This window comes from Sceloporus occidentalis, unplaced genomic scaffold, assembly GCF_023333645.1.
Source record: "Sceloporus occidentalis isolate IW3139 unplaced genomic scaffold, rSceOcc1.0.p SCAF_2, whole genome shotgun sequence".
Lineage (NCBI taxonomy): Eukaryota > Metazoa > Chordata > Lepidosauria > Squamata > Phrynosomatidae > Sceloporus > Sceloporus occidentalis.
Window position 1 is genome coordinate 212,255,838 of NW_028316982.1, and position 231,601 is coordinate 212,487,438.

Below are 231,601 nucleotides of genomic sequence, written 5' to 3' on the forward strand. Positions count from 1 at the left end.
CATGGAAAGGCCCTGCTCTCTAGAGTCATATTCCAATAATCAAACCAGTATCCTACCCTTTTCCTGAAGATTCCAGGATGGCTTACAATAAAATCCACTTAAATCAATAAATAGTTATAAACAATTGAAAATATTAAAATATATTAAATGGATATACACACACACACACACACACACACACAAACACACACACACCGATCCCCTAGCCAGTGCAAGAGTTCTGGACATTTAAAAAAGCTATTACAACCTTGCAGTTCACAGTACTTTGTGAGTATAAACAAAGCTACTGATTCTCTTACATAACTTAATACAGCAAATCAGGATTGTTGTTGATGATGTTGTTTACATCTCACCTTTTTGCCATTCTGGGAATCACCTTGCAAAAGTTAAAAAATAAAGGTAAACAAATTCAGATCATACAATTGTTAAACATATATAAATAAACTTCAGTAGAATTAAAAGCAATTAAAAGTATGACTGTTGAAAGCAATTAAAAGCATGACTGTTAAAAAGAAGAAATATAAATAATATAGCACATTGTGAAAGGCTTCTTTCCTTTGTACAATCAGTCCTCGAAGCCTTGCTGAAACACAATGGTCATTGCCTGCAGAGCAAGGAGAAAAGACACTCTGACTTCTCCAGACAAGAAGTTCTAGACCCTGGGAATAGCCAGTGAGAAGGCCCTCTCCTGTGTTCCCACCAGATTTCTGTCATACAGTGGGCTATTCTACACCTTGCCCCAGTCATCAATAAAAATGGAGACTGTAGTCAAGAAATCAAAAGAAGACTAGGGCCTGTTACAGACTGCCAAAATAAAGCTGCTTCAGGTCTCTTTGGAGGTATGCTATTTAAATGATGCATGGGTCCTAAGAGTCCGGAGGTTGCGCCAAAGCCACACTCCATTCCTAAGCACCGGAGTGCAGCTTTGGTGCAGCTTCCGGATTCTTAGGAGGCATGCATCATTTAAACAGCCTGCCACCAAAGAGACCCAAAGCAGCTTTATTTTGGCAGTCTGTAACAGGCCTAGGACTTGGCAGAGCAGCTATGTAGGTAACTATGTAAGAATCTCACATGTAAAGATATACCAGGAAGGAATATATCAAAGTCAGGATAATCCATGCCATAGCATTTATGATTTTTCTATATGTGTGTGAAGGGAGGACAGTGAAGACAGCTGACTGGAAAAATACCAACTCATTTGAAATTTGGTGCTGGGGGAGAGTTCTGCAGATATCATGGACAGCCAAAAAGAGAATTAAATGTGTGCAAAAGCAAATGAAGGCTGAATTATCACTAGACGCCAATATGACTAAAATGAGGGTATAGTAGTTTGTGTATATAATGAGTTGACATGACTCACTGGTAAAGCACCATTCCTGATTTTGCAGTCCATGTAGACTACAGTGAATCTCAAAAAGTTCCTGGGGAAGGTACTTAGATGCAATGGGAACATTAGATGCTGAACTCCCATGCAACTGATGGCGCTCCTGGCCATTTGTTCCCGTAATCTAGCATTCAAAAGCATACTACTTGGGTCTATTGATATTTCAAAAGATAAGCAATTATTAAGGGTTTTGTAACCTCTTTTAAAGCACAGATATTTTCATGTTCTAAAAGGAAAATTAACAGAAGTGTTTTTGTCTGTAAATGGTTTAATGTGGTTAATTTAATTTAAAAAAAACTTTTAAGGAGTAATTTTTTGTTACTGTACAGTACATCTGTACATCTGGGTACCATACAGATTCTCTGAAGATGCCAGACACAGATGCTGGCGAAACGTCAGGAAGAAACTTTTCTGGAACATGGCCACATAGCCCAAAAAACCCACAAAAAATTACAGCTAGGTCTTTTCCATACTAGTTGTACCTATTGTCGTACCTATTGAAAGTGACCATTTGGTGGACATTTGTTCATGTTCAGTTTTGATAAGAATTTGTAGATAATAAATCCACAAATTTATTGATATTTGGGATGAAAATAATTCAGGTTTTGAATAATTTAAATGCAGGACAAAATGAATCTGACAGATTTATCCATCCCTAAAATGCTGTAGGAAATATTTCAGAGGAAGCAACTGGAAAAAACTCCTAATTATTCCTTACGTAAGGAAAGTCTATGAAGTTCATGGGTCACCATAGTCAACAGGTGACTTGAAGGCACGCACATACACAATCCTAATGGAACTTGCATGCAAATATTAGTGCAATGTACATGGAGACCAAGAGGAGACAACACGGTTCACATATTATTGCATGACAGAATATGGCCCTACTCCCTAGTCTTTTATCCCTTTATTCACCATTGGTAAGGGCTACTTTTTAAACAATTGCAGACAGTGAAACAATCATGAATAGCATGCAGTCAAAAATAGTCAGAGAATCAGCAGGATAATGATTCTTTTCAAACCTACTCAGATTTTTTTTTTTTAAAAAAAATACTATGAAGTCATGACATTTATTTATTCCCTGTCTGGAAGCATTTCAAATTTTTGATGAAATTCTTGATTGAACATATCACTGCTCATCTCTTTTTATGAAAAGATAAATACATAGAGAGATACATAGATGCACACCTCACATATGATATATGGTATCTACAGAAACGACTGCCTTCAGCTTTACTGAACATAATTGTCTTTTCCAATGAGTCATGTCATCTAAATATGCTAAAACTACTGTATCCTCATTTTAGTCATATTGGCTTCTAGTGAGAATTCAACCTTCATTTGCTCTTGCACACATTTAATTTTCTTTTTGGCTGTCCATAGTTCCACAGGGACTTTTTGAGCTTCTCTGTGGTGCACATGACTAAAAGTGGATATCTCACCATATTCTCTTTTGGTATTTATTTTTTATTTTATCTTTCTTTCTTTCTTTCTTGCACATGAAATGCACTATGTTGAGTCCTGGGAATAGTTTATTTGCCCCTGAAACCTTGGAATTCACCTGTCCCTTAATTAAATAAGAAAGAATATTCAGCAAAATGGACCTTGGTCTCATCTAGCAAGATGAGACGATTCTTACATACAACAACAACAACAACAACAACAAAACCTAAGGATAAAATAGCTTCATTTTATGCCACCTCAGAACTCCCATGTCAGATGGAGCATGTATTCCAGGTACACATTTGTATTCATCTGCCATCTTTATTACAGCAAGCATTCTTTTCTGAATCCCACAATTACACTGATTTGTTCCATACATTTAATGGTATCTGTGCTAATCATAAACTGTTAAGATGTAATAGCCTTAACCAGTCAATATCATTGGTCCATGACATAAAAATCTGTTTGCTCTGGAGTTGTTGGCATAAAATACAGTTATGAAGTCTGCATTATTTACCTGACTAGCAGCTCACTGTTAATAGATGCATGGCAGAAAGCTTCCAGAAAAACTACCATGGATCTATATATTCTTTTTTTACAAGGAGGCATAGCTATCTTTTACAGTTACAGAAACACAGCAAGATGGTTTTAGGTATGGTTAGGAATGGGATCTAAGGCATGCTACACTGGATCCCATTTTGACAGAAAGGCAGATATAAGTGCAATAAATTAATAAATGTGACATTTCCTGGGAGCTCAGTTTGTTTCTGATATGCTCTTGCGTTTCTACTTTGGTGTCTTAGATATGAACACAGTTTATGCCTCTATATGAAGGTGAGATAATTTTATATTTATAGATTTATTTTTAAATAGGCATTATGTGTGCATATATACCTTCAAGTTTCCTGTCAACGTATGGTGACCCCATTAATTTCATAGGGTTTTCTTAGGCAAGGAATACTCAGAAGCGCCCCTTCCTCTGAATTATAGCCTACAGCATCCGGTATTCATTGGCTTTATCCCATCCATGTACTAACCAGGACTGACCCTCCTTAGCTTCCAAGATCAGATAGGATCTGGTGCCTTTAGAGTATTTCGGCCTCATTATAGGAATTAGACAGCACTAATAATAATAATAATAATAATAATAATAATAATAATAATTTTTTAAATTTGTATACCACTTTTCTGTCTGATCAAAGCGGTTCACATTATACCGGTTATGTGACATATGTCACAATACAATACAGTACAATACAAAGCAGTACAATAATCAAGCAATACAGTATATCAACAGTTACATCAGCAATATTACACAATTCAATAAAAGTCTCATAGCATATACAAATCAATTTAAAAACTATCGGTTGTGGTTGGATATCTGGATCTTAATTAGGGTATTCTATCTCTAAAGAGAACCGGGGTGGGGGGGGGGGTATGCTATCTGAAAAAGATGCGTTTTCAAAGCCTTCTTGAAGGCTTCCAGCGTGGAACACAGCCGGATCTTTTCAGGGAGAGCATTCTTCGCCAATTACTTCTTACAAAGATCACTACCATTCGTTCTGAGTTAACTCCTCATGATTTGGCTCCCACCATTAATCTCCTCACCCCTCCTACTAATAAACTCTCTGTGTTTCCTCCTGTTTCTTTGGAAGAACTCTCTTCGCTGCTGAACTCATCAAAACCCACCACCTGCTCTCTTGACCCACTTCCTTCTCGTCTCCTAATCTCTATAGCCCCCTCTTTGTTATCCTCCCTCCTCTATATCTTTAATCTCTCTCTCTCCTCGGGTTACTTCCCCTCAGTCTTCAAACATGCCTTAGTTTCCCCTATCCTGAAAAAACCCTTTCTCGACCCCTCTTCCTTGGCTAGCTATCGTCCAATCTCTCTTCTTCCTTTTCTCTCTAAGGTGTTGGAACGAGTTGTCTATTCACGCTGTCTTGAGTTTCTTGAAACCAGCTCCATTCTGGATCCCTTCCAGTCTGGTTTTCGCCCACGGCACTCCACAGAGACGGCCCTTACTAAGATCTCGAATGATCTTTTGCAGGCCAAGGCGAATGGCCTTTATTCGATCCTTGCCCTTCTCGATCTGTCTGCGGCCTTCAACACTGTGGACCACTGTCTCCTAATAGATGTACTCTCTGACCTTGGTTTCTTGGGCCTTGTTCTCGATTGGTTCACATCTTACTTGTCAGATCGATCTTTTTCAGTGGTCTCGGGTGGTCAGACCTCGTCTTCTGTCCCCTTATCTGTTGGAGTTCCTCAGGGCTCTGTTTTGGGTCCCCTTCTGTTCTCTTTATACACACTCTCCCTTGGCAAACTTATCAGTTCTTTTGGTTTCTCCTACCATCTTTACGCCGATGATACCCAGCTGTACCTTTCCACCCCTAATCTTTCGCCAGAGCTAGAACAGCAAGTGTCATCCTGTTTAACAGCTGTCTCCCACTGGATGCACCATCGGCGTCTGAAGCTCAATATGTCCAAGACCGAGCTTCTTGTTTTCCCTCCTAAGCCCACCCTTCACTACTCCTTTTCTATTTCTGTCAATAACATCTCTATCCAGCCGGTCCAGGAAGCCCGCAGTCTCGGTTTCATCTTTGACTCCTCTTTGTCATTTATCCCTCAGATCCAGACTACAGCCAAAGTCTGCAGATTTTTTCTCTATAATATCGCCAAAATCCGTCCATATCTCTCAGCTTCTACCGCAAAGACACTGGTTCATGCCCTAGTGGTCTCACGACTAGACTACTGTAACTCCTCTTGGCAGGGCTTCCCCTCTCTCATCTCCACCCATTAATTTCTGTTCAGCATTCAGCTGCATGCATTATTTCACTCGCTCGCCGTTATGATCATGTCTCCCCTCTGTTGTCCTCCCTTCACTGGCTCCCTTTTCCTTTCCACATCAGGTACAAACTTTTGCTACTCACCTTTAAAGCCATGCATGGGCTGGCCCCTCTTTATTTAACCGATCTTCTCTCTCCCTACATCCCTACTCGCACTCTCCGCTCTGGTAGCCAAAGTCTCCTCTTTCAACCCAGGATCTCCTCTGCCCCATCCCGGATCCGATCCTTCTCTCTTGCTGCCCCTCATTCCTGGAACCTTCTTCCTCTGCATGCACGGTTCATCACTTCCCTAACCAGCTTTAAGGCTGAGCTGAAAACCATATTGTTTAGGGAAGCGTTCTCAGGGAATTTGTGATTGTCATCTGGCTGTCTGACAATATTTGATGTGATGTGATTTGTTTTATATTTGATGTTTTTAATTTTTTTTTCTATATGGTAATTTTATCTATTCCTCTTTTATTGTTATCTTAGAATGTACGCCTTGGGCAGGCTCTTATATACTTTTTAATTTTACCAACTTTGTACAGTGCTGTGTATAATTACAGCGCTTTAGAAATAAAGTTTAATAATAATAATAATTCCAATGAGCAGGAACTGTCGCCATGTAGGCTCTCTGATAAGTTTTTACTAATTTTTCCCTGGGGTATTCAAGTAAATATGTCCCAGATGTTCTGAGGGTGTGGGGGGGATTATGTAGGGAGAGGCGCTCCCTCAAGTAACTTGGGCCCAAGCCATGTAGGGCTTTAAAGGTAATGACCAACACTTTGTATTGTGCCTGGAAGCTAATAGGCAGCCAGTGGAGAGATTTTAATATAGGTGTTATATGGTCCGATCTTCAGGTACCCGTGACCAATCTGGCTGCAGCGTTCTGAACTAACTGAAGCTTCCGAACCTGGTACAAAGGTAGCCCCATGTAGAGTGCATTACAGAAATCCAAACGAGAGGTTACCAGTGCATGTACTACAGTTTCAAGGTCCTTTCGATCCAGACAGGGGCGCAGTTGGCGTATCAGCCGAAGCTGGTACCAGGCACTCATGGCCATCGCATCTACTTGAGATGACAATTGTAGTGATGAATCCAGGAGTACCCCCAAACTGCGAACTTTATCCTTTAGGGGAAGAGTAACCCCGTCCAGGATTGGATGGCAAATTTCTCTGTCTGGGCTAGGGGTACCTATTATGAGTACCTCTGTGTTCTCTGGATTGAGCTTGAGTTTGTTTTCCCTCATCCAGCCCATTACTGACCCCAGGCAGGCATCCAGAGGGGAAGTGCCATCCTTAGTCACTAAATTAGTTGGAGACAAGGAGAGATAGATCTGGGTGTCATCAGCATACTGATAACACTGTGCTCCATGCTTCCAGATGATCTCTCCCAGCGGCTTCATGTAAATGTTAAACAGCATGGGGGATAGAATGGTGCTTGGGGGACGCCAGATGTAAGCTCCCTTTTATGGGAGCAACTACCCCCCAGCCTCACCAACTGGAACCTTGCCGAGAGGTAGGATCGGAACCACTGGAGCGCAATGCCCCCGATACCCAACTCTCCCAGGCGTTCCAGAAGGATACCATGGTCAATGGTATTGAAGGCCGCTGAGATGTCCAAGAGCACTAACAGGGTTACTTCTCCCCTGTCAATGCCCAGACGGAGATCATCGACTAAGGCGACCATGGCAGTCTCCACTCCGTATCCCGTCCTGAAGCCAGTTTGAAATGGGTCCAGATAATCAGCTTCATCCAAGACTGCTTGGAGTTGAAAGGCGACTGTCCTCTCAATCACCTTGCCCAAAAATGGTAATAGGGAGACCGGTCTATAATTATTCATTTGTAGGGGGTCAAGGGAAGGTTTCTTTAAGAGCAGTTTTACTATAGCCTGTTTCAGAGGTGATGGAAATATACCTTCCCGAAGAGATGAGTTAATTATATGATGTAGAGCTATTTTTATAACATCTCCTCCCTGAACGGTCAACCAAGAAGGGCAAGGATCGAGAGGACACGTCGTCCTTTTCATTTGACCAAGTAGCTTGTCCATGTCCTCGGTATTAACAAACTCAAAACAATCCAGAATAACCTTGTTTCTAGAGACACTGGAGGCTTCTGCTATAGGTTCTGCCGAAAAACTGGTATCAAGATCGGCTCTTATCCGAGAGATTTTATCGGCAAAAAAGTCATTAAAGGCGTTACAGCAGGCAGAAGTTGGTTCTAGTAAAGGGTTCAGGGTGGTCGGTACTTGTGTTAATTCCCTGACCACCCTGAACAGCTCTGTTGCGCACAACTCTGCCAATGCAATCCGTGCAGCATAGAATGAATTCTTAGCTGCATCGATTGCCACTCCGTAGGAACGTAACATGTTCTCATGGAGTGTCTTGTCGGGTGAGTTCCGATGTTTCCGCCAGTTGTGCTCTAGTCGTTGTGCAACCCGCTTCATCTGGCAAAGATCTTTTGTATACCAGGTTCTTTTATTAGAAGCGGGCTGGTAAGGACGCTCGGGAGCGATGCTGTTTATTACCCCAGTGAGGTTCGAATTCCAAGTATCAACCAGGGTAACTACAGAATCGCCGTCGTTGCCAAACACAATACCTTCTAAGGTTTCTTGGAACCTTTTGGGTTCCATCAGCCTTCGAGGGCGGACCATTATAATAGGTCCTCCACTCCCAAGGGGTTTCTGGATCGTGGCCTTCAGTCCTACTTTGACCAGGTAATGGTCCATCCATGACAAGGGAGAAATATCATTTATTTCCACCCACAGATTTTCTCGGTCTGTACTGAAGACTACATCGAGTGTGTTGCCTACGCAATGTGTCAGACCCGAGACCAACTCGGCCAGGCCCATGGCTGTCATGAATTCCATGAACAACCGAGCCGCACCTGTTAGATCTGTTAGAACATCTCGAAGGGGATGTTGAGGTCACCCAGGACTAAAAGCCTGGGAGACTCCAACACCAGCTCTGAGACCAGCTGTGTCATAACAGTAAAAAAGTGGCTTTCTAAATTTTAGAGATATTAACTTACTAAAACTGAAAACATGTTTAACACTACACCACGTTATTTAATTTTATAAATAAAGGATGAGGGGTCTTATTCTATTTTACTGTGCATCCTGAAATGTGAGAATGTCATCATCTGTATTCATGAATTTTTTTTAAAAATGTAACTCCGGGCACATACTGTCACTTATATTTCATTTTAATATTACAAATAATAGGATATTTCAGTTTGGAAGATGTTGTGATCAACTTGAACCTGGAATCAGATCTATGAAGAAACACAATGTTGTTAAATTGTATGTCTAGATAAACAGATATTAGTTCTTAAGAAAAAGCTGAATCCTAAAACAACAAAATCTAACAAATTGCTCCTGCTCTCTATAGGGGAAGGAATGCCTGATACTTTAGTCATAGGGCAAATCATTTCCCCACTTGGACCACAAAAAACCAGTGCAGATTCTTAATATCTTCTCAGAAGTAAGTTGCATGGCTTTTTTATCCGACTTTCTGGAAATAAGTAAGCTTGGGACATGTACTACTGAATTTAGTGTGATTTCTAAGTCAGTGCTTAATAATACACTTTATTAAGTTATAGCACTATTTTGGACTTAAATGCTCTCTGCCAACTTGACCACTGGCTTTTCCAAACTCTGTTCCCAAACATCCAGATGTCCACTGTTAGGAAAATGGTTCCCTCCTTAGGACATCATACTTTTCTGAAAAATGTAAAATTGGTGGGAAAATGTGATTATCACTCTCTATAAAGTTACCACTTTGTTATGCTCTCATGTGCAATTTGGTTTGACACTGCTTAACTGCCAAGGCTCAATGCTATTGAATGCTGAGATTTATAGTGGCACCAGAGCTATCTCACAGTGAAGGTTAAATATCTCACAAAACTACAAATCCCAGAATTCTATAGCATTAAACCATGACAGTTAAAGTGGTATCAAACTGCAGTTCAGATGGGGCCAATGTCTGCCTGCAGATTCAATCCAAATGAATATTATTAAATGTCTCACAATACTAAATGTATCACTAAGACGTGTCCAAGAAAAAATGTATGACAATTTGCCTCTCCCATGGCAATTTTGCAGCATGACTTTTCCTTTGCTTTAGTTTTTCTTCGAGGGTCCAAAACATACTGCATAAATAATCCAGTTTGACACTGCTCTAATTACCCTGGCTAGGGAATCCTGGGAATTGTAATTTATTGTGGACCAGAGCTCTCTGGCCAAGAATACTAAATGTCTCACAAAAGAACAGTTCCCAGAATTCCCTAGCATTAAGACATGGCATTTAAAGCAGTCTCAAACTGGATTATATCTGCTGTGTGTTTTGAACCAGGAGTACTTCTATGTGAAAGATTTGCCGTGAATACTTATTTTACATTGCAGAATCTACAATAAGTGTTTAAGGATGGTGGTAAAAAGCAGAAGCATAGCTGCTGCTCCGAAACAAGATTGTCTTATACTGATCTTTCTCTCCCTTCCTCATTTGTATTTTTAGGGATGGAAATCATATTAAATCATATTTTTAAATAATCACAACGAGTTTCTCAAGCATCAAGAAATCCTGTCATAAAGAAGCATGGGTTGGTGAGAATTTGGAGACATAGTCTGCTCAAACTTTGTACATGGGAATTTGTTGTTGTTGTTGTTGAGAAAGCAGCACACATAATTTTCTGTGCAAAAAGAATTTGCAAAGTAACATTTCTGTGCAGAATAATTTCCTTCTGTGCAGAAAATACTGTTTTCCATGGAAACTTTGCATTCAGAGTAAGTTGGCTCTCCTGGAACGATTCAGTGATGCTAGAGGGAGCTGAAAATTCCATGATGATGAGGAAGTGTGCCAGGTGTTCACACATGCACAGTTCCTCAGTGTTTGAGGGGTGATTTACCAGCGTTTCTGCCTGGTATGAAAATCTTCAGAGATTGACTGAATGTTCAGAAAGTCAGTTAAACTGCCACTTACAACTGACAGCTAGAATGATAAAGGGGGAAGGTGTGAAGTCCCTATTTAAATAAAGAGGAACAGGAGAATGCAATCATAAATTTTCCAACAGTAATCCTTTCCTTTTCTCATGCCCTGGGCATACTGGGAAGTGCAAGACTCCTCCTCCTGTCTTTCAATGGGAGGAGGCAAAAAAGTGCGAGATACTGAATCATTGTCTCAATATTTGAAGTTGTGTGTTAAGACAGCTTTGAAATTGGCTGCAAAGTCAGTCACTCTGACTTCTGATTTACTTCCTGGTGAAATACCATCCTCCCCTCCAACACACACAACACAACATACACAGGGGCTGAGCAGATGGGCAAAATTGGTCCCTGGGTTGGTGTGGGAGTGGGCAGATGTTAACTTGCCCGCCTGCTGCCATGCTACAAATACACTACTGCCTCATGCCCCTTACCTCTCTCTGCCATTGCTTTTAGTGAGAAGACCCCTGTCACCTCATCTGATGTGGAAACAAGGTGCTTGACAGCACAATGCAACCAGGTGTCCTGTTTTCATGTCATATGCAATAACAGGGGTCTTCTCATTAGCAGCAATGGTGGATGGAAGTAAGGGACACAGGGCTGTGTGGTCTGCCAGCATTTGCCATGGAGTTTCTATGAAACTCTGCTGCAAATGGTGGGTCCTTTTTACCTGTGGTAATATTCTTTGACCCAAGATCAGGCCAGATCCACTGGATATGCATCCAGACTGACCAGTCCTGGCCCAATGCCATCCCAGGACTAATGGCCTGCATCATCCAAAAGGACAATTTGAGGCATAGTGGACTATGTGCACATCCCCATAGACTCCCAGCATATGTCATGGAAATTTTGTAAATTAACATTTGGGTAAAAAATATTTTTAAAAAGGGGGGGATAGATATTCTTGGAGACTTCAAAAATAATATTGAGGGGCTGCATGTTCCCACCTTTGCTCTGAACAACAATGTCTCCATCTCTGCTACAGTATGAGTGTAAACATAACCCACTGCCAGTAACATATACATGAAGTTTCATTAAGTTTCTGTTGATGAATCTGATACGGTATTGTCTGTTGTCAGCTGAAATGTCCACTGGGGGGAGACCTAAGTTGTTCATTTTATTATCATGTCCAATGGAAATTCCCCAAAGTGATCATGTTGATTCATAAGAATCCAAAGTCCGTGGATGGGTAATCCCCAGCTGTGGATTTTGGATTTCTGCCAGAAATCATCTTCTGCTTCAAATAAATAAATAATTAAATCATGCTTTAATTTATTCAAGGTTGGATATTAAATAAACAACCAACATCTAATCATTAAAGTGGAAGTTGATACTGCATGCACTTCTTTGACACAGCACAAGAATGTGGACATGCTCAGATGACACAAACTGTGAAAACTAGCGTTCAAATATATTTTTTCATAAGCACAATACTGTAGGCATAACTTGCTACATTAAGTCAGATGGCTCTAAAGGCACAATAGTGATTGTTCTATTTACAGAACAAATCTAGACAGGTGACAATGTGAAGTTTGTACCAACCCAAGATCAAGAAAGCCTGTCATGGCTTAAGGATGAATATGGTATATGATTTCTGATGACATTCTATGCATGGATTATTTTGTGGAACTCATACAGATAAATAGCTTCACAGTTGAGAGATAATTTCACAGTGAGAAACTATGAAGAATTGTGAAAAACAGACATTGGCCCTAACATTGTGTCTTTCAGATTTGGCATAATGATTATAAAATTGGCATTTCCCTGCTCTTCTGGAGAGCACCCAAGCTGAGTATTTAGAGCAATGTTACTAACACATTGTATTGTGCCCTATTATGTCTGCTAGACTCTCTGTAGCAGGGGAAAAAGACATTGTTTGGAATACAGTATTACAAATAGGGAGAGACATATTTCATGAAAACATTATGCTACTTTAAATTATTTGCTCTTTCACAGTGTTGCATGTCTGACACATGCATCATACATTCACATATTTTCTAAAAGAGAAAATATCTTTAGCTATTATACAATCATGTCATTTCATGCATCTAGAGTATATTTGTAATGGAAGGTCAAGTGGAAAGTGGTTTAGAAATATACAATGCATATGCAAGTTTTGTGTGTGTAACTAATTCATCCCCCCCCCCTTGTTAAACAAGTTAAAGATGCTAGTGGATTGCTGGCACTGCAAATAATTCAAAACATTCTTAGCTCAAGGATAATTCCATGTTTGGAAATATTAGGGTGCGGAGTGGGTGGCTCTTACCTTTCTTCTCCCCCTTCTTCTAATTTCACAGATTATTCTATGTTTTTTCACTGAATAGAAATCTCTCTTTCTCCCTCTGTCATACAAGTTGTTACTTTTCCTATAAATCCCGAAATAAGAAAACACCAGTCCTATCTTGCTGGCAACTAGCCAGCCTCCCCCCCCCCCCCCCCCACCACCACCACTTCTGGCCATTTATCTGGTGGATAGATTTTTTTCCCATTCATCTTCCTCCCTCTTTGTCCCATATTACTTACATTTGTATGGCCAGTTGGTTGGAAGCTTTCTATATATTTTGTTCTTGCATGTAACAGTGAAAAACCTAATTGGGTTATTCAGCCATTATGTACTTTCTATCAGATTCTTGAAAGTAGTGCATATGTTGGAGACAGAAAGTCTGAAGAGGGGATCCTGCTCTACATATGCACCTTGCACAATTTAGAGCCATCACCACATGGAGTGTACGTAACACACCTGTACCTACAGGCCTGTATCTAATACAACTGAGTCTAATCAGCTCTTTCTGACCATACCTTAAAAGTGTACTAAATCAACCTGTGCCTTTAAGAAATCTTGAATACATGAAACCTCCATAACAGTGGGCTACATCTTGGCTCCTTTGGTGAACCTAGTCACTGCCTTAGCTACCAAGCAGATCAAAACAGCACTTATTTGTAAGGAAAAGTTTCAGAGGACTAGGGAGAACTATGAAAGGCAGTTTTGAAAGAAAAATCATGCCCAGTATATTCCCAACTGGTGTTTGGAATATGGAAAGTCAATTGCAGTGAAGAGAAGGAAATATAATACCAATAAGCACTGTACACCCATCTGATATTTTTCTGATCTTAGAATTTTTGTTTTTGCATGCACAGCAAATATTAAACCTATCAGTTTAAGAGAAGAACTAGTTAAGGTGACTTTGGATGCATGTAACAAATGCCAATTTGATATATTGATATGGCATACCCTGGCTCCTTCTTTGTCCTCTATCTCTGTTCTCTTCATGTTTACTTTGAAACTAGAATGGTAAATTTTAGACATTTGGAAAGCGGAATATTAATTCTCATTTATTAATTTATTTTACATCCCATCTTTCTTCCAGTGAGGGGCCCAAGGCAATGCACAACACCTTAAAAACACTACAATTTTAAAACTCCTAATAAAAAGTTTAAATACAATGAAACTAATTTAAAACACAAGTTAAAACAGCATTAAAAGACATAAAGTTCAATGAATTACATAACATTAAAGCCACTATATACAAACATACTTCTGTCTGGAGTTGAAAATACAACATTATTCAGGTTTAGAGTATTAAAGACATCTTAGAGAGAGTGGAAGCGATAGGGATAAGTAGTAATGTGGTGAATTGTCATTCCAGTTTGGATTTTTGTTTGCCTGTGGGCCAGGTGTGAGACTCTATAGATGGTTCATTTGCAAATTAACTAATGGGCTGGAATATCCATATGAATTGCAATGTTCTGAATGTTTTGTTGTTGTTTTGAAGATTATATGTTGAGCCTGTCTCTCACATGTCTCTAGCTTTATTGTTGTTACTGTGTTCCTTCAAGTAATTTCTGATTTATGGTGACCCTGATTTATGGTTACCTTAAGGCAAACCTATCACAGGGTTTTCTTGGCAAGATTTGTTTAGAGGGGATTTGTCATTACCTTCCTCTGAATCTGTGAGAGTGTGACCTGCCCAAAGTCACCCAGTGGTTTTCTGTGGTTTAGCTTGCCTGGTGCTATTTGGCACCATCTTAGATCATAAAGGCTGCAGAGGTTGCAAAGAGTGTGTGTGTGTGTGTGTGTGTGCCTTAAAGTAGCACAGCTTCCATGGTTTGGATGTTGTTTGGGTGTCAATTCCAATTTATGGTAATCCTACCATATAGTTTTCCTAGCAAGAGTTGGTTTGCTATTGCCTTTCTCTTAGGATGGGAGACTATGGTCCAAAACACACTCCAAAAATAATCCATTTTGAGACCGCTTTAACTTCTCTGGCTCAATGCTAGGGTATTCTGGGAGCTGTAGTTTTGTGAGGCATTTAGCCTTCTCTGTCAAAGAGCTGTGGTGCCACAACAAATGACAAATCCCAGAATCCCCTAGCACTGAACCAGGGCCATAAAAGTGGTCTCAAAATAGATTATTCCTGCAATGTGTTTTGGATCTATGACTTGTTCAGTGTTCAGTCCATTACACCATACTGCTTCTTGCGTATATTTATGCACACACACACACACACACATGCATGTATCTCTCTCTGTCTGTGTATGGCTCTATACATATGTCTGTAGGCATAGGTATTTCTGGAGCAATTGGTTTGTGAACTTCAGCTGCAATGGTAGAAATCAAGCTCAATGATGAATGAATTATAAAACTGGCAGATATACTTGCATTTCTGCCAGAACAAATAATCTTGGAATTATTAAAAGGTTCAGTATACTTAAAAAGTAAACTTTATATCCATATGACTTTTGCTATCCAAACGTAGCCCCAATAAAGCTATTCATTTCACAGCCTTTAACTACTTTCAAGTCGATATAGTCAGATGACAAATTGAACCCATTTAAGATATTTGGCTAAAGGCATGACATTCATCTTCAGGTGGATGATATGTTGGGCATTCTTCCACTGTGAAACTAATGGTATTTAGTATTTCTTTATTTTTCTAATTCTTATTTTATTTTATTTTTGGTTCTGCTGAAAATGACTTGGATGGAGGACAGATAAGTAATTTTCCTTCTCCATTTATTTTGTTTAACTTCTTGGAAAAAATAATATTAATCTTTCACACTTCATCTGAACAAGATTCATAAAATAGATCACTAGGTGCTGTTGTCCAGAGTGGTGTAGCTGTCCAACCCAGCAACTCAGTTAGTCGATTTATAAACTAGAGAACAGTCCACTACAGATGGGGCTCGACCATCTATTTTATAGATAAATCACTCAACTTTGTGAATTTGTTCAGTAGAAATTCCTCCAAAAGGACTTTAATACATGATCCATATAGGCTGAACTGCATTAATATTTGGGTAATATTGTGAAGTTGCAAATAGTTTTTAAAAACCACCAAGTATAATTACACATTTACCATAGTAAAAGGTAAAGGTTAAAGGTTTTCCCTTTGACAAGATTGTCAAGTCATGTCCAACTGTAGAGGGTGGTGCTCATCTCCATTACTAAGCTGAAGAAACAGCATTGTCAAAGACAATTCCATGATCATGTGGCCAGCATGGCTGCACAGATTCCTGCCAAAGTGGTATTTATTTATCAACTTACACTTTTACATGCTTTTGAACTTCTAGGTAGGCAGAAGCTGGGACTAGTGACATTCCATCATGCAGCACTTGGGCCTCGAACTAGCAACCTCAAAGTCTGTGTATTAACCACTGAGCCACTGTGGTTACCACAATATTTACCACAGTACTAAGGCCTTTTTTTAAACAAGAAACTCTGTACATAGTTTTTTGTGGGTTTTTCAGGCTAACTTTGTACAGCATGTTGTTGGCTAGGATCCAGTTCGGTATCAATGCCTACAGAACGTCACTTCAGGGGCCAGAATTATACCATTATGATTACACTTAAATGGCATGGCAACAATGTATGCAATCCTGACATTTACAGTTTGGAGAAATATGTTTAGAATTCTCAAACACTCGCTCTCCAGACTACAAACCCCAAGGTACCATAGGTTGCAGCCATTATAGTTGAAATGGAATCATACTGTTGTGTAGTGTGAAAAGGTCTGTTCATTAGACAATTCGATCTGCATCTCCAAACAAGCTGCCTTCAGTAACTCTCCAGCATATCACATGAAGCAGAATTGTGAAGGTTGACAAGAGGAGAGGGAGGGGAGACAACAGAATGCTTTGTTCCAAGCACTGCACAGGAAGGAAAATAATGTCTCCCTGGATGCTGTGGATGGACTTCATTAATGAGAGTTAATACCCAATTGCATTCTTGCCAGCATATCTCAACCTGCTTTAACAGCTATTTCACTGTTAAGTCGTAGGCTTTCATGGCCAGCATCCATGTTTTTTTTTATGTCAGGAAGAAAATCTTCTAGAACATGGCCACATAGCCCGAAAAACCCACAAAAAACCATATTTCAATGTTGTTTCTAGTCAGAGGCTCTGGCCAAGATGGCCAACCATTAGTAGCACTGAGAGCTGTTCCTAGCTTTGCAGGATTTATTATTATCTTTAAGCATAAACCATACAGACAAATTCCAAAACAGCAAAAACACAGTCTTCTGGATAACACCCCCCACACACACACACAAACACACCCGTGGATTGAGGAACTGTCTGGTAAAGACACAAGCTATGGAAACTACATTCCACACTGCAAAACTGAAGAATCATAGGGAATCATTAATTTGAAGACATAGCCATGTTAGTCTGAAAAATCAATATGCAGAGGGATCCTGCAGCATTTTTGAAACTAACTGAAAGACAGAAGCTGGTAGCATGAGCTTTAGTAGACTTGAGTCTACTTCCAAAGATGCATGGAACAGAGGTCCAGGGACAGACCTATATAAGCCAGCTGTGTGAGAGAATAGCAATAGAAATGCAAAAGCTGTGAGTATGGAGATGAGGTGACAAGTTCAGTTTTAACAATCGTCATTTAACAAAGGCAGGAGAAAGGATGTTGCCTGAAGCCAAGTGAATAGATAACTATATGAATAGTGGTGGAAATATGTATTTGTTAAGGTTGGCTGGATAGAAGCTCCTTCAAACAAAAAAATTCAATATTATTGAATGGCCTACGCTGAACAGGGGTGGAGAAATCGCAGTTGGTGATTTATTAAACTACAATAGTACAAACCATTTGTATCATAAATACTCAAAGTGTAGTCTCTATTAAGAAGTATTTGAAAGTGAAGAGTCGAGAGAAACTGATAACACAGTATGCAAAATCAAAAGATCAAAGTGGCAATTGGAGTGGAAAGAAGAAATAGAATCAGTGTCTCCATGTCTTAAACAATCAAAAGGTATAGATAGAAGCCATGTTTTAGAAAAAGGGGAAAGAAATATTGCCTCTAGCACCAGAATTTAATGAGAAAGTGATTTACATGACATCATAAACATGGTAGCCAGAAAAATGTCCAGAGCTGGGCTAGATGCAACTGAATCTGTATCTCATTAAAATTCAAGCCTCAACATCTGAGATATCTAACCAGATTTTAGATGTGAATAATTGTGTAACAGAATGTAATGGAATTTAGAGAATAAACTGGACTCATTAAGATTAGAGATCACAGGACAAGTAAATCATTTTGAAGAGCTTGCTGAAAAAACTGTTCAAACAGATCATAGTGTAAGTTCAGAATCTTACAACAATTACACAATAACATGAAAGGGAGATATCTGATAATTTGAAGGGAATTGACATTTTATGGCAGAATTTGGAAAAGGCACAAAATAGAAGTATGATGTTGGAGTTAGGTTAAGAGCCATTCCAAAGGACCTGACTGACTTTTTAAAAAAGCTTTTAGTAGGTCTTATAAACTGATCTGATGGAGAATTTTATAAGAAGATAGAAGAAATATATAGGTAAAACTCTTTTTCTGCACAGAGGAAAAAGATGTGATAACTCATTTCTAACATAAAAGCATCAGAAATGAAATATTGAGAGCACTTTTAATGAGAATGAATTAATTAACTTTAAAGAAATCCCTGAAAGAATGCCAAAAAATGTAGAGAGTATAAATTCTTGGTGGAGGTGCTCAGAAAAAAAAAAAAAAAGATAAAGCCTTTCACTGGTCAGTCCCAGAGGGTTTGGTAAATACTTATGCAGGTAAAAACGATACCATAAACTCTTTGGAGAGAGTGACAGATCTATTCCAATTGTTGAAGGAAGGGCCCCCAGAAGGAGACATTTAAATGGATAACAAGTTGTTAAGAAGAAATAACAAAAATATATTATTTTAATAAAACAACTAAAATGAATATGTAAATAATTTCATGGAATGTAAATGGAAAAATGGAATTCATCCCAGGAAAGGAAAAAATTGCATTAAAAAACCCCAAATGTGTAATTATTTGTCTTCAAAGAACTTATGTAAGAAATAAATGTTTGTGGATTAGAAATATTGATTTAGCATCTGTGACTGGAAACAAGAAAAAAAGAAATGACATAATCTTTTCTATAAATCAAATATTACAATTGATTGTAACTGATTTTTGAAGATGGACAAGGCTGATGTGTACTTGTGGAAATCAACTGGTAAGGCAAGATCATGTATTTAATGGTGATTTGTGTCCCCAATATGAGAAATCATTTTTATGCAAATTTGTTAACAAAGGTATCTGAACCAGAAAATCTGATGTGCATGGATGATGGGAATGGGGTTACTGATTCTAATAACTATAAATGTCCCATTAAAGGCATTATGGAAGATCAACGGAGACTACCTATACAGAGTACTTTGAACTACAAGTCAATTGGAGAAATTTACTGTCAAACTCTACAGAATATATTCTAGTCTAGAGCATCATGAATCCTTTTTTACAATAGATATAGGAGTTAAGCAGACCAGTGGCTTGGAGTGATCTCTAGCCTCTCCAGCCCCAATTGGACCCTGATTGTCACAGGACCACAATGACTGGACAGCCTGCTCTAAAAGCGGGCTGCCACTGTGGTCCTTAATGGGCCACTGGCAAGGAGCGCTTTTTTCGCTCTCCTTTTTCCAGTGGCACATGAGCTGATTCCCACCTTAGGGCACCCCAGAGCAGCTTTCCACTGATTCAGGGGCATGTGTCATCAGCATGCCATGCTCTCAAAATGGCCAGAAGCTGCTCTTTTTTGCTTGTGTATTTTGAGCCATTGTGACAGTAAATTGGACTGTTGCACTGAAAACGAATAAAAATAAATTAAAAAAAATATTGTTCCTAAACAAACAAAACTCTGGCTCTGGTGTACAATTAACCATTAGAGATTTAACATGTTAGTTTAAATAAAGAAAATTTATTCCCTAATTTACAGCTTGAATCCCAATGTATTGATACAAGAAACTTCTTTATAGGAAGCCAAACTATGGATCCATTTAGCTAAGGAGGTCAACACTGACTGACAGCTACCTTGCTTAGACAGGCCACTTTCCCATCTCCTTCTGAAGAACTGAAACCTGTGATGTTTTCCATGCAAAATATGTGCCCCACCACTGAGCTACAGTTCTGATGTTGCAGTAACTTGAGATCATGATTATGATAATCTGGAGACACCTCAACATGTCCATGTAAGTGGTTTATTATAGTCGTTTAAAAAAAAAACTGCTTGTAAGTCTGTGACTCTAAACACCAGGCTTGGGAACTGTGCAGTCTCTGGGTCATATTCTGTCGGGGGGGGGGGGGAGGGGGTTCCAGTGAAGACCCCAAAACCCCAGCCTCATGCTAATATATTTATTAGGCAAGATTTGTGCAAGGGGGTGGCTTGCTATTGCCTTCCTCTAAAGCTGAGAGAGAATGACTTGGCCAAGCGTGCTCCTTTGTCTAAGTGGGGATTCAAACCCTTAGTCCAGAACAGACCCGCCAAATGTAGTAGCTTCCAGTCTCTTTGGAGACATGGCGCTCAAACAATACACACCTCCCAAAGGCTGAAGCCATGCCGAAGCTGAGCTCCAGTCCTTTGAACCAGAGCAAAAAAGATCAATGTTGGGAGTAGGTCATGCAGTTGGTGTGGTTCTGCCTCACTTGTGGATGGAGCAGAATCGGGCCGCTCTTTCATGCCATCTGTTCTAATCCCTTGTCTTCTAGAGTTTTTATCAAACACGCAAACCAGTACACCATGCTGCATCAAATAAGGCCTGAATAAAGCTAAACAATTCTATTTCAGGGGGGTTGCACCCCAGAACAGCAACACCTCTCAATAAAAGGTACTGGGAGTGATATAATATCATGTCCACCACAACAGGTGCACTGGAAGTGATAAAACATCATGTCCACCTTCTCATTTCTTTTTATTCCATATTTTATTTGTGTGTGTGTGGGGATCATTCAACTTTCATGTGCCTCTAATTTTCTCCACCACCAAATGCGTGGAAAGTATTCTATCTTATTCCTCTGTTACAGCAGAAATTTTGGTCATCATATCATGATGCTTGTGTGAGCATGCACATGGTTACAGGCATCACTGTATCAAAGAAGAAAGTTAATTTCAAATTATTAGAAACAGGTTACTAACTACTAGTTGTTTATTGAACAATATCTCTGCTATATAGCACATTCTGTTTTTTGCCTTCTAATGAGACGCCTCTTTGTCAAAGAGAGAAAAAAAGGGGAAAAAATCAAACATTGCCTTCTGTATTTTCCTCCCTGAGAATTCTGGGAAGTTTAGTCTTCAGAGCCACACACTATAGAAGGTGTTGAGGGACAGGCTTATAAATATGAGCAATCAAATAACATACAATTATTAGGATACAGCACTTCTCTGTCAAAATGTGTCAGGTAATGCATATTATCTCACACATACTGCTTGTCGGCTGCTGTCTGTGAGGTCTTACTGCTGTGTTTAAAATGGAATAATGTAATTTCTCTTTTCCCACTAGGTGGCACTCACTTCAACTTAATATAAATGCAAATGGTTGCCACATGTGAAGCAAACAATGGTATTCTTTGTTTTTGGAAATGTAGCAGAAAAACATTGTTTTTAACCTCCAGTGCTTTTCTGGAACTTGACTAGCTAATATAGATCCAGGCAAACACTTAGCAGCATCTGAACATTTGCATTCTTTTCTTTTATTGCATTAAATATTAATTATCAGTTACATGCGGAAATCTTTGATCATCATAATGAGTTTAGGAAACTTGAATGTAACACATCCCAGTCCACAAAGGCATAATCAAGACTTCTTGCATGTGAAACTTTAAAATGAAAATGTAGAGTATGAGATGCATGTTACATTTACATTATTTATGAAAGCAAACATCCCAAATTACAGCAATGGCCAATAGCAAGCAAAAGATTGTTACTAAGAGTGTTGCGCAGTCTGGTTCCTTATAAATTATTAATAAAATATTTTCATGTTTGAATATAATACTTGCATATGTCTTTATCAGTTCTATAATTATGATGTATAAAACAGCTTTCAATGTTTCCAGTAGAGTGTGAAAAAACTGAGCACTTACTGTGTCCCAATACTGCCCAGTCTTACTAGAATAATCTGTCTCAATGATATCTGTCTGATGTTGATCTTATTGCATCATTCTGGAAGTAGTTGCTAGAGAAACAAAGAATGATGTTAAAATGAACAACATATTTTGCACAGACCAGCGATCAGTACAATATTAAAGCCTAGACCTGAGAAAAACTGTTAGCCTCTTCTAGGATCTAGATCCATCAAGCATCACTGCTACCTCTAGACCTGTTTGGGGCGCAATTCATTTGCAAAAGGGCTCAGATATCAGAACTGTTGATTATATTTTCAAATAACTTATTAGAAAACTTACCTCCGCTTGTAAAATGGCAGAAAATGGTTGAAAAATGTCTTCAAGGTAATCAGGCATCTAAAGAGATGAAAGGAACCAAGGTAAGCACAATTATAAAATATTATCCTATAAAGCTCAGTGAACATAATTCAGTCCTTTGTTGTATACACAATAAATTATGATCCTTAACCCTAAGTGCTGTAGTTCCCAGAATCTCTGGTCACATAAGGAAAGCTTAGATTGTCAAACTCTGCTTTGTATACTAACATTGAAATCAATTCCAGTAAACTAAACAGTAATGATTTAATTGTATGCATATGGATACAGGGCTGTACACTTGAAGCTAAATTAGGAAAGGAACAATCAAGTTGATTATCTGTTGGCTAGAAGAAAAAGGAAATAGAACCTGTAAAAATAGTCTCTCTCTTGAAGCACTACCTAAAAAGCTATGTGTTCTCCTAAAATATTGCATTCTGTTTCCTCATCCCATTTTGTTTTCCCAGAACAATAAGCCAGCATTCCATGACATACACTTTTTTTTTGGGGGGGGGGGGGGGACTTCCACTAACCTTACAGTTCTTTCAAGCTGTTCACACTCCATTTTCTGATTAGGATTAGGAAACTCCAAGGTTAGAGAAAGCTCCTCCTGCCAAACTTTGCGTGGTGACAGTGGTTAGGGATGGATCATGCATTTATCACTTTCCCAATTAGGATTGAATATGGAGTGCCCATTCCCCCAAGAAGCATGTCCAGGAAGAACAATGACTCATCAGAAGTCCTACATCTATTGACACCAAGCACAGAGAGTGAGAGGTGGAGCATGCCTCTCAAACTTTTCTCTTGTCATCTCCATTTGCCCACCCAACCACCTTTCAGGCAGTGCAGGAAATTGCTGGTCACTTTTTGGGACCAGATCAGAATGTTTTTCTCCCTTTCTAGGGGTGTCTTGCCTTTATTTTACTACATTTGTATATGGCAATATGGAATAAGTAGCACTGGCTGTGACAGTATATCACTGGAAGGTAGTCGGGGGGTGGGATTAAGGGCAGAGATGGTGAGTACCCTTAGGTGCCAATCTGGTGAACAGGACTTATCCAGACTTGTTCCTATGGATTATGGGGCCTGGGGGTGGGAAATGAAATTACACTTGGGGCCACCCTGGGGCATGTAACCTGTGGTTATCCCAGGGATGTAGCTAGGATTTTAGGAAGGGGGGGGGGTCCAGACTAAGTGCCACCATTATAATGGGGCTTGGGTGCGGCAGCGCAGCAGCACACACCATTCATTTTTCTAATGGAAGGGGGGGTCCGCACCCCAAGAACCCCCCCCCCCCTTGGCTACGTCCCTGGTTATCCAGTGTATTAGGAACAACTGCACAATTGGTTTTCACACAAAATTGTGTGCAAACCACTAAGAATCCTACCAGAAAAAGTCATGAATGAATAATTAGTCATTTTCGGGAAAATATCATGATTTCATTTCCATTTCAATCATGATATCACTTTTTTTGCACAACTGCTCTAGTGTGAAAACTATTTGTGGTTTATTCACGGGATTCTCACAGTTGTTGCTAGATTTCCCATAGTTCTTTGGGGTGAGTTTACTTCTAGTGCTGCTTTGTTGCACCCGGTTGCCAAGAGGAAAGCAGCCTTTTATGATTTTTTTTTTTTAAAAAAACCTTTCATATCTTTTGGGTAATGTTTTTTTTTAATGAAAGCTGGATACCCTTTCTGGGAAAGTAAGGGACAGTATAGTATATTTTTATAAATAAAATTGCGTATTTCTCTGGGCGATTTTGTTTGCTGCCATGTGTGCTCTAGTGACTTCTGGTGGTAGAACTAATTCTTCTGTGCACACGGCCGAAAAAGTTATTCCCAAACCATCAACAGGATTTACACACATCTGTGTGAAAACCAAATGCACATTCTAACCTCTTTTTCACTTTAGTAATGAGCCTCTAATGCATTATTGTGTTCTGCATGTGAAAATAATTCGCACATTTGCACACTTTTGCAGGATGTGGATGTTTTAATCATTATCAGGATGGAGGTACATATGGTCCCTGTGTGATAAACTCCTTAGTTGGTAAGCCAAAGAATCTCAGGCCATCTGAAGTGGCAGCCTGTGTCGCAGAACTTAAATGTTATGTAGTAGAAAAAGAAACCTGAGTTGACAGACACTGTAGGCCTTTCTGGTTTCAAGTGTAGATTTGTTTGCATACTAGTAGTATCACAATTTCCAGAACAATGATATGCAGCTTTTGTAGGAAAACTTTGCTATTTCCCATCACTGGGAGGGAAAAAAATGTCCCAAAGCTGCAAGATGAAAAAATGTCTCATTGTTTTCAACATCTTCCTGGAACTGGATTAAATAAATAAATAAAAATTAAGTGTTACCATCCGTGGTGGTGGTGGTACCATTTTATATATAAAAAGTTCTACAGATGGAGAACTGAGTTGATTAGTAGTCTGGTTAAGGAATGGAACCATATGCTGAAAAGCCATGCTCTTTATCCATCTAGCATTATGCACATAAAGGACTATCAATATGATTGGCTATATGTAAATACCTAAATGAGAGTTAGTGTGGTGTAGTGCGGTGGTTTGAGTGTTGGATTCTGGAGACCAGGGTACGAACCCTGACCTGGACATGAAAACCTAAGGGGTGACCTTAGATAATTCACATCTTCTCAGCCTCAGAGGAAGCCAAAGGCAAACTCCCTCTGAAAAAATCTTGCCAAGACAACCCCATGATAGAATCACAGAATCACAGAGTTGGAAGAGACCACAAAGGTCATCCAATCCAACCCCCTCTATTATGCAGGAACTCACTATCAAAGAATCCCCAACAGATGGCCATCCAGCCTCTGTTTAATGATCTCCAATGAAGGAGACTCCACCACATTCCAAGGGAGTGTATTCCACTGTCAAACTGCTCCCACTGTCAGGTAGTTCCTCCTAATGTTAAGGTGGGATCTCTTTTCCTGTAGTGTGCATCCATTGTTCCGTGTTTTAGTCTCTGGAGCAGCACAAAACAAGCTTGCTCCATCCGCAATGTGATACCCCTTCTGGGCTATCATATCACCTCTTAACTGTCTCTTTACCAGGCTAAACATACCCAGCTCCCTAAGACTTTCCTCATAAGGCATGGTTTCCAAGCTCTTCACTATTTTGGTGGCCCTCCTTTCGAACACGCTCAAATTTGTCAACATCCTTTTTTTAATTGTGGTGCCCAGAACTGAACACACTATTCCAGGTGAGGCCTGACCAAGCCAGAATAGAGTGGCACTATTACTTCATTTGATCTAGGCTCTATACTTCTATTGATGCAGCCAAAAATAGCATAAAATATTTGCCACATCACACTATTGACTCATGTTCAACTTGTGGTCTACTAGGACCCCTAGATCCCTTTCACATGTAATCTTCTTAAGCAAGGTGTCCCCCATTGTATATCTATGCATTTCATTTTTTCTACCTAAGTGCAGTATCTTATATTTCTCCCTACATTTTGTTAGTTTTGGCCCAGCTTTCTGATCTAATAGGTTCACTGTAGGGTTGCCATAAGTAGAAGCAACCTGAAGGCACACAATAACAACAAGAAATACTCAATCACTGGTAACAAGACACAAAGGAGAAGTAATTGAGCTGAGATGCTGGACTAACTTGTACAATTTTAGATGTTGAGTCAAACATTATTTGAAAGAAACTCCTGATTAAAGCAAATTAGAATTTTCAACGTTATTTTATTTAAAGGAAGTGAGCTGAAAATTTATGAAACACAAATCAGTTTACATGGGGTACTGTGAAAATTTAAAATAAATCCTGAATTATCATGCACAAGGATGAAGTAATAGCTTTTAAGTCCTTTAGAGTCATTTTGTCTTCCTTTCTATGTTACAGGATCCACATAGAACCAAACATACAATGTAGGCAATCTATGATATTATCACCTGAAGGGACGTAAATCTCCCTCAGGTTTTAGGCACTTGGCATCTACAGTATTTGCCTTTTTTAACAGATCAAAAATGTCTGTTTTAAAAAATTAACTCAATAAACCTATTGCTTCTTGGGATACTGTGTTGTTGTCCCATGGCATTTTTGGCTAATCATAAGGCTAAGATGCAAAATATATTGGAATTCTCATTAAAATATCCCAATTTAATGCACTTTTATTTTTTAAACAGGGGACATGAATACTGATTTAAAATTGGCAGTGATGAGCTTGACTGAAACTGTATTACATACAACATAAATACATTAGGAGCCAGCATGGCATAGTGGTTTGAGCATTGGACTACGACTCTGGAGACTAGAGTTTGAATTCCAGCCATGGAAAACCACCGGATGACCTTAGACAAGTCATATACTCTCAGCCTCAGAAAACCATGTGATATGTTCACTTTAGTGTTGACTTAAGTCACAAATGACTTGAAGTCACACAACAAAAATAAACACATTATACAGTATACAGTGGAGAGGCATTGTGCTTCTTGTCCCAATTACTTGAAAAAATTAATTCTTGAAATGTTTATGAACTTTTCAACTTTTCAAGAAAAGGAAGAACAATTGTGTGCTTTGTTGAAAGGTTGTTTCCCCCCATTTAGCCTGGTTTTTAAAAACCAAAGTAATGGGTGTGGGAAACCAAGTCAGGATCTAGACTGTGGTTGGCAGGGATCATTTAACTATTTTCCTTTGTTAAGGCTACTTTTTTCACTACAGCTCCCAGAATCCCTAGACCAATTTGGCAACTGAATTAAATAATAATATAATAAAAACTTTATTTATATACCGCCCTTCGAAACATCAGGGCGGTTCACAACAATAATAATAATATACAATGATACAGATTAAAACAATACAGTTAAAAACAATAACACAATAAAAGAACTTGTGCCAAATCACAAATTACTAACGGGGGGGGGGGGGGGAGGAGGCTCTCAGGGCAAAAAATCAGGGGTAAGCCTGCTTGAAGAAGAACGTTTTCAGCCCCTTCTTAAATTGGGCCAGGGAGGTTGCTGAACGGAGCTCGATGGGCAGCAAGTTCCAGAGGGTAGGAGCCGAGGTGGAAAAGGCCCTTCTAGTGGTATTAACCAATCTAGCCTCCGGAACTCTTAGCAGATGCTGCCCGGTGGATCTGAGTGTGCAGGGCAGATTGTAAAATTAAAACGTCTATTCTGATGAAAGAATTCTAGGAGCTGTTTCAAAACTGAAACTTTGCCATGCTTTGATCCCAATGAAAATTCTTAATCTCATCCTGAAACAATCTGCATTGGCAAGAAAGTTTCTTTTGGCATTTTACCAGGACCACAGCAGGATGGGGTACACATGCAAAGGTTGTAATTTCTACATGCCTGCCATGGTCCTGGTGACATGGAGGAACTCTCATCTTCTCTTTAGATTAAAAAAGAAACATCTCAGATTTTTTCTCTGAAATATTGTGTTGTTCATCTAAACTGATGAACTTTTGTATTTAAAAGCTCTTTCTCTTTTAAATATAAAAGTTTTACAAAAAACATGTTTAAGCCTAAATCTTATTGGTTAATCCAAACTAGAGCAGACCTAGTGAATCAATATTAGGTAAATCTTACTGATTCAATTAACCTTCATTAATTTGGAGTGACATCAGGATACAGGCCTGTATGTGAATGCAGTTTGGTCCAAACATTGTCAGAATGTTTGTAGCTCAGCCCAGCTTTCATAAAAGATGATAAAGGTATCAGGTTGATTACATGATATATAGTCACTAGGCAAGAAAAAGCAATCACTTTGTCACCTGAACTAAGTACCAGGAAGAAGTTCCTGGAGGAAGTAATCTTATGTGATAACAAACACAGAGGCATGTTAGATGAAGAAAGCAAGCAATATAGGCATAAACTGGGAAACATCCATATGAGGGAAAGGTGGAAGATTTAAGGAAAGAGACATAAAAGGAGGCACAAGAGAAGCAACAAACATCTAATAACTGACAAAGAAGCTCTTTTTACAGTCTTTTGATGCCCTCCCTCCTTTTCTTCTGTGTAGCTGGATGCTTTTTGGTAGTATAGGCACTGGAAATACTGTGAACAGGAGATGGATAAACGTTTAATGCTTGGTTGCAGCAATGTGTCTGTCATAAACAATGCAATAAAGTTTGAACTGGTTCTCTAGTTGATCATATCCCACAGGGGACAAGGTAAAAAGCAGATGTATTTAGAATCCCTTATTCAGCATGTGTGAACAGCCAAACTGGAAGAAAAGGGAAAGCAGATAAGTCTGCCTCGCCAGTAACTCCAGCATAATAAAAAGTTTTGATCTATAAGTCTGGCCACTAAAATGGAAATCACAAAAAAGTGGAGGCTTGTGAACGAAAGAAAAGGATCCCTGGATTTTGGAAGAAGTTTTCAAATGCTCTCTACAAGGTTCAGAATGTTTTTGTTTACTTGTGCGACATTAGCCTGACATAGTTGTTTCATTCCACATGTGCATATTGTTAGTTTTGGATACAAATTGTTGAAACATGTTGAACTTTTTTTGTGCGCGATGAGGCTGCAGGAATCTATCGCTATTCTTTTCCTGTTATTTCTGCCTTTGGTACCAATTTTTCTGCTAATGAGGCATTGTTGTTGTTGTATTTATTTATATCCCACTTTCCCCTCAGAATTGTGACTCAAAATTGCTCACAGTTTAGAGACAGTCATTTATGGGACCAGCTGATGTAAAGCCTCATAACTAATAATGATAATGGCTTGCATTACAGAGACCTGGCTGGGGGCTGGGAGCAATGCAGTGTGGCCACAGGCTCTTCCAGCCGGATATACTGTTAGGGAGCAGACCAGGACATGTGGGCTGGAGGGAGGTGTTGCCATAGTACACAAAAATACTCTCACCTTAACCAGGAACCCCATCCGGAAAATGGACTTCATCGAGTGTACTTACCTGATCTTGAAGGCTAAGGATAGTCTGGGGATCCTGCTGGTCTACCGTCCACCCCGTGGGCTAACAGACTCCTTAGCCAAGCTGACACATCTGGTCTCGGAACTGGTGCTGGAGTCTCCCAGACTGCTGGTTCTGGGAGACCTCAACATCCCTTTCGAGGCCGGCTCACAAAATCTAACAGGTGCAGCTCGGGAGTCCATGGTTTCCATGATGGCCATGGGCCTATCCCAGTTAGTCTCGGGTCCAACACATTGCGCAGGTAATATGCTCGATGTTGTCTTTAGTATGGACTGGGACACTCCATGGGCAGAGGTAGGCAGTACCTCTGCTCTGTCATGGACGGACCATTACCTGGTTGAGGTTCGACTTAAGGCAACTACCCAAATCCCCTCCAGGGGTGGAGGACCGATTGGGATGGTCCACCCACGAAGGCAGATGGAACCCAAAAGGTTCCAAGAAGCCTTAGAAGGGCTTATGGTTGGATCTGATGGTGATTCTGTTGATGCCCTGACTAACATCTGGGACAACGATCTCTCCAGGGCTATACACAGTATCGCTCCTAAGCGTCCTTTCCGGCCTGCTTCCAATAGAAAACCATGGTATACAGAAGATCTCCAGGAAATGAAGCGGGCCACACAATGACTAGAATGCAGCTGGCGGAGACACCAGCGCTTATCCGACAAGCCACTCCATGAGGCTCTTTTGAAGTCATATGGAGTGGCAATGGATGCAGCAAAGAACTCCTATGCTGCGCATATTGCGTCTGCGGAGTCACGTCCAGCAGAGCTGTTCAGGGTGGTCAGGGAGCTGACTCAGCTTCCCCCCACCCTGAACCCTATTTTAGAACCAACTATAGACTGCTGTGATGATTTTAACAACTTCTTTGCATATAAAATCTCTCGGATAAGGGCTGATCTCGATGCTGGCATTTCAACAGAAACTATAGAAGAGGTATCCGTGGAATCTATTAAACTGGATCACTTTGAGTTTGTTCATACCGATGAAGTGGACAAGCTTCTTGGAAGTGTTAGGAAGACAACATGCTCTCTCGATCCCTGTCCTTCTTGGCTGACAGTCCAGGGTGGTGATGCTGTAACATTACTGTTACAACGTATAATCAATGCATCATTCAGGGAGGGAAAATTTCCATCAAGTCTAAAACTAGCAACAGTTAAACTGTTGCTTAAGAAACCCTCTTTGGACCCCCTGGTAAGGAATAACTACAGACCGGTCTCATTGTTGCCATTTCTAGGTAAGGTGATCGAGCGAGCGGTTGCCGTCCAACTCCAAGCAGTCTTGGATGAAACTGATTATATGGACCCTTTTCAAACTGGCTTTAGAGTGGGTTATGGAGTTGAGACTGCCATGGTCGCCTTAGTCGATGACCTCCGTCTGTTTATTGACAGGGGAAGTGTGACCTTGTTGGTGCTCTTGGACATCTCAGCGGCTTTCGATACCATTGACCATGGTATCCTTCTGGAACGCCTGAGGGAGTTGGGTATCGGGGGCACTGCGCTCCAGTGGTTCCGATCTTACCTCTCGGGCAGATTCCAGATCGTGCAGTTGGGGGACACTTGCTCCTCTAAGAGGGAACTGACATCTGGTGTCCCTCAGGGAGCTATTTTGTCCCCCACTTTGTTTAACATTTACATGAAACCGCTGGGAGAGATCATCCGGAGACACGGGGCATGGTGTTATCAGTACACTGATGACACCCAAATATGCTTCTCTGTGTCCCCGACTGATGCAGTGACTAAGGATGGCATCTCTCCTCTGAATGCCTGCCTGGAGTCGGTAATGGGCTGGATGAGGGAAAACAAACTCAGCCTGAATCCAGAGAAAACGAAAGTACTGGTGATAGGTCCCCCAGGCCTTAGAAAGGAAATTTATCCACCTGTCCTGAATGGGGTCACACTCTCCCTGAAGGACGAAGTTCGCAGTTTAGGAGTACTTCTGGACTCGTCTCTGCAGTTGACATCTCGAGTAGATGCGACGGTCAGAAGTGCTTACTATCAACTTCAGTTGATACGCCAACTGCGGCCCTTTCTGGGCCAAAGTGACCTTGAAACTGTGGTACATGCTCTGGTAACCTCTCGATTAGATTTCTGTAATGTGCTCTACATGGGGCTACCCTTGTACCAAGTCCGGAAGCTTCAGTTAGTACAAAATATGGCAGCCAGATTGGTCACTGGTGCGTCCAGGTTTGACCATATAACACCTATCTTGAAAGATCTTCACTGGCTGCCCATTTGCTTCCGAGCGCAATACAAGGTGTTGGTGACTACCTATAAAGCCCTCCATGGCTTGGGCCTGAGTTACTTGAGGGACCGCATCTCCCCATATGATCCGCCCCGCACACTCAGAACATCTGGGAAGAACTTCCTGGTAATTCCACCTTCCAAATATGTTGCCACATCCCAGATGGCCTTTTCAGTGGTGGCCCCACGGATGTGGAATAATCTACCCGAAGAGCTCCGTCTGACAACCCCCCTAGAAACATTCAAAAAGAGGCTTAAAACTCTCTTTTTTTTTTTGGTCAAGCCTTCCCCCCTGAAGAATGAAGTTATCTATCCTGTTGCCATCGATTCCCTGCTTACCCTTGAAGGCGAATGATTGTACTTAGAGTTCTGTAATTGTATGGTTTTATTATGGGATTTTATCCTTTTATGAAATGCTGTATGGTTGTAATTGTCTGTACACCACTTTGATCTGTGAAAAAGCGGTATATAAATAAAATTTATTATTATTATTATTATTATTATTATTATTAAGAAACATCAGGTAACTGTTTATTCTTGCACATGACTGTGTGACTAAAACTAGTGGAGTTTCATATATGAAGTTGCATAAAAGAATCATACAATGTTAAGGGGCTTTCTCATAGGTTCTGTTATTAACATTCTATTTTGGGTTCTGGGTTCTGACAACATTTTTATTGTTGTGTACCTTCATGCCATTTCCGACTTAGTGCGGTCGTAAAGCAATCCTATCTTGGATTTTTCTTGCAAAATAGGTTCATATGGGGTTTGCCTTTGCCTTCTGCAGAGGGTGAGAGAATGTGAGTTGGCAAGGTCACTCAATGGATTTACATGGCTGAACTGGAATTCAAACCATGGTCTCCAGAGTCCTAGTTCAGTGCTTAATCCATTACACCAGTATTGAAATCACTCCACTGGCTGCCAATTAATTTCCAGGCAACGTACAAAGTGTTGATTATTACCTTTAAAGCCCTACATGTTTTAGGTCCAGGTTAATTGTGTAATTGCCTCCTCCCATATAAACTGCCTCCTCCTGTATAATCTGTCTCATACACTCAAGTCCTAGCCAATACTAGGTTGGTGACTGTCATCCAGGAGTATTTTCATCAACTGCCCCTAGACTTTGGAATGACCTGTTGGAAGAGTTTTGACAGCTGACTATGATGTCAGGATTTAAAACAGCTTTAAAGGCCAGTCTCTTCCAGCAGGCCTATCCAGATTATTTTAAAATTATGAATATTAAATTATGAACTTTAAACTATGATCTGATTGTTTTAATGTGTATAGGTCTTATAAGTTCTTTTAAACTGATGCTATGTGTTTTAACTGATCGTACATGCTTTTAACTGATGTTATGTGTTCTATATCTGTTGCTGATCCTTGTCTTGATCAATGGGGAGAGGCAGGTAAGAAAAAGAAAATAAATACCATGCTGACTCTCTTCTAACAACATACTCTATTTTCTGGCATATAAGACTACTTTTTAACCCAGGAAAATCTTATCAAAAGTCGGGGGTCATCTTATACGCCAGGTGTCATCTTATAGGGCAGGTGCTGAAACTTCTGAGCCAGAATGGATAATCTGTGGTTGCCGCATATGGTGGGGGGAGCTCAAAAACGGCCGTGGCCACATCCCCGCCATATGTGGCGACCATATGAAAGCAGCAAGGGCGGCCCTGTACAAGTACGATATAAGAAAATCCACTCATCAGGATTCGTGGAAAGAAATTACTTAATGCGGTCCCAATGATGAGGTGAGGGGGCACCTCTCTGAGAAGGTGTAAGTGAAGGGTGGAGCAAGCTGCAGGCATCCTGGATGCCTGGGGTATGGAAAAAAGAGCTGTGTTTGCGCTACCACTCTGATAGTCTTTGAGAAAGGGAGAGCTGGGCAGGCAGGGAGAGCTGACCAATCCAAGCAGGCTTTGTTTACAAGTTTTCCTGCTCAGTACCTGCATGTCATAAGCATTTGAATTAAAATTACCATATTAAAATCAAATCTGATGGTTTTTTAAATTTTTATTTGGTGTGTATTGGAAGACGGGTAGTCTTATATGGCAAATATATCCCAAACTCTATATTTTAACTGGAAAAGTTGGAGTCGTCTTATACACCCAGTCATCTTATACGCCAGAAAATACAGTACTCCACTTGAGTTTCAAAAGACATGGACAGAAATACTGTATTTATAATTGGGTTTTCCAGAAAGAAATGTGGTGGAACAACATGCTCAGTTAGGAAGGCTGTTCTGTAAGCTTAAGGGTGAATGGATCTCATATTAGATTGAAAGGAGGAAAAAGAAAGTCGGAAACTGCAGAACACATATTATAGGAGCACAGAATGTGAGAAGCATTAATCAGGAAGGTAGACCTAGTAAAACAAGAAATTGAATGTATAAACATTGCAGTGTTTGGGTTGAGTGAGCTAAAACGGATAGGAATGGGATACTTTGAGTCAGATGATTACACAGTGCTTTACTCAGGAAATGAAAATCTAAGAAGAAATGGGGTGGCATTTATAATGAAAAAAAGATGTCATATCAAAGTGCTGGTCATGACCTATAAAGCCCTATATGGCTTAGGTCCAAATTATTTGAAGAACCATATCCCCATATGAACATCACAGAACACTAAGGTCTTCAGGGGAAGGCTTTCTCTTGGTTCCTTCACCATCACAGGCTCACTTGGTGAGGACATGAGAGAGAGCCTTTCCAGTGGCTGCTCTCAACCTCTGGAATGCTCTTCTGTGGCTGTCTAGGCTCGCTCCTTTCCCACCATACAAATGAAATAAATAAATAAATAAATAAATAAATAAATAAATAAAATTAAGATGCAGTAAATGCAGTCAAAGGATATAATGCAAAGTCTAAGTGAATCATATCAATAGAACTGCATGGAAAACCCATAAATATAACCATAATCCAAGTTTATGCTTTAACTATGCTCCAGAGTGGACACTGAAGCCCTGGTGGCACAGTGTTTAAATGCCAGTACTACAGCCACTCTTGCCCACAAGGTTGTGCATTCAGTCCTGTAGGGCTCTAGGGTCCACTCAGCTTTCCATCCTTTTGTTTAGTAAAATGAGTACTCAGCTTGTTGGGGGTAATTGGTTTACACACTGTAAACTGCTTAGGGAGTGCTAGTTCACTAATAAGCAGTATAGAAATGTATTTGCTACTGCTATTGCTAACTACAGAGGCACAAGAAAAAATCAGAAGATTCTGTGCTGGAGTCCAGAAGGAAACTGACCACAGACCAAAACAGGACTTCTTGTTAATCATAAGTGACTGGAATACAAAAATAGGAAAAGGAGCAGAATCAACGATTGTAGAAATATTTGTCCTAAGATCAAGAAATGAATCTGAAAACCCAATGACAGAATTTTACAAGACCATCAATGTGCTTATTGCAAACATATTTTACAAACAACCTAAGAAGCAACTGCATACATAGACATCACTTGATGGGAAATACAGAAATCAAATAGACTACATAACTGGAAGCAAAAGATGGAGAAGCTCCATTCTCTCTGCAAAAACAAGACTGAGAATAGATTGTAGCACAGAGCCTGAACTAACTTTGAGGGTTTCTTCTTTCCTGCTGAAGTTCTCCAGGTGCGTGTGGATTTCAATGGCTTTCCTGTGCATGACCTGATAGTTGTTGGCATGGTCCAGAATTTCAGTGTTTTCAAACAGTATTTTTATGCCCAGGATGGTTTATAATGTATTCTGCTACTGCTGATTTTTCTGGTGACCCAGTCTGCAATGTCTCTCATGTTACTTGATTCGTGTTTGAACACTGCATTTGTTGGTCTATGTATAGACTTGTCTGCAGCTGCATGGTATGCACAGGGAAGCTATTGAAATCCATAAGCACCTGGACAACTTCAACAGGAAAGAAGAAACCCTTACAATTAGCAAAGTTTGGCTACCAGTCCTGAAAAACACTAAAATCATGAGCCAGCAAATGCAAATGAAAACCACCCAGGATTGGGGTTTTTCAGCCGACAATGGATCTCTAATTAAATAGACTTAAACCTACTTTGAATATCCTCCCACCCTGAGGCCTTGCTATTCAACAACAGAACAATACACAGATTAACATGCCCAGGGTCACACAGTGTGTGTGTGTGTGTGTGTGTGTGTGTGTGTGTGTGTGTGTGTGTGTGTATGTGTGTATCCCATTCACTCCCATGCCAGCATTCTCTGAAGATGCCAGCCACAGATGCTGGAGAAATGTCAGGAACAAACTTTTCTAGAACATGGCCACAATACCCAAAAAACCCACAGAAAACTATGGATGCCGACCATGAAAGCCTTTGACTTCACATAATTAAATATTGTGTTTAAACTTGGGTCTCATCTCTGAGATATCTCATTATGTATGTACAGGCAAATACAGGTATTCTAAAATCCAAAATCCCAAACCCTTCCTATCCCAAGCATTTTTAATAAGTAAGACTCAACCTTCTATCACAAGGTAGTTAAGAGCAAGACAGAGAACAGGAACAGTATGTTGACAAGATACTTTGAAAAGTTTGTTCTGAATTTTCCATCGTCACTGCTGTGCAACTGTCAAATGTACTGGAGAATGTTGACAGTCTTGAAGTGTCAATCTTGCTGAGCACCTCTGCCACCTTCTCTTAGCTGGAGAACATAAGTATTTCTGAAAACAGCTGAAAACTGGAGGATCGTTACTAACAATTCTTAGGCAGCCTTTAGAATATTTCCATATTACTTCTAGGAACTGAGAGGCTAGACACATTGCTACCTGAAATAGTTAACTTTAGTCCTATTTTTGAGAAGGACAGGATGAATGCCAAGAGTTGCTAGGTAACCACTAGCACACTTCCATAATTCTTCCAGGAACTGAGAGGCAAGACACATCTCTCCTTGAAATAGTTAATTTAGGTGGTGTGTGTTGATAGGACTGGAGCCAAGACAGAGGCAATGAGGCTGCATCTGCATTGCAGAAATAATTCAGTTTGACACCATATTAACTGACATGGCTCAATACTATGGAATCTGGGAAACTGTTGTCTTGTGAGATATTTAGCCTACTCTGTCAGAGAGCACTGATCCTATAATAAACTACATTTCCCAGGATTCCATAGCATTGAGCCATGGCAGTTAATGTGGTTTTAAACTGGATTATTTCTGCAGTGAGGATGCAGTGTAAGAAAGAAGAGGGTGAGGTCAGTTTGTGTGGGAGAATCATGAAATCTGCAGAAGGTACAAATAACCTTAAAAAAAACATTTAAAAGCTATTATGCTTGGATTTAATAGTCAAAGGAAACAGTAAGGAAGGCAAATATGTGAATAGATGGAAGGAGTATGTGCAGTGGAAATTGCTTCTTACACAAAAACAATACGGACTCAAAGGGGAGGGGGGTATTTAGAAAAGGTATGCATATGGTAACATTTGTTTGATTCATATGTGCATTTTTAGTGCTATTAATGATACAGTCTTTATATGTAGTCCTAAGTTCCGGCTAATAATTGTGACACCAATAATATTCTACTCTTTCTTTTGTTTGTTCTTTTCCCTTCCTTCCTTCCTTCCTTGAATAAATAGCTAGTTAACCATACGAGATTTGGCTAGAGAATTAACATTACAGATGTGTCAATAAATCACTGTTCATATTTTAATAGTACCACAATTGTTGAGGTCTACACAGTTATTTTATACTTAATTACTGAGAAGATGAAAAAGAAAGCTGGACCTTCATGCCAGTCATTTATTTATTTGTGATTTACTACAAATGCTAAATATACATATAGGCCATGTAATGGATGACCCTCTGTAGCAGTGCCATGAAGTCCCACTACTATTTTTTTAAGCCTGAGGACTCTCTCTTAAGCTAATTAATCACCTTGAAAAGTGTATGAAATCTGCAATCATGTTGAGAATTGATTAATTAATACATAGGACCATAAATTATCAAATGGTTCACTTTTTAATAAGACATGACTTCCTCACTCACATGTTTGTTATATCTAGTTCTCTATCAAAGTTTTTAGATCTATTTGATTTGCTCCAGTTTCGCCCCCCCCACACACACGTTTTTACTAATAATACTATTAAAAATGTCTCTCCCCCACCAAAGCAAAGGATTAGTACCATGAACTTCACCTGAGTTATCTTAATGTCAAACACACATTATGGAGCTCACCGTAATAAACATTCTTATACACGTTATGAATTCCCTTAAGAAATGATGTTCCTTTGCTATTATTTACATTCACTTGGTCCGTAAATATACTAACTGTACAAAAGTGTAAGTTAGTTAAGTCATGATACTACAGTAAATATCACTGACGTTCAGAAATTATCTATATTTTAAGAAGCAATGTTCTTCAATGAAAATATTTCAGTAATACAATCATGGATTTAGAAGGTTTCTTAAGTAAACAAAACTTAGTTTTCCTAATCATAGAACCCTACAAAAGGAAAGAGGTGGTTAAGCAAAATAATTTTCTTTCTGATAATGGTTTGGTACTCTAAGGAACTGGTAAAACCGCTTCTGAATATTCCTTGCCTAAGAAAGCCCTATGAAATTCATAATGTAAGTCTACAGGTAACTTGATGTCACAACACGCAATTCTAACCATGCATTTCTAAGCATTTCTCCTCAACCATAAGTGTTATTGAGTTCAGTTATGTTTACAGCTAGGTAGGTAGGTATGAGACTGCAGCTTCAATACACATAACTTGACAAGCATAAAAATAATGTTTTTAATAGGACCATAGTGTCAACATATACACTGCTGCCAACAAGTCTGTATCACAGTGAAGTAAATGTTTTTTATAATTTTCAAAGGAGAAGACAATCAATAGTAAATTTAAAGTCAATTAAACAAAAACATTGGAAAGTTTGGTTTTTTCTTTCAACTATGAAAAGAAAAAAGGAATTTGAGTAAGAATCTTGTCAAATATATTTTTGAATTCAGAAGTTCTGCCTCTAAGTAAAAAAAAATAAATGCAATTGTCGAGAAAAATATTAACAAACTCTTAGGTAAAAATCATCCAGAATGAAAGAGATTAAGTATTTTCATGCTCATCAAATTTATAATAATAGTTCAGATTGAAAGAAAAACAAAATCTTATTAGGCATTCAGCAAAGCTTTTTTTAACAAAGAGGCCTGTGGCCCTTTCATAGACACAAAAAAACCACCCTTAACCCTTGACCTTTTCTCAGTTAAGAGAAGAAGAACACTGAAAATGTTGCATATCATATGAATGTTCGTTTTGTACAAAGACTTTTCTTCTCCCTCTACTCTTAGGTAAGAGCAAAGTGCTCTATTCAGTTAGAGCACAAGGCTGCTCCTCAACAGTCATGTGACTTTTTTTGCTAACAGCCATGTGCTCACGTATCATTTTTCTCTGAAATATCTATGCGGATTTCAGCTCACCCTGCCTTTGCTTATAATGCATGACATGGGCTGTGAGAGAGCATGAGAACCATCTCTCTTAAAAGCAAGGTTCCCATAGTTGGCCCGTAACCATGGAAGCAGATGCCTTGTTTTTTGTTTTTTGGTTTTGGCTTACCCCTGCTTACCTCTTTGCAGCCACGAGCTGCTCCCTATTGTTAAAAGGGGTACGCCTTGGTTTTTCTTCATCGTGACCGAACTTGTCTCTTCTTCAAAGGGCATGATGCTGCAGGTCGTCGGTCTAGACTGTTTGCACGGTCCAGAGAACAGCCTTGATGTAACCCTTGCTCCGTCTGTGCCACACCACCAGCCGTGCAACTGCAGACTGTGGGGGGACATTGGAGATCTGTATTTGAAAAGAAGTCCGTCTGATTTTGCCATTGTGCCTTTTCACTCATCGATCGAATGAATATCGAACCTTCTGTCGTTGCATGTGTGAAATAGATAGCTTAGCAAGCACTTTTGAGCCCAAACCTGTGCAAAGGGCCAAACTGTTTTCTTTTACTCCCAAGTAGTGTTCTTCATTAGAAGTCTGTTTCTCATTTATATATTCCAGTTACTTCTGTGCAAATGTATTCATTTTGCTCAGGCTGCATCCGCCCTTTCCTTTTTCTTCCCTGCGTTTGAAGTTACATTTTGTACAATCATATTCAAGGTTCACTTCAGCAAGACACTTGCAGTTTGCTAATTTAAAGGTGGAAAATTTGACTGATCATAAACAGTCAAGAGTATTTTAAAACTACATTGACAATGTTTTTATTACAAAAGGTAATTAAGGAAATTTAATAAAAACAAAAATTAAATGCATTTCACATGAAGAGGGAACAGGTAACAGCTTATTAGAGAAAACAGTATGTTTCTGCTGGGTTATTTTTGCAGCTTGGGTAAAAGGGAATGAAAAGATGCAAAAAAAAAAAAGGATAGAAAAGAAAATGCAAGTCTGTCTCATACAAATGTTGCTATCTAAGGGGAAAAATCTTAAACAAATAAGAGGCATTTTCTTCAGATTTTTTTGTTTAAAAATATTTTTGGAGCCTAACACTTCTAAGAAAAATAAGTAAAAATGTTATTGTATCATCCAAAGCAGTCAAATAAATTTATTTCTTAAAAAAAAAAAATCTGAGGTCCCTAAAGCACGTAAAATGACGTATTGTGTAACCCATTCACAGTCTTGTTTTGCTCATCCTCAAGTACTATGACCAAATTTCTATGACCACTGGCTGTCGGGGGGGGGGGGGAGTTAACCCACTGACAACTCTCAGGAACTGCTCATTGTAAAGTACGCTTGCGTCTTCTCTGGTCTAATAAAATTCGGATTCAAAAAAGGATTAGATTTTCTTCAGGGTGTTGCTTAGAAAGTATTGTCTGTATTATGACATCAGTATCTATATATGATTTGAGATACCAGTTTGTCTCTGCTTGAAGACATACCTATTTTCTCTAATTGCCAAAGGCAAAGGGGAGGTGCACTAAAGAATAAAGGAGGTTATTGTGACAGATGAAACATAATTCACACTGAATACTCTTTTCTTCTTGACTAAAGTAGAAGAGGATTACTCTACACAGCATTTTAGAAGAGTGTCTATATTCCTATTCCAATAACAAGGCCATGAACTGGAAAGTCACTATAGATGTAAACAAGATTTTGTTGAAGATTTCGGATTGTTCTGAACTACAAGAGATATTAGCCTGAAGAAAATCTGGAGCCAAGTAGCCACTGTAAATTTATATCATCGAGAATTTCAGAATGGATAATGATGAATGTATTGTATTTCTTCTTTTTGCCAGAATTTTAATGAAATGACATCATGATGTTTCTTCACTAAGTTTATTCTGTGAAAGTAGGTATCTAATTTTCATACACTTATTAAACTTATTCTTTTTCATAGAACTTCATTTGTTAATCTTTCTGCTAGACTTTTCTTAATGAGATGTTGGAAATGTTCATATTAGAAGAATAAATATAAATAAATAAAAATAACAAATGTTTACTGTGATCATGGCTATTTTACACACGTAAAATCCTTGACTTAATTTCATTTTCTAAACTATAAATATATTCAGCATTTGACAAATATGTTTCTTTTAAATGCTAGTAATCATTCATTCAAATCACAGTTTCACTGCAAAACAGGTGAAGGTTAAGGTTTCTTCAGAAGGTGAAAAAGCTTAAATTCTAATACTCAATGCTTTCTTTTTTTGCAGTGGGCTATGCGAAATATGAGGTTTTTGTTCAAATAACCATTCAGTCTTACTGCATGCTTTCTAATGTTCATTTCAGTTATTTTATGTTAGAGAAATGATTCCTTAATCAAAAAATGAAATGTTTTAAAGAAGGTTAATCCGATATGCACTTTCAGTTAAGTGCCGCAGAACTCTTACTTTTGAATAGATGTGCATAGGATTTCATTGTCAGTGTTCAGGTTTTATCTTCACTTTCATGTTGTTTTAGGAACTATATCTTCTTGAATAATTGGCTGCATATTTCAGAAATCATTTCAGAAACAAATAAACTACTGTGATGCAGAACGCTAAGGGCAGAAGCTGTCTATTGAGCTTCACTATATAATTTAATAACAGACCCCCTCCCCAAACCATTATATAAGTTGTCACTTTACAAAATTGTTCTAGTACCTTTTAAAGTATTTGCTTAATCACACGGTTTCTCTCTTTTAAAAATAATCAAGACATAAATCTCGACGGCTGCAGCCCATTCTCAGAAAATCCTTAATGATGAAAAGAGAAAGAGAAATAAAGGCTGATATTTCATAATCAGGAGAGAAGACTAATTTGCATTAAAATCAGGAGACAAAGGAAAAAAGTGTCCTTTAAAGCAAATGTCTATCTATGTCTATTTCTAGTGAGTAAATATATTCATTTGGTTATAATAAATACTAAGATATAAAATTCATCATTTTACTCACAATATGTTCTGTTTAATCCTTCTGAAAATATTGCTGTATAATCTCTATCATGATGCTAAAATAGACCGAATTAACTTTTAAACTAATTTATTTCTTATGATTGTGGGTAACTGCTGAACTATTTGTAGCAAGGTAAGCTTAACAAATGATCACAGTAAAACCAGCAAACTGAAAGAACAAAAAAAAAAAAAAAAAACCAACAACAACATTCTATCCTCAATGTATATTGTTTATAATATATACTAGTTCACAAATCATTGAAACTATTAGTAAAACTATGTAGTAAAATGCTATATTTATGTAGTATGTTCAAAATATTATAGGGTATGCAAAATCTAGGGTGTTTAAAATATTATAGATCAGCATATCAATTTATTTATTTTTTAAATCTAGAAAGTGGGAGGCAGGCATGTGACATAATAATGATAATAAATTATATAATAATAAATTGGCATAACCATTTATTGTTTAGAATATGTATTTTGCAACTAATTGTAATATCCATCAGTACATAGGAAGCTAAAATTTAATTCATTAAAAAACAGTGAACATTTTCTTTAAAGACTTTAGCATTTTATTTTGTTATATAATTATTGTACACTGCACATTGCAGCTGATATATATTTAATTAAAAATGTTGTGATTCAATGGGACTAGAAGCAGCACTCTGAATCTTTTCTTTTTAAAGGCTTTGATTTTATAAGACAAGCTGGAGAGGAGTCAAATCTGCCACATGCTGTGTGAAAAAATGCCACCCCGGTGTGAACAAAGGGTTTAGAATGGAGTCAAGAAGCGTGCAAGCTCAATGTCTAAGCTTTTCCTGTGAATTGTTCTGCCACAACCTGCAGGATATCAAGTGGGCTGGGAAGAATAGGCAGCTCTTGGAAGCTGCAACAGAGAAACACTGGCAATCCAATCTGCGAGGGAGCCTCTTTTGTTTTGTGCTTCATTACAGCAAACTGTTTTACCCAAAACAGAAACTAAATTCAAGACACAAACAGAAGTCTGAGACTGATTGAAGAGCCCATGGTATGTGCTATATTATCTTTCCTCAGTCTGGAACAAAGTGGGAGAATTTACAAAACAGATAATGCATGGCATGGGCCTCAGCTTTCCTTGAAAAATAATAATAATAAACTAGACTTCTTGTCTAAAAAAAAAAGGGGGGGGGAGCTCTCTGAATACATGCGAGATTGTGGGAAACATCCCAGCTTCATATATTTCCCTTCATTATGTTGGTTTTCAATTGAGAATAAAATGCTGTGTTGGCAACTTCACTCATATAGGTCAACTTCTACCCGTCCCAACATTTGAAGAAAAATAAAGCAACTTTTGCTCTTTGCTTGGCAACAGCAAATCTTCACATCGTGTTCAGAAATCAACTCTTTGCACATTGCTTTTTATAAAAGAATGTTTTCCCGTTCACAATTACCTTAAGTGACTGCATAAATCAACATTCACCTTACTCTGAAGATGTTATTTCAAGCCATTATGTATCAAGTGAATTCGGAAAGGATTAAATGTCAACTTTGTATGCTGTGTTTTAGAATGAATTTCAGCTAATCTAATCAAAATTACTATAATCACATTCAGGCATTTTCAAAGAGTTATAGAACTTTTTAAAAACAAATATACCAACTGTAAAGAAAGAATATCTAAGTATGTTATGTTTTCATCCTACATAATTAAATCTACAGAGGCACATCTTTCAAACTCTGAATAAAGATCAATCTGTTAACTTTCATTACATTCATTCAATCAATTCCATTTAAAGCATCGCACAACACCCAAGTCCAAGGACAATATAGATTTCTTTAAAATCTCCTCACCATTTCTATGATGACTTTTTCATGCATTATATATTACTTGTAATTAGTACACCACTAGCTTAAAAAGAAATATTGTCTAGATTTTAACAAATTGTGGTGGCATATTCACAAGGGAAACTGTCAGAAAAACAAACAAATCCCAAATCTCTGGATTCCTAAAATCCTATAAACATTTGTGCCACATTATACTATTAAAAATAGAGCATGCCTTTAGATGATGCCATATTTCATATTGTTCTGTTATTTTAGGTGTGTGTGCACGTGTGTGTGTGTGTGTGTGTGTGAGAGAGAGAGAGAGAGAGAGACTACACACAAATTTCCTTTCCATGAAAAAGAGAAGCAGATTGAACAGATCTGAGAACATGAATAATCCAGTCTATCATATGTTGCCAAATGGGTGCATTTTAGCAGGTGAGTATGTCAACTGGCTATCCTGCTCAGGACTGTTCCCTTTCAAAGAGGAACATTTTGTTGTGTCACAGTTCAATATTAAATACATCAGCAAGATTCCAGACACACAGCTTCAGTGCCTGATTCAACAAGCAGAGATAAATGAGAATATTGTTTCAGTTTGTTTTTGATCAGAAAGTGCTGTATCTTGCAAAACTTTAATGTAGTAGAAAATAAAACTGAGAGATTAACCAATCTGCACAAGAGGGTTACAGCCAAATTGCCATGTGTAATGGCTAGTATGTGATTATTTTCACTGACAGTCCAAATTTTTATGTAAATTATTATTTTGGTTATTACCAAATTGCAGCTCTGAGTTCCATTAATCAGTTTTGTGTAAGAGAACACAACAGAAATTACCTTGAAAGCTTCTCCTTTTGCCCACTCATTTTTATGAACTCAAAAAGACTGCATTAAGCCTGGAAAAACATTTCTGCTAAAGGTTTAATGTGATTTTGGCTCTTTATAATTGATTTGCTGTTAAATATATTTTCTCAGTTTGCACCATCCTAATGTTTCTCTTCTCTCTCTGCAGGATAGCAAGTTCTTTGAGATCTCTTTTTTTAACCCTTTATCCTTCCCTCTTTATATGCTATAAAATATGTTATCTTGCTTCTCTGCCCTAAAGTATATTTCCATCCCCTTCTCATAATACCTTCCCCTTTGAACCCCCTATGTCTTTCTGGACCCCATCTTTCCCCTTTCTTTCCTTTCTTGTATCCTATAGCATTCATTTCTGCTCACCATCACAGAAACCTCTTTACACCTTGCTCCCCTTTGCCATTGTTTCCCCATTTTCTAGACTGTGTACCCAAATGTTGCACCCCAATGAACTGCATCTAAACTTCATTTTTCTCCTTCGTCATAGCACGTGGCCCCGTTTTTCAGTTTCTGCTTTTTTGTCTTGCAATCTCTTCTTCTCTCCAACAATTCACGCCTTTTGATGACAACAAACAAGAATTTTACACTTCAAGCAATTTCCACAATGAGGAAATCTCAGTCACAACAGTGGCAAGGTGGCACATTGTAAACCATCATCACCAACACCATCAGCAACAGCACTTTCACCAACAACAACATCAAAAACAACAATAACTATTGCCAAATCCATTTGACTTGTAGGAGATTAAGATCAAAATTGCCAAAGTGAGCACAAGAAAGAAAAGGGTAGCAAACAGTGAATATGTAGGATTCTGCAACATGACATATGTTAAAGATACATGCCTTTAAGTCATTTCTGACTTACTGCAACCCTAAGGCAAACCTTTCATGGGGTTTTCTTGGAAACATTTGTTCAGAAGAGATTTGCCATTGCCTGCTTCTGAAGCTGGATCACCCAATGGGTTTCCATGGCTGAGTAGGGATTTGAACACTGGTCTTCCACTGTCCTAGTTCAACACTCAAACCACTATACCACACTCTTGTACATGACAATGTAGGGGTCTTTAAAAAGATAGGGGATGTTATATATGCAATTCGAGGTAGGGTCCAATGTGTGTATTCATTTGGTGTATATTAATTATATGCAGTGCTCTGGAGATTTAGTACTGTACAAAATAATAGTTCCAGTATTTCTCATTTGAAGCCTTAATCTTTTCACATATCTAATGTGGATGTCATTCCAGGCCTATATTGACAACCATAAACAGCACTCAGGGTCTGACTATGATATTGAGTTTCATCACATAATTATGAAGGTTTTACTATTGTAGTTTTTAGACTATTTCTTATAATCCTTAAACATTTTGTTTGCATGAATGCATTTGGGAAGCTGAATGCATTTGGGAAGCCCATAGTGAATGCTAACATTTCTTTCCTGAGCTGAGAACACAAAGCAGTCACTTCTGAATTTTTGTCCATATCATTGTTAGAAATATCTCTCACTTATGTGTACACTCACTATAACAAAATATTGAACTAGTAGATCTGACAGTTAGAGATACCAAATATAGTGTCCTATTATATAATGACCCAACTGGACAGAAAAGATATGTGAGATCAGAAGTCTGAAATGGTTATGTAAATTTTTATTTTGAATTTTTTTAAAAAAGATTAAAATAGGTGCTTTCAAATTTGATTGGAACAATGACACAAGGGGTGCAAGTGCTGAAACCTCTCCTCCCTGCATTGCTTCCTGGATAAGAATCCTATCCATTAAAACTGCAACGAAAAAAATGCAGATACAAATTCTGTATCTCTACTACCAATGTTGCACCGATACTAGCTTGGTTAATTCTTTGTTATATCAGATACAGTGTATTAGTTAAGTCTCCAATTATCAACTAGATAGACTCTCATAATTCAAAGGTAGATCCAGTATGTAATTAGCCAAAATTATCAACACAAATTTATAAACCAGGGCCAAATCGCCCTTGCTGTTTCCTTTAAGAAGTTGATAGATACCCCGATATGACATACATGACTACAGGAATCCATATACCCTGCCTAGAAATGCACAGGTATTGTGCATTGTATGAGGGGAAAGCAACACTGACTGTACCCTGAGTGCAAATCTTAAATAAACAAATATAAGCAGCTTTCCCCTTCCTTTCAGCTGTGTTTATGTGCCACTGCTTCCCTTGCCTACAGCAGCACTGTCTGGGTGTTTTTCCAGAGCTCCTGAGCCTATTTATTTTCCTACCTCCAGTATTGCAGCAGTAGCACTCAATAAAACCAGAAGGTTTCATTTTGATCTCTCAACTCAGCTCCTTCAGTTTTAATATAACTGTATATACACTGTTGTCTATATTAATGAAACTGGTTTCAGTAATGGAACAACAATCGTTGGTAGAGGTCTGAAGTGATAAGGCTACTCCTCATTAACTACTATTCTGCAACTAATCACTTATATTACTAATACATGGGAGGTAAGACTCATCCAGGACAAGACTTTCAGATATCTGGGCCTAGCCCCTCTTCTCAGGTCAAATAATTAGTTGCAGAATCTCAGGGTGAGAGTGCTGTCTTGAAAATATTTGCACATGTATTTTATTCAGTTATTAGACTTGGTATTTTAAATTGAAATGGTATGTAGCCATGGTTGATGCTTAATATATCATGCTTAATGGTGTCACCAGTGGCTGCCCTATGGAACATTCCCTTGTAACAGCACCAAGGCCCACTTCCTGTGAAATTATAAGGGACCATCCCTCAATCTCAGATTGGAATAGTTATGACCTAGAGACCCTTTTACATTTTGCTGCTTAAAGAAAATGACAAAATGGTCCCCTCAGCACTCCACATACAGAAGCCAGCCATGTTGTCCACTGAATTTTACTTCAACTTTGGCAATGGAAAATTATATTCTATTTTACCTGGAACAGTAGGGCTGCAAGGTAGTCTGGGTAGCCCACATAGTTCATAGCAATAGCAATAGAAATAGCAAGTACATTTCTATACCGCTTGTCAGTGCACTTAAGCACTCCCTAAGCAGTTTACAATGTTTAAGCTACTTGCCCCCAACAAGCTATCTTAGCTACCTATGGAAGGATGCAAGGCTGAGTGGACCCCGGAGCTCTGCCTGGGATCAAATGCAAAACCTTGTGGCTGTGAATGGCTGCAGTACCGGCATTTAGCCACTGTGCCACCAGGTCTCCTTAGTTCAGTACAGAACGTCTTGCTGCTTCCTGCTTGCCAGTATATTTATCTGAAGCAATTCCCTTACTGTATCTAGTGGTGTATCTGGGCCTAGGTGCTGATATTAAGGGAATATGTGTACTTCTTTTCTAGAATCTCACAGCTTAGAATTGAATTTTAACAACTGCTTTCATTTCTTTAAATGTGCATTCTGTTTTCAAATGTTAAGGAAGTCAGTCATTGTCCATTCTGCAGTTACACAGTGTCCTAGAAGCCATACTGTGGTATCATAGCTCATCCCACAGTGATGTTATAAATGTGACATTCAATGCTTCAACACAGAGAGAGCAAGGTGAAACTTGCAAACACTTCTGTGTCATCTTCTGCCAGAAGAAGGAGATATTTTGCCATTTCACCATTGGAAAATGATGTAAAGCACCTCATACCAGTGATAATACACATTGATAGCATATTTAGGTTTTTAGGTCCAACTACTGTAGAAACATTAAATCACTGGAAATGTCATAACTGTTGACTTACTAAGGCCCTGTACAGATTGGCACTTTGTGCTGGCATGTGAGCGGAGTCAGGGTGCAGTGTCCTGACGCTGGATGCCCTGACTCCACCCCCAGGGCATCATGATACCATGCACCATTCCAGAGGGCATGCAACATCATGGTGTGCCTCCGGCGCTGCATCCACATGATGCGACACTGAAGGGGTGCCATACAGCCATGCTACCGTGGCTATGGCACCCTTTGGAAGGCACAAAAAGGATCCACTTTGTGTGGCTTCTTTTTGTGCCCTCCAAAGGCTGGATCAGGGCCATGGCATGAGGTTGCCGAAGCCCCGATCCGGCCAGGAAAGGGGCAGTCTCCCGCCGCCCCTTAGGGGCAATCTGTAGAGCCCCTAAGTTCATATTGTATTCAGTGGATTCATTCTACTTAGCAATGACATTTATATTTAGTCCTCTGCTTTTTAATGTTTTTGGCCTCAGGATGGCACTACAGTTTTCTGTAGACGCTGATGAAAGAGGAAGCAATTGCTGATTCATCATTCTGTTACTGGCAATGACTTCAGTGGCAGTGCTGACAATGGAAGGAACCACTGCTTCCTTCCACTTTGCAAATAATTGGTGTTCCCTGAGGTGTTATCTGGCTACATCACACTTTTAAGCTCCACATAACATGAAGAAGGATATTGAGATGTGTCTAAAGGAATATGTCTAAAGGAGGATGATCAAGATGGTAAAAGGTAAAAACCAAGGTCTGCAAGGAACAGTTGGGAAAGTTAGGTTTAGCCTAGGGAAGAGTAGACTGAAAAGTAATATGACAGCCAACTTTAAATATCAGAAAGGGTCTCATGTAGTAGATGAAAAAAAATGTTTTCTGCTACTCTAGAGGGTAGGATTCAATGGATTCAAATTAGAAGAAAGAAGATTCCAACTAAATATTAGGAAGAAATTTTGATAACAAGAGCTGTTTCATAGTGTAATAGCCAGTCTTAGATAATGGGTGATACCCTTTCCTTGGAGGTCTGTAAACAGAAGTTAGATGGTCTAAAGCAATGGACTCCTGCATGTCTCTTGGGGTCACAGCAACTTCTATGATTCTATACACATTGTTATAGAATGTATTTTGGATGGAGTATAATCCAGACAAAATTGAAAATTATTAAATATAAGTTATGTTAGGAGAGGATATTTTTTTTTTAAAAAGAAGGTCCAAGCCATAGTGAATTACTTACTATTTAGAATGTCACTGAATTAGGGTTACTTTTCAAATCTTTTGGATAATATGGATTTAAGAATCTAAACTCTAAATACCACTCATTACACCTACAATGATGTCTATTTAGGATCTACATCACTAATGTGTAGCTCTGCAAAGGTAATACATAACCTACAAGAGAACTTTTTCTTTCTGCGCCATCATTTCCCCCCACTTTCATCAATATTCCAGCTACAGGAGAAATATTTTATACAGCTTGTCTTTTTTCATAGCTCACAGTTCTTCTATTATTGTTAATTTTCTATTATTGTTAATTTTTTTAGCTCATCTGCTCACTATTAGTACTGTTTCTGTGTTGGCCAAAAATATGCAGAATTTCCTAGTAGGATAAAAATAAGAAGCTTAATCAGATATTCTCTACCTGTTGTCTCTACTACTTCATTTCCACAGAAGGGAGGCCAAGGAGATGTTTAGTATTTTACTTTTTAGGGAAACATCTTTTCAAACAAAAAGGCAAACACAAGAATTTTAGAAATGCTTTTCTCACATATAAATGCTTCTGGTACATGTCCTCTACATTATATTAAATTGATTTCTATGACTGGAGTCCTTGTGGACAATGACACTTGTGTAAGGTAGAGGGTGTCATTTAACTTATCTAGTCATCATCAGCTTGGGAAGGACTGCCTTAAATAGAGAATTAAAGGAAGATAAAATTATTTTAACAAAGAGAAAATGTTAAAACCAAGAAAACAGGAGCTTGGTCAAAGACTGTGATGCTTTCACTACAGTTAGTAAAATAAGAATAACAGTGATTTGGAGAGATTTTCCAATAGATGTTCATCATTCATAAAATTCTTTAAGGGGATTTACTAGTGTAGTCCTGATTTTGTTTGAATAATGTTTATGAGAGTTTAATTTCAGCTTTTTATTCCATAATTAAACAAGACAACAAATCTGTAATAGTTTCAACATATACAAACAAGTCAAATATCCTGCTATGTTTCAAGATTTTAAGTGCATTTTACTGATATAATGTTAGGTCATTGCAGGAATTCCTGTTTACTTGTGTTTTATCTTATTCAGGTTAATGTTCTTAATATGCAACCACACTACACAGAGTAGCAATCTATTCATACATCAGTAAAGGAATTGTACCATTTAGAATAGGATGCAAGCCTCCCCTCTTCTCCAAAATTTGAATCACAGCCCAGTTCAGCAATTTCGACCTGCCCTGATCTAGTCCAGGTTGATTCTGGTCCAATTTCAACTGCAGATTTGGAGGTTATCACCACTAGTACTTTGTTTACATGAGTGAGGGGCTGTGAAAACAGTCCGGAAGGGGTGGCCTCCAACTGCCCCTTTTTCAGCCAGATTGGGGCCGGAGCAACTGCAAGCCATGGCCCTGATCTGGCCTTTCCAAGGCACAAAAAGGAGCTGCAAAAAGCAGCTCCTGGCGTGTTACAGACGGGCCTAAGAGGTGCTGTCCTCGCACTGCGATTAAGCGCGAGGGGTGGCGCTTCCGGACGCGCCTTGCCCCTCACGCGTAACCGATACGTCAAGATAGTGGCACCCTATACAGATGGGCACCGCCACCTTGACGTAGCGGAAGCTTTGCGTCCGCACGTCCAAACCCGGAAGAGACGTCACGAGTGCGCGCTTTGGTACTCGCGGCGTCTCTTCCAGGTTCCTGGAAGGAGCACGATTTGTGCGCTCCTTTTTTGCTCCATGAGGGAGTCGCGCGGTTTGGCTGCTGCGGCTCTCTCACGGAGCAAACAGCAGCACCGGGAGACCGCCGCAAAGTGGCGGTTTGTAACGCCTCCCCATTTGTGCCTTGAAAAGGGTGCAATAGCTGTGGTGTTGTGGCTATACGGTGCTCCTTCGGTGTTGCTGCCTATGGATGCAGCATCAGAGAAGCACTGTGACTAGGGTTACCATAATTTGCTACCACAAAACCAGTACAAAATGTAGGAAAATGTAGGACAAAATGTAGGACATTCAAGAAAAATGGAGGAAAACAACCAGCTAAAAGCAAAAACATTAATATTTTTTTTAAAATTTAATATAAATCCTTATTTACAGAAAACATTCTTCCAAGACAGAAGGCACACAACAACAAACATAATAAAATAGACCTCAGGAAGTAGAATAAAGATGTAGAGATCTTGTTGTACCTGTGAGACTAAACTGTGGCGGCCTCCCTCTATTTCCTTGGGGCCTAGCAGCGGTCTCCTTCTTTGAGGTCCAGCCGGCCAGCTAGACCCTGTGCCATGCGGCTCTTCCCGCCACTGGAGGAGGCCTCACCACAGCAAGGCCTCCTTCTTTGGGGCCCCCTGAGCCCATCTTGAGCCAGATGGTGCTGCTAAAAGCACGGCACCAAAGAAGGAGGCAGAGGAGGAGGAGGTGGGTGCTGGGAGCCGGGACTGTCTCCAAACTCTGGATGGGACTTTCAAAACAGTTAAAAACCGTGAAAATCCCAACAGAAATCAGGATATGGCAAGCCTAACTGTGACACCGCATGCTATGTGGTGTGGTGCATAGAGCCAAGATGTTCATCATGTAGACGCTATACCCAACTCTGCCCCAGGCTGGCCCAAAGTGCCAGTCTGCACAGTCTGCCTGAGAAACTAAAATGGCTATATTTTAATCCCCACACATGTGCATGAAATTTGTAGACATGACACACCCTTAAAACGATATTCAACCAGCTAAACTGCCCAGATACCTTCAGATGGATAGGTGCAACACATACTAGGCATGCTTGCATCCTCCCCTCCCCACAAAAAAACAACAGCTAAAATACAGTTTTAAAGTGGGGACATGTATATTTAACTGACTGCTTCATCTGAATTTTTTTGTCCTGGCACTGTCTTTTTCATATTGGGGGCATCTTCTTGGACTCCTAAGAGCATCCCCAAGATTTATAGCTGAAGACCTCCACTCTCAAACAGCCAGCTTTTTTTTTTTTTTTTTTAAAAACAATATTAAGGGTGGGATAAAGTATGCCACTGAAAGACAGTCCAGTGGGAACTGAACTAACAGGCAGGTGCAAAAGCTTGGCAGAGGTAGGCAGGTAGACTATACAGTTCTGATAAGAACTAGAGGGATATATTCTGAAAATGAATCAGATTGCAACAACACTTCTTACACCTAACAACAACTAGATGACAACCAAAGACCACAAAATGCAGCACCACAGGTGTTTCAATTTTCTACTAGCAAAAGTAAACATCAAGGAAAAGAAGAAAGAGATGCATGCAACAATTGGCTGTACAAGTTCTGTGCAACTGCTTTCTACTAACACTCTACTTGATGAACACTAGTAAGATTCTTGCCTCAGATTGCAATTAGAGCAGCCAATGAGCAAAGATAATAATAATATAATAATAAAAGTTTATTTTTATCCCGCTTTTCCAACTTTTGATCAAAGCGGCGTACAGATTTAAATAGAAAATACATCAAGATAGAACAAGTAAAAACAGAATTTAAAAACAATCTCGATAACAACAACAGGGCCAGCTGAGTAGGGAAATCCATAAACATTGCAAAGTCATCGACAGAGGGGGTCCTCCTTAGTCCTCCCACCATCACCACCATATGATAACGTTGGAGACAAAGTGTCTTGGATATTTCTTATCAGCCAAAACAGAAGACCCTAAAGGGGCAGTGTCATGTCATCCTTTTGTGTGCCAGATCAGGGCTGGGGCAACTGCATGTCAAGGCCCCGATCCAGCCTTTTTCCACCCCAAAAAGAAGCAGAAAAATTCAGCTCCTTCTTGGGATGGAAAAAGGGCATCCTTGATGCTGTAGCTTTTTGGCATTTGGCAGTGCGGCACATGTAAATGCCACACTGCCAAAATGCCATGAAGCCGCCACATATGTGGTCGGCCAAGCACCTTCCTGGTGGTGTGAGGGCAGCATCATAGCATGTGGCATCTAAATGCCATGCTCAGATGCCGTCTGCAACCCGGCTCTTAATGATAGCCTGTTTTGCCCCTATGTGTGATAATTTAGATTAATCTGAATCTGAATCTCCCTCTAGGGCCCTCGTCACATTGTAATTATAGCACTATGATTCCATTTTAACTGTCTTGGTTCCATCCTACAGAATCCTGGGATTTATAATTTAGGGAGGGGAGTTTACAATATTCAGCCAGAGCCCTATTGCCTTATCAAAAGCCAGCATTCCACAGGATCCATAGCAGTTAAAGAAGAATCAGCATTATAACTGTGTAGTGTGAAAGTGTTGCTGAACTCTGTTGCCCAAATGCTTCCTGCCTCATTGCTCATATCATATGATATCCCCCCCCCCCGCAAATCCTTGAAGAGCCTTCCTGTATATTCTCAGAACCAGCACACATTCATTGACACTCAAACACTTTCATGTCTTCCCTCTCTTTTGTAAACCAGTACATTCCTACCATGAACTTCACTCCTTCATCAGCCTCACAATTTTTATGTCAGTTGATTCAAGTGATTTCATTTTTTTCCATCATGGCTACACCTTATGATTGTAACTGTCTGGTAACTGCTCCAAGTATCTATGTGATGCCACATCTTTTGTTCTTCTAAATTACTTATGAAACAACTCCTTTTGTGATGACTTTGCTTCAGCACCCAAATTGCCTCTGATATGTACAATTTCAGAAGGAATTATGTTTTACTTCAGTTACAGATACTCTTCCTCTCTTTACTTACAACTCTCTTACTCTTTTGTCTCATCTTTTCGAAGTCTAATTATAGATTTTAAGTTTTGCATTCTGTAGAGTGCCATGCAGATTGACAAGTGAATAACTAAAGATTTCCCTAGATAATGTATCAATTTCTATTGTGATTGCTATGTGGAATGGATAAAGTTTGTGACATCTTTCTTTTGTTTATATCCTGATGTTCCAATACAATGAGTACTTATGCAACTTTGGAGGCTTTGTGAGTGGGAACTCTCATATGAAAAACAAATATGTTAGCCAATCATATGCCTGTTTACTTGGGCATAAGTCCTACCATATTTGAGGAAATAAACCTAAGCCTATATCTGTCTTTGGCTGGTGCACAGGGGGCTGTCCTCTTGCTCCTTGCACCCCATCTAAAATCTACAGCTCCAAGCCACAGAAGGACTGCTGCTACTGCTGTTCCTTATCAATGAGGAACAGATGAAGGGGGAAGGACTTGTATGTTTCTCTATGCAGAATCCAAGCCAACAATTACACTTTAAAAGTAACTTTCCATGTTCTGATCAATTTTCAGTCAAAGATAGGAAATGTTCTATCTCTATTTACTTTTTTTCTCTCTCTCCTCTATAATATTAGCTGTCCTGCCCCCATGCTGCTTAATATTTACATGAAGCCCGCTGGGTGAGATCATCCGGAGACATGGGGCGGAGTGCTATCAGTACGCTGTTAACACCCAAATCTACTTCTCTATGTCTCGGACTGTTTCAGTGACCAAGGAGGGCATCTCCCCTCTGAATGACTGCCTGAGGTCAGTAATGGATTGGATGAGGGAAAATAGACTGAAGCTGAATCCAAACAAAATGGTGGTACTCGTGAAAGTTAGCCCTAACCCGGGTATGGAGTTATGTTCACCTGTCCTGGACAGGGTCATACTTCCCCTAAAGGACTGTGTTCACAGCTTGGGAGTGCTCCTGGATTCGTCACTTCAACTGTCATCTCAGATAGATGTGACAGCCAGGAGTGCCTGTTATCAGCTTCAGCTGATATGCCAGCTGTGATCCTACTTGGAACAGCAGGACCTAGAAACTGTTGTACATGCACTGGTAACTTCTCATCTCAATTTTTCCAATGCGCTTTACATGGGCCAACCCTTGTACTACACTCAGAAGCTTCAACTGGTACAAAATATGGCAGCCAGGCTGGTCGCAGGAAAATCCAGGTTCGACCAAATTACACTTAGCTTAAAGTCACTACATTGGCTGCCTTTCAGTTTCTGGGCACATTACAAGGTGTTGGTTATTATCTATAAAGCCCCACCTGACTTGGGTCCAGCTTACTTGAAGGAATGCCTCCTTCTATATAATCCTTCCCGCATACTCAGGTCCTCTGGGAAGAATTTACTGCAGTTGAGGAAAACCAGACTGGTGATGACTTCCCAGAGGACCTTCTCCGTTGCTGCTCCAAAAATCTGGAATGACCTGCTGGAAGAGACTCACCAAATAACCTCCCTTGAGGCTTTCAAAAGGGCGATAAAAACAATTCTTTTCCGGCAGGCCTTCCCAGAATGACCTTTGTTCAAACTAGAAAAAGTCTGATTCTCTGATTAAATCTCATCACTGGTGCCATGTGTTAATTGATTTCAACTTGTTATTGTGATCTATATTTATATATGGTTTTATTGTGGTAATTTTATTTAGGGAGGGAGGGTGAAGGTTGGGGGGATTTGGGAGTTTGTTTTGTTTGATTATTTTGTATTGTATTAACCTCTGTTGCTACCCGCCCCAATCCTCCAAAGGGAAGAGGTGGGATATAAATAAATACTTGATGATGATGATGATGATGATGATGTTGCTCTGTTACTCAATGGCAAGGCCTCAGAATGTCTATTTAATTAGTGATCCATTGTCTGCTGGGGAAACCCCCCTGACATCCGGTGGTTTTCATTTGCCCTTGCTGGGTTGTTGTTGTTGTTGTTTTGGGGGGGGGTGTTCAGGACAGGTAGCCAAACTTTGTTTTCTTCTTTCCTCTTAAAGTTGCCTAGGAGTCTGTGGATTTCAATGGCTTTTCTGTATAATCTGACTTGATAGTTGTTGCCATGGTCCAGAATGCTTTCGTTCCCTATTGATGACCTCTTCACTCCTCCTCCACTTCTCTCTCTCACACACATGTACATGAACTGACCAATTCAAAGCCATGCAGTCTTCTACAACATTCATCCAGCACACAACCATGCCCATCCTCTCTCCATCTCTCCTTTCTCTAATCTCCAACCTAATCCATTTTATCTGCATAGTCCCCCAGCAACCTGCAGCCTGCTATGACTATCACTATACCTTCAACATCAAGGCAGCCTTCCCCTTTCCACTGTGCCTCAGCCCCATTGGCTTTTCTAACATCTTACTTGAACAAGAGATTTTGAAAGGTTTGTCATAAATGTGTGGGAGTGGGGAATGAGAAGTATCTCAGTGGCCCTAATAAAGATATTGCCTGATGGGGGATTGGGATTCTTTTTTTTTCTTATGGAGAGGTTGCCATTGTGTTATGTATCAATTATGGGACTAGAAGATCCTCTCTCTGTGCACATCTAATTTCTAATCTAGACATAATACACCTAACCTCTAAACTCAGAATGCAAAGAATATTTAGTCTCCCCTTTCTGAAGTTTCCCCTTTCTGAAGTTTCCCCAAATCTTGATACATTTCCCAGCAGGCAATCTTCTGAGGCTGAGAAAGTGCTACTTTCCCAAGGTCTCCACAGTGGGTTTCCAGAGTCATAGTCCAATGCTCAAACCATGACACCACAGTGGTTCTGTACTAAAGTCATTGTGCCAGGATGGATACATCCAGAAGGAAAATGCTGCAATATAGGGCATGGCTGAAAGGTAACCTGAGTTCAACAGGAAGCCACAATGAGTATGCATATTGAAGGATGCTGAGTCATAGGAAGATGATGACACAAAGGCAGGACATGATGTCATCAAGCTTCAATACTGCACAGTCATGGCACATGTGAGACAGGAAACTGCGCAACCCATCAGTTGGGAATTGGACTAAAATCCTTGCTAGAGATTCTATATATAAGGGAGGTGTTTCAATGTTTTGTGAGGTGTGTGGTGTATAGTGGATGGTGGTGGAGTATTATGTCAGTCAGTGTAAGTACCTGTATATATTGCAATGAAGATTAAAAGCCTCTCAAAGAGAACTCAGCAGTTGCTGTGTCTGCAGCTTCTGTGTGGGAGAAGGAATCCTACAACTTGCATGAACAATACAGCAGAGCTTTCTGAGGCATTTGTTTTTGGAACACTGGTGCTTGCTTATTCAAATGACAGATTAAGACCTCTTGGTAGTTCAAAGTAGCATTGATATATTGTGGGTTTTACTTAAGCTGATACATTGGTCTACCGTAGTTGGGATTACAAATAGAATTCAGGCCTTTTGTTTTATATTTTTACCTTTACATAATGCGTCATATTCAATATGCTCAAAGGCTTACTATTTTGTGGGAACTATGCATATTAGGGTTAAAAACTGTATCTTCAAGCTGCACTGCAAATCTTTGTTGTCCCATATGACATTTAAGGGGTACTTCATTCTGGGTCACCAAATCAACAGATTTATGAGTGAACAAATATGGAAAGTGACAGTGAACTATGACACAGAAAGAGACACATCCCCAAAATAAGTTTGTTTGTTCAGCTCTTCTAAGCATCTGTTTGCCAGCTCCTAGATTAAATTTACAGATGTGGAAAGGTTGGGCATGAGTCATGGGAAGTACCAGTGATGGAGGAAAGGCACAATCCTGTTCATCCTTATATAATTTTTATGCAGTGGTGGCCAATGGATTTTGTGCTGGGGAAAGGACAGCAAATCCACTCTGAGTGTGAGTCTGAATTTTTAAGGATCTATAGAAGGGAATAAATATTATCAACATAATAGGTTCTGCTCCATGAATAGCTCCTTTAAAGTCCAGACTCAAATTCTGAGCAAATATATTCCCCCATGACATGGGATCAAGCAGATACCATTGATTCTTTGCATGGAAAATGAGGGGATGTGGTTCCTATCTCCAGAAATTCATGTTAAATATTCATACCTCTATTACACTGAAGAAATGACATTTAAAGCAATAACAGCAACAGGAAAAATAGTATATGGGCAACAATTGATAAGTATATGTGCAAACAACTACATTGTGACTAGGCCAGAGTATTCCTTGCTAAGAAAACCTATGAAAATCATAGAGACACCTTAAGATGACAGGTGTCTTCAATGCACACAGACACACACACACACACACACACAGAGAGAGAGAGAGAGAAAGAAAGAGAAATATCTTTTAGCCAGAGGCTCTTGTCTATATGGTTAAATAGCTAACCTGTTTAATTAAAACTGTATTGACCACACTGTGTTAGCTTATGCTGTTGATGAGCACTGGCAAGACAAAGACAAATGCAATCTCAGCAGATATTCTCAGGATTGCTTTTAGATATCTTTAATCTGTAATTCAGATCACACAATATCTTTGATTTGTCATCCTGTGCCATCCCCTCCCCGTACTCATCACTTGAAAACTGCTTTATCTGGAGTGACTGGTGAGCAAAGTGGGAATCTATGTAGCCTATCCATCACTTTTTCTTTTAATTGAATGACACCAGATTTCAATCGATAAAATGAAACATGAGACAACGTTGCATTTGCACACTCTCTTATTCTCCCTTCTGTATAACCCTCGGCCATCATTACTACCAGAAACATTCACTATGGCATTGGAGCATTGCTGAATGGCAGACCAGCTGCTTGTGTATGAATAAAATTGTCAGGAAAACAAGCAAACTTTTACACTGGAAGAGGCCAAGAAGTCAATACAAACAACATTAGCCATGTCCATTCTGAAGGGATATGTTACTGACAAAAGAACAAATCTACAAATTATGTGTCCCATTGCTTCCAATGAAACTCCACCCCTTTCTACCCGTCCTTTCCCATTTTTTAAAGCTGTGTCTGACTGTGTGACAACTCACTGAGTTGACCTCTTTGCTCAATTCTTCAACTTTCACAATAAACCCAGACCAGCTGTGATTTCCTTTGTATACAAGGTTCCTAAGCTCTCCAATGCATTATTGATAACCTCATCACTGTGCAAAATATGAAGGCTGACACAGTTAGAATCCCAGGCCTTTCTTGAAAAGTTCTTATTTTGCCAAGCTATCAATGGGGGTGGGGAGATGAAGGTTAAAGCTGGACATTTTGAACAGTTGAACATGTTTTCTTCCCTTCATCTGGCCAGTATAGTGCACTGCATTTTTATCTTTTTTTTTTCCATTTAACATGTTTTCACCCACTTGTTATAGTGTTTTTTTTAAAAAAAAAATCACTGTATTTCCAAGCAATAGTTCACAATTAAATCAATCTTTGTAGAAATTAAAAGATTATCCAGGTATTAACATTTAATCTAATAATTTTTTCCCCAGAGTTTAAAAAGTCAGTAGCATTAACCAAAGGAACTGCAAGGAAACTTGCTCAGATTTAGTTATGTCCATTTTAGTACACTGAAAAGAAAGGAGGAAGCATAAATCTAGCTTTCTTTCAATTTGCAAATATTCCCTGTCTAGTATAAGTGCCCTACCTAGTGACCATGGTGATGGCTGTTACCACCAGTGATAAAGGAAGGGGGATGACGATTACACATTATAAAGGGTATGGTTACATTTGGTGGATCTCTGTTCTAGAAAAAGAAACCCATCCGTACATTTGGCTGCACCAGATCAGACAATGACCATAGCACTGGAAGTTTAGCACTGCATGGGGAGGTTTAGACTTTACCTCCTTCTGGAATATTTCTTTTCCCCCTTTCCCATATTATTTGCCTGCAAATGTAGCAAGTATCTCTTTGCAGTCCTAAATACGCTTTACCTGAAAGAACTTCCAATAAATATAATGGTCATTAGTACCTGAGTAAACATGCATAGGTTTTTCCCCATTTTGATACTTTACAGGAATCTTTGTCCCAGATGTTTCTGCCTAAAACTCCCAGTTTCAGTCACACTGATGGGAGTTGTGAATTCCCCATTTTACAGGACAACACAAAATATCAGCAATTGCTAGGATAGTCAGAAAGCAATTAGAATGTAGCCGTGACAGTATATGGTTTTTATTGGCTCCCAGGCAACTCTCTCTCTCTCTCTCTCTCTCTCTCTCTCTCTCTATATATATATATATATATATATATATATATATATAATTTCCAAAATTCAGAACTTTTTCTTACATGTTTATTAATTTCTTGATGCTCCTGGGGAAACTAGTTTGTGTCTTTCTTTTATCTTAGCATACCAGGTTCTGACTCTCTTCAAAAGTGATCTGCTATTAGTGTCTCTGTTCAATGCACACTTGAGGTACCATTAGCAGGCATGACAAGGGCATTATCACTCTTCCATCACTTAGCATTTATAAAAGGTAAGCACTTCGATAGATAATGTTCCACGAATATGGAGATTAAGTGTTGATCCGTGGGAACTAGTTATTTTCCAGGAGTAAAATGAAATTTTGAAGTTGTAAATGACCTTTTAGCAGGTATCTCAGTTAGGATACTTTTCTTTAGGATTACATTAGGATATATTTTCTTAACACAAAAGAAATAAAATTTATTTAACTGGATATAGAGAAATGAAAGAGTAATAGGTTTTGGAGTTTTTCAAAAGGCAAAACTAGTTGTCACACCTAACATAGCAGTTTCTCACATAGAAAGAGAGACATATTAAAGAAGTTTCTCTGTTAATATAAATTATTAATTTTTCTAGTAAAAGAACAATACAGTAGACATATACAATAGATCAAGGTGGCATAAAAATGTTTTTTTCATTTCTGAGCACCAGTATATAGACACATGAATAAGTCATTTTTGTGGGCAAACTGACACTTTCAACACTGTTTATTATTCATGTTGGAAATGAAAAAAAGATCCTGTAGTATATTTGGGACTAACTGAGTGAAAGATATTGTAGCATAAGCTTTTGTAGACTTGGTCTACTTCCTCAGATGCATGGAGTGAACCGGTGCCCAGAAAAGACTTTTATAAAAAAAAAAAATAATCTTGACTGTATGAATAACCATAGGAATAAAAAATTCTGGGTATGGTGATGAGGTGACAATTTCAGTTTTTCACTATCATCATTGAAGGACAAAGACAGGAGGAAACAAATTGCCTAAGTCCAGAGTTGGTGGATGACCATATGAACAGTGGAGGGAGTTTATTGCAGACTAACAGGGTTACGTCTCAGAATTCCATCTCCATGTTGGAAATGGAAACATTTGTCTTATTACTCAGAGATCATAGCTGTTGGAAACAGGTAGGCACAGGTAATTTTGTTAGTTCAATTTTGATCAGAATTTACCAAAATTTGCCTATCCCTTGGTACAAGATTTCAGATTCAGATTAATACATATAGACTTCAATTTCATTGTTCCAGCTTTATAGATAGCAACAAACAGACTACTGGTCTTCCTAAATTTCCATTACTTCTCTCCTGTGATAAGCCAAAAATATTCATAAACCCCAGTCTGGACAAAAGAATGGATTGACCACAGACTTACAGATACAGGTTTCAACGGAACAAGTATATATTTATTTATTTTTTAAAGAAGCTAAAACTAACAGTAGAAGGGTTTTCTTGGATCAGCCCAAATTTTGGTCAGATGAAGTAACACTACATTATTGAAATTTTAGAATTAATTTGTGTTGTATTCTTTTTATTAGCTGTATCTTGCCTAGGTTAGCACCCTAGGGTGGGTGGTAACTAAGCAAGCTGTTTCCTAAAGGGGACAGCCACCTATCTCACTAAGAGGTTTCTGAAGGGAGTGAATTGCATTTGCTTTCTGAGGGCCAATATGACTGTGTTTGTATGTCGCATGCAGTTATGCATCCATTTTTTTCCTTACCTAATTGCATGCAGATGACCAGGCTGGGTGTCTTTAGAGGAAACAAAGCATGTGGGAAATGTATGCTTATTTCTTTCTTCTCCAGTATGGCCAGAGCAAACCCTAGTCAGTGTGTGACTAGAATGCTTATGAAAAATGACCCCACTGCCACCTCTGTTTTATGCTACCTTTGACCTAAGGAAAAATAAAGCAGTCTATTTTTAGCCCATGTCAGCTTTCTATCTGTGCTTAAGTCTGTAAAGGGTGGGTTTTTTTTTCCCACTGCTCAACAATTGATATTATTTTTGAATGCTGGTTTCCAAAATAAATATAACTTTATAATGGAAGGAGTTTCCCCTAAATATACACTTTACTTGCAGTTTTGGACACTTTTTTTTGAATATAGAAAAAGACAGCAAAATTTGCAGGAGAAAAGAATTACCGGAAAGGGATGTGAAAATCTTGTCAGTCCCATTCTCATTAGAATTTTCAATTTTCTCTGTACGTTCTCATTCCAGTCCCACTGTGAGACTCTTTCCCCCTGCATAGAACTTTGTGCATTTGTTTTATTGTTTTTTTCAAGATGTACACATGTCTGTATGCTTTTTTTCAGTGTACACACACTTGTACTCACATTTTGCACTGAGGAAATAGTGTTTGTGCAAATTTTTCAAACCTATGCATTTTAAAAGTGTATATTTCTTAAATGTATGCATTGTTTTCTGTACTCTGTTCTCTCAGGGATATGATTTTTCAATATACATTGTGTTCTATTCCAGTGGCATTCTTAGGAGATACAAAATGTCCATTTCTACCTGCAAACATGAACCTAGTGAAATTCTGCCCTATACCTACTTAAAACCACTTGAGTTCTGATCTGCCTTTTCGTCCATGCCATATGAATTAACTCAGTTTGCTTTAAAAATACGGACTGAATTCCTCCATTCTGAACATAAGATTTTCAACTTTTAATGGCTAATATTCATATTGTGCCATGTTTATTGTCCCTTGGTCACAACTGCAGAACTACTGCACTACTGGTGATGAGTTTGTATTTGTTGTGCTTGAATAGTTTGGTGGATCTTTTAAAATGGGTTGCTATTGTACAATGTACCATTCCTGTATCAGAGTGGGTTTTCTTCCCCTTACAGTTCCTGGAGATGTAGAGACAAGGGTGGGGAGAAAAGAGGAGGGGTTAGCATTATACTTGATAATATGGCCATTTTTGTTCCATTGCAAGTTCAGAGAAGAGGCAGCATATTGTAGCAACATCATGGTGCCTCTCCACACACCCTTATGCACTAATATTAGAAAGAAAGTTTTAGAAAAGAGGTTCCTGCTTTAATAATGTATTCTAAAAAGAGAAATACATCACATTATTTCCCCACCCCACCCCCATCAGAACATTTTGATTAGAATGTGCAGTCTGTATTTCTCCCTTACCTTAATAGAATTCTTACAAAAGCTGCCTGCAGCTTTTCAAGTTCTGAATAACTTTAGAATTGGTTATTCAAGGACATTTTTCACAAAGAGAAAAACAGAATGTGAATAGAAGGCAGATGCAAATTTCTTGGCCAATTCTTTTTGTGAAGACAAATAAGTAGGGGAGGGGGCAACCAAGCCAGAAATGAAACTCCCCCCCCCCTTTGCCAGTTTTGTTTTCCATATAACAGGTTCTTCTGCACAACATAGTGACTGTAGTTTCCAGAACTGCATTTTAATTTTGTAAAATATGAGAACTTTCTCCGCTTCATAATATTCAGTGCAATCTGACTATTGCAAAAATAATTCCTTTCTCTTCACTTTTTAGCATTCACTTCCTTTGTGGCCTTAGAACTGAAATTAAGCAGATACTCCAAGAAGTCATTCACATCTCAATGTGCCATTTACTTCCACCCAAAACTGTTAATGTGAACAAGCTCTCAGTACTAATTTAGTTCTGTTTCTCCACATTTCACATCAGGTTCTAATATTTTTGTGGGAGGCAGTGTCCCACAAATTTACACATATTTCAGGGATTTATGTGTGTGCATTTATTCAAGCATTTTACTACATGTACACATTTTTCCTATACACTAAAATTTTGTTGTTGCTGTCAGCTTATGGTGACCTTAAAGTGAACCTAACATGGGGTTTTCTTGGTGAAATTTGTTCAGATGATGCTTGCCATTGCCTTCCCCTGAGGCTGAGAGCATATGACTTGCCCAAAGTGACCCAGTAGGTTTCATTGTCGAGCTGGGAATTGAACCTTGGACTTCAGAGTCATAGTCCAACCTCAAACCACTATGCTATGCTGGCCCAGAGTAAAGTATATTTACATATTATTATTTTGCAAATATGCATATTTTAGCCATTTGCTTTTAAAAATATTTGTGCACTGTTTTGTATGTACTGTATTTCTTGGAAATCTCTACGCTTCTCAGAAGGAGTGGCTCTTCTCACAGATCCTGAGAGATACTTTTTGTCAAGATTGTCAAATCCAGTGAAATGCTCCCAAGCCTAAACTATTGTCACCCCAAAACCTCTGATCACAAACAATGTGTAGATTACTTTGCCTTTATCAGTTAATGGAACCAGATCATTCTGCTGCACATGTAGCTCCTCTTCTCTAGGACAATCTAGAAACTGACAAAGCAAAAATCTTGAGAAATATATGTAAAGAGGATTAATTTCACCCCAACCCCAATTTTTCTCAATATGTTATAGCTGTCTATTTATTAAGGTATTCCTCAGAGGTTTTATTTGGGTTCTGCCAACCAGTTAAAGTAATGTGAGGCAGTGACGCCACAAGGGTTGCTGTCACCTCAAGTGGTAACTTATGGTGTCACCCCCATGGACTTCCTCAAGAGAGGAAAATGTCACAGATAATAAAAATGTGAGGTGGTATATTTGTGCTTCTTCCAGAGATTGTGATTAGCTATACCTGCACCAAGAGAAAGTTGGTAGCCCTGTTGGATGAGAAGGTCTAGCAGCTGTAGGCCCGAGTATCTACACTTCAGCACATTAGGGAGCAAGATATTTTCTTGGACAGAGCAGAATGGACAGTCCTGGATGGAGAACACACAGGGGAAATTTCCAGGGGGAAGGTCAGTTATCATACACAGAAGATAGACATTTGGAAGAATGTGACACACAGAAGTAGGTAAACCAGGAATTGTTATGCAAGCTTGCAGCTACAAAATCAATTTGAATCTCTCTCCCTTATGATGAGGATGAAACGCATCAGGGCTAGACCTCATGGAATGTGCAGGGGCCTTGGTAGAATCAGCACAGAAAATAGCTGCTCCTAAGCCTTATAGAATAAGTGTAGTGGTGCAGGGGACTTCTTGCTGAGGGGTACAGAAGCAGTAGTTTGCAGGCCTAAAAAGATGTCTTGTGAGGTGTGTTGTCTCCCTGGGGCAGAAATCTGTGTTATAACAGAGAGGCTGACAAGGCTTTACAAACTAAATGATCATTGCTGTTTTCTTTTGGTCAATGTGGGTAGCAATGACACTTCAAGGCACAGTCTTCAGAATATAATAAGGAATTATGAGGCTCTGAGATAGGAAACTGAAAGAGCTGGATGCACAGGTTGTCATCTTATCTCTTCTCCCAGTTGAATGGCATGGTCCAGGAAAGGAGAGGAAAACAGCAGATGTGAACAACTAGCTGTGCATATGGTGCTGTTGAGAATGATTTGGAATCTTGGACAATGGTCTGTGGTTTCAGGAAAGAGGACTTCTGGCAAGGGATGGGTTGCACCTCACACCAGTTGACAGAAACATTTTTGCTAGCAGTTCCAAAAATTTGATCAGGAGGGCTTTAAACTGAGTTATGAGAGGGAGGGGGACAGTATTCTGGAGGGCAGAAGTTCACTTAGGGCTGGAGATAATGGCCAAATTGCTATAAAGTGAACAAGGCAAATAGTGGCAGCTTTCCCTGCAGTTCTGCTTTGCTGTCCAGCCTGAGGAAAAATGGAAGAGGGAGACATGAAGAGTTGTGGACAGGTCTTGGGAAAATCAGCATATATTAAATAAAGGAGAAAGTGCCATTTATCCATGGGAAGGAAGACCTGTAGCCAAGGAGAACACTTCATCCTTACTGCATTGTCATTCATGTTGGAGGGCGGTGGTTAGCCAGGAGTAGGATATCTTGTTTGTGGCAAAAAGCCCAAGTGGATATTTATATACAAAAGTTGTGGCCTGGGCACTTGTCTATTGGCCCTTCCTCCATCCCCTTCCAGGCAATGGCTAAGGCGCCAGTGTCAGTAGGAGCAGGAGCAATGGGTATCACCTGGTGCAGTATACACAGCCCACACAGCCCTACTGACAGGACCAATGTAGTTTACGCTATGCCTGCATTTGCACAGTTAATCTCCAAAGTGCTATAAGAGCCCTTTTTATACTGGGAGAGTAAAATTAAGAATGGACAAACGAGGCCAATCTTCTATTAAAGTTGAAAAAGAGACAACTGTTGTGGGGTGCCTTGAAGGTCTGGCATAGAGGCCACAGTGCCTCCTCCTCAGAAGCGGTCTAAGCAGTGGGCTGCTGGAGGTGACAGCAAGGCAGTTCACCCACCCACCACACCGGGTTACATCAACATCAGTGACACCACTGAATATAAACAAATAATATGCAGTGCTTCTATTCAGGGCTGGCATGAAAAATGTGTAGCCCTCCAGACATTACTGGACTAAAAGTCACACCATCCTTCACCTTGGGCTATGTTGGCTTGTGCTGAAGAATGATTAAAAACATATAGAGATCAAAATCTTACCCACCCATACTTAAATGGCACAAAGTAGAATACATACTTTGTGTGTAGTCATGGGGTGAGGGGAGGAGAGCTTACTAATAAATCCAGTTGGAAGACAGAAGTATCTGTTGAAAGAAGGGAAATATAGGGGGGGGGGGATGCTGTGTGATATTTACAGTAAGAAATGTTTCAATTTCACAGGATATTGTGACAAAAACAAACAAACAAAACCCAACACCTCAATATATTATGATGCAACCTATTCTCCTGAAAAACAAACAGATGTTCCCCAAAACCTGTAGAGTTATCATCACTAGACAAAGATGTGAATGACATATGCTATTAAATAGATATAAATTTTAGAGGAAATATGTATCCTGTAAACTATATATATGCAAAACAGATAGGAGTGAGGAGGCAAAGTGAGCTGGTCAGAGGGCAGATGGTGAAGACCAATATATATTAAATAATGATGCTGCAAGTGAAGTCTCTTCAGGGAAACAAATGGAAGTGCAAACAGATGCAACAATGGGTCATAATTTGGTGACCTGGATTAAAAATTAAAAAAAAATTAAGGACATTACTGGGAGATTGTATTATACATGAATGTACTGAGAAAAAATGATTCAATTCATGTGCCATGAACTCCTATATATTTAGCTTTTACTTAGATAATATCACATGAACTAATTATAAATGTCATTTTACTGACTATTTTCCTATAGACCATATAAACATATATAATATTTTAAAGAAAGGATATTCTGAAAAGGTTATATTTATTACTGTTGATATTTATTTCATTAGTGTTGTGAGTATATTAAGTCACTTGGGGGCTGAACAGACCCTGGAAGCACTGGGTTGAGGACCCGGCAGCCGCATACCATGCCCCCAACCTGGTGCAAATAGAAGTCATGAAATGTGGCTCCTATTTGCGCCCTAGAACAGGCACCATAAACATGGCACAGCCTTATGACACCCCTCATGCACAACACCATTTGGGTGCTGCACATGATGGACGTCATCATGGTGCACACCGTCTGGATGGGTGCGCACCAAAATGGCACCTGTAAGGGCTCTGGGCATGTGAACGCTCAGCCCTATCTGAGCCCTAGTTCGGGTGCAGGCCAGCATAAAGTGCCTAACTGTACACCCCCTTAGTGAGTTAGAAAAGTAGTAAAGCAGTTTTGTCACCAATTATTGTAATAATTATAGACAACTGATGTCATTTAATGTTAATTTGAGAGAAATTACTTCAGTAAAATGGGATATATATCTTAATTGATACATTTCAAAACTCTCTTTTCCAGTTCTTACCAACCTGTGGCATATAAAAGACATTATACATAAATGACAAATTCCAGCATTATGAGTGTGACATGATAAATGTATAAGATTAAATAAGTGTTGGTTTTTTCAAAGATTCAATATAATACATGAGAAATAAATGAACGGAATAAAAGCACACAATAGTTTGCAGAAGGATCAAAGTCATTTGATTAAATAACTTAATTAGTGTTTCTAGTGGGAAAATTTGGAAGATGACATCATTTCTTTAAAAGGATTATACATAACATGCTGAAAATCTGAATTCAAATTAGATATATATAACCTTAATTAACTTTATACCTAATTTTTATTTATTTACTTCATCACAGCAACAAAAAAAGCACACACACACACACACACACACACACACTTCTTCCTCTGATCCTCACCAGTTTTCTTCACACTAATTAAATGCAGCATCACCAATTGTCAGTGATGGGAAGCAATGTCAACCCAGATGTCTCCACCACAACTTTGCCACATATGCTCTTTATGCCATAGCTTTGAATGCTTCTGGCTTAGTAGCACAAGGTCACTTGAGCTCTCTCAATGTTGTCACTTAGTACAGCTACTCTGCAGCAAACCTTCAGTAAAGCACTGGCGCTCCTCCTCTCAAACCAATACACACAGAACACACAATCATCACAACCTCTCCACCACCTTTGTGCCTCCAGGTTTTAAATCCCAGCACTTCAGGCACTCACTGGCCACATTATGGAAATACAATAACATTGTGATATTTTTTTAAAAAAACACATGATAGTAATTCATATAGGATGTGCGTGTGCCCTGTAAATCATAGTTTGAAGGCATGTGTTTTAATCATAGTTTGAAGGCATATATCACTAAACCTACTTGACAGAGTAAAATATTTGAAGAGTGCTGCCAAAGTCTACCACAGCAGCAAGCAACTTTGAAATTTCCATATCAAATTATAAACTTTGAATGCCTGAAGCACAAATAAACATTCTAAAGGCTTTTAGCCACAAAGAGATAAGATCTCTCTCTGGGGAGACTGCTCGAAACTGCTCCATTGCCTTTGTGCAGACTACTGGAATGTGCTTGCTTTTCATTTCTTTCTTTGTGTCTGGCTTGCAGGCCTCACAGGCAGTGTCTTAAGCCAGGCAGGGTCAGTGCAAACAGAGAGCAGCATTCATGGACAGATCAAGTTTATGTGAGAATCTGCTCCTCCTGTGCCCTCAATTTCCATTTGAATTGTTAATAAAATCTCAGCCTGAAAAGCACATGATCCCATCAGTGGAGAAGTCATGCAGAGAATCCTCCAGCTCGGAAAAACAAAATTTCTTTATCTCCCCCCACTTCTACTTTTTAAAGCCATCCTTCTCCTGCATTCATGGGAATTGTGCCATCTAACCCCACCTAAAATTAGCCTTCCAACCCCATCATAACACCTGATAGCCAGGAGGAGCTTGCCAGAAAAGAAAAGAAAAAAGAAAAGAAAGCCACAGACACAAAAGAAAACATTTAGAAAGCACCCTCCCCCCCAAAAAAAATCGTAGACCCACAAACATTGCATCATTTTAGACGCTGCTGCTTTTAGTTCACATTTCATCCACCAAACAGCAAATGCAAATTGACTCTTCATATTTCAAATGAATTTTGAACAGCTGATAGTACTGTTTGGAAGACTTTCCCATTGCATTGACACTGCATGAACTGTAGGTCCACAGAGATAATGCGAGGTCACATATAAAGCACAGAACAGAGCCATACCCCAATTAACTTGGTCACCCAGGGCAGATATTGTAGAGGAACAAGAGCCATTCTTAGCTTCCCAGATCGGACATGTTTCTTCCTAACCTTGCACTAACTAACTGGGCCTCTTGTTTCTTCTGGCTTTGCTCCTTGCAAACTGTTTGAATGTACTGAACGTTTTTCAGAGGGATGGGCTGATGAACGAAAACATGAATTTCCTGATAACCCCTTAATAAGGGGTGGGCAGGCTGCCAGTGATCAATTGCAGAACAAAAGGATTGTGGCTGAAGATTTCAAACAATATATTTTGATCTTGGTTTCCTTAACTGTATTCTCTATCTCTCTCCTAAAATAGCTCGCATTTTAAGAACAAAATGTAACTCAAGTAAGTAGTGCATAAATATAAATAGAATCCAGAAGAATTATCTTAAATTATGAAATAGTCATTATGTAGATTTCTAGGTGTGACTTTGCATGACACACATATATTCTCTCTATTTAAATCTGCCTTTAATAGTCACTTAAATAAAACTTTCAAAGGCACTCCGATACTGATCTTGGGCTTTGGATGTTAGAGGAAAACACAGTGCAATGAATATTCAAAGTCTGCTTTAGTATATGTGAAATATGGAAGTTTTCAAAATGCTTTATGAAACCTGAACATGGCAACCAAAGATGGGGAAGGGGGGGAAATCAGTAACAGAAATGGAAATGTTTACAGTGCTGTATCTTTGGCAAGCTGGCATCTGAACTAAATGATTCCAAAATGTGGCTAGCAATAAAACTGTGACAGTTCAAATCAGCACAAGCTACTACCATGTATGACTGCCCAATATATGCTCAAGACACTTTGGATTTTATGTGGGAATGCAAAATTAGGAACTTTGTCAAGAACCCAGAAGACTAACTTACATAAATATAAGGCTATTCTGAATTTGGTTTGGTGGATCAAAACTGAAGACCTAGAACTGTGGCAGAGTAGTAAATATACTGGAAAATGATTATTTGAAACCCTGGATGTTGCTTTGGTGAACTTTGTAACAAAAGTCCTTTTGTTGCTAGTTTGAATGCTTCAGCCAAACAACATCAAAGTGTCCCTCATGTACTTCCTAAAGGAAAGGGAGATGTGGAGGTTCACTCACTTGTTTATTACAATCACCTTGGCAATGCAGCAGCCAAACAGATTAAAATTTTGTCCTAATCCTGAAGCTATTAAAGGAACACAAAACTATGAGGACAACCCATGCCTATCTCTGTGGAGCTAAACCAAGAAAGAAGACTGAAATGATCAATGCCCACAAACAGATACAACTCACCTGTTATTGTAAGTGACAATAGAAAAATTTCCTCCTAATCTGTGTTTCCCTAGCAGATCTCATAGGGCCCTTCCACACAGAAAATCTGTAGCACTACATACTCTACTTTGTAGTCTGTGACTGCTCATGAACACATTCTGCAAGGTTTCTTTAATTCTGAGTGATAAGTGTTATTGAAATCCTGACCTAGGTTCCATTCACACTGCACAATTATAGCACTATAATTCCACATTAACAGCCATGACAACATTCTATTAAGTCCTGGGATTTGCAGTTTAGATAGGGAGTGCCAGTGCCTCACCAAACTACATATCCCATGACTCCATAGGATGTAGCCATGAAACTGGAATGACAGTGCTGTAATTGTGTAGTATTAAAGGCCTGCTGCATTTAAAATGTGCGTGCTGTTAGGGAATAGAGATGTAGAAGTTATGTGTTCCATATAAATATATAAAGCAGACATTGTTGCTATTATTTTATCAGTTTAAAATTATTGGGAGCTCTGAAAATCACAGTCCAGTCATGTGATACAATTCCTGTTGACTTCTGAAAAATCAAGAGGTTGATCAAAGATGAAGGAGAACTGAAAGGACACTGGTCCTGATAGTTAAGGGCTCTTGAGTTGCTTCTCTTTCATTTCAGGAAAATTGTAAATAGCAGCAGGAATGACAAAAATCAAGGCATTATTCACACATTCCTTTATTTTGAAAATGCATCTCTTTAATGTAACTTTGACCTCTGGTTTATTTATAGAAAGTAAGGAAAGAGCGTATAAATAATTAAGGGCTCCTGAAGCATTTCCCCTTTATCTGTATTCTAAGAAGAAATCAAGATAATGTGTATCACTTATATTGACTATATTATCTGATATCAAATCTTGAAACAAGGGTAAGTACACTAGCATTAAACATATAGCATTTAGAAGCGCTTAAATTGAAATGGATATATTTTATTGTGTGAATAAAGTTTTTAACAGAGAAAGGATATCCTAGACAAGCCTAGTAAATAAATCAAGTAAATTCTTTCAGCTTATTTATGATAAGATGAATATCCCTTTTACATTGGCAAAGCATATCTGCTGTAGAATAAAATTATATGGCTTTGAACATATATTAGAATTACAACTGTGAGCTTAAAAAGTGCTAAGGGGTGAAACACAGCACTGGCTTGGAGAAGCCTCTGGCCCCTCCAGCTCCAATCAACCCTTGATTGGCCAGGGACCGTGGCGACTGGAGAGCCTGCTCTGAAAGTGGGCTACTGCCTTGTTCCCAAATAGGCCGCCGACAAGAAGTGGCATTTCAACACTCCATTTTCCAGTGGCTTCAGGCTATCTTAGGCAGCCTCAGAGCAGCTTCTGGCCACATCAAGGGTGTGCGTTGTTTGCACGCCACACCCTCCAAACAGCCAGAAGCCACACCTTTTGGCCCCTCAAGCCATTTTTTCCTATCTGCTTTGTCTCATACTCACCATTTGTTTTCCTTTGCCTTTTCATCCCTTTTGACATGTGTATTTTCGTAGCCTCACATGTGTCTGGTCACCTCCCCCACATATTACACAACCATGATTTACCGTAGTTATCTCCTTATCCATTCAGCCTTTAAGGTGAGCACAAACAGTTATGCCTGCTGGAATGCCATATGTTCTTTGACATCATTGTCCTTTGCTTCTTCCTTTACATTATTTGTTTCATGCCTCTATATTTTTACCTTCCACTTTTCCATGTGTCACATCAAAATCCATACTTTTGGCCTCTAAGCCTGCCCTCAATTTATAAATGTGGTTGACTTACAGTAGAGTATTTACAGTAATCTAATGCACTGAGGACTGGAAGTGAAAGGAAAGAGGGGAAATTTTTTGCATAATATAGGGTTTTGGCCACACCTAAGAGCCTGCATTTGAAGGATTCTGCTCATCTTCAGTGACCAGTATTACAAGAGACAGCAAAGGAGATGGTTTCAGTTTTACAGCTTTCCAGCCACTCTCTGTAAACAAGTAAATAAAATTTCGTCCCCTCAAACCCAATGCATGTCAAAGCCAGCTAAGTGGTGGTGGTCTTACTGCACTCAGAACTAAGCAGAATGTCCTAATCAATAAGCATGGTTTCAGCACTTTCAACAAGTGATTGGCCTCCTATAGCCATTCGTTAATAACATTTAATATTAATAATAATTAATATGCTGATTTTCTTGTATTTTTCTTTGTTATACAGCTCCAAGGTCCCACATGGGTTGACTCCCTCCCAGCTTCATCCATGTTCTGAAGCCATGACACTGGCCCTGGCTGTGGCTAAAATCAATAGCATTCATTTTAAGTTCATCATCAGATCTTATATAAATGTGCAGTAACAGTCAGTGTTGGGGGTGGTTTTTTTTGTTTTGTCTTGTTTTGTTTAGAAGAAACTGTACACTGTCTTTCTGTAACTAATGCTAGTATAAAAACCATTCATTAAAAAAGTCACTCATCAAAAGCACAGAAGCAGCAGACAAGATAAAAAGCACAACTGTGGTAATAAATAAACTTGCAGCATATAAATAAATACTGGGATCAAACCAATCAAATAAGCACAGTGAAACAAGCAAACAAAAATGCAATAATTGGCTTTTAAATATAGCTTGTACTCAGCCAACATGACTTTCCAAATGAAATGCTGGACTGATATGGATATTCAACTGGGGAATGTATGGTATGGATCAAGAATATAACCCAGATCTGTAAGGCATTTAAAGACTAGCTCAGGGGCAGAGCACATGCTTGGCATGAAGATGGTTCCAGGCTCAACTTCTGGTAGTTCCAGAAAAACAGAATCAAGTAATAGATACTGGAGAAGATCTCAGCCTAAAGTATTAAAAGCAGGGGTGGAGATGTGTCACTAGATATTAATGGATTTCAATACCCTTTAGCACTTTCTATCTTAGCCAGGGTTGAAGGGAGCTGCAGTGCAACCACATATGGCAAGCAATATTTTTCCCCATCCCTGCCTTAGAGAGAGATACATAAAACAGGAGTGCTAATGAGGTTAGGTTCCCCCACCCCCAAAAGTGGCTTATTAGGACAAAGGACCATTAGGTGAAACCAAGCTACTCTGATCACGGCTGTATTCAAGGCTAATTCATAAAGGGCTGGGGGAGAGATGCAGATTGATTACAGTGTCTTCCTTGCTGTGGTTTGAAAGTTGAACTGAGCTGAGTGGTAATTGTGATGAGAATAAAATGGCAGAACAAGATTGAAGTGGAAAGTGAAAAGGTACCCCTGAACGTTGACTTTCTAGTTGAGAAATGTGTAATATTCATGAAAAATATATTTTCATTGTAAGTAATTTGGTCTAATTAAATATTGGAGCACAACGGCCTCCTTCCTAACATTTATTTTGGAATCAATTCCATCAGTCAGGTAGAAACCATGAAATTTGAAGCACATTGTCCCTGATAGATTCCTATGTAACAATCTGAGAAATTACACTGCACTACAAAATCATAGACAATTGAGACAGACTTTTCCCCCTACCTAAAATTATAACAACAAAAAAATTCTCCCTGAAAAAAAATGGCAGGAAGTCAGTGGGGCATGTTATACACTCTTGAACCAGGACTTTAAGGTGAGCAAGTAGTCTCTGATAACAGATAAATGCTGTAAACAAAAGCATAGAAGGACTAGCAAAAGAAGTGCATATGTAAAGAGTGCAAAAGTCTTTCCACTTGGTCTTCTTGCAATCCTCTGTATAAGCATGATGTGTTCAAGCTAGAGCCATTTGTTCCATCTGAGATTATCTTGGGGAGAGGACTGTGGCAAGATTAGCCAACAGAAAGTTGAGTTGGCACACCTCACCATTGCTGGGTAGTGGTTCCTATGTTACTGGGGTGGTGAATCTATTCAGGAATCTATACAGGATTTAAAATAATTTTTCAAGAAGTATCAGGAAAGAACTCTTTTCTCAGGTATCTTGAATAGTTCCTTTAAAGCTAACCAAAAATTGAAATGGCTTTACTGTCCCACTGAAATTGGAGCCACCAGCAGCCACCACTTTATACTGTCATGTCCAATATGCTGACTTCATCAGATAAAAAATGTTTTAAAAATAATAATAGAGAAAAAAGTGATGATGAGTCACAGGCTACATGTTGTTTCTGTTGTAGTTCAGTTGCTCTGGAGAGGTCTCAGTTCAGTCAGAGGCCACTCCCCTTGTGGCCATGTGAGGACCAGGGACAAAAGGCAATAAAATACAGGTGATAAAATTTCAACTCTATTAGCAACAAAAAAGTAACTTCCCTTGAGATCCAGATTATCACTGTACTGTGCAAAGCTAGCTGCTCCTTTCTTAGGCAAAGAATGCTGAATTCTCAAGAAGTCGCTGTACTTTGACATCTGGGGGAAAAAGTTTATGTGGTATATAGGCAAAACTTGCAACAAACATCCAAATGAAAGTGCTTTACCTTTGCTGGAGGTAAAAACTTCAGAGAGTTAAGTGACAGTCCATTAGTTCCCTCTTCTTAAAGTCTCTCTCTTTGCAGCATAATCAGTATCTTCAAATCAGCAAACATTCAGGAGTAGTCAAATTGGCCATGCAGCAAAATGAATTTTGGTTGACCAATAAAGATATTACTCCTTTGTTGAGTTAGAATTTTATTGTATTTTGCTGGTGTGAAATCAGAATGAAATTGATCGAGATAATCCACCTCATCCAGGAACCTCTGGCGACGGGAAGCTATCATACGCTCTTGTACCTTGTCCATGAATGAGATACTGGCCTATAATTAACCAACATAGTAGGATCAGAGAAGGTTTTGTTCAGAAGAGGTCTCACAACTGCCTCCTTTAGGTCATGTTGGAACCCTGCCTATTGTAAAGAAGCATTAATCATTCCCCTTATTCACTCAGTCAGTCTCCTCCTGGCCTGTTTAATAAGACAGGAAGGTCAAGGGTCGAAAACACATGTGGTGGTTTTCATTTCTCTAAGGATCTTGTCCACGTTTTCACATTGCACAAATGGAAAAGTATCTATCAACACTGAAAAAGCACCCCCACATTCATCAGACCTGTATCAACTCTGGCGCCCAAGTCAGAGTGAATCAAGCAATTTTATCTGCAAAGTCATGGCTATGATGCCCTTTGGAGAGTGCAAAAAGGAGCCACTTTTTGTGACTCCTTTTTGTGCCCTTCAAAGGCTGGATTGGGGCCATGGCATGAGATTGCCACGGCCCCAATCTGGCCAGGAAAGGGGCAGCATCCCGTCACCCCTTAGGGGCCATCTGCATAGCTCCTTAGTTGTTTAAAAGAGTTTTCATGGTTCTGTTGTTATGGATAGAACTTTCTCACACAGCAATATCTATCAATGACAGGCAATCAGTTCTTATTTATTTTTATTTGATTTGTTTGATTTCTAGCCCACCTTTCTCCCCGAAGGGACCCAAGACGGCTCACAAATAAAATCTAAAAACATAATACTATAAAATAATTGAAGTATCATCTAAAAACAGTATAAAATTACAGACATTAAAACCACACTAAAACCATGGTATCCACCCTATATAACAAACATCTAAGCCACCCCATGATTATACATCAAATGCCTGCCTGAATAGAGCTATTTTTGCTTGCAGATGAAAGGCAAGCAAAGAGGGGGCCAGCCTTGTTTCTCATGAAAGGGCATTCCAGAGGGCAGGAGCAGGCACCAAGAATGCTCTCTCTCCTGTCCTTACCAGGAGAGCCTGTGATGGTGGCAGGACCGAGAGAAATCTTTCACCAGAAGATCTTAAGCCTCCAGCAGGTTTGCATAGGGAGATATGGTCTTTATGTGGACAAGATCCTGGAATGAAACTAGACTTGCATGTGAAGCCACCCAAAAACTTCAGTCTGCATCATGTTTATTCACCGAATATACACAACGCACATACCTAACTTAGCATGTGCCATACTGTATGACTTCAGATGTCCTGTCTTTTATTTAACATGCAAGTTCGGCATACTTATTTTGTTTGCTTTTAACACAGAGGAATATTCAGATATCTGATCCCACCCACTCCTAGTCTGCCTGCAATCTGAAGAGGTACATTCTAGCATCCCAAGAGACTGCTGATTGTGTAGTTTGGCTCATATGAATAAGCCTAGCCTTTGATGAGAAATGGTATGTACAACTTCAGAGAAAAGATTTGGAATAAAAAATGGTTGGAGAGAAGAGAGAAAATCTTAAAACAACGTTAATTTTAGCTTTGGAAATAATCCTTATGAAAAGATGGAGAGCTCAAAGGAAGTGCTTGTGTAACGCCTCTGGACTAATTGGTTTAGCCCAGTTGGAAGGAGGTTGCTGAAGAAATGGAACATGCTTGCAAACTTTTGAGAAAGGATTTTAATAATAATAATAATAAAATTTATTTGTATCCCACTCCTCTGAGAACAATCGGGGCGGCTGAAGGTAATGCAACCAGAACACAAGCCAAATATAGCAGAATAAAAGTACATCCCTTTTAAAATTAAATTCAAAACATTATCCATAATTATAAACGGACCTGAACACTAGCATATTGAGTTATATGTTCTTCACTGATGTCTCAGTCAAGATCTTATCACTTTGATTATAAAGAATGTCAATAATGGACTGCATAAAGATAAAATGTTTAATTAAAAATGAACAGTGTATAACTGATGAGGTCCTAGTATCAATCAGAAAACAGGTCCAACCAATAGCATACTGCTCTTTTTTCCTATTAAACTTTATTATTATGTAAAGATTGGTTACATCCTCAGCAATTCATATTGCAGTTCTTTGCCTGCTAGGAAAAGAATCTGTGAAAAAATTTCCTTTTTATTAGCCTACAACCAGGCTTCTAGCTATTATAACCAGAAAAATAAGGCTTCTGCTATTTCTACATTTGGAAGAGTCTTGGTGGTGTGAAATAGGATGGTAGAGCAAGGATGGAAATTATTCTGGCTACCAGATACTTACTCTGGGTACACCCACCTGGGTAGTTGTAAAGCAGAAAGTTACTCATATATAACGGTAAATATAGGAATTAAATAGCAAAAACAAAAATAATCTTTTTTTTTCCTTTTCATTTTTCAGCATAACCATGTTCACAATGGTTCTCTAAGGATATAATTGGGTGCCCCTGGGAGGCTTACTCACAAACCCCAATTGTGGAAGCTCTACCCTGACCAGCAGCAGGAATACTAGGGATGGGAACAACATTCAGAAATACTAAAAAAAAAAAAAATGGTGGAAGGCATGGTTCTTGAGTGCCAAGAAATCCTGACTAGAAAAATCCTGGACATACAAAAGTATTTGCAGCCTGAGACTTAGGTCCAAAACACACTGTTGAAATAATCCAGTTTGAGACTGCTTTAATTGCCCTGGCTCAATGCTAGGGAATCTTGGGAACTGTAGTTTAGTGTGGCACCAGAGCTCTCAGCCAGAGAAGACTAAATTTCTGATAAAACTACAGTTCTCAGAATAACCTAGCATTGATCCAGGACAGTTAAGTGATCTCAAACTGGATTATTTCTTCAGTGTGTTTTGGACCTTACTCTTTGAGAAATGTCCATGTTTTGTACAGGAAAAAAATATGTGGAGAAAACAGGTGGGGTTTTTTTCTGAGCAGAAAATAATATTTCTGAACAAAAATTATATTATTTCTATCACAGAAAATAATGTTTCTTTCAAAAATGCTACTTTTTTGGTTGGCATGCCTATTTGGCTTACAGGAAGGATAAGAAAAGCAAAACGCTTTGAATCATTGTATAAGAAAATCTCTAATTAGGATTTGGAATAAATATGAAAGAAGAATATTACCAAAATGGTCTGGTGGGTTTCTTCATACGAAGCCTTCTATAGAAGAGAAATGATTAGAGATGTAAAGTGGTACAAGTATAAAGATATCCTTGAAAAGAAAGATGGGACTTGGGAGCTAGATATGAAAGCATACGATTTTGAAATGGATGAGGAAAAATCAGAATTAGGGAAAATCCTAACCAAAAAAATAAAAAACCAAACTAATTGGAAAGTTGTATGGTGTTCTTTTAAAGTATGATACATAGGACAAAACGGTTAAAGACCAAATGATAAAATGCGCAAAAAAATATTGGGAACCCTATACAAATGTCCCAATGAGAGAAAGATATATCTAAATACACAGTTTCTCAAAACTTAAGAGAAATTTTTTATAAAATGTTTTCCCAATGGTATCTTTCTCCAGAAAAAAATGATGAAGATTTCCAAATCTAAGAACAGTATGTGTTGGAAATGAAAAAAAAAAAAAAAGGCACCTTTTATCACAGTTAGTGGACTTGCAAACGGGCAAAAAATATTGGAAAATGATAAATGATTCATTTAGTGAAATACTGAAAAATAATTTACAGCTAAATCCCGAATTCTAACTTATTGGGTTTATTTGGGGATGAACTCAAAGATAAACATTAAAAGATTGTGTTTTATATGGTTTCTCTGGCACGTGTGTGTTTTGCCCAAAAATGGAAGGATGAAAATATTCCAACAAAGAAACTGTATGATGGGATGGAGATGGATAAATTAACACAAGCATTAAGAGACAGACCTAAGGAGCAATTCAGAGCAGAATGGGGTAACATAATTGATTTTCTAGAACGAAACTGGGGGGAAATAGCAGCAATGAATTTATAATAGAGATGGGATCCATAAAGAAACAGTAGAGTAAGAAAGTCAAACTGAACATTGATTAGGCACATATTGGTAGATTGGAAGTCAGTATGAAAGTAATAGTGCGTGTGGGAGAGGAAGAAAAAGACAGAGTAAGAAGAACTATATATATATATATATATATATATGAAGAAAGAATGGAATTGAGAAAACTATTTGAAAGAATTAGTATGTGTTGTAGGTGTGTGTATGTTAGTGAAAGGATAGGCAAGGAAAATAGAAGGTAAGACAAGAAGAAATAAGGTTAAGATTTGGAAGTCTAGAGGAAAAGCAGAAGGAGAGACAGTGGGTAAGATAAGTTAGGAAGGAGTATATGGAAGGTTAAGAGTAGAGGGTTTTTTTGGAAGGAAAGGGATAACGAGATAGTAATTGGATGGGGGATGAAATGAGCAGGAGGTCTGTAAGAAAGATAAGATTCTACCCCCTCTTCTATTTCTATTTAGACATACATACACACACACACACACACACACACAGTCTTCTTGCTCTGTATAGATAAATGTATGTATAAGTGATGATTGAGATTGTTTGTAACTAAGAGTTGCATTTAATTGTTTCAATAATAAACTTTATTTTTTTTAAAAAATTAAAAATGCTATGTGGAAATTTTGTACAGAATAAGTCCAGAACTGCAAATAATCTACAAAAAAAATGACAGTAAGGAGAAAATGGCTCCGATTACTTGTTGGTTGCCTCTGGAGGAAACTTAGCAAATTACATGCCTAAGAAATATCATAGAAGTGCGCTCACTACTTTTATTATGACAGCAGGATGGGAAAGAATCAGGAGTGAATTATGACAGTGTTAACTTTTTAGAAATAAAGAAAAATGAAGAACTCCCTTTTTTCTTTATGTCATTTTAGTTTTGATTACACTCCACCAACACTAAAAATAAGTGCTTGTCTTTTTCTCTCACTGAAAGGACAAACAAATCTTACAGCAGTTAAACTTTTTCCCCAGTGGACCTTGGTCACTGAGGCTAAGGAAAAATGTGACTATTCTTTATATACATCCTCAGCATACAATTAAATTATGAAATATACAGTCACCCCTCCATTTTCATGGCTTTGAAATCTGTGCCCCTCACACATCTGTGGAGGGCAAATGGAGTGTGACTAAATGAAGAGTGTGACCATGGGGCATACCCACGCCAGTTCATGGGCACGCACTGCCATTCAAGCCAATTGAGCTTGAATATTGGCAAGTTTGGGCTGCTCCAGCTAGGTTCTTTTGTCACTTTAAGTTAATCAGGAGGAGTTATGGCAGAAAAAAATATCAAAGAATGTAAATCTGGACAGTATGTTTTGCAAAAGTATATGGAAAGAACATGTTAAGATTCAAGTAGTTTTCAAATAAGAAGCTGTCTTTTTGATAAACTCTGTAACTATAGCACAGAGGGCTTATAGCTATAAAACATATACAAAATGAGTACATAGAATACATTCAGAATTGTAACAACTCAAACTGGCATAACAAATATTTTAAAATGGATGTTTCATGAATGCAACTGGACTCCAAAAGACTGATAACAAAAGTGAGTAGGAGCAGTGAGGTTCATGTGTAGAGTTATGCCATTAGACCTTGTCCTTAAACCTAAAATCAATGCAATCGATTAACAAATATACTACAGGCAGAAATGGTAGATGAGATTGTAACTCAGAATAGCATGAATGCTTTGAATAGTGGAGGTCTGTAGTGGGGACAAGGAAATGGAAACGAAGAAAAAAAACCAAAAAGGAAAGGAAAGAATGTAAATTCTCTTTAGTATGGATTTGTAGTGTGCAAAAGGAGGAGGAGAAGGAAAAGGAATCATCTACAATAATAATATTTTTAAATCCTATTATACACACACAAAAAATAAGTAAGTGCATCATCTTGGCATCCCAGTCTAATGGATCAGCTTGAGCCACAGGAGAAGCAATTAGCAAGTGAATTGTTGCTGCTCAGAGCTTGGAACGCCAGGTATGAAAATGAATTCAATAATGTGAAATGTTAGAAATTGGAAAAATAATTTACTGCCACAAAAAATAATAATTGAAATTGTTTAATTACTTGGGTTATCATTAATTTAGGTAAAGATAAGGGTATTCCTGGTGACAAGCTTGTCAAGTCATGTCTGACCATAGGGGACGGTGCTCATCTCTGTTACTAAGTCAAAGAGCCAGTGTTGTCAGAGACTACTCTGTGATCATGTAGCCAACATGACTGCAGAGAACACTGTTTAATTTATTTCTTGTTTTAAAAACATTAATTTAATCATTAATTTAAACATTAATCACTAATTTATTTCTTGTTTAAAATGTTAGTATTTAGCTAAACAGTGGGATTTGATAGAGAATGGCATATTGACCTCAGGGGAGTACCTTTTGCTGTTTGCTCTTTGTTCCTTCAAAAGAGCTCTTTTTGTTCTTTTGAAGTTGCCTTACTCTAGCCTAGCATTTTCTCCACATGGACTACAAAGCTCATAATATGACTGCTGCCTGGGAATGGGAATCAAAATGCCTGGAAACTATCAGGTTGAGAAAGTATTATCATCATCTGCACCTCTCTTTTCTTTAAACCCTCACCAGCACATACACTTCATTAATTCTTCAAATGCTTTATTTGTTAAAGATCAATAAGGTGTGACTTACATGAGTTAAAGAGCATCATCCACCACAAGTACAGTGATCAGTGGATAACTACAAAGATTGGTCAGTGTGGAGAAAACAGGCAGTTTATCATGTTGTGAACCGCCAATGGGAGTGAAGCTAGAAAAAGATGGGGGCTGCTCCCTGGAGCAGGTATAAATAGAGAGGCAGAACCATGTTTAAAGGGAGTTAGGGAGAGTGTGTCATTGTACCCTGGGGGGTTAGCAGCCGAGGAGAATGAGAGAGACTGCTGTGAGGTGCAGTTAGTAGGGGTTTAGTTACCCAAGTTAGGAAACTGAGGAAGTGCAGTTAAACTGGCTGTTAGTGAAACAGATAACCAGAAAGGTTAAGAGTGAGAGAGGCTAGATAATGGTTCTGTGGAAACTAAGCCTATAAGGAAATATTTATAAAGTCAAGTGAAAGAATCTGTTAAACATTTTAACTACTGAAGCAATTTATACACCATATCAAGCTTGAATAATATCCTGCAAGAAAGATACTGTAATCAACCTTGCTTGTAAATAAAGTTTGTTTCTTTTGTTCCAACATGTAGTTGCCTGAGGTGTGCTTAAAGATAACATAGTATTGAAAATACTACCAAGAGATAAAAGGCCTTTTGTTATTTAGGACACTTCAGATAGTGGGTGTATAGTTATAATTTGACAATTGGTGCCAAACTGTTGGGATTTTCAAACCATGAGTGCTAGCATTGGAAGAGAGTTTTAGCGTGGGAGTCTTCTGTTAGAGATCCAAGTTCGAGGTCTCCACACATAAATGGTGGCAGCTGGTGGGATAGTTGCCACACCATTACAGTCAGTGAATCAAGAATAGAAAATTCTTAATCTGAAATTTTTGACAGTCTGTGTGCATATGCAGAACATTTTTCTGTATAACTGAAACATTCTTTCTTTGAGTTTGTAAATACCAATGAAGTGGACAAGCTTCTTGGTTGTGTAAGGAAGACAACATGTCCTGACCATTCAAGGAGGGGATGCAGAAACAACATTACTTCAGGCTTCAAACAATGCATCCCTTAGGGAGGGGAAATTTCCATCTAAACTCAAACAAGTGGTGGTTAAACCACTTTTGAAAAAACCCTCACTGGACCCTTTGATAAGAACTAACTACAGACTCGTCTCCTTACTACCATTTTTGGGCAAGGTGATCGAGAGGGCAGTTGCTTTCCAACTCCAAGCTGTCTTGGATGAAGCCGATTATCTAGACCCATTTCAAACCGGCTTCAGGGCGGGATACGGAGTTGAGATGGCCATGGTCACTTTGGTGGATGACCTTCGTCTGGGCATTGACAGTGCTCTTGGACATCTCAGCAGCATTCAATACCATAGACCATGGTATCCTTCTGGAACACCTGAGAGAGTTATGTATCGGGGCCACTGCGCTCCAGTGGTTCCGTTCCTACCTCTTGGGTAGATTCCAGACGGTGAGGCTGGGGGACAGCTGCTCTCGTAAAAGAGAGCTGACATCCGGCGTCCCTCAGGGTGCCATTCTGTCCCCCATGTTGTTTAATATTTACATGAAGCTGCTGGAAGAGATCATCCAGAGGCATGGGGTGCGGTGTTATCAGTATGCTGATGACACCCAAATATGTTTCTCTATGCTTCCGACTCTTGCGGTGACCAAGGATGGCATCTCTCCTCTGAATGCCTGCCTTGAGTCAGTAATGGGCTGGATGAAGGAAAACAAACTCAGACTGAATCCAGAGAAAATGGAGGTATTTGCGATAGGATCCCTAGGCCCAGGCAGGGAAGTTTACCAACCTGTCCTGGACGGGGTCACACTTCCCCTAAAGGATGAAGTTTGCAGTTTGGAAGTACTCCTACATCTGTCTCTGCAGTTGTCATCTCAAGTAGATGCAACGGCCAGGAGTGCTTGGTACCAACTTTGGTTGATATGCCAACTGTGTCCCTATCTGGACCAAAAGGACCTTTATGCAGTGGTGCTCACACTGGTAATCTCTTGTTTAGATTTCTGTAATACGCTTTACATGGTGCTACCTTTGTACCAAGTTCAAAAGCTTCAGTTGGTTCAAAATTCTGCAGCCAGATTGGTCACCGGAACATCTATGGTTGACTACATAAAACACCAATATTAAAATCTCTTCACTGGCTGACGATTAGCTTCTGGGCCCAATACAAAGTATTGGTTATTACCTTTAAAGCCCTATATGACTTGAGCCCGAGTTACTTGAAGGAATGCCTCTCCCTATACAATCTGCCCCGCACTCTCAGGATATCTGGGAAGAAATTATTAGAGAGTGCAAAAACTAGGTTAACAACAGCTTCCCACAGAACATTTCCCACCATAGCCCCCAAGTTATGAAACGACTTGCCAGAAGAGATCTGCCTTATTACTAGCTTAGATGCCTTCAAGAAGGCATTCAAGACGGATCTCTTCTGGCAAATTTGCTGTAAAATACTCCACCTCCATTAGTACGGTATGTTTTTTGAAAGTTAATTGTATTTTATTAAACTTATTGTAATGATAATATGCTATTGTTTTTATTGAATATATTTGATATGTTTTTATTGCTGGAATAATTTGTTTGTTGTAATCCCGCCTCAATGCACAGGGAGAGGTGGGAAAAAAATAAAATTTATTATTATTATTCATTATTTCTCTGAACTTCATTTAGAAGAATGGAAGCAATGTAGCCAACACTGACAACTTTTTGTTTTTGTTTTAATTCTTCATCATACCAAATAAAGGGTTATTTCAACACATGCAAAGACAGATACTTTTGTATTGTTTTTGGTATTGTTTTGGAAAATGTCACTTGTTGGGCTACATTTCCCAGAATTCCTTAGCCAGTAGTGGTCATGCTGTCTGGGATGTTGGGAGTTGTCATCCAAAAAGAAAACATTCTCAGTCTCTGAATATTGGCGGGATAATGTCATTTTTCACTTTAATTTTGAATCAAATATTTGTAACACGTTTTCTGGGAAATGTATATAGAATTGCTAAAATGTTAGTCAACAGTGGACTTTCCTAACCTTGTGCCCTCCAGATCCTTTACACTCTAAAAGCACAATTGCATCAATAGGAAAATTCACTAGATTGGGGGAAACTAGTTTATAGCTTTTACCCATACAATACCATTGAAGTAATTAAATTAAATAATTAAAATTCATTTAAAATATTTTGACAAATATAATAAATGTAGAGGGGAAAATGATACGAAGAAAGTGACTACAATATCCTCAAATATTTGTTATTTCCAACCTATCACTTATTATGACCATGTATTTTAAATGCAGAACACACTCACTAGAAAGCAACAGATCAGCAAAGCTCTTACATATAAATACTGCATAATTTATTTGTTGCTTCTCCCAGCACTTACTGGTTTAACAACTCACACTTATAATATGCTTCATTTTTGCTCTTTTACATTTCATTTACTCATGGCCATTATCTTTTTTAAAAAAATTATTTACGCTTTCAGATAAGACATTTTAACTGTAGCCATCAAGCAACAACCATCTGAAGGCTCATCAATGTTGAAAATTATTAGAGTTGTTTAAAGTTTAAATCTAAGTCTGAAATGCAGTCAGAAGAAACGCCATTTACTACAGAATTTCCTATGAAAGAATATTTAATTTAGGCTGAGGACCTATGGTTATTAAAAAAAAAACTCTTGTTAAAAAAATATTGCTTGCAAACCATGCAAAAGCTTAAATATTTTTTATAAAAAAGATAATGATCATGAGTAAATGAAATATACAGTGCACTGCATACGCTGGAAGCCGCGCTGGAAAGACTTCTCCCGCGCCCCAGAAGAAGCAATGGGGCTTGCCAGGTGCACGCCGTGGGAACGAGCACCATTATTTCTAATGGCACTTGAGTTTATGTGTTTCTTCCCTTATGCGGCGGGGTCCAGAATGGATCCCCCACATAAGGGAAGGGCCAACTGTATGAGGATATTGCAGTGACTTTTTGGTATTATTTTTCCTTCCTTGAGAAAGATGGCACAATGAAAGAAACCAAGATACTGGGATTCTAATATAGTGGACCCTTGTTATCTGCTGAAGTTTGGTTCCAGGACCCTACGTGGATATCACAATCCATGGTTGGTCACGTCCCATTATATACAACGGGTTAGTATGACTCTGACAATCACAAGACGGCAGGTTGGCAGTTCGAGATCCAACTGCCATGTGATGGGGTGAGCTTCTGTCACTAGTCCCAGCTTCTGACAACCTAGAAGTTTGAAAGTATGTAAAAGTGGAAGCACAGTATCCATGGCTGATCTGTTCTGGATCCCCCACGGATACCAAAATCCATGGATACTCGTCCCATCGACCCCAATGTTGGCACGGCCATGTGGCCACACTGCAATTAGGGACAATGGGGCTGAAGTCCTCCCTCCCTCCCTCCCTCCCTCCCTCCCTCCCTGAGGCTTCTCCCCCAGGCTTGGCTTCAGGGGTGGAGGCTGGAGCTCTATCAGTCAGAGGGAGTCAGAGCCAGTGCAGGGGCTGGGTGTGTTGGGCCTTGGGGCTGAGAACCAAGCCTCGGCCCTGGCTCCAGTTGACAGAGCTCCAGTCTCCGTCCCCCAAAACCAAGCCCAAGGTAGAAGCCTCGGAGTGGAAAGACGGAACGAGTGAAGGAAGAGAGGGAGTGAGAGAGGGGGGAGGAAGGAAGGAGGGAGGGAGAGCTGGAGGAAGGGAAAGAGAGAGGACTCCAATCTCATTGTTCCCAATGGCAGCACAGCTGTGTATATGCGCTGCCATTGGGGACAGCACAGGCTTGCCATCTGCAGATACTCAAATCCGTGGATGGCAAGTCAACAGATACCTATAGATAAATAGGTACCACTTTGGTGCACAGCATTCTTTGGTGCACAGTGATGGTTTTCTTAGCAAGGTTTGTTCAGTAAGAGTTTGCCTTTACCTTCATTTGAGGCTGAAAGAGTGTGACTTGTCCAAGGTAACACAATGGATTTCTGCAGCTGAGAGGAGATTTGAACCCTGGACTACAACACTCAAACTATTAAACAATGCTGGTTCTCCACTCAGTGTGATAGTACTCATCATATAGACAATTAGAAAGATTAGGTTCAATACTAGCCTTAAACAAAATGCACAATCTGTATCCGATACATGATACACTTACGGAGTTAAAATGGTGTTGCACTAAGAAAGAGAGGGTTGTTCTTTAACGTTTTGTAAACGTCTCGTGAATATATATGATTATGCACAAAAACAGGCATGAATAAATATTCAACCTAATGGAATGTCTTAATGACAGAAAGCATTTTGATGCTCAATAGAAACAATCTATAAATGGTTACAATAATAAATGATACTGGCTAAGTGCTTTTTTACTTTAATAATATGATCAGTATAGCTCATTAATTAAATGCTTTGCCTTCGGCTATGAAGAAAATGTGTACATTTTATTACTATTTATTATTTTTATAGCACGTTTCAGGATGAAGTGTTCTATATACATAAGTGTTATGTGCCTAGAAACATTTCAGTAAGAGAAGGGAAATCAGCATTACTACTCTAATATTAGATATGAGGAAGTTTATGCCTGTTCACCAGTGTTGATGATAGATTGCCTAGACTGCTCAGGAAAGCCCAGTTAGAACCAGGCATATGGCATCCATATTTCATCTTTTTAGCTACTAAAATGGTGAAAAGGTCTGGAAACCATGTTCTATAAGGAGCATCTTAGGAAACCGGGTATGTTTAGCCTGGAGAAGAGAGGATTAAGGGGTTACATGACAGCCATGTTGAAATATTTGCAGGGTTGTCATATTGAGGATGGAGCAAGTTTGTTTCCTGCTGCTCCAGAGAGTAGGACCTGGAACAATGGATGCAAACTACAGGAAAAGAGATTCTACCTAAGCATTAGGAGGAACTTCCTGGTAGTAAGAGCTGTTTGAGTTATAAGTTAAAATATAACATGTTAAAAATACAAACCATTAGAATTTATATAGCACAACATTAAAAACCCAGTCCATATCAGCTTAAAAGGCATGACTGCACAAAAACGTCTTTACCTGGCATCAGAAAGACAGCAGGGGTCAGTTGTTTATCAGTTTACCAAGAAGTGAATCTTACTTAAAATATGCTGCCTTGAAGTGAGTATCCTTCTTTGGAGGTTTTTAAACAAGAGGTTGGATGACCATCTGTTGGGATTGCTTTGACTGTATCTTGCATGTCAGAATGGGGTTGGACTTGATGTCCCATGAGGTCTCTTCCAACTATAATTCTATGATTCTATACTGTTAGATTATTTTATAATGTTTCATAATACCTGTAAACATATTTTTTTAAAAAAATATTATATACCTAAAAGGCTAAAGATTTACAATTGTTTAAAAGATAGGATGCTATGGTGTGTGTGTGTGTGTGTGTGTGATTTAAATCAAAACACACCCATCTGTGCCCTCTGGAGAAAAAGAGAAAATAAAATAAAATTATTTTCAAAACCTTGTATTATGTTAGTCAGTACTTCATGTTGTTGCTGTTGTGTGCCTTCATGTCAATTGAAAATGACATTTCAATTTATGGTAACTTGGGGGTTTTCCTGTCAAGATTTATTCCGGGGTGTGTGTGTGTTTGCTTTTGACTTCCTCTGAGGCTGGGAAAGTATGACAGGTCCTAAGTCACCCAGAGGTTTTCCATGATTGAGCAGGGATTCAAACCTTGGTTTCTCAGAGTCCTAGTCCACCATTCAAACCATAACACTTATACTATAAGTACTCAACTGGAACTTATAATTGCTATACAATGTTTGTTATAAAAATCAAAACATATGTAGGTTTCAAAGTTGTCCCTTGCCATCAACCAGTTAAGCTCAGTCCTTTTCTCGGGAAAGGATATAATATAATTAAAGATACAGTATTCATTTTTTTTAAGTATAGTTGTTTCAGGAGGGCTGCAAAATCAGCTCTCTTGCCATTTCAAACCTCTACAAAAATTTCAGATGTCCCAAGAGCTTCTCGTTCATGCATTTTCACCACATACAGAGTATGAGCTTGTATCAACAAGAAGATCATTTCTGTTTAATTGACAAGACAGCTGTATCCTTCTATAAAATAGACATATTGGTAGATAATATAGCCAATCAGAATTTGAATCCAGCCCTGATAAACATCTTCTCAAAGGGCAGAAAGGAGAGGTAATCAAACAAGATGTAAGCAGCCAGACATCTTTTGTTCCTTGATAAATATTTGCCTTTGTCTTTTGTGATAGCCTTGGCTGCCTTCATTTTACCCCCAGAAAGAGCCTGTTGTTTCTGCAGAGAAAACATTTAATTAAGATCATTGCCAATTTTTCAGCTCTTGTGGGCAAAGTTGGGGAGGGGGGAATGAAGACAGGAATGAAGAGGGAAAGGATCCAGCCCCTTTGGGTTTTAAACAGGGAAGAACAAATGTTATGCAGGCTCTAAAACAAGGACACATGAGGCCCCCCTGCTGGTAAGTGACAGGAAATAAGTTATCTCTGGCAGATCCAAAACTACAAGGATATAGGAAGAGGAGAAAAGCAACCAACCAACAGAATCACTACTGCTGGGGGAAGAATGAACATTTCTTGTTATCTGCCATCAAAACAGCTTCAACTAATTCTGACCCTATGAATGAGATCTCCATGAGCACCAGGCACCAACAACCCTATTCAGGTCTTTTAAACTCAAGGCCATTGGTTTGTCATTGAATCCATCACTCTTTTATGAGCTCTTCCTTTTTTCATGCTGCTTTCCACTTTTGCAAGCACTATTGTTTTTCACTTCAAATATTATGGGTTGGTGGGTTATTGTTGCAAAGAGGGAGGAAGCAGAGGATGGGTGACATGTAAATGAAAATTATGAAGTATTTAGCAAAAGTACTTGCATTCAGCTATTTTATTTTCCTTTTGCTAACCCATTGTTGAATGATCCAGAATGTTACACTGATTCAAGACATTGTGTTTCTCCAAGAGGTTGAGTCAAGGGCTGCCCTTGGGACTCTGCAACACCACAGTAGCCCCAGTCTTACAAGTGTTGCTGTGATGTCTAAAGGCAGCCACCAGTTGAGCTTGCATATCCAAGTGGAATGGCCTACCTATTTTTGTCCTACCTCTAAACCTAATTAAATTTAATATAACTTCCAAGCATAGCCATGTAACAAGAGTAAATTACGTCAGGCCTTTGTGAATACTAATGAAATAAGGCAGATGAAATAAATAATTCTTTCATATGCATGATACACAAGAAGAGCACATTTCCAAAGTCACCCAGTGCATGTTTGCAAATGCTGTAGGGCAGGGGTAGGCAACCTTTTTGAGCCGGGGGCCGGGTTGCTGTCCCTCAGACAACTGGGGGGCCAAAGCCAAAAAATAAATAATTAAATAATTTTTAAAAAATTTAAATAAAAAAGTAAAAAATAAAAAATAATTCCTACATACACTGCACACATCATATTTTGAAGTAAAAAACAAAATCGGTTTCAGGTATCTTGCACCAACTATACTTCTCAGAACTGTGTACTTGGTCAAGGTACTTTGGTTTTTCTTCACTGCGCATGAGTTTGGCCATGCCTCAGAAGCTGGCTGATATCAATATCACCATCACCATCACCATCACCATCACCATCATCATCATTGTTAAAGCAGATCTTTTAGCATTAAAAGCACCGAAAACACAGAAATGCACTTTGGAAAGTCACACTGTCTTGCCTTCAGAAAGAATGAGTGCATGCCTCAGAAACTGACTGATATCATCAACATCATCATCATCACCACTATTATTGTTAAAACAAAGCAGACCTGTACAAATGGAATGGAAATCCTCCTCCTCCTCTTCCTGCTACTCTTCTTCTTCTTCCTCCTCCTCCTCCTCCTCTTCCTCCTCCTGCTACTCATCCTCCCACTTCCTCCTCCTCCTCCTCTTCCTGCTACTCTTCCTCCCTCTTCCTCCTCCTGCTACTCTTCCTCTTCATCCTCCTCCCTTAGGGTTGCCATATCCCGCCGGGGGGCGGGACAATCCCGGTTTGGGCGGTGCCATCCCGGTCCTGGTCCGGTTTGCTGCCCAAACCGGGACGGCCCCACCCACCGCGGCCACCTCAGCCCCCACGGCAGCTCCAAGGCCTTGCTGAGGCCTGGGAAGGCTCTCCGCGGTTGGAGCTCCAGCCGCGGAGATGGTCCCTCCCGGGCCCCAGCGAGGCCTTGGAGGCAGCTCCGTGGTCAGAGCTCTGGCCGCGGGGTCCTCAAGGCCTCCGCGAGGCCAAGGAGGAGGAGGAGGCCGCTTCCCACCGCGGCGATCGCCGCTATGAGGGGCGGCCCCCGCCTCCCTCCCAGCCTGGGAGCCAGGCCCAGGCTTCCTGCTAAGCCGGGGAGGAAGCGGAGACTGCTCTCATCGCAGCGATCGCCGCGATGGGAGCTGGCCTCTGCCTCCTTCCCAGCCTGGGAGCCAGGCCCAGGCTTCCTCCCAAGCCGGGGAGGAAGCAGAGACAGCTCTCATCGCGGCGATCGCCGCGATGGGAGCTGGCCTCTGCCTCCTTCCCGGCCTGGGAGCCAGGCCCAGGCTTCCTCCCAAGCCGGGGAGGAAGCGGAGACTGCTCTCATCGCGGCGATCGCCGCGATGGGAGCCAGCCTCTTCCTTCTTCCCGGCCTGGGAGCCAGGCCCAGGCTTCCTCCCAAGCCGGGAGGAGGACGAGGCTGCTTGGCACCGCGGTGATCGCCGCGATTCCAAGCGGCCCCCGTTCCTCCTCCCGGCTTGGGAGCCGGCCTAGGCGTCCTCCGAAGCCGGGAGGAGGAGGAGGAGGACAGGGTTTGAAAATGTAGGACTTTTTTTTAAAATTTCCTAGCCAGGAAATTTAAAAAAAAGTCCTACATTTTCAAACCTGGTCCTACATTTGTCCCGGTTTGGAGGTCCTCCATTATGGCAACCCTATCCTCCCTCCCTCCCTCCCTCCCTCCCTCCCTCCTCTTCCTCATTCTCCTCCTCCTCCTTCGCTGGCCCCTGCACCCTCGCCAGGCCTGGGCCGGCCCACATGGGAACTAGAGGAGGAGCTCCTCCTCTTGAGGCTGGCTGGCCAATGGGGGCAGACTGGAGCTCCAACCGCCCGCCCCCTGTCAGCAGCCATTGGCCAGCCAGCTCCAGGAGGAGAAACTCCTCCTATTTAGCCCTGCGCGAGGCCCTGCAGGCGCGCACAGGGCAAGAGGAGGCTGCCGGCCCGCACAAAGGCAGCACAGCGCAAACACAGCTCAGCGCAGCGCAAAGGCATCCCGGCGAAGGGAGCCTCCGCCGCTGCCGCCATCGCCATTGCCGCGCCTGCCTCTGTGCCTTCCTCCTCCAACTCCTCAGCCATGGAGGCCATCTGTGGCCCGCCCTCCTTGGCGCCCTCCCCACCGCCGCCGCAGTACCGCCTGGTGTCGGTGGCACTCGGCGGCAAGACCGGGCTGGGACTGGTCCCAAGGCCTCGCCGGGCTGGATCCGGCCCATGTTGCCGACCCCTGCTGTAGGGTTTATATTAGTGAATCATCAAACCTATAGTGAGACTCAGTTAGGGTGATTCCATCATCTTGAAGACTAACAATTCATCTGGATTAAAAATTTTTTTAAACAATGGCTCTCTTTAGCTTTCTCATTCACATTAGCACAGAAAGGGTGGGAAATAATCAGAAGTACAGTGCGCCCACGTTATACACGGGCGCGCCATACACAACTTTCAGCATATGCTGGAAGCCTGCCCCAGAAGAAGCCTCTGTGTGCCCAGAAGTAGTAATGGGGTGCACCGCGGGCACAAGCCCATTACTTCTAATGGGTCTCCAGCATACACATTTTTTTCCTTACCCAGGGGGTCTAGAATGGATCCCCCGCATAAAGAAAGGGCACACTGTATTTCTGAATATATGTAAAAATAACCAAGTGTGTAGTTCCCCCAGAAATGCATTTAGTATGTGGTGCCCAGAGCCCTTACGTTTATAAACATGAGATAATGTATTCCATATAACATTTTGCTCAAATACAGACACAAAAGTGACTCTACCATCAGCTTAAAAAGACAAAGGGAAGGAATGTGGCAGCATCTTGAAATCTAAATGGTTTTTTATTTTAGCATGAGCTTTCATGCATATAAACGTTCTGAATCCTATTACATTCTATCCACTTCTACAAATGTATAAATATGCTTGGTTTAATATAACTCTGTACTACATTTGAAGAAGTGGGTTTATATCCAGGAAAGCTCATGATAAAATAATTCATCTTGAAGGTGCTGTCACATTCCTTTCCCCTCCTCTTATTCTTCCTTTTATGCTGCAAGACACTAAAATGAAAACTATCCATGGGCTTGATTACTTTTGACAATTCCAGCTACCAATGTAATAAATGGGATTTATGTAAATAGTGTCTTACCATTTAATGACTCTACTATATTTGAAATTATCAGTAGGATTTAGCCCATGGCTTTTTAAAAAAGTAAGTAAGTAATAGTTGTATTACCAGCAATGAATATTGTCTAAGTGATGATGATGAAATAGGAAAAGGGCATACAGGATTCACCCCAAATTCCTAAGATCCCACTTCCTAATAATAATAATAATAATAATAATAATTTGTTTTATTTATATACCGCTATTCCAAAGATCATAGCGGTGAACAGCAAGTAAGCTAATTAGCAAGTAAGCTAATTTGCCCCCAACGGTCTGGGTACTCATTTTAGCGACCTCTGAGGGATGCAAGCCTGAGTCGAGCTTGGGCCCTTTTGCTGGTCTTGAACTCGCAACCTTGTGGTTTTGAGTGAATGGCTGCAGTACAGGCATTTAACCACTGCGCCACCAGTGTTTTACAACACCCTGTTAAATTATACCAAATTATGTTTCATGTATCAATTAAGAAGCATATAAATAATTTAAAAATCACTATGGGCACATTCTAAACTCCTTAAAAAATGGAATGTGTATGCTATGATATATTCAGCCACTAAATCATGATCGATTTTAGAGAGGAAAAGATAGCTATTGGTATGTTGATAAAGAAATCTCTTTGTCTACTGTATGACACACAAGATTCAAGATTCAATCTTACTTTAATTATGTATGTTTCAGAAAACAATAGTAAGAGTATAGAATAATTTCCTTCTTACAACTTGTATAAATTGCACAACAAAGGAAGCAATAAACAAACCCAGAGTGCAGTGGGATTAATCCAAGATTATCTCAATTGATCTACCCAACAAGTGGAGGAAAACCAAACTCCCTTAAGAGCACTCAGTGTGATAATGAATAGCAAAGAATGACTTGACTTTAGTATTAGCCTAAGGCTGACAATAAGAATTTTATTACTTCAAATGTTGGACACAAATGCAAAAGGATACATGCTGAAGCCTCTTGACACTTGAGAGGTACTTCCTGCAGCCTTATCTTTGCCTCAACAGAACCGCTGTTATAAACAAAGATGAACGTGAAGCTTTGCCTTAGAAAGCCATAAGAATTCCTTGGGATTCTCAGTGGAAACTTGAATATCTTTTAAAATAGGTTTTGTTTTCATATCTCACAGAAAAGTAAAAACAAAGTGTGACTTGCAAATAAGTTGACTTTTTAATTGAGGTGTAATTTGAAACATTTCATCTATCCTTCAGACCACATAGGAACACTCCACTGGCATATTTACTCAACAGAATTATGATGTTATTATTCCACTTCAACAGTCATGACACTTCAACTGTCATTAACGAAAGATCCTGTTAATTAAAAAAGTCTTTTTTGAGGCTTCCCCACTAACGCTTCTGCGACAGAAGGAAAGCGGGAAGTCTCTGTCACAGAAGCATGACAAATGATCCCACCTCTGGCGCTTCTGAAACATTTGGGCAGCATTTGCATAGTGGTAAGTGCCCTGTGATAAACTCCCTATGGTTCCACCCTATTGTTCTATGGTTCGACCCTATGGGATCCTGAGATTTGCATTTTCGGGCAGGGCATTTAGGATTCTCAGTCAGGGCTCTCACCAAACTACAAGTCCCTGGATTCCATATGATGGAACCATGACAGTTAAGGTGGCATAACAACAGTATAATTTTATAGTGCATGTGGGTTTGCAAGAACATTTATTACTCATAATTAAGGAAAACAAACTGCAAATGTTCACAAATATTCACAAGCTGTGCAGGAAAGTGGGGTGGAGGCCTCATTTCATCATGAGACAGATCTCCCCTATTCAAGCCATGAGCTGGCTCTGGTTACAGTAAAATATTTAATTGCATAAATATGAAAACATTTTCTAAATAATAATAAAAAGATGTCAGTATCATATTGAGTCAAGAACAGAAAAGTAGGAAGATATCTAAAACAAATCCTTCAGAACCTAGTGGCATTTAAGTTCAAGATGTATAAAGTTCTATTACATTTGCTGAAGCTCCATGTACCCTTGCTTTAAATGCAGTTAGGAAATCTACAACTATCTATTTATATCTCTATCTATATATCTGCCATATTTACTCAATTATAATTCGGTCTCATGTACATGTTGAGGGCAGGTTTTGGGGCCAAAATTATGAATTTTTATTTGTAGGTAAGTTGAGGGTAGAATTTAAGGGCATGTAACAAAGGATGCATAGGAGGCAGCCAGGCTGGGAAGAGGCTTGGGGGGGGGGGAGTGCTTACTCTTCCCTCTTCTTCCCACCCCGGCTTCCCCCTCAGGAGACAGCCAGTCTGGGAAGAGACTCGGGGTGAATGCTCACCCTTCCTCCTCTTTCCTAACCCAGCCATACTTTCATTAGGCAACTGGGCTGGGAAGAAGCTCAGGGGTGAATGCTCGCCCTTCCTTTATCTTCCCAGCCCAGCTACTCCCTCAGGAGACTGCCAGGCTGGGAACAGGCTCAAGCGGTAAATGCCCACCTTTCTGCCATCTTCCCAGCCCAGATGTCTCCTTGGGAGGCAACTGGACTGGGAAGAGGTTCAGGGAGGCAAATGATTGCCCTTCCTCCATTTTCTCATCCCAGCTGTGCCCTCAGGAGGCAACCGGGCTTGGAAGAAGCTTGAGGGATCAATGTTCATCCTCTTTCTCTTCCCAGACCAGCTGGGAAGAGCTGCCTTGGGAGACTGCCAGGCTGGGAAGAGGCTTGGGGAGTGAATGCTTGCCCTTCCTCCATCTTCCCAGCCCAGCTGTCCCCTCAGGAGACAACTAGGCTGGGAAGAGACTTGGGGGATGAGCCTTTCACTATATCAACCCATGTATAAGTCAACTCAGGGTTTTTGGGTCAATTTTTGATAAAAAATTTCAACTTATACATGAATGTATAGGGATGCAGTGGCTTAGTGGTTAAGATGCTAATTCTGAGAATTGTAAGATCGGTTGGCAGTTCGAGGCCCAAGAACTGCATGATGGGATGAGCTCCCATCCCTAGTCTCAACTTCTGCCAACCTAGCTGTTCAAAAGCATGTATAAGTGCAATTAGATAAATAGGTACCATTTCAGTGGGACGGGAACAGTGTTCAGTGCAGTCATGCTGGCCACATGACCACTAAAGTCATCTTTGGACAATTCTGGCTTTTCAGCTTAGGAACCGAGATGAGTACCGTCCCCTACAGTTGGTTATGACTAGACATTCATGTCAAGGGATTACATTTGGCTTTTTACCTATACACATGTATATACTGTAAATCCTTCTAAGGAGGGAGCCTGCCAAATTCTAGCTGCAAAAGGTTTCTGAAAGGGATACATAAACTCTGTGGTTTTGTTTGTTTGCTTGCTTGAATTACAACATTGGTGAAAGGAAATGTTCATGAATACTTGGGTTCAGATCCCTGCTCATGTGGCCTTGTTGACACCGAGCAAGTAACTTTCTCTCCTGTTCTAACCTACCTCACTGTTAATGTGATATTCTACAATATCCTCATATAAAGCCCCTTGCAGGAAGGGCTGTATAGGCATAGAAGCAATGAATAAATAAATACTCCAGATAAGGAACTTTGAATTTTTCTATCTATCTCATGTGAAACTGCTGGACAATAAACACAAGGGTTGCAAACATGTCTTGAATGACAGAGTAATAACAGAGTGGTGTCAAAACAACTTACTTTTTGTCCTGTAAATCTGATGGTTAATTTTATGTTGCCAGCTACCTGGTGAAAATCTCTGAAGACCTAGAAAATGAAGGTAATAAAAAGGGGGTTCAAAATCCACGCACATGTTGAAGCATCATTCAAATGCCACAACCAGTAATTTTATTGGAGTTTTATTTGGATACTATTTTCAAGAGTGGTTTAAATATGTGAGGGATTATTTCCATAGAAATATCAGAGAGAGTATTCCTGTAAAAGCCAACATACTTCAGGACATTAAATGTTAAGTCCTTCATTTACGTATATGCCATGCCTGGGATTCATAAGCATCCTCCCTGTCCTCATTCTCAAACCTGACCTAATCATCTGTGTAAAGAGTAATTCATTCATTACTCTATTCTGTTTTGGGGGCTGCCTTCTGAATAAAGATTGTCCACAATAAACACGTATTATTTTTGTGCTCCAACTTTATATAATCAGCTGATAATTTTACAGTTATTACACAATTATTCTCATTTAACCTTTAAAAAATCTTTCTTCTGGCACAAAACCAAAATGAAGACCTCATAAGCCCTCACAAATAAACAAACCTGAAGTATAATTTACAGAAATAAAAAAATAGCAGGGCAAACAGCTATATCCTTAATTATAAATTTGGAATATGAAATAAACTGATGGGAGTATTATTTGGAATATGATTTATATATGATGTTTTATTCTGTGTGATTATAATTATATTATGACTGCTGGAATTCAAACTTGAGGTTATTATTAGAGTAAATGTTTATGTAGTGTGTATTGCCATAAGACACTTGCCTTGCTACAATTTGAAAAGGACTGGAAGAGGAGGAAGAATTCCCATCAATGCTATGTTTGCTGAAGTTTATGAAGTTGTAATCCAATAACATTTAGCAGACCACAGGAACCTTGTTGCTGGACAATCATGGACTATACATTTTCAATGGTTCCTGTTGGCATCATGAGAATGAACTGCTGCCATCTTGGTGCTAATAGCAGCTTTGGAGAAATGACTTCTGTCACAACTTGCTATCTGAACCCTAATCTATGCACCTTGATCACTCCCCTGACCCAGTTCTGTTTATTCCTACTTACTTAATATTGCTATAGTTGACACATTTAACAAGATCAAAATCAAAGATCTATGGTAAGAAGCAACAGTCTGTTCAATATCTGATACTGGTGGCAAGCCATGCAAGGAATATTTCCATGCTTGTTAAGTTCTGGACATCTGATTGGACATGGCTGGAAACAACATGGTGGGCTGCAGGATATATTGGTTTGATCCAGTAATGTTCTTCTTTTGATTATTACATTGCTTCTTTAAAAGTTTGTACAAATACTGTCATATAGTATAACACCTAAAGAACTGTCTATTTCCAATATTTTTAACTTCCATGTGTCATACTTCTTAAGACCATTGGGTCCATTTTTTGTTTTGAGTGTGCAATTTTTTAAAAAAAATCTGTAGAAAAGTGGGTAAAGACATAAAAATTTAGACTGTTATGAGAACAAATTTAATATATTGTTTTAAAAAGAAATCCAGTCTTGTTTGAAAATAGCTGAACTCAGCAGATAAAAATTCTAAATTCTTTGGGAGGATGGGACATAAACAAATGAGGGGAAGTCATCTTTCCCCCCTGAGCATTACATTACAATGTCCCAACATAGACAAGGGCCTTTTATGGACCTATTTTGAGTGTATACATGGTGAAAGCAATAAATAATAGGTCTGTTCGTCTCCACTAGAAAGTGTCTTTTAACTGTAAATGAAGACTCTACATAGACTGGATTGGGGCCGCAGCATATTCACAGCACAAAAAGGAGCCGCAAATATAGAAAGGGTGCCTTTGCCTATGCGGCGGCACCTTCTACTGCTTCTTTTGGCTCTGTCTCATTTGGACCAAAGGAGAACTATGATGCCACTCACCATGAAGTTGGGCACATGGTGTGATGGTGGCATCAGGGCAGTGTCAGGGCATGCATCGTGTGGTCTGTATAGCCTCTGTGTTTTGTTTTGTTTTAAAGCTGTCCTCAGATCACCTTATTTTCTCCCAGATCAGCAGAATTTGTAAAATTCAGATATTTGGGGAATTTGAACAGGTAAGGATACTCTAGTATACAGATCCCTTGGAAAACAGGTCAGAAGAGGCAAACACCAAGTTCGTTGGACATCCTGATACTGTTGTCATACACCACTAAGATATTCCCAGGCATTTATCCCTGAAAACCAGATCATGTCTGATTCATCACACAAAGATACTGTGAGCTTCATAGGCTGGGAGGTGGGTGGGAGGAAATGTTGGTAGACTAGACATGAAGCCACACAGACTTTAAATTGTATTAGCTTGATCTACAAATCTCTCCAATTATAGCACTCAGTGAAATAAAACGTACCTAACCATTTTCCCAAAATTAAAACAAAATCAAGTCTTAGAAGACATGCAGAAATCAAAATAAACAATGTTATTCATGATCATTTGTTTTTAAAGGATCTCTGAAAACAAAATGCTTGGTTTGTTTGTTTTGGTTCACACTCAACGGGAAATTTGGCAGAGTGGACATATGAAAACCCAGAGAGGAAGAAAAATCAAAGGTGGGAAAACATTTCTGTGTGCAATGGAAATTTTTATTCAGAACCAACACCTCTGCTTGCATTGTGCAGGGCTGGCCAGTTTTTCTTTTCTTTTTTAATGACCCTTACAGGATGTTAACAACAACACATAGCATTAATGATTTATATCCACAAAAGGTCATTAAGGGTGCCTCTTTGATTCTTCATTTTACTTATCCTGTCAATAAAGTGCTTTGTTAAACTCTTGCACCCGTCTCACCAGGAAAAAAGAAGGGGAAGAAAAAACATGAGAGCTAACAAAATGGGGCTGGAAAGGGGGAGATTATCCATATACTAAAGCAAATGTAATATGGTAAAACTAACTATAGTTTCCTTGCAACTAATATACAGCATTTTATCAACATGCAGAAATATACTTTTGTGCAATTAAATCACTGCATGTTTTTGACAGTGGCTTCTCTCTTGGAATCCCCCCCATAATGGAAATTATAGAGGCCATCCATTGTAAATCTCACTCTACTTCTTGACCTAACAAAGATAATTAAAGTGGTCCATAGAAGGAAAAAGGTAAGGCCATAAACACAGCAGACAAGGCAAGTAATAGCCTTACAGACAAGGCAAGTAATTAAAGTAGTTAATTTCCGAAACATAAAAAGCAAGTCCATAAACTTGTTGGCAATTCAAAACTGTTCTTAAGAACCATCCTTTTCTGAAAGCAAATATCAGTAGACATTGAGGCAGTGGCTAGGCATCAGAATCCCAATAGATGCTACATGACACATCTATGAATCAGTCTGCTATTGCTCTGAATGAGAAGAAAGAAGGTTCATCCAAAGAAAGACAGGAGACCCATATTCCTATAACCTTTATAGTTAAGTAGATAATTAAGGAGGCAGAGAAGCAGACAATCAAGCTTAAGTACATTTACATTTTCAAATGTGTACACCCATTTTACCATATAAAAATTATAGCAAAAATACATGCCACCTATTAGTTAAGTAATAAGTATAATGATGAAACTATTACAGAGAACATCAAGTGTCAGAGGAAGAACGCAATTTATACAGTAATTGTATGCTTCTCTGCTAATGATCTGCATTATGTCACATTTTTGTACATTTAAAACACAAAACTATGATAAGGCAGAATTAAGCCCCACTGAATTCAGTGTGGTTCACTCATTAAGTAAATAGTACAAGAGTACAGCCTCAGTAGATCCAGTGATAGTTGTTCCCTCTAGAATACATTTACAGTGGGTTAGTTCACATGCAACATTTCTAGATGTTCGTATCATGGTATGAAGGTGATTCCCTCTTTTTTTCTCCTTGGGGCATGTCTATTTCACTTTTTACATGTGTGTTTTGCTTCTTCTTCTGAGTTAACTGATCTTTTATAACATTCTTTTACTTACTAAAAGGCAGATCCATCGCATAGACAATAGATTTTTTGATACATATGGCTCAGTAGAAGAAAGCTGCTCAAATAAATATTTCAGCTGAGTAATTCTGAACTGAACAAAGTGGTAAAGATATGAATCCAAGATAGCAATAGATTCAGATAACAATTTTGATTAAAATGTTATTTTTGCAAGAGATATGAATGTATAAATTACTTAGGGAGGGGGGGGGGAGAGAAGAATGCCTTGATATTACTGATGATAAATTACTTTCAACTATATAAAGTCAGATGAGGGGAAAGAAGAAACTGATTAACTAAGCCTGATATTAATTGATGGAAAATCAATAGTTGAACATAATAATTCATATAACTGGAAGGCCATCTGTTTCAAGAACTGGGGTTTAGTGCTGGTGAAACAGATTGCCCTTCCACTAATTAAATCTTTTGTTAGATTTCTGGGGAAACCAACACTATACCTGAAAATACTATAAACAGGCACAATACACACAAATAACACACAAAAAGGAGAATACAAAACAGGATTTATTTATTTTAAAAAAGCCTTTCTATTCAACAACTCCTTCCAATGCAGCTTTTTTAAAGACACAGGGGGAAAAACCTGAAGTGGCTAACCAGTACAGCACAAGAAAGAACATTTCTGAACAAGGCCCAATTCAGTCTTCATTGGCTCCTTGCAGAGTTGGGTTACATCAATATTTATGTTAAATTAGAGTTGACCAGGTTTCATCCAGTTTCTTGGTTAGCCACCCAGTGCCCATCTGAACAGATTCCATGCATCCCTTTAAACACATACACACACATGTATGATTCTATGTGTCACCATTGTACAGGTGGAGCCATGAGACACAATGTGCAATTTTCCGCCAACTGTTTTATAAGAAACAAGTCTGCCCTCCCTGACTTTGAGAGTGTTCAGTCAAAGTCGCTCACCTACAAGTGCCTTTAGTGGTGTATCCTCTCTCAGTTCCAGTTTCCAGTCTCTTAGCTTGATGTCACAATTCTAGTGGAAAGCTTAGGAAACTGGCAATTATGGTTATGGACTGTCATATAGCAAAGAGTTGTGTCAATTGTGCAACGCAAAGGTTCATGATCATAGCAGATAAGGCATTCAACTCAAAGCTGACTGGAATAGCACACATTTTCGTTATGACTCCCTTCCTCCAAGCCTGTATATGTGAGTTTGGCTAGCCCATAGGTTCTAACTTGAGCTGTAGTAGTGGTGGTAGTAGTAGCAGCAGCAGCAGCAATATTAGAAATTGTAATTATTTCTACCACAGTGTCCTAACCAATGTGCATATAAACGTAAAGGTAAAGGTAGTCCTTTGACATGAATATCTAATCGTAACTGACTGTAGCGGTGCTCATCTCTGTTTCTAAGCCAAAGAGGCAGCGTAATAAAATAAAATAAAACTTTTATTTTTATCCCGCTTTTCTCTGACAAGACAATCAAAGCAGCTCACAATACATTAAAATATCCACATTGCCCCCCCCCCCCACTTAAAACAGGATTAAACATGATACAATTAAAATTGGAGATTAAAATATCTATTAATAACACAACAAAAATATAATGAGGACAGAGTGGTGGGCTAATACATGATGTGAGGGGGTGATCATTCTGTGGCCAGACACTTTTATTCAGGAAAGGCTTGATGGAAGAGATCCATCTTGACAGCTTTTTGATGGATCTCATCCGTCAGGCCGTTCCATAGTCTGGGAGCAATTGCAGAGAAGGCCCTCTGGGAGGCAGCAGTTAGTCTGGTTTTTAGAGGCTGCAGTAGATTCCTCCCAGATGACCTGAGTGTGAGGGGTGGATTATATGGGAATAAGCGATCCCTCAAATAGGTTGGACTCAAGCCATGTAGGGCTTTAAAGGTTATAACCAACACCTTGTACTGTGCCTGGAAACTAATAGGCAGCCAGTGAAGAGATTTTAGGACAGGTGTTACTTGGTCACTCCTAGTTTTTCTGGCAACCAGCCTGGCTGCCATATTTTGCACTAATTGAAGTTTCCAGACTAGGCACAAGGGTAGCCCCATGTAGAGCGCATTACAGAAATTGAGTCGTGAAGTTACCAGTGAATGTACAACAGTTTCTAGTCCCTTTACTTCACTTGGTTCATCATGTGAAGCGACGGATCTAGGAGCACCCCCAGACTGCGAACACAGTCCTTTGTGGAGAGCATGATCCCATCCAGGACTGGAGGTTGCAACCCAATACCTGGTTTGGGGACCCCTACTGTAAGTACCTCCATTTTGTTTGGATTCAGCTTGAGTTTGTTTTTCCTCTTGAGCCATTGCATCCCATAATGAGCATGTAGAACTATTGAAATAACAACACATAGAATTAATATCTGAGAGAAGGAGGCTACAATGGTATCACACATGTTCAGCCTGCTTCTTTCACAGTATGGCACATGCCACTTCTGATCATGTGCTTTCAAATAAGTCTAGACTATTCTAAATTTTGTTGCAACATATTGTGGCAACCTGTCTTGATGTCTTCAAACTATTTCACAAGGAGTTGTGCTACTCATCACATACGGTTTTCTGAAAACCTGGCTCAAGGGTGAAATAGAACCTGACAAGTTCTAGAACAAATCTACATAAAGCCCATAATGAAAGAGTCACTAGATGTTAAGAATACCCAGCTGTATATTTACAATACAACAACATTTCCCTAACTAGTTACCACAATTAATAGAGTTTCCAAACATGAATGCTGGTATTGACTGTAGAGTAAAAATTGCATGTGTCTGGTTTGTCCTGTTGTTTTCTGAAGGCTTTAAGCTCAAAACTCAAGAAAAAATCCCTATTTTGCATTCCCAAATCATACATTCACAGACAATGCTGAGAAATCCCAAGAAAACTCCAGGGTGAAATTTGTGTGTCATGCTGGACTCTCTTGTGAGGCATATAGCCTTAAAAATATTTATAATTGTGTTTCAACAAAGTTTATTATGCTTCACTGATTTCTCCAAACATGTTTCTACTGCCATGTAAAGGCCAAGAAATTAACACTCTCACTTTCTGTATACACACAAACACATACACACAAAGGTTGTTTCCTATTTACAAGAAAAGAAACATGCTTCCCCACTGTATATATATTCCACAGCAAGCTGCAAACAAATTGCTTCAAATATGGAAGCTACTCTTCAAGAAACCTCATTATGTAGATCAGCTTGCATAGATCCTTGAATCATCCCTAAAAGAAATTATATTTTAACTCCATACTCATACTACTTATGTTCCTTTCTTTTGAAATACAATGTCTATCATAACAGAATGGCAATGAAAGAGTCTCTGGCTCACAAGCTCTAGAGCCATGATGGGCAGACAGATATAGTTGATTTAACTAAACTTTGTTACTTAGCTTTATTACTCAGACAAGGAGGATTGCTAGCTGATTGCCAATGCTCGTAGCCCATTTAGGATGCCAAAGGGTTGGTTTCTATGAACTACCTGTATACCTGTAGATACAGGTATATAAGTAGATGAAAAAACATAGAATACTAAATGGATCCTTAAATACTCTTGGGCCTCTAGGAGAGTAAATGAAAAGATGGGGAAGCAAGCAACAGTATTACAGTACTTGATCCACATTTCAAGGTTAAGCATTTCTGTATGTGTTGTTTGCCTTCAAGTCATTTCTACCTTATGGTGACTGCAAGGCAATTTATCACAGGATTTTCTTAGGAAGTTTCTTTAGAAGGGGTTTGCGAGAGACTGTGACTTGCCTGAGATATTTATGGATTTTATTTTCATGGGTTGCTATATTTGCTGCCACCTCTACAGCTGCCCTATATGTGATGTAAAAAAATTCATCTAATGCAGTTCTATGGTCAACTTTGGTGGAAACTGACTACAGAACCATGTTGGAAAACCTAAAAATGCCTAGATAGAACACTTCTTTAGGCATCTCAAGGTTGTCCATTGTGACTCTAAGTTGATCATAGAATTATGGTGGAAGGCCTAAAAATGTCTACAGGTGTTCTCAAGGTTAAAAAAACAACAGTGAGCCTATATTTGTGTTTTTTCCACTATTCCAAGGATCCTGCACCCCTAAGCCTTGTGAAAGTTTAGCAGCAACTGTGCTCATATTTACTTATCTATTTTTCTTGTGGTTGGGATCACAGTGGCACTCTCAGTGGCTTTCTGATGCCAAAATCTACACTGATAAGAAAACAACTGGAAGTCTCTGGAGATGAGAAAATAACATTGTCATCATTAGCATTATTTGTACCACTCTAAGCAACATAAACATTTGCTTTACATGTTCCTGCTTTCCCCATTAATCTTCGTAATTCACCCACAAGGTAGTTGTAATTGAGAGTTAGTGACTGTGGTCAAAGATTATTTGAAAATGAGAGATTTAAAATTGAGTCTCCCCTTGCAAGTCAAACATTTTAGACATTAAATTAAACTGGTTTTCTCTCAGATTGGTGCATACTACATATATGGTACCAAAGCTGAAATAGTGGTAGAAAGATAACACATATATTTAATTTACTAATTAAATTAGCATGTTATGCAACCTAGACACCCCGAGTTGAGATACTAGAATATTGCAATTCTAGACACTAGAATATTGAGATACTAGAATACTGCAAGGCGGCTGGAGACTCCACCCACTTGAAAACTCCACTAGAAATCATTTTTGCTGTAGGAATGGAAAGAACCCTAGGAACTTATCAGTTGGGCAAATAATCCAGTTTACCTCTCCCGGCTTCACTTCTGGATCTGGGATGTCCCCTGATGTTTTCATACCTAAATCTCAACTGACCTAGGTGTAATGCCACCACCTGGATGCATCCTGGGTTGAAGTCTTGCTCAGCCAGCACTCTGAAGTCGGGGGAGTTTCCGACTTCAAAAAGTGGCCAGCTGAGAAAGGCTTTGACCTAGGATGCATCTGGGTGGCAGCATCCCACCTAGATCTGCAGCAGTTTAGGTATGATAACATCTGGGGGCATCCCAGATCCAATTCAAGCTGGAAGAGGTCAACTGGCTTATTTGCCCAAGCGATAAGCTCCCTTGTCTGACTCCAACACAGAATTCCAATACAAGAATTCCAATTCCAATACAAAGAATTCCAGTCACAAGGAAAATGACTTATAAAAACAAATTGTGAATTATTATTATAGTAGAGAAGGTTGGCTAACAGTAATGTACTTTTAATATACAAAAATAACCATGTGGCCTATGAGTCAAAATAAACAAAAAGAGAGAGAGAGAGAGAGAGAGAGAGAGAGAGAGATGCCTAATCCAGTCTGCATCTACCTTTTTTAACTGAATGTAGTTTTCTAATATTTCAGTATCTTTTTAAAAAAAATGTTGTTGGTATTCAAAAATGAACCCATCCAAAAGAAAATAATCTTTTATACAGACAACTCCTTGTAATTTATAAAGGACAGCAGGGAATCTGGAATTTGAAAAACTATCTTCTTTCTAGATCTCAGAAGCAGAACACAAGTTCATTAAAGGTCATATAAACTTGTTAAAGACATGAAATTACCCACCTATTGGAAGAGAAAGGTAAAGCCAATGTGTTTTCCCCTTTGGTGTTATCTGGTTATCTAGAAACATCTAATGTGTTGCAGTCCTTGATATTGCTGGAGACACAAAGATGCATTTGTCTTGAACCACATAGCAATACAGTCGGCCCTTCTTATACACTGATTTTTTATACACGAATTCAAGCATACACGGTTTGAAAATATTCCAAAAAAGTATAAATTTACCTTGATTTTCCATTTTTTATAAGGGACACCATTTTGCTATGTCATTATATTTAATGGGACTTGAACATACACGGATTTTGTTATACACGGGGGATCTTGGAACCAAACCCCAGCGTATAACAAGGGTCCACTGTATATCGGGTACTTGGCTGCCTCCTCATTTTTGCATACTGTGATTTAGAGCCATGATTATTCAACAGGTCCCAGGTTTCACAGAACATTCTGCTCTCATTTGCTTGATTACAGCAGAATTCTACTTCAGGCTTCTATATTCAACAGAGGACATCTGCAACGTGGATATAGAACACACCGGGATGTTTGAGATACCATTGTCCCCACCTTGATACTTCACACATTCTTCCCAATTCAGGAACAGGTTTGCTGATTTTCAGATCCACTACCTCAGTTCTGTGAACATGAACTGTAATTTCTCTCCTAGAATAGAATAGAAGGGATTCTTAATTTTCAAACTCAAAATATGTTTGAGTAAATGCGCTGCTCCTGTAATATTGTTGTATTCAATTCTTTTCCTATTTATGCTGACCATAAGGCAACTCCATCATGTGGTGTTCTTGGCAAGATTTGTTCACAGTGGGTTTGGCTTTACCCTTCTCTGAAATGAAGAAAATGTGATTTGGTCCCAGGATCAACTAGTGGCTTTCCATGCCTGAGTGGGCATTTGAATCCTGGTCTCCTAGAGTCATAGTCCAGTGCTGAAATCACTGGAACACATTGGCTCACTTCTGTAACTATACTCTTTACTTTGATAAAAAAATAAATTCCCTACATGAGGTCAGCCTTTGTTTTGAATATTTCCATTGCTACCTTCAGTAATTTTCATATCATAGGTAAGTAAACAAGAGCTATGCTCTCTAGTAGGCAGCCTATACCCCAAATCAGATCTACTAAGACACTACACTAGCAAAAGCCACTTCTTCCTCTCATTTTAGGGGCATCTATGTCAGTTCCTGCTGGCGTCCTACACCCAACCCCTGGGTTTATTAACACCTTCATTTAACCAGATGTGCAGCATTAAAACATTATCTTTACATGCAACCATCTGTATGTCATCAATTAATAAAGCAGGTGGTCTTGGAATTTGAAGGCCACTGGGGATAGCATTTGAATTTTTAAAAAAGAGTGATTCTTGAAGAAGTGATATAGCCGAATCTACCCAAGCAACATGAGGTAAATAAAGTTGATACTAGGTTACAAAAATTCTACACCTCTACCGAAAGAAGGCAGAACTCCAGTCATTTTAATAGAAACAACAAATAGAGAGGCTTGTGACAGTCTTTTAAAGTAAAAAAAAAAAAAATACACTGAATCTGAGTTTATGAAGAAAATATCCAAACTGACATTCAGAATAATGCTGAATGTAAATTCCAGGTAACTGTTCTTGATATTAAAAAGTTACTCAATTTTTAAAGTACTTAAGCCCAGTTTATTCCAACACAGTGCTTTGACTTTGGGCCCAAACAGATAGGCCAAAATAAAGCTACTTTGGGTCACTTTGGAGGTTTACTATTTAAATGATGCATGAATCCTAAGAGGCCAAAAGCTGTGCCAGTCCTAAGGACTGGGGCACAGCTTTGGCGCACCTTCTGGCCTGTTAAGATGCAAATATCATTTAAATAGCAAACCTCCAAAGTGACCCAAAGCAGCTTTATTTTGGCCTGTTTGTTTCTAACATCCAAACCGCTAAATAAAATTCCCCTAGTGACTTTAGAAAGACTGAAATTTAAATTCCAACTCATCGACAATAGTCAGCATTAACTTGGGTCATTCAGGTTCTCTCTTGCTTAGGACTTTATCACACTAACTCTGGTGCCCGACTTACCTCTTCTGAATTTGAGCCAAATTTGGACATTATGTTGATTTTATTGCATGGACGTTTCCCTCAAAACAGCTTCCCATTGCCAGTGTTGAATTTAGGTGGCCATTTTTTTTCCAATTCAAAAGCTTCCAATTTGGAAAAAAAATGGCCACCAAAGCAACTTACGGGGTCCAGAGGCAACAGGAAGCCATTTTGAGGGAAAAGTCTGTGCGATCAAATCAGCGTAACTTCCAAATTTGACTCAAGTTCAGAAGTGTAAATCGGGCACATGTGTGACAAAGCCCTTAATCCGACTTACCTCACAGGATGCTGGTAAAATAAAATATGAAGGGCAGAAACCTCCAAGCAGCAACAGGTCCTACCATGTCTAACCCTTGTTAGTGTTACATGAGGCCTCTGGGAACTGAAATTCAGAACACCTGGAGGGTGAAATACTCCCACTCCTGTGTTAGATAATGTTTCAACCCAAACCCTCTGGCCACTTGTGCTGCTACAGTAGAATTTGGCCAGCTGCTAAGAGATTGAGATTCATTTGCAGGATTAGAAAGAACTGTTTTACATGCAGACTCTGCCAATGATGGATATCAAGATTTGGGGGATCTAATTTGCTACATTGCATAGACAAAGCCCATGCACATATGTGCAGAGGCTTCTTTGCTAAGGGTAGAAAGAACATCCAGAAGGAATGAATGTACCACTTAGGTTTTCTTTCACTAGGAGTGCTGCTCTATGGTGAAATTTAATTTTTCATAAAGTGAATGCCCATACCTTTAAATGCTACAGGAAAATCTCTTTTACATTCCAAATGTTTTCTCTCACACATATGAAGACCAGAATTTTAGCCAAGATGAACACTGTGATTCTCACAATTGTGTAGCAGGACTTCCTGAAACTGCATAAGAGAAAACATCCTACTTTAGCATTTCTCAGAGTTTGTAGTTATTATAAATAATGTAAAAACTAGCACCTATTAGTATCATGTATTCATCCACCTGATGCTCCACAATATAGTAGATAAGATGTGGTATCTGTAAACACAATTTCAGGAAAAGATGCCCTGTTTTGCAATCTAATAATGAAACTGTCTGGACAAGTAGATATAAACAATTGACATAGAAGATAACTGAAGCTGGGTTACTCAGACAAATGAATGTTAAAGTACAGCACCTATAATTGGATATAGAGGACAAGGTAAATATTTTCTTCAGCATTGTCCTTCAGCTACAAACTAGTTCTGCCCATCCACTTATTTCCTGACACTAATGGCTTAAAAATATATGTGTGGCTGAAATCTGAATTATTACAGTTGACTATTCTGGTTTTGAAATCCCTTTGCTGCCCGGAAATTGGATGTTGATACCATGCTGCCCGGGTAGTATATAATTCTTTGAATTCAACAGAAAATTAAGGTACTCAGGCAGAGCCACAGTCAGTCCAGTAATACTGTTGTCTTGTCAGATGAGAAGTAACATAATTGAAACAGTGTACATTTTTTTCAAAGTAGTGTTAGATGATAACATTCCAAAAAAGTAAACAGGTTCCTGATGACCAAAGTGAGTTTCAGATCCAACAGCACTTGGGAGCCCTGCAAGACTTAAGTATCTATTGCTTTTTCTTCCCTGTTTCCTTAAAATCTAGAAGGGTAGAGCCCTGAGTTACTGAAGTTACAAAGACTGATGCTGTTTCAAAAACTGCATGGAGAATATCTAGCTGTGAGTTAACTTCTGTGAGACCCAAGTTCGTATCCCTTTCTCTAGTCCATTTTCACAGGGCCTGGGTTTGTGTAACCATGATTTGACACTAGTGGCCCCAATATCCTAAAGGCAACAGATTGTGTCTGGTCTTTAGAGGTAAACAGGATTAGCCCTAGATAGTGCTTGGATGGAAGACTTCCAATAAATTCCAGGTATTGTAGATTATCATAGGAAGGAACTGGTAAAACCATCTCTGAGTATTCCTTATCTAAGAAAACCCTATGAAATTCATGGGGTGGCCCCATGAACAACTTGAAGGCATACACATCCGAACAAACACAGCTGATAGCTGTTATTTCATACCATCCAACATTTCACAGATGAAAGATAGCAAAAACTATTAATAAGGAAGAACGGTCGAACTAGAAGAATTTCCTATTGCCTGGGCCTTCTGGGAAGGGCAGGATTCCTATGCTCTTCCCTGATGCTAAGCTAACTATATGCAAAGCTACTTTTGTACTTTGAATTCATTTTTCACCAACTGAATTAAGCCAAGGCCAAAGTGGAGAAACAGGAAGAGGGGAGAGAAACTGGAACATCTAAAAAACAGACAGAAAAGTGAGATGACAGAGGATTAATAGGGACTGTCACTACCAAGTTGGAAGTTGGAAGGATATGCTAGTAAAGGTGCCCAAATATTGTAATGGTGTAATCTTCTTTAAGGAGGTGTGGGTTAGGCAACATCTTTGTATTGTTTATTAGTGTGAACTATTTAGCCTATATATATATATATATATATATATATATATATATATATATATGAGAGAGACTAAATAAATATTGGCCTGTAATACTTATTGATTTATCTCTAAATGCTGCATTTGATTACGTGATTTTCTTCTTCTTCTTCTTCTGTTTTTGCTGTAAACTGTACTGAATGTTACCAGAGGAAAGAAACATTTAAATAAACTAGTGGTGGTGACGGGGCTTTTCCAGGGTGTTTTGAAATAAAGAGCTTTGGAGTTATTGTATGGTAATTCAAATCACAAGGAGTCTAAATACCTTAGAGGCATCAGATTCTGTCTGATTTTAGAATTTAAGTAGTGTCAGCCCTGGTTAGTACTTGGATGGGAAACTGCCAACAAATAACAGGTGCTGTTGAAAACACATACATACACACAGTATACAATTCAAACTGTAACCTGGTAAGTATTATTGTCTCCATGATGAGGCTGAGAGAATATGACTGATCTAAAGTCATCTCAAGAGTTTATTGCAGAGGAGAGTTTTGGACTTTCTGATCTGCAGCTCAGTCACTTTCTAATGGCTATCACAAATGTTCAACAAATGTTTTTTTTTCTTCCGAAAACCAAGCTAGATGATATGGGAATGGTGTGAAGCATATTACACAAGTGTATTTAAAAAAAATAGCACTGGGAGTTCAATCTGGATTGAAATTTAACCCTTTCCTTTTCCCAACCTGATGAAATCTTGCAAAGAAGGTGGCAATGAGCATTACTTGCAGGATATTATTTCACCTTTGTTTATAAACAGAATCAGTCAGACATTTTAAAGAAGGTTTAAACCAGTACATGAAAGCAACCATATTCCTTTGTTGGTTGTTACCACCATATGGTATTCAGAGGTAAGAAACTGCTGCTGAATACGGAGGTACTGTTCAACACCCTGTTTAGTATTTTTTATGCACTGAGCATGAATTTTTCTAATCCCATATAAACTACTAAAAGACAGTTACAGTTTAAGAAGACAGTAACCTGCCTTCGATATATGCTAAAGTAGTCATGTAGCTACTTTAGCTGCAATTGGGGAATAATTTCATTCAGTTTACATTTTGAAAAAAACTCAGCTTCCTGATGTAATATACAGTGGATCCTTGTTATACGCGGGGGATCCGTTCCGGACCCCCCGTGCGTATAACAAAATCCGTGTATGTTCAAAGCATATTTGTCCCAATGGAGGCGCGCGTGCATGCGCACCACCATTGGGACAAAAGTCCCTTCACCCACCCCTCCCTCGCTTCCCTCCTCCCTTCCCTTCCCTTCCCTTCCCCTTACTTACCTGAACTCCCTCGGCGGAGCGGCTTGGCCTCCGCCACCGCCGCTGCAGGAAAGCCGGGTGGTGGCGGCGGTGGCGGCGGCAGAGGCCAAGCCTCGGCTTCCTCGCCGCCGCCGTGCAAGGGCGCGATGGCGGTGCTGGAGGCCTCTTGGCCCACAACAGCACCGCCACCGGGCCTTTGCCACAGCGGCGGCGAGGGAGGAGGGCTGCCGCACCGGAGGCCTTTAAGGCCTCCCGCACCAGCATCCGGCCTCCTCCACACTGCTGCCACTGCGGAAGGGGCGGGTGTCGGTGCTGGAGGCCAAGAGGCCCCAGCACCGATACCTGGCCCTTCCGTGGCCGCGGAGGCCTGGAGGAGGCCGGGTGTCAGTGCTGGAGGCCTCGCAGGCCTCTGCTGCTGCTGCCCTCCGCGCCTCCTCTTCCTCACCTCCGTGCCCAAAAAAAGGTGCAGAGGTGGGGAAAAGGAGGCGCGGAGGGCAGCAGCGCCGGAGGTCTTGAAAGCCTCCAGCGCCAGCATCCGGCCTCCTCCAGGCCTCCGCGGAAGGGGCGGGTGTCGGTGCTGGGGCCTCTTGGCCTCCAGCACCGACACCTGTCCCTTCCGTGGCACTGAGGAGGCCGGGTGTCAGTACCGGAGGCCTTAAAGGCCTCTGGCGCTGCTGCCCTCCGCGCTTCCTCTTCCCCATCTCCGCGCCCAAAAAAAGGCACGGAGGTGGAGAAGAGGAGGCACGGAGGGCAGCAGCGCCGGAGGCCTTGAAGGCCTCCAGCACCAGCATCTGGCTTCCGCCGCTGCGGAAGGGCTGGATACTGGTGCTGGAGGCCAAGAGGCCCCAGCACCGACACCCGCCCCTTCCGCAGAGGCCTGGAGGAGGCCGGGTGTGGGTGCTGGAGGCCTCGCAGGCCTCTGGCGCTGCTGCCCTCTGCGCCTCCTTTTCCCCACCTCCACGCCTTTGTTGTTTTGTTCCGTGGTCTGCTGTCATGGAAGGGCCAGGTATCGGTGCTGGGGCCTCTTGGCCTCCAGCACCGACACCCACCCCTTCTGCAGCGGAGGTGGCCTGGAGGAGGCCGGACGCTGGCACGGGAGGTCTTAAAGGCCTCCGGCGCGGCAGCCCTCCTCCCTCGCCGCCGCTGTGGCAAAGGCCCGGTGGCGGTGCTGTTGTGGGCCAAGAGGCCTCCAGCACCACCATCGTGCCCTTGCACGGCGGCGGCGAGGAAGCCGAGGCTTGGCCTCTGCTGCCGCCGCCGCCACCCAGCTTCCCTGCAGCGGCGGAGGCCAAGCTGCTCCGCCGAGGGAGTTCAGGTAAGTAAGGGGAATGGAAGGGAGGGAGGCAGGGAGGGAAGGGAGGAGGGAAGCGAGGGAGGGGAGGGAGAAGGAACTTTTGTCCCAATGGCGGCGTGCGTGCACGCACGCCGCCATTGGGACAAATGGGACTTGAGCATACGCGGATTTTGGTATACGCAGGGGGGTCTGGAACGGATCCCCCGCGTATAACAAGGACCCACTGTACTTCTCTTTTTTGTACTTTGACAAGCACTTCCTTCAAAAATATACAGTACCAGTTTTTACATTTCTTCTGTGTGCCTGGACAATACCACATTCTGCTGCAGTGAAATGCTAGGAGTTAACATTTATCTAGCTTACTTGAGGGAACACCTCTCCCTACATAATCCGCCCTGCACTCTCAGAACATCTGGGGAGAATCTACTAGATTATTCAAGACTAACAACAACTTCCCACAGAGCATATACAGCCATGACCCCCATGTTGTGGAATAACCTGCTGGAAGAGATCCATCTTATCACCACCTTAGATGCCTTCAAGAAGATACTAAAGATGGATCTCTTCCAGTGGGCATACCCACCCAATCTTCTATAAAGAACTGAAGAAAATCCCACTTCTGGTCGCAATAGTATATTTTAAATGATGTTTTATTGTTTTTATTGTTGTGATTTAAATTCTAGTTGACTCACTGTTTTTATATGTATTTTAGATATTACTGTTACTGTATGGTTATTTTATGGTTGTAACCCTGCCTCAATCCATTGGGAGAGGTGGGAAAATACAAAAATATTATTATTATTATTATTATTATTATTATTATCAGCCAGGCGTATGTAACACAGCTGGCTAAATCATTGCAGGAGAACATCTCATGCTGTGCCACAGGTGAGTACAGATTGACATATTTACCCCACTCAAAATGGAATGATTGAGTGACGCTAGAGGGAGCTGATGATTCCCTGGTGATGAGGAAGCACACCAGGCTTTCACATGCATGCTTCCTTAATGTTTGAGAACCAATTCAGAGATGATAAACTCTAGTGGGATAATCTTTCAAGACTCCATTTAAATCCTTAAAATTTAAGCAAATGGATGCATTTGAAATACCCTGTAAACTATAGTTTGGAGCCACTTAGAAAAGGTCTCTTTCCCTTGATTCATAGATTAATTAGTTACTTTCTTCCTGTTTGGCCATGATATCTGATCCAACAAAAATGGTTTCTGTGACTTGTCTGAATGAGAATTAAATAACCTAGGACACACTGAAGTTTGCATCCCTAATTTAGAGAGACAGAAGGGTTGAAACAGATTCCGAAACCAGATTGGGACTGCAGCAACCACATGCTGCAGCCCAAATCCGCCTTTTTGCCTCCTGAAAAAAGAGTGGCAAGTGGAACCCTCTCCAGTTTTCATCCTAGCAACTCTAACAATTTTGGTTAGACTCAACAGACAGCAAGGGAATTGAGTCCCAGACTTGTAAGGCAGAGGGAAGAAAATGTGAGATAGAGATGGGGAATCCCATAGTTTTGAGACTTCTTAAAGACACAGGGTTTCTACCTGCTATACCATATTCTTTGCTTATGCATATTGTTTCATGTATCAGTGTCTATATTTATTTAAATACTGTTCAATTACAAAGCTTCATGATTACACATATTTGGCTAAATATCTATTGCAGACAATAATTGCAGTACATTCATTACTGCTGATTTAGCAAGGATTATTTGAAGAAAATAATAAGCAGCATAAAACCTCAGTGGAACTTTTAAGATCAGCTTTGCATTGCCACATAATATTAGACAACTGTGTAAAAGAGGGAGAATTTTTTTTTAAGCTATAGCTCAGACTCTGAAATGCTTTCCTTTTGGAAATCAAGCAAATTCCTTTGGTGTATTCCTTTCATTTAATTAACTTTCCTTTTTAAATAATCTGCTAGTTTTAGAGTCTGTTCTGCTTTTAACTGATGAGCCATTTTTCTATGGCAATTTTCTTAATCTCAAATAGTTTGTTCTTTGAATTGTCTTTGCTTTGTTCTTTGAATTTTCTTTTTCTTTCATTATTTACTTCAAGAATTTTTAACAGGAAAGTGGAATACGAATTATGAAAACAACAAAGGAAATAACAACATATAACTACTCCAAAGCTTGGAAAGCTACTTTTTTTGACTCCAGCTCACAGAGCCAAAGATTCTGGGAGGTGTTGACAGAAAGAGTAACTTTTCTAAGTTCTAAGCAACTCATTATTTGACATTATTCATCACTGAGGAAATAAATCCAATAACAGTCATAGAAAGGCAAAGAAAGATATAACAGTCTGACGACAACAAAACCTATCACAAAATTATCAGTGGCAAATTATCATATATGAGATAACTTGTCACGGGCTAAAATTTAGGTCCTAATTTTTAGAAAATTGCCTTTTAAATTCATTTGCTTATGAAATCTAACACTGTTGGGACATTCTTTATTTGGACAGATACCCGAGGGATCAGAAATGATCTTGATATTCAATGTTGAACTGATATTGTTTTTAATGCATAATTTTAAATTGTTAATGTTTAATTATGTTTTAGGGGAGGATGGGCTATGGTGGTAAGGGATTGTATGAGAATTTTAACCTTTAAGCCACCTCGATTGTCATTAACAGAAGGGCGGGATATAAATAAAAGTTTTATTTTTATTTATTTATCTTATTTCTATAGCTAGACATAGAAAAGTAAGATCTCTGACATCCAGTTTTGAAAATAACTAATGAAGTTGTAGGTTACTTTACTACAAAAAAAAAATTTATGGCAGCTTTTGCTAAATAATTTAATTAAATTAATTCAGATTACTTAGTTTATTTATTTATTTATTTTTAAATTATAGTCATGTTTTAGCTGTGCTTTGTTAAAATTTATCCTGTGACCTTGCTTGGGCCTCATGTTGCTAGATACTGTTGGCATGATAGAAAATAAATGTTGAAAATGTTCACTTGCTATTTATTAGTCAGCTACTGGCAAACAGTATGCTAATGATGACTCTTTTGAGGCTTGGCATTTAGGCAAAGTTTATAATATAATAATATAATATATAATATAGATTTATTTGTATCCTGCCCAATCATGGGGAATCCGGGCGGCTAACAACAGTAAAAAAGATACAATACAAAAAATTACAAAAAGATACAAATTAACCCCTTCCCAATCCCCTTCCCAATACAAAACAACAAAAACAATAAACAATATAAATAAGGTAGCAATCAAACAAAAATATGAACATTACAATAAAATATTTTCAGTTGTTTTTTAAAATCTCATAACGTTTGACCATATTTTTGATGGGGTGTCACAATGTTTTGAAACACTCTTTCTCACCATTCTCACAGAGGGTGAGAAATCAGAACATAGTTTTTACATTCCTAATAGTGACATATATGTCTTCCTATCTTACAGAGACCATATGACAGCAGTCAGATAGAGGTTCAGGGGACCTTTTGTATTAGCAGGCTGGCAATCCATGGATTTGACCACTTGTGGATTGCCATGTCCCATATTTTTCAGTGGCAGCATGTGCACATACTGAAGCTTCTGCCTACATGTTGCTGCCATTCAATAATATGGGGTTGCAGTCGTCAACTTTTTTGCCACGCACAGGTGGGTGACCAAATGCTGTGAATGGGAAGGGTCCACTGTACTTAACTATGCTTCCTGCATCTCTCCAAGCAAGTTATCAATAAAAACTAAAGGAAAATGCCACTTATTTGATAGAATAGGTGTGTCATACATTTTTCCTCAAATGTGTAGGCATTCATAAAATTATGTAAGTCCCATACATGTAGATATCTCATGACAGAAAAATGAATCCCTGATGAACTGAATCAAATGTCTTTAATCACTATAGCTGTGTGATCTTTAATTGTACATTGTGAGTATGTACACTACACAGTTATAGCAGTCTGACTATCCTGGTTGCTTCCGGGGTTTGTAGTTTGCTATGGCAGAATTCTCAGCCAGAATGCTCAGGTGAGAATATTAGAGCTTTCTAGAAAACAATCCTAAGTATGGACTTTCTCATATGGGGAAAATTGGGGGTTTAAACTATTATCCATTGAAATCCACACAGTCACAACATTACCATTAAAGAGGATTTATCCCGGGAATAACAAGCAAGAAATCATTCACACAGAAATCCCGTGAATGATTTGTTGCTGATTATTCCCGGGATAAGTCCTCTTTAATCGCGATGTGTGTGAAAATCTTCCAGTGATCATGTGACTTTTCCAGGATAATGACAGTTTAAACCCCCAATTTTCCCCCATGTGATAAACTCCTATGCCACCAAACTTGCTAAATTCTGTAAGACAGTAGTTGAAAAGATATCAAACCACTCTAAATGTATAGTGCCCATACCATTAAGTATCTAAGAATCAGGAAACAGAAGAGCAGAATGAGAGAACTATGTTAAAATTCTGACATCTTTGATTCAGATATGACAGATGAAAGGGATAATGTACTGGTATCTCACATCAAACTAATGCTGGTAGCTGTTGAAATAGCAAATGCTTATATATGTAACTGCCCAGTACCCAGAACTGGATTGCTATGCCTTTTTCACCCCATGTAGGTTATAAGAGGTAGATATGATGAAATGCAAGTTCTGATGAACAGGGCGGGGATCACTGCTGTCCTCTTTAAATGGCTTCTGCTGTCATTTCTGACTGAGTTAATTTTTTGCCTGTTGAATTACTATGATTCTGGAGACCAGGGTTTGAATCCTGGTTCAGCTGTATGAACACACTAGATGTCCTTGGGCAAGTCACACACTCTCAGCTTCAGAGGTTGACCATGGCAAACCCTGTCTAAAGAGAATTGCCAAGAAAACTCCATGATAGGTTTGACTTAGAGGCACCAGAAACAACGTGAAGGCACATGACAACAACAATCTGGAAACAACACATTTCTGAGCTAATAGCTGAATCACTTGCAATCTATATGCTGTGAAATTATGTTGCACATACCTGTAATTATGGCCTGTTACAGACTGCCAAAATAAAGCTGCTTCAGGTCTCTTTGGAGGTATGCTGTTTAAATGATGCATGCATCCCAAAAATCCGGAAGCTGCACCAAAGCTGCACTCCGGTGCTTAGGAATGGAGTGTGGCTTTGGCGCGACCTCCAGACTCTTAGGACCCATGCATCATTTAAATAGTATACCTCCAAAGAGACCCGAAGCAGCTTTATTTTGGCAGTCTGTAACAGGCCTATGTTGCCCTCTGTAGCCTCTAAAGTTTCAGTATTTTTGACGGCACATTGTGTAAGCCAACTGTAGTGTGAATGACAAGCAGGTAGTCCACACTGACAAAATAAAGCAGCTTCAAACTGACTTGAAGCCTACTTGTTTATATGATGCATGTGGCTAAACCAGGAGGAAACCAATGTGAAGCTGCACTCTAGGGCTAAAAACTGGAGCAAAAAAAGAATCCCTGATACTCCACTTTAATAATCGTATTGGCATATAAACAGCATAGTGCAAGTGCAGGAAACCCCAGGCAGCATATGACAGTAATCTGGAGCATGCACCCTGGGACCAGTGAGATGCAGCTGCCAGCACTATCATTCGCCATACTTTTTTCATATGAAAATACATGGACACAAGCTGCATCATTGACCCATTGCACCATTTAGCTGTATCACATACACCATGATGCAAAGTGTGACAAATACAGCAGGTCACCAATAATGCAATGGATGTAATTAAAACACAGACAAGCCAGACCGTCCAACAGGGGGGCATGGTGTAAATAGCGGGGAGTGAGCATGTATGGGAGGGCCTCCATGACTATGCTTTGCCAATGAGTTACTGGGCACACCAATGCACTCTACAGACAGTGTATCACTTGTGCAACTGTTGGCCAGGCATCCAATGGCATGACAGCTGGGTCGAAAGAGGAAGGCAATTCTAGAATCATGTGCTATGGTGCACATGCATAGTGGGGAGACAGGGGGGGAAATGCAAATGTGGCTTGATGCCACATGGTACAAACTGCCTGTGGGTGTTCACATTGGGAGCAGGCCATGTGGACAGCAGGGTTTCCGACCAGTTTGGGGAAAAGCAGCATCAACCCAGTTTTACTTTCCATCTGCTCAAGCCCAAGGACACCTAGAAAAGCATTACAGATGGGTGGTTTACAATTTAAAATGCCATACCCATAAAGACCCTAACATAACTCCTTTCATGCCACAGGCAAGTTAACTATGAATATTATTATTATCAGTCTATATGATAACAAATATGGTAATGTAACACCTCCCAGGTTGCTTATGGAATACTCGATTCTTTTATGACAGACCTTTCACATATTTAATTAATCTAAAGATAGATGTAGTCATTACCACATGACAGCAATAGCACTGGAACCCATCATTATTCTGGACAAAACTTAGACTTTATTTGTACGAACTGTGCAAACTGCACTTATATCTCAGGAAATATAAGATGCCCTATTTCAAGTACTGTACAAATCTTTAAAAGCTGACAAGGAAGAGTATGGAATAAGCCAATGTCAAGTAGCAATATAAATCTTTTCTTATTTTTTTCTTGCACAAAAGAATGAAACATCTTAGAATGTTCCTTCCTTCTGGATTAGATTAAAAGAGAGGCTTTTCCACTCATTTCCCCATGATTTTCCTATTTCTGGACTTCAAAAAAATAAAATAAAATAAAAAATGGGGAGTGTGCCAAAATTTATGGAGGGTTTTGTGCAAGTGAAATTTTGGTTTAAAAAATCCCCCAACAACTTGAAATGCAATAACTGTCACAGCAGTTGCCCATTTTTCAATCAAGTGAAGGATGAGAAAACTTACAACTAATCATTGCATTCATAATCAACAGTGCCCTAGCGATGATACAATTGTCTGACCACTGGTGATGGCATGAGAAAATATGTTAGTCTGCTGTGCAGATCCTATATTTTGGTTGTTTAGCAATATACAATTGATGTTATCTGAACCACTATAAAAAAAGTATTAGAGCTCTTCCTTATATTTTCCTACTGTTTTGCAAGTGCAATCAATATCCACCATCACTTGGATCTTTCCTTTGTAATTGGGACATGGTGACCCATGCCCACACAGTTGTGTTCCTCACACATGTCCTCCTGGGTAGTGTGACTTCATGTCATGGAAGCATTTTCCCCATTATTAGGTAACTGAAAATCCAAAGACAATGACACTCAAGTTTCAGTTTAAGAGATTTTGAATAATAGATGTCTTGGTCCTAAGATTTGGCATCATATGCACATTTACAGAATATTCAGTTCATTGTTTCTAAGTATTACATATCTCTTTTTTTCTAGTGGGCTCCAAGAAGTTTTTGTGGCTTAAATTTTCTACTCTCATTGATGCTACTTAATGAGAAGGGAAACACTACAAAAATACATTCTCCCCACTTTGCCACCATGAAGCAGGAAAATGCTTATTTGCAGAGCAGGATTTCAAGTGGTTGCTCATATTCTTCCATTCATATTTCCCTTCTCAGTCTCTCAATCAAACATGCTCTGAAAACACCCAAAGAAAATAGTTCACAAGGGATATAGTGTGGAAATTCATTCTCTCTCTCTCTCTCTCTCTCTCTCTCAAGAGTCTCCTTATGTTTGAGCCCACAAAGGGTGGCAGAATTTATGTTAATGAAAGGAACATTAAAATAGTAAATATGCAAAGGGATCTTGTAGCACCTTTGAGACTAACTGAAAAAGAAAAGTTGGTGGCATGAGTTTTTCTAGACTTGAGTCTACTTCCTCAGATGCATGTGGTAGCAGTGTCGTAGCAGATGCATGATATTACATGCATCTGAGGAAATAGGCTCAAGTCTACAAAAGCTAATGCTACCAACTTTTCTCTTTCGGGTTAGTGTCAAAGGTGCTATAAGATCTCTTTGCATGCTGATTTTCCAGACAAATACTGCTGTATCTTTGAATAAAAAATAAAGCTTGGTATAGCTATTCACTAGTTTTCAACAACCCACTGAAGTATGCCAAGTCTGGAACAATTTATTACTTTTATTAATTTATCAATCAATTGCTTTTTTAAAAATTCATTGTATTTTAAAATTCCCCTAGAACCCATTCTGGGTGAATCCATGCTAGACACACACACACACACACACACACACACACACACACAAGCTGTGGAAAGGACAAGAAACTTTTAAGGTTAAGCAAGAATTATGGTAATAGCTATAGCAGGTAAACAATGAGAAACAGTATGTTTGAAGAGCTTTTTCTCCCTGCTGTTTGGTAAATTTTGCTTCCTACTGGTGTATAGGTATATTCTGGACAACAATATTTTTCCAGAAAAAGTTGCAAAGCACCATTTCTCTTCTAAAATCATTAAAAAAAAATAAAACCATCCAACCAACTTCTTTAAATCAATGGAAATTTATATCATTTGTGTGTGTGTGTGTTTACTAACAAAGCCAGAAACATTTTATAGCTTCAGTATTTATTTGGTCCAAAACACACTAGAAATTATCCAGTTTGAGGCTGCTTTAACTGCCCAGCTCAGTGCAAGGAATTCGGGGAACTATAGTTTTGTGAGACATTTAGCCTGCTCTGTCAGAAAGCTGTGCTACAAAAAACTACAGTTTCCAAGATTTCCTAGCACTCAGCCAGGGGAGTTAAAGCAGTTTCAAACTAGATTATTTCTGCAGTGTGTTTTGGACCTTACATTTTTTTAAAAAAGTTCTCCAGAATTGATGAGTAAAAAAGCCTATAAATTTAAATAAAAGGAGCAGCAGTTAACTCAGTTACACTTTTGGGCTCATTTGCTTTTAAAACAGCAAGGATGTTAAATGAATATTACACATGCAGTAATTTTGGCATGCACGGATGATTTATTACTCACAGTTTCACCCACTCAGCAGATTTTGCAAGCATATTTCTTAGCTCCCTGTCATCTCCTAGCATTTAATACAGTTGTCTTTTTAATAAACGTGACTTTTGTTTCCAAACCAGCCACACACTCAGGTTAATGTCTGATTTTATTTATTACCACATATTGAATGAAAATATGCACAAATATTTAGGAAGCACCTCTTCTGCATCTGTCAAATTAGATTTATACTAGATGCATTAGGATCTTTCTCTCTCATACATATACATACCCCTACCAGGAGATTGAGGAAATCCCATAAATAAAAATTCAGAACCATAACCACTTCATTTTTTTAACAAAAAGGTGAAGGCATGCATCTCAGAACAAAGGAACTCAACAAGTTCTGTTTATTTACTTGAGTTATTAGAGTTAGTCATAACAAAAGAAAACAAAAAGCCAACTGTCAAGAGTACAAAGCACACGTGGAACAAAGAGTGTAAAACTTGGATTCAGATACAATTCAAAGGAGGCAGAGGAAGGACATTCCCCTTTCCCATGTTTTAGCTTTTAAAATAAAGGGGACAGAAATGAGTCTCCCTGGCAGGCAGATAACTTGCAGGCCCTGACCCTTCGACTCACCAGGAATTCACACACAAAGCTCTTTTCATAGTGACCATCCTATACATTCCCAAGATAAGGCTGCAAAATAAGAACTAGCAGAGAAGTTGACAAAAGAGAGACTCCATAAACACCTTTGTACTACTCCTTCTCTCTCCCCGTCCCTATATAAATAGTATATATAGATGCACACCTGGGAGTGTTTATGCAGTTCTTTCCTATTCCCCCCATCCCCACTACTTCCTTTGGATCTAGATCAGGAGTCAAACACTGATCATACAGGAATCATATTGCTTCCCCTATGATGTGCAAGAATGAAGACAAATATTGGCACTTCAGAATCCAAAACTGCATGAAGATTCCCTCCCTCCCCCTTCTCACAAAAACTTTTCCCACATGCACAGAATGAAAATCTGGGACATTCAAAATCCTGTTTTCAAATCTCCACTCACCGTCAGAAAGCAACAGTTGCCTGAAATTTGTGGTCCTTTCCTTTCTGCCCTGCTCCATTGCACTTTCCCCCTAAGGCAGTCCAAAGCTGAATAGCTCAGAGCTGCCACATAGAGGCCCCTTCAGTGAGACGGCTTATTTGCCTGTCAGCTTGGATCCAAAGTTTCTGCCCTGTGTAGGAGTGCACTTTAGTGTACCCCTGATATCCTTTCCATAAAACATCTGCAGTTTGCCTAGAGTACAGAACTGCCTCTCGCAACAGCTCCTTGAACATGGTTTCCATTGCAAGGATAAAAGGTTTAAAACATTAGCCTCCTAGGTTTTTTCCCTTTTTTAAAAGTCCTTTAGTAAATAGTGGGAGGAGAGAACTCAGCTCAGAACAAGGAAACTGCGCATAATCAGAACTTGGAGAACTTCCTCCCTTCTTCCCTCCTCTCCCCTCCTCCCTAGCTAAGCTAAGCTGGCTCTGCTCCTTCATAGAATTTAGGAATGTAAAGGGAGGACTCCAAGAGGCCCAGTCAGACAAACCTTTCTCAATCAATTAGCTTGCAACCATTACTTGTGACCTAAGGTCACAGCAGCATAAGTGTGTGGGGTGTGCCTTGAGGAGGGCCAAAGCTGCTTATTAAAACTTACATAACCCAAAGGGTTTGAAAAGAGAAAATCAGACACAACTTGCAAACTTGGAAACAGAGAAGGGGATTATTTCCCAGTCCAGCAGTTTCACAGGAAGTTCACAGGCACACACAGAGCGAAAGATACACAATAGCCTGGATAAAAACTTTTGAGTTGATACTGCAATTAGAAATCTGAATGAGAAAATAAATGATAAGTGGTGGTGGTGGGGGGTGATCTTAGTTATTTTGGGGTCATTTTCGAGTAGCTTTCTCCTACAAGTATTTCTGTAAATTAATTCAATATTTATTTTGCCAGTGATACCGTAACAATTTAGTACAATAATGAACTAAAGTAGTAAATTCTACTTCTTGCAAAGAGGCTATTTTTCAGCAAGACTTCTGTTTCTTTCATTAGCTCAAAATGTGCAGGCTAAAAGCAGTTCTGTTAGGGAAAAAAAAACCTCTCCATTCCAAGAACTCAGTGTTTTATTTCAGTATGCTACCATGGCCCCTGCAAACATAAATGCAAATATTAAGGAGAAAAATAATAACCCTCTCAATACTTAAGAGCTATGGCATACTCTATATTGTTAATATATATTGGAGGAGTGGGTGTTACTTACAGAGGTTCCCACACATCAAATATACACCCCTTGGTGTGAAAAGATGACTTCAAAAAGAGCTTCAACATCATATCCTGCCAGCCCAGTGACAGGGAGATGCTACACTGGAAAAACCATGAGAGCGCCCTGATTTCAAAAGCAGATCTATGGCTCCTTTTGCAGCGGAAGAGAAGATCAATGCACCATGGGGGCCGTGTGCATTTATCTCAGAAATGAGCCTTCATTTCAACTAGTCAGAATTTGTTCCAAATTCAGTGTGTGTGTGTGTGTGTGTGTGTGTGTGTATGAATATGAACCAGAGGCTAGCTTCTCCAGTGCAAAAGATGGGCAAATGCAAGATTTAAAAAATGACAACTTGGACAACATGGTGGCAACACAAATGTAAAGCACAAAAGTAATCCCTCTGCTGAGTGATTGGGAGAATACTTACCTCCCCTTGTGCTTTGTGTGAGGCTTAAAATTCCACCAGAACCATGGCAAAATGCAAACATATTCTTTTCTATTATTTAGCACTTATCCTTTGGTCTACTTATCAGTGCCTTGGAGGAGATATTGCACAAGCTTTGTTGCTTATGGTACAAACATTACACTTTTGTGCCCAATCACTATCTTTGGCCTACTAATGATCAGTAATGTGTTCCATTCTTAGAACAATTTTTTTTGTTTAATGTTCAGTAGGTGAAATGAGCAGTAACACTATATATATATATATATCAGAAGGAATATTATGATCTTTGGTAAACACAATTGAACAAATTGAGGTATACTTGTAAATAAACATCTATAGGAATATGACATAATTTTGTCTCTCAGAAATGGTCTACCATTGTTGAAGAGCCTCTTTTTCAAGAATTTCTTAGGGCTGAAAGAAGGGCAAAAGTAAAGGATAAGCATTATTTTTATGAAAAGTGAGAAGAGAGCGCCTCAGAGTAGTTATTTGACATTGGCCAGTGATGAAAACCAATTTGCTATAAGGTGTCACAGTGACATTATGCTCAAAATGTGATCCCTGGTTGACTGGGATGGATGTGATATCTGTGAGAAAAGGATACAAATTCAGCTTGAAGTTTGGTGCAGAAGCAAACATTCACTGGAGAACAAGCAACTAGCAAGCCATCAGGGAAATGATACATTGTTTGTGAAGAGTGTATTTCTGCCAGGTGCCTTGTGTGCAACATGAAAGCAGGTAAAGTTTAGAGCAATTTTTGGAGAAAGTGTTCAAACCAGAAGTTGCTTCCTCTCAATTTCACTACCCCATTGATACAGATGGGATTGGACAAGCTATCTCTCTAAGGAACTGAGAACTGGAAAATTGAATATACAAGCCTTCAAACTTCCCAAAGCCCAACCAAGTGTGTTTTGACAATCATCAAGACTACCAATGTTAGACCACCATTTCTGCTGTGGTGGCAGGCAGCAAAAAAATGCAAGTCTGGGGCGTTCAGAAATCATCAGTAAAACATTGTTCGAAGCCTTCCATTTGAGAGTAATTTTTGAAGAGATCGTCTCCAACTCTGTGCCTCAAAGAGGAGCAGGAGTACGAGTTTACTATTTATACCAAAGAAGAAACGTATTGCTATCCATTCAGAATTTATTCCCTTTATCCATAAACAATGCTACAAGCACATTTGTGAAAAAATGCACACAATATGTTCTTGCATGCATCACCACAGCAAAAAATAACCAAATTATTTAAAGCTTTTTCACTGGGATCTATTTGTTCTTTTAAAAAATAAAGTAACACAGGCATATTAGCTATAAATTAATTTATAAATAATGTTTGAATGTTTTTTGTGGGTTTTTCAGGCCATGTGGCCATGTTCTGGAAGAGTTTATTCCTGACGTTTGATTGGCTTGCATATTTATTAATTACTGTCCAGGTAGCAAATCCTATATATGAAGCTACAAACTACACAAGGTTGAAATGGAAGTAAATCAGTACCCATATTTAAACATAATTCTGTATTTTTACATTATCAGCATGCTCCCAAGCTACCATGGACAAGGAAGCTGATGTGGAAACCATAAAAGGCTAGAATTCAGTAGAAAGATGCTTGCAGGAGAAATTCTGACACTACACAGAAATTTTCATTGTCTCCACAGGGCAGATATAAAAACTCCTGCTTCCTATGAAATCATGAAAGAAAAAGCCACAAGGCACTTGTGCACTTTCAAATGCTACTTCTTAAGGTTTTGGAAGATATAAAAATGCCAGCTAGTAAAAGTTCTGTGATATGCCAGTTATTTCAATACATAATTTCTTAAAGTGTTGCTAGAGTTCATGTTTGTCTACATAACTGCATCATAGCATGTTACTTTTATACAAGAAGATTGAGAATCTGATAGCACTGGTCAACGGTGAACCAATGTAGCTCTTCAGCTATTTTTGGATTGTAGTTAATGTCAGCTCTAGCCAGCATAGCCAATGGAAAGAAATGCTGGGATATGCAGTCAAACATCTTCACTTTGAGGCAGCACTTGTCCAATCCTGCTTTAGATATTGCAAGGAAAAGCAGGCTTCAAAAAGAACCATATTATAAATCTATCTTGTATCTACAGTCTCAGGTACTCACGAGATCTCCCCCTATTCATTCCAGGTATAACAAGTCATCATGAAGTGGCTGCACATCCTGAGTCTATGCAAGTGTATGCATGAAGGTAAACATCTGATTTGGCCTATCCAAGTGACCCTGGTGTCTAGTGTCTGCAGACCAAAATGCTGGCCCAAGGATGTGATTTCCCTCCTCCCAGTCATACACCTTTCTCATACGCTGGAACCTGAATGTTGTTCACCACAGCTAAGAACTTCAGTGGCTTGAATTATGAGGTAAATTAAGTGAAGAAAGTTCAAGAAAGAGACATTTTGCAGCTCAGGATGGTTGCCAAAACCTACATCTCCATTCTAAGAGTGAAACCAACCAAAGAAGACAGCACAAAGTTTTCAGAATATATGGACCAGTCAAAAACCTAAGCCCAGAAGCTTATTTCTTCATTACTAAACTCATAAAAGTATGTTAAAGCAAAGGAAGAACCTGTATTTCATCAGAACTTTACAAGAGTTTGCTGCAAATGAGTTTGACATACTTCTGGTAGCAGCAGAAGATTCGTTTAAATCTTCTTTTAAAAATTTTAATACCACTTTTAATTTTAAAAATGAAAGGTTCAGAATAAAAGCAATATGCTATGAAGCCAAATGAAGCTGCTGCTATTGCTATATATAAAAATAATTTTAAACATGACATCCATTAAAACTTGTGATGACATTAACAAGCAGGGAGATAATCAGTGAAACCCTGAGTAAATAAATAGATCTTTAAATGATAATGGAAACATAAAAGACTGGAAACCCACCCAATTTCCATATATAGCATGCATAAACATCATGTAGAACAACCCACAAGCAGATCTCTCATTCTGTCTACATGCAGGGTAGATGAATGAAGAAATCACATTGAAACTGAATCCATAACAATCTACATCTGGTTGTTACACTTCCCTACGTCAGCATGTTACTTTTAACGTTACCATGTTGGGGAGGGAAGGCCTTTTTCATTCCCATAATTCCTGGAGAAGAGAGCCTATGCTAGTTGTAATATATAGTTACTAATTGTAATATATATTTACACACACATATATATACACCAGAGATGATGAACTGGTTGTGTTTGTGTTAACACACACACACACCATTACTATTCCATACAATGAATCCATAAAATGAGGTGGGCTAGAAATGACTATCATTAAGGAATCAATAAATTACTCACTCCTTAGCCAGCAGAGGGCAGAAATCAGTGGCAAAAGCCTGACATCTTTGTAAAATTTGTTTTCTCATCTTTACAATTGTTTGCTTCTGAAGCAACTATTTTTCCTATTGCTCTTTTGTGGGTATTCTAATTTTGATGAACTGCCTCTGATCTTGCATTTTCCACAAGTACCCAGAAGGCTACAAACTACAAGCCTGTCTTTCAAGTGACGGAAACAATATTCTGGAAAATATACTATGAAGCCAGCCACAGATTTAGACAATGGATTTAATATAAAATAGTGCTCATATTCTGGAAATATTTATATATCTGCCCTTGCTAATAGGTGTTCTAGACAAGATACATCCCCCAAATGCTAGATTCCTCCCTTTCTTTCTATTTCTCTCTCTCTTACCATCTGCTCAGTTGACCCACTCACTTCCATTATTATGCTGTTCCGCATTTCTAAAAGTACAGAACTGTATTTATGTGCCATAATGCTACAGAGTAGTCTGTTAATAGTCCAAATCCCATCCCTTCAAGTCATTTCTGACCCTAATGTGAACCTGTCATGGGTTTCTCTTGGCACTTTGAGTGGGGAATTCAAAGTCTGGTCAACAGAACCATAGCCCAATGCACAAACTACTACACCACACTGGCTCTTATACCTTGAATTATATGTCTGCTTTCATGCCCAGTGACATATAACTTAAAATCAGCCCAAAGGAACCTCAAAGGGAAATTGACTCAGAGGAGTCAGAAAGACATAGTTCAAATGCTGTCTTGGGCTGTGTCTTTACTTCTTTTTGTACTCATATGTATTAAGGTGACAGTGAAGTGCAGTGGCACCACTGGGTGTGTTTGTGTGGTGATGACACCCAGTCAGGGGGGTGATACCCAGCCAGGCCCTCCCCCAATGCTCCCCCATGCACTGTTTCCACACTACCTTTGCACTCCCTTGCACCATCCATGTACTACCCCATGCACGCTCCCACCCCATGACATTCCATGCTCCCTCATGCACAATCCCACCCCATGCCATCCCCACACTGCTGCATGCATGGTCCTACACCTGTGCTCCCTCGCATATATTTCCACTCCCCTGCACCATCTCCTTGCATGCTTGTCCCAACCTTTTTCTCATCAGGAAAAGAATGGGGCAGCATGGGAAAAGGGAGGGAGCTCATGCCACTCCTGGAAGCCCCATTCCCTGAAGCCCATACACACATCAGGGGTCACCCAGGGTGGGGATTCCACTGGTGAGATGGGCTGGAAGAGAGTGTGCTTTGTATTACAAGCTAATAGATAGTAGTTTTCAGGCTTAAATGAGTTACTTAGGAACTTTCTTATTTGCTTTTTGTTTTAAAGACATTTGTCTACCACCACTCAACCCACTAGGGCCCCTTGGGGGCAAACAATGTGGCAAAACATTTAATAATGTAAGTACACCAATAAAAACATTTAAAAACAGAATAAAACTCCTCTTTAAAAATAGTTTTAAAACCACAGTCAGTTAAAACAGCCAGAGCAGTCACCCTTAATTTTAAGGCCTGAAACAAAATAATCTTATTTGCGCTCTGAAATTCAAAAGAAATGGAGGCAACCTGACCTCCCTTGAGAGGGAGGTCCACACTCAGAGTATTGCTACAGAAAGCCCTGCCACATGTACCCACCAGCCTAACTTCTTTATTTTCAGAAACAGAGAAGTAAATCATTACTTTTAGAAACTGTAATTATAAAATGGTAATTTCTGCAGAGCATTTATTTTTAATGTAAAGTCAAAGGCTTTCGTGGTCGGCATCCATAGTTTTTTTGTGGGTTTTTCAGGCATTTATTTTTGTTTTTAGAAACAGAGAAGTAAATCATTATTTTTAGAAACTATATGGTAATGAACAAGTTCTGTAGAACCTTCTAAAACTAACTTTACAAGATCTGTATATTGTAATTATCCTCTCCAGGTTTACTTCTTGAGATTGGGAAAAATAAAGATAGGAAAAAGTTTTGTCAGCCAACTCTACCATTTAAAACAGATTCTTAGACGGGGTACAGACCGCCGATTTGCGGCGGTCTGCCGCCGCCGCCAGTAGGTCCGCGGGGGAGCCGGAGCCTTCAGACGGCCCGACTCCCGCGCGGACCGAAAAAAGAAGCTCCAAAATGGAGCTTCTTTTCAAGTCGCGTTTGCGACGTAGCGAGGCGCCAGGGGCGCGCTCGCTACGTCAGAAGCGGCGCGACACGTCTGGACGCTGTGCGTCCAGTACGTAAAGATGGCGGCGCCCATGTGGAAGGGGCGCCGCCATCTTGTACGTATTCTATACGTACTAGGGTTAGGGGGGTGCGGAAGCACCGCCCCTTCCTAACCCTAGTACGTATAGAAGACGTACTAAATGGCGGTGTGTATCCCGCCCTAGGCCCACATTAGATTGGTGGGAAGGAGCGGCCCAAGGCCACTCCAGCTGCAAGTGAACCGGGACTGCAACAACCGCGTGGACCACTCCAAAAGCAGGCTGCCACTGCTGGCCCCAACCTGCACTGCCAGGAGTCAGATTATCCTGGTTCCTTTTTGCTCTGGCCCAAAGGACCAGTGCATGGCATCAGAGTGACTTTGGGCTGCTTTGGGGGCATGCGTCATCTTATCATCATACCCCAAAGTGACTGAAGCCATTTCTTTTGGCCTGTTTGTTCCTAGCCTTAGCTATCACACCTATAATAAGATTGGGTGGGGGTAGAGTTGGGAAGATTCTCTTTCTCTCCTTCAAGTAAATATAAGCTGTTTAATTTCATTATAAATCTATCAGTTTCTGCCACACTGATTCACCATTTCACTAGCAGTCAAGCTGTAATCCTGCATCTGAATCGCGTTGCTCTGCCATTTTCCTAGTGATGTCTGCATCTCATTAATGGATTATTGCTAATTTTCCCAGTCTTCCTTTTCTGTCTATTAGCTGGGCCTGTTAGTTTACTGACCCATACGCTGAGCATGAGTGGGCAAATTGCAGCTTCAAAATTATTTCTCTCACCCTCAGCTCCACCCAGGATTGAAAACACCCCTCCAATGGTCACAAACACTGTGGTGGCCACAGGAGGTGCAATTTTATCTCCTTTTTGCAACCTAGGCTATTTTAGGTCCAGGAGAGGCCTTCTTTAAAAATGTCTTCCTCTTGTAAGAAAGGACCTCTCTAGACCTAAAATTGCCTAGGGTGGCAAAAATGTGGTGAAAATCCTCTTAGATCGTATCAGGAACATTTGAGAGAAATAAATGATTTGGATGAGCAGTGGGGTGTATTGCCCTCAAAAGTCTCCTGCAAAGGTCAAAGTGGTCGCATAGCCCCAACCGTTGCCCAGCCCTATACTATAGGAGGGGTATACCATCAAAGACATTTCATTTTCTTATATAACACATGTATTTTTAGAACAAAATTGGTAAAAAGAATGAAGTGTATACCTCACTTTAGGAATGTCTTCTTAAGTGAGTTATTTCTACATTTGTAAATTGTACTCATTTCAGTAACCTAACTCCCACTTTAGGTTACATTACTCTTTCTTGCTTTTTACATATGTAGCCAGGGAGGTTATAAGTGGGTGTAAACAGTGATACAAAATCACTTTTTGCGATGACACATTTCAGTAGGATTTGTGTTGACCTGCATTGACCATTAGGTTACATAGTTGGGCTCTGCTTTTCCCAATCTCCAGGGCCTTTTCATGATACACAGTTATAGTACTGTGATTCCACTTTAAATGCCATGTAAACATCCTATGGAAATTTGGGGTTTGTAACCTGGCATAGGTCTCTATGGCAGAAAATTCTAAATGCCCCTCCCTAACCTGCAAAAATGAGACCCAGTGCGCATAGTAGTTTGAGTGTTGGACTATGTCTAGGCTTGGCCATAAAACCCAGTGGGTAACCTTCAGTAAGTCACATGCCCTCAGCCTCAGCGGAAGCAATGGCAAACTTCCTCTGAACAAATCTTGCCAAGGAAATCCCATGATAGGTTCACCTTAGGGTTGCCATAAGTCAGAAATGACTTCAAGGCACAGAACATGCATACACATACACTATCTGCAAATTCCAGGATTACATATGATGTTGCTATGTCAGTGAAGTAGAATCATCGTGCTATAGAAGTGTTAAATCACTGTTCATGATATAAAAAAGCTACTTTAATTTTGTATGTTGAAGGCTATGTATGTTACCAAATATTAGGAATATTTATTTCATTGTTAAATGCTGAGGAGGAAGAATATGAAAGAGACAGATGCCTGGATTCAGTAGCATGAAATTTAACATAAGAATGAGATGGTAGGGAGACAGATTTGCAGTTGGAAAAAGAGGAAACATTACACCTGTGCAGAGGCTTTTGAAAAGATTTCACTGGCGCTTTACAGACCGCCCAAAAGGCCGGTCTGCTGGCGCCCTTCTTTGCTGCACAAGGGAATCGCAGCAGACAAACCACGCGGTTCCCCAGTGCAGCAAAAAGAAGCTGCAAAAGGCGGTTTCTTCTTGCGGTGCCATTGTGATGTCGCAACATGCCAATGGCGCCCTTGCAGCATCACAAGGGTGCCAAGACGTGCGGACGCTAAGCGTACGTCATGTCAAAATGGTGTCGCCCATCTGTATAGGGCGCCACAATTTTGACACCCTCATTATGTGTGAGGGGCAAGGCGCGTCAGGAAGCGCCGCCCCTCACGCGTAACAATGGCACCCAATAGGGCCCATCGGGAACGTGCCAAGGTTACTTTTTTTAAAAAAACCAGAATTTAATTTTGAGGCACTAGCTTGGGCAGCTCAAGTCTGAGGATGCAACAGGAATAGAAAGATAGTTTTGTAATCGACCTAAGGCAGATTGATAAATGAATTGTGGCTGTAGGGTAGATATCAAATAAAGTCTTCCTAAGAAAGTCCATCATGGGTACAGCATGCAACCCAGAAGCAAGGCACAGTTTGTGTTTGAACTTCTTTCTCAGTTGAAAAATCTGCTTTAAAAATAGAGGCAGCATTAGCTTCCCTTTAGGTTACAGTTCACTATGCAAGTCCTGGCTATTTTTCTATTTCAGTGTCTCTGTCTGGATTTGAGCCCCACATTAAGTCATTCTACAGCAAGTTGGAACAGATTCAGCTGCACACATAAGTGGTCAGCCAGGCATTTTTGCAAATGGTGTTCTACCATTTTCTTGTCCGGTTGACTGAACTGTTCCGGTGTCTCTTGGGTCTACTCTTTTCTCTTGCAAATAGCAAACCTAACTCCTGCATAACAGGTTTAGCTTTCTTCAGTCTACTCTTTCTCTCACACATTGGCTTAATGTAAACAAGTGCAATCAATTTCATTTTAATTTAAATAAGAGAGAGAAAAGAAAAGAAAAAACACCAATGTCACAAGATATAGATCCAGTTGTATAGGTCCTACTGGACTGTATGGGGCAGTTCTGAGTAATAAGAGCGCTACACAATAATATTTAACTGGAAGTAAGATATTTCAAACTTCCTTTTGTAAATCTTTCAAAGACAACACAGCTGCAATTTCTATACAAGACCCCTTTGCTCTTCAGAGAAGAGTTACAGTGTTTCTTTCTGAAGTTTATAAAACACTATGGTTTCCCTTGTTTTTAAAATTATGGCTACTGAAGAGGAATGTTGAACTGTACCCTTTCCCACCTACTAGTAGGTCTACTTAATGCTGCTAATCTTCATTGTTTATTTCCTGTGAAGACAACAATTATTGTCTTAAATATGGGCTCTACTTTTCCCCCACATCAACTCTTTCACATCTTTCTTATATCTTATATAAAGGTGACATTATTAAGAATAGCATATCAACACTGCAATTTATCCTATGACACAAGTGGTTAGAATATCAGCTGGATTTCATGTTCTAATATGTACCTGCAATATTCACGTATATTTATCTATGTCTTACGTGAATTACTGCATATCAAAATTAAAAATGGCCACGTTGACAAAGATAAAACTAACACCTCTGTAACAGAAAATAATACATTGTCCCTTGTACAAGATGCTTTCTTCTTGCCTTGATGTAGATGAAAGTGAATAATAGAAACATTCCTAGTGTTAATGCTGTCAAGGAGATTAATTTAAAAAAAAAGACTGTCATTTAAATTTGATTTCTTTTTATATAAATCCAGAATATGGTAGGACTACTGATGTCACTAGGAAATTGGTGTTCTTGGAGTTGCCAAGGTTGACACTGATGATTTTGTTTATAATTTGAATGAAATAAAAATATCATTGGTAGTACCTACCTCCAGCAAATTGGAGGGGGAGAAAAACTGGCAACTGATCCCAAGCTTGAATGAAAATGTTTGTAATATCAGCCTAAGTATAAACACCAAGTTTGCTTAAAATTGGTTCAGAAAAAATGCACTATACAAAAATAATCTATTGTTGCTATGTGCCTTCAAGTAAACTCCACTTATCACAACCCTATCCCAGGTTGTCCTGGGCAAGATTTAGTCGGAGGAGGTTTGTCATTGCTTTCTTGTAAGACAGAAGGAGCATTACTTGTCCAGTGTCACCTATTGGGTTTCCATGTCTGAAAAGGATTTGAACCCTGGTCTACTGGAGTCCTAGCCCTTCACTTCTTCTCAGTCAGAATGCAGAAATGCAAAGTATTTGTTTGGGACATGCCCCAAGCAGTTGTTTCATCAGGTCCAAGATCTTGCTATGATCTTTAGATCGGTCTCATTAGAAAACCAAGTTTGGTGACTCTGGATTTGAATAGCACAAAAGACAAGCAAAATACTTAAATTAGAGCACAGATTATATCTATAGCTTGGAAAGATGCAGTTACCAATCTCAAAATGTAGTTAATTACTGTTGATATTACTTTAAAAAAATAACTCCTTATTTTCCCCTTTCTCAAAATGTTTTTGTAAAGTCATCTGAATGGTTCCACTGTCATGTGATACAAAATGAGCTCTCCTAGATCTGAGTTCATTATTTGTCACCACCCTGACTACACAGCATGAGGTAGCATCTCAAAGCATAACGTAAGCCAAGGATAAAGGAATGCACCATGGAATCATAGAGCTGGAAGGCATCATAAAGGCTGTCCACCCCAAAGCCCTGTCATGCAGGAATAAAGTAAAGCCATCATGAGAAATAGCCCTCTGTTTAAAAATCTTCAGGACAGTCCACTACCATCTAAGGCAGTCTATTCCATTGTCAAAAGATCTTCTAGTTAAGAAGTTTTTCCTAATATTTAGGTAAAATCTCTTCTTCTGTAATTTGATTTCTTTGGTTTGTGTTCTCATCTCTGGAGTAGCAGAAAACAAGCTTGCTCCAAGACATCCCCTTAAATATAGAAAGCTGGCTATAATTTCACCTCCATAATCCTCTTTTCTTCAGCTTAAGGACATAACTCTTCACTAATTTTCTTCTTTAAAGAAACAATGAGTAATTTTAGCAGTTTTCTTCATGATACAAGAAAGTCTTTTTGAAGTCTTTTTGCAATTTGTGGCTTATTTGATGCAAAATTCACATTTTGTTGATTTGCACAGAAAACAGCAACTTTTTGAGCAGGAAATAGTTTTTTTCTGCACAAAACACACCATAAGGAATAAAATGATTCCTTATGGTACATTATTCATGGAATGTAATAATGCCTTCATTGCTGGGAATAGCAATTAGTCACAAATAAATAGATTTCTAAAGCATTCACAAGCTCTGGTTAGAGCACATTTTCCTTGTAATCTCCATAAATTGGCTTACAATATAACTAATACAAATACATCTTAAAGCAGCATCATAAACAAAGTTTAAAATATAAAATATAGAATACATAGGCAGGAATACTGCTAATGCACTCCATTAGTGGTTACACATTTTCCAGGTTCTCAGAAATGTCCAGGGAAGGCAAACAAAAGCCTGCTAGCTCTGTGCAATCTATTTCTCCAATACTTTCTTTCTTCCTGGTTTCTATGTTGGTATAGTTATGCCAATGTAGTGCAAAACCAGGATTCATTCCATTAAAATGCATTAGTCATAAGTAGAAGTATTAAACAAGTACAGACTGGTAAAAAATAAAATTGAGAGCAACCCCACTCTTAAAATGTCCATTTAAATCAGCTAAACATTCTTCAAAGGTGTTTTACAAATGTAGACCCACTATTGAAAAGCTGTTGTCTCTTGTGCCTGCCAAGCTAATTTAACTTGATATGAAGCATGCAGACTGTATCAGAGTCTGGCAGATGCCTTAATGGGTTACTAATGGTTCTAAGGAATACTTAAGATGTAACACAGAATAGTCATGTGTAACTCATGGATATCAGGGCTGCAGTCTAGAGAATCCTAGGGGAAATGCAGCAGTGTGGGGCCTATAGTTTTGTTCATGATGATGTCCTTTCATACAATTCACTCATGAAGGGAACTAAAACAATATGGAGTTGGAATTGGTACCCTTGATCCACTGTGACCTTGGCACTGTACGATTAGCATGGCAGAACTTCCTTCCCTTCTCCCCTCTGCAGCCTTCAAATTGCCCACAAATTGGCTACAAGGGGGTTATCAGATTGCCAGAGCATGTATTGAGGGTACATGAGAGGCTGAAGTCAGTGAAGAGCTTGCCCCCTCCCACTTCCAACATGATGTCTTGTGGCTCCCATATAAATTGGGCAATGTATCCAGTACAGGTGGTAATCCATGGTCTTAAAGGGGAACTCCAAGGTGCTTAACCCTGTTCCTAAATCTGTCCAGCACTTTGAATGACATCTTTAAAGCTAGAGAAAACCTGGAGTAGATTCACCAGGAGAAGCCACTACTGACTTCTACTAGATTCCAGCTATGGAAGTCCAGCACTGAATCTTCTCCACTGCATTGTGAGTGGCAAAAAGGGGGAGGGCGGGGAGAGGGAGAAAATGCATAGTGGCTGCACGAATCATCTTAATATAAACCACATTGTAAAAATATGAACTAGGGAACAAGAATTGTTTCCTACTCCATTTGTCAACATAGAGAGCAAAATTCTACAATGTGAGAATAATCAGAAAATGTGTATTGAGAAGATGATACCTGCAATTCATGGTTTACTGAAGGAAGAACAGCACATAAGGCCAGAGTCCCAGGACATCAGAATACATGCTACCACACATTCCCCATGGGTACTAGCAACATACAATATGTGCTAAAGACACATATCCAGTTTGAAGGATATGGGACAAAATGTATCAAATGTGTCAAAATGTGTGGCTTCTGCAGGCTTATTCAGATGTAAACATAAAGCATGGTTTAATGATACAAATTCAAGATAGCATGAGTTACAGGGTCACACATGAACATGACACTGACATTTAAAGTTACTATGCCTATTTGCAATTTTCTGTTTTACCCAAACTTAGGAAGCCACAGTTTACATATACAACAAGATATACCAAGATCAGGCAATGATTTCTGGCTTAATCTGAACCAGGACACTGTCAGGGAGAGAACATTTCAAGAAGATTACACATGGAAGTCATACAATGAGTATTAAATCTTGATTCCCCAGCAGCATCTAGTATGCCAAAACCTTAAGCAGCATAAAGCCAAAACACTCCCAGCTTCTTCCTCCAAGACTGTCCCTAGATATAAGGTTTAGGGAGTGTAACCTCTAGTACATTGTAATATTATGATATTTATACTGTAGATGCTTCACAAACAGTAAAGTCAACACTTTCTGTTTTCACTAGCCAGATTACAGTCAAAAATGCCAAATTTATGTTAAAAAATATTTCCATGATATTATACTAGCAAAAAAAGTATAGCAAAATAAAACAAGTAAAAATCTCTTGATCTATAAATTATATTACACCTCCCCTGAAGAACTGTAACTGACCTACAAACTTTCCTGGCTAGCTACTACATAATTTAGTATACTTGTTTTAAATTCATAATTTTCAAAGTTGCCAATAACTAAGCACTTAGTTTATGGATTTGATGCACAAGTGTTACCACAAAATGTGATTTAGAAAAAGAAGAAGAAGAAAGAAGAAAAAAGAAAGAAAAGGTTCTGATTATGAGACATGTCAGAGGGCAAGTTTAGAAGGTGAAGATTTCTGGCCTTTAAGTAAGCCTAACAAGGTTGCCTGTATAGAGAATGTCCAAACAGTGCCTCCATTGAAATGACCTTGATGCTGACCTGGAAATAACCCCCTAAGGTGGTCAGAGTAGCTTGGGTTCTATTTCCACTCAGGCAGTTGGAAACCGGTCTGTTGAGACTACTACACAAGGTGCCAATTAGTGCCAGCAAGATGCTTTCTTGAATCGCATCTCTCACTAAGAATAGAACAGAGGGCACTAGGTCATTTCCAATGCATTATTGTTCAGCAACACTTACCAAAATTACCCATCAAGAAAGGGGAACATTTTACTGCCACGGTGGGAGAAGGAAGGGAAACTGGACTTCCTGCCTCATTGTTGCACTTAATGCTTATATTAGAAATATATTAAGACCATGAATATTCCAAAACTGAATGCATTCTTGGCCATGCCTGCAGTAGCAGGGCTGCTAAGTGGCCCTTCTTTAAAACAGTCATGTATTAGCGTAATCACCTGCAGAGAAAATTTAATTTCTCTCTTTCTTGTTCCCATGCCCTAAAAATATGGTAGTGGTACTACTATAATGACTGGTGAGTGCTTTATGTATATAGTACATGGGTAGAAATCAGGTTGCCCTTCAGATATTGGTGGACTGCAAGTTCTAGCATCCTAATCAGTATAGGACAGAGGGAGGCTGGGAACTAAAGTCCAACAATAACTGGAAGGCCACTTCTTTCCTGCTCCTAAGGTACTATTTAGTAATGGGACACAAGGAAAGGGAAGTAGTAATGAAGGAGAATTCAATATTATTTTGGTCAGCTATCACCCAGTGTAACATCCAAGATGAGCCAGTATTTTTTATGCTAGAATACACATCAAATTCCTCTTGGAGGAATTTATTACAGCCCTTAAAGACCAGGATGATGGCAACCTCCCAGAGGACTTTTTCTGCAGCCGCTCCCAACTTATGGAATGGCCTGCCGGACGAGATCCATCAAATTACCAATCTCGAGAGCTTTAAAAAAAGCCATTAAGATGGATGTCTTCCAGCAGGCCTTCCCGGAATAAAATACTCTGCCACAAATAAGACTTACCATCTAGTGAACTCTGTCCATGATGATTATTATTTGGATTAGTCGGCTTTTAATATGTAGCTTTTAATCTTATACTGTTTAATCTTGTTTTAAGTGGGGGCACTATGTATATATGGCTGTATTTTAACTTGTTGTACACCATTTTGATTGCCTGGCAAAAAGTGGGATATAAATAAAAAAATTATTATTTATTATTTATTAATCTGACCCCCCCCCCCCCCAGCAGCCTTGTAAGTGAGGTTATGAACGGAAGTGTGTGAACAAATGCATTATTAGCTAGATGAAGTGAGAGAAGTTAGATTGTCCCATTTGAATCCAAACAAGAAAAAGGGCATCATCATCATCTGTCATGGGCAAAAATGATCATTTAATTATCTGTTATAAGTAACAGTGATCATATTAAAAGAAATTTAGAAAAGACAATTGGCAAAGACGGTTTTACTAAACAACATCTGGTGCTTGTCTCTAATGTTCTGTTTCTTATTATTCAAAGTGCCTCCTTGGCTTTTTATTGTAATGCTGTATTTGTAGATGCCCACTCTTTAGTTTTTGCTGCCCTCTGAGAATCAAGATAATATTAAAATAATACTCTTTCCAAAGAAATCTACATGTGACTTGAACTCATTGCTATTCACGATTTTAAACCAAAGATTATTCCTTTGTGTTATGCATCAGCAAATACATGATCCATTAATGCTGAGATGGCTGAGTACTGTGAGCTGATTAAAATAAAGGTTCATAGAGTATCTTGTTTGGTCACACCTGTCTTTGTCAAACCATGTATTTATATGTCACTTCAAATGAAAGTTTTCTACAATTCATTCTGAAACTGAGGATGGCTTCACACTATAAACTTCATATGACTGGGTTCTGGAAAGCCATATTAGTTGAGTCAAGTGCTTACAATGATTTGGAAATCATTTACAATAATAAATTTGATCAAATTAATTCCAAGCATGATCATTTACATTCCTCAAAGTCTTGAAGACTCAGGGGCTCAACAGACCACCCCTTTGGAGTGGCCTGCAGCCACATCTTTCTTCACCAGATTAAGACCATGACAACTACATGCCATGGCCCCGATCTGGCCTTCCACAGCACAAAAAGAAGCTGCAAATAGCAGCACTTTTTTGTGCCGCAGAAAGGCGCCCTGGTCACTGTGGTGATGGCTTTTTGCTGATTCTTTGGTGCAGCGCATATAATCACTGCACTGAAGATGCAGCATAATACCACCCACTGTCTGATCAGGCAGGCGGCATGGAGGTGGAGTCAGGGTGGCCGGTGTGTGGATGCCACGCCCCTACTCTACCCTGAGACTGGTGTATAACACTGGTCTCTACAGCATGTCAGTCAAGGCTCCTTTCACACTGCACAGTTAGAACAGTTTCATACTAGTTTGGCTGCCACAGCTAAAATGTGGGCTCTTGGTATCCACTGGGGCTTCGTTCCAGGACTAAAATCTGTGGATGCTCAAGTCGCAGTATATACATTGGGGTAGTGAAATGTGGTTCCTTATATAAAAGACAAAATCAAGGTTTACCTTGGGGGGGGGGGGGATTTTTTCAAGCCCTGGATGGTTGAATCTGTGGATACAGAATCTGTGGGTATGGAGAACCAACTCTGTTCTATACAAATCTGGGACTTGCAGTTTGGTGAGGCACTAGAAAAGCTAGTGTGGTGCAGGGGTTTCACTGTACCACTAGGAGTCCCGGAGACTAGAGTTAAAATCCCTGTTTAACCATGCAAACCCACTCGATGTCTTTCAGCAAATCTTATTCTCTCAGCCTTAGAGGAAGGCAATGGTGTTCATGTGAAGATTCCCCCCTTAACTCCCCCCCCCCCCCCAATGTCCTCATAAACTGGCTTTTCACTGGAAGGCACACAGCAACAAGAAGAGCAATGACAACAAGAGTCAGTAGCTCTCTCTGGTACAGAATTATAAATACTTCATAAAACTACAATCACAGGATCTCACAGCAGTTAAAATGACTGAAGATATGCTGGTAGATCTGTGGGAGAGTAGCCCTATATTGGAAAATATTTCTAATTCCTAATTATTTCACAATTACAATATTCCCCTCCTGTCCTCACTTATGCTGCTGTATTGAATATAGTTTAGGGCATCTAGGAGTGGATATGTGGAAAAACTGTGACATCTACTTAGTTCTAGTAGTAGACACATGCACCTTCACAGGCTATAGTCCATTTCCTTACATGTTTCAATGCATTTGGTCTTCTACAACTCCATTTGGGACAAGCATGTTGGATTCTCAATACTAAGATGCTTAGAGACCATCACTCAGCATAATGGTAATAAGTTTGTGTCTTACTATGTGTGTTGCAATGCTGTTTTGTTTTGTTTTGTTTTCTGTTTTAAAGAGTTTTATACTTCAAATTTTAATAATGTAACATTTTTACTTGTTTGCATTGTTTAATTGTTTCTTAAACTTGTATTTTGCATATTTACAGTGTTTTAACTTGGACTGTTTTAGATTTGTAAGCTGCCTTGAGTCCCTGTACTGGAAGGAAGCTGGGGTATAAATAAACATAATAATAACAACAACAACAACAACAACAACAACAATACACTCCAAGGCTCCTGCAACCAGGCTTCCCCTGAACTGCCAAGATAAATTTCTGCCACACGTCCTGCAGGATGAACTATGCTCCTCAAGGGAATTTCTTAAGCTACAGTACTATACTCTGTCACCAGATTCAGCACTCACATAACTATCAGTTCAGCTCTGAAATTTGGACCTTTAGTTTCAACAACTTTATCTTTTTGTGGGAGGACTGTGACAGGCTGAACTCACTCCTTGGAAATTTGACCTCATGCCTGCCTTGGCTGATACTCCCTTCTCCTAGCCCTTGTAACCTTTAATGTGTTTGGAATTTAGCCCTGGCTACCCTACTAACCTCTGGTCCAATTAGACTGAGTTGACTAGACATGATAGACTAGACATGATAAACTGAATATTAGAAATCCAACCCCTGAGAAGTCCTGACATTAGTTGATGTACTGTTACTACAGCTGGAGGTTATTCCAGTAAGGGCAAGAATTCCCTGAAAAACCTGGGTTGTAATGAATCTTCATTTCCAGAAAGCATGCAGAGAGGTTAGATAGCAGACCAGAAAATTAATCAACCAATAGAGTGGGGTTCAGGAAAGATATACAGAGGTTTTTGCTTCAATGATCCCCCCAGAGATGTCCCTCTTTCCGTTTTAGTTAATTTTGAACACTACATGTATAAGCATTTAAAGTTATAATTTCAAGGCATCCTATCCTAAAAGTAGCTACCAATATAGCTGCAATTCTTTAAAAGAAAATGTGTACATTTTGAACACTCCTGTTTGCTTATTTTTTTTAAAAAAAACAACTATATGTTTTTTAAATTAATAAAAAAATATCAAAAAAATAAAAAAACAAAAAAAATATATGAACTTCTCTAATTTAATCAATCATAACTAAATTGGTTACCTTTGGGTATTTTACCTACTTAAAAAAAGATTGCAACAAGCCACTGGCCAACAGTACAAAATACTCTGCTTCCATCCTCCTCCTCCTCCTCATTGCCTCAGTACCCATAAGAGAGTACAAGGCTGTAGCACAAGCCAGGCTTTAACTATGTGATATTTTCCTCCACCATTTAGTGAGGCCACACTCCAGTAATTATAAAAGCAACTGAAAATTACAATCATACCACAAAAGAGAGTAAGGGAGTAATCCTAATATAATTTAAGTTATACCTTCATTAACCTCGCATTAATTACCAGTAACTAGATTCTATGGTAATTATTTCTTTCAAAACTCTGGTATTAGGTTAGCTATCCTGGTGTTAAGAATCATGGGCTTAGGCTGCAGAACAGTATTATGTGCAGTGTGCTTTGATCCAAATGTGAATACAGCTGCATTCAGGAATGTAAAAACAATCCATTTTTACATTTGCTGAATCCTGAGTTTGCCTCTTCTGCCCCCTTGTGTCCATGCATTACATTTCAATGTTTAATTGCATGAGATCACTTTCCTTCCTCTTTCACCATTGTCCTATTTCTTAACAAGTTCCACAATATTAGCTTATCATACAAGTAATCCCTCTGTATACATGAGATGTAGATATCTTTACAGATTACATTTGCTTTCTTCTCTCAAACATTAAGGGATCATGGGCGTCCAGCAATAAATGAATAAAGCACCATGTCAGATTCCACCCACCAGAAAAAACATAAAATCAGCCAGTATGAACAGTGATGCCACTATATTAACATACCAGTTATCTGAGATAGTAAAGCATCTACCCAAAGGGTCCATTCAGCCACAGGATATTTGTTTTTAAAATCATACATTTTACTTTATAATTTTACCAACTGTGATAATTCAAACCTATGGGTTCCAAAAGAATCGTCAGTGTAGACATATAACTGTACAAATGGTTTAGAAGTTATGAATCATTTATCCTGTGTTTTTAAAGATTTATAATTAGATATACACTAAGACTGATCCTATGAAATGAAAAATTAAAAGAAACCGTTGAAAAGTCTTGCATAGTTTTGAGGAGAATGAGACACTGAACAGTAGGGATGAGTGTAAATTTCTTTTCAATTCCTTTATCATTGGAATTTGCAAAAAAAAAAAAAAAATCCAATGTGAGAGAAAATGAAACTGACAGTTTTTCACCTCCCAACAGTTTGTGAGCAAAGGTGTGCAAATGTGACCAAATAACAAGGGCACATTTAAAGTTTAAAACTTATGCCCTGGCTGTTCCCTCATCATGTGCTAAGATGTCCCTTTTTTCTCCTCAGTGTAATCATAAAGTACTATTTGTATTATTTATATAAAAAAGTAGAATAAGCCATAGAATACTAGTTTGCTAACTATATATTGTTGCAGTACAGTCTTTTACTAAGAGACAGGTGTGTGTTGTATTTTATGTCCATTGTTATGCATGAATTTGAAACTTTTAAATTACTAGTACTTCCAATTAGTATAGTTTTTTCATCTTTATTCAAAACATTGTTATTACTGTATTTCAGTACCCAAGTTAGTTACATGTTGTGTGATCTCCTATTGATTTAAACATCACTGAAAGTGGGTGGATGGGAGAGTTAACATCAAAACAGAATGACAGAAATGGTTCATCACAAGTCTATTTCAAAATATATTCTATCTTCATATAAGTGCAATACTCTGGATGCTCCATGGCTAGAAATATTTGTAAACTTAGTGGCAGCTAAGTAGAGGCATCATCAAGATAGATGCTGGCATGAAACACCCAAAAGCATGGGAAGCTAGTGCTAACGACTGCAATCATATGATCATCTCATTATCACAATATTTTGACACTACAAGAAGTCACACTGTTTAATATATGATATTGCTTAGAAAGTGGAGACAGCTATAAAAGTGTTATAGAATTCCTTATAGAATGAGTTCTTTCTTATCATCTGCCTTATCATTAGAGGACTGATTGTAATAGAGAAGTCATTGGCTCCAGACTAGGGACTGTGTGATGTATTTAATTAATTAGCTGTGGTGGAAAAAATTAAAACAACTGTTTATATATTCTATAAAAAAAAGCATCTTCAATACTGTTTTAGCAACAGAAAGATGAAAAAGTAGGTGCATGTTATATTTCATCTAACAGTTTTGCAGAGTCAGATATTTTGTGCATTGCTTTTCCAGTGATGGCATCTGTGCCAGAGGTATAGGTAATTGCTAGCTGTTTGGGACCAGAACTCCAGTAATCTCTGCCCACTAATTATCTGAAGGATGAAGGGAAATGATAGTCCCAAACATCTGGAGAGCACCAAGTTGCCAACCTTATGTAGTGCCATAAGCATGTTTGAACTTGATGGCCAGGAGCAATCAAAGCACAATTGTACTTAGGTAACAAGACTGTCCGACCAATGGCACTACATTTCCAGGGTGGTGGGATTGAGTGATCCTGTGAAGGATCAGGTTTTGCTGATGGCAGCAGTACTGCTGGTAGAAGTTCCCCTGTCAGACAGGCTTTTGCTAAGGAGCCAGACTAAATGTGTCAACAGCTACTTAACAGCAGCAGTAGAGGAAGGTGAAACTGGTGGAGGATCTCTCAGAGACAATGGCAGTGGCACCCTACCTAACACCTGTTAGTACTGCACAGAGGGAGGCATGGTAAACCCCTTTTGATTGTCTTTTATTATGAAAGGCTTATGATGAGACAATCCAAAACAGTGTAAAAATGAAATTTCCAAGTCAGATGGCATTCTCAGATTGGAGGGAGTACAGCAGAAGACAATTACGAATAGTACTGTGTCTAACGATGAAACTGGACTCAAGCTGAAAGGACATTCAGCTGTTGATATGTTCAGAGGTGAAAAGAAAGTCTGAAACTTCAGAACATATAATATAGGAACATGGAATGTGAGGAGCATGAAACTCAATGTAGCAAAACAAAGAAATGGGAATATCAATATTGCAATACTTGGGGTGAGTGAGCAACAATGGACAAGAATGGGACATTTTCTGTCATATGATCCACACAGTTTTTGCTCAGGAAATGAAAATCTAAGCCAAAATGGTATGGCACTTATTGTGAGGAAAGATATGGCAAAAGCAATCCAAAGATACAAAGTCTGCCCAAATCATATCAATAAGGTGTCAAGGAAAACCTGTTAATATAGCCACCATCCAAGTTTGTGCTTCAACCCCAGAAGCAAAAGAAGAAGAAACTGAAAATTGATCACACACCAAAACAGGACTTTTGTTAATCATAGATTATTTGAATGCAAAGCAGCAAACAGAGCAGAACCAAAGACTGAAGGAAAATTTGTCCAAGAAATTAAACAGGAGAGCAACTGACTAAATTTTGTGAGGCCAAAAGTTTAGTCATTGCAAACACATTCTTCAAGCAACCCAAGAGACAACTGGATACATGTACAAGGCTGTTCTATTATCACGCTATTTGTTTCACCTGCAGTCTGACCAGAGTCAGAGCGAGGAGGCATGAAAATTGGAGGAAGGAAAAACAACCATTTAAGATATACAGATGGCATCATACTACTAGCAGAAAATAGCAAAGACTTGAAGCGATTACTGAAAAAAATCAAGGAAGAACGTGAAATGACATGTTTACAGTTAAAGCTTAAGAAACAGACCACTCTGAAGGGGTGGCTTGAAGCCACCACTAAGAAAGCTGGATTGAATTGAAAGCACGTCACAGCCCCAATCCACCATTTTGCCAGCCCAAAAAGAAGTGGCAAATAGCCGCTCCTTTTTATGCTGGCAAAAAGCTGGCTTTTCCACCCCTCCATGGATGGAAGCTGGCTTTTATGTGCTCCAGTGGCATATGGCATGTAAATGCCAAGCTGTCAGAGCACCTAGAAGCCGGCTCATGTGTGGGCAGCTGGGTGGCATGAAGTGGGCTTCCAGGCAGCTTCAGAGTGTGAAGCATCAAAATGCCATCTTCTGAAGCTGCTCAGAAGCTGACGCAAAGGGGCAGTTTGTTTTACTCCATAATGACCACAGATGATTTACATAACTTTAAAGTAGATGATAAAGAAATCAAAACAGTTCCTACCTTGCCTCAGTCATTAATCAAAATAGAGATTGTAGTCAAAAAATCAGAAAAAGCTAAGATTTGGAAGGGCAGCTATGAAGGAACTAGATAAGTTCCTGAAAAAAAATGACTTAACATTGGATACTATAATTAGAATTGTCCACACCATAATATTTTCAGTTTCAATGTGTGGTTGTAGAGGCTGGATAGGGAAGAAGCTGAAAGAAAGAAAATCAATTCATTTGAAATATGGTGCTGGATAAGAATCCTATGGATACCGTAGACTGCTAAAAAAACAAATAAATGGGTTATGGAGCAAAGCAAGAAATCAAGATGACTAAAGTGAGAGTGTTGCACTTTGACTGCATCATGAGAAAACATGACTCACTAGAAAAGACAATAATGCTTGTTTGGTAAGGTATAAGGCAGCATGGCATAGACAGCCAGCATGACATACTGATTTGAGTGTGGGACTATGACTTTGGAGACCAGGGTTTGATTCCCTGCTCAGCCATAAAACCCACTAGGTGACCTTGGGTGAGTCACATGCTCTCTACCTCAGGTGAAGGCAATGGCAAACCTCTTCTGAACAAATCTTGCCAAGAAAATCCGATGGGTCACTATAAGTCGGACACAACTTGAAGGCACACAACAATAACAAAGGTAGAAGGCAGTAGGAAAAGAGGAAGACCACATTCCAGATGGATAGACTCAGTCAAGGAAACTCGTGGTCCTGTGTCTGCAAGACCTGAGCAGGGCTATTGATGACAGATTTACATGGAAGTCTTTCATTTATAGGGTTGCCATAACTTGAAATTGACTTGATGGCAGTTAACAACAATACTATCTGACACTTCAATTTTATGTTTATTGCTTTACTCCCATTTAATTTATCTAGGTAAGTCTACATAATCTGAACTAGATAAAAAAATAATAATGATATGTTAAAATAATAAAGATAATAAATATTAGTCAACATCTAAATGTTATGTCATTCAAATGGGTGCTTCAAATGTTTTCCCAAAATTTTCATACTCTAACCCCTGTGAATGTGCAGAATAAATTGTATTCATAATCTCTAGGGAAAGGTTATTGATCCAGACCACAAGGACACTGTACTCCAAACAAACATTATATTAACAAGTCCAGCAAGCCTAAGAGTATTTTGTATGGACATCAGAAGGAGGATCAGAGGGCTGCAGCCTTCTCAACACTAAGCTAGGGTTTGTTGAGCTATGATCAGTCAAAATTGGGCCACTAAGTTTCCGACACAGTTTAGACACTTCTTGTAGCTGAGCTCTCCTAGGAATAGCAAAGGGTTCATGCTATTTCTGCTATGCACACAGTTGGGAGTAAGCTACAACTGTGTGCTTGTAAGGGCATTCATAGTTAAAGATAATTGGATAAAAATGAATGGGAGAAGTAATTTGCCTTACCCCTGACTGTATACTCAGGCATTATGATAACTGTTCTGGAAGCCTGACTGGAGATTTCAAGTCACAGCAGAAAGTAAACTGTCCTGTTCTCACTTGCTCATTTATGCTTCTTAGTTGTTTGACCCAAAGGTGAGCTTAGTGCTGGAATAACACAATGGGCAAGAGGAACATGCAGCAGCCATTCTTATTTTGTATACAAGAGAAAAATCTTAAGAAGAAAAAGCGTTCACCCAACTTATCCGGGCAGGCCGTGTTGCTGCTGGGATCCTGCGCTGCCTCACTTCTGGGCCTGCTGCACCCCAGCATGCCTTGCTGGGGCGAGTGGACCCATTATTGGCTAGCCAGGAGGGAATTGGGAGGTACATCTGCCTCCCAATGGTCCCTCTAAGAGGCTGGAGGACCTCTCGTTGGTGGCCCTGACCCTCCAGGCAGCCAGTTGGTTGGCTCGCCTGGGAGCAGGGCTCCCTCCCTCCCAGCTCTTCCTACAGCCAGGCTTATATTAGGCCACGTGGCGCAGAGCTTCAGCACCACCCTCCCTCCCTCAGGTTTGTGGTTTTGTCTGTCACAACTGTTGGGGCAGCAGCATGGATCTGGTGGGCGTGGTTTCCAGGCTGCGTAGCACTGGATCAGGAGGGCATGCGTTGTGGCCATTGTGGGGGCTACATCACGGTAGCACTTCCCGGTGACTAGAGACTTGAGTGAGAACATGCGACCAGCTGGATGTATGTCTGCAAGATGGCGTTTCCTTAGCTCATCCCAAAGCCTGGCCGTGACCAGGCATTTTGGTTCATCAAACAACCAGGGGTATTCCAGATCCTGACCTTATGCTTTGAGCCAACCCTACCTTGCTGCTGTTTGTTTAATAAAGTTGTGGCCTTTCCTCCAATCTTGGATCTTGGTTTTATTTGGCGGCGCTCCTCTAAGGCAAATTACTATTGTGACTCATAAACAACTTAAAGTAACATTCACAAAGTATGAATTTATTTCTGTAAAAAAATTGTATTCTGCATTTGCTCTGGAGCTAGTTTCAATATTCCAGGGCTTTGAGAAATTGATGAGAAATTGAGTCATAGAATGATAGAGCTGAATAGGAGCCCAAGGGGTCACATTTCCCAGAATCTTTTAAGCTATCAGATGTGGAAGATCAGGAGGGTTTCCTTTTGAATATGCCAGGAACCATATGTGTACCCATTGACAACTGTTTCTTTCTTTCCTGGAAACTTACTGTAGATTGGCAGCCAATAATTTGAGGATCAGCATTAGTTCATGGGCCACTGCTTTGAGTAGCACTAATCTATCACAAACCTCTGTTGGAGCAGGAATCCACAACTAAAGTATTCCTGAAGTGACTATTCACCCTCTTCTTAGAAATCTCCAGTCTCCAAACTCCAACACAGGTGATCATACCATCTTCCAAAACAATCATCTGAGCCTCTTTTTATACTGAAGGTGCCTGGGGCTAGATTGTCCTCCACCACAAGGAGGACATTTTCCACTGCTGCCCCAGCCCTTTGGAATACACTGCCCACTGAGCTCCGCTCGACTACCACCCTGGCCCAATTCAGGAAGGATTTGAAGACCTTCCTGTTCCAACAGGCATTCCCCGATTAAAAATCCTGTGGGCCTCCCTCCTCTTTCGTGGCCAAGAGGAAGGGCTTTGGGGCTTTTTTGCCTGTATTTTTTATTATTGTTTATATGTGATGTATTTTGGATTTTATTGTATGTATTGTTGTTTGAAATTTTATACTGTAAGCCGCCCTGATCGAAGGAAGGTGCGGGATATAAATAAAAACTTTATTTATTATTATTATTTACATAATATAGGCAGAGGAAGACTACTTTGTATTTTTATATTGAATACATAAGCTGCAAGTCTCTCTAAAATAAAAATAAAATTCCCTTTTCTTTCCTTTTCTTTTTCTTTTTGTACTCATGGTGATAACCTGATCACAAACACAAAATCAGTTTTTAACTGGGACAAATGTCTAACTACACCAGTAAGAGAACCAAAGGAATTGGAGGAAAAGTTTGAATAGTATAAAGGAGGATGAACAACTATCAGTGGTTAGGGAGCCTCATCGCCCTCTCAGGGCCCTTGGAGCACAGCATCCTGTGCTGAACATCCTGAACAAAGGGATATTTTTGCCCCAAATGCCTGCCTCCACTAGTGTCATATGTAAGCCCATGTTTTTCTAACATGAAGTGATGGGGAGGAGAAGCATGCCAAATCGGGATGGGGGGGGGGGGGATGAGAGGGTGTACTTTCCTACCACTTGTATAGTGGTGCTTTTTATCTTAACAAGGATCACCAAGCATGGGGATGTCTTTTCCCCCTTCATTTTAGAGGGCACCAGACCAGCTGTTAATAGCTTTTTTAAATTTTCATTTAGCATCTGTGAGATTTCTGCCAGAAAGTGGAAGGAATTACATCTTTTGCCTAGACAAGGGATAGGCCCTCACTCTAAAGCTATGCTTCTAGATAAGTAGTATTACAGTCTACATTCTTCTCATTTAGTTCTCCACATACATTTTCTTGGTTCTCCAACCTTTGGGCTGATACAAAAACATATGAACAGCCATGCTAGATGAGACTGAGGAAGTATCTAGTCCACCAGTCCATCAACTAGTTGCTATGTGCAGCCCACTAGCAGGACAAATGTGGAACTGCACCCTACATCTTGCACTGTCTAGCAACAGATACATAGAGGCAACTGGTATTGGAAGTGACATGGAGACATCCTGACAAGTAGTAATTGATCCTTGAATTTATCCAGCTCCTTTTTAGAACCATACACGTTAGCAGCCATCACTACATCTTTTAATGTATTGAGGAAATTCCACATTTTAGCTATGTTTTATACTTAACCTGTCCTAAATTTCCCACTATTCATCTTGGATTCTAAGATTATGACAGATACATGACTTTGTGCATTTTTGTCATGTCTCATCACTTACATTTTTTTTCAAAGCACCAAAGAATGCAACCTAACCTCAGTTGCTCCAAACCTCTGGTTCCCCTTTTCTGTACCTTGTTGCAACATTCTATTTAAATGCAGTAATCAATATTCCAGATTTGGCCATGCCATTGATGTGTATAAAGGCAGTATTATGTCAGAAGTATTATTTCTGATTCCTTTTCTAATTATGCACAACTGTGAATTTGCCTTATTAAATTTCACCCACACACTGGGTTAATATTTTAATAGAAAGAACAACAGTGACATTCAGATCCTTTGGTTAGTTGCTGCCATCAATGAAAATGTGATTATTTGCTTTAAGAAGTATCATGTTTACACTTTTTTTATTACTGAATTGTAATCTAACCTTTTAAAGCTTATTCTTCCTGAGTTCCTTTAGAGTTCCTTTTGGAACTGTTTACAGTCTCTTTTTGTTCTAAATAATTTGTGATCTTCAGCAATTTTAACTACATTATCATATAGTCCTACTTCTAGATTTTGCATTAAGAAATTCTCAACAACTCAGGTTGCGCAGATTGCCTTTCATTCTAAGAGTATTTTGTACACAATCCCATATTTACTAACATATCATGACAGATTTTCTTCTTAAAACAGATTGCTGGAGTGGTGAGTATGTTAGAAGACCCAGAGTTACACACTTGTGAATGTAATGTATTCACAATCCCTATATAGGCCTTGGACCATGAAAGTCCTTCCACCATTTATTGGGCAGCAGTTGCTGCAATTAATATGGGTCAGTTCCCTAGTCAACCAGAAAGGAGCTGACCAATGTTCCCAATGATCTGTGGTGCAAGAAGGAATTGTGACAGGGACTGTGATTATGCTGGTTGCACCCAGAGCTCATTTTTGGAAGGGGGGAATGGCAGTCAGCTGTTTCCTGAGAACAGACTCCCCATTGATCCCAGCAGCTCCTTCTCAGTAAGTGGGGATTGGTGGGGTTTCACTCCATAGCACAATAAAAACAGAACTTATGCACATGTAGATCTCATACAGGTTTCTGGTCATTATTATTATGCTACAATGTATTCTGTGTGTCCATTGTTTTGTAAAAATGTTCCTGAAAGTTGAAAGTAGTCAAATTTAATTATGGCCTACTTGCAAGTGTTAAGCCCCACTCCACCTTAAAAACAGTTCTGGGAGCCTTGATATCATGAGTATCTGAAGAACATTTAACATTTACTCAGACTGGCAAATAGGTGCAAGAATTCAAGGCAAACAGAAACTATCATAGTTTACAATTATTATGTTGAACCAGATGAAATTTGTTTGCTCCAAGGTTTGATCCATTTTGCACTTAAAATTACACAAAAGCTTCATGTAAAAAAGCTTTTACATTAGGTATTCCTGAAATAGATTATGGATGTAATCTAGCTAGTGCAGTCAAAAAAGAATGTGGCATTGTCCAATCATTTCTTTATTTTGTCGTTTCTGCAAGTAGATTTTGTGCAGTTTTGTTTAACAAGACGAAATACATTTCCTGAGGCATCCTAAATATTAGATATCTATTCCCACAATGTTTCAAAACTAGCAATGCTCAAACTCAGGTGTGGGAGTTGTTTTATTATTTGACTTTTGGTATAACTTCACATTGCCACATTATGTGTGTTGGTAGATCTTATGATAGATGATACTCCTTTTAGCAATTCTGGTTGCCTAGAGCTACATGAATAAACCATTCTAGCCAAGGCCAACATAAGATTCTGGGCTTTGAGAGAGAAAAGGAGAAGATGGAACCCCTTGCCATTACACATACAAAAGCCAACTGGCAGGTGAATGTTTCTTCCACCAAATCTAAGCAGAGGGCAAACAGCTTAGCACACAACTCTCAATACCCCATTGCTGCCAGTATGTCCCAGTGGTGAACACCTGACTCTTCCCAGTTGTAAAGCCAACCCTGATTCTCATCTAGGCCAAGTCTAAAAGAGGAAAGTTCCTATCTCAGCTACTATAAAGTGTTCTGGAAAATGAAATGATGTTTTTGTATTGGACTGGGGATGCCATTGCAGTAAATAGAGAAAATAATAACCTTCTTCCTTAGCTAACAGTTAAAATGGGGGATGGGGGACGAGAATGAATGTCCATCTCCAAACTCTCTCTTCATACCCCAAGTTTTCAGCCTTGCTAAAATTATCATAGTCAATGAAGCTACAAAGGAAGTTTTACATATACAATACAGTGACAACCACCCTGGATGTTAGCAAATGTTCACTTTCTTTGGTTCCCTCCTCCCTTTATATTACTGCCCCGGTGCCCTTTTCAATCTGCCTAAGTGGGTATATGAAATGAGTGACACTCATCATGACCTGTGTTATTCATAGCAGGTAATGATCGGCAGTTAAGACTCATATTCTAAAGCTTTCCTGGCTGTTTCTCAAACTTTTGGATAAGTTCTCATTTAAATTTGAATACATTCAACAATTGCCAATATTTGTAAAGTCACTATATGGAACTGCATTAAGGGACAACAGATTTCTGTGTGCTGTTTTCCAAGGATCACCCTCCCTTTAAAATAAATGCTGAGAAGGTGCTCTGCAAAGGTTGCCTCAGTCAGCGTACAATTGTTTTATACACTTTCCGCTTACTTCATTCTTTTGTGAACATCTCTGGAATAAGTAATTACTGTGGGAACACTTCTTTACAGCTCTTCTCAAACAGTGAAATTGGCAGAGGTTGGTTTTATAAAGTTCACAAACTGAATAGTGCCTTATTGCCATAAACAAAGGGATTTTAACTACAAGCATTAAAATACACTAAGAATACGAGATAAGCAAATCTGTGAATAAAGATAAGTCTTTAATTGACAAGAAAATGAAGGATTAAGCTAATGCAGCATTATAAGCAATATGCCAAGGATTCAAGCTCTGGCCTACATCACTGTTTTGGACTAAGTGATTATAAAAGCTTTTTAAATGACAGAAAGCAGGACTCCCCAGAGACATTCTCAGCCTAAAATTCACAAGAACATCTGCAATTGCCCCAAAGCCTCCCTCTGTCAGGCTCCTGCATGTGCATATAGGTGTATAACTACTTACGATAACTGAAGTCTTTACAAATTAATTAAAATAAACTAAAGAGCTAAATGAGACACACAAATCCCACTACGGATCTGTTATTTTATAGCTACCACTACCTCTTCAAAGATAAGAATAAGACATTGAACTGTTCATTTCAAAATACTTTAGTAAGGAGAGCCAACTCTTTTTAATGGATCATTAAAAATGTTCAGTACCCAAGGTATTATTCTTTCAGCTTGAGCCTCTGCTCTGTAAAGAGGGTACAATAAGCCTGTCCTTCCTTGCAGGTATTGAAGTGCTAAACATTTTATAAGAAGCACTTGGAACAATGGAAATGTGAGCTAAAAGTGATGATGATCATGATGATGATGATGAAAAAGTGCATTATATCACTAGGTAATCTTCACAATAAGAGCAGTATAAATGAAGAAATAATGTGCAAGTTGTCTGCTTTATCTGTAAAGAATGCTTCTCCTTATTGACTAGGAATTTATGAGAAGATATTTAGGCTTGCACCAAACTTTGGAACTATATCATACTTTAAAAATCACTCTGAAAATCCATTGCTTGTCATAGCATGAGATGCTAAAAGCAGTTGCCATCTATTGCAATGTCTGTTGTTAGAGGCTCATGGTAGAAAACAGTACACCTGCAGGATTCTACTGTTTCTGCCAGTTACTCAAGCAGTAGTTCTTTTGCCCTTATCATGCCTAAGCTCACTGCCATTTGTACAATCTGTCTTGCAACCACTACCTGGTTGCACAAATGGAAACAGTGATGGATTTCTCCTTTGCACATATTATAGATCCCACCCCCATCCCCCTTTGTACTAGGTATCTGTGAAAGTAACATTGGATGTAACCATGGCTCCTACTTGTCTAGTATTGATGGATTATTTTCAATTTCTACAGCCAAGGATGTGGGCAGGATCCTTAGAAAGGTGAGAGCCACCACATGTGTTCTGGACACTTGCCCTTCCTGGCTAATTAAACAGGCCAAAGGAGGACTAGCCTCTTTACAGCAAGGCAGGGTCCCTACATGCCTGAAGGAAGCTGTGGTAAGAACTCTTCCAGAAAAAAAAAAACCCTTCCCTGGATCCTATAGGCCAGTCTCATTTTTGGCAAGGTGTTGCAGCGTATGGTGAATTCTCAACTCCAGGGGTTCCTGGATGTGACGGATTATCTAGATCCATGTCAGTCTGGTTTTAGGCCTGGCTATGGGACAAGAACAGCTTTGGCCACCTTGATGGATGGCCTACACATGGAACTACATAGAGGGAGTGTGTCCCTGTTGGTTCTACTGGATGTCTCAGTGGCTTTCAATACCATCGACCATGGTATTCTTCTGAGTTGCCCCTCTGGAATGGGGCTTGGAGGTACTGTTCTAAAGTGGCTCCATTCTTTCCTGGAGAGGCATTCTCAGAAGGTGGTGCTGGGGGATTCCTGTTCGACTCTTTGGCCATTGGCCTGTTGGGTCATTCAGGGCTCAGTCCTGTCCCCTATGGTTTTTATCATCTTCATGAAACCATTGGGAGAAGTTGTCTGAAGTTTCAGAGTAAGTTGTCACCAGTATGCTGATGATACCCAGCTCTATCACTCATTTCCACCTAATTCTAAGGAAGCTGCTCATGTCCTAAACTGCTGTCTGGACTGGATGAGGGCAAACAAATTGAAGCTTAATCCAGACAAGACAGAGGTACTCCTGGTCAGTTGAAAGATAGTCTGAGAATAGGGATTCAGCCTGTGTTAGATGGGGTTATAATAATAATAATAATAATATAATAATATTTATTTGTATACCGCCCTCTGGCAAACCAATCCGGGCGGTTAACAACAGTAAAATATAAAATATCACAATTAAAAACACTTTATCCCTCCCCCCCTTAAGACAGTATTAAATAGTATAACATATTAAAAATACAATATCAAGGATAGAAACAGCAATTAAAACTAAAAACCCTGATATCCCTCTGTTGATCCTCAACCATCACTAAGATGGGGCCACGGGAGGAATGAGGGAATCAGGGAACCTGGGCCGGGATGGTTAATCTGGAAAGGCCTGCCGGAAGAGATCCGTCTTGACCGCTTTTTTAAAGCTGTCTAATGATGTTATCTGACGGATCTCATCCGGCAGGTCGTTCCAGAGTTTGGGGGCGACAGCAGAGAACGCCCTCTGGGAGGTTGCCGCAAGCCTAGATTTTAGAGGTTACACTCTCCCTGAAAACACAGATTTGCAATTTCGGGGCACTGAGCCTGGAGGCCCAGGTATCAGGAGTGCTTTTGCACAGCTAAAACTAGTGCTCCAACTGTGCCCATTACTGGAGAAGTCAGATCTGGCCAAGGTAGTACATGCCTTGGTTACATCCCGTTTGGAGTTTTGTAATGCGCTCTATGTGGGGCTGCCTTTGAAAAGTGCTCAGAAACTTCAGTTGGCCCATAGAGCTGCATGCAGATTGTTAATTGGAGCTGGCTACAGGGAGCATACAACTTCCTTGCTGCAACAGCTCCATTGGCTGCCAGCCCATTTCTGGACAGAGTTTAAAAAGCTGGTTTTGACCTATAAAGTGCTATATGACTTGGGTCAAGGCTATTTGAAGGACTGTACCTCCCTTTAAGAGCTCACTATGATGTTAAGATAATCTGGAGAGGCCCTTCTCTCTGTCCCACCACCCTCTCAGGTGTGTTTGATGGGAACAAGAGAAAGGGCCTTCTCAGTGGCTGCTCCCAGGCACTGGAACTCCCTCCCTAAAGAGGCCAGGATGACTCCGTCCCTGCTTTCATTTTGGTGGCAGATTAACACATTTGTATGCCACTAGGCTTTCTCACGCTGACATGGGTGCTGTAAGAGTTTTAAAAACATTTTTAAATTTTAAATTTGAACAGGTAATTTTTTTTGAATTATTTAATTGTTTTTTAAACTTTGTACTTTTATTGTTTTGTACTTTTTTAACTTGACTATTTTAAATTTTGTTAGCTGCCTTGAGGCCCTGTACTGGGAGGAAGTTGGGATATAAATAAATAATATAATATAATAGCATCGTTTGTACTAGATGAATGGCACTATTTGATTCTGGCCATGGAAAGAGTTGCATAGTTCTTTAGATCCTAGAGTTTGCTATTAACAATGGAAATACAATCAAAGCAATAATATTTCCAAAAAATTATAAGGTTATTAGATGAATGTAGACTGTTGACCTATTTGCCAGAACTGCACTCCTCTCAAGTGTTAGATATAAATGTTAGATTAATGTTAAATGCAGCCCTAAGGTGTCATGCTAAGACCCGCAACAGATACTTGGGCAAAAAGATCAGTGTCTACAACTCTTAGGTTTTCTCCCTTTTGGGCAAAATTGTGAGAATTTATACAAGTTGTCTCTGTGCAAAAATAAAGAACAGTAAAAAGTGTCATTCTCTCCCCCCCCCCTTTGTTCTGGGCCAAAAAGTCTTGTAGAGGCTGCCAATCTTTTCAGTGGGGTCTGTTAATATGCCAGGACACATTTTCTTCATTTACTTTGAAAGGCAAGAACATTTGCAAATATTCTCTGCAATTCTGCTCCTGCATAATGCTTCCTAAAATATGTTCCATTTAGTGGTATAAATAGCCTCTGGATGAGGTGGAAGCTACATTATAGACCAGGGGTAGGCAACCTTTTTGAGCCGGGGGCCGGGTTGCTGTCCCTCAGACAACTGGGGGGCCAAAGCCAAAAAATAAATAATTAAATAAATTTTTTAAAAAATTAAATATATAAATAAAACCAGGACAAATGTAGGACAAAATTTTCAAATGGAAGACACTTTTTTTAAAAAAAAATGGAGGACACGCGAAAAAAATTGCTGATTTTTAAAAAAATGTTAATATAAATGCATGTTTCTGAGGCTTCTATAGACAATTGCCCCCCAAAGGCCCCGGTGGCAATCGGCAGCAGGACCGGGCTGGGGCCGGTCCCAAGGCCTCACCGGGCCGCATCTGGCCCGCGGGCCACAGGTTGCCTACCCCTGTTATAGACTATCATGGAGTTGGGTAGGCATATGTTAAAGAATCTTTAGACATAGAATATACTGTCTCAGAGTACAGTCCTAAGTACTGCTATAGAGAATAAGCCTATTGACCTTAATTCACTTTTCTCCCATACAGAGAATGGGTTTATGCTTGCACTGTTAATAATCCATTAAGTTCTCCAATTCTTGTTATAAATAATGCATGTGTACACTCAAATATTGGCTTAATAAGCCAAGATATGCACATACCCATTTGCAGCCTGTTTGCTGCCACTTTAATCCTCCTTTTACGGCAACAAAAAAGCTAGGCAGTCATAGTTTAAGCATACCTTCCTGTGGCATCCAAGCCGGGAGGTGTGCTTAATAACATTCAAGACAAATCAGGATCAGGAAATCAATGTTAAACCATGGTTTTATGTCATGGTTTGTTTGGAATCCATTAACTATGGTTTCCTGGTAAAGAGAAGCTAATTATAGCTATCTAGTGTGTTTTTCCTCTGCTACAGGAAATAGAGGGGTAAAGTGAAAGCAACAGAGCTGCACAAATGATGCATAATGCTTACACATATCTTACATATTTTACCTGAACTTTTATTGTCCAAACAAAGTCATTTTATATAGCCATAGTTGAACTCTCTTAACTATTCTGAATTGTCCCAAAATAAGCATGCTGTGTGTACAAGTAGGTATCAAACTAAAAAATTAAGAACAAGGATATGTACTTTGAATATAGATAGGATTATCTAGGGTCATGCATTGTTAGAACCCTTCAATGCACTTTCTAATCTTTTACTTTTAGTTAAACCTTGGCTTGTTTGTTTCCTGCTATTAAAAAGCAACCTTGTTGAATTAGTGTACTCTGTCTAGTCTGAGAAATTTTAGACAGGACCAGATGCTGCAAACAATGTGCTAATTAAAATGGGATTCAAAAAGATGTTCAGCACACCATAATACAAATTCAAGTAGATGTTGTTTACATCATCATCGAATCAAAGCAACAAGTTCTTTCAATATTCTTTCCACTACAGTTGCAATTCATAACGGCACTGCCGTATGAATAGCAGCATTGCCTGTTCCAAATATTTAAAGCCCTAATTTATTATTATTATTTTTTTAAAAAAAGCTGGCACTGAGAAGAATCAAGCTACGAAAAAGGGAGTCTCAATTAAAATGTCTTTTGAAAGAAAGTAAAAGCATTGAAAAGAACTGGTGGTATTTGAAGAAAACTAAGCTGTGTACTAAAACACAAGGAAGCACCAAAGAAGCCTAACTTGCCTTGAGTGGAAGTGGAAGTGTACCTGTCCAGCTCTGATTACCAGTTCATCAGGTTTCTAAATAGCCACTCTTAGCAACAAAAGCTTTCAGCAACTCAGTTTTCCTTTTAAATGGATTCCATAGGACAGGCATGAGGCTGTTCCATTAAAGGAAAAGACATGCCTGCCTGCAGGCATAATACAGACAAAGGAGCTGGTAGAAAGCAATCAAAGAATACAGCTTGTGTAGTGTGTATGACGTTTCTGCATATGCATTCCTATATATTTATTTCTGACACCAATCTACAGTTTTAAAAGGAATATAGTTCCAATGAAATAAAAGTTCATCCTCCTGAAATAACCAGATCTACACCATCTTTCTAAAAATGTATAAGATGTGGCAAATCTCTTTGGGGAGACCACTTACAATTGGAGCCCTATGCTTTAATCAATTTCATTTCATGTAATTTTTTTTAAAGAACTTCATTATTTCATTTCATAGCAACTTTGGCGAATAGACATCTTATTAGGTACAAATGGTCTAAATCATATGTAGTGAATAATATCTTAAATAGTGGCCAGAAGCAAGGAGTATGACAATGCAATTAATACAAAAAATAATGTAGAATTTATCTAATAGGAGATGGATTCATAAGTGTAGCTTCCAAACACTCTTCAACAATGCTATATGAAATGCATTACAGTAATCAATCTTGGATAATAATTTTAAAAGCATCTATAGTGGTTGCCAGCAAGCCTCTATCCAACATACTCTCAGTGTAGTGTAAATAACTGCATATGGATCTATGGCGGGATACAGACTGCCCAAAAAGTATGAGAGCCCTTGAAAACTATGTAGCTTTTGTGGATTATTCATGGTTTGACAATCACAATAAAAATAAAACAAAACACAAAACAAAAACCCCTACACATACATTTATTTTTCTAGAAATGTGTGTTTCCTATGCTAAAGTGTTGTTTTTTAGAGAGAAAATGCTATATTCTGTGGGGGGAAATTCTATGCCGCAAAGTCCCAATCAACCTCCTCTGAACAAATCTAAATTATTTGTTGTTGACTGTGGGAATGAAATTTAAATATTTTCACCCCTTCATAACTGTAACAGTAATGATAATTTGTCAATCATGATCAATATGACTAGTGACTTTCCTGGCTTGTAGCAAAAATAACAAATAATGACCTGATTTATGATAGTATAAAGACTACAGTAACTAGCTCCTTTTAAAAATAATATTCCAGGTTCAGATTTGTTGGTTCTTTGATATAAATGATTTATAAAAAGAACCTTATTATAAACTCGTACACTGTCACACATCTACTTGATTTACAATTCGTGTGTGATTTATGGCCTGCAACGCATTAAATCTTTTAAAAACTTGTCTTTATATGTGCATATGTCTTTTATACATGTATAATCTCTAGCAATAATTCATTAATATGGTTTTAGCCACTTGAAAATGGAAATTTAATGCAATGCATAATATGGGATTTTACTTTTTTCACTTTTTAGCTTAGTCTTTTAAAAGGGAGATTATAAAATAAGGAAGAGAATAAAATAATCAGCGAAACATAAACCTTTCCAGGTACCTCCACTTGCCCTTTGCTTTTGAAAAAGAGGAGAGAGTGTTTGACCAGCAGTGAGAATATAACAGCACACTCAGAATCTGAATTCCTAGAGACAAGTGGAATGTCAGTATGCTTCCATAAGCATAAAAGAAAAATCACATATAATTCAAGAAGCCCACTTTGTGACAGATAAAAGAAGAAGATTGTTTTGCCAGCTCAACTATAATGAAAGCCAGCATCATTGCCATACTTATAATTATTAATTTATTGGAAGCTGTCAGCTATGTCTTTGCAAAACATCTCAGAAATGAAACTCTACTGCAACTTCAGCATTCTAGCCATTAGCTGCAGATAGGATAAGCACTTCCTCACTGTGACTTATACAAAGAAAGATAAAACCAACAAAATGGAGAATGAGGGTTGTAGAAACCCATTACTGCTGTGTCTTGAGCATACGTAACAATCTGTGATCCACACCCTCAACCACTGCCTCACCCTTTCAGTTTCTGAAGCAAAAATATTGATTACTGAAATTGTACAGTTCCAAGACTTGGCATTTTTGTTCTGTCCTTCATATGAACTTTAAGACAGAAAGCAGCCAGTGTGTAATCCCTGCCAAGTAATAAACAATATGGTCAATTGCATCACTCTCAGTAAAGACTCAAGAACATAAACAACTTTTTTTCCCTGAGTCTTAACTATGCCAATGCTTCTTGCTTGTCCCCTAAGAATAATACCTTGGATGGTAACACCTGTCAACTTGGCCTAGGTATGGCCCTGTGGAGAAACTTCCTGAATCCTTTCTGCAGAAGTCACATAAGCATGGAATAAAATGACATCCATGTGACTAAATTTTAGAATAGCAGCTCACTTCTGCTGCAGACAATATCAATAGCATGATATTTCAAAAAAGAAAAATGAGGACCTCTCATGAAACATTTCACAAACAAGACCAGATGTTGAGAAGGAAGCAGAAGAAGCTGGATTCTTCCTCAAGAGATCTGGTGTAAAGCAGATGTTTGTGCAAAAATTTATTACAAAAAATGGAACAAAATTATAAGCTGACCTACAAAAATTTCAAATTCATTTGCAGACTCTGCAAGACACTGAAAGACAGACTTTGTAGGACTTCTAGACCATACATAGATGGTAGATAAAATTATGACAGCCAATATGGCATACTGGTTTGAGAGTTTGACTATGGAGATCAGTGCACTCTTTTTTAACAGGCCTTATCCCTGATGGGATAAAGGCACATTAATTTTTTAATGGTTTTATAGCATTCACCCATGGGCTGGAGAATGCATCCCATTTACAGCCCAGATGCCAATTGGGCTTATCCTGTGTCTTTTCAAGAATGAGAAAATCCCGTTCTTGAAAATCTGCACAATAAGCATGGCTGGCTCTCAGGGATCTGAAAGGTTAAAACACAGCACACAGGGAAATGCTTGATGTGTGTGTGTTTGGCCATGAGCATTCAGCAGAGTGGCAAGGCTGATCAGCACAGCTGAAGCTCATTGGCTCAAGGACACTTCAATGTCCAAGTGCACGTAGCCATGGATGATGAAACATGTGTCTGGATTGCACAGGAGACACATGACATGGTTACACACCTGAACTCACTGGGTTTGGGAGACCACATGGTCTGGAGACTATATAAACCCAGGGGTTGCAAGGGATAGCTTGTGGGTTTGAAGTAGGAGTTGGATTGGTATGTTTTGGAGTTTTAGAGATCTGGTTTTGTATTATAGCACTGTTAATAAAGAGCACTTTGGGGACTTTTGTTTCTCTGGTGGTTTATCAGAAGAAGCTACAGCATCGGTTTGCTGTGTGTCCCCGGAGGTTCCTGCATTGCTGCAGTTCCTGGAAGACATCCAGTTGCTGTCACCCCAATTGGACTTTGGAGCCACGCTTCAGCTTCTGGAAATTGCCAGCTCTGCTACATGGGTCTGATTTAACCCCAGGACTCGTTTGAGTTGCTGACAGTGGTTGTTGGACCCCAGCAGTTGCGCTGACACTGGCATCTGGGATGCATACAGGATGCATTTGCCCGGCAACAGATGAACGCAATAAAACCTGTTTTAAAAATAAATGTGCCTTTATCCCATTGGGATAAATTTTGCAGTCAAGTTTCCTGCTTTTGGGAAAATTTCAGGGGTCAGCACACCCAGAGTGTGTGCTAGTCTCCTAAAACTCTGGAGAGCACGGTTCAATTCCCTGCTCAACCATGGCGGGATACAAACCGCTGCTTTGCCAAACCGCGCAGCTCCCGCGCGGAGCAAAAAAGAAGCTCCATTTCGGAGCTTCTTCTTGCGGCGCACTGATGACGTCGCGAAGCGCCGCTGGCGCATTCGCGACGTCATAGGCGCTGCGACACGTCTGGACGCTATGCGTCCAGTACGTAAAGATGGTGGCGCCCATGTGGAAGGGGCGCCGCCATCTTGTACGTATAGGATACGTACTAGGGTTAGGGGGGTGCGGAAGCACCGCCCCTTCCTAACTCTAGTACGTATCCTATACGTACTATATGGCGGTTTGTATCCCGCTCATGAAACCCATTAGGTGGGCAAGCCACATGCGGTCAGCCTCAGGGGAAGGCAATGGTAAACCGCTTCTGAACAAATCTTGCCAAGAAAACCTTATGATAGTGTCACCTTAGGGTTGCCATAAGTCAGAAATGACTTGGAGCCTCCCTACACCAACAAGACAGATAAAATTATGACCAGATTTTTAAAAAAAAAATTTATTATGAAATAGGGTTACCACTCCCATCTAATAAGGTATATTAAATATCTTTTATAACATTTATATCCCTGCTCTTCACCTGTTTCCATCAGCAGCCCTCTCATCAATTTTTGTCTTGCTATATTGACCTGGACACTCAAATTATAAAGGTAGAACAAAGTGTCATAGGGATATTGCCAGGTAACATACATGAAAATCCTTAGATTTGTACTGCCTTCGTGGACTCATTTTCCATTCATAAACACCATAGTTCTCCATCCTGTGATGAATTCAATTCCCATCATACCCCATTGACACAACTGATGATGGTAGGAACTATATTTCAAAAGGGAGGATGCTAGGTTGGAAAACTTGATATACCTCATTCATACACAATCCACTTATTCCTCCCTTTGCAAATGTTACACACACAACTGAAACAGCCCAATAGTTTATTGTTACCATTACATAAATGGATTTTCACTCCCCTGTCTTTTTTTTAAATACCATACCCTCAACTGCATACAGCTCTTGCTGTCTCCAAGTTTTTTGGGCTGATAGTTCACTTACTTAGCATTTCATGATACCTCAGCAACAAAAAGAATGGATGAACAGATCCAAATGACTAGGAAAGGTCTTAGTGAACATGTGGTATTTGTCTTTTCAGTAATTAAAGGCTTTGGCATTCTGTTAAACATATATTAATTAGACCACTTAATCACACCTTCATCTATAAGTGAAGCCAAAGCTCCTGTAACTAATAACCAATGTGATTTCATAGGCAGCTTTTAAAAAAACAAATTCAAGGTGTGGAAGTATATTTCTGTGTGTGTATTATTATAATGGAAAACCACTTTTTCCAGCTTGTGTTATGTGTAATCTGTCAGCCTGATACATCACCCATATCACTAAAGCTGCAGTTATAGCCCAAACACTGGCTTTCTTTTTGCTATAGATAATATTTGGCTATAAAAAAAAAATCTTCATTTACACATTTCATACTATATGCAGGCTGTGTTGATAATCTGTTCATTTACATATCATTTTGATTTTAGAGTTAGTATCTCAGTGTAGGTCCTATTTTAACATTATACCTAAATAAAAATGTTATGGAAAGTCAGAGTCTGATATTAATTGATAGCATTGCACATTTAAAGAGAATGTTTTATAGATAAATATAGAGCTGATTGATAGACCATGCGATTCTCCATATGGAAATAAATTCTGTTACTAAACAGCAACAGATTGTCAAAGTCATGAATTTCTGTTTCTAACATTAACACGGTCATAGGTGTCATTGACAACATAAATGTTAAATTTACAGCTTAACACACTGCCATCAGGATATATATCAGTTAAATAGAACATTCCAAACTAATTTGAGTAATTCATTTTCAGTACTAAACATAATTTGAAGCAATTGCTTAAAATTTAAAATTATCTTAAAACTAAGGGGCTGTACAGACCATCCCTACGAAGTGACCTATAGCCACCCCTTTCAGAGCCAGATCGGGGCTGCAGCAACCACACACCACAGCCCCGATCTCGCCTTTCTGTGATGTGGAAAGGAGCTGCAAAAAGCAGCTCCTTTCTGCGCCCTGGAAAGGGAGCCATAGCCACTGGTGCCACAGCTTTTCGGTGCTCCTGTGGCACTGCCTCAAGTATACGCAATGGTAGAGGAGCGTGGTGATGCCACCCACCACTTGCTCTTCAGTCAGCATGTTCCCATTTTATTTTTTATTGCAGGACCACAGTGAGAAAAAGATGAGAAAGGGGCTGGTATAATAATCTCCTTATGAAGTCTTTTACAGCTTAGGTCAAGGCTATCTGACAGACTGTTTTCCACCATAGAAGCCTGCTCAGACCTTGAAATCATCAAGAGAGGCCCTTCTCTTAGTCCAGCTACCTTTATTTGGTAGGGACTTTTGAGGGAGCTTTTTGGTGGCTGCCCGTTGACTGCGGTGCTAGAATGTCCTCCCTTGATGTCAGCAGGCAAAGTATTTTATTATTTAAAAAAACAGGCTTTTCCAATATTCAAGGTGTTTTTGTTTTGTTTTTTAAGATCTTAGCCACAGTGTTTATTTATAGTGACTTCCCGTTTGACAGGACTTTTCTCCCCCTCTACCCACTTTCTTCCTGCATCATTCTATCCTGGACATATTTTCTTTTCCCCTCTATCCTCCATTAGACCAGTCGTTCATTTTTCACGTGTGTCCCCCTTGGCAGCCCATTTCCATAAACTGTACCATTCATGCCAGCTCCTTCATTAAAATACCCTCCACTGATTTAAATCATAAAAACTGTGCTTGCTCTTTTGGCTACAGATATATAGGGAAAACTCAACTTGTCTGACAATGGACTGCAAAATGGTTGACATTCGGCTCTGGTACCCAGTGTATCAAATGGCAGGCTTAATGTAAGAAAAAATGGATGGAGGGATACTTTGGTTATGGGGAAATACTTTACAGGAGGTGGGAAATATTGGAAGAAATGGGACTATTGAGAGGAGAATGTGGGGCAAGTCTTATAAGGAGAAATGTCAGTGCTCAGAACTACTGTGCTGCTCAGAACAGGACATTATATTCCAGGTGTAATCTGACCAAAGCAAAATAAGAGTGGGACTTCTACTTCCTTCAGTCTTGTTAATATAGCCTAGGTTTGCATTAGCTTTTTTGTTTGCTGCATTCTCAAAGCTGGAAACTCTTGGATCCATTGTCACAAAAGATTCCAGCTTTGGGAATGAGGAGTAAGAATGATCCTGCTCTACATTTCCAAAGCTGGACACTCTTGCAGGTCTATTGACACAAAAACCTGCAGTTTCAGGAGGTGCCTGTTGTGTACTCATTAAGGCAACAGCCTTAGGCTTCAGAAGGGAGTTGGTGGTGTCAGTTCTTTGTGTCCTCCACTCCCAAAGCCCAACAGCTGCCAGCTTCTTTTGGGAGCAGAAAGAATCACCAAGGGGGGGGGGGGGTGATGGCAAACTCACAAATGTGGAGAGCTGATTGTATTAAACATGTTAAAACTTCAAAGTGGTATATAACTGTAAATAATAATAATAATAATAATAATAATACATAGCACTGAGTTGAATTCATTTTATTTAAAATATTTATACCTTACCTTTCCTCTAGGAAGACAAGAGAACCAACAAGAATAAAATTTAATAACTACTTTAGATTATGAAGAACTCTCCTTCTTTCCTCTCTCTATCTCAGGCTTACCAGCAAGGTGATCACTATCAGCAAATACCCAAAGCAGCAGCAAAAGCATCAGTTCCATGCCTCTGGAGTGGAATCCAACCCCACAGATATTTCTGAAGAAGAAACCGCTGCCACATACTAGCAAAGCCACCATGAGGTGCCACCATGAGTAGAACAAGTGCAAGCACAGAACTATCACATGGGGGAAATCAGGGGCCTAAAAGGGGATTTTCCCCAGGACATTCACACAATCACATGAAAGATTTTCCCACACATCGCTCTTATAGAGGACTTATCCCGGAAAGAACTAGGAATGCTCCAGCAACAAATCATTCACAGGATTTCCCCATTAATTATTTATTGCTGGAGTATTCCTGGTTCTTCCAGGGATAAGTACTCTCTAATCGTGACATCGTGGAAAAATCTTTCCTCTGATCATGTGAATGTCCTGGGGAAAATGCCTTTTAAACCCCTGATTTCCCCCATAAAGTCCACAGATGAGTTGGAACCAAATGCCATGGGAAGCTGTCTTCTCCTGCCCTCCTTTTGCCTCCTTCTCTTCCTTCTCTCCCCTTATCCCCACTCCAGCCATTAGGGGGAAGAGGTACTGAGAGTGTGGAGGAGGAAGCAGGAAGGTGGACTCAGAGAAAGTGGCTTCCTAGTTATGCTAACCAAAATGCTGCACTGTATTTTGCCAGCACTCCATCTCATTTTCCCCCTGGCCATTTTTGGCTCTTGTCTCTTGCTTTTTCACATACATGCACACCTGAAGCAGCATCTCCTCTTTCTCAACCTCCTCCATTATTGGTAAAATTAAAAAAAAAATGGCTGTGTTAATCTGTAGAATCAGTACTTAGAGAGATCTTGTAGCACCTTTGAGACTAACTGAAAGAAAGAAGTTGGCAGCATGGGATTTCATAGACTAAAGTCTACTTCCTCAGATGCATTTATGCATTTGAGAAAGTAGACTTTAATCTACGAAAGCTCATGCTGCCAACCTCTTTCTTTCAGTTAGTCTCAAAGGTGCTACAAGAAACCTCCATTATTGATTATTCTGCCATTACTAAAAAAAAACCCAACAAAACACAAAGTTCATGTATTCCAGGTTGGAAATCACTGGAATAGATAAATATAAAAGCAGAAGGTAGATAAAGAAAGAAACGTAGGAAGGTTATGGTTGCCAAAGAACAGAAAAAGAGGTGTGTTAGATATTTGGCAGATGGTACCAGAGATCCAGATGCAACAGGGGAAACTCAGACTGTAATAGTTTTTTGTGGGGGTTTTTCGGGCAATGTGGCCATGTTTCAGAAATGTTTCTTCCTGACATTTCACCAGCATCTGTGGCTGGCATCTTCAGAGAATGCTTTGCCTGGAAAAACTGGGTGTACATATACTGTGTGAGCCTGGGAATGCAGGCGTGATTTGCATGTGTATTGTTCTGTGTTGATGGCTGGCCTCAGCCTGGGAGGCTAATGCAAAAGAGGATTAATGTCTGCTAATTGGTGATCGTTATCTGCTGAGAAAGCCCCTGACTCTGAATGGTTACCCATTTGCATTTGCTGAGTCCTTAGTTTGCTATTCCTCAGGACTGGTAGCCAAAGTTTGTTAATTTTAAGGGTTTCTTCTTTCTGGTTGAAATTGTCCAGGTGTTTGTGGATTTCAATAGCTTCCCTGTGCATCCTGACATGGTAGTGGTTGGCATGGTCCAGAACTTCAGTGTTTTCAAACAGTATTTTATGCCCAGGATGGTTAGTGGCATGTTCTGCTACTGCTGATTTTTCTGGCTGGCCCAGTCTGCAGTGCCTCTCGTGTTCCTTGATTCTGGTTTGCACGCTGCATTTGGTGGTCCCTATGTAGACTTGTCTGCAGCTGCATGGTATGTGTTAAACTCCTGTGGCTGTGAGAGGGTCTCCCTGGTCCTTGGCTGAGCGAAGCATTTGCTGGATTTTCTTCGTCGGTTTGTAAACCATTTGAAGGTTGTGCTTCCTCACCACTTTGCCTATTCTGTCTGTGACTCCTTTGATGTATGGTAAAAATACCTTCCCTTTGGGTGGCTGCTTGTCTTCACTCCTCTGGGTTTTCCTGGGCCTGGCAGCCCTTCTGATGTCTGAGCTGAAATAACCATTGGCCTGTAGAGCCGGGTCCAGATGCTTCAGTTCATCTTCCAAGAAGTGGGGTTCGCAGATGCGTTTTGCTCGGTCTAACAGTGTTTTGATTGGGCTTCTTTTTTGTCTTGGGTGATGGTTGGAGTTCTTGTGCAGGTATCGGTCTGTATGTGTGGGTTTTCGGTATACTGTGTGACCCAAACTTAGGTTCGGTTTGTGGATGACTAGGACATCCAAAAATGGCAGTGTTTCTTCCTTTTCTTTTTCCATAGTGAATTGGATGTTGGGGTGGGTGTTGTTCAGATGGTTCAGGAATACAGCCAGGTCTTCTTCTCCATGGTGAAAGTGTCATCCACTTATCGGAACCAAGTTGTGGGCTTTTTCGATGCTGTTTCCAGGGCTTGCTTTTCAAAGTGTTCCATGTAAAAGTTTGCTATCACTGGGCTTAGAGGGCTTCCCATTGCTACTCCATCTCTCTGTTTGTAGAATCCATTGTCCCACTGGAAATAGCTTGTGGTGAGGCACTGTTTGAACAGGGCTGTGATGTCTTCTGGAAAAATCTGTTGGATGAGTGTCATGGTGTCCATTATGGGGACTCTGGTGAACAGGAAGACCACATCAAAGCTGATTAAAATGTCTCCAGGTTTTAGTTCCAGATTCTTGATTTTTCCTATGAAGTGAGCTGAGTCCTTGATGTAGTGAGGCATCTGCCCTATATGGGTTTGTAATTGTGTGGCCAGAAACTTGGCCAAGTCATATGTGGGGGATCCACTATGGGTCGGAGTGGAATAGAATCCTTGTGGTTCTTGGGTTCCAAACAACCAAAACACTGGTAGACCGAGCAAAATGCATCTGCGAACCCCACTTCTTGGAAGATGAACTGAAGCATCTGGACCAGGCTCTACAGAGGGGGGGGGGTGGAATGTAGGCCCAAGCTGCAGGTTCATGCATTACCCTTATGTAATTCTATAGTGGGAAACTGAAGCAAACAAGGGGCCCTGCAAATGCCTTTAACCTTTGCATGTCTCAAGGCTTTATTTATTTATTTATAAACGGTATCTATACCCTGTTATTCAGACAGTTCCCCTGTCCTCAGGCTTACAATCTAAAAAGACATGAGAGAAAAGGAAAAAGGAATGGTGGTGGGGAAGGGAATCAAGTCCAGTGGTTCTTCTCTCCCTTTGAGGCCTGGACAATGGCAGATGGACTGGAGGGAGGGCCTTTCTTCTTGCTCTGGCTAGCCCTGATGGAGTTGGGCCTGTCTTTTCACTTGCACTGGAAAGCTTGGGGTTTGTAGTTTGATAAGCACTGGAGCTCTCTGGGTGGACATTCTAAGTAGTCATCCCAAAACTGAAAATCCCAGGATTCATAGGATGTTTTTGTGCACTTGAAGTTGAATCATAATGCTGTATCTAAGTAGTGTAAAAGGACCTCTGGGTAATTTGATCCAAAAGTAAATGACAGATACAGGAAAGTAGACCAGCCATATCTCTCAAAATCTTGATCAATAAAAATGTATTTTTCTAAGTTATATTTCTATCTATTTAAATACTTTTCTGTTTACTTTTATGTTGAACTTTCACAAAGGGCCTTAAAATAGAAATGCTTATTAACACAACTGGCTATCTGCTGGATCCTATTGCTTCAAGCAGATGAGTGCTTACTTCCCTTCTATAGCCTTCTGTGTATCCAAAAAAACTTGGAAAATCCAAGGACAAGTTTTTAGCATGCACAAAATGCTGCAGGGAAAATGGGAGACTGCTGACTCTGTTTGAAGGGGTGGCATCAAACCTAAGTACTTATTGGATCCTTGTCTAACAAACACCACATCTGGTAAATTCATATATGAAAGCTGGCAAAAGGGGGGGGGGATAAAATACTAGGAAAATAATTTTTTTGAAGAATGGGGAAAATGGGTCTTCTTTAGAAAGGTGCCAAATTGAAGTCCTCAAAGAGTGTTAGGCTACCAATGAAAAATTGTGTCCCAGGTATCCCCAAATATATTCATCTTAGTTGTAAGTGCCGGAGAACAGTGTTAGGCAATTATATATTTATATAGGGAGTCCTTCTGATAACATGCTCCAAAACCATTTAGGGTTAGTATTAGCAATGTCAGTACAGTTACCCCTTCTAATGCATGGATCTGAGATCCGTGCCCTTGAATAAACACAGAGGGGTGACTTCTGCTATTTGCAATGGCACACACACACTTGCTGCGTGCACGGGGACGTGCTCCATTCAAGCCTAGGGGGCTCAAATAAGCGCAAGACTCTACTTTCGGGGGGGGGGGGTGTCCGGAACGGATCTCCCATGAAAATGGAGGGCCAATTGTATTAGCAATTTAAACTGAGCCCCCAAACATAGTCATAACTAATGCAATTGATATGTAGAGAGATTTTGTAGCACCTTTGAGACTAACTGAAAGAACGAAATTGGCAGCATGAGTCTACAGGAAAACACAAAGCACCATTCAGTCTCTGTTTAAAAACCTCCAAAGGAAGAGAATCCACTACATGTCAAGAGAGTGTGTTCCACTGTCAAACAGCTCTTATTGTCAGAAAGTTCTTCCTAATATTTAGGTGGAATTTCTTTTCCTGTAAATCCTGCCAAGAATAGGGACACCATTAAGTCAGGATCATCTTGTAGGCAAATAACAATAAAAAATCTGGATGTAACCAGGCTTTTGTATAATTGAGTCTAGGGCTGCATCTGCACTGCAGAAATAATGCAGTTTGACCTGTTTAAACTTTTGACAGTTTCCATACCTTTCGTAGATGGAACTAAGAAGTAAAGCTCCATCTCACACTGGCATACCAGTGTCACCTCAGCCAAAACTCATATCTCTCTCAGCAGTGTTATATAGATATAATTAGCCATGTGATGTAGATTGAAATCCCAAGGCATCCCCTGAAAGGCCACAGGAGGGAACAGTAGTCTAGCAATGTTATTTCCCCTCTACAATATAGCACCAAGTATCTTTCTGACAAGGTGCTCTAGAAGAATACTACAAAGGAGCCCTGGTGGCTCAGTGGTTAAATGCTGGTACTGCAACCACAACATTGTAAGTTTGATCCTAGAGGAGGGCTCCAAGGTCCACTCAGCCTTCCATCATTTTGTAAGTTGGTAAAATAAGTACCCACCCTGTTGAGGGCAATTGGCTTACACATTGTAAACTGCGTAGGGAGTGCTAGTTCACTGATAAGCGGTATAGAAATGTACTTGCTATTGCTATTGCTAACTCATGATATGAACAGCTGGGAAGAGAGGTAGGAAAACCACTGGGGTTGTTATTTTCTGAGCTTCTCATCCATCAGGGCAATCATGTCATTACCAGGTCAGATGTTAGACAGGATCCAGGAATGACCAGTCTCATTCAAAACTACCTAGAGTCGAAATACCCATTATTGCTGTTGTGTGCCTTCAAGTCATTTCTGACTTATGGCTACCCTAAGGAGAACCTATCATAGGTTTTTTTGGCAACATTTGTTCAGAAGGGGTTTACCTTTGTCGTCTTCTGACAGAGTGTGACTTGCCCAAGGTGGGTTTCCATGTGCAAGCAGGGATTTGAACTGATCTCTAAAGTTGTAGTGCAACACTCAAAAACTACTACACCAATATCTGTTCCAGCACCCAAGAAAGTTACATTTTACATTTGACAATACATAAATATAAACATATATTTCAAGCAGGTTCTATATGAACACATGTTTATTTAGGAAAAGACAATGTACTGCCAACCCTGCTTTCCCTCCTTAATTCTGAATCAAAAAAGTCAGAGAAATAGAAGGTGTTTGATAACTGTCTGTCCCCTAAAGCACAATCAATATCCATCAAGAGCAATTTTTTTCCAGGTAAACTTTAAAGCAAAGCCACTAAGAACCTGTATTGCATATATGGAAATGAATGCATCTAAACATGGCTAGTCACTTCATGTCTGCTTAATTGCTATAGGCTAAATGTTGCCTATACAATAAACAATTTTTCAATCAGTATTTTATCTCCCTCTCTGAACAAAACCCACTGACATTTTAAAGATGGAAACAGGAATTCAGACCTCTTGAAAAATGAAAATCATGGAAACAGGCGGGTTACATACCGCCATTTGGGACGTCCTCAGGATGTCCCAGTTTAAAAAAGGGGTGTCTCTTCTAGATGCCCCTACTCCTGTTACGGACTCTGTCCGTAACAAATGGCGGCGGCTGTTCCACACGGCTGCCGCCATCTTGACGTAATGGACGCTCTGCATCCGCACATCACGCCCCGGAAATGATGCCGCAAGTGCGCGACTAGCGCCTCGCAGCGTCTCTTCCAGGGAGCAAGAAGGAGCGTGATTTTCATGCTCCTTCTTGGCAGCATCCGGGAACTGCGCGGTTTGGCTGCTGCGGTTCCCGGACGCTGCAACCGGCAGCAGCGCGAAACGGCCCCTTCTGGGCCGTCTGTAACGCGCCAATAATACTCTTTAAGGGGGCTTCTTTTTCCACTCTGTATGTAACAATTAAGGGATGGAGGATAAGCTGAAAAGTAGGCCAGATTTTCCTAAGTTTCCTTTGCAAGCTGTTTAAATATTCAGTCACCAATCTCCAGTATTCTTTGCCATCCTGCAGCTAAACCAGAGCAGATAAGGAAGAGAAGGAGAAGGACGAAGAGGAAGAGGAAGAGGAAGAGGAGGATTACTCAAAAACACCATGGAGGTCAAATGAACTTACTAATAACCCCAAAATCATTTTTTAAAAGTCTTTACATGTCTTTAATAGTTAAATTATCAGTTTAATACACCCACCCACCCCCCACCCCGCTTGAGTTTTTTTAGTACATTCTGTCTTTGGTTCCTTCATTTTCTCCTCCCACTTCATTTTATGGACTATTAAACTGAATGCTGTGGGTTTGCTATTGGTGCTTTCAGACTTCTGAAATATGCCCACAATTCTCAATGGACAGCCGTATTATCTGGAAAATCTCTCTGTCAGCAGGAAATACTTTTTCACTTCAAATATATATATATAAACATTTGGCATACACACAGTTTAAGGATGAAATGCTAAGAGCGAGCTAAGGAACAACTCTCTGTTTTTTATGCCAGTCCCTCTGCCACCATTATCCACTCTGTTTCCCGGCTTTCATCACGTGGCACACCCAATCCACTTTTGACAAATTCTTTATCTTTTTCATATTTGCAAGTATTAAAGGTTCCAAGAAAGCCTAATTTATAACATGGGGGAGGCTGCAGATTTCTGGCACATGCAGTTGTGCAGATGTTATTCCTTAAGGAAGACTGTCTTGATTGCCTGTGTGAATAATGGCTCAGAGCTGGCATGGTGCCAAGAGTTCTCTCATAGCTGAATGTATAAAACTACTCTCCTACTGAAAGAAGGCCCCCAGTAGGATAATATATTATTACGCATGATTCAAATTACAGGATCTGCAGCAGGGGAGCTAGCGGCTGAATAAGGACAGGCACACAAGGAATACTGATGATGGCATGATGGAATCCATCATGCATTGAAAGAGCCATCCTTTCAGCATTTAAATCCTCCACATTCTTTTCAGTGTGACTATATGGGCGATTATTACCACTGAATATCATATACTCATCATGGCTATTTATGAATGATTATTTTTTAAAAAAAACCAGTAACAATAACAATGTAACCAAACCTCATTCTTGAATTCTTTTTTTACTATTTTGAACTAAATCTATATTTCTAACTGAGCAATTGAACCCATGAGATATAATTTCATAAGAGAATATTGAATTTGCCTCCTGTCTGATCCAGTCCCAACTATTGGGGGACTGGGGCGGGCGGACTTGCTTCAGTCAATTCTGTGGTCTAAAATCTCTACATTCCAAAGTATTTTGGGCTGTTTTTTTTAAGTGAGTTACACAACAAATTGCTTTATCCACAAAGAACTAAGCCCACATGTTCAACACATTGTTGGCTTGCCAAGCATTTTCGTTTTATAAAGAAGCACTGTTCATTAAACAATGCATTAAAAAATGAAGGGGGGGGGGAAGAAAGAAGTGGATCACTTAGTAACACTGCTTACTTGCTTTGAAAAAATTAAAACTCATCTAGAGAAGGAGCTATTATTTAAAGGATTAATATGCAAGTGTTAAACATGCAGACAAAAAATATAACTAACTCTACAGAGTCTATATATGGCTTTGCTCAAAATAGCCTGCAGCCATCTCTCTCTCTTTCTCTCCCTCTCCCTCTCGCTCTCTCATCTTAACTTCTTTTCATGCAGGCTCTTGTATTCAGTTATTCTGGCAAAGGGATGCTAATCAGGTGCATTGTGTGCGGGCTAGGCAGAGTGGGAATAAAATTTAGTCAGAAATGACCTCAATCCTATTCATTAATAAAATGACATCTTGGCTGAAAAGTGGCAGAAAATGAAACATCGCACCAAACTTGGTTCAGATGTGACAGATGCTCATAAGAGAAAGCAGAACACATTCAAGAGGTTTTGCAGCACAGCAAAGTCTGGGGAGCATTCAAAGAAATGCTGGAAGTGCCGAGCTCTGAAGATGCAGAAATCTTGTGCTGCAGCATCCTCTTTACCTTACATTACCTTCCGAAGCCTTGACAGAGTGTTACAATGCAGGCAGCTGAGCAAGGATAAAGGTGAAAGGGGGATGCAAACAAGAGGAAGCATTTTTTAAAAATTATATGCCTATTTAATTAGATGCGATGAAAAGCTATTTTAAAAGATTCATAAGGCGGAGGAGGGGGGGAATTAATCCTGCCCACCATTATCAACACCTCCCTTCTCCTGAGCCAACAGAGATTTTTTTTAAAGAAAAGAAAAGCCCACAGCATCTGGGAGAATGAAGCCACCATTTTACATAGTGATTCAAATTATGCTGGTAGAATAATTAATTGAGCAACCTAATCTCAGGGAGGGGGGAAAAAGGATACATTAAATAAAGTTCATTACTGCATGATGTAAATGAGTTTCTCACCAATGATGTCACTGATTGGCTGAGATGTGGAGCTGGTTTCGAACAGTGCAGCATGGCCGGATTGGCTGCTAGCTCTTCTGGTTACTGCCTGCTTGGGCAGCGCTTGAACCAGACACTTTTCTGCCTCTCTTGTTGTCGTATGAAGCAAATCTTGTTCAGCTCAGCTGTGTCTCCATAGTAGTGGCACCCTAAGAGATTCTCCCTCCTGCTTCCCACAGCTCATCCGTAAGGCGGTCGCTGCTGTGAAATACCAGCCTTTGGCACAGAGCCCAGAATACGTTGTTAGATCCGTCTATAATGCAGAAAAGACATTTTTGAAAAAAAAAGATATAGCAGTTCTTTACCCCAAATTACTTCCTAAAAAGAATTAATAACCTCTTGATTGCAGCTGGTTTCTGTATTTTGAAATCCTGATCCTTGCAAACTTTTAAAAATACATGAGATGACCTACAGTAAAGGAGAATAATGTTGGCTCTCTTAGAAAGAAAGGCTGGAAGGAAAAGGAAGGGAGTGAGAGAGCTGCTTCTTTGTTTACCTTGATTACCAAATTTTTCATTTTTCCCTTAAGAACTGTGACTGATTTGTTGGCCCTGACCCAAACCTTTTCATCATCATTATTTACATGTACAATTCTTTTTAAAATGTCAAGCACCAGGGTTCCCCCCTCCTTTTATTTACATCTGTGTAATTTTATTTTATTTAAGACAAGGGATCTTAATTAGTATTCTCTCCAAATATACAAACTAAAGCAGAGCTATGATTCCAGTGTTCCCCCTCCCCTTTAAAAAAAATCTGTATAGCAAGAAAAAGGAGGGGGAAAACCTGTGCAGCTATTACAGCTCAGCTGTCTGACTCTCTGGGAAGAAGAAGGGGGGCGTGGAGGAGAATGCAGTGATATCAACTTTTGCAAGACAATGGACTACCTACAAGCTTTCCCTTAGACAAGTCTTTTATAACCAGTCAGTGTTATGTGCTGCAGACAGTGGCCAATCAGTAAGCTCCTTTCCACAGCAGTGACACAATAGGTGCAACTAGCCACACTGTCCTCCTCACCCTGACAGCAGTTCAGCTTCATTTACTGTGCAATGCAAAATGTGTCCGCCTTTCATATTTCAATCCCAAAAGCACATGAGCACTGGCGTTCCTTCCTCCTGCACACATACATTGCTTTGTTTTTACTATAATAATTACATTGGTCTCATTACTGTGTATGAGCTGCAATACCGCCGTTCAGAAAACAACGCATTGATGCCACATCATATAAATGGGCATAAAACATGCATGCTTATTTAAATAATAAAATGCTTCACTTTCTGGAGCACACACAAACACACACCTGCATTGTCCCATTGTTGCTCCCTCCTCCCTCTGAGCTACTTTCTGTTACGTAAATGAATTAATAACACATTAGGAATATGCTAGATCGCCTTTCCAGACCTATCTATCTATCTATCTATCTATCTATCTATCTATCTATTTATTTCACCAACCTTTCTTTCAGTCCGTTCTTCCCGTGCCTTCCCCCATTTTGAATTATAGGCACTGAGAAACTGGAAACTAAGCGTGCTTCATGCTCACAAAAGGAAGGACCAGTAGGGCAGACCCAAAGTCTTTAGGTGCTTACCTATCCCTAACTAGACACTGGACATTGTATTTACACTTTCAACATCGCAGACCCACAAAGGTGTGACAGTTCTCAGAAATGTACATGTGTATTACCACTATTCGTGGTTTAATGATCTGATGATTGTATAGCGTCTTTTTGTGTAGACCCTTAAATCACTTATCTGGCTCAAAGATTACAACATCACTTTTCACATATATTAGCTGAAGATGATTGGTCTTGTCTAGGGGAGGCAGATAGGGGGGATTGCTGTCGTGCTAATTTTCATAGTTTTACATAATGTGGTCTCAGATATTTTGTAGGATTTACATATTCATGAAAAGAATAGCTATTCTGAACCACACAGAACAGAATGAAAAGAAGGGCTATGATTCTCCAGAATATAAATTATTTGTACATATGCAGACTGACACACACTGGAAATAAAATAAAATAAAATGGTGCAGCATAGGAAAATAAGAAGAGGAAGTCTTCTGTTTTTTTATTTTCAATATCACATTTTCAATGGTTTTTAATGGATTAGTATATTGAAAATAGTTGTAAGGTACATTTACATCATTAATCACATTTGTGTCAACAGCAAGGGAAAGAGAAATGATTACTCTCACCCATTTTCTTCACATTTATTTCATTTACAAATGGTCCCAAACCTAGATTACTAGGCTATAGAAATGCATTTTATGCCAAGGAGAGATCAACATATTATTTTCCTCTTTGTATAATAAACCATTTTAAGAAACAGTTTGCACTGCATACACTGACTGTACACATTGGGTTAATTCCAGCACATTTACTGATGAGCATGTGTTACATATATCTGTAAATGTGTATGTGAAAATAATCAATTATATTTCATCCTTCTTTCAAGGTATGTGATTCAGCACATTAAAAATATATATTAATTTGCTCCTCACTTGAATATTGTATTATGTACATGGATGCATAATGGCACCCTGATTCTTTGCGTAGCATAAGCTATTAAGAAGATGCAGTTCATGATATTCATTATGGGGAACTGAAAAAGTTTGACTCTCCACCCAGCCATGGAAACCTACTGAGTGACCTTGGGCAAGTCACATTCTCTCAGACTCATAAGAAACCATAGGCAAACCCCCTCTGAACAAGTGTTGCTAAGTAAACCCCAAGATGGGGTTGCCTTAGGGTCACCATAAGTTGAAAACAGCTTGAAGGTACACAAGAACAACAACCTCTTACAACCCTGCAGATATAACACAGTGGTTATCTTATATGTGGTTTCACATTTTATTGTTTGCAGTGGAACTGGGAGCAACCATTCTGAGGCAGCCAATAAAAACACTGCCACTGCTACAAGCAGTATCAGAACAGCCCTAGAAACTTCCATTTTAATTTTAACTAGAGAGACACATTGGAGCCACATTGCATCATAACATCATAAATACTTAGGCGTTTTGTTCAAGGCTGCTTGGATGCAACTTGAACAAGTGACTTTGCTTTTACACACACACACACACACACACACACACACACACACCCCTCAGTTGTATCATCTGAATGATAGACCATCATTGCCCCAAAGCCTATGATTAGTAAATTCCCCTGACATCCCAGAAAATCCCACACACTTTTAGAGGATGGCAGAGTATAATTCTATTGATCACGTCTTATAAAAACTCTTTGTAAATTGCTGTGGTTGGGATTGGTGAAAATTTTATCTCATTTCATTTATGATACAAATTTTCTAAAAATTATAAATTGAAATTCCCTATTTTATGTGTAAAGAACTTGAGAGTATTTTTAATGGAAAAAAATCAAGAGAGAAACTGACTAATTCATTAGTCCAACTGCAGGGCTATGAAGCCATGACACCAGTAACTGTGGATTTAATTTGTTGTATGTTCAGTGATTATGATGATTCTGAATTGGAGTGATGCTGAATTAGGACTGTCACTGTTTTGAGAGGCTACCCATCTCCAGGTTTAGGTAAAATGATTTAAAATGGTAAAACTAGAATATCTTTTCAGTTAATTTTTGAAGCTTTTACCAGCAGTTACAAATTCCTTCATTCTGAGGACCAAAACATTTGAAATTTTAAAAAATGCTGCTTGTTGGAGAGAATAAAGTTTTCACATTCTTCTATCTCCAGTTTAAGGAAGATATTATATCTAGTCTGTATTTCCATCCTGGATGCACTCCAAGGAACTGAGTGACTTATATTCCTTCTAGGTATGTAATTTTTCAATAGCTTCTTTTTGAAGGAAGCAAAAATAATTTTAGCCACTTTCTTCCTGCTGTTAGAAATTCTTCAAAAACTGCACAGGAGGAAGAAAATGGGTAAAATTATTCTTTGGTTTATATAGAAAAAAGCATTTTCTCTGTGGGGAACAGCATTTTCTGCAAATTTTGTGCAATCTAAGGCCTTTTACAGACCGTAGCATCCTCATGACATATGCCCAACCGCCCCGCTGGGGGGCCCTGATGCTGTGCACCCCTCCAGACAAGCAAATGGGTTTTAGAAAAAATCAAGCCTGAACTCTCCCCAGAAGCCAATATGACAAACTGAGGTTGTTATACTTTGGCCACATCATGAGAAGGCGCAACTCACTATAAAAGACAATAATGCTAGGGAAGGTAGAGGGTAGCAAAAAAAGAGAAAGACTGCACTCCAGATGGAAAGATTGAATTAGAAAGGCCATAGCCCTTATCCACAGGGTTGCAATGCGTCATGGTCAACTTGAGGACAGTTAACAACAAGAATTTCTTAATTACCCATATATTCAGCAATGTGAGGAGAAATATTCAAGTGAAGCTAGGATAGGTGACTGTTAGAAGATAGAGAAAAGCAAATTAATAGGCAACAGTTTCACATGGATCATTAAAACAAAACAGAGACATTTTACACCATTGCCAAAATATTGTGTACATGAAAAATTGCAGCTTAGCCCCTGTTATTAATTAATATTATTTTTCCAGTGGTTTTATCACTTCTAGAAATTTCTCTGTCCCATGCTGTTGGATGCATTCTTGGCGATATAAGTTCAGCTGCATAGAGGAAGATCAGATTATCAACTAGCCACATACCTATGAGAGGCAGGGAACAGCTGAACAGATTCCAAGAAGTTCCCAATCTGCCTTAATACAAAGCGAGTGAGAGCCAGATTGTTTTGGCCCAGTTCTCCCTAGCATATAATGTGCAGAATGTTGATCTGATTTTTTTTTATTGCCATATAAAATGTAGTAGTAAAAGTTAGCATTATTAAAAATTAGCAACGCTGGGTGTTACAGAAGATCTAACTTGCTGGGTTCCAAGAAATTAGTCTGCTGAGTCACATGGAACACCCAAATTAAACATAACTTATGGCCATTAATGTCTGGATAGATCAAAATTTTATGGGTGTGGAATTCTAATTGATTAATATATCTCTAGAAAGGCATTGATATATTCTGGTTGAAATTTTGGTTAGAACCTTCATGCTATAATTATACATACATGTGGTGGGGAAATGCAACTCTTCTGTTGATACTCAACTGCTGCTCCCATTAACCCTACCTAGTATAGACAGTGGTGAAAAATCCTGGGGATTGCAGTCCAGCAACATTTGGAGAGTTGGATGATTCCTACCCCTACTGTGCACAAATCTGGGAATGTATTTCATTGAATATGGTGGGGGTTATTTTATTTATGAGTAAGGAAAGAAGAACAATTAATTTGGTTCATATTTCAGTATGAATTAACAAAATTGTCTTGTCAAAAGCCTGAAAATTGTCTTGCCTTAAACATCTGGAAGAATATCTGGCTATTGAATCCATGCATTTTCAAAATTTGGAATCAAAATTGAAAGAGGAAACAGGAGGCTCACAACCTGCATAAATTGCAGGACATATGATTACATTTAAACATTGCATGAAAAACTATGTACATTTGAAAACTATACCTGAATTTTAGGTCAGATGTTCATGCAGACTAAAATGAATGGAAACTCACAGGATGGAATGAACTGAGTAGTAGGGAAAAAATGAGGAGCTGATGTCATAGCTATGATTTAATTCCTTATCTGGCCCCTGAGCCAGCACAATGTAGTGGTTGGTATGTTGGACTAGGATTCTGGAGACCAGGGTTCAAATCCCAGCTCAGCCATGTAATCCCACTTAGTGACCTTGGGCAAGTCACACTGTCTCAGCCTCAAAGTAAGGCAATGGCAAACCCATCAGATGGGGTTGTCTTGACAAGTTTATTCAGATGGGGTTGCCATTGCCTTACTTTATTATGTGTTGTGGTCTTCAAGCCGTTTCTGACTTACGGCAATTTACAGTTGAACAATACTTGAAAGGTCACATGTTCTGCATCAATAACTAGTTGGTTGTCTGCATTCTATATCCAAAGATGCATTAACCTAGCTGAGGCCTTGGTGCAGGGATACAGTTCTGCATGTTTGTCAGCAACCTTGATAGAGTGGTAGCTTTCTGCTGCAGCAGTGCTGCCAAGCAAAACAAACTTCCACTGGTCAAGTGTTAGTACACCTCCAATTTGTGTCCACAGCTGAACATTCAGGTGAAGCAACCCCAATGTGTCACCTCATACTTCACTTGTTCCACAGCTGTGGAATGGGTTGAGAATGGGTGGTAAAGGCCACCAACTCTTGAGGATAGTGGGAGTGGGAATGGGATTTACAGCCATCCCTTGTCAGCATTTTCCCTTGACAGCATTGTGATACAAGAGATCTGTGTCCTAAATGTGTGACCAATGCTGGCAAAAGCATAGCCACCAAGGGCCATGGAACATTTGCTACAGTTACACCATCAATAATATAGCCTTGCTGCATCCCTCCTTCTCAGTTAGTTCCTATAGCTAGAACCTGTGCATTTTTCTCACACTTCAATTAAAATGTCCAAGCTACAATTGTTGTAACTTCTGTTCAGGCAAGGCAGAAAGAGTACATTTTTAATGTATGGTCCAACAGTTCTAGTTCTCTTAGAATAGACATCATTGTCAAATCCTTGCCCTTGCTTTGATTTTTCATTGTTTTTCAGTTCTCTGGGAATGGGAGATGGCAGAATCTCTAGCTCATTTCTTCCAGAGTCTCTTCTCTACACCAACATAGTCTACACATTACATTTCTTGGTTCCATTCTGATTCAGTTTCTGCTAAACATGATGGCAAGAGCTCAGAGTTTTAAAAAAAATCATGTACAGGACAAAGGAAAGTGAAAAAGTGAATTCCTTATGCCCAAGCAGATACCCTTCAGATGTTTGGACTATAATACCCATTAGCCAGTAAATTAGGGGTAGTGGGAATGCAACCACCTGTAGCTGGCTGTATTGTATCAGTCTTCAGTTCAACATACTTGGCCAGCTGTGCCTACCATCATTTGTAACCCATTCTACTTGCATAAGAATATTGTTTTGCTGGGAAAGTGTACATAATGCCTAGAAATAGTGAGGATAGAAACTTTTCTGCCTCTCTGTGTACCACATTTGAAACTGCTCAGAAAACATTGTCCACATATTCTGAAAGATAGCTAGTTTATCATAATAATACACTACTCTAAACACCACTCTTGTTTCTCTGTAGTCAAATCTCAAGTAACTGGTGACTTCATCAATGGTTTGAAGTCACAGCACCCTGAGACTAGTTGCCACAATCCCATCCCACAAGGCTTCATGTTGGCTATGTTATTTTCCTGCTGAGAATAGTAAGCCAATGTTATCCAAGATACTCTCTGGCTAGGAACAGTAGGGAGTTTATCCCATGGGGCACTTACCACTTCCCAAACGTTCCCAAAGTGTTGCAGAAACATTTCAGAAGTGCTGGAGGTGGGATCATCCATCACATTTCTGAAACATCATGGAGGCTTCCCGCTTTCTTTCCGTCATGGAAGCATTTGTGGGGAAGCCTCAGAAAAGCCATTTTTATTAATGAAAGATCCTATTAATAAAAATAACTTTTCTGAGGCTTCCCCATGAACAATTCCATGACAGAAGGAAAGCAGAATGCCTCTATGATGTTTCAGAAGCACAACAGATGATCCCACCCCTGGCGCTTCTGAAACATTTCTGCAACACTTGGGCAACACTTCGGGAACGTTTGGGAAGTGGTAAGTGCCCCCTGGGATAAAGTCATAGGTACTCAGTGATCTTCAGTGATTGTAAGAGGCTCCCATACTTTGACTTTGACAGGGTTCCTCTTCCTCCATAACCTAAATACATACAGCGTGCCCGCGCCATACGCCGGCGCGCCATGCACGGCCTTGAGCATACGCGCTCAAGCCGCGGGGCATGCGCGGGGTGGAAGGGGCGGCACGTCCCATTCAATTGAATGGGCATGTGCACCCGTTGCGCCCCGCGCTCTTCCATGCGCCGCGCTGCCGCGCACAAGCCCCATTGTTTCCAATGGGGCTCAAGCATAGGCGGAATTCGCCTTATGCGGCGGGATCCAGAATGGATCCCCCGCGTAAGGTGAGGATGGACTGTACTGTATCCTTCTACACAGATAATGCAGTAAAGAATACTTTGGCGCATTACAGACTGCCGAATTGCGGTGGTCTGCTGCCGGCGCCGCTTGCAGCAGCCGGGAGCCGCAGCTTCTAAACTGCGGGACTCCCGGATGCTGCGAGAAAGGAGCGTCGAAATCGCGCTCCTTCCTGGGCCCCGGAAGTGGCGCAGCAAAGCGCAAGGCATGCTTTCGCGGCATCACTTCTGCCACGACACGTCTGGACGCTAGGCGTCCAAGATGTCAAAATGGCAGCGGCCTTGTGGAACGGCCGCCACCATTTGTTACGGACAGAGTCCATAACAGGAGTAGGGGCGTCTAGAAGAGACACTCCTTTTTTAAACTGGGACGTCCTAAGGACATCCCAAATGGCAGTCTGTAACCCGCCTTTGTTTCAGTTAAAAGGTTTCTAGCACTATTTCTTTCTTTGTTTTTAATCCTGGCTATTCCAAATGATGTCTCTAGTAGATGTATAGTGAACTGCCCATGGATGTCTGCACCAGGTATTCAATCCTGTCTCACACTGGTTTTATCTCCTTGGTTCTTCCTAGATAGGATCAAATGAGTATGCACATGCTGTCCCTGCCCTTTGAGTAGCAAAAGTGGTTGTCTTTCATCCAAACACACCAGTTTCTCTGCATGATGCTTCAACCACAAAATGGGATTTACCGTCCCAGTACATTATATTATGTAGAACAAAATTGTTCCCCTGTACCAAAATGCAATAGATTTGTTGGAACAATTTTGTCCTAACTCTTTTCTGTTTATTAAAATATAAAACCCTACATGACATACAGCTGAAGCTCAGGAATGGTGTTTAAAATTGTTGAGGTGACAATGCCTTAAAATGCCTATCCTGTAGCTCTAGTTCTGTAAAAATTCTGAAACAAAAAGTGACTGGGAAAGAATACATTTAAAAATAAATAAATAAATAAATAATACGGTGAATCCTTTTCAAAGATCTGGCCTTGATGGCCCCTGTCCCAACTTACTGGGCAGGTGTTTTTGTTCGGTGATAGGGCAAAGCAGGATGCACTCCATGCACTCCATGCACTATTATCCCTTTGGGAAGCACATTGCTTTTTGTGGACTCTGAGCAAGGCAGCAGTTCAGCAGTTGAATGTGTGGGAGCACAGGGCTTCCTATGTGGCAATGAATCACATATGAAGGAAAGTGGGGGAAGCAGTAACAATGAAGTGAAGATAGAGCTTGGTTGACTTTATCTTCATAAACAGCTTGGTTGACCTTATCTTAATGATTCTCTCAAAAGAAACAATGCAGACTTTAACATTTTAACTGCTTGGGTAAGGGTTTTTGAGTTCTTAAATTGTTGAAATAAGTTCTGAACTGCAAGAGCATATATGAAAACTGCACTGTTTTTGAAGGTGTTCTTCCATTGGGAGAAACTTTGAGTAAATCATTTGTCCTTCCCTACAAAAACAAAACTAACAAAGACTTACATCCCTCCTAAATAATCCTATCATTAAATGTCTTGCTATTTGGATGAGGATTATACTATACAGATGGGAACAATGAAGTCATTAAACTATTGGTTCACTATTTACAAAAAAAGAAAAGTCCACTGGCATTATTCAAGGACACATATAGACTTCCCAAAGTTAACAGAGATTTTGTTTTTATATATCTTAACACCTAAAAAAATCTAACTTTTCTTTTCAATCATCTTTATTAATTCAGGAGAAAATAAACACGCAGTACACAAAATAAATATGCAGTTATACTAACTACCTCAAGCTACAACCCCCCTTTCTCAATGTAAAAAACATTAATGAATTGACTTCCCACCCCTCAATTCAAAGGCGATATAATAAATGTAAGACAAACTTCTTTATACCACTAGACCACACTTAAAACATCTAAATTTGAATCTTGAATAAAAGGGGGGAGGGGGACTCTCAGTCTTTTCATGTTGCTAAAAGCAACCTTATATTCAGTTTATAATAAAATTACTACAGCTATAACTCTGTCTCATGACTGATGGCATATATCAAACTCTATTTTTTAAATTTTAGTAATTGTTTTACTTCCTATCACAAAAATATTCGCTGGGGCCTCAAACAGACAACCCCAAAGAGCCACCATCAGGCCATGCTGGAGGCATGGAGTTAAGATAATGCATACCCCAAATGCAGCAAGAAGCCGCCCTGGGTGCAGCTCTTTTCCAAAGAATTGTTCCAAAAATACCGCTCCTTTTTGGCACCCAGTTCAGGACTGTGACGGTCAAGTGCATGTGGCTGCCGCAGTCCTGGGGCAAATAGCGGCAGTGCGGTTGCTGTGGACTTTTTGCACCGTCTGCTTTGCCCCAAGAATGACATCAAATTTGCAGATGACACCAAACTAGGAGGAGTAGCTAATACCCCAGAGGTCAGGGTCAAAATTCAAGATGACCTTAATAGATTAGAAAGCTGGGCCAAAGCTGAGAAAATGAATTTAAAAACAAAGAAATGAAAAGTACTGCACTTAGGGTGGAAAAATGAAATGCATAGATATAAGATGGGGGACACCTGGCTTAACAAGACAACATGTGAAAGGTCTCTTCCAGCACTATGATTCTATGGCCCTTTTCACACGGAGCCTTGCCACTGGCAAAATGTTCCTGAAGCGTTCCAGGAGAGCAAAGGTGTGGTAGCCCACCATGCTTGCAAAACGTCACTGAGGTGTCCCGCTTCTTTCCCATTGTCAAAGTGTTCCCCAGAGCAGCCAATTTTTTAATAACGGGAACTTCCATTATGCAAGAAATGGCTGCTCTGCAAACACTTTGACAACGGGAGTGAAGCGGGATGCCTCAGTGACATTTTAGAAGTGATGGGCTACCCCACCTTCGTGCTTCTGGAACGCTTCAGGAACACTTTGCCAACGTTTTATCCATGGTAAGTGCCTCTGTATGATAAGGGCCTATGATTCTATGAATTTTAATACTAATTTTGGTATGCTACCTCAATCCCCTTTATATGTATACTTTATATGTATACCTTATATGTGTAAACATACTTTGCTGTGTGCAAAATAATAATTATCATCATCATCATCATCATCATCATCATCATCATCATCATCATACTTTGCTGTGTGCCTTCAGGTAGTTTCTGATTTATGGTGTCTCTAAGATGACCCTATATCTGGGGTTTTGGAAGCTTAGAGTGTATGACTCACCCAAGGTCACTGAGTGGGCTTTCATGACCAATTGAAACCTGATCTCGAGAGTCCTAGTCCTACACTCAGACCACTACACCACCTGATTCCCATATTTATTTTAATACACTATTTTTCAAATGCTACTTTAAAAGTATCAGTCTAATAATCTAGTTTGTCCAGTATTAAAGAACAGATATTTAAAAATTAGCAGCCAAGGTTACTGAAAGAAGACAGACAGCCATTAAAATCTCCAGTAACAGAAGAATAAAGAGCTGTAAGGGGGGGGGGGGTCTTAAACAGATTAAATTCTTGGTCCAAATGGATTATCTGAAGAATCTTAGAAAGTGTATTTAGATCCACTAATCCTTACATTAATTAGTCCCTTTAATGAGCAGCTTCATAAACAATCAAATTCTGGGTACATGAATAAAGCAAAGATTACATTTCTACAAATGCCCATTAAAAACCAGCCCAATCACATTGATATAGAACAATATCTTTAAAATCTAGATTACAAGAGCTTTACTGTTTTATTAGAAAACAAATTGACCAGAGTTGTAAGTACATATACCCTGACCAGGAAAGGTTTCCTACAGAAAAACAATTAGTATTGAGTTTATTTGCACAGAAATTAAACAATGTGAATGGAGCAAGTGCCTTTAAAAATCATTTATGTGCCATTGATATACAACGAGGGATCATAGTGATATAAATCCAATTGCTAGACCAACTAGAGGAGACCCATTGAATCAACGATTTTACATATGTAAATAATAATAATAATAATAATAATAATAATAATAATAATTTGTGTCAGTTTGCCACTGAACAATTGATTCAATGGATGTGCTGTAATTGGGACTAGGAATGGGATTTAGGCCTGTAATGTTTTGATTCCCATGGCCAAATATCTTGTTTCAGAGTTACTAGATCTCAAACAGGACATTTTGTTTTTTCATGTCAACCAAATTCCTTTTCTTCTTGTACAGTGTCTGTCTTGTACAATGTCTATTATGAGCTCACTGATGTTGATTATTCTGTTTTTCAATATATTTAGAGAAGAATATGTATAGAGAGCTTTGAAAAAATTAGGTAATTTATGACAGCAACAAACAATCACAACAATGATAATGAGATATAGGTACCATCTAATGAGGACACAGAAGAAAGCCTTGTCAGTGGCTGCTCCAAGGCTGTGGAAGGTCCTTCCATGGGACGTCCTATTAGTCCCTTCCCTGCTCTCTTTCTGTCAGCAGGCCTTTTAGGCAGACCTTGAATTAAAATGAGATAGTAGTATGTGGTTAAAAGTAATGTGCTCTTTTTTACCCTATGTAACTTTTAAATTATGTTTTAAATATATTTTATTGTACATATGTGCCTTTTAACGAATTATTATTTTTTAAAAAAATGTAAAAAGATAAATTAGCTCATATTTTATCTTCAGTGTTTTTGAGAGTCAACTTGGGCCCCATCCTAGGCAAAAGGCAGGGTATAACTTGAATGAGTGGATACATGGATGGATGACTCTAGTAGAATAGGGGGAAATGCTTCAAATATTGTGTTTAGTGAAACCCATCTGCTGTCTGGGTATCTTACATCAGATTGAGAAAACTGGCTAAAAAGTGCATAAATCCTTGGAGCAATGTTTTTGAAAAAACTACAAACATGTACTTGATATGTAATAATTTATGTAGTTAAAATATCATATTTTCCTGGTCATTCCTAACCCTTCTTGCATCATGGAACTTCCTAGATATTTTGTACTGTTGCTCAAAAGAGATGGTAATGAAGGTTCTTCTTGAATGGTAAGGCAATGATTTACATTAAAAGTATTTTCATTTTCAATGAATCTACATATAAATATTTAAAGCCACATTTTCCTGTGCAAACACCAATGGGAGGAGAGGGTGTGCAGGGATAGACAAGAACAGGAAATGGCTGATCAGCTTTAGATAAGAATCCCAAATCCCTGTACATGACTTGACCTAAAATGCTGCCAGCCTGTGAAAATGCACTACTTAGATAAGCCAGAGTGACATAATGTATAAAGTAAATGTTAAGATAAAGTTTGCTTGGTGGAATAAATCCAAGGATTACCAAGAAGACGCTTCCCAAGACAACTTTAACTTGTCTGGTTTTCCTAACAGAACAGCAGCATTTAATGTATGATACGCTGCCCTTATCAGCTAAATTAGTAGCATTATATCCTAACACCATCTCATTAAATGGAAACTTGAAAGTCACTTACGGGCACCCTGATTGTATAATGAAAATTTTGTGTTTGAGGTCTTTTTACTTCTTTCCAATCACAATGCTCATAGTAGCAGCTGGAGAAAGGCAGAAGAGAGGACAATCCTGATGAATATACATTAAAAATATCATGGGAGGATTTAGCTGCATGAGGTCCATAAGAACCAGCAGGAGATGTTAAAAGATTTAGTTGCTTAGCAATGTACACCTTAGTGTTCATGGTAAGACACATTGCATTTGATATTCTACCTAAGCCTCTACCCAGGGCACATGTAAGGTTAATAAGAAGTTGAAAGAAAAGCACACAGGTCTAAGTCCCCAGGACAAAGGCACAAGCTGCCTGTCACAGTTAGTCCCTCTCCATCACTTGCCATCTGCTAGCAAGTGCCACTCTCATGTAGCTACTTGAAATGGAGAACTGCAGGGAGGCTTGGTGGTGGCCTTCTCAAACTGGTGCCATCCCAAAACACAGGACTTCATGTTGGATAATGATGAGGATAGTTGTAGCCCAACACAATAGGAAAGGCTGCTGACTGGGAAGGAGATTAAAGTAATGGAGAAAGGCTTTTCTACCAGCAAAGTAATTCCTCACATTCCCTTTTGTTCAGGTCCAAGCAGGAGCTGCCAAAATCCTTACCTGACACTTAAATAGTATCAAGACACTTAAATGGTACATTTAAAAATTCTAAGGATAAATTTTAATTAAATAAGATAATGGGGCTCTGGCTTCTAAGACATCTACAGGTTAACAGTTGGAGGAGAAAAAACTGTTTTCAGAGCCTGTAAAAAATTGGAATGTATCTCTGATAATCATTCAATCGGTATAGGCAGTTGTAGTCCAAAAAAAGTAAAAATTTGCAGGCAGTATTCTTGGATACAACAAACAAGCAAGTATAATTTGTCATACTTTATTTTATTATTGTTATGCCAGATTTTGTTTTCTGGCAAAAGGTGTTTTTTGTATCCACATACTCCAGTCCATGGTTTCCTGGCACACATTACAGTTAATTCCCCAAGCTGGAGGGGGGGGGGGGGGAGATCTCCTTTCTGGTTCCCATGCAGCATCACATTAAATTTCAATAACTCCCACCATTATTTATATGGTTATCTGGTCACCTTGGCTTCAGGCAGAATCTTTCCTCCTGCTTTTCTCTCCCAATTGTTAAAACTGAAGTTGTCACCACATACCCACATCCACAAGTTTTGCATTTCTATGGCTATTCACACACAAAAAAAAACCTGCTTATAAAGGTCTGTCCCTTGGCACTTCATTCAATGCAACCAAGGAAGTAAGACTCAAATCTATGGGGTGAAACAGACCATCCAAAAAGGGAAGATTGGGACCACCCCAACACTGCTCATCCCAGAGCCACAGCTGCCACATGGCCATGGCCCCAATCCAGCCCTTCACCAGTGTTTTAAACAAATTTATGAAAAGGAGCAGTTTTTCTCCATTCTTTTTCAAGCTGGCTTTTCCAGGTTGAGGCAGTGTCAGGGCAGCTTCAGGCTGAATTCAGGATGTGTCATCTAAACACCATGCGCCCAATGCAGCCCAAAGCCAGACCATTTGGTCCATCTGTTTTGACCCTATGAATGCTAATGTTACCATAACTCCTGGATCCTGCAACATACAGAAAATTGAAATAGGATCTGACCAACCAAATCAACAGGAAATGAAGAACTTGATCAAGAATGCCTCAATTTAGCCACTCCCACCTAGACTTTATGGACTTCCCAAGATCCACAAGGATTCCATTACACTTCGACCCATAGTGAGTGCCATTGGATCCTCAATGTATGACTTGGTCAAGCTTCTGGCCCCACAATTACAAATCCATATAAGGCAAACCTCCCAGTACATCAAGGACTCAGATCACTTCATAGAAAAAAAACCCAGAGACAAACTAATCAGCTTTGATGTGATCTCACTGTTCACCACAGTCCCCATAATGGCACACTATGGCACTTGTCCAACAAATTTTTCCAAATTTTTCACAGCCCTGTTTGAACATTGCCTGATCACATGGTTCCAGATTCTGTTGTGTTTACAAATCAAGATGTAATGAAACCATTACATAAATTTCTGCCATTATGAGGAATTCTTCTTAGTTTAAAACTGGATGTAGATGACTCTTTAGCACACAAAAGATGAGGAGAAATGAAGGAGATCTGCATGAGCCTGAAGCTTAATACCCTTAATAACAAATGATGGCTCCATTACACTTTACCAATGGGAGAAGCCCACGAGGGTGGCTCCATTACACTTTACACAGGGAGAAGGACAGGAGAAGTGCATAGGAGTGTGATCATCTTTGGCTCCCGACTGTGTGATTAGCAGAGTTTAAAAATGAGAGAAGAATGCTGTACTTTCCTGTGATAATATCCATAGTGTTTTCTTGGTAAGATGATTCAGAAGTGGTTTGCGTTTGCCTTCCTTTGAAGCTGAGACAGTGTGACTTGCCGATTGTCAACCAGTGGGTTTCCATGTCCAAGCACAGATTCAAACCCATGTCTTCTGGAGTATTAATTCAGCACTAAAACTACCACATTACATTGGTTCTATAGGCAAATAATCCTACTAGGCCAATGTTTCTGCATAGTCACATGCCAGAGAGCATATTATACTATAGAAGCTGCAGCTGTTAAGTCACAGCTACAAAATTAGGCAGAAATGCTGTTGTTGTTTTTAATAGAACGTGATGTTGTTTTAAAAGAAAGCAATGGTGATAACACCATCTTTTAAACTTCAGAGTTGCTTTGATCAACAGCTTTCTTCCACATCATCTGATGTGGTGATGTGTCTATAGATACATTAATGCCAAAGTCAAATCAAAAGTCTTTTTTAAAAAATAAAGTTTAATTTTTCATTTACCTTTTTTGAATGGGAGAACATTTAGTTGATTGAAGAACTGACCAAAAGGAGCTTCGCGCAACCACCTCCCTACCCCAATTTAAGAAGGGTTTAAAAACCTATTTATTCGGTCAGGCTTACCCCTGAATATTTCCCCCTAGACTATTATTCTCCCCCCCCCCCCTCTGCCAGCACTGTAGACTGGCATGAGGTTGCAATGTTTTTAAAATGTCTAGCTCTTTGTATACGGATTTTGTATTTGTATTGGCTTAGTGTCTACTGTTTTTATATGACTTTGTTGTACACCGCCCTGATTTGAAGAAGGGCGGTATAAAAATAAAACTTTTATTTATTATTTATTTATAAATGAAAGGTTATTGTCAAAACTGACTGTGAAGACATTTTAGTCATATTTTCCAAAGTGCAAGCTGCCAGTAGATACGCTGGAGATCCCAATGACAATGCTTCCTGGGATACTCTTGAATGTGGAATGTATTACTTGTGTCCATGTTTTTGACCTGACCTTAATATCTATTAATACTAAAGACCAATTTTGCATTGCAAACAAAGATGTATTAAAGTCAGCATTGGCTTGAGAAATGAAAGCACAAATGGCTCATCGCTTGAAATACAATCAGACGTTATTCCATGGCGGCAATTAAGATTGTATTTCTCATAAACACCACAAAACAATTTTAATAGCTGTAATGGGTTTTTTCTTACATAAGTGAAAGTAACTTAAACCAGCTGACTTTCAGAATGCAGTGGAGGCCTCTGTGCCTGAACTTGGCTTTAAGGTTCTATTTGCTACTGATGGCACCATATGAAAACTGGTTCATCTTTATGTTAACTGTTTGAATACCCTCACTATGTCAAGACCTTAAGACAGAGTTTCACTTTATCAGTAAGACACAAACTATAAAAACTCAGGATGAAAAGCCACAACTCTGTTTACACAAACCTGATAATAGAAGCTTCAGATTAGCTGTTCAGTGGTGTAGTTGTACTTAGTAATGTACTCCCTGTGTTGCCTGCAATCTCCAGAAAATGCCTGGTCTGTTCAAAGAATTTTCTAAGAGTGTATCTGTAATACACACTGTCAAGGCTTTATCCTATGGAATTCTGGGATATATTTGGTGAGATATGCAGCCTATAAATTCTCTATTATAATGCTCTAGTCCACTCACCTGAAATACAGTTCCCAGCATTCTTTAGGACGGGCTCACAGCAACTGGTAGTATAAAACTGTTGTACTGAACTGTAATAACTCTTTGTTTAAGCATACCTTTTTCTAGCCTTTCCATACACAACAGATCCATGAGGCAGCTAAGAATGATAACATTTGTAAAAAAAGTCAAAAGTGATTTCCATATTTGTATACTCACCAACAGTACTACCTTTCTCCAGTGGTGAGATTGCTTGCTCCTGTGACACAAGAGGTTATACTGATGGTAGCAGAGATGTTGGTAGGGTCTCCCATGTCAGAGAAATTTTTGCTGAGGAGTCAGACTAAATGTGCCAAATAACTACTGAGCAGCAACAGTAGCAGGAGTGACACTGGCAGAAGAACTCTCAAAGACAACAGCAGTGGCACCATAGAGGACAGTTGTTACTATGGTGCAGAAGGAGGCATGGTAAAGCCCCTTTTAATGTCTTTTGCCATGAAAACTCAATGATGAGACAACCCAAAATGAAACAAGGTATAGAGTCAGAAGAAGAAAGTCCCAGGTCAGATGGCACTCAATAAGCTACTACTTTACAACAAAGGAGAGCTACAAGTAGCACTGTAAACTCATGTTGAATAGATATTTAGATGTTGAGGTGCTCATGACCCCTGACTGACCCCATCGCAAGCCGCCATTACCCTAAGAGCAAGCTGACCACGTAGCTAGCAAGCCTGGTTGGACTTGGTCATAGGAAAAGGTAGATTTAAACCTTAAGAAACCAGTTCTGGGAGTTGCCCTACAAGTTTCGCAGGAAGCCTAAAGAGAAGAGGACAAAGAAGTTGCCTCTCTCCTATTGAGCAAGTGATTGTCTTAAACAGCTCTGCCATGTAGATATTTGTCCTCCCTGAAAGGTGTCAGACCTCTCCTTTGTGTATCCATTGTTTAACTTTAGACTTAGACAAAAAATAGCCATCAAGACCTTTGTTCATCAGGAAGCCATAGCCTGAGGATACCTTTCGCAGTATAAATAGGACCAAGATTCCAAACCTCAAAACCTTGCTTGCTGAGCTGCTGCTCCAGGCCTGAGTTCTCCGAGCCTTGGGCTCCGCTGAAATCACTTGAGCTAAGCCAATGCTCACTGTCTCTCTCGGGCCTCTAAGTTAGCTTTGCCCGCTGGAACTCAGCTCCTAGCCACCGTGGTCACTGCTTGCTTTCCCCTTTCTCCGCAGCCATGTCTCACCATCCCCAATCACTCATATCCGTTGCTTTGGAGAAGACTCCTAAGTTAATTATTTCAATGGTGCCTCTATCCTTTCTCCTTTATTCCCAAACTCTCCCCCTCCCTTTCTTTAGCATTGAATGTGTGTGTGCGTGTGTGATCCCTTTTTGTTGTGTGGCTTTAATAAATGTTTATATTTTAATTGCAACTCATTGGCACTGGAGTCTCTGTTTCTTGGGGTTGGACTAGATGACCTCTGGTATACACATAGGGACCCGATCCGCTGCGTGCGTTGTTAGGACACGCCTCTCGTAAATTTGAGCTAATTAAATTCCCCTAATTCGATCCTTCCTAACAAGGTAATATAAAAAAATTAGAGTGAAGCTAAAGAAAAACACTAAACTAACCATTGTGCCAAAATGCACAACACCCCCATAGATTTTAATGATAATGTAAAAAAAAATCATTTGCACTATTATGTCTAAATTGATGGGATCAAGAAGAACTCTGGACTGAAGGAAACTGTTATGAAGGAATGCAAAAAGATAGTATCTGCAGCCAAAAAGCAAGAGAAGGTTCCATGGATGACAAATGAAACTCTTCAAGTGTTAAGGACAGATAAGAAGCAAAATAAAAGGTGACATACATACAGTCAGAACCCTGAATACAACTGTTTTTACAACTTGTATACAGGGACAAGGAAAATGACTGTAATAGTCAATGCAGAAAATGAAAGACCAAAAAGGAAGAACAAGAGAACTCTTCCACAAAATCTGAGAAATCAAAGGGAAATTTTAACCAAGAGTGGAGGTGCTCTATGACTAACATGGGAACGCATTACATGACCAGGGAGAAAAAGGTTGTGGTAACCATACCCTGAAGAACTATATAAAACAGACTGAAGGGTGAAGATTCATTCAAGGAAGAATCATTAGAAGATGAACTTCTAACTTTACTAAGAACACTTGGGAGAAATAAATCACCGGGAATAGATGGCATACCAACAGGGATGTTTCAAGCTACAAAAACAGAATCTATCTGTCAACAAATTTGGAAAACAAAACAATGGGCCATAGATTGTAAATGCTCAGTACACATTCTAGTCCCCAAGAAAGGGAATACCAGGGATTCCAGGAACCATAGAATCACTGCATTAATTTTTTATGCAAACAAAGTGGTGCTCGAAACTGTACAATAAAAACATATCATCTATGGAGTGTCCAATTTGGGTTCAGGAAAAGAAAAGGCACTAGGGATCATATTGCAAACATATGTTGGAGAATGAAGTGCACTAAAGATTTCAGGGGGGAAAAACAACCTGTACTTTAAAGATTATAGCAAAGCCCTTGATTGTGTAGCTCTTGAAAAATTATGGATCAGTGTTTGAAAAATGGATGTGCTACAACATTTGATTATCCTGATGCATAACCTGCATTCAAAATGGAAGGCTACCATCAGGACAGAAGACAGAAACTGAATAATTTCCAAATGGCAAGGGAGTCATGCTTCATTTTATCACTGCATTCGTTTAACTTGTATGCTGAAGATTTCATATGTAAAGCAGGGTTAAACTCAGGGAAACAGGTGTGAAAATTGGGAAAACGAACATCAACAGTTTCAGATACGCAGAGTAAACTATACTTCTAGCAGAAAATAGCAAAGGCTTGGAACAATTATCAAAGAAAATCAGAAAAGAAAGTGCAAAGGCAGACTTACAGTTCAATCTTAAGAAAGCAAACATAATGACACAGTTGATTTACATAACTTTAAAGTAGACAATGAAAACACTGAAATAGTTCAATATTTTCCATTCCAGTTATTAAGCAGAATGGAGACTACAGTCAAGAAATGAGGAGAAGACTAGGGGCTCAAGCTGACAGCCTGGTAAAGCAGGTTTCTTGCCAGCTTGGGGGTGTGGAGTTTAGCCCCCAAGCTAAACAAAAGCTGTGCTGATGATTACACTCCAGCTGACTTCTATCCAGTTTGGGGGCATGGCGTTTGGACACCACATGTCCCAGAGCCAGCAAAAAGCCAGCTCCAGAGGCAAACGGGTGGTTTTTTTTCCACCCCAAATAGGAGCAGATTTTTTCTGCTCCTATTTGGGTTTGAAGCGGGTTGGATTGGGCCTGTTTGACATGACCCCAATCCATCCTAAGAAGAGGAGGCTCTAAGCCACCCCATCAGGGCCATCTGTTTCGCCCCTAGGATACTAGACAAGATCCTGAACTGTAAAGATATATCATTGAATATTAAAGTTGGGATTATTCATGTCATCGTATTTCCCATTTCTATTTGTGGTTATGAACCTTGAACAGTGAAGAAAGGTGATAAACAGAAAATCAGCTAATTTGAAATGGACTGCTAAAAAGACAAATAAATGGGTCCCAAAGCACATCAAGTCTGAATCCTTTCTAGAAACCAACATGCCTTACCATATATACTCAACTATAAATTAACCTCATGTATAAATTGAAAATAAGTTTTGGTGCTGAAATTATGGATTTTGCTATGACCCATGGATAAGTCAAGGGTAAAACTTGAGAGCATATTGCAAAGGATCTAAAGGATGAGGCAAAGCAAAACAATGTTAAAGAACTTACAAAATTCCAGCAAATATAATTCTTTGTGCTTACTTTTAGGGCTGGATGGATAAGAGAGTAGAGAGGGTCAGTGCTTCCAGGACAGCTTATTCTCTTGCTTTCCCCCAGGGGATGGTTCCTTCTTTTAAATAAGAGTTAAGATGCAATATAAGTACTGCATCTTATTGACCAATGGATAAGTTGACTCAGTTTTTCGGGGTCAATTTTTTAACCTAAATTTCTAGAATTATACATGAGTATATACAGTAACTTAAATTTTATTACCTGGATGTTAAAACTCTTTGTCTCCCAGAGCCCGCATGGCCAAAAGGGAGGAATAGTTTCTGTCTACATGGATATCCCTCCATACTATCTTAGCTGAGAGCAGCAGCAGCAGCAGCAGAACCACCAACAACAACAACATCTGGGCCAAATGTAGGCCTAACATTATCACATTCATGCTGTACAATTATAGTACTATATTCCACTTTAACTTCCATGGTTGAATTCTATGGAATCCCGAGGTTTCTACTCTAATCATCACTAGAGATCTCTGGCTGAGAATTCTAAATATCTCTCCCTAAATGGTAGATCCCAGAATTCTGTAGTACAGATCAATAGCAGTTAAAGTACAATCATTGTGCTATAATTTTTCAGTGTGTATTGGCCCCTGATGAACAATTCTTCTGCTAACAGAATTTTCATCTTGTTCATGTTATGGCTGCATTAATGTTAACATTTGATATAAGAACTGTACGTAAGTTTACTTTTGATTTACCTGTCTATAAAACAGAACATTTGATTTACACAAAGAGCAATATATGACATCATCATCATCTGTAATATTTATAAAGCTGACACTTTTTCTTAAATCCAGCCTTCTCAAGTTAGCCTTGGCATATCTTTTCCAAAATATACTTGTGTTGAAAGATAATAAGAAAAGCTTTCATACTTATTAAATTGAACAGTCAAATATACCATCTGGCTAAAATGGCTTCTGAAAAATGAAAGTTAAAAACAGATGATACATTTATCAAAGTATGGTCACTCTTTGCTATTCATTCTGAAATCTTCACAAACTGGTAATCTGTTATAGCAGTTGCTAATATATACAGCAGGCAACAAACTGTTGTAGTGTTAAGTTGCTCACATTACACCAGTTAACTGCAATCTTACAAAATAGAGCCAGATTGACTTCCAAGATTGTGTCTCTTTGAACAGTTACAATTCCATCTACAAGCAGTTTGGTCTACCCAATTAACAAACTATATAAGAAGAGGTCTTTCTGTAGGTTGTGCATTCAGTGACCAAGCAAAAAAGAATGTGAGACAATGGCGGGTTACAGACCGCCATGAAAGTACGTAGTCAGTCCATATTAGGGTTAGGAAGGTGCGGTGCTTCTGCACCCCCCCCCCAACCCTAGTACGGACTGAGTCCGTACAAAATGGCAACGCCCCATCTACATGGGGGCTGCCATGACGATGTCACGACTGCACCGCCTCTATACGGGGCAGTGTGGATGTGACGTCGTCGCTCCACGCCAGGGTGCTTAGTGCACCCTTTGTGTGGAGCAGGAAGGAGCACCGTTTCGGAGCTCCTTCCTGGTTTGCGTCGCTGGTTTGCGTTGCTGGGCTTTGCCTTCAGACGGCTGCGCCCAGCAACACAAGGGAGAAAGGGGCCAAGCGGCCCCTTTCTCCTCCTTCCCGCCGCCGTGGGGTGTCCTTGGGGCTTGAAGCCCGCTGAGGCCCCGATACACTGGGGAAAGGCGCGCCGACAGGCCGCCCCAAAGGGGCGGTCTGTAACACGCCAAAGAATACTGGATACTGAGGCCCAAAAAGATATAGCGACTCTTAGTAAGGTAGGCAATTTAAAATGTTTGAGCCAATACAAACGAACCTTTCCATTAGCAAACTACCTAAAAATTCAAATGCCAAAACACCTGAGGGAGGTATTTACCCAGCCAGATTCGAACAGCTTGATACCATGGTAAGGTTTTGGAGATTTAATGGCACTCCTTATAATGAGCGAATCTGTATTTGTGGAGGTCGTGAAATTGAGGATATAGCTCACATATTATTTAAGTGCCAACTGTACCAGCAGGAAAGAGACCTATATCCATATATGAAATGAACAATGTACTGGGATACCCACATTAGAACAACATATTTCATGAGCGGTCAAGACTCAAAAATATCTTTCATTACAGCTCGATATTTAGCAAAGCAATACACCTGAGATCTAGATATGTGGAGATGATTGGGGTAAATTGCAGGGATGATGAAGAATTTTGATGTATGATTGTAACTCTATTCTCACTGTTTATTGTATTACTGACTTTTGTATTATTATTTTTATCTACTCATATATCTTTTTAACCTTTTACACAGAGTCTTATAGAGTGATTTATTAATTTTGTATCTATATAGTTTTATTATACTTATATTCTTATTCCCATATATTTTACTCCTATGCTCTCTTATATAACTCTTATTTAGAGTTTTACACAGAGTTTTATATAGAATTATATATAATTTTATCTAATTTGGATTTTGTATTCTGTATTGTGGAACTTTGAGATGACCTATGTGCTAATCAATAAATATTGACTACAAGTTTGCAGGCCAAACCACAGATATTTTCAAGGCTCTCAGATATTAATTTCTATTTGGATTGAAATCTAGGGTGCCTCATGTGTTAGGTAAAATGTCAAGAGATGGACAGACAAATATGTTGCATACTTAATAAGTAGATTAGCCATGTATGTAAAAGAAATCAGAGGAATAAAATGCTTAAATTTTGTGCTAGATAATGAGTAAGGTAGTTGTATATCCCATTGATATAAAATGTGTAATTGCAGCTAAACACTACCATTCCATTCCAATTTTCACTGCATCTCTATTAAAGAAATCTGTACACTTAATGATGCACACTGGAGAAAAACATAATTCCCAGATTTTACCCTTGGCAATTACTGAGAAGAACTGGAAAAGAAGGAGTATGAAAATTTGAGGAAGGAACATCAAAAATCTAATATATACAAATGACACCACATTACTAACGGATGTGTCCTAGAGATAATCATGCCCAAACTTTCCCTAGGATGACTAAACAGGTGGCTGTATTTTGGGCATATCATTAGAAGAAAGGACTCACTAGAAAAGACAATGATGCTTGGTAACGTTGAGGGGAATAAGAAAAGAGAAAGACTGTAAACCAGATGGACAAATTCAATTAAGCCGTCATGATTATGAATCTGCAAGCCATGAGCAAGGCTATTGAGGATAGGATAATTTGAAGGTTTCTCATTCACATGGCTGTTGTGGGTCAAAGTCAACTTGAAGGTAGTTAGCAACAACAACAACAAAATTACAAAGAAATTCAAATTCAAATTGAAACTTGCACACACACATTTTTATCTAATTAGGAGGAGCAGAACCAATTAGAGAATAATTTTTGATGATCAGTTGAAGATAACATTTTTTGCTTGGATGTAGCAGAAAAAGCAAGACTAAGATGAAACTAAGGCCCAGTATAGACCTCCAGTTTGCGGCAGCCTGAGGCCAATTCTAAGGTTCCGGAGCACTCAGCATCCGCATGCTCCAAAATCCTAGCACATATGGACGGCACCATCTTTACACAGCACCGTCCATATGGGGCACACATCCATGACACAAGCACGTCACAACATCCGCACCTCTGGGTGACGCACCTCCATCCCGGACGCGTCACAGTGAGCAAATGGCGCACTGATGATGACATCCGCACGCACCAAGAAGAACCAATTTTTCCAGGTTCTTTTTGGTCCAGAGGGACACCACGCGGTTTGGCTGCTGTGGCATCCCTCCAGAGGAAAACCGGGTGTCCCCAGTCCACCTTTTCAAGGCAGTATGTACTGTGCCTAAGAGTGCAACCCACACCACATGGTTGTAGCAGTCTCATGATAGCTTAACAGTCATAACTCCATCCCATGGAAACCTTGGATTATTAGTTTGATTACTAATATTCTTTTACAGAGAGTTCTACTGCCCTCCCCATCTACAGTGCTAGAGGTTCAGGGTTTCAGTATTACCTCAAGGACCCAGGTTTGCTTTTGCTCTTAACTAGATTTGAGATCCACTATGGAAAAAGACCCCTCCCTCAAAAAATGGAAAACAAAATTTCAGCCCAAAATTTCAGACATTATTTTTCTCCCTAGTAATGTGATTCTACATATTGCAATCTAAATTTTCTCTTGACAATGTGTAAATAAGAAAATAAATTATAAAATTTAACTATACATTGCACAGCATTTAATGGCTGTCCTACAACAGCAAGCAATTTAGCACCTAGATGAGATATGGTCTAAATGTTGGGATGTCAGAGAAATGTAAGAAGAAACTACTATAAAACGTTATCCAGCTGGTACTTAACCCCAGATAAATTTGGCAAGATATATAGAGTGAATAATGAGTGTTAGAAGTGTGCAAAAGAGAAAGGGATTTCCCTCCCATATATGGTGGTCTTGTGAAAAAATCAAGAAATATTGGATGAGGATTCATAAAATAATATGTAACATATTCAATATAGTATTTGAATTTAAGCCTGAAATATATTTGTTAAATATGTTGGATACTGAATTTGAAAAACAGTATCACAGAGTTATATTTCACTTAATTGTTTCAGCTAGAATGACATTAGCAAGGTATTGGAAGGAAGATCGTGTTCCAGAAGTTGTAGAATGGATTGAAAAAAATTATGACATGGCAGAAATCGATAAATTAACAAAATTATTGACTGACGGCAATTTGGAAAAATTAGAATTAGTTTGGAATGATGTTATAAGACTTATGTCTCAAAAGGGAAGTCAGTGGTCAGTAGAAGTTTTTATAGATTGTTAAGCAGAATGATAAGATAAAAATGGAATATCAAGGAAATTAGAGTAATAAATATATAGATTTAAGAGGAAAGGAAATTAGTAGCTATTAAAATGATAAGTAACAAACATGTTAAATGGGAAAAGGGTCACCAAAAAAAGTTATAGGCAGTTTACAGACTGCCCTTTTGGGGCGGCCTGTTCCCGCCCCTTTTCCCACCGGATCAGGGCCTCAGCTGCCACAGCGGCAGCCTCTGAGGTCCCAATCTGCCGCTTTCCAGGCTGTGGGGAAGCGGCAAAAGGCCACTTCGCTGCAGCCTGGAAAGGGGTGTCCTTGGGGCGGGGACGAAGAGAAAGGGGCCACTCAGCCCCTTTTTCATTTGTGTTGCTGGTGCAGCCATGTAAAGGCTGCGCCAGTGACACAAACGTGGAAGGAGCTCCATTTCGGAGCTCCTTCCGGTGGCGCGGAAAGGGCGCCCCAGGCGCCCTCGTGCAGCACCAGGATGTCACTTCCATGCCACTCCATTTGGAGGCGGCACAGTCGTGACATCCCAATGGTGACGCCCATGTAGAATGGGCGCCACTATTTTGTATGTACTAGGTACGTACTAGGGTTAGGGCATCCGGGAAGGATGCCCTTTCCTAACCCTAGTACGTACCTAGTACGTACTTTTTGACCGTCTGTAATGCGTCATAGTTAATAATCAGTGCTGTAAGATAGGAAGGATATATTGAACAATTGTTGTGAGTATGAAGAATAAATATATTGATCTGGATGATACCAATATAGTCTTCGGATTATATTTATAGAGAAATGAGGAATGGATATGAAAAACGTAAGTGATAGGATGTTAGAGTAAGTGTAGAAGACATGTGAAGGAGGAGAAGGATGGGAGAATGAAAAGATAATATAGGAGAATGGAGATTATATTAAGAAGGACATCTGGAGGAATGAGAGAGATAGGTAGTCAGGGGTAAAGAGGGATAATGTTGGAAAGAATCAGAAAGGATTTAGTAGAATGAAAGGTGAAGGAAGGAAACACCATTTAAGAAAGGGGGAAAGAAAGGGATAATCAGAAGGCTAGCTTGGTTAATATAATATGAGTTGTAATAGAAAGATTAAGTATTTTTTAGATTTAGATTAATATAGAAAGTGTGAGAATTAAGGAATAGAAAGTGTTTTAAGTATTTCATGTATTTCATGTATGTCTATGTGTTTTCTGTAAATATATTATTATGTATGTTAATAAAAAGATTTTTTAAAAAGGAGGCCTAAATGAAATATTAATTTCAAAACAGATGTGCATACTAATAAAGCACATTTATTTGGCATGGAAAGGAATACATATAAACAGTGAAAACATTTATAATAAGTTTTCTCTTTCTCTGCCTCTTCTGTGAAACAGAAGAATGGCGAGCATCAATTGGAAACTATTTATGTGTGAGTACTGAAAAAATAATGACCACAGAAGATCTATAAGAAAACTGAAATAGTCAAAGAGTTTCCATGCCTTGGCTCATATATTGTTCAAAACGGAGACTGCAGCCAGGAAATCAGAAGAAGATTGGGATTAGGAAAGGCAGCTATGAAAGAACTGAACAAGATCATAAAGTGTAATGACATAACTCTGAACACTAAACATTCCCACTCGCCCATTTGCCCTGGATAGAACTGGGCAGATCCGGTTCCCCTCCTCTCGAATCTGCTTGGAAACAAGTGCCCACTATGTTTTACCTCAATTGGGGTAATTTACCCCTCTGAAGTTCACATTTATGCAGGGACGTAGCCAAGGGGGGGGGGGTTCTTGGGGTCCGGACCCCCCCTTCCATTAGAAAAATGAATGGTGCGTGCTGCTGCACCGCCATGCCCAAGCCCCATTATAATGGTGGCACTTAGTCTGGACCCCCCCTTCCTAAAATCCTGGCTACGTCCCTGATTTATGGTACCAGTTTAAAATGAATCCTCCTTTGCTGTAAATCAAATTCACTTCCACTTTTGTCAAAGGTGATGTTTCCTACAGCCATTGGCCAACAGAATGGGTGCTTTCCCCTCTCCTTTTAAGAAAAACTGGCAGCAAATTTAAAAACCTCCAGGTGTATGTGTGTGTTGTGTGTATTTGGGTCACTACAGATTATGTCAACCCTAAAACGACCCCATCCCTGGGGTTTTCTTGACAAGATTGGTTCCAAGGAGATTTGCCATTGTCTTTCCCCTGAGGCTGAGAGAGTGTGACTCCCCCAAAGTCATGGGTTTCCACATGCCAGCCTCTAGCCTCTCCTTCGCTTCCAGCCCAATGCTACCTCCGAAGCCCTTGCCTCCCCTCCATGCCATTCTCTTCCCATCCCAATAATAATAATAATAATTCCTCACCCCAGAATGCCATCTCTGCATCCTCTTGCTTTGCTTTCCCTCCGATTGCCACCCCAAAATGCAATCTATCCTTCCCTCCTCTTTGGATAGCCTTGCTCTGCCTCCGTTTTCAACCCCAAAATGCCATCTATCCTCACCACAGAACGCCATCTCTGCATCCTCTTGCTTTGCCACCCCAGAATGCCACACATATACATATGTAGCAAAAGCATTCTGTATCAATTTGCCAAATTGAAAGAGAAATATTTGTAACATTCGGACTGTAGCATTCGCATATTACACACACAATTAAAAAAAAAAAAAACTCTTGTAAAGTGAAGTGCCATGCCGGCAGCAAGCAAATGAAAGGGAAATGTAGCACAAGCACACACATGCTATCAAAATGTATCAATAGAACTATTTGCATAGTCTGTCAGAAATAAAAAATTACAAAAAGAGAGAGAGAGAGAGATAAGCTGCCTGTGAGAGGGGAAGCATGTTCCATTCTCTGCCCTCCCTCTGACGTAATCCCTCCCCTGAACTTGACCCTTCATCCTGCTCCCTCCTCCTCCTCCTCCTCCTCCTTCACTCCTGATGCTGCCCTCCATGGCACCCTTCACCCTGTTCCTAAATTCTCCTCCTCCTCCATTGCCCTGATGAAGGGGAGGCATGTTCCACCCTCTGCCCTCCCTCTGACCTAAATCCCTCCCCTGAATTTGACCCGATCATGACTGGGGCGAAGTTCATATTTGCCAGGACCCAGTTTTTCTCAAAAGATACAGGTAAAACTCCACTTTCAAAAGACCCACATCAAGGGGCATTTGCCCCTGAATGGGTGTAAAACCCTCGATTTTGATTGTGAAAGAATCGGGGCCAATATGAACTTCCCGTGTTTAATCAGGTTTCTGAACTGGGGTAAAAGGTAGTCTGAATGGCCCCTGAGGTTTATCCGAGCTGTATTCTCCATCACCATGTATAGATGTAAGAGCTGGACAGTGAAAAAAGTCAGTAGGAAAAAAAGGTGGAAGGGAGGAGAAAGAGGCTACATTCTAAATGATTAGACTCAATCTGGGAAGACACAGGCCTGAGCCTGCAGGACCTGAGCATAGAGGTTTAGGACAGGGGTCTTGGAGATGTCTAATCTTCAGACTTGTTATGAGTTGAAGTCAACTTGGGGGAAGCTAACAACAACAAATTTTAAAAAGTGTAGAACTTTTGAAAGCTTTGGTGAAATTAGAAGTTGATTCTGAGCATACACACAGAGAGTGTACACACCAGCACTTTGTGCGGGTCTGGACCCAAACTAGGGTTCAATGAGGGCAGAGTGTTTACATGCTCAAAGCCCTTGTGCCAGCACGCTCGACCAGACGGTGGGTGCCATGATGACGTCACTCATGTGAAGCGCCCAAACAGTGCTGTGCACAAGGGGCACCATAAGGCCACACTGCAGCGTTTATGGCACCCCGGTAGTGGCACAGATAAGAGCAGTGAAACACAGGTTGGGGGTGTGGCGTGCAATTGCCACGTCCCCAACCTAGTGCTTCGAGGGGCAGCATAGAGCGACCCCTTATGGGCTGTGTGTACAGCCCCACAATCTTCAATTGTAATTCAGATATAAAATGTTAAGGCTTTGAGGACCCATAATGTACTTTGGATGCCACCTTTCTCAGTTTTATATGATTCAAATCAGTATGGCATTGGCGTTAAGTGAAAAATGCTGTGTGTTGATGAAGCAGGTCTGACTCAAGACATTATGCTGCCTGAGGCAATGGACTAAATGGCACTCACTCTATTCCACTTCATGTACAGAAGTTGAGGAAACCTGAATTTAGCCTCAGCCACAGGCTTGGGTCCTCCACTGCTCCTGGAGGTACTTTGGGTATGCAAAGCAGTCTGTGAGGAATACATAACTCTGGCGGGTTACATACCGCCGAGAAGCGGCGCTCTCCCGCCACCACCGCTGGCAGCATCCAGGAACTGCAGCTGCCACACCGCGCGTCTCCCGGACACTCCGAGGAAGGAGCGCGGAAATCGCGCTCCTTCTGGGGCTGGAGAAAAGGCGCACTATGCTCCATGGCGCGGCCTCAATACGTCACAACTGCGCCGCCTCGTGTAGAGACGGCGCAGTCATTACGTAATCATGGCGGCGGCCGTGTGGAACAGACACTGCCATTTTGTGCGCGCAGAGCGCGTACTAGGGTTAGGAGGGTGCGGAAGCACCGCCCCTTCCTAACCCTAGTACGCGCTTGTCGCGTACTTTCTGGCGGTCTGTAACCTGCCTCTGTCTGCAAGGAGAGGGAAAAGGTCAGGGGGTGCAAAAGGAACAGCTATGGTATTATAAGAAACTTTTTGTTCCCAGGCCAAATTCATTGTGTGTGGGGAGGGTATGAAATCATATCTGAAATATCTCCCCTGAAAAGAACTTAACTTTGTTGACCAAAAGAAATCACCTTTACACCTATATATTTTTATTGTACAGCAAACTCCACCAGTCTCAGTAGGATCCAATTCCAAGCTAAAAAAATACTTAAAACTTGGTGATCACGTATTTAAATGTAGAAATTTAAGCACATGTTTTATTCTTCATGTGGAAATCATTGAGGCTTAAAATTGAAAAAGTACATCTGAGTAGAGTACATCTTTTTGTGCAACGTACCACTAATATGCACATCACATTTACAGCCTTCCAAATCTCTCTCATCTTTCCAGCAAGTGAAAATGTAAGTGCAGAAAAATCCAAATAAGCTTTCCAAACTCCTTGAATGGTAGAGACACAAATATGCAGCACTGACATATAGAACTATACAAGAGACATACCGATCCACGACACCACTATTTTCTTCAGGGTCACCCTTTCCCCCTTTTGCAGACATCACACAGTTTCTCAAATAAGAAACCTGACAGCTCTGTCATCAGACTTCGCGAAGCAACTGATAAAACTTGACAGGGACAAGAATTATACAATGGCCTGGCTGTGTTTTAAAGAAAAGGCTCAGATGTTTTGCATGCAGTTCTAATGGAAAATGTTGCAGGTTTTCCTTAGAAGCCCATAATTATAGTCATGCACTGATGCTACCATGCCCTCTACTGGCTATTTTATGGACATGCCAAAAGAACATTTTAAAATAATCCATGCAAAACTACATTAAATGTGTTTAAAATTTATTGATATCAAATTGCAGGTTTGCCCTCTCACGAATTAGTACCCAAAATGACTAAGAGTTAGACATTAAATTGTACTGTGTAATTTTAATATCTTAATACTATTACAAAGGTGATATCAAGCTGAGGAACATGCAGAGCTCTGCTATACAGTCAGATTAATGAACCATCTAAGCCACTAATGTCAATCCCTGAGTGGCGGGAGAATTTCCTATCCTTGCCTTAAGATCCAAGGTATTTCCAGATGATCTCCCATCCAATAGAGGCCAAGCCTTAAATTGGGCATGTTCATGGTGGTATGGAGTGGTGCATGCCTAGAGCTGCCATGGCTCAATGCAGTGGAATTCTGGGAGCGGTAGTTTGTTGTGGCACCAAAGCTCCAGAATTCCACCACAATGAGTGGCAGTTAAAGCGTTGTCTAAGGGGCAAAACAGACCCTTAGACACCGCTTTAATAAGCACCAGTTGGGGGGCGATGTGGGGGCATGATGTTTAGGTGATGAATGCCCAGATGCCACCCCCAAGCCACCCCTGAGCTGGCATCACGCTGACCACTCGACCAGTTGAGGGGCAGCATTGCAGTGCTCTGGTGGTGCACTGTTCAGAGGCCACACACCACAAGAGTCCTTTATCTGAGATAATTGTAATGCATAAAGATAAAAACAAAAAGAAGATTAGAAAGAATGGGGTCTGCTAGTGAGTGGCACCCTTGCCTATATCTTATTTATTTGGTAAAACAAATTGTAACAAGAGTAAAACAGGAACAAATAAAATCATTATTCTGTCACATTGGACTGCAATAAGGCTGGGGAATCTTTTGCCATTCATATGTTTTGAATATCATCTTCTAAATAGCCTCATATTGCTTGGCCAATAAATGATTTTGGCAATTCTAGTCTAACATATCTTGAAAGACCAAGTTGAAGCTTCAGTTTTTTGTGGGTTTTTCTCTGAAGATGCCAGCCACAGATGCTGGTGAAACGTCAGGAAGAAAATCTTCTAGAACATGGCCCCATAGCCTGAAAAACCCACACAAACTATGGATGCTGGCTATGAAAGCCTTCGACTTCACCTTGAAGGCTGCAGTTGTCAGTGCCCATACTAACAACATAGTTGCCAAAAAACAAAAAAAATCCAAACCATGTGCATCTGAGATGCATTTAAATTTAGAAGTTCTGATTCTCAAGTTTTTAGCATGTTTTAGTCTTTTTGTAGCTATTGTATAAACCCTGATATAGGGTTACCAAATGAGAACCAGCGTAGTGGTTTGAACATTGGACACTGACTCTGAAGATCATGGTTGGAATCTATATTCAGGCATGGAAACCCACTAGGTAACCATAGGCAAGTAACACTATTTCAGCTTCAAAGGAAAGCAAAGGAAAAAAACCCTGCTGAACAAATCTTGCCAAGAAAACCCTGTGATAAGATCACCTTAGGATCACTTTAGCTCAAAAACAACTTGAAGGCATCATCATCATCATCATCCTTCTTTGTTAGCCATGTTTCCCACCAGTTTCAACACATGCCATTTAATTTAAACCATTATCTTGCCCAGATTACAAGCTTTCCTTTTTAAAAAAGTAGGTGCCTACCTTGTAGGAGCAGTTACAGGACAAAATGTCCAATTACTTTTCTGTCCAATTGCTTTACAAGAAACAAGATGCTTTGTCCTCGGCCTATGAGTGGCTTGAATTATTTGTCTATCTATTTAGACTTACTCTGAGTGCATTTAGACAATAACAAAAGACTTGCAGTTATGATGGACACTTGTTATCAAGCGTCTCTCATTTCTCTTAATTTCCTGAGCCAGTGTGTGTTAGTACTCTACAGGAAATTCTAGCTTTTGGAGGAAAGTCTATCTGAAGTCTGTTTTGCAGAACTCCTTGCAAATACTTCAGGGGCATCCTCATGATTGTCACTGTCTCTCCCTCCCTACTTCTCCACTGCTCCTCCTCTGTCCATGCTACCACCTCCTCACACCCACTTTGTTTTATCTCCCTTTGCCCATCTGGCATCAGTTGGAAACCAGGCAGCCATTTGAAGGGAAGGAAGGGGAAGGGAGAAGAAGGAAGGTGGGCAGTGCAACAAGGTGCAAGGGAAGGACATATGGCATTGGAGCAAGGTGAAGTGAGTTGGGAGAGATGGAAGGAAGGGCAGGAGGGTCAGCAGGTCAGTTATGGCAGCATGAGGGAAGGGGAAGGGGAAGCATACAAGTGGCAAGAGAGGAAAGCATTACACGTGTGGTGTGATGAAAGGAGGAAAAAGGAGGCAAAGGAGAGTGAGATGTGTATGCACAGAGCTAGAGGCAAGGGAAGGGCATAAGGTAGGGAAGGTAGAAGAGAGGGAGATGTGGTGGGCCAAGATCAAAGCAGGAACGGAGAGAAATTCAGTGTGGACGAAAGGAAAGTAGCATTGTGAAGGCACCAGGTGAGGTAAGAAAGAGGAAACAAGAGAGGGAAAGGAAGAAAATGCAGTAGGAGAATGGAGGGAGCAGGAGGCATAGGTACAAAGGTACAGAGGTATGGTTTCTAACTTTGTCCATACTTTCCCCTGCATTTTTCCCTGTGATAAGAGGGCAATCACTCAGGGGCTTCCAAACATATTTTCATATATGTTTGGTAGGAACAAGAGAGAGGGCCTTCTCAGTGGTTGCTCCCAAGATGAAAGTTGTGCAGTACAAATTTTAAAGTTTCTATTTAAAACATGTTACATTTTAATTTATAACTGTTTTAACTCTTAACATTGTATAATTGTTTTTAAAATTTGATATTTATATATTCTAATGTTGTTATATTGTTTTTAAATTGCATTGTTTTTCACTGCCTTGAGTCCCTATATTGGGCGAAAGGCAGGATATAAGAAAATGAAATAAATAAATAATAAATAAATTTCACTTTTTTGCTCTCATTAAAACTGCTGACAGCAAAAGCATATATAGTAGTGTTAGACATGTCTATGTATGAAAAAATGCTATTCTTCTGATTACTACCACTACCGCCACACCAGAAATGTACACAACCATTTTACATGGTCCCAGTCCTGCTATTTGTGGAGAGGAAGTACTGGCCCAAGGGCACATGGTCCATGATCAAACTGGGATTTCGCCTTTTCTAAGTCCAACCCTTTAAACTAGTTATCTTAAAAAAGCAGTTGCACTAAAAATATTATTAAGGCTGAAGCATAGTGGTAGAAAACAACCAGATCTATTAATGCACTGGATTTGTGTAATTTGAAAGCAAATCTATAATACAAATGACAATAATAATGTGCATAATGTGTAAATTAGATTGCTAGATGTGAGGAGCTGTAATATGACAATTCTCTCCAAATATCCATCACAATGAAATGAAGCATTTTCAGCTAGCTGTGTTGTGCTCCCTCCACAGGAGATACAAGAGAAATGTGAGTGGCATCTTTCAGTGATATTCATAAGGCAAGGCTTTGGGTCAGAGGCCCTTCTCAACAGAATGAAGTGCCAAATGTGCAAGTAGCCCCACCTCCCCTCTCACCCACAGTATAACCATTAAGCCCAGAGCATAAAATTAACTAACTTGCACCCCTGTTGCCTGAAAGTGAGTGTAACCACAGGTCTCTCTTGTCTGTCTACAGATAATGATCTTTCCCTGTGGTGCAGAAGATCCTTTGCAGGACTTAAGGACTCAACCCAAGGACTTTCTGCATGTAAGGTTCTGTCAGGATTCCTATTGCAGTGTGTGGTGGGAAAGAAATCGTTTTTAAAAATTGTTTGTAAAGTTTTAGCCATGGATTATAGAGTCATTCAATAATTAAGCATACAAAAACTTTTGATTATTTCCAAGCATGGATTCATGGAAGACAATGGAAGAGCACCTGGCTGATGAGCATCAATCCTATCCTAATGTTCTCTCCCCTAAAGTCTCCACTAACAGCCTCCGAATGCTAAGTGTAGTCACCTCAGCTGTATACAAGTAAAATTGTTGTCTCAGTCAGTAATGGGGACGATTCTAAGCACATTTAGCTCAATAGCATCAAGGTAATGTCTAGATATTTTTGCTCATTATGGGAAATCCAAAGATGAAACCAACATGAATGGGGACATTGAGAACAGGATCTCACTTGTTTGGGCTTGCTATTGTCTTTCATCTGTTCATCTTTAATGCCTGCATAGGTCTAGTGTCTGTTCTCGTATTAGCCTGGTTCCTGTACATTACTGACATATCAGCCTCACCAAAAAATTCTGGCCATCTGATTTGCCCATATGTTTTATGAAAGGCAACTGCAGGATCAACCTATGACAATGTACCTTGTTATGCTTGAAAGAACAGAATATTTCCATACAGCATTAGCTTGCAAACATTCATCCCCATTTATGTCACATCTGGTTTCCATCATAGTCTGGTTGACAAGCATGGCAATGAAAGGTTTGATACAACTGGGAGTTTCATAGCCTATAGAATAACCAATATTTCACACCTAGGTTACAGAAAAACTATTATAAAATGGATATTGACAGAGACGGATTGGAGACGCTGTAATATAATCTCACAGCTTTGATGATCTCAAACCTCTTGAGCATCATTTCACAGTTTATGGTACAGTATCATCACAATCCCTCAAAAGAATTACAGCTTTCTAACTAATCTCTCCCTATCGGTTACACGATATGGAAGCCGTGAAGCTCAAATACAAAGAGGCTGTAGTATGAATGATAGCACTCAGGTCCCCCCCAACAATATTTGTAAGGCTGGGAATGATAAATGGCACATGAGTTATAACTGAGCAACAAGGTCAGGGCAACTGAAAGCAGAGTTCAAAGAAAAGTCACAATTTTACAGAGTTCAAGAAGAGGCCATAGACTGAAGTTGCTCAGTGCTGCTTGATAAGACCAGGGAGGAGAGCACTAAATAACAGAAGACAGTGAACCAATGAGCAATAATGGCTTGTCACTGATAAACACAGCAAGAGGTAGGTGTACTTCACATATGATGCTATTTCTCTGAATATACAGGAAGGAAGGAAGGAAGGAAGGAAGGAAGGAAGGAAGGAAGGACAGACATTATCATGTGAACTAAATATCTACTTTAGCACATGTATACTGGGGGTCAGCTTCTGATCATATCATATGCACAACTAAATCAGCAGATTCAGGATATTCATATTTGATGTTACAACTGGGATTCGCTTGCACTCCCTGCATGTCTAACAGTCATAACTGGTGTTCTAATGTGAGTGGAGCAGTGAGTCTGCTCTGGGTTTCAGGCAGCTTTTAAAGAGTTCTACAAGGTACTATAAAGACCTCTTCAGGCATAGGGTTCAGCACATTGAAGAACATGGATTAAAACCTGGAACTAGATTCATCACCCCACTGACATGGGAGCTATTGGCTACCACTGGTCTAAAGCAAAAGCAAAAAAAAGCAAAAGCAAAAAAAGCAAAAGGGCCCAAGCTCGACTCAGGCTTGCATCCTTCCAAGGTCGCTAAAATGAGTACCCAGACTGTTGGGGGCAAATTAGCTTACTTGCTAAGTAGCTTACTTGCTGTTCACCGCTATGATATTTGGAATAGTGGTATATAAATAAAACAAATTATTATTAAAGAACAATGTTACTGTAAAGCAGTCCTTGAAATTGTTTGGGTTAGCAGAATCATGTTAGCCTCTATGTTGACATTGGAGATAGGATTTTCTGTTCTTAGATAGAAGCCTGGAAAGTTAAATATTTTGAGGGAAAGTGTTTAAAGCTTCCTACAATAAATTGTAGGGTAACATCGCCCATAAAGCATCAACTAAAAAGAAAAGAAAAAGATACAGAGTTGCATATGCTAATTTACATGTGTAGAAGTAAGTTTAGATAGAATTATTTTAACAGAAATACACTGCTTTTCACCTTCCTGGGGGAAACTGTGGCCATGTTTCCTGATGGTTGCACAAACTGCAGTGCAGGTGCTAATGCTGATGGCCACTTCAAGACCACTGATATTTTTATTATTATGGTTGCTTCTCTTTAAACTAATCTCAGTTAGGCGGCCCTTTAAAGATGGGGAGGGGGGCTTCAAATAAGATTAGCTCCTAATAACTCTAACCAAAGTTTCTGAAAGCTTTTCATTCAGAGGACTGCCCTCCATGAAACAGGACACACTCCAACACTATTTGAATTTAGAAAAACATAAAAGTTACCAGTTTGTTAATTCCAACATACATGGAGAAACAATTGATCACTCGCTCTCCCATGGCCATGGGTATATAAACTAACTTTGCTGATTTCTTTTTCCATGGGAGTAAGTGATGAGGAAGAAACTACATGACTTACCAAAAGAATTCATTTTTTTTTTGGGGGGGGGAGGGGGGTCTGTTTGAATAAAACATTTCACTTCTTTTAGACCTCCATATAATATTGTTGAACTATCAAATTGCTGCCATCATGCTGCACCAGGCTTGTCATGTTTGTCAACTGCATACGGAACTTGGGTGCAGCACTAAATCAGCATATAGAAGTTAGTTCTCATAAATTCAACAACTGCAATATAGACAATTTAGCAACTAGCAGAAATTAAATCTACATAGGGGTGCAGCAAGACACTTTTCACTGGGGAGAAAGCAGAGACGAAAATGGCAGGCAGATGGTGTGGACATTTGACACTAAAAAGAGATCTCTGTGGGGGAAAGTCAATGTTAAAAATGAATTTGTACACACAGTGGTAGATGAAGTAAAGATGAGTCCTGCAGCAAAGAAAGTATTTCTATTCTAATAGTCATTTGAGGAAAGCCCTATGTTACACAATGTGCTGGATACTGCTAATCACTGTGCTGCTGTATATGTGTGTTTTAATATATATTTTAACATGTTTTTTCTGTTTTTTTTTAATTTTGTATTTTGTGGATTTTAGCAATGTTTTTAATTGTAAGCCACTTTGAGTCCCAATCTCAGAAAAAGGCAAGATACAAATAAATATAAGAATAGGTAATAGTAGTAGTTGTACTTGTAGTAATACTATACATGCATGGAGATACTTCTTTGTACCTGTACAATGTTTAAGTAAGTTTGTGAAGTGTTAGAGCTGGGGGTTTGTAGGATTCTACCATATCCTTTTCTGAAATGTAGCATATGAATAAAATATTTTGTTTCTATAGTGTCCATATTTTCATTCACTCATTTATCAGGAAATAACATTGTTAAAATTAGAAGTTTTATTTAAATAAATTCCAAACCTTTCTCAGTTTTGCATATGCTCCAGCTTGTCCAGATACTTTTTGAATTATGGTGCCCAAAACTAGACACAGTATTCTAGGTGACGCTTATTCTGAGTAAAGCAGAATAGAGTGATACTATTACTTCCTTTGATCTAGACACTGTACCTCAATTGAATCGCCTTGGCTTTTTTGCTGTTACATCACACTGTTGACTCATGTTCAATTTGTGCTCTACTAGGACTCCTAGATCTCTTTCACATGTACAGTTGTCAGGCCAGGTGTGCTCCATCCTATATCTGTGCATTTCATTTTTTTTCCTGCCTAAGTATAGTACCTTAAATTTCTCCCTAATGAAATTCATTTTGTTAGTTTTGGACCAGCTTTCTAAGCACATGAGGACTAACAGTGCTGCTTTTTTTTTTTTTTTGGGGGGGGGGCTGTAACTCTGCACTTGAACAGCCCAGTTTCAAAGGTTTTTTTTTATTATTATAATGGGACATTTGGGCCCACCTCCTTTTAAGCCATGAAACTCATAGGGTGATCTTTGGCCAGTCACTCTGTCTCAGCCTGACTTTCCTTGCCAGACTTTTTGTAAGGATCTTGAGAGGAGAGTCATTTATGCTACCTTGAGCTCATTTTATTAGTCATCTTTTTGCAACTACTACAGAAAATATCTATACATAGATGTGCCCAGGCTTCCCATTGTGTTTTCCATCAAAAGTGTGGTGATAACATTAGGGATTGTGATTTCAACCACAAAGCAACAAAATGCAATGGCTCATTTGCATGAGTTTGAATGATGCTAATGGTGAGAGCAGATAAATAAACACAAAGCAGAATTAAAATGTTTGATCAACCAAGTAAATATCTATTGGGGGGGGGGGCAATATTTTATACAGAAACTAAAGCCATTTTTTATATTTTTGAAGATTTTTCATAAATATGCATGATGAGAAAAAGACAGGAGAAACATCATATTCCATTCTCAAAAGTATCAGAAGCAACCAAGAGCAACTCTGTATGACATTTGTAAAACAGCATTTAAATGGTAACCAATCAATAGCATCCAACTTGTATGTAGACAAGATCACCCATCACAAAATCCTTCAAAATTAATTCCTATTTTTGTCAATTATAGCAAAAATATCTCAGCCTCATGGCTTGGTAAAGACTAATGTGTTTCATCTGGAGTAAGGTTTTACAGACCCCTGAATTTTTCTCATTGGCTCATCACCCATTGTTTCAGCAAAACGTTTGTTTAAAAAACCCCAAAAATGCTGGGAGATGAGATGGCACCCTGCAAGGTTCTGAGGGGGGGGGGGGATGATTTGATTTGCAATGGAGCCAATTATTTTTGTTTAGTGGTTAGCCATTTTTGGTAACTGCCAGCAATTTTCAAGTGGTCCAGGAGCTCAAGGGTTGAGAACTGTTAATACACACCACAGCAACTTATTTTAATTAACTTCTGTTATCTATTAGATTGACATCTACTGCTACGGAGCATATGGTGAGTTCTCAAGCTTCCCTTTTCTCCTTTTTGTCTCCTGTTGACTGGGTGTGCCTTTTCAGATGAATTAGGAGTACTCAGTGATATGTGCAAGTAACTTAGATATATTCTATACACCATTATTGATCTCCTGAAAGAATTGTGCATGAAGATATATGTGTGTGTAGTGTTTTGCACATAGTCAGAAGGTGTTTTAAAGAGATGCATGCCCAATCTCCACTTCCTTTAACCCACTATCAGGAAACACAATCAGTTCGTGGCTGAGTTTCAGGAAATTTTCAAAACACTGCAAGCCTTGTCATACTATGTGGTTATAGCACTATTACTTCACTTAAACTTCTATGGTAACATCCTATGGAGTCCTGGGATTTGCAATTTGGGGAGGGGCATTTAGAATTCTACACTAGAGGGCTCTTGGGCCCCCACTAATATGCAAACCCTAGAATTCCGTAGGATGTTGCCACAGCAGTTAAAATGCAATATTGCACTATGATAAGGTAATGTAAAGGAATAGGAAACAACAGCAGTATCAGTACTCTTCTGGGAAGATCCCAGCCATCCTTCCTCCTCTTCCTTCCTCCCCTGCTTCAGCATATTCTCAGAGCACCACTATACTGTGACCTAGTTATATTCCACTGAAGTATCTATACGGAGGGATAATAACTACTGTTCCAGCCCCATGAAAAACCTGTTGGAATAATGCTGCTCCTCACTGTGTCCAATGTAGTGTCATTCTAGGAACATGGGGTGAGATGGAGAAGAACAATAACATGGTGGATGTAAGCCTCTGGATTCTAGGAAGAACTCCAGTGCTCTTTTGATGGGCCCTACAAAAATGGATGAAATACTCCTGCAAATTGGTGAGAGAGATTTTGGTGTTTTTTCAGTTTAACACTATACCACCATTTTAGGTTATTTGTCTAAGATGTGTTCATCTAAAGAAATACTCATAAAAGTTAAACATTTCATAAAATTTGTGACATGATACATGCATAAGGTTCTGTACCTGTTCATCCATCCCCTCCTGAGGGAGGGTGAGAATGTGTTAAATATAATTCAGATAACAAACCTACCAATCTCTAGACAGAAACAGAAGGAAATTTACATTTCCACCTCTACAGATTGTAAGGATATTAAAATCCAGTGATATATACTGTAGCTAACGCAAATCTTATTGTATGAGCAGTATATCAACAAGGATTTCTGACTTTGTTTTTTCAACAATAAAAATAAATTGTATACAAAGGGAAATTATAGTATGACATGTCACAACCCTAAATTGCATGGGTGAAATGACAAGCTTCTTTTACCAGGGATGGGCTTTTAAATGAACAGACGACAAACTTCGTTCTAGTTCTAGTTCTCAAAAACAAATTGCTGAGACTGACATTTTAAAATTTGAAATCTATCCCTTAACACACCCAGGTCTTGTTGATGAATGGCTGGTTACTTTAAAAAAAAGTTGCTCCCATAGGTAGTCCTGTTTCATAGGACACATAGTGCCCTCAGAGACTGAAACACAGAAAATAAGCACTCAGAAAGTTTAAAATAGTAACTGAAGAATATAACATTTTAACTGTAAAAGACAGTTATAACTGCAATACATCAAAACTACTATGGTCATCAACTTCTTTACTTCTTGCCACTTAAATGCAGTAGTGGGATTAAACACTCACAAAATAGGTATCTTAAATTTCCACAGCATTAGAGATATTTATAACATGCGCACACAAAAGGCTATGTTAGAGACATCTCAGATTAGAAGGTTTGGTACAAAGCATGCCAATATCTCTTCACAGAACCTTTTAAACCACCCTTCAAGAGCACATACTGTATTATAAATCCCAGCTGGAAATACTCTTAGAGAACCCTTACCTTGCAAACAGCCGCTGAATTAAACAACAACCTGAGTACCACTCTCTCTATTTCTTTACAGGACAAAGTTATCCCCCTTTTAGTTCTGTACCTCTGTATTCTCTGCTGACCTAATTTTGTCTGTGATAAATGCCAGAGTTCGACTGGAGTCACTTGAGCTGCTGTAAGAGAAGAATGGAAGTCAAAAATGAATGCACTCAACATTCCTCCTTTGACAGATTGCTTGTCAAGAGGCTAAAAGCCTTGGAAAGCTATAGGTGAGGTAAAGCATTATAATAGCTATCCTTTAGATGAAATTGAATTCCAGTTTTCAACTAATTACTCCAGACTCCAATAATGAAGTTAAAGCTCATTCAGACTGAAAGGTCTAGCATTTGACTTTGGTCTCCAGCATACTAAATTAGTAGACTTTTTAAGGGGATAGGAAAAAATCCAGGGCAGAAACAAAACCCATCAAGGTTCAGGCTGGGGTTTGGGTCACAGACCATCTAAGAGGCCCTGGTCAACCATCTGTGTCTATTGATGATAGTGGGAGCACAACCTTGCTAATTCTCCTGAATTGCAGAACAGCTTTTCAAAAATAAAGTGATCTCATGAAATACTTCTAGGGTGGCTGAAAGTGGAAAGAGCTCTATGACTGAATTCAGATGGGAGGAGCACTGCTCTATTTCATGTGTATGACTTGACAGTAACTCTTTATAAATAACTACTTAGTTGTAATTCATTCCTTTTTGCCAAGCAGATATATATACACACACACACTATGTTATGATTGTAACACAAGGGATAATTTATTATTTTTGTGTAGTATTATAACTCTTTTTGTAATATAATTGTAACATTTAGTTTCTTTATAGTTATTGTTGTTGATTTAGGATTCACTCCTGATTGGAAATATTTGATTTACCTCTGTTCTGTTTACAATATATATAGGTGATGATATAGAGTTCTGCCACTGGAATACCATAATGATTTATGGCAGCAATTTTTTAACTCTCATCAAACTGCAAATCCCAGGATTCCACAGGATGAAGTCATGGCAGTTAAAGTAGTATCAAACTGTTATGAATATGAGTGTAAATACAATCCTAGACTGCCCAATGCTATGGAGCTACCCAGTGGAATACAGGTTGGTTTGTTTTTTTAGACACATGCCAAGAGAAAATTCCTTATGCTACTTTCATTATTACTTTTTCTATCACTCTTGAGCAGAAGCAATAGCTCCAGTCTTTCTGTTCCATAATCAGAGGCCACTATCGCTGTTAATCAAATGATATACAAGTACTGAAGCAGTAGAAAATACCTTCTCCTTGAAGGGAGAGTGCAGATGATTGTCCATAAAGATATTCAATTTCAAAGAAACTGGGAGACAAAGATTCCATAAATGGTTTGGAAAACAGACTGTCATTTAGAGGATATAGTACAATTCAGACTAAAAATGAAAAATCTGAAACTGGTGTATTATGCCTGTCTCTTGTATGTATTTAGAGCCCATCTTAAAAACAACAACAATCTAAAACAGTTTATAAAACAAGAGAACATTATAGTGTTGTTGCCACAGGGTAGAGGCCATACTACAGGTCTGGTGTAATCACACTGTACAATAGCAGCTTGATCCTGCCACAGCTCCATCCTACAGAATGGTTAGATTTGTAGTTTGGTGAGGTACTTAGAATTCTCTAGTATATTTCCTAGAAATCTGTTCCTGCCAGTGTTCTCTCTTACACAAGAAGTTGTTTAGTTTGGGTAGCCTCCATACCTGAGCAAGAATTCCTGGAAAGCCTTGAAGGTTGGCTCAGCTTCAGGAAACCCAGTCCTCATCTTCAAGCTACTTGGTTTTTTAAAACTCCTTAAAAAAAAATCAACTTTTTATTGTTTCTGCAAAACTCAGGGTCTCCCCAAGGATGCCAATATCTCCCTCTTCTGTGCGGATGCTGCCAATAAACATACATCAGTATAGATTTTACATATAGATCTTCAATACTAATTGAAGTGTTGGTCTGTGGTCCAGTGCCACTTTGCACAGGCTGTTGACATGTGGTGAGTTTCCAGGAAAGAAATAAGCAGTTGTAGTCAATGGACAAAAATATGGTGCCAGTCCCATTCATATTAGGAAAAATATCAGCAACTCCCCTGTATCAGATAGCTTAAGAAGCCACCATTAGTCCAAGAGCTGTACTTTCAGAGTTAGATTTCCTACATTTACATGGCTGGGATCCTCCCCACTGTCAACCACCAGAGCTATTTGGGGGAATGCTTTCTGATGCAGTAAGTTTGGCTCAAAAGCCCCACTCAGGTACAATTTGTCTTAAAAACACACAACAACAACGGAGGTTTACTGCCCAGTTATCAAGGGTTTATTTTAAGCCTTTGTCTAAAATAAAAAAGACCTTTGTAAAAGTGACCACGGAAATACAAAATAATGAGTAGTAGTGGGTGAAACTGCCATGTGGGGTTTTTTTGGGTAAGGGTTTACTTGGCAGGATTTAGTCAGTGGAGGTTTGCCACTGCATTCCTCTAAGGCTGTATCTATATTGCAGATTTAGTATATTTTGACATCTCTTTGAATCTCATGGCTCAATGCTATAGAATTCTGGGATTTGTAGTTTTGTGAGATATTTAGCCTTCCCTGCCTGAGACCTCTGGTGCCACAAGAAGCTACACATCCAGGATTCCATAGGATGGAGCCATGACAGTTAAAGCAGTGTGAAACTGCATTACTTTTGCAGTGTGGCAGCAGCCTAAGATTGAGTGTGTAAGACTTGGCCAAGGTCATTCATTAGTTCCTACAGTGGCTGCGATTCAAACCCTGGTCTCCACGAAACTATCGTTCTTTGAAAAGTAGGCCAGAAGTCTGGATTGGGTATGCGATTTTGCAGAATTGGGCATAGAGGTATGTGATGAGATCCGTTTTCACTTGTGCCTGGATTGGGCGAAAAGGGGCATGCAATAATCTCCCTAGTGTTTGGTCAGTATTTCAGATTGCAACATTTTGACTGCAGGAACATTTCTTAACAACAAAATTTGCCAAATCATAAACTGATAAGCGAGTTCATGTACATGTAGCAAGATCTTTTCATAGCAAACTTTAGAAAAGCCCATGCATTCTTAAAGGCATAGTTAGATTTTAAAATGTTAATATTTAACCAGACACATGAAGCTTTACCATCAATTTTATAAGTGCCCATTTGTTAAGAAAAATCAATATTTAAATATATTGTAGAGCAATAAAACATTGGCAGTGAAATCTGCAAACAGTTATTAAAATGGGCACATCCATTAAAATGCGGGTAGGCTGATGTAATAAAGATATTTTTGAAATAAAATATATTCATAAATCAGCTGCTTCTAAGTTTGTACAAATATAACTTAATAAATGTCAGACGCTTATCGACCAGTTCTGGTACTTTAGTTTAGACTTACAAAGATTCCAAACATGCCAGCTAAATTATGAAATCTGTGAGCAGCATGGGAGTGAAAAGTATAAAACAAATAAAATAAATACATTAATATTTATTGATATTGATAATCAGCTTGTCTAGTGATCTCAAGATAGTGTATATGGTTCTCCTCCTATCTAATTTACCCACACAATAACTAAGTGAGGTCATGCAGGCTTAGAAAGATGACAGCCTCAAAGTCAATAGTAAATTTCATGTCTGAGTGGGGATTAAAAAACTGGAATTCCCAAGTCCTAACCCACATTCTACAGTCCATTATTTTAACCAGTGTTCTGCACACCACACCCCTGACTGATATAACCATGGTAATGTATGTTACTCTAAAACTGCCATGCTAAATTACACCATATATAAAAAAGAAACAAAAGTGAAATTTCTTGATTATGTAAGGGAAACAGGAATGGATGTGTGTAAGCATTCCAGTCAAACAGTATGATTTCCTCTTCTGAGAAATTAATAACTGCCTACTTCAAATCATTCCTCTGTCCTCTGTCTAAGCAGAATATTAAGTAGGGAAATTAATTTACATACACCACTGCTGTAATTCCTCTTCCTTCTACCTATCTGACATTTTGAAGAAGATGGAAGAAAGTATCTCCATGACCAGCCCCTGCATCAGTATATCCTCGGGTGCCTTTCAAGGACTCATGGATAGTGAGACCTATGTCATACTGTGTCATCCCCAACCACTTATTTCCCACCATGGCTTTCACCTGAGACAGTAGACGATACTCACTGTTTTTAATTTCCTTCAGTCCCCCAAGGGATGCCATATGTTTTAGGCAATCTGAAGTATGGATACCTCTTAGCTGGATGTTGAATATTGTAGCACTGCTGTTGCCTACTGTTTCCAGGAAATAAGATTGTATGAGGAGGATTATGAGGATATTACAGACCAGTCGATGTAGAGGAAAATGGCAGAGGAAGGTGGAATGGAGGCTTTATCCTGGAGCTGACCCTATTTGTGATACTCTGGCAGGAGTCAACAGTAGCCAAGGGAACTATCTCTTGAACCTACATTTTCTTTGCAGGACATAAGTTTCATGCAAATGAGATATCTGCATATTGGTTTAGTTTGTTTTCAGTCTTAACCATATTAGGCCCCTTTAAACATTAAATGTAGTCACATGGGAGCCATGCATAATAGAAGTAATGTTTAAGATTGAAGTCCTACACACTTACAGAGAAATAAGTTTCACAGAATTTGGTGACACTTAGTTTTGAGTATGGAATAGTATTCCAAATAGCCAACATCCACAGACAGGAATCATTATGAATTATAGAAGCACACAGTGGGCTCCTATTCAGACAGTTTGGTAATTGAAATGCTGCCTCAGCCTAGGATAATTTATAAAGCCCCACCCAGCCTCCAAATTTGTTTCAAAATGTGAACAGCATATCAGCAAGCAAGAGTACTGTATATGTTGATTTAATGGCAGCCTCATGATGAACAATCTTTAATTTTTTCCCCTCTTGTTTTCTGATAATTTGGAGGCCTTGTTGTAATCACAAAATATGTTTCACAAATTAGTTGAAAGAAACACCAAGTCAAGCTGTACTTTGGATCCTTGCCTTGCAGCTTTGCATCTCATGGTTTAATCTTGTTGCCAACTGCCTTCACAATGAAAGCTTCTCCTATGACATGAACATATTCCATTCAAATTACAGGTCTTCTCTACATATTTCGTGTTGGCAGTATCTAGAGTAAACAAGTATTAAAATAAGTATACACAAAATATATAAGTATGAAACAGATGTGAAAACTGTTTAAAAACCAGTGAATTTTGGCATTAATGTTTTCATACAACGATAATAAAACATAATGGCCAACCAGTATTCTTATTTTCAGTATTACATGCAAACAATATGTAGCAGATAAATTCATCAGTCTGCTGGTTAAACAGTTGAAGTATCTTATACCTTAAATATAATTTCCCATTTCCCATTGGAATTTGAAGAATGAAATAATAAAAGAATAACAGAGCAAACCAACCTGACTTCTTGAAGAGCTCTTTCTTCATGCCCTTGGTGTTTTTCCCCCTTCGATGTTGCATTAAACCCCAGCTATCTGAGACAGAAGCTCAAAGTAACACAATGCAACAAAATCCTTACAACCCACCGCACTGATACTGCAAACCACAGCCATGTGGTTATGCTTAAGACATATTGACAGTCTTCTAAAGCTTTTTGCCTTCTCTCATATATATCACACAATTGATTTTCTCTTTTACTGAACAGCCATCACTTTACAAATAATAGGCATGAAATACTGTAGGAATCAAAGAGACCATATTTCTCCTAAGAACCAGACAATGGGGTGCTTTGTGTGAACCATACCTACAGATCTCAATGACCCACAAGTGGGCCAAAGGCTAGTTTGGTTCAATTGTAAGAAAATCCCCTAGTTTTAAACATATTCCAATAAATGAAAACCTGACTACTAATTTTCATTAAGGATAAGCCACCAAACCAGCTATTTCAAACACTGGGAAAAATCTGTCCAATTATTGCTAGCATGCTATTATTGCCAGTTAAAAATTTGTGCCCCATGATATACAGTGAGGTTTTTTTTTTTCAAGTTTCTAACCTCACAATTGTTGGCACTGATAGGCCAGATTTGTAGGTTGGGTTCCTTACTGGAAGAGGACATGAAATAAATGAGGCTATGATTAACCATTTATTGGATATATTTAGTTTCATAAAGGCACAAAGTACCTGGAATTCCATAAGCAGACATTCAAGCTCGTTCTCAAATGCATGTGGCTCATACAGAATGATGTGTGCAAGAACATTCTAGCAGAGTTTATTAAGAAAATCAGAAAAGCCAAAACATCATGGTTGCTGAGGATAATACTTCTCTTACCCTTGTTTGAAACTGAGCATTTATGGTACAGTCGGGCTTTCATATTCATGAATTTTTAAACTACAGATTCAACCATCCATGGCTTGAAAATATTTTTAAAATATATCAATTCCCAAAAGCAAACCTTGATTTTGTCATTTAATAGAAGGGACATTTTACTATGCCATTGTATTTAATAGAAGTTGAGCACCATGGATTTCGGTAATCACAGGGACGCTATGCGTTCGTCACATAACAATGGCAGCACCTGTATACACAGAGACCCGCCATTGTTATGGTGGTGCACTATACTAGGGTTAGGGACCGTGCGGTTGCTGCACGATACAACCCTAGTATGCCGCCAGCATAGCGCATTTGGCGTATCTGTACCATGCCACTCTTGCCATTAAAAAAATCTAAGTTCAGGGATCTATTTACAGTACAAGAACAGAAAAAGGGGCACAGTCTTTCTACCCAAAATCTACAATTATATCAATACAGTGATATAATCAGGGTGGAGGGAACAATTACGGAAACTATTGAAACATAGAAATATTTGCCAAACTACTGTGTGCAGGATGCCCCCATGAGGATGGGGTCAGATAGTGTTGAAATGTGTGTAGTGAGCAAAAAAACCATTATTACTGTTCAATCCATTGCTAAAGGATGGATTGAATTATAGATGAATTCCAATTCTGCTGTTTCTTTGAATATATACACCTGTAAAAGAAGTAGCCATGGAAGCAGTCAATGGAAATAGTCCAAATGTTGCTGTTGCCTGTTGTATTTGTTGCTGTAGTTCTTGGGCTTTTTAAAAACAAATACATATATGGCATTTCTGTTGTCCTCAGTGATAATCCTCAGGATCAGCAGCAACATTTTATTCCCATTTGGAGAGTGATTTTTTTTAAAAAAAAAGAATATCCAGGATATATCAAATCTATCAATCATGCAAAGAGACTTATGTGATTCAGAGATTCTGATCCCTACTGGCTTTTGTTTTTTCTCCTCCTCCTCATTTGATGGTGGGAAGCACAAGAGTGTCTCTTATAGCATTTTTTTAAAAAAATTGTCCCTTTAAAAATGAATAAGGCTCTCACAATATCCAGAGACAATGGTGAACAAAGTGACTAAAGAGATCTGAACGAGGATTGACTAGAATTGCCTACAGTGACGTGGGGTCTGAATGGCTGACAAAATCAACCAAATTGTATAACAAATCAGGTTATACAACTTCTTTAATTGTCCTCCACCTCACCCCCCGCTGGCTTCTACAGGTACTAGAGGTTTGAAGTAGATGAAAAATCAGCACCAAGAGAAACAAACTGGTGATAAGCAACACTTTCTATTGTAAGAGCTCTTACTAGTTTGCAGTAGTCTGCAAGAGCCCCATCTTAGGTAGATCTTAGTCCCAGGAAACTACATTCACACAGTGCTGTCTCTATGGGAATTTTATGGCACACACAAAAATTAAAATATACATAATCTTGGGAAATAGCAAATATTGTGGTAGAGCTTTAGAAATAGTAAACAGTACATGGATACAAATAACTAGATAGCACTATGCAGAACAGGAAAATGTTTACTTTAAAAAGCAAACTCTTCACTGGAGCAGACAGACAGGAAAAAGCAGCTCAATCTTGCTTTTCCCCAAAGGTTGAAATTCTGCTACAGCTCAGTCCCAAGGTGGGCCAAATGTGAATGGTCTGAGTGCATGGTGTGATGTCAAGCCATACCACTGGGGTTTTGCACCAGACATGTGCATTATCACATGAACACACTGCCGGTGACCCCGGAGAACCTCCCACATACTGCCCAGATGCCATCTCATTGAATGGCTGCCCCTTTGATTGGCCACAGTCACATGTGATCCTCTGCCTGTACAGGGCATCGGTACACCAATGAGCGAGCAATACAATGGCAAAGCACAATCATGAAGCCCCCCTCATGCGCTGTATAACCTGTTGGACTGTCTGGTTTGTGTTTATTGTGATCATATCCAATGGACTTGTTGCAATTCATTTCTTTGCTCTTTGCTTTGCCTCAGCCCCACTCTCACGTCAAAGCGTTTATATGCAAGCATGAAGATGCACATCTGCCATGAATCAAACTATTCCGAGTTCCATTTCCTCCAGTTTTTAGTTCCAAATTGTGGCTTCAGTCCAGTTTCTGCCCACTTTGGAGGTGTGCATCATCTAAATGCCCCTCCTTCAGAGTGGTTGGAAACTGCTTTATTTGACCTGTCTGTTCCACCCCAGAGGGAATTCTAACATTCAAGGTGCACTGGAAGACCTTGGGTGCCATGGATGGTCTGAATTCAGCTGGCAAGAGCTGGCAGGGATTAAGACAAAACAATTTGGGCAAATGCACATTCACCAAAGAAAGAATTGATGATGTACCAGAGCTGTTCTTATGAATCATAAGCTGGCTTTGACTCATGTTGACCTTATGAATGATAGACCTCCAACAGACTCTGACATTAAGAGTCCAGGCTTGTGGCATAGCTTCCCTGACTGAGTCAATCCATCTGTAATGTTATCTTCCTCTTTTCCTACTGCCTTCAACATTGCTGGGAATGATCATTGTCTTTTCCAATGAATCTTTTACCATCTTTTCTAATGTGTCATCTTATGATATATCCAAAGTATGATAGCCTCTATATAGATATTTTGGTTTTTAATGATACGTCTTTGTGGCAGTCCATGGAATCTATAGAACTCTTATCCAGGACCACATTTTAAATATGCTGATTTTCTTTCTGTCCACTTTCTTCATTGTCTAGATTTCTCAACTCTGCATATAAATCAGAAATACCATGGCATGGATCATCCTGACTTTAGTATTCAGTATACAGCACTCGGTACATTCATTTTGGCCACATGACCACTCGAGTTGTCTTCCAACAGCACTGGCTCTTTGGGTTAGTAATCGAGATGAGCACCGCTCCCTACAGTCAGTTACGACTAGGCATTTATATCAAGGGACTACCTTTAGCTTTAAGACATCTTTATACAATGTGCTCAGGTTTTTTTTCTCAGAAAGAATTGAGGAACTTTCTCTTCTGTTTCCAATTATTCAGTCTACTTGATTTTCATATTGGTCATCCAGTGATGCTTACAGTCATCTCTTTGGTTCCCTGAAAAACTATGTTTGCAATGAACAAATGGTTGGCCTCACATAATTCAATAAGTCACTCTCCTGCTCCATTTCTTGATCCTTGAAAAAAGTGAGGAACCTATTTCAACGCTTGGGCCAAATTCAATTTCAGAATAGTTCTGCAGAGCTGCATTCCAGTCATGGGCAAAGACAAAAAGGTGGGTTCAAAATACCTGAGTATTTTAGTTTAACGTTCTTACTGAGATACCAAGACGGTCAGATTTGACCCTAGAGCTGAAAATACACCATTCCTTTTCTACAAAGTCTTCTATAGAGTTCTCTTGTCTAAAGATGCAACAGAGGGATGGAGCGTATTCTTCATTTTACATCTGGAATAGTTTTACCTCAGCTTTTTACCTCAGTTTTTAAATTCCCACCCCCTTCTTATTTTTTAAAGCAGCATTGGTAGGATGTTGAAGGACCTTCAGTGTCAGGTTACAGCACCATGCCTTCAGTAAACAGTGCAATAAATAAAGGTGGAGCTCAAAAAAGTGGGATTCTAATCTAGACAATTCTACAGTCATAGGCTCAGGGTCGACTCAGCCTAACATCTTTTTGAGGTCACTAAAATGAGTACCCAGCTTAATCGAGGCAATTAGCTTACAGTTGTAAACTGCTTAGAGACTGCTTAGTGTTGTTTGAAGCTGCATATAAATGAAGCTGCTATTGCTATTGCGATAGCCATGTACGCCTGCCTACAATAAGGAAGGCAAAGAGCAGCTGCCTACAACATCCCTAACTGAGCATATATGAAAAACAAAACAGAGAAGACAGTTGAAGCAAATAAACTGGTCTCACCAGCTACCCCACTATATTAAATAACAAACAAACATAGATTTAGAAGTTTGGCCATCAAAATGGAAATCATAAGAAAAGTGGAGGCTGGTGACAGAAAATGCCATCTCCGGATGCATGTTGGAAGAACCTTTCAAGTGATTTCTACAAGGTTCAGAATGTTTTTGCTTTACTTATGCAAAGCTTTCCTCACCTGATTGTTTCATTTTACATTGTTTAGGTTTTTAAAAAATGCTAAAGCATGTAGACCACATCCTTTCAATGAAATAGGAACCTATCCCTAAGATTTCTGTTATTTCTGACTCTGGTATTAAATTTTCTGTTAAAGTAGTAATGTCCAGAAACACATCTACTTCACAAACTGGGGCATGCCTTTACAGCTCTTTCATTCACTGTTGATTTGGGGCCATGGCTATATAATATGTGTGCCTCTTCAAATATTGCTGGACTGCAGTTCCCATAAGAACTGGCCAGCACTGCCAATGATAAGGCATAAGCAGAGCTGTCTAATCCAACTTCTGAAGTGCCACGTATTCTGCCTCTCTGTTACACTAAGATTATCTAAAGGATCACATACATGGATATGTTTGAATTAGCGAACACACGTTGAAGATATGGCAAATCTATGGACTATTACAAATCTCTTAAAGTTCAGCAAAAATGCACGAAAAATTTCAATTCATTTGGAAATATCAGTTTTCTTGCATCTGTTAGCCATTGCATTTGTTACAAATAAATAAAAACACATGTGGAAGTGATTTAGGTGTTTGCCTTCTGTATTTCTGGGTATTGTGAAGTTGGGGGAAGGATGGTTACAAAAACAATGGCTACAATAGAGATCTGATATTATGGCCTTCTTTTACAGGCTTTATGCCTTTTGTTCTTCAACTTGTTTTGGGAGGGAGAAAGGGAGCTTTCTGCTTGCATGAAAACATTCTCCCTGTAAAATCCAAAATCTCAAGGTGCAGACGTGTACATTTTTGTGACTCCAACAGTATCACTTTCTACCTACTGTATGATTTTTTTTTAAAAACCATCTTTGCCTCGTGACTGAACGAGTGCCCTTTAAAAGCTTGGATCTTTTGGTTGCCCCAGTCAGCAATAGGGATTTGTGATTTTACTTAATGGTCAATACAGATATTCCTACAGTATATAGCTACAGGAATCTGATTTTTGGAAGCTGTCTTTGGCCACTGGATGTCACTCTTGTTTCACATAAAATAGCTTGAAGTTTACTTTCATCAAGCTAGAGTAAAATTAGACCAGGGTTGAGAACTGTATGGCTCTCCAGATGTTGTTGAGCTACCTAGTAACCCTAACCAGTAGAACCAATGATGAGGAATGCTGGGTGTTGCCATTTCACTACATCTGGGCAACCACGTAATTTCTACTCGATTTAGGCAATCACCAGTATAGCTTGATCAGATCAGCCTGAGACAAAGCTAACTGTTTAACTGGTGTTTCCAGGATATTTGCCCCTCTTCCCCAACTGGACATTGAACAATTGTTTTATAGCCATTCTTTCCTGTCTCATTATTCTTGCTGCTTTTATTTGATGCTGCATTTATGGATTTGCCTTCACATCCAAGTGAAGATATGGAATGTCATATGGAATGAACTAATTCATTTCAATTTACCTTAGGAACACTTAAGAACATTTTATCTTACCTTAGGAATATTTTCTTGAGTGCAAGTCCTAAAGATGAGAGATTGATTACCACTTCCTGTCATAACTACCATTATGCTATTTTTTCTTTGGTCCTAGCCTAAGAGAAGCCAGTTTCTGATTGAATAATGGATAATGGATATTGTTTCAATACTTTTGAACAATCGGTATTCTGCAACCCTGAGGCATAGAGAATATGTAGCTTAAAATGTATTATGCAGGTCTTCACGCATAGCTCTTTTGCATCTGCTGTCACCAGGAAGGTCTGGAAGTGAGCACTTTCACAGGACTAATCAGCATTGTCATAGTCCTGCATAATTGTGGTGTTGTCTACTTGAACACTATAATTTGTATGCATATAAACTCTAGCGCCAAATTCCTGTTTGTGCACTACAATAGTGATTTCCTTTTTTCCAGGGTCACACAATAGTGATGAGGGAAGCCAGATAGAATCTGCTGGCTCCAAGGTTCTTGTTTTTTTTTGGTGTCATCACACTTCTGAGGCCATGACGGTTTTCTTTCCACTAGTGTTGTCTATGCGAGCATAGTAAAGCAAGAGGAATAGGGCAG

The 231,601-nt window shown here is 39.5% G+C and overlaps 1 long non-coding RNA gene across 1 annotated transcript; it reads right to left on the reverse strand.

Moving 5' to 3' along the window:
• Positions 1-22,344: 22,344 nt before the first annotated feature.
• Positions 22,345-177,058, reverse strand: LOC149319669 (uncharacterized). Its single transcript, XR_016279889.1, has 3 exons — positions 176,882-177,058; positions 97,442-97,507; positions 22,345-22,401 (listed from the first exon to the last, which is right to left on the reverse strand). It is a non-coding gene; the product is annotated as an uncharacterized LOC149319669 (long non-coding RNA).
• Between the last annotated feature and the right edge of the window lie 54,543 nt (positions 177,059-231,601).